The sequence below is a fragment of the Sparus aurata genome, chromosome 16, assembly GCF_900880675.1.
Source record: "Sparus aurata chromosome 16, fSpaAur1.1, whole genome shotgun sequence".
In the NCBI taxonomy this organism is placed as follows: domain Eukaryota; kingdom Metazoa; phylum Chordata; class Actinopteri; order Spariformes; family Sparidae; genus Sparus; species Sparus aurata.
Window position 1 is genome coordinate 9,861,146 of NC_044202.1, and position 272,071 is coordinate 10,133,216.

Genomic DNA, 272,071 nt, shown 5'->3' on the forward strand with positions numbered 1-272,071 from the left:
ATAGTTGTTGAGCGGTTCATTATGTAAGACAGGGTTTCAGGTCCCGCTGGAGCCCTGCCTGCTAAAAATGTGTGCCCGAGTACCGTAGATGGAAGCACCACATGTGGCCATGGAAATAGTCAGCCAGGTGGTGCCAGTGAGCCATCACACAATTTAATTCTGTCATGAAGCAGCCTACACATAGCACACCATTAGATTAGATTTAACTTTACTGTCATTGGAGAGAGTTACAAGTACTGTGACAACAAAATGCAGTTTGCATCATAAGCGCAAATAGCAGTGAAGTGCAGAGTAATGTATATAGTTAAATCTGGTGGTAGAGCCAGACTGATACAGGATTTGAAGGGCGGAAGTATGAAAAATGACCATATTCTGTTCACATCAAACACTGGTGACAGAGATACGTACCGAAGGCAAAATATTTTACAGTTTCACATTAACAACTGTCTTAAGTGACATTGAAAAAATAAGCTTTAAAAGTTGAAATATCATTTTCATATCAACTCATATTGCACAACATTTGCACATCACATCTGTGATAGGCCAGCATTGGCCAATAGTATGTATATATTTGCCAATATTATGTAATAGTATGTAGGATAAACAGCAAGTGGTAATATGAACATATTAAGATTTGTACAGCATGAACATGTGCAACAGTTGCAGTAGGCAGTGCAGGTGTAAGTATAACATTTATAGCGCAGGTGTAAATACAAGTAATGCTAATAGCAAAACATAGAAATTAAAGCTGCAAGCGGTGATGATCGGGCCCTCGCTGCCTACCTACATTGGGCTGTGGTGCTGTTGGAGGAAGCAGACGTAGATGTTTGCATGTGCACGTGTTTCCTGGACATGGTCTGAATGGGTGAAATAACACTTATTTTGATTATGAGGAGCTAGAAAAGAGCCACAAAGTCACACACACAGCCACGAATCATAAGGGAATGCATGCAATGACATTCAAGAGTCAGCTGTAAGGATGTGTGTTATCTTGCAACTCGTTGCATTTAGCATGATTGATATACGTATTTTATGTCACCAAAATTTGTGTCTTTAAATATGTAGGAAACATGATTACAGTTTAGTACGTCTATCTGCAATGGTTTCATATGTGCCACATGTATTGTTCTGTTAAAAGGCCTTTATCTGGTGTGGTAACATGTTTCTTTTCATGGTGGTGGGTGATTAGGAAAGAATTTTTTGTATTTCACAATTTATTTATATTATGTTATGTGTGAGAGAAAGTGTGTGTGTGTGTGTCTGTGTGTATTATCCAAGAGCTCGAAGACACCAAAGAGCAGCTGAGGAAGCAGAAAACCCTGAAGTAAAATGTACATCAACAAGGGGAAAGAAACCACCAGAGAGCTGGAGCGGCTGAGAAAGTACATCGATGATGTAACTCTCAGCAATGCAAAGATAGCTACTAAGCTGAGGGACAACACCAGGCAGAAGAAGAAGAAGGAGGATCTTCAAAAAGATTACGAGGAGCTGAAGGTTGCCCGTTTAATCAACAAGGAGAAGTATCAAGCTGACCTCCAAGCAGAGAAGGACAAGAACAAGCTTAAGGCGTTGAAGGAAGCTGAAGTCCCAGAGGAGAAGGCGTGCGAGCAGGAGTCCATCGCTTCTGCCTCGGTCTCCGAACTTCTGGAGGTGACCAAAGTCCCTGAAGAGAAGGCATGCCAGCAGGAGTCCATTGCTACTGCCTCGGCCTTTGAACTTCTTGACATGACTCAAGTCTCAGAGGAGACTCACCCAGGCAACCCAGAAAAGTCTTCCTGGAAAAGAGCCCGTCACTTTCTGGGATTGAGGAAACCACAGAAGTGGAAGAAGTAAGATGGCTTCAACAACTCAAGCTGTCACAATTGCCATCAAACATCAACACCAAGAACGTCTCTACTGTGGACAGCCAGTCGATACCACATGTCATCTGTGGTTGGGCATGGGGGGGGGGGCACTATATCACCGTTACCTCCAAACAGCAGCACGCTCCTGCAGACATTGTACGAGGAGCTAATCAGAAATGGAGGCGGAAATGTGCGTGGCCTACACCACGAGATTCAGCACAATTCAAGCAACGTTTGGATATAAGGTTTTTGAATGTGCGATAAACTATATGGCAGTTATAAGCCAAAACGCACTTTCCTTGATTATAGCGCCATCAAGTGGTGGAAATTCACAACGATAATAGATAATAACATTTTTCACCAGGTGTGACCGATATTCTAAGTTTGGTGAGGTCGACATAAGGATATGTTGTCATATTGAACCAAGTCTACTATTAAAGGAAAGGTTCACCCAAAATTGAAAATTAAGTCATTACCTACTTACAACCATGCAAATGGAAAGTCAGGTGATGTTTTGCAGTGCGTGTTGGGAGTTTCACAGCAGAACAGTGTTGTAATCAACTGTGGTAGATGGGGACTTGTCGTAAAACTAAAAAAATGCAGTTCGCCCAGTGTAATCCAAATCCCCCAGATCCTCCAAGAATGCTGCAACACTGTTTTTCTGCAGAAATGTTTTGTGGACGGCGGAACTTCACTTGACTTTCCATCAATAGAGGGAGGGATAAGATAATGATTACATTAAATTTTTTGTTAAGCTTATCCTTCCTTGCTTATCCTTATCCTATCACCCGAAGCCTGATTTATAGCCTTAGATCTCATCTGATAGACTGACTGAATGGTTACATTCAGCACAGCTGGAAGAGTGATAAGACCGGCAGGTGATGAGTCAAAGCAGGAATAAGGAAAAACATGCGCATGGGTGCACAATCTACATTAACTTCTCTGCATCTAAACAGATCCCTAACCACACAGGAGGTTGCAACACCCACTCCGTGGTCATGCCTGGAAGGAAGAAAGATTAATGAATGGATAGAGGAAGAGAAGAGAAAGGCAGAGTTGATATCTTGTATCCTGATCTCTGTGTAGTCTATGATCTTAATGTGGGCGAGAAAGAAGAGAGACGGAGTGCATTTGCCTTGTAAATGTACCGGCTGGCGGATGAGAGGTTACGGAGAGATCTGACACGAGCCGAGAAGCCTACGTCTCTCGGATTATTTGCCTATAGTAACCAACAAACCAGGCTGAAATAGACTTTGGAAAATGATCTTATCAAGTTATTTGAAGTGGTGCTAAATCGTTGGGCGACCCTGGGTGATCAAGAGACTGCTGGAAAGTTTTAGAAAGTCAAATTCCTGCGATTTATCCAAATCAAGTAGGTTAAAATTAATGCAATGAAAGTATTATTTGATCCAGGCCCTCTTGCCTTTGCAGTGTTTTCCTAATTTTACGGACTTTATTACACTTTCAACAAATAATAATCCGGGTTTGAGACTTTAATATTGCAGCTGGCTCCATGCACATACCTCAGTTGCTCAGGTAATAAACTGCAGGCTAACGGCTAATATGATAATAGCTCAGTTCATATCCATCTATACATTTGTGGATCAAAGGTCACACATGTTCTGTTGTTGCCTTTTAATTAAAAAAAAGACACATTTTGTCTGCAAAGATCTCTTTTCATGAAGTAAAACTTTCTGCATCCTTACAGTAAAATATTCTGTACGCTTGTCAGTCTGTGTGTCAGAAGTGAGCGCAAACACACACACACACACACACACACACACACACACACACACACACACACACACACACACACACACACACTGTGGAGCAACTCACCCCTCTGGCAGGTCTGTGTCATCAGAGGCGGTTGAGGGAGGATGACTGACAGGCTGGTTAGTGATTTGCATGGCTGCGGCATTTAAAAGGAGCTGCAGGTGCAGGATACTCCACACAAGTGAATGGACTCCTCTCTACGCACAGATGCTCTGGGACTATTTGAATCTTAGGGTTGGCCACAAAAGCTTTTTGTAAATCATTTTTTGGAGCAGAGCTTGTTGACTAGATATTTTTCTTTGGAGCTAGATGATCTGATAAAAACTCATTTTTATCAATATGAAGAACACACAGCCATCCGGTGTGTGCTGTCATTTAAGATAAGGACAAAGAAAAAACACCTTCGCTATGAAGACATTCGTACCAGCTGGCAACTGAACCAAACATGCTTTTTGTAATGTCATCGCTGATATTTGTGCAGTTCCTCCTCTTGGGGTTAAGGGTCATTGACACCACCACAGACACCTGGAAACACTGTACAGGTAATGCACCACTTTTATTCCATTTTATCTCCCCCATCCTCCGCATTACTGTCTATTACCTCTCATGTTTGAGTTAATGATTATCCACGGAATGGTTTAGTGTTTCATCTAAAAAACCTGGGAAACCCCTCCAGCTAAAATTCTTTTGGATAATTCCAACTGACTGCGTCTGCTTACAGTAGAGTGGGAGTGTTTCTGTGCGCGGCATTGCGTGCAACATTAACTTAAATGAACATCCACAAACAAGTACAGGCATTGGATGTGGTCGGGATTCCACAACAATTCTATACAGTTCGTAACATCGGGATGGACATGTTTTTATGATGTCTCATCAATTTTGGCGTAATTCCCTTCCATTATTCTGGCTCCTCAAAGAGTGTCATTCTTAATAACAACCCCTCCTAAAAAAAACCTCCTATAGCTCCAACGCAACCCAGGGCTATTTCTCACACAGCGGGGGAGTCAGGGACTCAAGCTTCCTATGACATTAATGGGTTTATTAGTTTATAGCTTTAACGCGTCCCTTTGAAGCAAAGCTGTGCCTACTTGTGACCCCTTGGTTTTTTATAAGGTAGCCTATAGATTTACCTATGTGAGCAGTGGTGTTTAGATGCTTTATTAAAGTAAAAGTACTAATACTCCACCATAAAAGTACCTTATTGTAAGTAAAAAATCATTTATAGAAAATGTTACATATGAAGTAAAAGTAAAAGTACTTAGTGCAAAATAATATCCCCTGTGGCTGTTTTAATGTGAATGTACATTCTGTTACATACTTTATATCAACAGATTATTAGTATTGATGCATTAATGAGTGATTCTAACTTTTTCAGTTGTTTAGCTTGAATAATGTTTTAAAACCTGTAGAGAAGTCTGAAAAAAGGACACAATTTATGTAGCAGACAATGTGTTTGATTCTTTACCATACAATTAATAATCTCAGGGCCCCTTAGATATATTTTGTGACCTCTCACGACCCAAAGATTAGAGAAAAGAAAGGCTTGATCAGTAAATCAACTTTTCTGATCTGTTTATATGTCTTCAGATTTGCTCCCTCTGGATCTTCTGTCCTTTGTCCTCGAGAGGGACCCTTCCAAACTTGTACCAGGGGTGCACATGAAGCAGGCAGGAGCGGTGAGGGGCATACATTTCTCGAGCCCTCACACCTCCATGAGCTTTCCCTCCTCTCAGCTGCTGGTCAACTGCGACCTCTTCCCCAAAGAGTTCTCAATTGTTGTGACACTAAAAGTCACCGCCAGTGCTGCCAAGGTGAGTGTCCCAGGACCACTCAGTGGTGTGATTGGTGGATGAAGTAGTAAAACTATTGCATAAGTGAAAAGAATAGTATTTTTTGTGGCTCTAGATGAGGCTGCATGTAATCTGATAAATTACCTCCAGTGATGTCACTCATTAGCCAAGTTTCAGGCTGCAGGTTTAACAGTGCCCCCCTTTAACTCTGTTGGAGTCATTATGGACAGAAATGATCAATTAGACGCAGCATTCCACACATTCTTCTTCCTTTTCAAAACCTCGTGCCTACATTACCCACAATGCAACTTAACCGCTGAGTGACTTAACAAGAAGCAATTTTATGAGATTACATGCAGCTTCCTCTGGAGCCACATAAGGCTTGATACTACTTTTATCACTCACTTTAGTGGTACTCCTAACGACATGTAAATACACTTTGATGTGGAACATTTTTGGAGTTACCCTTTAAGTGAAAGTACGAGTGGCACAGGGAGAGAAACACTCTGTTACAAGTAAAAGTCCTTCATTCAGTATCAAAATAATATTGACTAGATGTAGTTACCTAAAGTAAAAGATGCAGCAGAATGTTAGAAGAGATCATTAAAACAATTACTGCATTAGAATTTGTACGTTTTTGTAAGTATCAATCTAAAAAGTTCAAAATTTTCCTGTGAAATGTTCCTGTGAGGGAGTCAAACATGAAATTTAAATATACAGATTCAGAATACTTTATTCAGAATACTTTATAAATCCCGGGGGGAAATATACAAGTAAAGTACAAGTAGGGTTGCAACTAACTTTTATTTTTATTAATAATTAATAAGTGCACATGCATCATTGTTCAGTACTTTCCTGTCAAACACAGTGTCACTGAGTGTTCTTCCCATTTGCCTTTCAGCGAAATGAATACATCTTTTCCTTAATGGAACCAAAAAAAGTGGAGAAAACAGGTCCAGTGCAGAAGGAGGAGGATAATAACGAGAGGGAACAACATGGAGTGATGGAGAAGAAAGAAAGGAGGGTGAAGAATAACGAGGAACGTGGACGGATCATCCTGGGACTGAGGCTCTCGAGAAAACGCCTGCACTTCCTCTTTCAAGGTCACGGAGGGGTCGTGGAGCACTGGGGCTTTCGAGGCGCCCGACTGGCCGACAACCAGTGGCACACTCTGGTTTTAGTCGTTGATAGTCGTCAAGTCAGGCTCACAGTGGACTGTAGCTTACCACTGGAAATGTAAGTTCACCTTTTTTTTGTTCCGCTTGAGTGCTTCTGTTGGGTGTCTCCTCTTCTTGTTCCCTCTGAATTCCCTTGAGGGATAGTAGATCTGTCACCACAATACAATGGCACTGCTCCAAATCTGCTCCCACCCTGCAGCCATATCACAGTGTCCTGACAGTTTGTGATAGATGGCTTCAAGTGGAAACTCCCCTTGGCGCACAGAAGTGAGGAATCGGCACCCTTACGGTGCCTATACAACACAATTCTTGTCTTGCTCCTGAAAACAGAAGCAGAACACAGACGGCTTTAATTAAGGTGATTTTTAGATAATTTATTGAAGAAAACAACTTCCCTCAGCTATTAGAAATAATTATCTCTTTTCATTGCAAACAGCGTTCCCTCCAGGCCTTTCCCCACAGACCTCAACATTCAGGGATCCAGATTCCACATTGGCAGTAGGGGGAGATGGAAAGGCTTGTATTCAGTAAGACTGCATTTCATAAGCAATAAATTGCTAAATCATGGTTTCCTCTATAACAGTTAAATTTTTATTCGCTGCTCTGTGCTTCAGGGTCTGTTGCGTCAACTGGTTTTGGTGCCAGGATCAGATGCCACCCATCACATCTGCCCCTCTTCCGAACCCCAGCTATCAGTTCTGTCAGTACCACCGCTTCTCTCAGACCTGTCTGTCCCGGGGAGTGATAGTGACGGCCACGCAACCTCCTATGGTAACCCGCAGATGCATTTTTTATTGTGGGATGTACGATGTGAAAATAAATACTTCCTCGTTAAGGTTTCTCTTTATGTTTTGATCACAAAGAAACCCAGGAGCGAGTGGCAGTGGGGTTGGAGCAGTCATGTTCGGAGCTGCTACAGGGCCAGCTGTGGTTCAATCCGCTCAGGAAAGGACTCTACCTCTGCGATGGTACAACTTGGATCGCTGTGCTAGAGGGTGGGGACTCAATCAATCAAACCATCCACTCCTGAGCACGTTTTAATACTGTTTGGATTCAATTTGACCAAATTCTCACCTCTCCATCCGCTCAGATCATAAACGACTGGACTATGTGCTGGAACACCAAGTCCTCATCACCAGCTCAGAGACACATGATGTAGAGGTATCCTTACATTCTGGCTATTTCCATAAATTTGTGGGGTTTAGACTATTGAGAAAGATCCTTAGTGTACTCGGAAACCAACCACAAGATCAAGGTTCAAGCTTCAAGTATTGAGGATGAGTCTCACAGCCTGAGGAAAAAGATGCTCTGTAGTCTGGTGGTAAGGCAGCAGATACTTCTATATCTTTTATTTAAGTTTGGCTATACAAAATCATTTTCTCTTTGTTTTTTAGTTATACCTCACTAGTCTTTTAAGACAGATATGCATCATGTGAAAAAGGGGCAGTGGGTAAACAATGCTTTGTATTAAAGGCTCACAATAAAAAAAATTGAAGGTCAGTGTCAAAACACAACTAGTATTCTGTTCTTCCATTTGACTACTGCAGGTAGACACGTGATCTGATGTTCGCCGTGTTGTTGTTGTTGTTCCTGGAACTCCATGATTAATGTTGCTCCAGGACGATCATTGCTCCTGACCAATCACGTTTTAGTAATGTCATAGCTTTGCTTCTGGGGAAAAAAAGAGTGGAAAAATGTGCAGATGGTTAACTGCGAAATGTCTATTTTAACCAAGTCATCTTTTCTTTCACGTAGGCAAAAGTTATTTTTGCCTCAATGTATAAAAACTGCGTCAGAACACTGAAAAAGGGGAACTAATAGGTGAACAGTACGACAACATTTTCCAGACGCCATATGAACCCCATGTCCAGAGCCCATTCCGTCACATCAGCTGGCCCCCAATGTGGAATTTATGGCAATTTGAAATGATTGTCCTGGTGTAACATTAATTCAGGTGAAACAACACTAACACTGCATTATCAGATAAACTGTACAGTGAAAAGTTTTCCTCTCCTGAAATTGAATCTGGTCAGTAAGTTGTAGCTGATGTTTGCCTCAGTTGTAGTCCCACTTTTGGCTAATTACATTTCTGCATAAAATCTTGGGCAGTATTAGTTTTTTTCATGTTTTTTAATCCAATCTTCAGGTGTTCCAGGTACCTGGCATGGGTCTAATGGCTGCGATGGCTCATCGGTCAACAGCCTCTGGCTCTGCTGTGTATCTGTGGAGCAACACAGGATTTCAGCTCTACCAGAATATCAGCACATATGGAGCGCTGGCGTGGAGACACTTCAACATGGGCAAGAAGGTGTGACAAAAAGGAAGAGTTGGGTCATGGAATATGAATTGAGCACATGTATCACATAGTTTGCGCAGCTGATTTTCCCTGTGTTTTGTTACTTCAATCTAGATATATCTGGTGGTGTCTAACTCTGGCGGCGGGTCAGACAAGCAGCGAGAATCACAGATGGACTTCTCTGTCATTTACAAGTGGAGCAAAAAAAGAAAACTGTTTGTGCAGTTCCAGACTCTACAGACCCACTGTGCGCGGGACTGGGAAGCCTTTAACATCAACCAGCAAGCCTATCTCGCTGTGGCCAATCATAGGAAAGGTAAACAACTATATATACACATCACATGATTACATATTTTCAGTCCCATATTGTAAAAAGTGAGATTCATATGTTTTCTGTATTACAAAGCAGCTCTAGGTGCTATATTAATGAGAAAGTAAGTGAGACAGAAATGCAAAAAGGCCATGTTCAGAAACTGTGTCTTTAAACGTATGAGTATGATGTCACAACTATAAAGTCTGGTCCTGGGCCACACCCCCAGCACGGCCATGGTTAAAAAAACAATGGCAGAGCTGAAGTGGAAACCTGGTGGGAGGTGCCTGCTCAGGCCTGTAAGAGCTGGCCAATCAGAGGAAACTTGGAAAAAAAAAATTCTCAAAATTCTTTAAGAAAAAGGTACTTAAATCAGTGTTTAGACTGTAGGTGATTATAGGCGCTACATCAATGGACAGTAGAAGAAGTCATGTGTTTTTTCTTAACATTTTCTCATAGACACCCGAAATCAAAGTATGAACCTCCAAGTGAGCATAACTTTCCAGACTTTCTGGCATCACATCGACAAAATGTTGAACCACTCCTTTCCGGTTTGTCTTCCAGGTAATAATAATCACACCATCGACAGTGTGATATACAAATGGGACAGGTCAACAAAGTCTTTTGAGGTTTACCAGATGCTGCCGACCTCAGGGGCCTACGACTGGGAGTTTTTTACAGTTGGACCGTACCATTTTCTGGTGGTCGCAAACGCCTTTGATGGAGTGACCACTTCTGTCGACTCAGTCATCTACGTCTGGGTCGATGGAAGCTTCAAAGTGTTTCAGACAATTAAGGTATGTGGTGAGTAAACAATAAACAAACAGTGTAATTTGCCATGGAAAATGGCCTTACTCTTACTGTCCTGATTTAAGAAAAAAACTGGTTTGGTACCGCACCACCCCACATGGTAAATTTGGATGGTGTTTTGAGTGAGGGTGGTATATTAAGCATTTTCTGCATGATTTCCATGTCGTTCATCGCCTCGCCAGTTGGGCTTTGATTTCCTCTGATGAGATCTGTATCTGTGAGATGAGTTTGAAAAATGATCTTGTCTGTACGCAGAGAAGGAAGGGGAACACAGACAGGGAGAGATAAAAGGGCAATGAAAGAGAGATGGGAAGCAAAGCAACATTTAAGACAGGGCCAAGAATAGAGCGTGTGGTTTGCTGTGATTTGCTTGAGTGATAGCAGTGCTTTGACATGTAACTGATCATAATTTGAATGTAGCCACATTTTAGGAAAGAGCGTTGACACATTGATAGTCATATGAGAAACCATGAGGAGATGATTTAGGGGAACTCCACATCTGGATGTGAGGATTCTTGAGAACACCCTGGGGCAGGTGTAAATTAATCACGTAAAATCATCCAGAAATGATTTTACATGTATTTCAGCTTTTCCATCTCTATGTTTAAGCAAGCTATAATCAAAGAAGTATGCAGACAACTATTGCATAACACTACAGCTCTGTGCAGATCAATATTAAGTTCAAACCAACTTTTAAATATTGTCTGTTTTGCAGCTGTTGAAGCAGCAAGAAATCTTCCTCGCATATGATTATTGACTTTGCAGGCTACATCCAAAAAACCAGAAGGATGGGCAGAGTAGAAGATGTTTATCAAGTAATAACATTTGTAAAATCTTAATCTGAAACATAACTAAACATTTTCAAAAAGTATCAATTTTAACTTTAAAACATGCAGGTTAAATGAGAGTGCCTCAGCACTGTATTTAGTACAGACTTTAGTAAACATATTCAATCAATCAATCAATCAATCAATCAATCAATCAAATTTTATTTGTATAGCCCTTTACAATAGCCAGACGGTACCCAAAGTGCTTTACATCAAAGCAATAAAATAATACAATAAAAACAATACATAAAAACACAAGAAAGTGCTACAGTGCTGCAAGAAAACACAAGAAAGTGCTACTAGTGCTGCAGGGTGTTAAAAGCTTCGATTTAAAAAGGCTGAGGTCAGTAGTGGTGCGAATCTCAGGGGGCAGTCTGTTCCACAGCCTGGGAGCTGTGACAGCAAAAGAACGATCGCCCCACTGTTTAAATCTTGACCTTGGGACCTCTAACATGAGCTGGCCAGAAGAACGGAGGTCCCTGCCATGATCACGGACAGTTAAAATCTCTGACAGGTAGGAGGGAGCCAGGCCATTAATGGCGTAAAAAGCAAACAATAAAAGTTTAAAATCAATTCTAAAACGAACTGGAAGCCAGTGGAGTGAAGACAGCACAGGGGTAATGTGTTCACGCCTGGAAGTGCCTGTTAAAAATCGGGCAGCGGCGTTCTGGACAAGTTGGAGACGCGAGATTAAAGACTGGCTGAGACCGACATAAAGTGCATTACAATAGTCAAGTCTTGAACTGATGAAAGCGTGGATCGCCTTCTCGAGGTCCTGCCGACTTAAAAAAGGCTTCACTTTGGACAGGAGACGCAGCTGAAAAAAACTTGTGCTGACAACAGACCTAATCTGTTTATCGAATCTGAGCCCACTGTCAAATGTTACCCCAAGATTCTTTACATGTGGTTTAAAAAAGGGCGCCAGAGTCCCAGAGTTTGTAATTAAAACATTTGTCATAGATGGCGTGCCAAACAAAATACATTCGGTTTTGCTGTCATTCAAGTGCAAAAAGTTCAGAGCCAGCCATTGTTTTACATCAGTGATAAAGTCCAGTAACTGAGTAAGTGCAGTGTTTTCATTGGGTCTCATGGGCAAATATAACTGTAAATCATCAGCATAAAAATGAAAAGACAGATTGTGTTTTTTTATAATTGATCCCAGCGGTAGCATATACAATGAAAACAGAATAGGGCCAAGAATAGAACCTTGTGGCACCCTACAAGAGAGGGATGCCTGTGAGGAGCAGAGGTCACCAATCATTACAGAAAAACTCCTATTTGCCAGGTACGACCTTAACCATTGGAGGGCGGTGCCACGGATGCCTGCATACTGCTCTAGGCATTAGGGATGGTTTCTCACTCTCATTCTCATTGTCAATCTAGACGTTCTGTGCCACAGACTGGGAAATGTTCCAGATTGGAAGCAGAGTCTTCTTAGTTGTTGCCAACGGACACAGACTTCACGCTAATGGACCAAGTCAATACGCCATCAACTCCACAATCTATGAACTGGACATGAACGGTCAGCTGTTCGTCCGCTTCCAGGATATTATGACCTACAGGTACTGATTCCGAGAACACTTACTGTGTAGTAACCCGCTCGTTGCCATTCCAAACTCTTGACATCGCCACATACCTTTTCTGTCTCTCCAGTGCTGTGGACTGGGAGTTCTTCACCCTCGGGGAGGAATATTTTCTGGTTGTCGCTAACTCCTTCAATGGAGAATCCTACTCTCTCAACAGCATTCTCTACAGGTACTCAGCTTGTCAACAACACCCCTCCCACTGTGAAATAATTCAACCATTCTAACTTAGTGCTGAGACGTACACCTACACTGTTGTAATGTAGATTTATTTACCTTCAGTGAGTCAGGCTATTAAAAGCACACCTGCACCTTTGACAAATGATGATTCACTAGGAGAGGAACTAGGAACTGGTTGAGAGCTAATTTTAGGTCTAGATCCTTTTGTGAAGCAGATATGCAAATACAGCCTTGATTTGATTCCTCCTCTCTGTTTGCTTTCAGGTGGCAGGGATATGAAGGCTTTGTTCCCGTTCACTGGCTCCCAACAATCGGGTGCAGTGACTGGGAGTTTTTCAGCTCCAAAGGAGAATCATATCTGATCTACTCTAGTGCCAAAGTACCTCTCTCCAAAGTGTTCAAGCTGAAAATCTACTAGAAAAAGAAGAGAGCGTGCCTGTGGTTTTGTGTATTGTATTTATTTGTGTGTACATGCAGTTCTTCTTTTCAAGTGTCCGTATGTTTCCGTGTGAACAATTGTGTGATCGCAGCGAAGTAAGTTCATGATACTGTGACTAGTCACAAATTACATACAATTAGGGCTGTAGCAACCATTAAGGTCTTAACCTCAGTATAGTTTCTGAAAATTTGGGGGTTTGTCAACCTGAGGAGGGTTTTACATTTTCAAGTTACAAAGAAATTGCACTTGGTGGGTGTTGAGGAATGATTTTGATATTTCTTAAAGTAAATATCTTTATAGTGACATGTTATATACGTATTTAGTATCTACACTAGAGTAACACCTGAGTTAGCCTAATTTGTTGAAATTGTTTTTAGACCATAATGTATGGAGATAAAGACTTAACTGAAAATGTAATTTAATAACTTGATAAGGAAAAAAACAAGTAATTAGCAGTGATTCATTTCAAAGATGTCAAGTCTGGGGAGTTTGGCATCAATGGTGCTAGGTTAACAACTGATGTACCTCACTTTAACACAAATATCATGTGCACAAGATGAATACAACTCAAGGCAGTCTGTGTAAGATTTCTATCTTTCTGTAAAAACATTTGATAGCATATTGATATTCAACATTTTGTTTAGTAAGTGGAATGTGTGTTTTCATGAAACAACTGACTGATCATTACTTATGACTGCATGAATTTTAGATGGAAACGTGACAGTAAATTATTGAATTCACAATAAACCAGACAACATATGTTTTTGCAAGACAAGACTTGTGTCTGCATAATTTGCTAACATTCAGCTATGTTCATTTGTAGCTTGTAGGTGGTAAACATACCCTGCAGGAGCAAACCACTGTATACAAGTTTTTTTTATTCCAAGTAATTTCGTGGCTAATGAAGTACCTAGTTAAGTATTTGAATGGTATGCAAGCCAACTGTCATAGCCCTGAGCACTTAACTTAAAATCTCCTAGCTCTAAAACATGTTTTTTCTGCAAGACTACAAGCCCCATGACTTCAAGCTTGGACTTGTCGGAAATGTAGTTTTTGAGGCTACAGTTGCCACTGCTGATAAATGAAATGTAGCTATAAAACATGATTTCATACGGCTGTTTCATAAAATGACACTAAATTCCTGGAATTACAATACACAAAACTCAATATGTTTCCGCGACTCGGTCGTGTAATGGACGTGACGTCAATTATTTAGATTTTTTTTTTTGCGTTCCTGTTCACCAATTGTGTGACTACAAGTACCACAATGCACCGCTTCACTTTCTGCCAGGAAGAAACATGGCTGCCCACTGTTCACCGAGGGTATTTTTATTTACGTTTCGTTTGCTATCAGTTTTAAAGGAGACAAATAAAGACAGAGCCGTTGCCAGAAGCTACAGTTACATCGTGTAACAGTTGAATCAGTCGTCAGGGTTTCGGTAAGAAGACGCCACTGTATTAGCCGTTGTGACACTGACTGCGAACATTAGCGTCTGCCTGATTTTTTTTTTTTTTTTTTTTTTTTTTTCATTTTCGCTGAGCTGTCAAGCTGCTCATCGGTGTCGGACTGCTTTGTTAGCCTGCTGAGCTGCTACAGAACGCAACTGTGAGTCAAACGCACATACATCCGGTAATAGTCGCTATGTTTAGCCCCGTGAAGTCCTCTTATTTCAGAGTCAGCCCGGCCATTGTCAACAGAGAACTCGGCAAGACCAAGATGAGATAGCAAGAGGGCACACCGGAGTGCTAACACACGACCTACTACGAGGCAGAGTCCCCAGCATAAGTGAGAGAAAAACTGAGTCAATAACTCACACGGCATGTTCGGGAATCTTTTCGAGGAAGAAGAGGAGGAAGGCTTTGCTTCGGCGTCCTCCAGGGGGAGAGCTGCGAAGGGGGGAGACGAGCCACCTCCACCCCGGGGAAGAAGCAATCTGTGCGGCATCAAGAATCAGGGGGGCACCTGCTACCTCAACTCTCTGCTCCAGACCCTGCTGTTCACCCCAGAGTTCAGAGGTGAGGCCAGCTTACATCTCCTTATATTAGTAGGATGAGATGCAGGTCCAACAGAGGACAGTTATGTATATGTATTTTATTTTCTTATTTGTGTATTGTTGTGTGTCTTTGCAGAGGAGCTGTTCAGTTTGGGGCCAGATGAATTAGGATGCCTGGAAGACAAAGACAAACCAGGGGCCAAAGTAAGAGCCTTTCAATTGTAGGTGTAACCAGAGATGCATCTTAACATAATTGTGATTTCTACTGAGGTATTTCCTAATTCTCTGCAGGTCCGAGTGATCCCGCTGGAGCTGCAGAGGCTGTTTGCCAGTCTGCTACTGGTGGACCAGCAGAGTGCCTCCACCGCCAGCCTCACTGACAGTTTCGGCTGGAACAGCAGTGAGGTCTGTGTCCATTATCTTAGTCATTGTGGCTCAGGTTACATTTCATATTTCAGTGATTGATTTATCTTCCGGTCACAGCGGGAAGCAAAAGCAGACATTCACAAAACTGGATTTCCAACTGTGGCAGCATTGGAATTCCTGCTTGTCTGGAGGCAACCCAGCCGCAGTCATGCAAAAATACATACACAAAAGGGAGAACAGACAGAAACATTCACAGAATTTGCCTCAGGATGGGCATAACCACCTTTTCCAGGCCAAGAATGTACATACAGTGATTTGAATAAACTTGCACTAGAGCTCTAAAACCATCATACTGGAACGTATAACTAAAGCTCTAGCTGGGGGAGATGAGAATGACTACGCACATAACAGACAGAAATGTTTCAAGGTTGATGTGCGTACATGTTTACAATAAAGAGTGATATGTGCCCCAATCCCTGACAACATGCCAGTTTTACAGAGCTTTATAAAACGTACATTGTGGGAATAAGATGACATGAAACGTACATCAGAGTGGAAATAGACGACGTCATCCTTTTCAAAGCATTTCAAAGTGACATTAATGCTGGCATTGCTGTCACAAAGACAACAGATTGCTGTCTTTTCTTAAGTGCAGCAGCAACACAAGACAAAGTATGAGTTTAATGAATCATTTAGTCTCTAGTGGAGACTTAAAAGCAAATAGAACTGATGCCAGGCTGCCAGCCTGACTGGAACGCCAGTCAGCCCTCATTTTCTGAGGAGATTTCCTGCCAGTGTAGTGAAAGCAAAGATTATGGAGCCAATCTAAACGCAGATGGTGTTATAATTCTACAGCCATCACATTCTACAGTCAACATTTACTTCACATTGATTAGTTAAAACAAAACATGTTTATGCATTAGACCTGCAGCTGATATACATTTACATCTATAGTAACAACAAACACAATATTCTATGAAAGCTGTAATACAGTGTGTTCTGTATACTCTAGTACATAGTTTGTAACTGAGACATGGCATCTTTCTTTTCTGTAATTTGACCCTTTCTCTGTTGTCCTATCTCAGGGAACAAATCAGCATGATGTGCAGGAGCTGAACAGGATTCTGTTCAGTGCATTGGAGCACTCTCTTGTGGACACCTCTGGTAGTACTTTTATCCATCGGCTGTACCACGGGACCATTGTCAACAGCATTGCCTGCAAGGAGTGTGGTAACGTCAGCCAGAGACAGGTGTGTCAGTGTTTGCAGAATTTCTGCCGCTCTTACGTGGCTCCTTTTTATTTATATATATTTATATAAATGCAGCTGGAATTATTAGTTTTTTTTGCTCAGCAAGATTTAGTAAGACTGACACAAAGGAGTTATCCATGTTGAATATATTTCACAATGAAATGCTAAAACAAACATTACCAATTAACCCATTTCTGTAATTTTTTGGCGTCTTCTGTAGGAGGACTTCCTGGACCTGACGGTGTGTGTTTGTGGCATGTCTAGTCTGGAGGATGCTTTGTGGAGCATGTTTGTGGAGGAAGAGTTGTTTGAAGGCAATAACCTGTACCGCTGTGCACAGTGTGACAGGCTGGTTACTGCTGCCAAGGTCAGTGCCAGCTTTCAGAATGTTATAGAGTTAATAGTTCAGTTTACCTTAACAAAGGTTCATATGAATGATTTTACATAAACATAACAAATCTATTTTTTTTCAGCTGTGTCTCACTTTACTTTACATTTTTGCTTTTATTCAGTCTGCCAAGCTTAAGAAGCTTCCTCCATTCATGACTGTGTCTTTGCTGAGGTTCAGCTTTGACTTTGCCAAATGTGAGCGGTACAAGGAGACGGGACGCTATAGTTTCCCCATTACAATCAACCTGCAGCCATTTTGCGAACAGGTACTTGATCTTAGGTTATGCACATTTACCATTACTTTGGTAATTGGTTGTTGTCATTTTTAATGCTTTCTGGATGTGTGTTTACGCAAAGATGTCTCAATTAGTTGACTATTATGTGTTTCTTACCTACAGACTGATGGAGAGGAATCTGATTACTCCTACGAGCTGTTCTCTGTGATTATCCATAAGGGTGGCTGCTATGGGGGCCATTACCATGTTTATATCAGGGACATTGACCAGCTGGGCCAATGGGAGCCGCCGGTAAGAAAAAGAACACAGCAAAGGAGGATAAGAACAAATGAAGGAATATTTTTTATTAAAAAAATAGCTGTCACCAGTTGTACTTGCTTTTAAAATTGCTATTTCAAAAGCAGTTAAATGCTAAAACTGAAATCTACTTGTATTACTATCGGCAATATAAAAAGAAATGCCTCTTTGTCTCGTTGTTAGGAGGAGGAATACAAACTGAAGTCTCAAAAGAAAGGCAAGGAAGATTTCAAGAAGGATGTGTGTGAGCCAAAACTACAAGAAGATGACCCTTTGTCTGTCCTCACTGCTATTATCGCCCAGGTATAGCTACTGTGAATCTAAGAGCTTTTGTCTAGTGTATGTATTTCTTTTCTTTGAGTCAGTGGTACAGTCATAGTTGACTGATAAGGTGATTTCCTGTCCAATAGGAGCCATCAAAGAGCGTCCTGTTGGACCAGCTGGGCCAGAAACTCATGGATAAGATTGGTTCATCCTGGAGCAAAAAGTTCAGAAAACACTACGGTCCTATAGGAAAGGTATTTAATTTTATGATCTTTTTATGCTTTCTTTCAATAGGGGCTCATGCCAATTTATTTCATGTACCAATAATTGCCTTCTTGTGACTTATTCTGCTCTGTTGTAGTTCTTGCAGTCCCACAGTGATGTTTTCATGTTGGTGTCCAATGGTACTCGAGTGGCATTGAAGGCAAACCCGCCAAGCCCTGTGACTGAGCCGCCAAGCCCTGTGACTGAGCCCCCAGGCCCAACAGAGCAGATCACAAACTCTGATCCTTCAACACCTTCAGACCCTGGCGCTGCTGACCCACAGCTGGAGCCAAAAAAAGAGGTATTTAAGCAGCAGCCACATTTTTGAGGTCCAAAATTAAAACTTTATGACCTTTTGAAGGAAAAAAATACACCTACTCAGCTGTTTTTCATCTATGTTCCTGGTGGACATCTTGTGAATACTTTGATGCCTGTTTCTCACGGTGTTTCTTCCTGTCTGTCAGCAGGGTAGCCACTGGTTTGACCTTAACGACTCCACAGTGACCTCCATCAGGGAGTCTGACATAGAGAAGCAGTTCCAGGGCAAAGAGAGTGCATACATGCTGTTCTATAGAAAAACACAGCTGCACAGGTCCAGTGAAGGTAATGGAATCCATGTGTTGCATTAGTATTGAAAAAGATGTGTCAGATCAGAAAAAGAAATGGAAAAGAGTTGAAAAACAGAAGAGAAATTAGGGTAATTGATTGTCTTTGACTCTCTTTTTTAATATTTTTTTGTCTTCTCTACATTTGCAGCCCTGAATAATGCCCAATATAAAGTTCCTCTTCACCTCATCCACATGGCTCAGGAGGAAAACATCAAGCTGCAGCACATGCGGTACTAAAACACACATTCATGTATCATCCCAAACTTAATTGGCTTGTTACATAAATTATTTGTGTTAGTCAACATCGTTTCTGTTACAGTGAGAAGTTCGAAGCCACAAATAATACTGTGGAGCTGCGTCTTCACCTGGCAACCCATTACAGGCTAGAAAATGGAGCCCTGCAACCAATCAACAAGGAGCAGGACAGAAGCACCACTCTGAGTTTCGACCGTAGAAAGACCGTGGGAGATCTCCGATTAGCTATTTATCAGGTAACTTAGTTTCCAAAAAGCTGTTGTGTTTTAAAAATACAAAAATAAGGGGGGAGTGAGCTGTTTTTGCATTTGTGTATAAAGATGCTGGACCAGTGGGAAGGGGACATGGCTCTGACTATGGCCAAGAGTCTTCCGGCAGGTCTACACCTCTACAACACCATTATAGGTGAGACTTTTGCATACAAACTACTTTTCAAAGAATAAAAGTAGTTTAACAAATGTTGTAACTCATTCTGGTTGTGGTACTCTTTGCAGATGATGGTGTCTCCGTGTACAGTGCAGGGCTTCAGACAAACTCTGACCTGTTTGTGTGGAACGGCAGAGAGGTAAGGAAAGGCATAGTCCAACAAATTAGGCCTCATGCAAAAAAAACATCTGCACTTGACTTGTATAGTTGGTGTGAACCACTAGAACATTTCAATTCAATGATATGACTCATAAGTGCTGCCAAAGAATAATTAATTGTTTCATATGAGTGGTTCTTGCAGGGAACCCAGTATCTGTCATTCTCCTTAATCACAAAAAGCATTACCAAACTTGACAAGTTTTCCTCTTCAGGTTTGTGGTGCAACTGTCCTCATTGGAGCCGAGTGGGAGCCAGTGCTGCTGACTGTAGTCCGCCCCCATTTGGGGGAAGATGGGATCCCGGAGGTGGAAGATGGGGTGGGGTGTGAGGAGGGAAGCGGAGGCTTTGAAAATGAAGGGACAGGGCTTAAGAAGGAGGCGAGAGGTTTTGCAGGTGCTGCAACTCTTGGGGAGGTGAAGGAGGCTCTGGGGGAACCTAAGGAAAGTCTGCTGTGCCAAGAGCATAAGGGGAGAAAGAGAGCAGAGCAGGGGGCCGGAGAGGGAGGAGGTGCAAGTGGATGGAGGCTGTTCCCTCCCGATGACATGCACCGGACGCTAAAGGAGCTGTCACTGAAAGACGGAGATGCGCTGTTGGTGCTGGAGCCGCAATCATTCGACAGCAGGTAAAATCCTTTGCAATGCATGTGATGTTGTTTTCCTCAAGTGTTTGTTTTACAACTGCCTTCTTATTTTTGCTCAGCATGTTCACTCTAAATGGAGACGTCGTCACTGTGACTACACCATCTGACTGCCGCTGGCTCCAGGTGGAGTTTCAACAAAATGGAGGAGAAGAAGGTGACAAAGAAGAGGAGAGGAAGAAGGTCAAGGTTCCAGCTACAGGAAATATGGTCAGTATATTTGTGCCGCAGTTGGTCGTCTCTTCTTCCTATCTGTATCTCCATGGTCGCATCACATTGTTGTCTCTAAAAAAAGTCATTAAGTCATGTTTGTCTCTTACAGCTGCTGTGTGAGGTGAAACACAGGGCTATAGAAGAGCTGCAGCTACAGGAGAGCCTCCCAGGCAAGCTGCTCAGTATTATACATAAGTGTGTCTGCAGGGGATTTCCTGGTCAGACATATAATATGCAGAGGCAGAGCTGCAGTTGGTATTACTTTCAATAACACAGCAAGAAAATGCAAAATGTGCTTCACTAATCACAATTGAATATTAATTAATTGATTAGAAATGAGTGCATTCGAAGTCACTTGGAGTTTTTTTCATTTGTAGATGACAAAGTAAACCGATAGAAATCCTTGTATGTTCTTTTCAGATATTTTAAGGTGATTATACACTGAAAACATAAATCTGACCATTTATATTTTATTTCTGCAAACAGATCCTCCTACATCTCCCTGAATGATGCACACTAGACCTTTTAATAAATTATGATTTACCTTTGACCACAAAAATTGCCTCAAAAACACCTTTTTAATTTAACTACTGTTTATGTAATCACAAACTGTGTATTCGTGTTTGGATATGTTTCTAAATCAGCTGTTTTTATTCTGACTGACCAGGTGCACAGTACTGTCTGAGACAGGTGGACTGCACAGGGAAACTCCTTCCTCCAGGTACTGTTACATTTGTTACCTGGGGGTGATTTTAATGGTGGAGACAACTTAAAGGCTGGAAATCCCCCTCATTTTAATAGAATATGCATTCCTTTTACACTCTTTACACTGCCCCCTCATAAAATGTTTAAAAGGTACTCCCCCTGCTTGTAATGTTTCTTGTCATCATCCGTCTGTGAAGTTTTAAAGCTTATTTACCAAGTGCGCTTGTGTTGTCTTACCTTGGTTTACCTGACAGTGTGTGAGGAGATGAGTGTTCGCGATGCAGGGGTGCGACTCATGACCACACTGACTCTCTGTCCGGGAATTGCCCCCAAGGCATCACAGGTGTGTCTTTTTATTTGAAAGCTTCAATAAATCCTTTGTACTTGCAGCTGCACATGTGAAAGTTACAAAACCTTTAAGTAGCAGTAAAAAACCTTTCCCATCCTATGTTTTCAAGCAAATTGGAGCTACGAGCGTTTTAAATGCTTGATTGATGTGGGATTTTTTTCTTTGCCTTGCAGCTTTTCCTTCACTTCTCTGTGGGCACAGCGCCCTCTGCTGGCATGGAGATGGACATAATTGTGGAGAGTACTTGCACTGTCAAGGAGGTGAGGAGAAAATGCTCATGCACTTGTTATGTGAAACCTTCAACATGTGCCTATGATAAATGTACGCATACTTTTAAAATTTGCATTGTATTATTATTTGCAGTGCTTAAAGACAATGCTGGATGCTGTGGGACTTGATGGTAAAATAACTTTTTTCTGCTGTATTGTACTGTATGCAACTCACATGCACTGCAGACTCATCTTATTGTTTCTGCTTTTGTAAGACTGTAATCAAACATACCTATTACTGTGCACATCAGTGCAATACCTGGTTGTTAATGTCAGTTAAACATGCGTTTGCAGGTACCTGTTGGCACTTGAGGAGGCTTGATTGGTGTGAAGACATTGGAGAGCCAATTGTAGATGAGGTGAGTTGCTGACTGTCGTACATAAATCAAACGGTGTGTGCTGATATCTTTTACTTTGTTTTGCTTCTTTTACCCACTTATCAGGTGTACTTTGTCTCTTGTTTTCGTTTTCATTATATTTAGCACCAGGAAAAAGCCTGGAGAGAATATTTTATGCTGTGATGTAAACTTTGAGTAGTGTTTTATATTATTTGACCAACAATCTTTATTTTTAGGATGCCTCTCTGACAGAGCTGAAGATAAACAATGGAGAGACATTAATTGTCACAGAAGGACAGCTTCCTCCAAAGGTACTTAAATGTTTTGACTTTGGCTGGAGATTAATTGAATGTTGTGTCTTTACCTATCTCTTTAGCCTGATTATCTGTTTTTTCTTCTGTCAGGGTTTTCTAAAGCTATCAGTGTGGTTCTATCTGGATCCCAGAGACAACTCCATGGAAACTGATTTTAATGGTCACACTGAGGAGCAAACGCTGGAGGTTGTGACTGCAGGGAAAACGCACAGTCAGTCATCTCCGATGTATGCTGGAAACATGGCAGAGCTGAAAAGTGTAGGACAGGTAGAGATATCGGACGAGGCCACCTTGGAGGATTTTAAGACTCAGGTAGGAGTATAATTTGTCCTTGTCAACACAATGCCTCTCTTTTCTTTTAGAGAAGGCTTAATAATCAGGTCAGGCAAAATGTGCAAGTGATTTAGGTGTTTTTCTTTCCCACCAAAATGTTTAAAGATGCTCCTCTTAATTTATTTTGTTTTCTGTTTCTGTGTCAGGTGATGACATTGCCTTCCCTCCAGGATGTGTGTCTGCCAACCGCTGCGTTCATGCGTGTGTGGCAACTTGAGGGACAGAGGCTGGCACGAATCCTCAGAGGACAACATCTCACACTCAGGTATCAACACTTTCAAAGTCGTAACTGATGCTCACAAGATTCTATTTATTATTGATCATTTCTGTTTTGAGTCATCGCTTTTTTTCCTCCTGATCAGGAAATTGAAGCTGACCAGTGGAACAGACCTTTGTGTGCAACAGCTACTAAAAGAGGAAGATCTTGGGTAAGGTTTGCGATGTTACCAGGTTCTTTTCACGGATACATGATGTGTGTGATAAGGAAAGAGGCCCTTCTGTTATTTCTTGTTTACATTCTTTATTTCCATCTGTTCCAAAGCCCTAAGGAGGTGTTGCTGAATGTTAAAATGGGAGTACCAGGGGAGAGGTGTTACTACCCTCCAGAGGAGCTGGTTTGGGATGCATCCCGAGACTCTTCTCCTCGCTCTCTACGCACTTGTCTGGCTTCACACTACGGTCTCTCCCCCGACTCTCTACTGTTGGCCAAACACCAGCCAGAGAAACACACCTGGGAGGAAATCTCAAACTGGGTAAGATGAGAACAGAGTCATTTCCTCTCCTTGTTTTGCTTGGTTTGGGCATCAAGGGAAATCAGAATGTATACTTGCACTCGCTTGCTCAGTAGAAAAGTTGGTAGAGATGAGAAAGAACATTGGATGAAAATATCAACGTAGCATGGACTGACTAACAAAAGGAGCATGGATCTGATCATTCGATTCATCATTTATCAGGATTTTTTATTTCGTAAGCAAAGAAATTATCCTAAAATCTCGATAGTCTTTTAAGTGAAATATATGCTGTATGTCTTTTTACTTTCAGAACCAGCAGGTTTCCAAAAAGAAAAAGAAGAAGAAGACCGAATCACTACTGGGAGCACCGTTTCACCTCAAAGATGGAGACACAATCGGCATCAAGGTCTTTATAAAAACCCAGTTTGTTTAAAAATGTGTCGATTTGTTTTGAGAAACACTGAATGGATTTTAAAGGATTTCTGATTCTGAATCTGTTCTTAATATTTTTTTTCCAGAATCTTTTGATTGACAACAACAGGGACTTTGTCACCATGGAGGATCAGCAGGGCCAGCAGAGGCTCAGAGAGCAGGCAGAGCAGCGCAGGAAAGGGTAGGACTTCAAACCTCTAATGGCATTGATCAGTACCGTAGCTTTAATACCACCACTCTATGTCAGTTTGGTCTGTTTAAGTGACTTTTTTAACAAAGAACCTTTACTGAAGCGTCGTACCTTTACTTCTTTTCAGAGGGCAGGCTGCAGGCTCTGATGGTGTCGGACCATGCAAGAAGACTGGAATAACCAAATCCAGGAAACCAGAGGTGGCGCTGTCAATCAATGTTGGGGTATTCAGATAGCACCCTGCTCCTGTGGGTGCACGGACAAATCATAACTACGCGCACACACAGATGCTACATTGCAAGATAATCCACTTGACGTCAGTCTTGTGCCGTTTCTTTTTTTCTGTTTCTCCACAAACATTTCAAACCTGACTCAGATCCCACTGTAAATGAATTCCTCTTCTCTTTTGTCTGATTTGTTGACAAGAGAAAGAATTTTATTTACCCTTTTTTAATTTGCTGTTTAGTACCACAATTGGTTATCTTGTTTCTTCTCTCTACAAGTTTTCTAAATTACAACCACCACACATGCCCTTTATGAAGTTATATTTCTGGGATATCTGAGGACAGTGACATTTAGGAAAACAGAACATCTTGCTGCATGGATTGGTAGCTACTTTGTAAAAGTATCAGCCGTGAGAAAACACTTTCTACTTTGAGTGTTTTTTTTTTTTTTAGCTATTACAAGCTGATGGTTATATTCTGACATCTGTGCTGACTGGAGCTTCTATCTTATACAATTTTGTATAAAATGTAGCAATCAGGGTGAAAAGAAAAATACTGTTAGCCACCAGTTTTATCTTCTGACATGCCAACAAGTCACTATAGCAGGAAATCAACCTTCAAAAATTCTAGCCGATGCTCATAGGATAACTCGTTTCAAGTAATGCTGATTTGTATAATAAACCTGTCACTGTGCATTGAGAACAAACACATTTTTTTCTTGATCATGGGCTTGTTTTTAAGGTTGATAAGAGAGAGGAGAGATAGGCCTTAATGTGGAGAAGCCTCAGTGCTGCTCTGTCCTCCCTACCTCACTCTCTACCTCTCTCACTCTACCTCTGCTGCCCTCTCTGTCCCCCCCAAGTTGTTGCTGTAATTAATAACTTTGTTTTCTTAACCTCAAACTGTTCATGCACCTGCTCTGTATGAGTCAACTGCAGTTTAAATAGTATCTCAGTTTGATGCCTTTTGTTTACTTGTAGTCATATTTTATAGACGGTTAAGCGAACATAATCGTCTTTTATTGGACATGATCCCCTTCTAGAGCTAATAAGCACACAGCCTTCACTTTCAGCTTAATCCATAATTTCATGTTCAAAGAAATAATTCTTCTATAATAATCTCTGATGCCAGATGAATTGGCTGCTGCAGAAATAGTCTGTAGAACAATACATTCAAATCCTTTCTGTCACTAATCCTCCTTGATTGTGTTATATTTAAATTGCCTGAGTTAATACCTGAGTTTTCATTGTGGAACATGTAACGTTTCATTTGCATGCACTATATGTGACTTCAGGGAAGAAAAATAATATTCTTGTAGATAATTTATTGGAAAGAAGTGACAAAATAATGTTTATACTGTATGAAATGTGATCTGTTTTCTAGGCTGCTTGCCTGTTTTTATTTCATGTATTATTCTGGCCTTGATCAGTGCCAAGTAGAAATTTCAAGTTTTTTTTTTTAAGCAATTGCAGGAATACTGACAGTATACTCAGAAATAGTGAAATTTAGTTTTGTATAGTATGATATCATTTACGAGTGTTATTGATTACATCTTTGGTGTTATTGATAAAGAATGATCTGCTGTACTATGACAGTAGACATCTGTTTGTATATGTGTCAGATTCTATCTGCGGGAAGTATTTTATCAACAATAAAGGTATACAGTAATCAGACGTAAGCTGAATCACTTTAAGCCTGCTCCTAGGCAGGTGAACACACATTCTTTTCCCATTGAGGGCAAAAACTGAAAGTCAGTGATGGGCCACGGGCCAAAAGCAAGCTGGTGCTTTCTGTATTGTCGATCCCAAGTTCCCTTAATTGATGAACCTGTATCTTTTATTTATTTATATTTTTTTGTGTGTTCCTATTCAGGTAAAATTGCGGGCCACACATTAGCCAGCCTTGCTCAGCAATGTTGGCTGATTTTTTTTTTATATTTGACAAGCTACAGAATTTATTGCTATTAAATCTGGGGCCTACTGCAAGAAGTCAATAGTTCACGATAGGAGTTTGTATATAAAACTATTAACTTTGTATGATTTTTCTAAAAATTAGATGCAACAACTTTACATAAGTTACATACGTTTTTGCAGTACTTTGTTAGCAGTAATTAATGACCTTTGTTTTCATGATTGAATGAAATTAATGAGCAAATGGACCTTTTAAGGACAACGCAATTTCATACTGTTTTACTTTGTTTATATGCGGTGGACCCTGCTGCTTTTTTCTTGCCTTACACAGTCTCTTCCTGGGACATCACTTTCCTCTGAAAACAGGTTGTTTATTCAGTTATGTAAAAAAAACGAAAAACGATTTGCTTGTTGTTGTTTGTTTTATTGATATTTTAAATATACAAATTCTGAGTCTGAGTTTCTTCTCCAACTGCACTGTGCCCCTTCAACAGCACATTTTGCTGTGACCAATCACAGCCCAACAAGCCTGGAGTGTCCAATCAGCTCTCACAGTGCAGCTCTAGTGTCCCTCTGTTACAGTATTAATTTGGCCGGCAGACACACTGAGATTTACTGCAGGGAGAGCAGAGATTGTCTGACTGTTGCTCAACTGGACAAATAACTTTTTTTGCAAAAATGGTTGAGGCTTTCTGTGCTACATGGAAACTGGTGGACAGCCAGAACTTTGATGACTACATGAAGGCACTTGGTGAGAAAGTTTGATTTGTTTCCCATTATTGTTTTGTCCCTGAAATAACAGTTAATTGTTTGCAGTGTGAGTAATGATGTCTGCTGTAGGCTGCACTTATTCTGAGTGTGTTTCTGATATTGTAGTTGCTTATATTTGCTCAGATATTTTTGGTGTAAGCAAAGCATAATGTGTCTAGCATGATGCATCATTGAAGGCACTATTTTTATTTTTTTTTACAACAGGTGTCGGTTTTGCCACTAGACAAGTGGGCAATGTCACCAAGCCGACAGTAGCGATCAGCCAGGATGGAGACAAAGTGGTGATAAAAACCATGAGCACCTTCAGGAACACCGAGATCTCCTCCAAGCTGGGAGAGGAGTTCGATGAGACTACACCTGATGATCGACATGTCAAAGTAACCTGAGTAAAAAGTCATTGCATAATTTTCACCGCGATGTGTGCTCTAGCTGGAGGCGGTTTAAATTTTAACCTGCTTGTTTGTGTTTGCAGTCTACTTTCACCTTGGAGGGAGACAAACTCGTGCAGGTGCAGAAGTGGGATGGCAAGGAGACCAGATTTGTCCGAGAAATCAAGGATGGGAAGATGGTGATGGTGAGAATACATAGCACACGCAGCTTGATGGAGTAGGATACAAACCCCTTACAGTGGCAAGGAAAGATAAATCTTGTCATGCATGTCGTTCTTACATTTACAACTTGCAAAGTAGTTATGTAAAGCACTTTGAATTGCCTTGTTGTGCAAACGTGCCTGACAGATAAACTTGCCTAGCCTTGTTTTTGCCATGACGAAATAAATTATATGATTTGAATGATCTCAGGAAAACTTGCTTAACATTCAATATGCATCATTTGTAGACTTTGCATTAAAAGCACAGGTAAAAGTTGACCACCATCACGTAACACGGGCTGTTTCTTTTGTCTCCTCTCTGCCTCACAGACTTTGACTTATCAGGGAGTCCAGGCGGTCCGCACGTACGAGAAAGCCTAACTCTTGACATCCAGTCGAATGAGCAAATCATCCCTGCACTGCAAAAAAGGTGTCAACTCCCATTCCTCCACTTTTTATTTTTTATTTTAACAAAAACATTTTTACAGCAGTGATTTGCACTTGATTTGTTGTTGTAACATGAGATGCATATTTTGGGGAAAAAAATCTTTTTTGTAAGATCTTTTGTAAGAAATTTCCGACTGTGAAGGGCCTAAAATGTTTGATTCTGTGGGGAAAAAGGGAAAAAAAAAATCTAATAAAGTGCTTGACTAAACTTTTAACGCATCAGACTTTTCAGTTGGGGCTCCGTCGGTACCACTTTAGCTCAACAGGGCCCTCTTTCTCAGGCTTTTTTTTTTTTTCATCCAACTTTGAATGCATTTCTTTTCAATATGTCAACCTAAATTGTGGGAACAGTGCTCTCCCTGTGATGGGTCAGTTCCAGGTGACAGCTGCAGGGTGACGGTGAGGGCCGGAGCCGGCCGCGTAGCAGCAGCAGCCAGTGTGACCATTGAACTCATGGGAATGAACGTCCTCTAGTAACCTCCAGATGGTCAGAGACGACTAGGAGCTGGAGTGGAGGGGGTGGGGTGGTGATGTCACTGGCCTCGGGATAATCCGGTTTTAGTCGTGGTGTCATTACGTAGAGGCATCATTCGATGGTGTGCGGACCAACCGTGAATGAATGCTGCCGCTGGGGTGACAGAATGACAGCAACCCTCGAAGGGCGCCGTGCAGGGCAAGGACAGTTTGTATCAATAAATCCAGTATCCCACGGTTAGTAGATCAAAGTCTAAAATTAAAAGGGATCTGCAACTGTTACAAACAGGAGGACTCCGTTTAAAAGCTTTCCCTCATTTAACCTCGGTCTTTCCCACATTTTAAGAAGCCAAGCGAACGCCTCCTTGTCCTCCCCTGTGAGCTGTGTCAAGCCTACTGAACACTGTGACTACAAGTGGCCATTATTCTCATCCCAGCACACAGGCTGCCAAGTTTTCTGGCCACCTTTTGAATAGCGAACGACACAAAGAAGCCGTGGTAACTGGAGTGGAACTCATTTGGCCGTTGCCCCACTGAATTAATTTAAATTAAAATCTTATGTAGTTATAGGATTGCCCCCCCAAAAAGTTGCCTCAGCTCTCACAAAAATCCAGGCCAAACCATTTGCATGAGTATTTGAGGTGACAACAGTTAAAAGACTAGTTCAGGCGAGTTTGTGTCACGGCGTTCACGGCGGCACAGTCGCGCTGAATAGGTTATCACATTCCACGATGGCGAGGCAGTGACAGATAATAGTTTGGTGTAACTTCTTCTCTCCTCAGCAAGCTTCCCGGGAGAGCAGCAGGAGTTTCCTCTTTGTGTGGAATCTGTGTCAGTGGTGTAAACTGGCCTGTAGTAACCCGTCTCTGGCCTCATCGGGGATCATCAGTGTGAAGGGAGCTGACCATCTACTGTACATTCTCAAACATTCACCATTCAGACACACACCCGACTGTAGCTACCCCCTATTCCCTGTTTTTTTTTTTCTACAATTGAGGTTGACACTTGCCTCCCATTTTGGATTTTCATAGCCTCATGATTCATCATTAATGATAAAGATGATCATAATATTGGTGGTGAGAAACCTGCAAACATATATAAATATTACGTAAACTGATTTTAAATGTGTGCGTAAATAATACAAATGTGTCAATAATGACTTTAAACAACTGAAACCAGCCACTCATTCGCTTTTCATGACATCAAGCTATTGCATTGACATTTAGCAGGAGCTCTTGCCCAAAGCAACATATACTGATTGCAGTTCAGTATCTTGCCCAAGGAAACTTCTACATGCAGACCAGGGGAATTGAAACAGTGACCTTCCGCTAACAAGACGCTGGTTCTACCCCTGAGCCACAGCCACCCATTGTTGAAGATTTAAAACTGGGAACCTTTTTGTTTTGTTCATTGCTCATCTCATGTAGCCAGACCTAACTCCATCAGTCACTGCATTGACCACAGTACATTGCCATGACACGGACAAATAGCCAACCTTTAGAGAAAGACGACACTTACAAAAGACACATTTGCATTGCTCTGTTTTAATGTCAGATTTGCTACTATTCACAAGGAAGATGTAGTTAATAAATGATACATGATGTGAATCTACCTGCAGGTAAAGAGCAGTTTCAGCAGTAGGGACTGGATTAAACATTCCTTTTTCTCAATTTATTTAACTATGTACAGTGAAATTATTTTAACTATGAATTACATCTCATGTTAGCAACACAACTGAGTGACGGAAGTCATTTATTGGTTTCAAATAAGTTCAAGTATTTAGTGCTGCCATTTTGAACGTTGGGGTAAATATCACAGAAACACTTGAGAGCGTAAAACAAAAACACACACGCGTCATGCACATTTCATTCAACGGCTATCTGACAAACATACAATGCTTGGATCACCCAGATATTTAAAAATGTATGCATTGCACATGTTTACCAGGTTAAAGTGAGGCTTAAATAAAACTCAGTAAAATCATTGAAACAAATATTTATCTTTTGTTGCCATAAATTAAATATTAGCGACAACATCTCTACTTTCAGTCCAATAACTCATTAAAATATTCACACTGTCGCTTTGGGATAAGTGATGGTGGAACATCACCCCAAAACTCCAGCTGCTGCAGTGCAGTTACTGGAGCAGATTGTATGCACCATATATGGACTCATGAAGACTGTGCTTCTTTTATTTAAATAATAAGATAAATGGATTTAATTTGGGATTAGTGTCACAAGCTGTAATAATAACTGCCTTCTATGCAGCATATGGAGCAAAACGTAAAGAACTACATGTAAACAACAGCTGGTACAAGCAGAGAAATAATGCACCAGTGTACATCTGAGATCATCTGCTCGAGCATGCGGCGCCCTCTGCAACGACCCAGAGGGCGATCACACGATGCGCAGACACACAGTTCCATCTCCAACATCACCACGTTAACCACAACGTTCAGGTTGACAAAATAAACCTGTGAAGGAGCTGATTCTTGCAGCTCTCTTCGTTCTTCAGAGATTTTCGTAAAAACGTGACTCAGATTTTTTCGGCCAGCTTCAGTATTCAAAATCAATCGTAAGTCGTCCAAAGTGTACATCACAAGCACAGGACTTCCATAAACTGTCATATGAAACCTGTCACCTTTGTTTCAGCACAGTAATCAGATGTAATACAATGAATTACTCATGTTATAAATGTTAAAAACGTTACAATTGATGACACTATCAAAGACTTCGAAACATTTTCTGACCCTTTCCGGTTGACAAGAACCCGTTCAAAAGGTTGTAAAAATAAATCGTGTTTCTACAGACAAACAGCGACTAACCAAAAGTTAGTGACCGTGCGTTTTTTGGTCTATCAAGGAATTGCCGTTAGCCACAGCAGTCATCCCTTCTGACTGACAAAAAAATGAATCACATGTGCCCTACTGTACTTTTAATGTTGCAGCTTGTAAAACAATCTTCAATAACTGTGCAAGAAAAGACTTTTACTCGCCACCTCATTGACTCGGACAAACTCGTCGTCCAATTATACAAACTCGGGGCCTCATTCTGACAGTGCGGACGATGCAAAGCTTGTTTTTAGCACCAGTGTCAGAAACGAGGAGCTGGCACACATGGCATCTACATGGTACAGTCTAATAAGACTTTAAAGGTAGTGTTTCAGGTAGTGTTGGGAGCTCTCATATACAGTGCATGGTCATTCCTTTTGACACAGAAGTAGACAGATACAGACAAAAAAAAAAATCTTTCCTTGCTTTCATAAATGCTTTGCTTCCTTGTTTGTACCCGTTAGGGAAGAAAATAGTGGAATATGTGTGAAAAGTTAAAAGTTTCCTCGAATATATATCAAGACTTATGCACAGACTATAAATGCCTAATTGATTATGTAAGGGCTTCACAAGTTGATAGTACGATAAGTTGAGCCTTAAAAAGACAAGAAAAAAGCTAAAAGTACACAAATTACTTAGGATAAAAATGTATGTACGATTACTATAGAAACAAGTTTTCAAGTCGATGTGGCTTTGGAGGAATTGGACACCTGTCTGCCATGAATTGTGGTCATTTTTGTACCCCGTTTACTGCACAGTTGAACGTATTTTACAATATGTTTTTTCTTTAATTAAAAAAAAAAAAAAAAAAATGCACCATCATGTTTATGTGCAGCTGTGAGGACCTAAATAAATGCTCCACAAAGGTATGCACTCTATTGATCCGTCTGAATAATCGCTTTCTATCCACATTTCAATAAGAAAAAAATTAAACACAAAAAATAAATAAATACATAAACAAAAATGGAAAGGAATGACACTGGCTGCATGTATTTGGTACGAGAGCTCAACCAAATCTGGAAATAAAAAAATAAAGTCGGTCCGTCACATCAAATCACCCATCATCCTCTGCTTTGCCCAGGTTTTTCCCTCCTGAAGACTAACAGTGAACAGAGGTGCAGGGCGTGCTCGGTGACTTGACCTCGTCGTTATCAGTGGGTTGGCTAAATTGTAAACCTCAGGCTGGATTCAGACTGAAGCTTCAAATCTGCAGCGGGGAGAAGGCGTAGAATGGGAACTGGGCCTCCTCCTCGTCCACAAAGAAACACTGGAAGTAGGGCAGCTCATCTGTGGAGGGAGAATCATATGTTCCTCACTTCTATCTGGCATCCCGAGGGAAGACGGCGCGTGCTTGTTTGCACACTCGTGTGACATTTTGCTTATGAGAAGGGAATTTGGACTCACCCTCCATCTGAAAGCTGTCTGATACGGAAGGCTCTGCTATCAGAAAGAGAACATGATGTTAACCATAAAACAATACAGTGTTCTGTTACCCTGAACTATTGCTTCAATAAGCAATAATTCAGTACCTTTTATTTTTTCCTCTTTGGCAACTTTCTTCTTGTCTAGAACAAAAAACAAGAATTTTCATGCATAAATAAAAGTATAGTTGGTAGTAGGAGTAATATAGATGTTCCAGACACTTAGAAATGTAGTTGCTTGAAAAAAAAACAACTGTACCTTTCTTTGCAGGCTCCTGTATCTCTTTAAGAACTCTGTCCACTGTTACAAAAGATTAATAATGATTAACTCCATGCAGTCGAATATGCAACAGCTTGTGCTATTTTTACATACATATAATTCACACAGACATTTCCCTGTTTTATTTACATTAAAGGAAAATTTTACCCAAATATGAAAATCCAGTCATTATCTTCTCACCCTCATGCTGATGGAAAGTCAGGTAAAGTTTTTAATCGTCCACGAAATACGAAGTAAATGGGGACTTCTACTCACATGAAATGGCTCCATACAGCTAGAGACCTGAAACTGATTTAAAAAGACATTATTCATACCCTGTCCGAAGTGGGTGCACAAGCTCGACCACGCGTCAAATCCGTTTGCGATCTCAGTGCTTCAGGAGACTTGGATTACGCTGCTTGAGCTGTGCGGAGCCACTTTATGTCATTTTCCAGCTGTTTATTTCTACATTTCAAAACAAGTCCCCCTCTACTTCAGTTGTTTTGGCAAATGCTGCAATCCTGTTTTGCTGTGAAGCTTCAAAAACGTTAATGCTATGACACTTCACTTGACTTTCCATCTACATGCTCGACAAGATGACTTAAGTTTTTCATTTTGGGGCGAACTTGTCCTTTAATTTTCAACCTACCTTTTGCCTTCTCCTCTTTGGCTGCCTTCTTCTCCACTGGTTTTTCTACAATGAACAAATGCAGAAAGTTTCGGGAATAATTAGGTCTGAAGTGTTCAGTTGTAGTGTAAACCGTTTGTCTGGTCAGTGTCTAAACAGCGAAGATACCTTTCTTCACAGGCTCTTGTTTTTCTTTAGGAACTCTGTCTTCTGAAATAAATCAAAATGGACACAAACGGTGAAATGATCAAGCAGCTGCTCTGTCCTCTTGCAGTTTCACAAGTATTTTTCCATACAATTCACAGTATATTGATGTATTAATGTACTCAATACAGATTGTATGCAGTACCTTTCTTTGCTGCAATGGGTTTGACCTTTGCCTTAGAGACCTCAGGCTCTGTTTCACAAGTAAGAAATTGGCAATTACAGTATTGCTGAACCCTCAAGGCGGGTAGAAAAAAACCCTTTTCTCTCTTGCTTGTGTTAGCTAGTATAGAATATACATCTTTTACCAAAATAGATTCAGGATGACATTAATGATGGCTTTATGATCATTAGTGATCTACTGCAGCGTCTCTATATAATGATACGTTATTATGAACAGACATGCCTAAGGTCCCAAAGCAAAAAAACTGAAAACATCACTGCCAATAGACTTTCTGGGGTTGTTAAAACGTCTAACATGCATGTGCAGTCAGCTACCGGAAAATATTGCTGAACTCTCGATACACTTATCGTCTATAAGCTTAAGATTTATAGACAAAAAAGGCAAAGTTGTTGTTATTTTTGTTTATGAAGATTTATATATAAAAATATTTTCTTGCTGAGTAGAAATACTAAGTTTAATTGTTATGTTTTCTATAAAGAATGTCAAGACACTTTCACATTCAGCAGGAAAATATTCTCAGCCTTCAGCAGCAGCGGGTAAGGACATCTGTTTCCCCTCTGAATAAACCAACGGCTACATTCACAGACTGCTGTGGCATTCATGTTGTAATCAGATTACATGTTGCACTCGGCCAGTTACATGAAGTGCCGCCCCTACTGAAGCGCTACAGTTGTACCTTTCTTCACACGGACTGGTTTGGGCTTTTCCCTGAGGATGGCTGCACCATCAGGAAGAAAATGCAATTGATAAAACACACAGTTCTTTGTTTTGTGGATTATTTTCGAATAGATTTATACTATAATATTTATAATAAACTATGAAAAAATATGTGTGTAAGATAGCCTCAAACGCCTCACCAAATTGAGATTCTTGGTTCATCGTAATCTGATCTAAATAATGCTGATATGTACAATAACAGTATGCACCGCTGCAAACACTGTACCTTTCTTCAGTGCAGCGGGTTTGTCCTTTTCTCTTGGAGTTTCCGGCTCTGCAAAGGGAAAACTGAGGTCACAGGAGAGCATCTGAGGACACACACAGGAACTCTACAGCAGAAGTCACAGCATAACCACAACAAAACTGAGTTTCTGAAACCTTAAAGCAGCGTACACAGCGTGAGGAATCTATGACTAGAAAGCTAGTAAGTAATTTGTGTTAGAAAGTGAGAAAAACACTATTGATGTGTGCCTTTACCATCAGCAGCTGGTTTGGGCTGAATGTATTAGGCATTTGGTAACTAAGAAGCCTTCATGTACTTATCGTTTCTGTTTTATCTTTCTTTATCTTACTGTGTTATTTCCTCGTTATATATGAGATAATCTGTGAAAATCACTCAACCAGAGTTAGTTTCACCTCTTTTAAAGCTTATGGCTCTATGTAATGCACATTTTCTACATGTTTCCGTAGCTCTCATTTGCCTAAACACAGTTTGTATTAGGTGCAAACCTCCATTCTAGAGCTAAGGGCTTGAAGCGTCCAGATTATGTTCTACCCATTTCAACATTTACAACACATTGTTAATGTTTGCTGGCTTTGATACATCATTTACTTTGGAATCTAAGCTCTTTATTGTCCATGATTTAGTGGGTAAGAGGTGAGTAATAAAAGCTTGATGATCCATCAACTACGCTTATCTAAAGCAGGCGTACGGTATCCTTAAAGATCATTGTATGGAGGCAGCTGTTTGTCGATGCAGCTGCTGCAGACGATTCAACCTCAATTTCCTGTACATTACACCCTCTACGGTGATTTATTGATCTCGTATGCAAAGTGCTTGTTTCCCTCGTGAACCGTCCAATCAGAGCTTTCACACGTGACCTACATTCTGTGACCGGATAACTGTAATTACACGGTTATGCAGATGGAGCGCCACTAATGTACCATTCTTCACATGGACTGGTTTGGCCTTTTCTCCCCTCAATAATGCTGATCCATCAGTGAGAAAATACGATCAGTGTTTACTCGTGACAGCGCTAGACCTATAATTAGTGCAGTGACACAAAGCCTTTTTTTGTTATTAAAAATTAAAGCTGGCTTGACTTTGTCCACTGATACTTTGGGCTCTAAGTAAATGTATGAATGTATTGGTTCTCATGAGCTTTGTTGTTATTGAGTGTGATAACAAGTTAAAGTTCTTTTAGTAATACTACAGGATTATGATAAAGAGTCAGCAACACTTTATTAGGTACAACCAGTCAAAACTAATGCACCTGTATAGCTCAGGTTGAAGCAACAAATACTGATCTTTATAATCGTCATGATGGTTTTATTAATTGCATTAGCTTTAGCTAGGTTTACCTAATAAACTGGCAAGTGTGTGTGGATGATAACAATATTTCTTCTAAGCTACAAGCCCAGAAAATCATCGTCAGGCTGATGATTTTGGCAGGCTACCTTTCTTCTTTAGGAGTGATATGATCTTTTCCTTCTTTGTCCCACTCTCTGTTTTAGAAGGAGCTAATCCAAACAAATGACATTTTTCAACATTTACTTTGTTAACTCAGCTAGGAATATGAAATACTATGCCTTGTTTTAATTAAATGTTTACCTTTCTTTTCAAGAACTGGCTTAGGCTTCTCCTTTGCGACCTCTGGTGCTGCAGCAAAACACAAGATGAAAATGATTTCAGCTGTCGTGTTAAGAAGATTTATCTTTTCTGCAAATAATGATCGGTCATATCAGCAGTACCCTTTTTGGCAAGAACTGGCTTGGCCTCAGCTTCTATAGGGAGTAAATAAAAAAATACTTGTTTTACTTGTTTTAAAAATAACAGATTTATGAATTATCCAATGAGAATACTGAAATATTTCTTGGAGATGTGATTGAGATTTGTGTTGCAAAAAAACAAAAACATGTCCTCATTTCTATCTTAGCTTGGATGTTACAGCTTTTTAAACTGACATGTGGATAATGCATGTAATATATTCTATGGAATATTAGGGACAGAAGTTGCACCAGATAAGCACCTTTCTGTGAGATTTTAGCCTTTGCTTTCACAACAGCTTCTACATTAAAAGAAACAAGGGACAATGTCAAGATAATTGTATCTCTAGAAAACTATCCGTACCAGCACAACCCAGCTTTAAGCTTAAATAAAACATGCCATCTCTACTGTGTGAGAAACATCCATCAAAATGATGTATGCTTAGGTAATTACTACTCATTTTTAAAATTACACTCATGATATCATGAACATGACTACTTTCAGCAGCGTCATTATCTTGCGGCTGTAAAGCGTGAACACTGATGCGCTTTTAATCAGCAGACTCGTGTTAATCGCCTCTAAAGCACGACGGACACACACTCGTGCATGCATACCTTTCTTCTTTTCAGCGGTTTTTGCTTTGATAACAGGTGCTAGAAAAATACACAACTCCTGTTAATTCTAATGTATACAGTTAAGCAAGAAACAGCAAAGAAACTACAATTGCAAAGCCGAACCTTTTGTGGGAGTCACTGGCTTAGCCTTCTTCTCCTTGAGAACCTCAGCTTCGAAAGCAAATGATGACAATAACAAAAATATCAGTGGAGTCTGCCATTTTTCTGCCATTTTTAACATTTTGTGTCCATCTCACCACACCTCATTTACAACTAATGCAGCTTATTACCCTGAAATTGAAGCATCCAGGCTACAAATTGTTAAAAAAAAAAAAAAAAGCAGACTGTCAAAATTAAAAATGAAATAAGAGTGAAAGTATTTTCATTCCTGTAATTACCTTTTTCAGTTGGTGCTGGTTTGACTTTCTCTTTTGGAGTTACAGGCACTAATGAAGAGAAAATATTACAGTGAAATGGCTCAGGTAAAAAACAAAAACGAGCTGCTAAAGTGGTGAGCAAACAAACAATATAAAAGTCAACTGTGAGAAAAATAAACAGACCTTTCTTCAGTGGAACAACCTTCACCTTCTCCTTTGTCAGCGAGACATTTTTGTGTGGTGCTTCTGCCTCTGTAAGAAAAAACGAATGAGGATGAAAATCAGCGAGTTCATTATTAAGACATTAACATAAATGTTGCTTAGTGTCCACATACCTTTAACAACTGGGGCGGCTTTTTTCTTGAGTGGAGCGAGTTCTATGGAAAGAGGTTTTGGGTTCATCATCACAGAAAATAAGATGACACATTGGAACAAATATAAGGTAAGCTCTTACCTCTCTGTGCTAGAACTGCTTTGACTTTCTCTTTTGGCGCCTTGACTACTGAATACAAAAAAAAAAACAGTGTATGCTTAGGATCAGTGCCAATCACTGAAACATGGTATTAATCACAACTATAAACCAAAGAAAATTACCTTTTTTCATGGGAACTATTTTGACTCTCTCTTTTACCAGAGTGGCGTTTCTGGGAGTCTCCTCTTTTTCTGCAAAAATAAATTACACATACAGTATGAAATTGATACTCAAGATCATGTTAGCTTGTAATTTCATGTCCATTATAAAATGCAACACTGACCTTTTTTCAAGGTGACTGGTTTGGCCTTTTCTTTATCAGCTCTAACAGCTTCTGTGTGTCAAGAGCGCAAGGTTTGTTATATCAAGACAGTTTTATTTACACTGTGACAAAAATATTGTTTATCTTTGGTGATAAGAACATTATGATCTAATAATGTGCATGTGTTACCTTTCTTAGCAGGAGCTGCTTTGGCCTTTTCCTTTGTAACTGTGTCAAGAAACAGGACAAGAAGTTAGAATAGCTTTGCCTTTTGATAAGATTCTTTTAAAGTCTACTATATATACTATAATATACATTTGGTTGTTGATGCAAATATTTCAAGTGTTTCCACATCAGTAAGTCTTTGCATTACCTGATTTTACAGATTCAGGCTTGAGTTTTTCCTTTGGTTCCTTCTTGGGTTCCTTGGGAGCTGCCACTGGTGGAAAATTAGGAAATTATGTCATCTGACTATATGGTCAAGTTTAATTCTTGAAATGATTAATACAATAAAAAAAATACACATGAATAAAGGTATGCTCATACCTTTCTTTGCAGGTTCTGCTTTGGCTTTCAGCTTAGGAGCTTCAGGAACTTCTATAATTGGAATATTCAAAAACATAACTCATGAGCTCATCTTACCTTGACATTAACTCCACCTACATGGAAAACTGCATCACTGCAGGCACTAGCCAACATGTAATGGTAGCACTCAATGCAAACTAAAATCATGTTATAATTATATGTCTTTATCATTCATGGTGTCACACACTGATCCAAGTTCAAATGTGGTCACACTGAATGTGGCTTATTACATACCTGTCTTTGTAACATTAAAATGTTCCTTTTTCAGGACAGGAGCCATCTGCTTTCTTACAGCTTTGACCACCTTCACTGTCTTCTTGGGTTCGTCAGCTGAAGTGAACAGCCAGTAGATTATGTTACAATTTCAGTGTCATGCTGTTTTTAAAAAAAAAAACTATTACATTTGATAGATTTTTATCTTACAAAGCATCATACTGTATTGCTGATTAAATCTGACTGATACCTTGCCATTTAATTGTATTTTTTTTCATTGTTTTTTATCTATCAACTGTAAGGTCAGTAGTTTGTGGTGCAGTAGTACTGTATTAATTTGGTAGATGATTTAAGGATTTCCAGTGCTTCAGCTGCAGTGTTTTTTTAAATTCCTCTTGCTCTCTGGCTTTTACTGTGGCATCAGTGAGTCTTTGCATTACCTGATTTTAAAGATTTAGGTTTGATTTTTTGCTTTGGCTGTGTCTTGGGCTCCTTGTGATCTGCTACTGGTGGAAAATTATGCCATCAAAAAGCCTTATATAAAGGCACATGCTCATTATGTGACACTTAATATGTAGTTTCTTATGAGCATTACAAATAAGGAATCCTCGTCAGCAAAGGAATTATATGAAAAATATCTGGCTTGAATATGTTCAGATTAAGTTTAATTCTAGAAAGAGCTGATTAAAGATTCATAAGCTAGGATTAATGTAGCATATGTAAACAGCTAAATAACGTCAATCTACTTTTTCTTAAATTGACAATTGACATAAAAGAATAAAAGCATGCTCATACCTTTTTTTGCAGGTTCTGCTTTGGCTTTTGCCTTAGGGACCTCAGGAACCTCTGTTATTGGGGACAATTCATAAAAATAATGTATTAGCTTATCTTAGCTTCATATGCTTTAAATGTAATGTAAATATATTACTACTTGAAAGGTAGTTTTGAATACTGTTTGATTCCTCTTGACCCATAGCTGAGTGTGGCCTGTTACATACCTGTTTTTGTAACATTAACAAGTTCCTTTTTCAGAACAGGAACTAGCTGCTTTTTCACAGTCTTCACAGCCTTTTTGGGTTCATCAGCTAAAATGAAGAAAAATATAATTTATAATCATGCAACTTTGGTTGGAATAGTCAAATGTTCCTGTTTTGTGTATTTGCAAAACATAGGATTACTGGCCTATGTATACCTGTCTTATCCTCTTTCCTCTGGACAGGTTCTCTGTCTTTAGCAGGCTTCTTAATTTCTTTCTCTTCTTTAGAAGACTTTGTTGGCTCTGTCTTTTGTTCCCTCTCTTCTTTGAGGGGTTTTTTGACTTCTTTCTCTTCTTTGATGGGTTTCTTGATTTCTTTCTTTTCTTTGAGTGGTGTCTTCACCTCTTTCTCTACTTTGAGAGGTTTCTTGACCTCTTTCTCTTCTTTGGGTGGTGTCTTTACTTCTTTCTCTTCTTTGAGAGGTTTCTTGACTTCTTTCTCTTCTTTGATGGGTTTCTTGATTTCTTTCTCTTCTTTGGGTGGTGTCATCATCTCTTTCTCTACTTTGAGAGGTTTCTTGACTTCTTTCTCTTCTTTGAGAGGTTTCTTGACTTTTTCCTCTTCTTTGAGGGGTTTCTTGACTTTTTCCTCTTGTTTGAGGGGTTTCTTGATTTCTTTCTCTTCTTTGGAGGGTGCCTTTAATTCTTTTTCTTCTTTGATGGGTTTCTTGATTTCTCTCTCTTCTTTGGGTGGTTTCTTGACTTCTTTCTCTTTTTTGGGTGGTGCTTTCACTTCTTTGTCTTCTTTGAGAGGTTGCTTGACTTCTTTCTCTTCTTTAGGTGGTGTCTTTACCTCTTTCTCTTCTTTGAGAGGTTTCTTGACTTCTTTCTCTTCTTTGGATGGTGCCTTTACTTCTTTCTCTTCTTTGAGGGGTTTCTTGATTTCTTTCTCTTTGATGGGTTTCTTGACTTGTTTCTCTTCTTTGGGTGGTGTCTTTAACTCTTTCTCCTCTTTGGGAGGTTTCTTGACTTCGTTCTGGTCTTTGAGGGGTATCTTGACTTCTTTCTCTTCTTTGGATGGTGCCTTTACTTCTTTCTCTTCTTTGATGGATTTCTTGATTTCTTTCTCTTTGATGGGTTTCTTGACTTCTTTCTCTTCTTTGGGTGGTGTCTTTAACTCTTTCTCTTCTTTGGGAGGTTTCTTGACTTCTTTCTCGTCTTTGAGGGGTTTCTTGACTTCTTTCTCTTCTTTGATGGGTTTCTTGATTTCTTTCTCTTCTTTGGGTGGTGTCTTTAACTCTTTCTCTTCTTTGGATGGTGCCTTTACTTCTTTCTCTTCTTTGATGGGTTTCTTGACTTTTTCCTCTTCTTTGATGGGTTTCTTGATTTCTTTCTCTTCTTTGGATGGCGCCTTTACTTCTTTCTTGTCTTTGATGGGTTTCTTGATTTCTTTGTCTTCTTTTATGGGTTTCTTGATTTCTTTCTCTTCTTTGGGTGGCGTCTTTATCTCTTTCTCTTCTTTGAGAGGTGCCTTGACTTCTTTCTCTTGTATGAGGGGTTTCTTGATTTCTTTCTCTTCTTTGATAGGTTTCTTGACTTCTTTCTCTTCTTTGGGTGGTTTCTTGACCTCTTTTTCTTCTTTGGGAGGTTTCTTGACGTCTTTCTCTTCTTTGAGTGGTGTCTTTACCTCTTTCTCTTCTTTGAGAGGTTTCTTGACTTCTTTCTCTTCTTTGATGGGTGTCTTGATTTCTTTCTCTTCTTTGATGGGTTTCTTGATTTCTGTCTCTTCTTTGGATGGTTTCTTGACGTCCTTTTCTTCTTTGATGGGTTTCTTGATTTCTTTCTCTTCTTTGGGTGGTGTCTTTACCTCTTTCTCCTCTTTGTGATGTTTCTTGACTTCCTTCTCTTCTTTGATGGGTTTCTTGACGTCTTTCTCTTCTTTGATGGGTTTCTTTACCTCTTTCTCTTCTTTGAGAGGTTTCTTCACTTCTTTCTCTTCTTTGATGGGTGTCTTGATTTCTTTCTCTGCTTTGGATGGTGCCTTTACGTCCTTTTCTTCTTTGATGGGTTTCTTGATTTCTTTCTCTTCTTTGGGTGGTGTCTTTACCTCTTTCTCCTCTTTGTGATGTTTCTTGACTTCTTTCTCTTCTTTGATGGGTTTCTTGACGTCTTTCTCTTCTTTGACGGGTTTCTTGATTTCCTTCTCTTCTTTGTGTGGTGTCTTTACCTCTTTCTCTTCTTTGTGTGGTGTCTTTACCTCTTTCTCTTCTTTGAGAGGTTTCTTGACTTCTTTCTCTTCTTTGAGGGGTTTCTTGACTTCTTTCTCTTCTTTGGGTGGTTTCTTGACGTCCTTTTCTTCTTTGATGGGTTTCTTGACGTCTTTCTCTTCTTTGACGGGTTTCTTCATTTCTTTCTCTTCTTTTGGTGGTGTCTTTACCTTTTTCTCTTCTTTGAGAGGTTTCTTCACTGCGTTCTCTTCTTTGAGTGGTGTCTTTACCTCTTTCTCTTCTTTGAGAGGTTTCTTCACTTCTTTCTCTTCTTTGATGGGTTTTTTGATTTCTTTCTCTGCTTTGGGTGGTGTCTTTACCTCTTTCTCTTCTTTAAGAGGTTTCTTTACTTCTTTCTCTTTTTTGAGGGGTTTCTTGACTCCTTTCCCTTCTTTGAGAGGTTTCTTGACCTCTTTTTCTTCTATGGTGGGTTTCTTGACTTCCCTCTCTTCTTTGAGAGGTTTCCTTTCTTCTACCTTTTCTTTGATGGGTTTCTGGACTTCTTTTCCTTCTTTGATGGGTTTCTTGACTTCTTTCTCATCTTTGAGAGTTTTCTTGACTTCCTTCTCTTCTTTGAGAGGTTTCTTTACTTCTTTTTCTTCTTTGATGGGTTTCTTGACTTCTTTCTCATCTTTGAGAGGTTTCTTTACTTCTTTTTCTTCTTTTATGGGTTTCTGAACTTCTTTCTCTTCTTTGAGAGGTTTCTTGACTTCCTTCTCTTCTTTGAGGGGTTTCTTTTCTTCTTTTTCTGCTTTGATGGGTTTCTTTTCTTCTTTTTCTTCTTTGATGGGTTTCTTGACTTCCTTCTCTTCTTTGAGAGGTTTCTTGACTTCCTTCTCTTCTTTGAGGGGTTTCTTTTCTTCTTTGATGGGTTTCTTCTCTTCTTTTTCTACTTTGATGGGTTTCTTTACTTCTTTCTCTTCTTTGAGAAGTTTCTTGATTTCTTTCTCTTCTTTGACGGGTTTCTTGATTTCTTTCTCTTCTTTGAGAGGTTTCTTTACTTCTTTCTCTTCTTTGATGGGTTTCTTTAATTCTTTCTCTTCTTTGAGATGTTTCTTGATTTCTTTCTGTTCTTTGATGGATTTCTTGATTTCTTTCTCTTCTTTGAGAGGTTTCTTTACTTCTTTCTCTTCTTTGATGGGTTTCTTGACCTCTTTTTTTTCTTGGGGTGGTGTCTTAACCTCTTTCTCTTCTTTGATGGGTTTCTTGACTTCTTTTTCTTCTTTGAGAGGTTTCTTTACTTCTCTCTCTTCTTTGAGGGGTTTCTTGATTTCTTTCTCTTCTTTGATGGGTTTCTTAACTTCTTTCTCTTCTTTTGGTGGTGTCTTTACCTCCCTCTCTTCTTTGAGAGGTTTTTTGACTTCTTTCTCTTCTTTGATGGGTTTCTTGACTTCTTTCTCTTCTTTGAGAGGTTTTTTGACTTCTTTCTCTTCTTTGGATGGTTTCGTGACTTCTTTCTCTTCTTTGAGAGGTTTCTTGACTTCTCTCTCTTCTTTGATGGGTTTCTTGACTTCTTTTTCTTCTTTGAGAGGTTTCTTTACTTCTCTCTCTTCTTTGCGAGGTTTCCTGACTCCTCTCTCTTCTTTGAGAGGTGTCTTGACCTCTTTCTCATCTTTGACTGGTTTCTTGATTTCTCTCTCTTCTTCAAGAGCTTTCTTTATTTCTTCCTCTTCTTTGAGGGGTTTCTTTACTTCTTTCATTTTTTTCGGTTTTTGTTCTGCTTTTTTGTCTTCAGATGGCTTTGGTTCTTCTAAAAGTTCATGAATTCATAAATACTGTTAGTTCTTTATGTACCATAACATGTTGATGTTTGAATGTTGAATCACTATTATACGTATTCGCTTATAGTGATAACATATGCATATGCACAATATTTTAACCTTATGATGAAGTGTAATTACCTTTGAGCGTCTGTGGTTTCTTCTCCACAGGTATGGCCTCCTCCTTTGGCCTTTCTTTTTCTAGTTTTATCTCTATGGTCTCCTCACGTTTGACTTCTTTCTCTTTTGTCTCCTCTTTTTCAGTTTCTCCAGCTTTGAGGTCTGCGAACAACCATATTCATGAGTAAAGTTATCAGGTGCTCGTGTGTTCAGAGTACATTCTTGTTTTGAGTAAGGTGTATCAAATCAATGCATCTAATGAGAACATTTGGAAACATATAAAGATCTGGGGAGAAAACAAAGTGAAGAGGGTGCACAATTTCAAGAACATTACCTTTAATAATGGCATCTTTAACTTCTTTTATTGCGTGCCTTTCCTTTGCCTCTTTGAGAACTAAAGTATTTCATGCAGAAATATATCAAAAATATAGAGTAGATAAGAGAGCAATTCTAACCAAAAATCAGACAAGCAATATAGTCATCACGACAAGTAACCATGCTTGCCTAGAAAGCAATGTTAGCATTACACACTAAACACACTATGACTACAAACACACCATAAGCATTCCAAAAATGTCCTCATCCAGAAATCAATCAATGTTTTTCTCAGCCCTTTAGCACCATCTAGCTGCTCTCTGTACTAATGTCTTGCTGGCTAAGGCAATAATTGCTCAGTTTAAAGCAGGAACACTTAAGTTGCCAATTTAATTAGCACTTTAGGAAATAGATTAGTCTTCACTGAGTCTTCAAGATGGAAAAAAAGCACAGTTACTGGAGCTGGAATTAACAGGTGATGTACTACTCCTAAGATCCTATTTCAGTGCAGCTATTCACACCCTAGTCAGGATGAGTTTCTGATCTAAATAAAACTTGACACTCTCATGTCTCATCTTCATATGTTTTTGAAAATCTGTCTCTATAATTGTCTCTTAAAGAAATAGACCAAGATTTTGCAAAATGTGCTCATCTTTCTTGTGGTCACATGAGTTTAACAGTTTAGCTCCTGTGCGTCCAGTACAGATGGCAACTGGTCAAGCACACAAATGTTTATGGGTTAGAATAGAAGCCATTCATGGAGAAAATCGATGGTAAAGCTGACACTGTTTTCCTCAAGAAAGAGGACAAGCCTATATATTATGATCCCAGACTGATCAATGCAGGTACGCAAATAACTGTGACCAAGATTTCCTTGGAGCCCCAAAAATGAGGTGAAGACATGTCAGAGTGAGTTTGCTAGCTCAGCTTAGGCAGAAATTTTGCACTCCTCATGAGGTTTTACAAATTGTTTTCTGAAGTGACGAATAGAAAGTAGAGGTGGAGGAATAACTGGAAGAACAGGTGTGTCCTGTCTTGAGGAGTTTTGAGGATAGGTTTGTCATACAAACATACCATAGGTGCTCTGCAGACACAGTCAATGCATACTATGCTAGCTAACATGACAGGTAACATAGTCAGAAGATAGGCCGTTTAAGGCAAAAATACAAAACATTTTGGTCAAATAGCACGTGTCATGAATTCTCTTGTGTTCAATCTGAACACTAAAACAAATCATGCCCAAAATGGGTTTAGCCTAGCTTATCTAAAAAATTCCAAGCAGGTGGAAACAGTTAGCCTAGCACATGGATTTGCAAAGAGGGTCTATATCATAAAGTTCAAGTTTATATTTAAAGTATCACTTGCACAACATCATAATTATTTGCATTACCTCTGTTTTGCAGCTCCTCTTTGCATGATGTTTTGGTGGATGTAAACAGGAAGTACAATGTTGCCAGGGAGCAGGTGAGTTAGCTGGCTGTGAGCTACAACTTGAGCCCTGGTATTTCTTCTTTCTTTCTTTCTTTTTTTTTTTTAGCTGTATTTGTATTTGTTTATATAAAAATACTGTGATTGTAAGGCAAGTTCTGCAGTTATAAGAATTGTCTTTTTTCTATGATTTCTAAGTGCGTTTTTGGATGTTTCACGATAGAAGTAAGAGACAATCATATTTTAGGGAAGTATAACTCACTTCTGAATATAAATGACACAGATATTTATGATATCAACCTTCACGTCTGATTCTGGGTAAAACAGCAAACAAGAGCCTTTCCTAATCTCATTAATCTGTAATGAAACACCTTTTGAGATGAAATGCATTCTCTAGGTTTTAAAAGCGTGGTGCTCTGCTTGATGATCAACACTCACAGAACAAATAAGCACTGAAATAAAATATATACGAAAGTATATACATACATGAGTTGTTTAAGTATCTGTTAGGCCCTTAAAACCAGTCACGTCACAAAGCATTCCGTGTGTCATTTGAACACATGTTAAGGGAATGTAAAGACGATAAGTACTCATACAATTATTCCAAATAACATTCATCATGGTAAACACACTCAAACATTTTCATAACCTGATAATGAAGAAAAATGACGAAACATACATGATGGTAATGGTAAAAGTGTTGTACCTTTCTCAGGTTTGTGATCAGCTCTTGATCCAAGTCTTCTGAGCCTCTCATAGGGAATATGAACCTTCCTCTTTCGTTTGATTTCAGGTTTCCCGCTTTCGCTGTTGTTGTTGTTTTCGTCATGATCGTCGATGATGTCGGAGTATTCGTCTTTGTCGAGAGCAGTTGTCTCTTCTTCCTCATCATCGGATTCAGGTGCTGCACTGGCATTATCGGGCTTCTCAGCAGACAGGATTTTGAGGTCGAGTTGTTGGAGAGATGGCTCTTTTTCTTCCTCTCCATCATCCACCTCCACGTGAATCTCCATTTCTTCCTGTTTTTCTCCTTCTTCTTCCTCCTCCTCCTCATCGAAAGACTCATCATCATGAAGGTCTAGAGCTCGATTGTCCTGGTCAGTTTTTACAAACTCTTCTTTGACTCCAGTGTCGCTTATTTCAACGATTTCAGTGTCTTTTTCTTCATGAAGATATTTATCTTTAGGCTCTTCCTCATCAGCCTCTTCTTCCGTTTTTGTGTCCTCTTCCTCCCTCTCCTCCTCCTCCTCCTCTATAGCATCTTCAGTTGTTGTCCCCTCTGCTTCCTCCTTCTCATCTTCCATTTTGGTCTCCTCAACCTCTTCTACACCCTCTTCCTCCTCCTCCCAGATGTCTACCAAAACTTCTTCAGTTTTGGTCTCCATCTCCGGCTCTTCCTCCTCCTCATCTTCTACCACATTTTCTCCTGTTTTTGTCTCCCCATCCTCCTCTATTTGTACCAAAACTTCATCAGCTTTGGTCTCATCCTCCTCCTCCTCTTTTTCCTCCTCTTTCTCCTCCTCCTCAACTTCTACCACCTCTTCTGATGTTTTGGATTCCTCCTCCTCCTCACTGTGTACCAAAACTTCTTCAGCTTTGGTCTCCTCCTCCTCCTCCTCCTCCTCCTCCTCATCATCATCATCATCTTCTACCACCTCTTCTGCTGTTTTGGTTTCCTCCTCTCCTTGTTTCAAAACTTCTTCAGCTTTGGTCTCCTCCTCCTCCTCCTCCTCCTCCTCCTCCTCCTCCTCCTCCTCCTCCTCATCATCATCATCATCATCTTCTACCACCTCTTCTGCTGTTTTGGTTTCCTCCTCTCCTTGTTTCAAAACTTCTTCAGCTTTGGTCTCCTCCTCCTCCTCATCTTCTACCACTTCGGCTTCTGTTTTTGTCTCTTCCTCCTCCTCTGCTTCTATCTCGACATCGTCATTTTTAATATCTCCCGCTTCTTGTTCTTCTTCATCATCTGCTGTTTTTAATTCATCCCCCTCTTCTGTAACAATGCCTCCGTCATATCCTTTCTCCTCCTCCTCCTCCTCGTCCTCCTCCTCCTCCTCCTCCTCGATGTTTGCTGCATCGCCCTCGGCTTTAATCACCTCTTCCTCTTCCTTCACAGTGTCCACCTCTACTGCCTCTTCCTCTTCCTCTTCCTCCTTGTCATGATCAAGGAGGATCTCCTCATCTTCCGGCGCTCGCTCATGTTCAGTTTCTTCGACGTCGACATGTTTCACTAGTGATGTGATAGCAACAGATTTAGTGCTGGTTATCGATCTTGTATCTGACATAAGAATGTTACTATCAAAGAATATTCCGTGTGAATACCATCATCTTCCTCTGCCTCTGTCACATCTGCTTCAGAGGGAACTTCAGCTTCCTCCTCCATCTTTGAGTCTGGGGCTTTGTTTAACTCAGCAGCAGCAGCAGCAGCTTCTTCTTTGGCAGCCTGCATGATCTCTGCAACTGTATCATCCACCCATATGACCCGTTTAATCCAACCTTCACCGTTCACGCATTTTCATACAGAAAGGCAACTCCGAAAAACGTGTTTCAAGGTACAGAAAGAATTTGATGGGGTGACATGTGAACAACAACAGTGACCGTTCAAAGCAGTACATAGTACACAGCACATGCAGAGGTTAATAACTTTCAACATTATGCTTGAATATGCAAACTCCCCTCCAGCTGGTTAGAACTCAAGAAGCCTCTTGGATGAGAGGTGACACATCTCCAAGAAACTGAAACATGTCCATTTCCCAAAGATACAGCTCTTGAAATATGCTCATATCTTTACAATTTCCTTGTTGTCAGCAAATCTTGAAATGACCCAAACCAAGTAGACTCAGCCAATTCTACTGTGGTAAATCTTATAAACATGTGTCACACATGTTAAGTCTCATTTCTAAGTAACTTCCTGAAACAGCCGGGCACTTTACCTGAAAAGGGCAGTGAATAATGTTTTCTGTTGGGGACTATGTTTAAATCAATCAAGTGTGTACCTTTTCGATCTTTGCATTTGATTTTCTAAATACTGTAAAATACTGTTAAATATTATTTTGTCACATTATGGGTTTTTTCTGGCCTTAATTTCACTAGAGAGTCCATTTAAAGTTGACTTTTTCAGTCCCTAAAAGTTTTTTAGGAAGCACGGTTCACCCTGTACCGAGAGTTCACCACTGCCACAGAGGAAATACATTTCTGATAAGTGGAAATGTCAGCCAAGAACTGCCAGTGTCACAGATGATAAGTGGGTAAAAAAAGACAGTCGCAACAATGTTGAAGCCTGTCGGAGAAAATATATCAGGATCCTGGATCAGGATCTTAGAATTAGTTGGGATGATGTAGCTGTCAGTGTGAATATCCCTCATCTATGGTGCAAAAAGAAACAAGATATATCAGGTTTTGGCTAAAGAGACCAGACTTATTAGTTGGATCCATTCATAGTTGGTTTTAGTCTTTTCATGGGAATTGATGACAAACAGAAAAATCACTTAATTTAGTGAATAATATTCTGAAGGCTAACTTGTGAAATGTTTTGTATACTTGTACTTATTTTTGATTATTTCATGCAAAGACAAAATGAATATACCACATGGTAACACACGTCATCCAGTACAAACAGTCCAGATACAAACAACATACAGTATATCACAGAGGTTTAAATTGTTGTTCGAAGACACATATTAAAGACGACTTTTCATGCTCAGTATAACAAAATCTTTTAACATATGACACAAAATTCAACGAGTTGAACAAAAAGATTTGAATGCAGAGTTCGGTGAAATGTTACATCCAACAAACAGTCAGTGCGACGGACAAAGGAAGAGATACAGTCACCATGTCATAGATGTTTATTGAAAGCATACAGTGGTTATGATGAATATTTGTTCATGCCATTATTAATCGTTTCAAAAACAGAGGTTGTTCAAACAACATGTACAGTTGCATCGTACTTTAGAAGATGTCATAAGGCAGACTTGAGACCGGTTCACACAAAGACAAACAAAATCAATGCAAACATGCATGAAAGGCCACTATTTGCTGGTGACACACATTAAACCGAACTGTCCATTACAAACATCAAAGTGTGGTGTTTTCTTACCTTTTTCAAAAGGTGGCAGGAATTCACCTACATTAGAAAGAAGAAAACAAATAAATGACTATTAGCTTAATTTTTTAACCATCAGTATTATTGGTTTTACTGTTACAGCAAGGAAAAGTATTGCCATTACTTACCTTTCCTCTGTACCAATTTTATATCAGGCACAGGAGCAACTGTTTCATCTAGTCAAACAGAAGAAAAGAACATGTTGTAGTTTGCAGAAATAGGCCAATAAGATGCTTTAAAGTGTATTAAAACTAAGAAAAAGTACAACCTTTTTCAGTCACTATGTTTACAACTGGTGTGGCAACAGGTTCACCTAAAACATGAAAAGAAAATATGGCAAAATATGCATCAGGATGTCAATTAATGATTTATATATATATATATATATATATATATATATATATATATATATATATATATATATATATATATATATATATATGGATTTTTATCTTTCTGAAACAGAAGTATTGAAGCATTTAAGATGAAAAAACAAGCACACCTTGATCACCAACAAACATGCTTGACATGTAAGCTATAAACAAATCCTTCTTGTCTGACATTCCCAGAACGGCATCTTGAACAACTTGCATGGGGTCAATGGACACTTCAGGCATGATCCCTAAAATATCAGCACACCACAAACTCAGTCAGAGCTGCTGTACATAATGCTCACATACAACTTCAGAGTGTTTACTGTTTCTTCCATCACAATATATATTTGTATGTATGTGGCTGATACGTAAATTAAATGTCATGTGTCAAAACAGACCTTGTTCGCCGATCAGCATTGAGGAGACGTAGCCCACGAGCATGTTGATCTGTTCTGTGGTGATTTCTGCTGTCCTCTGTAGGGCTGACATGGGGCTGAATCCCAAAGCATTCTGGATACCTGATCAACAGAAAGTCACAAGTAAAACTACTGTTTTCAAAACCTTGTTGAAGTAAAGTAAGTCAGAAAATTTGACTTAAAGTGGATAAAAGTAAAAGTACTTCCCTATCGCACTAAACGTATATGTTTGATTTAAAGTACCTCACATACTTTTGAGTAGTTTAATCCACAGCAAGGCTTCATATTCTTTAAGATTATCAGTAACTCAAATATGTACTCTGTAGCCTAATATACTTGGTTACATTCCAGGTATCAGAGAGAAACACATACATGGATTAGGTCAAAGTTAATAACCATGACAGTTACTTCACCTTGTACTGTGTCCAGTATAACATCCATGATTGCACAGAGAACATCTTGGATGTATCCAGCTATTCCACTCACAAAGTCATTAGTAACACTGAAGACATTTCTGCCAATAACCACAGGGTCAATGAAGCTAACGTCAGTGGTTCCTGAGAAGAACAACACACATCCAGGCCCCAAACTCCAGTGAGTAACTTAATTCAAAATATTATTCTGTCATTTAGTTAAACAGACAGTTAATGACCCATCAATGATTAATTTACTCTTAGTATTAGCTATAACAAATACGAAGATGGTTTTGTCATGAGTTAAGGATTCAACAATACAGACATGATTATATTTACTGTAAAGTTTAGAATATGAAGCAGGTACCTTTTGTTATGTCCAGTATTTTGTCTAGGATGGCACACAGCACGTCCTGGATGTAGCCCACTATTCCACTCAGAGTGTCATTAGTCACACTGAACGCCCCTCTGCCAACCACCACAGGGTCCATGAAGCTGACGTCGGTGGTTCCTAAGGGGAAAATGAACAGAAAACAAATAAGCACCAAGAACAAATATGTAAAATCGATATCGTGTGCTGCGTTAATTGCCATTTTTAAGGTGTTAGGGGGGTTAAATACCTTTCACTACATTCAGGATAGTGTCCAGGATGGCACAGAGCACATCCTGGATATAGCCCACCACTCCACATGTGAACTCATTAATAACACTGAAGACACCTCTGCCTATGTGCACAGGATCTATGTAGCTAATGTCAGTTTTTCCTGAGAAAACAAAGACATTTGTAAGGGGAAAAATTTATGTATTAATATCAAACTCAGCTTTTACATGAATTAATCAAATAATTAGTTGTTTTTACACATTTAATTAGAATAGTCATCATGTTATTTGCTTGTGAATTGAAAGGATTCCTTAGTAAGAAATAAGCATTAAAATATAGAAGACTTACCTTTATTGATATCTAATATAGTATCCAATACAGTATCCACTATAGCACACAATGTGTCCCTGATGGAACCCATGACTCCACAAATGAAGTCATTCGTTGAGTGGAAAGCCCGTCTACCGACGACCACAGGGTCAACATAGTCGAGGTAGAAGTTCCCTGTGGGATCATCAGAGTCGTGGTTACATCACAAGTCATCCAAAAATGTGAGCAGCTTTACTTTTTCCTGGTTGTTTTCATACCTTCCTCATCAGAAAAATATCGAACAACTCCATCTTTTGCTTCCGATATTTCCTCAGCGGCGTAAGTGGCAACAGACATGGGGTCACTTAGATCAGGTGCACATTCTAGAAGGCCAGAAATTAGAGTTAGTTGTTACAGAGATTGCTTCAACTCTATGACAACTTGTGTGCATGCATTCTTCTATGTCTCTTATGCACCTTGAAACTTGTTGAGCAGACTGGAAACTTCCTCATAAGCGTCGTTTACTGCTCCAACAGGGTCTGTGACGATTTGCTGAATGTCTAAGAACAATAAAAGACATATTGGTAATTTTACATGTCTGATGATCGAAGTTATAAAGAAAAAGTGCATTTTCAGGTATGTGTGACCTACCAGGGACTGCTTTGTACTCCACAAAGTCAAACATCACCACTCCCACCGTCACCCAGGACATGAGTGCAACCAGAGCTATCAGCAGCTCCGCAGACATCTTCAGCTTCCCGAGGAGCCCCAGACCTTTGGACCTGAGGGAGCTCGCCTGTGGTGCCGCCACTCCATTGGACCCAGTGGCTGAAGATGGACAATTAAGTTATTAAAGTCACTCTGAAAAGTCAACAGTGGTCTTACTGTTTCCTCTGCTACATGAAGTTTCATGTTTGGTTTGAACTTTTACAGTAAGTTTTATAATATGACTGTTATAACTGGCCTCATTCTAGATTCAGTCTACATAACAATCTGTAGGTGCAGATCAAAATATCAGGTTACAGTGGTATGAAACAAATTACACAGTCTGTCTGCCAGAGGGCGCCGACGTTTTGTCTGTCAGTTCATATCTTTATCACAATTATAATAATCATATTAAAAGTATCCTTCAAAAGAATGTTCGTTTAAGTTATGTGTTTAAAAAAAAATTTCCCATGCACGCGGGTGGAAGAACCAACATGTCCGCCAGTGATTTTACTTATAATCCCACATCATTATGTCAACAAAGGCATGGGAGAAGAAGCAGACTGACAGGAAATGAACATTGGTGTAAACAGGCATGCATTTTTATTGTGAGTTAGACCTCAAACATTCACGCAATGTGTTTAGTTAAAGCAGCTTGATGTAAACAGAAATTTGGTCACAAGAAAACTCCACAGAGCATCTTTAAATTGGCAACATGGTTCAGTCAGTGATAAATAATGACAAATAACTTATACTTACATCTTTAAAAACTTATCAGCTGGAGTTCCTTTTAAATATTTTTACTTTGAGGACAATATCTTGTTCCAGTCTCATCATACACACTGCAGCTAAAACAAGACAGGTGAAAGCTATTTCCTTTGTGGTAAAAGGATTCAAACAAGGCTGTAGCCATGGATTCAACATGGGGGGGGGGGGGACCGAATCTGTTGGGGAGTCTGAGGGTCTCACCCACCAAGGAAATCAAAAGTTTAAAAAAATTTCCTGCCATTCTAAAATATTCACAGAAATCCATAAACACATTTTTCTTTACTCATTCACTAATGCAAAGAATTTGTGCTACCTAGCTAACGCTCCGACGAGAATTTATGCCATTTATTTTTAATTTTTGTATCATTTTTAATATAAGCCGATAACCAGCTCAGACAAACAACACACACAGCCTCAGTACACTGGAGCCAGTAGTTATACCGTAATCATCATAATTTGTTTAATTTAGTAATGGTTTTAATTATATTTGCTAATTATTCAGGATGGTGGTGTGTGGTTGCTTCTCATGGCATAGCAATTGTATGCCATTGATGGCTTTTTATTTAGCCTATGTTGTCTGTGTGCATTAATGTTATGTCCCCCATAATGTATATCATAATTACGGCTCTGGATTCAAACATGACACAGTGAAGACAGTGTGTCTGATCTTTGCATTCATCAAATGTCAACCTCTTCCCTTGCGTCGCATCAACATGTAAGCTTTAGGATTATGTTGATTAGAAGACACTGATTAAGGTCGTATCCTGCTCAACATAAAAATATCTGACATTCTCATTTAGGTCATCCAAACATATATGCGTGTGATTCCCACCTGTTAAGTACACTGGAAAGTCTTGTGATGAAATTAAAAACCTCGTCCCCACCATCGTCAACCAATTAAATAAGAGTGCACCAACGCTGCTGCTCTTTCCAAAGTGTCACAGATACCTTCTAACTGTGAATGAACTCTGTGCATGCTCCAATCATGATTCACTTCCTCATATACACAATGCTGGGTTATGAAAACTAAAAACTGTCCCCTCAGTCAGCTGGGTTATCCAGGCTGGACATGTGGTGTCAGTGTTTCACCACAAACTTCTACTGAAAACTGCCTGTTGCTGCTGTTTTTATTCACTTAGCCCCATGAGAGTCATTAAACAAAATATTTATTTGTCAGCTATTACTTGTTTGAGCAGCACCCATAAGAAGTAGCCTTATTTTTAGCCGGTAAGGACAGAAAGTTGTTGAAAAACCAGAGGTCAGCCCCAGCAGCAGTCGTGTCCGTCACAGGACAGTGATACTAATACTCCAGCTACATGATATCCTGTATTTATAGCAACCAACTTTCAACACATTTTCCTAAGAGGACACACAGCATTATAACATCAAAGTTTATTTATTAAAAAGCAAATATGACTCGGGCTTTCGGTGCTGTATCAAGCAGTAAGAGGTTAATAATTGTGGGCCCTGTGCAGGTGTAACAGTCCTACCTTCAGCCATGGTGGTAAGGAGATTATTTCAGGTATTATCCTTTGAGTTGGGGGCAAAGCCTCCTCATGCAGAAGTGAGTGGAAAAAAGATCACAGCTTTTGTTATGAACCCAATCAGTGAAATTTGTCCGTGAAAATCCCAGTTATTCAATTATTCCATTTCCACAGTCTTGTTCCGTTCATCGTGTAATCCACAGGTTGAACTCCTCCAAGGTTTTTTGAAAAAATAAAAATAAAAATGAAAATGGAAAAATCAAACTTAAAGTTTCACAGGCGTTGGGGAATTTGGAGCTGCCAGTGTCAGCAGCATTGCAGAGGGGGATCTAGGGACGGTGGGGCCAAAGCAAAGCCAATGCAGGGGAAGGTAAGAGCCGGGCTAAGCGCAGGGCTGGGTAGGCTGAGGTGGGACCGGACAGAATATTCCACCTCAGTGTTATTGGTGCCTCACATGGGTATAGGTCAGAGCATAGCACAGGCCTGGGGGGGGGGGCTTCTTTGTAACTCTATCCCCGAGAAGGTCCGGGTTATTCTTAGCTGGAGCTCTGCGCACCAGATGCTCTGGCAGGCCCTTTTTTGGCAGTTGAGGGGGGTGTGAGAGTAAGATCAGTTGGATGAACTGGGCGCCCCTACTGGTGCTGCCCATCAAACTGGAACAAATCAGGTGCCCAAGAAGAGGAACGGACGACACACAGCTGGAAACACTACGCTTAAACATTGTCGGTCTCTTCCTTCTCTGCTGGTGGTGCTCATGTGATTTGTTTTGTTCAGGGGGGTTTGTTGTGTAACCCTTCACTTTCACACTTTTGCACACATTTGCTCATATGTGACAGCTAAATAAACACATTTCCAAAATTACACACTACCTCACCACTGAACCCAAAACGGGTCCTCATCCAGATCATCTTGTGACCCTTTAAGCAACCTGCAAGAGCAACATGTATACATTTTTATTTTGTTTAAATTGCAGACATTGCCATCCCCAGAGTCACTCCACCAGCGTGAACACATCGTGTACAGATACGCAAAGAAAGAAGGTTTATTCAAGCAACTGAAAAACATCTGTACATTAGACACAACGCATCGTCAATCACGCACAATACTACAGTCGTCAAAAAACTGACACGCGCATTTACAAAACAGCCGCGGATTTACAAAACAGCCGCGGATTTACAGTGTGCCTGCAGAGGTGGGGGTCACGGGCCTGATGATGAGGGTGAGCTCCATCGGCACAGGAGGGGGAACATATCGCTCCTCCCTCAGGAGCCGAAGCAGTAAATCTTCAGTGTCCTGAGGCCAGCGGTAAACACGCGTGTTCTGGAGCCAGCATGGGACGTGCTTCTGCATAGATAAACGAAAAACAGAGGACGATAAGGGTGGGAAAATATTTGAATAACTGCAAAACTACACGGTAAAAAAAAAAAAAAGCTCTGTTATTTGATAAAACTTCTGTCTGACCTGGGACGCATTGAGGAAGAGAACTGGTATGAATCTAAAATTCAAGCTGCCTTGCTGGATGAATTCATTCTGCATCTGGCAAAGTTATATTCAAAATGGAAACACATATTAGAAGTTCTTTTCAGTGATGTCTCATTTGAAAAAAAAACGAAGGCAATCAGGCTCTCACCATGGTGTGAATGTATCTAGTGTGCAGACCGTGTCTGTCCATTGTAGAGCCTTCGATGTCTGCCTTGTACTTTTCACTGATGGCGATGATAATCAGGGTTGAAGGCTGTAAGAAAAAAAAAAGCACAGCTAAGACATGTTCACACACATAATGCCTGAAAAGACGACTTCAGTACAAAAGTTTGAAGCAAATTAAAAAAAAGAGAGAATCTGGAACTTTTATTTAACTATTAAAGTCAGATTTAGTCTGAATCTGTGTTTAGAATCATACATTTTTATCCAGTAATACTTTTGCACTTCAAAGACTTGTGTAATCATAGAACAACAGTAATCTAAACAAGCCTGTGCAAGTTTAAAAAGCATTTTAAACTTACATCTTTCAGGTGACTGTCCTCCCACTTGTTGATATCCATGCGTCTGATGGGGTTGTCAAATATGTCAATCTGTGAATTTAAAGTTCAGGGCTGTAAGTGAGATGTCAAAATACGTTTTTTTTTTCTTTAGTTATCTGACTTTTGGTTCAAGAGGAAGTCGCTTACAGCTGTTCGAAACCCTTGCATTGTGAGGAAGTCCACAAAGGGGACTATCTCTGAAGAAACATCCGAGGAATAAGTTATAAAAACATTTCCTGAGAAGAGAGGAGATCATAAATCAAAATAAGTCCAAACATTCAGCAAATCACACTTATTTTCCAGAAAAACAGTAACACCATATGCCTTGACCTGAATTTAAGTTGTAACACTGTGTTTTTGTTGCTATATTGAAATGTGTTCTTTGTGGTGGGTTTAAGTTTGTCACTGGATGTCGCTGAAAACTGTTTCTTTCATTTTGTTCTAATTGCTAATTGCCCACACAAACTTCGCCCTGCATAATTACCTTACTTTGCTTACATATAAAGCAAGTTGCCAAAATCAGACTCCCAAAACATGAGCACCTCCTTTTAAATGAGAGGACTCACGGCACACATCGGGCAGACTGATGGTTCTTCTCTTCTCGTGTGGATGCGACATGGACGCCTCTGCCCCTGCCGAGGTCAGGTTCATCACGCTGACCTGGGACATGCCCTCCACAGGGGGGGTGTAGAACTGAGGCACGTTCACCGACACGCTTCCCTGAGCCAGGCTGTCATTCATGAAGTTGTCATGATGTTGGAGCCTGAAGCGGCGAGGAAGAAAAATAAACAAAAGGGTTCTGTTGAATCATGCTGACATATGATGGCTCCGTCTAATATGCAAAGTACGTACTGCGGCAGCATCTGGCACACTGCTATTTTAACATAAACATTAACCGCATAGCTTAGGGGAACTTTGTGTAAAGCAGCGACCGGTGACTTCTTTTCATACTTGTTTTGGGGGTTCTCCCAGGGTCTTCTGCCCTGGCAGGGTGCAGAGTGGTGACATGGAGGAGGCGGTGGGTATCTATTGATTGGACTGAAGTTGTACTGCCCTTCAAGTGCAGAGTGATAACACCTGGCATCCATAGTGTGACGAAGGTCTGGGGTGAAAGATGAAACATTTCTTTGTGAAAGAATAACAAAGCAGAAAATGCCTAAAAAGGCCACAGGATAGAGAACAGGAGGATCCCAGCTGAAATACAAATAGGCTTAACTTGTCCACTTGTTTTTTTAATAAATATAAAACTGCTGCTAATGACAGTGGTGTAAAGCAACCAGGCATTCACTGAGGAACTCTAAAGTTTTAGCAACATGTACTTTGCTTGAGTGCTCCCATTTTCTGTGACTCCGACTGATATATTTTTCACTTTTCACTCCACTACATTTAATCTGAACGTACTCGCATTTTACAGGCAACATATTTGACACGAACCGACCAAAATGTAATAAGGAAAAAGGTTAAAAATACCCAACAGCAGTGAAGGAATGTTATTAAGTACATTTATTCAAGTATTTTACTTAAGTATCTCCATTTTCTGTGACTTTATACTTCCACTCCACTACATTTTGGAGCCAACTATTGCTTTGTCTCTGCAGCATGCATGACGCATCAGAGCCAAAGTAGCACTTTTTTGTAATCAGATTTAAAAAAAAAAAAAATACTGATCATCAAAATAATTGATAATCAGACAAGTGCTGATTATCCTAGGTCAGATAATCAGCCTGGACAATAATCAGTCGACTCATACTTTCCAGTACATACTGGTAAATACACACATCATTTACTTTAGAAATTTACATACACTAAACTATATTTTTACACTTGATTATACACAATAGAAATGTCCTTACTGAAGTTGTGCATGTACTGATGGGGAGGTATATAAGGATTGTAGTGCCGCAACTCATCGTCAGATCTTAACGGCAACGGACGCTCAAGATCCTCCTCGTCGCTCTCAAGATGAACCCAAGAATTGTTTTCATCCTCACCCCTGAATATAAAAAAAAAATATTCATATGCATAACCCTCAGCAGAGAGATAAAGATAACTCTAGCACACATGTAATGAGGCTGAAGGGACCATTAATCAAAAATACACATTTCATTTTCCATTCACATCCACATTCCAGAAATACGGAATAAGAAAAATGACTCCAAGTTTGATTATCCATCGATCTTTTCTATTTTTCTTTTCTTTTTCTTTTTTTTAAATGAAAGTTGAAGTGTTAAGTGTTACATGGAGCCTGGTTCTAGGTTGAGTCACTGTTCAAAAAGGGATTGACAAAAGTGTAGGCTTTTAAATACTGTCCTACCGTCCCATTGATTTCCTCACATTTAAAGATAAGTCTTTAAGTTGATATCAACCAAGTGGAGTAATGAAACAAAAACACAAAAATATTTTCTTAAACCAGGATCTTTAAAATATGTAAAGGATTTTACCTCATACAGTCCTTGAAGAAAATAGTTCCTCACCTAGTTGATCCTCTGTTTTCTCTCCTTGCTGTTCCACTCGGGCTTGATCCACAGTTCCAGCAACAGCTCTCTCCTCTGGTGTCAGGCTGCCTGGTTCCTGCAGGACAAAGGCCACCAGGAAGGTGATGACGGAGGTTCATCCAGGCAGGAGTCGCCCCTCCACCTTGTGGCTCTCTGAGCTGCAGCAGCTCTCGAGCAGGCTGACCAAACTCTGTGTTGACTTGTCCAACTTTGCATGGACTTTTGTAGCAGAAATAATCTGCATCCATGGAACAGCTTGTTGGGAATGCATCATGACGTGGATTTGCATGAAATATCTGGTTCACTTTGACTGCCGGGCTTAAAGCTCGAGGGGAATTTCCTGATTTATTTGTGGTGGACTTCAGTTCTGGTGCTTTTTCAGATTGCTCCATCTTAACCCGGAGACTTTGGCAGAAGCCTGCAGTCCTGCAAAGAACAGAAGCAGAAAACATGTCTTTGCAAGTCAGCAAAATGGTTACAATACAGTTCAACTAGGACATTTCTAATGCGCATATCACAAGACACGATGTTCTTACATAAAACGTCTTACCGGACTGAAGGAGACTGAAGAAAGGGTAACAATAACCTACCGGTTCTCTGAGGGATTCTTTTCTCTCCTGTGGGTGCAGAGGCTTGCGTCTGTTTCAGCCTGTTATATGCAAATTCTTCCCCGCTTCAGTTACGTCCAATCAGAGACAAGAATGTAGTGTTTCTGTGCTGCACAGCCAGATCGGCCTGAAGAGTTTAGCTGGAGAGGATAACCTTTAAAAGTGCAGTCTCACTCTCGGAGTTGATTCTTCAAAAAGGGTTTGGTTGGAATGATTTACAAAGGAATATTACCCAGCGAAAGAATGAAACAGGAGTGGTATGTCAGCACAGATGTGTGATCAAATGGTCAACAAGTGGCCACATGCACAACTAAATTCCACAGCTGAATGTTTTGGATGTTAAAAACAATTCATGATGCTAGAAAATGTGCAATAAACCGGAATGAAACAGGTTAAAATAAAGAATCAAGCTCCTCTCTCCTGTTTCCAGTTGACTGCTCTCCAATTGCCGGGCAGATCTCCTAAGTGATTTGCATATATTCTGAGTTCAGAGGTGTTGACTTTGTGTCATGTTCAGCCTCAGGGGAAACCACAAAGAAACACTCTCACAAACGCCACAGCCATTTCAAGGTGTGTCTATTCAAACATAAATGATGGAAAACGCAAAACCTGCGGTCTTGTGTGTACATTAATAGCCTAGAAAGCTATGAAAACAGATGTTCCCGACAGGTGTGGGGTGTTAATCATTTTCTTAAGTGGTGAATCCACAGGAACAGATGATGGCAAGATTGTTTATTTCAAAACCAGTTGTGTACAAGTAACAGACAGAAAATAAATAATGCAGAGACCAAAAAAAAAAACATTTTTCTGTACATCTACAGAATTGGGGGTCAAACAAAAGTGGTTCAAAAACTAGTTTTGGCTCACTTTTCCACCCATGGAAAGGAAACAAAAACAAACCAAAAAAAATACAAAGAGATGGGGTCTTTGAATGCACCTTCTCACCCCACGGGGAGAAGTCTGAGAAAATGTCATCGCAAGCTGCAGATTTCCCCCCTGGAGAGAAAAATCACACACCGTAATCATGTCAAACTGACGACACGTGAGACTGGCCGAGCGAAATAATACAGTGGAATAAACATGTCTGGTCTCGTAAAACAAACAACATGTTATTTTTTCCAGGTACACATTATGGAGGGACAAACACAGGTACGCCTCCTTCATTTCCTGTCATGATGTGAGTGGCAGTTTTGTTTGTCTGCTCGGCTGCCGAAGCGAAAAAAGACGAGGATTTTCCTTACACAGCCCGCTGCCGTACAATAATGCAACACACATTTTTAAAATATCGCCAGTATAATAAGCAGTCAGCCGAAAAAACAATGGTTTGCAGTTGCACGAAAAACTAAAAGTCGCTTTTAAGCCGATCTATAAATCATTGGCCGAAGCTGAAATGCGATGAATGCACTTAATACGAGTGCAGATGGCATACACGTTTGGCTGGAAGAGTCCATGATGCACTTAAGTTAGTGTGTAGAAAGCATGAAGGCATTCCCTTACGTTATAAGAATATTACTAAACATGAAAAGGCAAGAACAGGTGTTATAGTACATCTAAGTTCCTTGAGAAGAGGAGAGCAGTATTGTTATATTAACCTCGTAAAAAAGGTCGGTGGACTTCCACTCCGGTCCACGATGTCTAACTATTACCATTCCTACAATTATTATGTCACGTTTTTTGTTACCAACTTGTGAGCTTCACACTTGTTTTTTTTCTTCTTTTTCCTACAAGCCGTTAATCTGAATTAACTTTTTCGACGTTGGATTAAAAAAAAAAATCCACACATTTCCAAAATATCAAAAGTAATATAAAATGAAACCGAAAAAAAAAAAAAAAAAAAAAAAAGAAGGAGATAAGTAAACAAGCAATTTATATTTACATTACATACAAGTTACACAACATAACTCATCTCGTTCATCCATGGCAGTCTTTTTTTTTTGTATTATTTTTTAACTCCTCGGTCGCCTCAGTGCCCCCTCTTCAAAAAAAACATCCCTTGATTTGATAGTCAGTTTGCTGTCAGGGCTCCCAGTTTTGTGTTGAAGCTTGGAAGTCAAAGAAGTCAGTCGATGAGCTTTTTTTTTTTTTTTTTTCAAAAGATCGTCACAGCCACAGGATGAGAGAGAGAGGGAGCGAGAGAGAGAGAGAGAACGGGTGGAGTCTGGCTACCCCTGGTGGAGAGCCGGTGAAATGACATGAGATGAAGGCAGCGGTGCTCAGAGGTTGTCCCCCGGCTGGTACTGAGGCTCCGTGGCAGTGAAGTAGTCCTCCAAAAAGGCCTGCAGGTACTCGAAGGTGGGCCTCTCCTCCGGGTCCTTCTTCCAGCACTGCACCATCAGCTCGTGCAGGGACGTGGGGCAGTCCTGCGGGCACGGCATCCGGTAGCCTCGCTCCACCTGCTCCAGCACCTCGCGGTTGTTCATGCCTGGAGAGAGGGGACATGAAGGCAAAAATGTGGCTGAAAAATCAGTCTGCGGACAGTCTAAGCATTTGGACAGTTGGGCTGACCAAACAAGACATCCCTTTGTGCAGCGGGACATTATTAGAGCTATTTTTCACTATTTTTCAAAGTTTTTTATTGGCAAAAACAAAAATTATACGCAGATACATTTATAACAAAACAGTTTTAGTTGCAGCCCTACTTGAGCACAATGATAATCGAAAAATCATCTCATTTTTTCGCACTCATATATTGCCCATCATAGCTCCAGAAAACTGCCACCCAGAGTTTTAATCAGCCTGAGCATTTGACACCAGTGTGGGCGTGCAGGGCTTTATAAATCACTTTCAAATCACAGGTTATAATAGTACAAAAGTAAATGAAGAAAAACTACTCATAAAAAGCAATAAGAGCATTATTATATTCCACGCTTGCTTTTTTCCCCTTCCAATACTCTAATACTTAAACGCAGGAAAACATTTTGCATGTTCACACAGTCATCGGCGAACACTCCTCTGCATAATGCACGTCCTAATGTACATTATGCAACACGCTGCTCTTTTTTTAGCATACAGAGCCATGGCGAGCGTCTCCGCGGACTCAAGCGCTCTCGCACACTCTGCCTTAATCAAACGCATGCAATCAGCTGGAATTGAGACGCGGTTACATAATCCACAGAGCTGAACGCGCTCACCTGGATAGGGCACTCTGCCCTTGGTCACCAGCTCCGTCAGCAGGATGCCGAACGACCACACGTCGGACTTGATGGTGAATTTCCCGTAGAGAGCGGCCTCAGGAGCGGTCCACTTTATCGGAAACTTTGCCCCTGAAAAAGAAATTCAGACATGTGATTTTCAAATGTTCAAAACTTTCTCAAAACATTTTGGTGAATTCACTACAGGAGCAGCAGGAGTATGTAGGTCAGTCTCTTCTGTAAGGAGTTTTATTCCCCCCCCCCTTTCGTCTGAGATTTCATTAGTACAGAGACATGAGGACATGAGGACATGATAACGTCCCACCAGGGAAAACAAAAAGGGAACGATTCCATTATCTCTCTGCTCGTATTAGTTCACACTTGGCCCAGGTTGAACAAGCAAACATGTAAATCACTAACAAATGAGTGAACGTGTTGACAGGGTGACTAACAGAGTGTGGAAGTCGCCCCTGATGCAGTTGACGTCTGCCAACACAGTCCGAGGGGAACAATGTTAAGTTCATTTCTCATCCTTCTTGCAAGGTACACAATTAAGTAACAGAGTTTGTGTTCAACATGTGTTGTATCTTAACATCTGCACTGTGCCCTTGCATAAATGTGATATTTGTTGTTTTTGCGCCATGCTGTGGCCACATGTGCGCCGTTTTTTTCCCCCCACATGTGTCACCGAGACAAATTCCTGCTCATTTACTGGAGTTATTCCGAAAAGTCTGTGTGTGTGTGTGTGTGTGTGTGTGTGTGTGTGTGTGTGTGCGCGGTTGTGCGTGAATTGTGTCCCGGTATCGACTAAATGGAGCATGACATTTACCGGCCTGAAAACTTTTTCCTCTGACAACAGGATGCTGTGGTTTGGAACTGGGAAGAATACTACAAAAACATTGTGAAACAGTGCAACCACGGAATCTATTGAACTATCACTGACTTACTTTTTTACTGAAGTTTTGCAAGATAAAGAGTCATTTTTCTCTGAAATCCAAGCTGATTTATGGATGTTCTTTCAAAATGGAAATCAGAGGTGATGATATCCTTGGAAAGTGTAAGTCAAACTGAATAAAAACAACAAGTGTTAGTCTTTGTTTGCAGATAAGACTCTGTGAAGGATTAGGATTTTGGTGCAAATTGTGTCAACCGTGTGCTCCGAGTTGTTAAGTAGCGTGCCACTACCTCTGGTCTGAACTGTATGGATGCTGCTAACCACGAGAGACATATTCCTCCGTGCATGCATGTATAAATAAAAGTGATACCTACACTTACAAACGATTGGAAATCAAGTTTAAACCATTTTTTGGCTTTTGGAAACCGTAAATCTTTGTTGCTGTCATGTACAAGCTTGTGATGCTTCAAAATACTTCCTGTTTTACATAGTTGATTGCTGTTCGATTGGACAACTAAATTATACATTACTCAGGTCTTTACAAGCTAAAACATTCTCTAAATGGTAATGGTACACCCTCATTTAAAGCAAACAGTAGTATGAACTTAGGCCTGCAGGTTTGGGCTGCACCGGCTTTTCGTTAAGTTTTTCCTACCTTGTCTTGCTGTGTATTCGTTGTCCTCGATGAGCCGGGCCAGACCGAAGTCTGCGATCTTGCACACCAGACTTTCTCCGACGAGGATGTTGGCAGAGCGCAGGTCTCTGTGGATGTAGTTCATCCTCTCGATATATGCCATGCCTGCTGCCACCTGGGAAATGGGAGTCATTTTTTTTTCCAGTGAACATCATATCACTGATCACAGTTTCAAGGGGATTACATTTGTACTAATAAGGATTTTCTACATAGATAACAGCCTGTTTATAATCCTCAAAAGTGGGGCTGCCAATGAGAGAAGGATATCTCAAAAGAAGCCCCAATAGATTTGCAATATTTGCAAAATAATTGTCAGATATGATTGCTTATCGGCTGACAGGAAGAGATAAATCACAGCTTCAAATTAGGTAGCAGCCATTTTTGTCTCTCTTTTCCAAAATACCCCCATATCATAACCCATACTCCAAGTTCACATTTGCTATGACGCGTCCTCGTCGCTTCCAGGCGTAAACACTGAAAATGGAGTATTCTGAATATCTTCACCTTGGAAAGATCTTGCCAAAAGGTCAGTTTTCAGTGATCTAAAATGATGTTTGTGTGAGTATCCTAGGCCAAAACACAGAAAACAAACTTTGTTTTGAGAAATACCATTGTATGCATGGACATGGCTTTAATTCAAGACAATCACAGGCCTATTTTGTCTCATGAAACTGTAAACTGTGGCGTAACATCGAGATGAAATGGCTTTGAATTTCCAACACTGAGCTTGAATGAATAAACCGGTAACAGCTTGAGATTAAAGCGAATCCGGCTGTTGGAAATAACATCTTTCAAAGAGTTCACGGCATCAAGATCTCAGATTATGTTTTACTGCTTTTGCTTGTTTGTACCTGAGCTGCCATGTCCACTAGATTTGGCAGTTTGAGGCCTCGTCCTTCTCCATCCTTAAGGAAGTCAAGCAAACTCCCTAAAACCAGAAGAAAGAAAAAATTGTTAGGATCGGTTGGATCTTGGATCAAAACTGAAGTCTGGGATTCCTGCCACATATTTTTATTTGTTAACTTATTGCTGTGGTAACTGAGGGTCTCTAAGACAGAGCACCATGCAGTAAAGTAGGACACACACTGTACTGTCCATGCAGATGCATTAATTATGCAAACAGTGAGTAGGTGTGTGCACAGATGCATGTATGTAATATTCATAGTGTCTTTTTTTTTTTTTTTCTACTCGGTCAGTTTGAAACAGCACCTACCCTTGTTCATGTACTCAGTGACGATATAGATGGGCTCTTCGGACACCACGGCGTACAGCTGCACCAGCTTGTCGTGCCGGAGCTTCTTCATGATCTGAGCTTCCTCCAGGAAGGACTCAGGCGACATGGTGCCGGGCTTCAGAGTCTTGACAGCCACCTTGGTGGTGCCGTTCCACGTGCCTGACAACAGAAACAAAAAAGAGGTTGTTTAAGGGTATTTCTCCAGAGGTTAGAAAGTGGAAGTTTTGGAGGATTTTAATTTGAAAGGGAGATATTCATCTATCGTGGTGCAACACCAGAAAACTCATGAAAATACAGTCATATAAAAAATCTACCAAAATAAAAGCATCAGTAATATACAAAAATAGCTGAAGACAGCACCCAGTTATTTTTTTAATTTAGAAATGGAAACTCCCTTCCTCTCCACATCTTCTTCGAGCTTTCAAGACTTGAATAAAGCTCTGCGCTAGATGAAAAAGATATTTCCAGTTGAAAACTTAACTATAAAGAATCTATTACAGGATTTGACTTTATGTCTGTGGTACAAACACATTTTGATGTCACTGAATGAGATACACATGGAGCCCTTCATTTTCCAATGTGGGACAAGTTATGTTTTATTGAACTGAACTGAACCAAAACAGCATCTGCCTGAATGAGTTCTGATAGGCCGTGTCAAAGAAACTTAATGAAATATAGAAAATACCACATGGACCGTGGTTTACGAGGTCAGACGGCCCGTTCAGATCCCGAATTCGATCAAAATTCATGGGAGGTTCCACGGAAATGGACACTGAGATCATGCAGAGTCGCATCCAGCGTCCCAATTTCTAAATGAAATCACTGCCAAACACTCCTCTCTCTGTGTGTAACATTATCTGGGTGTTGGTGCTGAATGATCCAACACATACAGCATGTTTCGCAAAACACCGCTCACAGCTGTCCAACTCTTCCTTTGTGCCAAAAAAAGATACGCACCCATCCAGACCTCTCCGAACTGGCCGTTGCCGAGACGCTTGATGAGCTGCAGCGACTCCCGCGGGATCTCCCACACGTCTTTGGTTTTGACGGACAGGTCGGTCAGACGGGGCATGCCTTTGTGGCACGGCACGATCAGTCGGCAGCACAGCCCCGCGGCCCTAGCTGGATCAAGCGTTGCAGTTTGAATTTTAAAAGATGTTAAAGAAGCATAAAACCACATGACATTGTACATTTATGAGAGGGAAAGCAGATTTATCATGTCAGGAGGTTTTTCTTTTTTTCCTTTTTTTATTCATCCACTTATAACTGCAGAAGAGTCTCACCAGAGTAGTGCTGCACTAGCTGCTGTAGCGTCTCAAATTGGGCCCTGGTGGTGATGTAGTAGCCTCCACTGTCCAGCTTGCGGATCTTATAGTGTTTGACATGATCTCCCTTGACGTCGTCCCAGTCCTGGATGGAGAGCGAGTAGGCCCCTGGAACAGACAGAGTGAGCAGAACCTCTGGTAAGACTTTAGCAGCAATGAATCAACGTTTAATCATTTAGTTGTCAACATTAAAATGAATTCCCTACAATTTTTTTTGTTTTATCCAAATTTTCAGGTTTCTAATTTTATTTTTGATTACCACTAGAATAGATTTACACGCTTTAGTGCTCAAAAACACATCAGCTGCCTCATACAGTCCAGTGCTGCAGCTCTGTATTCCCCCTCTGTCTGAAAAAACTCTGTTTAAGCTCCTGTCTCTTTAAGCCAAACCTTCTCTGATTGGTCAGCTTACACCTTTCAGCGCTGAATCAATTCCAACGTACCAAACTAGCAGCAAGGCATAAATTACGCAAATGTACGACATGGTGGACGCAGTGGGATGACACAAAGTCACAGAATTTAAGCGAGACTACTGACGAGGCGTTTCAGGAGCAGTGTTTTCTGTGGGAGAGAGGAGCTTCAGTTGGTGCGGACTCTGAACTTTTAACCTTACAAAATCTTTTACATGCGCATAGACCTTAAATAAAAAGATGATTTTGATTCCAGACATGTTTCTGTTATTCTGTAGACCAAAAACAAATCAATAAATCAGATAAATAGTCGACAGATTAATCGACAAGGAATATAATCGTCAGTTGCATGGTAAGATTTAACCATGATATTACAGAGCACTGAGAGCGCATGATTTCTTTTTTTCACAGGCTTATATAAAGCACATTGTGCAGACGATTTGGGGCAATGAATGTGGAGCAACTACATTGTTAATGACATGATTTTAAACTGAATTTTAACTTGTATCGTCCAGGTTTGTCTATAAATAAACAGCTTCTACCCCCACATTGCACATTTAAGTATTTAAGTATGGTCTTCCTAAATATTTGATTCACAAACACTTGTATGTTTGCTAAACTTTAAAAGCAGTCAGCACGTCAGCTCAGTTAGAGTACCTTTGGTTGTTTCACTCTCACGGATGAGGAAAGTGCCTCTGGCGTTGCCGTTGGAGAGCAGTTGCCTCTCTGCGTCCTTTCGGCCTAATTTACCAAAATACCAACTGCAGGGAGAAAAACAGAAGGAAATTAAGTGCAACGTTTGGTTTAAGCATTTTTCATAACATTCCGTGCTTTATGTGCCACATTTAACAAAATACAGTGAGATGAGCTCTCAAATATTTATGACACTCTCCCTGCTGATGAGGCTGCCATGCCCCGAAGACTGTGTGAGAGTGTGTGCTCATATAAAAAAGAAGTTTTACTCACTCCTCAGCCTGGATCGAGTCCACTGGAGCGACGTAATTGCTGGGAATGTAACCAGTTCCACCTGTAGTGAGAGAGCGGGCCTCCCACCAGTCTCCCTCGCTGGGGAGAGAAGGATGGAGAGAGATGGAGGATGGAGGCAGGTTAGAATAAACCGGGAGATCAACATTCATGCAGGCAAATAAACACTCCGCCGTGGGTGATCAGATTTATTGGCTGTGTCGTCTCTGAGAAAGCTGAGCGGAGATACAGAAACATTTGAAGCCGCGAGTTGTTGAGTGGTGCGTGGGTTCCCACTAAGAGTCATCTCTCTAGAGTCCAACTGAAATCACTTTTAGTCATCCAAATAATGTCACCATGTTTTTTTAAATGTGTCATTAATATTTGTTTTATTATCATTAAAACACAGAGAGATGTCCAATGGGAAAATATCAGAGAGGGATGCACAACCTATACGGAGCAAATAAAGGACTAGCCAGATACTGGGAAATTTCAATTATTGTCTTGCAGCAGATGATGATATTATATAAGTAGAGCTGATAATAAAAAGTCAAATGCCTTTCTTTAACCTAACAAGCACTCATCTACAATAGGTGGTGGAATGCATCTTTAAAAGGTGTCATTTATAGCTACACAACTATAGAAGGCAGCACAACTGCTAACCACTGCTAACTATACTGGACTCGCGGCTCATTGCTTTAGCCATGGTAGGCTATAGTCACTAGCTGCCGTTAGCAAGTAGCTCAGTTAGCAAGTTGAACTAAGTGGCTCTATCAGAAAATAAGTGTAAAACATGTCCTGTCTTCACATTTTGAGAGTTTATTATTAGACTATGTAGCATATCATACTATCGCCTCTTGTGGGAGGAAATGTTATTACGGGACAAAATGGGGCCGGGGCTAGCTGGTGAGCGTGCTAACTTCAGTAGACATCTCTGCTATACAGTACGTAGAGGTCTTAGGCGTACGTCAAAGCTGATGCCTGGCCATCTTCTCCAGATAAAAGCTTGTTTTGTAAGCATTTTCTGTGCATATCTTTCATAAATGTCCCTGAAGTTGTTATTGGTTCCCTTACTGATATTGTTTTTCATTAACATTTTTTTTTTTTTTAATCCATAGCAAGTATTCCTTTTTCCTTTTTGTCTCAGCCTGCTGGAGGTGTGCATCGGCGTCGCCGTTTGATCGACAGCTGCTGGTAGGCTACCAGAGGGCCAAGAGAGAAAGTAAACAAACTTGCACTGTAGCCTAATGTCATGTGCAGTCAGTGTGCTGAAGAGTGAGGACGTCACCAGCACCTAACCAGACCGATATGGTGCGTTTACATGCTGTTTAATGTGCTTCAGCCGAGCGGGCCGGACTACAAACTGACGTTCAAGTGTTTTTTCCGCCTGTCAATGTTGTTTGTATTGTGCAAAAGCAAAAAACAACTCTGTCACTAGTTTTACATCACAATTACAACAAGACACATGTCCTTTTTATGATGCAAACAGTCAGAAAGCTCATGAAAACACGGCCCGTCTGTCAGACTGTACGAGTAACACAACCCGTATAAGCCAGATCAGGTTTATAACAGGACCCGATCCTTCTGTCTGTGCCTGTGAAACGTTTCCAAATGCAGCGTTGGGACGAAAAGCAGAGAGGGAAAACACGACCGCCACCCTGAATGCTGTCATGCAGATGTTTTCACACTTACGTGCTGTTGAGGATCTGGAACCTCTCCCCCTTCCTGAAGCTGAGGTCATCCTCGGTCCTGGCTTCGTAGTCATAAAGAGCCACAAACAGAGTCACCCCTGCAGGAAAACAAAGAGTGTCATGTGTTGGTTAGAGTTAGAGCTTGCGTGGATGAAAGATATTGTTGGGATTTTTATTGTGGTTTTATGTTATTGTTGTTGTCGTCGTTCAGCTGTCCGCCACATGGGCTGCCGCTCATGAAACAGCGAGAAGAGTTACCGCTCGCTTCCATTTCCGCTGCTACTTGGCTTTCTCACATACTATGGCATTAGTATCTTCCATATGTTACGCACAAATTAGTAATTAAGAGCTTCACTCCACCACATGTCATCTAATCTTTATCTTTACAAAACATCTCATAAACTCCTCTTCTCATTTGGTCAAATTGATCATCCCTGATTTTACGGTCCAATGTCTGGGATTTTGGAGGATCTATTGGCAGAAATGGAGTATAATATTCACAATTATGTCTTCAGAATCACCTGAAAGTAATAAACTGTGTTTTTGGTACCTTAGGATGATCATTTAATGTGTACAGAGGGAGCGGGGTAAATCGATCAGTCTAGAAAATGTCATCACAATCTCTCAGAGCCAGCAGTGACGTCTTTAAATAGCTTCTTTTGTCCAAAAACCCAAAGACTCTTTCCCTGATATTGTAAATGACAAAGAAAAAGCAGCATATCCTTGTATTTAAGAGGCTCTAACCAAATGTTACAATAAATGGATGACCGAAACAGCTGGCCATCGGCACCAAAGATAGAAAAAAATAATCAATTATTTCAGGTTTAGTATGCAAACAAATAAAACTCTTTTGTTTTGCATACAAAACCGAATCGGACTTTAAGCCTCATCAGAGAGCGCGTCCTCCAGGAACGTCGAGGCCAATCAGATTTGTCTGATGAGATTCAGTGCGGCCCTGGAGTCCCTGTATCTCTTAATAAGCCTCAAAAACTGTAAAGCGATTTCATTTTCTGATTTGATCTGAGTCGTCCCTGGACAGTCGGAGCTACAATTCTGCTTGAAAGCCCCCGCACGATTACCGGTGACCTCCAAAACGCACTTTTACAGTGACCAGAGCTGCTCAAACTGTCTCAGACACAAATATGTGGATGTCTTCACAGGGAGGTCAGCTGAGGTTTTTTGACTCTGTTGTGTTTATTTTTGAAGGTTGCTTAGTGCTGCTCTCCTGGAGTGATATCTTATTCATACATGCTCGTGGTGCTGACTCCACAGAGTGTTTATCTGTGCTAGCAAAAAAAAATAAATAAAAAACCCTGAATAGTTGACATCAAAGTAGGAAGATGCTCTTAACTTATGCATCCCACATCGTATGTATGTTTCAAATCTGAAAAGAGACTGACCGTAAAGCCCCGGTTCTCCACCGCGGAGGCACTTTTGCACTGTTCAGCACAACGTCTGATCTTTATAGTTCCTCAGATGTGCCTCGCGGAGGGAGCGGTGATAATTTAGGTCGCTCCTTTTTTTTTTTTCCCCATTAACTTTCAGCCAGTGGACATTCATCTTCTGCGCGGGGACACGCATTTATCACAGCGCCACAATATCGGCACACGTAAGAGAGAGGAATAAATACAGGAGGGAAAAGACTTTTTAAAAAAAGGAGTTGATTCTGAAGTGAAAACTAGCCTCTGTTTACCGGTCACTCAGCGCATTAAGCTGACATCAGCCTTTTTTTATTGGAGGCTGGACGAGAGCCAGACAGTGAGTGGTCCTCACGGAAGAAGTTTTACAGCTTTACAACTTAGACGGACATTTAATTTATCTTTTAATTGCTTGTTTGTAATATGACCCCGTTTTTTAGTGACAGCAACGTGTTTTCAGACTCACAATGTCACCCCGTCTTAAAGGAACATCTCGACATTTTCGGGAAATACGCTCATTTGCTTTCTTGCAGAGGGTCAGATGAGAAGATCAATACCACGCTCAAGTCTTAAATGTAAATACACAGCTAGAACAGCTACAGCTTTAATGTTCAGGGTGACCAGCCAAACGTTCACTCTTTCATGCGTTCACAGACTTATTTCAAAAGAAGCCTCCGAGACCTCACCTGTTCCGCCCCGAGACCGAAGCGTCCCGGACTGCGAGGACGTGTGGACCCCTCCGAACACGGTCACTCCCTGCGACGCGCCGGTGTGGAAGTTGTTGTAGTTGGGGATGGTGGTGACCCCAAAGCTGGGGTAGTGCTGCGGCGTCGGGTCGGACCCATAGCGGTACCCCGAGTTGTGTGAGAGGCTGGTCTCCCGGTCATCAGTGAGTTTCGCTGCTTCCTTATCCTTACATTGGACACAGCCCATTCTCTACTATTCTGTGGGTGGAGAGAACAGGACAGACACAGGGACGGGAAATTAGCGCGTAGGTAAAATAATAGCACAAAAGCCGTCTCCATTGGGGAAATTATGATTCAATATTCCATTATTTCAGGGCTTCCTCTGAGACTCGCACAGAGCCTTGTGAAAAATCTTTCAATTAGGCGGAAATTAAACACGATGCTTTAAACTCCATTACTAATTACACAGAGGGACACAATGTGACGGAGCTGCAGTGTTTTCTTGTGAGATACTTTCAGCTGAGAATATCCATCTAAACTCGGCATAAAGGAATTTTACAGCACTGCTTATTATGGTTTACTTTCCCCATCTCAGTGCACGACCACACTTGTGAGAAGAATTTACGCCCGCCCACTGCATTTATATGTTGGCATGCGCTTTGTTTTTGTTGTTTCTTTACAAGGAGCCAGACACCCATCTATAGATGCAGAGGCAGAGAGTTTTAAAACGCGCAGAGAGACCCTTAATGTAAGCCTGAATGTACGCTTAGCAGCTAACCACTCCCCGGTTCAGTCTCGTGAGGGGGGCCCGGCGGAGCATTTGGCCTCACTAAAGCAGAGCTAAACCAGCGCTGCAATCTGCTTTGCCAATTAAAAAGAGCCTTTACCGTCTTGAAAGACCCAGTTAAACTAATGCACATTTTCGGCTCACCGTGGCCCCCACCACCACCCCCCCGATCCCCATCCCCACCCTTTTAAACCCTGGAAGCTCATGGAGCCGGCACAACAGGGCAAGGAGGAGACAGGCAGACAGCACCGATGTCTTTCATCAGCCTTAGCGGCCAGCTGACTTTTTGGAGACGGCTAATTGGAAACACACTTGTTTACAGTCGCTGTGGCTGGAGAGAGAGGTGGTGCTAGGGGGCAAACGCCAGCGCTGCAACAGACGGGAGGGGAGAGGGGGAAACTAGCGCACCACTCCTGACCCTTAGCTACAGAATTAGATCCACGCAGCCGTTTCTTATTTTGCCGATGATATGGACAAAACTGTTTGGCCAGGATGGATGCAAATAAGCCAGCAGCATGACGTGTCTGAAGAGGATTTTGGAGGCCAACTGATTCAGATCATTGCATCTGATTTAAAGCTGAAACAGGTCAAATGTTTTCTATGAGAAAAATGGCAAAACATCTCCAGTCCCTGCTCCACAAATGTGAGTTTTAGTCTTCTGCGACAGTAAACGACACACTTTCAAGGTTTGAACTACCGCTCGGACGAGACACAACATTTCAAGATGTCACAGGGGGTTTTTTGGAGCATGTGACGAGCTTTTATTTTGCTACTAGGAAAATAGTTTACAGCCCCCAAAAAATGAGCTGGAATCAGCGGCACGTCCTGAAGGATACTGGAGCTTAATGGTTTGCAAAAGGAAAAGCTGCACAGTGTATGGCTAAATTCCTCCGGGGTCGTTTTACATTTACCAGCAAGGAACCCAAATGAAAAAAAAGTGCAAACAGATGTGTCACTTGCTGCAGACTGTGTCTACTGCCACAGGGTAGACAGAAGACACAAATTATGCTCTGATATGACCACAACTGACACCAGAGCCCAACTGGGGCTGTTTTCTTATTCGTCTGTGGACATGATGCTTGAGTTATAAATCACATTCAAACCATAAAGCGCACTATCAAAAGTCCAAACATCCAGATATCCACAGGTGCATGGACGTATAACACGTATTCAGACAGACCGTACCTCCTGTGCACAGGATTTCCAGTGTCTCCAGTCCTTTACTCGCTTCACACTGGTTAACTAAAAGAGGAACAGAGCCACTGCAGATAGAAGCAGATCACTGTGATTCATTACAGCCAATAAAAGCCCATTAAATACCTCGAAATAAAACGAGCCCAGAGGAAGCATTTTTTTTTTTTTAAGTATAAGCCCAGACCCAAGCTGAGACCACAGGCTGAAACGCAACGAGGAGGAGGAGGACGGATGCTGATTTTTCTGACGGTCCTCGAGATAACAAATAATCCTCCTTGACATTAATATCCCCATCTTCTGTCGCCTGGTATTTTACGGCGCCCTGTCTCTACTTTATAGCAGGTAAGTACAAAAAAAAAAATAAAAGAAAATAAAAAAAAAATCCATCTTAAGACGCATTTCCATTTAAGGGAAAACGCACAAGCCTCTCCAAAACTGCATATATGAAAAAAGTGAAGTCCGTTCACAATCTTTACTGATAAGTTTTGCAAACAGAATGTTCCGAATATGATAGCCAACTATTTTGATGGTCTTTATCAATCTGCATTTTTGAAACAAAATTTGTTGGATCCAGATACCGAAACATAAAGATTTCTTGCTTCTCTTTGTCGTTAAGGGAGGTAAATGAAGAGGCGTTGGATTTTCGACTGTTGGATGGAAAAAAGAAGCAACGTGAAGACATAATTTGTGGCTCTGGGAAACTGGGATGATTTGATACATATAGACTAAGAACAATGACTCAACTGGTCATCAGATTTGTAGATAATGAACATAATCATTAGTTGCTACCGGTTTTGTTTTCCGAGAAGGGAAGGTAAACGGTGAGGTTGCATTAGTCTAAAACAAAACCTTCATGTGTTTACAAGTTAAAACATACTAATAACCGGTCCACTGAAAACCAGTTCGTTCCAGCTTCTTGCTTCCTGACAGCAGGGTTAATAACATATTTAAATCTCTGACAACTCAGCACGGGCGAGGAAATATAAACTGAAGTGACTGTGATGATAACACAGGTAAAAAAAGTCTGTTTTCCGGCGCGTTTCCTCTTTAACTGCAGTGATCGAAATAGCACCGCGTCCCCACCTGAAGGGATCCGAGTAAATGAGGGGAGATCTCACGTCGCCGTGCTGCCTGTGGGGATTATGAAAATCTTTCCTGCTCTTGAAGTTAAAAAAGGCCAGGGACTACCACAGCTTTCACAAATCTGGAACCACTCCGCTGCACAGAAACTAGGCCATCCTGAATTGTTTATATACGTGTGTTCCCCGCCCCCCCCTTTTGTGTTTTTTGGGCATGTTAGTTTGGTAAACATTTGTGTATGAATCACGTTGTGTTGCCGGAAAAAAAGGACCAGGGAAGCATTTTTCTTTGAAGGAAGCAGACAGTAGTCTAGAGTTATCAAGTTCACGTCAGGCGCAATCGAAAGCAACAGGCAGATTGATCACATTTTTGACAATAATACCGTAACAGTTTCACCGGCGTTCATCACATCCAAAGGGGGATATCTCTGTTATTCAATTACACGCATGAATCGACACTATGGATCACATCGAAACTCCAAGACAAAAGCCCCGCTGCGACGCTGAGATTTTAGGTGAGATACGCAGCCACGTGCTAGGCCGCTCCACTCCCGCGCCTGACCTCCGGCACAACTTTCACCCCCCCCCCCAAAAAAAGCAGATGATGGCATCGCAGCCGCGGGGCTTGTTCCCTCTCCGTGGCACTGCCTGGGTATCGCATGACCACCTCGGCCTGCAAGAACACTCATCGTCACGCTATTTTCAGACCCAAATGAACAGCTTGCCTCCGAGAGGACCACAGTGGCCTGATGTGGAAGGTCCAACAGGGACAGGATCGCAGCGACGTGGCGCGTCGTAACCGTTAATAGCAAGAGGCAGAATCAAGGAGAGAGAGGGAGAGGGGAAGGGCTCGACTTTCACATGAGACAGACATTAAATCTCCTCATCTTGATTGGCTCGAGATTCAGAATGAAATCTGACTCTGATGTCTGGCCAAATCTGTTGGATAGCATTTATCAGCGAGATTCCTCCACAGCAGGAAGTGAAGAGAAATTAAGTAGCCAATATTATCTGAGCGCGGAGCAACAGCGTGATGGTTAGTTCTACTACATCAGTCACAGCTGCCGGGATCAACTGGAAATTAATTTCCCAAATGACGGCTTTTATTTTGATGCCGTGCGGGCACGAGTGTTAATCATCTACAGTAACGTGGAGAGCTGGGGGCCATAATGAGATACCCGGGCCATTTATAGTAAAGCCGCTGGATCAATATACTAAATTAAAAAGGACAGACGTGTCAGGGTCACGCGGCGCAACTGAGGGATTGATGGAGAGGAGACAGTCCGGCCTGAGACACAGACAGATGTGCAGTCTGGACAAAATGAGACGAGAGGACGAGCCCTGGTGGCGACTCACTTTAGAGCTGGAATATTTGTCTTGATCCGCAGACGATTAATCAGCAAATTAACAATTGTGTTAACTTAGTCATCGATTAAGTGGCTTATCAACCAGAAAATACCTGACACCTTCTGGGATGTGATCATTTTATCCTTTTTTTATGTTGTCAGGGTTCACACACACCTCAAGGACTTTTCAGTGACTTCCCTGGCCAATTCCCTCAAGTTAAAAGGGACCAAAACAAGGCACTGTTTGAGACGAGGACAAAGGTTATTAGCTATTACAACACTGCTATTTCTTCAGAATGAGAATCAGCACGCTTTACAGAAGCTCCCAAAAGACAAAAGTCGAAAGAACTTCAGTTTCTATTAATTATATTCTTTTCAGTGACGCATGTCTACATTCCACTCTCATCAAGGCTAGATTTCTATATCTCAGGGATTACAAGGACCTATACAAAGCCTGTGTTTATGCCACTGTCAATCAAATACATTTGAAGATGTAATCCTGGACTCAAAAATGACAGAAAAGATTGACTAAAAAGATTGACTAATACTAATACAGTTCAAGATAACAGGTTGATGGTTTCAGCTCACCGTTTGACTGCTAACAAGCTGAGCTGACGTGAGTGTTTCAAACCTTAAACTGTGCTCCTTACGTATGAACTCCTTCATTATTGAACTGTGACGAACATACGAGTCTCATCAGAATACGGCCATTTGCGAATTCAACACAGACGGCTCTGTTCAATTCGACTGTGTGGTCCCTTTACACTCGGATCATTGACACGGCACAAAACAAGGTCAAACCTCCCACACCCCTCCTACAGGAGTCACGCTCCCACTGACCTTATTCAGCTCCGAAAACGTTCTGTTCATTTAAACCACGGAAGTTATCTAAAAGAGGATCATTTTCACTTGTGTGCCTTTGCAAAAAAAAAAAAAAAAAAAAGAACTCGCCGCTGTGTTTACTGGGTTTCGGTACTACTCGAGGCGATCTCCTCCTTATGGCCGCCATTCTCTAAATAGTTACAATATTTGCTTATGTCAAGACAACCGAGTTCATTCAGCGAATCAACAACACAACAATGGCCACATCTCACTCCGCCACAAGATTATCAGCACAATGAAATACACTGTTAAGGCTTTCAAAGCATTCTTCACGTTCTGAATGAACTAGTTACGAAACCCCACAGCTGAGCTTCATACGCCGTGTACGTGTGTGGGTATAAGCCTCGCTGTGTTTTCGGTGTCACAATGTTCACAGTGGAGTACGTTGAGTCATGTTGTTAAATCATTGAGCCCATTGTAGAGGACCGCTCAGTCAGCGAGACGCGTGCCTAGCAGATGAATATTTTCCAAATGGGAGAAAAAGGGCAAATTAGAAAAACATTAACTCTTTCTCTCTTTCCCTTTTTTTCCCTTTCCACCAACAGGAGCAGATTCAGCCTGTCAGTCCGTACTGAGGGGGTTTAAACGGCTCTTTTTCCAGATCTTGTGCCAAGCGGAGGGCAATGTTCAGTGTAAGAAACCCGCTGGAAATAATGATGTGGCGGGTCTGCAGGGACGGAGGGTTGGGAGTTTTTAATTTTTTTTTCCTGGTAGAAGTGAGAGACACTTGGGTTGATAGAAAGTGCAAACAAGGATGGATGTTTTTCCACTATATCCTCACATATCATGGACCAATCTGCTCCTTTTGTGTATTCAGCGAATCAAATAAAGACAACTGGGCTGAAACTAACCAATATTTCCGCTTGTTTACGGTCAATTCATCTGCAGATTATATTCTTGAACAATCAACATGTGCAGAAAACATCCCAAAACAAACAAACATCCGCACTACGATGGTGTTGTGCCTGATCAACAGTCCAAAACCCAAAGATATTGAGTTCAAACAATCACATCCGAGAAGCTGAAACCATCATTTTCATATACATCTCTCTCAAAAATGTGATTAACGATGAATCGATTATCAGCATTGCTGCGATTCATCTTCCTGTTGATCTACTTAACTCATTATGGCAACTATAAATGAAAATAATCATTAGCTGCAGCCCTGATTGTGAAAAAAAAACCACAAACAGAGATGTGTTCGATAGCTTTAACCAAAGAGACCTTTTGTTGTGACATCTTTCATTTGAAACCTCAAGTCACAAGTAGCAGCCTACGTGCCAATGTGTCTGTTGAGCAGTATGGTTGGAGAGCGGCCTGAGGGGGGCTGTGGAGTGATCACGCTACATGAACCAGAATATGCAACTCCTTTTCTTTCTTTTTTTTCATTCACCATTTGATAACTGCATCACGCACGCCAGCTGTGGAGCCATTCATGGAATAATGACAGACTGAACACACACACACACACACACACACACACACACACACACACACACACACACACACACACACACACAGCTTCAGGGTGCTGAGTGCATACATTTTGCAGATCCATCACACAACAACAACTACTGGCCCAACTTAACTGCACATGGATCAGACTGGGGAGGGCTTTTCACGCACCATCCCCGGGTGTTTTGCCCACAAGATGGATGGCTGCACCTCCAGACACATCAGATAACCCGATTAGGACAGCTTTAACTGGATATTTAACAGCGTGGCAATGCAATTACCTCAAAGCATATGACAGTTATTTTTTTTGTGTGTGTGGGGTGGGGGGGATTGGTGGAGAGGTTGAGGGGGGGGGGATCAATATGAGGCTGTCTGCAGGCCATTGTGGCGTTTATCATATGCGTGCCTGGCCTCAGTGGTCAGCTCAGCTCTGCAGCGCATCCATCCCTGCTGCTGCTGCTGCTGCTGCAACACAAGGAGAGGAGCCCCCTCTCCACAATCAGAGCGCTGCAAAACATCACCCACATCACCACCACCAGTCTCTCTCCTGCCCCCTTCCGAGGGCAAAGTTGCCTTTTAAACGCACGCAACGCAGCATCTGCCGGATGACATGAGCGGATACAACGAGCCACAATGTGGTATTTATCCTCTCTCCTCTCTCTCTCTCTCTCTCCCGAAATGAATTCATCTCCACACAAGCGCAGAAAATAGGGGACGAGGCGGGTGCACCGATTGGAATTCAACGCGGGGAGGAGGACACAATAAAAAAAAAGCGTGCTTACCGCAGGAAAAAAAGCCAGATTAATCCATCGGAGTCTCCAGGGGGACTTTTCGGGGATATTTTTCTACTCTCCGTGAGTGTTTTTCCTTCGCATTGACGCGGAATAGCGGTGGGATACCCGTCCCTGCCGATCCAGGAGCTCCTGTCGCCGCCGTGCGTACAGATGATGACGATGGCGGCCAGTGTCAAGTTCGCAGCAAACCCACGCACGCAGCTTCCCCGCTCGATCCCGCCAAAATAAAGCTGTTTTTCTCCCAATAAAACAAGGCGAGCCATGTCAAGGCGAACGAGGAAAGCGGATTTAATGTCTTTAACCTGCATTTAAAATAAAAACCCCTCTAATTCTGTCAAAGTAAGACCGCTTAGCACGCTCTACATGTGATTTATAAACGACCAACCGCCGTGCTTTTATTTTGACATGCGAACGCTGGTGTGGCTTCCGGTTCGTCTGCGTGCGTCTTGACGCAGCTGTGATTGCGTGCAGCTGATGCGGATCCACGCCGACCACGAGCTGTGATTGACTGCGCTCCCCTCCAATAGCAGATGACCATTTATAAGAGGACACCGCCCCCCTCATCGTCTGTGTGGAGAGGCTGGAAAACAGGGCAAGGTTGGTGGTAAATTGTCTGTTTTCGTTCAGGCGTTCAGGGCTCTTCTCATATTCTCATCTTAAAAGTCTTCAAATATCTACAAGAAAGTCAGAGGAGGACACAATAATTACAGTACACAAACAGAGCTTTATATATTTTAGTCTGGTTTCTGTTTCATCCCATTGTATGCAACAATTTGTCCTGATGGTCCAGTGGATTAGTTTTGTTTGAATGCAATTGGACCTCAAAGAACTGCATATGCATAAAAAGAAGTGTGGTGAGGGTAAAAAAACAAAACCAAAAAACAACTACGTTGAGAAAACACAACACATGTTTTGTGAAATAATGTTGTGTTTAGAAAAATGTTGCATTTTGTTAAATGCATTTGTGCTTTGACCCTCAGGGCTACCGCAATGAAGCCCCAAGGATCAATAGACATAAAGAGCTGTTGTGGTTTGTGAAATGTTGTGCTTTAGAAAATGCTGTTGTGTTTTGCTAAATGTTGAGTTTTTTTAAATGCTGTTTTGTGAAATGTATTTGTGCTTTGACCCACAGGGCCACCGTAATGAAGCCATAAGGATCAATTGGCACGAAGAGTTGTTGTGTTTTGTGAAATGTGTATTGTGAATTGTTGTGTTTTGTGACAAGTTCTTGAGTTTTGACCCTCAGGGCCACCGTAATGAAGCCCTAAAGATCAATAGGCACAAAGAGAACACTTAACAGCTTCTTATTTCTGGTAATGTTGAGGTGTCATCACATTAACCTTGCAAAGCAACAGAGGAACTGAGGAATAATGTTTCCTTTTTTGGATGAATGAAAACGTCAGCAACATTCAGACAAATGCAACATGTATCCCATGAACCGGGGCAAACAATCCTACTCAGATTAGAAAATGTCATTTTTGGATCATTTACATGGATTTAAACCTGCTCAGGAATGCCATTATGAATCGCAGTGCTGACCTGTGACCTCAGCTGACGCAGTAGTCCTCCAGTGCTGCGGCTGTTTGAATGCCAGACGTGCACTCCAAGTTTACGCGGTCGACTGAATTAGCGACTTAAGGACGAGGAAGCGACAACACACAGACAAGTCAAGATTGTGTTCCGGGCTTTGACATGTGAGCAGGAAGAACCGAGAATCAAACTAACAACCCTACAGTAACATTTCATCCAGCTCTGCAACCAGCGATGAGACTCCAGTTAAGACTGCAGCTAACAATTATTTTCATTGTTTTCAGTTCATTGTTTTGTCATTAAACTGTCAGAAAATACTGAAGATATCCATTAAATTATGCAAATATTTTTGTCCAACCAATAGATGAAAATTCAGATATATTCCATTATACGATGATTTAAAGTAGAAAAAAAAGCTGTAAATCTGAATATCAGACAAGCTTTAAACTGATACACTGGCAGCAGATCATCAGGCAGACTAGACTGCAGCGGCCGCTCTCGTCTGTGGTTTAAAGATCAATGCTTTTATAAGTAAATGCACGATTAGAGCGTTAAATTGTACATGATTTAAATATAGCAGTTGCCTTTTTATCGTGTTGAGGGCAGCTGTGTGCAGTAGTGAGATTTTGCTCACACACACACACACACACACACACACACACACGTCCTGATATCTTCCTGACAGGTGAAGTCTTTACGTCTAAATGTCTGGCTGGAACGGTGTCGTTGAAAAAAACACTTCATGCCCTCCTGCCTTTGTCCCCCAGTTTACATATTCATGGCAGCTCAACATAATAATTGCAGCTTTGCATGTCATCAGAATATCACAACAATGAGCGTGGCCTAGTTAGCCTGATGAAGGGAGGGTGGCTAAAAAAGAAGTCACCCTAATCCTCAAACTGTTGTCTGGGCCGCTTAGTTTTTGAACTCACTCTCACCCTACTTCTCCACAATAACCAGGAGTCACGATACGCCGAGGTGCTCGACGCACAGCCCCCTTCCTCGGAGCCATTTTGGACCGGTTACCATGGAGATGTGGGTCATGGAGAGTGAGAGGAGACGTGTGGCTGGTGGTGGATTCGGAGCACTGCAGGCTGCCGGAGCAGGAGGGCCATAAACTCTCATTATATCTGGGTCACTGGGATGCTCCAGCTGCAACGAGCAGACAAGACGCTATTATGCAAGAAGAGGGATGAGGGAAGTTGTGGGCACAGGGGCTTATAGTTACAGGGGGACGTCTGTTTACTGGGCGAGACATATGTTAGGAGGGTGCGTGATGATATAATACGTGAACAGCTGAGCGGAGCTTTCTCTGCTCAGCTGTCCAGAACATGTTGTTGTTTTGTCACGTAATTGTCCATCTACAGGTTGTGATAGACACCTTTAACCTCTTTAACCCCTGATTTAGAATTTCATGTTTCATTACGTAAAACATGTAAGCATTTAACAAGCCAGAAGCTCTATGGTGTGACACAAAATTCAGTGAAAGATCTCTGTATGGTTAAAATAAAATACAAATAAATAAATAAAGTTGAGTGAATTGAAATGATGCTAAGTGTATGAACCCTGAGTCAGTGCCGGGTTGAACGGGTTTACTCGAAATGTAGCTCTAAATATGAGCTCTGTGCAATTTACAAATCATTGCAATATTGTTTTAAGAAAGGTAAGTAGAGTTCATTTGCTTAACATGAACACAAACATGAAAACAGCAACAGAATAAACAATAGAACAGAAACAACATATAAAAACACTCAAAATGTACAAACGCCAGACAGAAATGTGAGTAGTTCAAATAATCAAGTATATATTATTGCATTTTATGTTGCGTATCAGAGGCAAAGGCCAGTTTGAATAAATATTTGCATTGTATGATATATTATTGCACATTTGCATACTATTATCATTTTCCATATTATTCTATACAATACGATATAGTGATGGAGCCTCCATTATTGCATAATTGTGTTGTTTATTATTGTATAGTCTCACAATCTGCAGTAATAATGGAGGCTATATTGTTGCATGTGATATTATATGTCCATATCATTTTGTTGCTTTTAATGGATGGCACATTGTATAAACATATTTAGAGATGACTGGCCCAAACTCTCACCAATCATTTCTCAAGTGCTACCTTCTTGGTGATGTATTGTTTAATATTAAAACCAGGCTGCTTATAAAGCACACATTGGCCATTTTGTCACGTTCAGACGTGTCTTTCAGAAACATGAGCTACACTGTGGTGAGGGATGGTCAGGGAGCGTCCTGCTCGGTCTGCAGAGACTCGCGAAAAATCGCCCGCTCAGCTGTAATTTCGGTCAGAAATAAATCAACTTATTTCGCCCCAAAGCAGACGTTTAAAAACAAGTAGTTAGCCATGTTGTTGTTGTCTCTATTGTCCATGCCCCCCTCCTCCTCCCTCTTCTCCTCCTCTCCCCCGACACTCCATGACCCCCCCACTCGTTGGGGATCGGGGACTTGTGATTGGCGGAGACGGGCCGGCTCTGTCGTCATAGCCCCAGTGCCCATTCATCAGTGGACTTGGGCGTTGTACTCCGCATCTCATTTGCGGCGGGGCCAATTTCTCCATTTACAAACTCGGCTCGGAGAGAAAAAATTGAAAGAATTCGCGTTTTCTCCTTTCGCGTCTTCGCCACATTTTTTTTCTCAAACCCCCGCAGCAACTTCTCGCACGTCCTCCTCTGTGTTTCTGTTGCGGTCACTTCGGCCCTGATTCCTCGGCATTTCTTTTTTCCTCGCTCGGAAGAAGGAGGTGTCGGCGCTCGACTTGCACATTTTTTTTTCGGGGAGGAAGCTTGCGGTCTTTGTTCAATCATTTGATCGGTTGGGTTTCCTTTGTTGCGCCAGAAGCATGGGAGCACAAATCTCCAAAACCGCTGGAAAAGAGGAAGCTGCGGTCGAAAAGCCGGCAGAAGGCGCGGCTGTTGCGGCGAAGTCGAACGGACAGGTAAACGAGATGTTTTAATTGTCCGAGTCTTAATTGCGGGAGCGGAATTTTGTCTCGGGTTTTGTTGCGTCAATGGCGTGCTCCATGTTTCCCCCTGTAAGCGCATCCCCACGCTCACCGGCTTTTCAGGGAAAGTGGCCACATGTACCCGATTTTCACCGGCGTGTGCATTGTTTCAAATTTGATGTTTTTCTGCTGCCAAACGTTGTTTCAATTAATATAAGCGTTAGTGAAAGGCTTCAAATGGACAGATGCGCATTTTTTAATTCATGTTTTTCAGGGCTGCACCGATTAAAGAGTGTTTTTAAATTCATCCCAAAACTGTTTTTAAATGGCATTTTTGGTATTAAGCAAACATTTTTTAGTCTCTCTCTGGCCGCAGCTTCACAAACCGAATGTATTGTATTTTAATTCATTCGGCTGAAATGTGTGCAGCCGGGGGTTTGCGGCCGCTCTCACTTGGTGGCATGGCCATTTTAAAAAACGCTACCACGCCTTTGTTGCCAGGTTCAAGAAAGGGAGCCACGTTTTTCATCCACACGCAGAGCCCGCAAAATCAACAGATTGTACAAGGCTCGGGGAGCTGGGTGACAGAACGATGTAAAATTAAAATAGCAGACGTTGGATGACTAAACTGGTCATTAAAAAAAAAAAGGGGGGGGGGGGGGTGACAAAATTCCCAAATTCCTATGTTGTATCCACATTGAACGCCTCCCCCCTGGCGGGCCCCGGCGGTACTGCAGTCTACCTGACAGCCTACTGCTGAGAGCCATAGATCTGTCGTCACTCTCATGGTAACAGATGTTGCTGCAGTTTTTAGGTCTATTTTCCTATTGGTGGCCACTAGAGGTTGAATTTGATTAAATATCAAGGCACGCCAGATTTTTTGCATAGGGGGCTAGTCCCTGTACATACACACACTCACGCACGTCCAAATGTAGGCCAGACATGATGCATGATTATAGGAAATCATTTTTTCTGCATGTTCAAGACTGACATTTTTAGCTGATTCTTTCATTCCAGGAGAACGGCCATGCCAAGACCAATGGGGATGCCTCTCCAGCTGCCGAGGAGGCCAACAAAGCCGATGTGCAGGCCAACGGCAGCACTCCCACTGAGGAGGCGCCAAAGGAAGAAGGCGAGAAAGTAGAGGTTGCCGAGGCCAACGGCGAGAAGGAGCCTGCCACAAACGGAGAGGCCTCCGCCAAGCCGGAGGAAGGCACCCCGTCCACCAGCGACGATGGCAAGCAGAAGAAAAAGCGCTTCTCCTTCAAGAAACCCTCCTTCAAGCTCAGCGGCTTCTCCTTCAAGAAGACCAAGAAGGATTCTGAGGAGGGAGCAGCACCTGAAGAGGCAGCCGAAGGGGAGAAGGTGTCAGAGGAGGCCCCTGCCGAGGAGGCCAAACCAGCCGAGGCTGGCGAGGAAGGAGCCAAGGAGGCTGCAGCTGAGGAGCCAAAGGCCGAGGAGGAGGAGAAGGAGGAGGTGAAGGCAGAGGTGGAAGAGGCAGCGGCGGCGGCTCCAGCAGCAGCAGCAGCACCAGAGGGAGGAGAGGAGAAACCTGCTGAAGCTTCACCTACTGAACCAGAGACGGCAGCCAGTCCAGAGGCAGCCACCGCTGAGTAATCCTGCTGAACGAGACACCGGAATGAAGGAGGCAGATGTGAAGGAATGCAAGGACTTGTCTAAAACCAGGGATTTTTTTTGTTCCATTTTTTTTTTAATTTTTTTTTTTTTTTCTTCTTTTGTTGGTGTTTGTTTACTATTCTGCAACCATCTCATCCATAATGACTGCAACGTCCTTGGCAGTGATGGACAGGAGGTGTACTGGAGAGTGTGCTGCTGCCTCCTCACTGCTCATTGGTGCTTGCATTTGTGACGTGGGTGAGTGTGAAAGTGCGAATGCGGGTGTGAATGTTTTTTTTCTACATGAAACCATGACTGTGTTGACACGTTGCTGAATTTGACATATTTTATCAAAGTATTTGGTGCTGGGCAATTGGATGTAGCAGCTAAAGCTGTGTCTGCAAGATTTGACACATTGTGATATTTAAAGGGAAAGTCCTAAACCAAGTCTTAAATGTTGTCTTTGCAGTGCACAGTTGTTTACAACTCTTTAAAAACTCAAATGCTCCTGTGGACACAACCATTCCTGAAAGAACTAGATTTAGTTAACTGTCGAAAAAAACAATAGGTGCTCATCACTTCCCATTTAGATCCCACCATTTCAAAACTCTGTAGTAATGCACGTTGTATAGAATTTGATATTACTGGTTTTATGACTGAGATGTACCTAAATGACTGAAGTTTTTAACAGATTACCCATTGTAAATGAAGTTTTCTTGTTTTTCACCATTTGTAAGATTGAATAAAATTGGGAGATGTTTTAAGCAGACTTTGCATCGAGCTGTGATGACTACAACACCACTACACCGGAAAACGGACACATTGAGGTCAGGGGTGCCATCTTTGAGCCAAACTTGAATTCAGTTTATGAAAATAAAGGAATGAAGTGAGAAGCGGCTCATTTATTCAGTCAGTCAACCCTCAAATGTCTCCTCCGACATTTCAGTGTGGTGTTCTGTGGCTGAGACAAGCCCCTGGAGGAATAAAGATTCTTGACTTTGCAGCACCCTCTTGTGGAGCTTTACAGGAAAATCTGAGGTGAGGTTTTCTAGTCCATGTGTTGGAGAAGCACAATTATGAAATCTGTATCATGAGACTTGGAATCTCTAAATATTAAAAAAAAAAAGTCACATTTGGAGGAAACTGATTATTTCAGGTTTTATATTTGCATCAGACACATTAGCAAGAACATAGGATACCAAACAGCCTCCATAAAGGAGCAATGCAGCTGTTTTTCTAGATACTAATACATGAACCTCTGTCAATAACATTAAACTATAAGCATGTCAAGGCATTAAGACAATGCTGGAATGTAGCTAAGTACTTACTTTTACATTTACTGCTACTTTATACTTGTACATTTTGGGGGCAAATATTAGTCTCATCTCCACTGCATTCATTTAATACATTAAGTCACTACTTACATTTCAGGTTACATGTTGAATCAGAGCCAAAGTAGTGCATTTCTTTTTAGTCATTGCATTGCAATTGGATAAAAGAAACAATGATTCCAATGATATAAAAAAAAGCAGAATATCAGGAGTACGACATTTAGGTAGTTTATGTAATACTGAGTCAACACAACGCAGTACAAATGCAGCTATACTTTAGACTTTTATTCATCCCACATCGGGGAAATTCACTTGTGACAGTAGCAGGTATACAGACAAGTACAAGACTTAGAAATACTAAAAAAGATTTAGATACGAGAGAAAAGATAAAATATAGAAAGGACTATACGTTAGGTGCATTATATACAGGAGGCAAAAATGTACATGCAGGAAATATGCTCAGATTTAGTCATTGAATATTATCATGAACATAACTACTTCTCTAAACTACACCCTACATGTTTGAATCAATTGGGGCCATTTTTTGCTCTCCAATGTGTGTGCTACCAAATGATGGTTCCAGTCTGAATCCATACTTAAAGGCTATCAGCATGCACTGTTGCTAAACATGATGGCGGTAAGCTCTCTGTTGCTAGGAAGAATAAGAGAAGGCCATGCTCAAGGTTAGCTAGAAACAGTATATACATTTTCATTCACATTTTTGGGGGATTTTTACTTTCTTGAGAAGAGTAAGTAGATTTTCACAAAAGAGAAAATAAAAAAATCAGTTTGAATTGGTGAACCAATGGCAATGATATTGGGGACCACAGCCACTCTGATTCACCCTCTCACAAGACACACAAAAGGCTTCGATTTGACATTTCACTTTGTTCACCATTCATTTTAATCAACAGTATTTCATTTTCTTACCAGTTCAAGCAACAAAATGCATATCCAGCCAGCCACTGTGTCACAGTCCCAGGTTTCCATGTAACACCGCTCTCAGTGGCCCCATCTGGCCTCAACCTTTAAAAAATATCTGGCTGCATTTTTGTGGTGAACTATACCTTTAAGGCTCCAACACTGTGTGATTATCGCAAGCATCGTTTTCTCTAAACCTCATTTACAAGAAAACAAAGTGAGACATGCTTCTCTACCCTTTCGGTATTTTTAGGAAACAACCGACTGACTCGGGGAAACAGCCGCAATGTAATTATGTGATGAGATTTGAGCCGAGTTGTGTTTCATTCAGTCACGGTGTTGCTGGTTTTGCACCCTTAATGACAGTGTTCGGAACAAACATTTTCATGGTGCGCAGAGTTTTTTCGGTATCAGCGACAAACAACTGCAGCGCAGACCTCGCCGCTGACATGTTAAGATTTCTTCTACAGAAACCCCATAAAAACACCAGAATCTTTTTATGAGTAGATGAGCTCGCTGCAAACTCCTCTGGGGTAGTTTTTAGCCACCCACAGCTGCACCCATGCTCATTTCAAACCATCTATTTCCTCTGCACCCAGTTTAACCCTGTGTACTGCAGCCCTCCACCGCAGGAAGGGTGTGTTTTACACATAATATTTCTATTCCTGATGTCCATCTTGGGCAGGTTGTTGAGGGATTTACTGCCATTTTGAGCCTCGTAAAAGAAAGTAAGCGTCTCCAACATGCAGCTTGTATCCCATCATGCCACTCTCCATCCTCAATCAGGTTCTTCAGCTTCATTCTAGACAAGCAGATTCACAAGTAGGGATACATTAAAGCAAATACAGGCACGTGAGCCTTCTATACACCCAAAATAAATCAAAGTGAAAAATATTCCTTTAAGCGCACCAGATAATTTTGGAGTGTGGCTTGTGGAGTCGACCAGAGGCAGCGGTCCGTCTGTGCTCCTGACGGTCCCACCTCATGCACCGACCGCAGACCGTCTCTGAATGGCAGTCCCATCAGATGGCAATCCCCAGCGGTTTCTCTCCACCAGCTTCCTCTCTCCTCTGTCCCTCGGGCCCCTCACCTAACCACCGTCTCGCTCTCTCTCCGAGCCCTCTCTCTGCCGGGGTGGATCAAACAGCTGCTGCCCTGCCAGAGGACCATCCCTGTCCCTCATCCCACACAACTATTTTCAGCACACCTATATTCAGCTGGCACGGTAGAGTAGCTTTTGTAAACTTTTGGCTGCCAAGCTGGCGACCAGTGGCCGTAATGTGGGGAGGAATCTGTGCTTTACGACTCCTCATCCATCTCAGCTTCTGAACAGGGGCAAGTGGCGTGAAATAACGAAGTACATATACCAAAGATCAGATTATTACATTTGACGCTTTCTGAAGCCATTGTATGGGGTAATGTGACTGTTTAACATGGCCACATACACCTGACACTATTTTTTAATGAGTCTGAATTCAAGATTGCAAACCCTTTTTACATTTGTTTGCATTTACAGGTTAAAATACCCTTCTGCAACATTGAATTGCTGCTTAGATAAGTAATAACAAGGGTAGACTACAATATAGTTGTAAGCACATATAAGGACATTTTGAATGTTTATAATCATCTAGTATTTGCCAGTCATAACCTCTCTATTGAATACCTTTTTATTTACGTTATCACAAATGTTTTTTTCTATATCATCATTCATTGTATACATTTATACACAAGCCTTCACTTCTGGGCTGCTCACAGTAAAAAAGTAAAAGTTATTACCACTTCGATCTTCTTGAAACTACATTACAGTGTGTTATAAACCATTTATGAAATGTTCATTTATTGCTTATACATGTTAAAAATTAGGAGTTGAAGTAACATGTTGCTGAATGTTTTCATATTATGTTCTTGTTACTTTAACTTGCATACAAAGGATCTGAAATCTACATCTGGAGGGGACTAATGACATGTTAGCAGTGATGCAGCACATTTACTCCTTACTACCTTACTTAAGTAGATTTTTGAGGCATTTGTACGTAAGTATTTCCATTTTCTACTACTTTATATGTCTGCACTACTACAGATAGAGGCAAATGTTGTACTTTTACTCCCCTGCATTTATTTGATAACTTCAGTCAGTAGTTACTTTGACGACTGACTGCTATATCAAAGCCAACGCAGCACATTTTAAAATTAATGTACTTTATTGCCAATCCTATTAAAGAACACAGTGACTATCAGATAAAATATGAATATTAGATCTGATAATTGGTAGACCCATAGTATACAGTACTACTGTATTACTTAAGACTATCACTTAAGTATTATTCATATGACCGACTTTTTTCTTTTACCAAAGTAATATAATATGAAAATGTGTATCTTTACTTTGGGTATTTGGGGTATTTTTCACAAAACTGCATGTTAGTATACCTTATACTATGCTTAGTTTAAGTGGCTACCAGTAGCCAATATGCTAGAATCTGTTGTGTATTGTTTTTTACAATCTTATTTAGTTTTTATATTTTGGAATTAATCTGATATTTGGAAACCAGGCAATTTGAACCATGCTGCAAACATAAGAAGCCACCCTGTTAAAGTGTTTAGTCCAAAGCTGACCACTGACCCCAGTCAATTAGCGGGCATTTTCTCTACAGAGGATTCAATACTCAAATAAAGTACACAGTCAAACTAGTTGAAAGTGTACCAGGTTGAAGTTGAAATAAAGCCAACAGAAAATGCTTCTGGGACAAAACATTTGTTTAGACATCTTTTATTTTGGTCATTATGCTTTACATGACATAATGCATGTTCAGGGATATAACAATGTTGCTGGTAGTTTGTGTTTGTATGACAGTATTCTGGTGACTCATCATAATGGTCAATTTGACCATTACCATTTCACAATATTCAAGTCACATAACAAGGATAACAGTTACGACATGTTGCACAGAAAGTATTTGTGTATTTTTAATAAGATTATTGGTCACTCAAACAAAAACAAGCAGGTACAAAAACAGACAAAAAAAAAAAGAAAGAACGGACAAACACTGAATTAGGAATCACCAGTTGAAATCAGTATAAAAGTACCAGAGTGGAAAAGAAAAAGTCAGGACACAACACAGTTATAACACCTCAATTTCACATGATGTCTCCATTACAAAAGCTCACTGGTAACTTTGTGGATTGCTTCCCCCATCCCTGATCACCTGTTTTTATAAATTAGTTTTCCTTCTTCTAAGCACCTATTTCTTGTAGTTTTCAAGTCAAGATGCTACTATTCCTCAAAGAAGGGTGAACTGCCTGTCTATTTGACTGAGGATAAAAATTAACAGGGAGTTTACTTTAATTTGAGAAATAGATTGCAAATTTAGTTGGTTGGCTTTTTGGGAACTACTGCATCAACGTATCACGTTGAAGCAATGAGGAACCCAGAGAAAGAGCAGTGGACATTCTCGGCAGCAAAGACACCATTGGCCTCGTCATCAGGGATCTGGACGTAGACTGTGTCCTGCTCATCGAGCAGAAGGACAGCACTGCCGGACATCTGGTCCAGGAAACCCTTGTTGTACTCATCATAAGTGAACATAACAGGCTGGCCGTTCTTGTACAGAGCCACCAGGGCATGAGCACCATTAACATGGATGCTGTAGGAGAAGTAGTAAACTCCAGGAACCTGGCAAGTAAAAATGCCACTCTCAGGGTCATAGTGATTCTCAGCGTTGTACACTATCTGGTCAAACTTAATGGGGGTGCCAGCAGCGGGGTAGGGGGTAGCCAGAGATGCAGTGAAAGCAGACATGGGGGACTTAACCATAATCTCCCCCATACCCATGCCCTTCTCAAACACAACCTCACCAGGAGGACCAGGGGCACCAGGAGGGCCAGCTGGGCCAGACTCTCCATCAGCACCAGGCTCACCAGGCTGACCAGGGGGACCCTGGGGTCCGACAATACCCTTGGCAGCCAGACCAGCAGGGCCGGGAGCACCAGGGAGACCTGGGTGTCCCTTAAGGCCAGGAGCACCAGCAGGACCTTGAGGTCCAGAGGGTCCTCGGGAACCAGGGGCGCCATCAGAACCAGAGGCACCTGGCTCACCTGCACGACCGGGATGACCTTTGGGTCCAGCAGGGCCAGGAATACCTGGGGCACCTGGGGTACCTGGGGCACCTACATTGCCCTTGTCACCTGTGGGTCCAGTGGCTCCTCTGGGTCCAGGAGGACCAGCTGCGCCTGGATAACCCTGCTTGCCTGCGAATCCCTGTGGTCCCTGATCTCCCTTATTTCCCTTAGGTCCCTGAGCTCCAGTTGCACCTGTGTCACCTTTAGGGCCAACAGCGCCAGACTCACCTGGGAAACCTCTAGCACCCTGAGGTCCAGCAGGACCAGTGGGGCCAGTGGCACCAGTAGCACCAGTATAACCAGTTGGACCTTGGTCACCCTTTGCACCTGTGGCACCTGTGGAACCTGTAGCACCCCTTTCTCCCTTCTCTCCGTTTGCACCTGGCTTTCCATATCCGGGGACACCTGGGGCACCTGGTGCTCCACCAGGTCCCTGGTGGCCTTTAGGCCCAACTGGGCCAGGCAGACCTGGGGCACCATTATCACCTGGTTTACCTGGCTGACCTACACCTGGGGCACCAGTGTGTCCCTTGGGTCCCATTGGTCCCATTGGACCTGTGGCACCATCTCTACCTGGCATGCCTGACTTGCCTGGCTCACCGGGTGTACCTGCTCTTCCTGGCTTTCCAACTCCAGCTGCACCTGGCTCGCCAGGTGGGCCCATGGGACCTTCAGGTCCTGTCTCACCCTGAGCCCCAGGAACTCCCACCCCTCTATCACCCTTTGCACCTGGCAGTCCAGGTACACCTGGATGTCCCTTCAGACCAGGCTCTCCTCTGGGTCCCATGGATCCAGGCAGCCCTGAAGGTCCGGGCTTTCCAGTAGCAGAGAGGCCAGCGGGTCCAGGGCTTCCAGCAGATCCAGGGACTCCCCTTGGTCCCTGAGAGCCAGGGGCTCCGGTGTCTCCCTTCTCGCCAGGGGCTCCATCACTGCCAGGTTTGCCAGGTCCACCTGGGGATCCAGGTTTGCCAGCAATAGAACGACCAGGGGCTCCAGGAGGTCCAGGGGGTCCTTGGGGTCCAGGCTCACCTTCAGCACTCTCACCTGGAGGGCCAGGAGGGCCAGAAGGTCCCTCAGGGCCGGGCTCACCTGGAGGACCAGGCTCACCTGCCACTGACACCACTGTGAAGAGAGAAACAGTGACCACCATCAGTACCACCCAAAAACAAGTAGCAACAAAACCCCAAAATAAACAGGTGATAATGGAAACAGGCAATAAGGAAAACGCTCATCAACTGTGTGCTGCACCTGTAATGTGTTGGTATGAGGATTTCAAAACCTTTTGTTTATTTTTCACTGCATTGAAAAATAAAGGTTAACTTATAGTCTTTGCATCAGGCTCACACAATGATATCTTAAATGACAGGATCTAGTATATGTAGTGACTCTAATTATATCCTACTCTTATACCAAAAAAAACTACAAGAACATGAATGTACTGGCTAACTCTCAGGCCTGTGTGTGTGTGAATATGAATGAGTTTTGGCAGTGTCTTGTTGACAAACAACATGGCTGCTCAACAATCAAATGTGACATAAAAGGCAAAAATCAAGAAAACCTCAATGTCTGTTACTCTCATGCTTTGCTTTAGTTAAGAGTTAAAATGACAGCTGTATTTAGAAAGTGACTTAATTTTATCTTATGTCAATTATATTTAATTCATGGAGGTGGGGCAGGTTTTATTCCTAGAAACCAATCTTGTCGACTTGAGGTCTGACTACATGGTGCTGGCTCAAAAAACCTTCTTCAAATCTTAAACTTTTGAATAATCTAAAATAAATGTTGAGTTTTGTCTCTGCTTTGTTTTGTTTTGTTTTGGGTTTTTTTTTACATATGTATCTATCTATCTATCTATCTCTATATATAATGCATTATTTAGGCCCTAATCTAATATTACATAGAAAATGTGTTAATGAAATGAAAATATGTTCTTATTGTTTTAAACAATACATTTAAATGCTATTTATCCACACTGTACTGTACAGAGATATCTTGAGTCTTGTTTGTGAAATGGTCAGAATAAGAGGGAGCCTTTTTTTTTTTATTTGCTGCCTTCATGTGGTCACATGTGTTTGGGTGTAAAAGGCTTGCTCCTTGCCTAACTGCAGTGGAGTTTGGATAAATCCAAACAGATGTTTCTACTTCTGTGTGAAGCGGGCACACCCAAACAAACCGCACTGCTGGGTGACTGGACTGTAATTGTCAGTGTCAATCTAAAAATAATTCACTAAAAGCCACTCTCTCAAATAGAAATAGCAGCATGTTGATTCACGTAAAGGCAACATTTCATATTTTATGTCGTGGGGCCACCATAATTAGCATTGTTTAAAGTGCTGTAATAAACTTTTTGGTGGGATTCTGAAAATACAAGAAATAGCTAAAATGATTAAAAAACAGATGCCAAAATCACTATGCACCTCAAAATGTGAGATGTTGAGCACAGCAAGCAATAGAAGAGATGAGTGATTCCTCAGAGATGCTGATCATGGAAAGAGCATTTTGTAGCAGATAGAAAATGAGAAAGAAATTATTCTAAAGACCAACACAACTACATCAAAATGTGAAAAACCTTTAAGTTAAGTTATCCAATCCCTCAACTATTAGAAAAATAAAACCCTGCACTGACTAAATGAGCATTTCTTGTTCAAACCCTAGCTCTAAATGAACTGGATGTGATTGGAGAAGCGTGCACACTGTTGCAGCCAATCAGAGCTGGAGGCAACTCCAGAGCGAGGTGGAGTTCAGTTTTTCAAAGTAAGGCGCAGCTGGCTGTGCACTGCTTGCCTCAACTGCTTCTGGCTGCTAAAACAGTGATGCCGATTTGCTACTTGAAGATTCAGAGGTAAGTAAGGCATGACTGGCACAAAATGTGGCTCAAGTAAAGAGTCAGATGTTTAGTGACGAAAATCTTTTGCGAGCAGGAGAGATGCAGGCATGCTCCATTGTCAGAAAAGGTTGCACAAGAGAGCAGGAGGCTGTGTGTTTTCTTACCGTGGCTCTTCACAGAGTAGGGCTGGTATTGAGGGGCGGCCTTCACCATCTTCTTCACCACGTATCCCTTCCCATGGGCTGCAGCCAGGGACACCATGAGGAGGAGGATGCTTGCTACTCGTAAGTCCATCTTACAAAGTCCAACCTGCACAGAGGAAAAAAAACAAAAAAAAACAACAAGGAGACAGTCAGCACAACCACTTTCGAGTTACAAAGTCACAGCAAACTTTCTCTCTAGTTTTGAGTCATTTTTCAGAAATTAAAAACTTTCTTAGCTAAATGTACAGGCTGCACATCTTTACCAAAACTCAACAGATGGCAAATAAACTTTGTTTAGTTTAAATAAGTTTGAGGAGCACTGAGAGAATGTCAGTTTTTGGATTCAGTCAGAGCATCCTGGATGCTTCAGGGATGTCTGAATTACATCCAGGAAGCTCTCAGCCAGCCAAAAATCTGCCTCCCTGCTCTAGGAACAACTCAGCGGCCTAGACGAAGCTCTAGATGCTGCCTGCGCTCCTCCAGAGACAGAGCTGTTCAGAGGGGAAGAGAAAGCCCACGTACCTGCATCCAAAGTGGGGAAAGTCAGTCTCTTCAGCACCAGCGATCTCCTGGTGCTACTGTATATCCTTAGGGTAGGAGCACAAGTGAGGATATGCTGTCCTCCAGTGCGATGATGTGGGTATTTATACCATATCTGCCCCTCGCATCATTAAAAAAAAAGAAAAAGCCCCCACCACGCAAGTACCTCCCTCCTCAGAGCTAGGCTGTAATTAGCAGACAGATCTGCCCAAAGCGGGCATGTCACATCAGGGTGCCTCCATGTCTTGAGTATCCAGACACATGATTATCACTTATTTCAGTCTTCTTCTGAACTAGAAAATAATCATGTTCAAAGCAAGGAAAAATAAATAAATGAATACACAAGCAAGGAACACAAACGAGCTCTGCGGGGAGAATAAACTTAATCCACTGACACCTTTACATCTCCAGTCTTTCTTACACTTATGTTTACAATTTTATCCAGCAACATTTCATTTTTTTATGCCCAGGATGCGTCTATATTTATGAATGTTTATAGCACCCCCTGTTTAAATATGACAACGTCTGAAAATAGCCAAAACACATCTATGAAAAGACAACACCAGATTTGTAGTGGCACCTGTGTAGCTTCACAGAGCTCTCATTGAGGATGCACAGGGCCAGACACATCTGCAAATTTACATCTTGTCCAGCCGGCTGGCCCATACCTTTCCTGGCCGTCTGGGCACCGCCACCCCCGCCCTGATAAGGTAAACAAGAGAAATGGTGGGCTCATGGATGAAACGTACTGTAGGTTTGGATTTAAAGCAAATAATTAGGTTTATTCGTGATGCAATCCCCTCTATTAAGGGATTCACATGTCCTCATGCCTTAAATGTTGTACACTTCCTGTTTGGTCAGCGTGTCATGAGGACACAGTCGCGTTGATCTCAGCCTCTATTTCAGGGTGAACACTTTTTCTTAACTTGTGTTTTTTTGCAAGTGCTTCACCCTCAAAACAGCTAATAAAACTATATAAGGAGCCACTGGAAAAGACATTTGGGCTTGTTTCTTGTGCAGCCTGGTGAATGCAACCCAGTGTGCAACAACCCTCACAATGCAGTACTGATGTTTAGACACCAGAGGGCAGGTTTTACTCTTGCACAGCTCCTCTCAATGAGGCGAGATGCTTCTGTTTCTGCTGAGGAGAAGGGGCCATGCCCCTGTGGTCACTTGTTATTTTTGGTCCCCTCTGTGCATATACATCATCAGAGGTTTCAGGCCTGCTCCTACAATTACAGCTGCTTTTCTGTCGTGATGTTGTATTTCCTCAATCAGCTCTATCCTCCTGTATTATCCTCCCTCACCCTCACCCTCCACCTTGCCTTGCTTACTTTGAGATCCTCCAACTGTAATTTCTCAATTTCAGGCCGGCCACATAGGAAATGCATACACCCAAATAATCACATGTTCTCAAGCACAAAAGTGGCCATAAACGTTGTGTAGGGTACCATCCCAGAATGTTCCTGAACATAAGACCATTTAAGGTTCCTGTGTCCTTATAATGTATATCCATACTGCTGACAGCACAAGTGTATTTGCAGAAAAAAGATGATCACGAGTTTTCCTGATTGAAGGCTTCAGCATGCTTCTATATGAGGCGTTTATACAACACGTGAGTGTGACAGGCGTCTTTCACAGGAGCCATAATTAAAGATTCTACAACATGGCGCTCGTTTGAACTCTTTTTTTTGTAAATTAGACCAAATTATCTGCAATTTTCCAAAGTGCTACCTTGCCCCGGCTTACAGCACTTAATCATGTTTGGCAAGCATTGTTTAAGTTTGCCCTTCCTGTCAAATAAAACAGAAAGTAATTTGCGATCTTCACTTCCAAATGTTTGAAATTGTGCTCACAGCCTAGACGGGAGTGACGACTGACAGCAAAAGGGGCAGACAGACTACCTGAGGCTGTGTCATCATGACGGAGTATCGCCGCATTACATGTGCCTAGCAACTCAAGCAAGAGGAGGATCACACTTGTGCCAGTATCATAAAATGCAAGTCATACTCTTCATTTTGACTGCACTGTTCGGTGCTTTATTAGCTGAGCAGAAATCCTGTTCATCCTTGCGAGTGTTCAGCTTTTAAAGCTTCCTTTTGTGATTTGAATGCCTGGTGAATGGCACACCATGTGTTCCTCGTGCCATCAGTTTTGATATTTTATAGCCATACTGTATTATTACATTTCAAATCTCTTTATGTTTGTGCCCTGAGACAAGGTCCAGCCTCGCCAGATTTAGTCAAATTTAGATGAAATGACAGAGCAAGGGAGGGTGGAGTTAGGATTTTATATGTTTATAGGTTCAGATGATTCAGTTTATTTATGTTTTTCAAACATTCTGCTGCTAAACCGCTGCAAGAGAGCCTCTCTGTTTTTAGTCTTCATGTTCTGAGAACAATGATTCATCTCTTTATGAACAAAACAGAGACAACAACCTGCATCTGCATGTGAGCCATCGAAGAGGCAGACATTTTCACGCTGAGCCCTGGAACAAGAGTATACTTTGGCTTGAGGAAAACTTGAATTAACAGTGTAATTTGGATGTTGTTTATAACCTCACAGCATATTTTTTTTTGTTTTCCAAACACGCCACTGCGCTCGTTTGTGAAGGACTTTGTGTCCTTGGTCCTCTGGTGGCAGAATGGGAGGCTGAGGCAGAGCGCCCTCTGCTCAGCTCATTCCAGCGCCGCAGCAGCTTGATGTGGTCGGCAGGCTTCATTGTAATAACCATTAGGAATTAGGTTAGCAGCCCTCAAACTGGAGGCGGTGACGTTGCTTTGCTCGTATATTGTCGAGAGACCCCTCGCTGTAAAATGCGCACATGCTTTCAGTTTCACGCACACTTGATATGTGACCCGAAAACGCTTTTACTGACTTTAGTAGAATAAGAAAATAGCTAATTATGAACATGACACACCCGAAAGTCACTGGGAGCGCATGAGAGCTTCCCAGTTTCAGGATTGCAGTGAGTTCAGCTTTTGTTTATGAGATACCTCCTGAGAAAATAACTAAGTATAAGCTTTACTTGGAGTATTATATCATATTACTTCCTGTACTACATTTCAGAGCGAAATACTCCACTCACCGTTACATTTATGCAACAGCTTTAGCTATTGGTTGATTTGCTGTTCAGATCATTAATACAAATTATAATAAACGAGAAGGGCGCTCATAGAAAGCAGACGTCTGCCAAGGCCCAACAAGTCACTTTAATGCAATCTCCTATTCGTTTTCGCGTTGTAGCACATTAAAGTAAAATGTTTAATCCAGGACTTTTCCCTGAAAGAGAGCGTTTCTTAACTGCTGCCACTTTTATCTCCGTAAAAGATCTCAGCGCGACTTGTACTACCGCAACCTGTTTCGAAGAATATCTCAGTTCATGTTATTATCTCGTACAGAAATAAATTGAAAAGAAAGATTAAGAAAAAAAACATGGGAAGCCATGACGGGGCATTTTTTTCTTTTTCTGACCTCTGTAGAGGACATAGGCTAGCACCAGCTCACTGTACAGGCCTTTGTCCATATCTGATATCCATATCCAACAGCCCGTGGATTTGAATTCCCTCGAGAGCACTTCTGGACAGTGTTACTGGCAATGTTTGTGATGTTTGCGCCTGTACTCGACAATGATAACAGTGTTTGGAAGGAAGGTTTTTGCATTTTGTCTGTTTTTGTGTGCTCCAGTGCACAGGAATTGATGTTTCTGGTTTTCTTCGCCGTGCTGACCGAGGCTCAACCCACACCCAAGAGGAGAACATAATTGGCGGTTGATGTAAGGGGACCCGACCGAGCACGTGAGTTAAGCAACGGCTAAAGATACACCATCACGGCTGGGATACAAATTTAATGTTTCAATAAACTCCACGGACCACTAAGAGCTACTTTAAACTTTATGAATGGCAGACTTGACGGGGGCCCTTGTGAGTGATTGGTGGAGAAATTACAGGGCCCTGAAAACAAACACGGACCCAAATGGAGCCGGAAGTGTAAAAGTAACTAAAAGATGGCGGTGGTGGCGATGGTAGCCATAGAGATGAGGGTTAATGTCTGGGAGGTAACCCGGTTTGAAACCCAGAATGGCAGGAAAATGCATGGGGGGGATGGATGAGAAAGCAGTTGATGTCCTTCGACAGCTCCCAGGTGTGAATGCACGTGAAGCACGAGCCGAAGTGTCCAGTCGTGAAAAAACATAAACCTACCATGTAATCCAGTCGGAAAGTAGTTTTAAAATTTGCGCTCACAGGCTGGTCGTGATGTTATCACCGGTCTTGCTAGATGTGGTGAGAGCTTGCCCTTGTTTTTGCTGCTCAACCAAGTGCACAGCTTTATCTCGACTGGATTTGATTGTTTCCACGGTTGAATTTGCTGAAAGTTTATTTCTGGAAAGGTCTGACTCAGCTGCTGGTTTGAGGAAATCAGAGTTTGAGTTTCAGCTGCCAAAAACTAATTTAACCGCTCAGCCAGACAGTTTATAGGGGTGGGCAAAGCAGCACTTGTGCGCACAATTTACTGCCAAGGTAAAAAGTTCAGAGCAACACATATAGATATTATGTTTGTTCTTGTTTGCTGCTCGTTATTCTTTTTTATTATAACTTTCCACTTTTCTCTGGATCATCTCGCCTTGTCTTCAAAGTGAAAAGTGAAAAAAATCCCAGCCAAACAGAAGACAGACTTCTAGGAGTATCTGATTATTGTGGGATCATTTAAAGATATCAAAGTTAAATAAAACCACCTTAATGGGATTTTCAGCGCTTAAGTGTAGATGGTGGAGTCCTGTATTTAAGGATAATGACTAATCCTCGACATCAAGCCTGCCAAAATTTCAGGTTTCACTGTCTATATATGGCAGCGTCAGCCGTTTCGCAACAAATGGAAGAAAAAGAAAGAGCGGAGACGAAGAGTGGAGTGTGAAAGACACGAGGATGAAAACGCCCAGCATCTCTTATTGCAGAGGTGGATTTATATTTGACTTGTCAGTTTGTAATTACATTTGACTCAGGCGCACACTGCAGCAGGAACGTGTGTGCGTGTGGGGGAATGACACTTGCTGTGCCTGAAATGCAATGCGACAACCAAGAAACAATGTTTATGCAACACAATGTCACCTCGCTCTCTGCAGCACGTAGTTAGCACTGCACCATAACGACTTGCGGGGAGAGAAGACAAGTGTTGGTTCTGTACGCTATATTTGTTCCCAGCCCAAGTCTGTCTCAAAATATATGGAGGAGCCAAACTGTTAGTTAGTGCCCACACGATTCACATATCTCTCCTCGCGGTGTTTGTTTATAGACCACGGGAAGTTTAATGTACAGTACACTGTGTCCATACAACAATGCTCCGGTCAGAGCCTCGATCCGGTCAGTGCGGTTTGGAGGTTTGTTTTGCTGGCTGATGGACAGTGTGTGGGCTGATAGTCTGACCGGAGCCAGAAACAGTGGCCTTCACTGAGTCCTAAACGGGAATCGTTCCACATTATATAACGTACACAAACAATATCATCCTGTCTGCCCTCAATTAACCACATGATAAAAGTAAGAATGCATAAAGTGTTCTTTTATGACCAGCTGCGACCTCAAAGTGTTTATTCTTAAATATGTATTTATGATAAGTACTTTTACTTTTACTGATAGTACCAACATGCTTGCACTGAAGTAAATTGTCCAAAGTCTGCACCCCAAGCAGATTCCCTGGAAAGCTGCAGAAAGTTCATTTGAGGCCCCTCATGGTCTCGATTGATTGCAGGTTTGGACAGCCTTCAGCACTCACAGACCTTCTGGGAAAACATCAGCCGTCTGGACATTTTGATTCAGCTGAGCAACCTTGAATATTTCCTGCCTTAACAGTGTAATTTGTAGAATATTGCCAGTATTCGAAGGTAGCTCCAAAAAACACAGGGGCCATCATGTCACCGGTGTAACCAACAACTGGTGCTCTTTGCTTGCAATCCTTGGCTGCAACAAGCTACCGTTAGCTATTTAGATCATGGCTCAGTTAGCCGAGGATCCAGTGGCCCTGGAGTTTGTCAGGTCACAGGGGGAGTCACCACAGGCGATGTGGGAGCCCAACTCTACTGTGTTTTGCAGCCTGACATGAGAGTGAACACAGCTGGACACTGAACTGGGACTGAACACAGCCTCAAAGACCGACGGAGGTCATTTTGACAACAGGAGATAAACTACAGAGATGATTTACAGTGGCTCTGACCGTGACTCTGGGGGTGACAAGATATGGCAGGAAATTACAATGAGAGGCGTGCAGCTGGAGAGAGGTGACACACAGTCATATATCAGTGGGTGAAAAGGGTGTGTAGAGCTTGAATATTTTCACATCTCACTTGGTGAATTGAGCATTTATTTTCGACCAAACCAGAGGTGATTGTCTGTTTTAGTGAGTTTAATTCAGCTTGCATACAAAAACTAGTAATCCCTTTACATGAATTCATGAGTAGCATGAGCCCTTTTCAGTGATTCATGCCTCCAGTTACCACCAGTCAGTGTGCCTTTGGTTCAGAGTTGCATCCATTGCTTGGACTCTGGTGTATCTACTTGCAGGTTTAGTTCTTTTGCCTGAAATTGGAGGAAAACTGAAGACACTTCTCATGAAACATCAATAAGACCAATAAGAGTTCACACATGCACTACTCTCTCACTGAAATCAAAGTATTATGAAAAATGGCAAATATGCAGTTGGTTTTATTTGATCGAAATCAGATGTGACCAAGAATGTAACATCGTCTACATGTGCTACCCCAGAAAACCCAGTATGTTCAGTTGGCTCTGTAATCTGACAAAATTAAGAAGAAAAAAAAGTCCCCACAATCATTCAGACATGTGGCTCGCTGCAGATGTTTCAGAGTTTGTTGTTGGTCGTCCACAGACACAAGAATAAATCTGGATGAAAACACTCAAAGTGAAGTTTCATACCAAATGGTCTGCATGTTGGTAGCTGGCTACTCGCTGTGTTTGTTTAAAGGGTTGAGGGGACTGGACTTTATATTTGCAGGATATTTTGAAGAGACGTGCCAAAGGTGGAACCCTGAATGCAAAAACACTTGTGTTGTGAGTTTGTTCAGGGCCTCACATGGCCTGCGATTGTGGAACTGAGAGAGTTGTCTCACACAGCATGGGTCCGGGGTATTTATTGCCCTCAGTGTACGCCAACTATAAGGGAAACCATGGAGCATTAAACATGTCTGACCACAGGTCATCGGAGACTGTCTGAAGGGTAAAAAAGGCTGTAATGCCAAAAAAGCTCACCGGCTAAATGTGGCCGTGTCACGTTTGGTGGACATTTACACAGAAATGTAACAGAAACACAATGAATCGACTTTTGTGTTTGTACCTCTGCAGGATGCTGTGAAATTACATCTGATTTAAACATTTTTTGCACAAAGTAAAGTCACGGTTTAGAGCATCTTTAAAGGAGCTATTAGGCCAGCATTTACATGAAATGAGCTGTTAAACCCACTCTGTTTTTAGCAGGTAACTTGCTGATTGGGAGACCCACACATCTTGCTTTTAACACTTACATACACTTGTTAATAAAAGGTTTTTTAAAGATTAAGGCTGAGGCGTCTAATGGGCTGCATCCTGGCTGGGTTTCTGTTAAATGATGTATGCGAGTCAGCTGCATTACGTAGATAAAAAGCTGGTGAAGTATTACTTTGTGAATGCAAATCAGAGGATATTCTTGGGGGGTCTGGACGAATAATCTCTTGATACGATTTCATAAATAAACAAACATGGACTGTTTCTTCTTTTTTAAGAAAATAACAATAAATGCTTCTAGGTGGCCTGCGGGGACAAACGTTGCAGAGCAGAACAAAGAGTTTGTTATTTTGATGAGGCAACAGTTTCTCTGCGGAGAGCCTGGTTTACTGTCCCGGGCCGAGCCGAGCCAAGTGGTCTTAAACACAGAAGGAGTGTGAGTCATTGTGCTCTGTAATTTCGGCGCGCTGCAGCTGTCTTAAGTGACCGCGGCTGTAGACCTGTTAACCAGACTGATCCACATGTAAAACTTTCCCTTCCTCTTAACATAATAATTATAATGTCACTTCCCAGAGCTCTCCCCCTCAATTGCAGCATGTATAGGTTTAACTGCAATGACAGCTTGCTGGAAGATCTTTCTAGGACAGGCCTGATGACTATTTTGGGTTTCTGACCTTATTTCCCGACAAAGAGCCTCTGTTAATCTCGTCTATAATTCCTGTACCAAATCTCCTTTTTTTCCCTGGATAATGCAGCTACTGTAAATACCATTTTTCCAAGGGTATGGACTTTACTTTTAAGACACAGCTAAAGCCGGTAAGTATACATCTTTCCCCTCGGTGACAGAGTCGGAGCTGGACAGCCGGAGTCTGAGTGGCACAAGGTGAACTGCTAGTTCTTTGAAGGGCTTCCATTTGGTATTTTTCTCAGTTATTTACAGTTCGGTATTTCAAACAAAACCTCCAAAAGTGGAAGTTTGAGGTCCATGCGGTAAAGGAAGAGAGAGTTTAAGCACTAATACTGGTGCACTTTTTTCTCCGACAGTGTTTACATTGGTCCAGTCTGATTCTGGTCAGATCGCAACAGCTCTTGGTTGAAAAAACTATTTGGTCGCAGCCGCTCCTTGAATCCAAACTTGCACCAGACAGACAGGTGGACTCAGACTGTGCCTGGAAACTGCTGCAGTAGCATTTAAATGGCTGCAGCTTTCTCAAGTGGCTGTCTAATAAAGGGACAGTACATTTGATCAAACATGTTTTCCAAGATGGATACAGGCCTCAGTCACAGACCGTGCTGTGCCGCTGTGTGCATCTCATTCAGGGAGCCAAACCAGCCGATTCCAGGAGGCTGTAACCACTTTGGTTGCGGGAGTGAATAAAAACTTTATTTTTATATATTCAAAGCCATCTGTTTCTATTTCCACCTATGATTTGTTTTATAATATAGAGATTCGTCTTTTCCTTTATTTTCCAAAAGTCAATATTTGTAGTTGTTGTATTATATGACTGTAGCTTCCAAAAAAATTGAAAACAAGTGAATCAATACATGAACTCATTTGGAAACTCAGGTTATTAATTAGGTGAGAAATAGGGTCATTTTCTGGTAAGAGAATGCAATCAGACTTATTTTTGGAGCCGGTGGAGGCGTCCCCTGTGGGGGGACATGGCTAAAAGATATTGTTTATAGCTGCTCTAATTATTCTTACAAACATTTGTCATTTGATATTTTGGACCACAACATATACTGTGAGTGCCTCCCAGAGAATGTACCTTCAATGTTTGGTTTCATTATTCTGTTACAGGGACAATGAAGGTTCAGGGCCACAGCAAGATGGAGAGTTGTCTTTGAACTGATGAAGATATCATCAAAATTAGAGCTTAAAGAACTTTTAGTTGATCCAAACTTAACTTCACGCTTTAATGAGGGATTTCACAGAGATGGAAAATGTTTGTAGAAAGGTATTACGTTGCATTTGAAATGACAGAGCTTCCTGTTGCTCTGTTGTTAGGTTGGTGTAAATTGCATACATTTACTGTTTTCCTAGCAGATCTAAAATAAGAGATTTAAAAACCTAAAATGAGATTAGTTTCGTGTTTGCGCTCCTCACTTTCACTTTTTATAGTAGTTTAGTGGAAGCCCCTCAGTTGATTGCAGAGTTTGATCCCATCTATACCTCAGAGACAAGTGGTTTGCTTCATTGGAATTAAGCTAATTATAATCCACGCCTGTACACATGCAGCCACTGAAAGCTATACTTTCACCCCCATTATCTCTCCAAGGTTTCGTGACTGTGAAACACCCTCTCCAAATTAAAGGTCGGAAATGTGCCAAAACCTGGCATTATAAGCTGGGGAGCTTTTTTCGGGAGTCATCAGCCCCAGTCGCTCCAGTCTGTCGGTCTGTCCCAGTTTGACACCAACTGCCAAGTGAGAGCTTAGCATAAGCTTTAGTTTCTGCAGATCAGTCTCCACAGTCTCCACAGATAGCAATGCAGGAAAGGAGAGGTGAGCTGCTCCAGATGATTTAAGTTTTTCTGCCCCATGATGAAATGCAGCAATAAAACTGTGAATGTCAGTAATCCCCTGGGGATACGAGAAGAGACCGGTATGTGCAGTCGGAGAGGTGCAGAGACATAGTTCGTCAATCAAGTTCTCAAAACAGACGTCTGGAAGGCATTTTTCAGCCTTTCCAAACCACAACCACCGAAAATGATTAATCAGTCGTCGATTACTGTGCAAGTACACCTTTTCATTGATTTGTTTATTTGTGAACTGTTTCTCTTTTCTCATGATGTGATGAAGGAAGCAAGCTATCAACGTGTAAATTTGCGACATTAGTTTCACAATAATGGGCCTCAACATGTAAGATACTGACTTTTCCCCTATCATTCTTGAAAATACTGCATTTGAACTATTTTCTGATGAGACTTGGATAGATCTTTGTGATAACTAAAGATGACACACACTCACTGATGAGAGATTATGGAAACAAAACATGCATTCCACGGACAGAATCTTCTGCGACACTCACGTGACATGTATGCAAGACAGAAGAAGAGAGGCAGGGAGGGTAAAAAGTCAGTATCTCTACATTTTAGAGCCATCATTGGGAAATCTGTACATTTTTAGCTGCGGATCAATGTAGCTAGTGAACATTTTGTTGTGAGAAACACTGTTCATGTTTGCTGATTTAAAGTGTACCTTCCAACAAGTCCTGTACACTACGCCCAAAATAACCAACCAAATATAGAGATACAGCCATCTTGCTATAAAAGGTAAGTTTATATTCAAATATAGACAGATTTACTCTTGTATACCTGCTCTATAATGTATAAGCTGCTATAATGTTCCTTAAAGTTTCATTATGCTTAAAGAGAAAGATTTCAAAGTGATATCTAGAGCATCAGGACTGGAACGCAGAGAACAAATGTACTTCCCCATGGTTTTATGGGCTTACAGGACACACCAACTCTGGTTTACTCACACATATAATAACGGCTGTTGCCATGGTTTTGTTGCTTCATTAAGCACCATGTTAAGCATACACAATGTTATGTTATAGAGCTCGGAGTCGGTTTTCGCTGTTTAGACAATGGAAAGCCGGAGAGCTTTATTTAGGATGCTGTGATTCACTGTGCTGTCACCACAATGATGACTGCTCTCTGATTTACCGCCGGTTTCTGGACCCACTGGGTTTGAGCATATGCTGAAAGCTGAGTGAACACATCATTCAGCAAAAAATCTATCATAGAGAGAGCCTGTGTCTTAGACTGGCAGACAGGACCAAATAGCATCTTTTATTTGAATAAAAATACCAGTACAAAATTTTAAAAAAAGGCTCTAATGTAAGTGAAAGTGAAATCAGTGGAGGTAGATTTTAAGAATTTGTGCCTTAAAGGTAAAGGTTGGCTCCTTCTTCAGGAACATGGTTAACCCTAACCCTAACCCTGTGTATATATATTGTTGTACATGACATATTTAGATTGTAATAGTACTCATTACAGCTGGTTGAGTTAGAGATACTGTATTTCTAAATACTTCACTCTATGTACACCATGATAATCCATTGGTTCCCGACCTAGGGATTGGTTCCCCTTAAAGGGTCAGAGGATAAAGTTGGATAGTCGTGGACTGCCTGTAGTCTTTGATTCTTAACCAACGTTGACTCAAGTGACATTAGCAATAATAATGTTAATAATAAACTTTATTCATTTAGCATTTTTAAAGACAAACAAACACATAGTTACAGTGTTTTGCAATGAAAACCGAGCTGAATAAAGCACATAAACACAAGTAAAACAAGCTGGCGGCAATAAAAGCCAAACTCATGAAACACAGAGAGAGTATAACAGAATGTCATGAGGCAAATAAAAAAGAGAAGAAAAGAAAAAAAAGAGAAAGCGATTAAAAAAAAAAAAGTGTTTTAAAAAGACAAGGCTGAGTCTGCAGGCCCTGATCTCCTCAGGCAAGTCGTTACGAAAGTCTGGGAGCCCTAAATGCAGCAGCTCGATCACCGATGACTGTTTCACTGCACACAACCACAAAAGGCTGTGCAGTTCTCCACAAGATATGTAAATGCTGCTCCTGTTTTAGATACCTTCGTCATTGCACTAAGTTATTGTCCACGACTAGGACCAAGTCAACAGCCATTCAGTGAGTAGAAATGAAGCAAATTGGACCCAAATTCATTTAATTTAAAGCTTCCTAATAGATATTTTACTCTGGCAGCCCCTGTGGACAAAAGCGGTACGAGCACCACCGACTCCACCTGGCTAGCATTTGTTCTTTTGTAAATGCAATGATAGAAAGAGACAGAGAAATGTTGATACCACGTCTCTTGTTTAAGCTGTTTGTAGCCGTTTGCAGGATTTGCGGACTATTTGTGGCAATGTGAGATCAGTAACTGTAACATGACGAAGGTCATAGAGGCATCAGTACTAGACTGAGACCGTTTCATAACCAGTGAAAAAAGTCCTTGTAGTGTGTTTAAGAACAAATATTAGCTTAACTTGTGTACTTTCTGGTCACAGAACATCTTGTGCTCCTTGGAAATTGTTCTTTGCATTTTTTTAGATGCAAAGTAATGCTCAGGCACTCCTGAAATACGCCTCAAGTATGGGTATGTGTTGTTGCATGTAACCACAAAGTGCAGAGATGTTGTGCAGCTTAACGTCAGCTGAGAATCGGCCTATTCTTCTGCGCTTGGTGGTAGTTAGGGTTCATGAGAGACTTAATGAAAGCCTTGGAAATGTCAATCGTACGACGCTTCCAGAGATATTCGATTGGTAGAAATAGAATTGTAATTCTATGCTAAAACACAATATACCTCTAATTTGACTGAGCTGTGATTGGAGCTTCGATTGCTATATATAAGTTTATAGTAGCTCATGGGAATTCTTCTGCTCTAAAATACAGATTACTTGAGATTCCTGCTGCTTCAGCTGAGATATAATGAGCCATTTTGGGGTTAGAATTGGCTTTCATGCTCCCCTTGGGCTTTTATTGTGTGGGTTACAGTAAGTTCAGTCCTAGATAGCAGAAGGAGGGCGTTTTTGACTCCAGCGGTTGATATCAGGGGGCGCTGGGACACTTTTAAGTCCCTGGCCTATCTGTTGTGGCGAAGGGTGTGTTCGCCTGTGGCGAGGATTGGCGTTAAATGTCTAATTATGCAAGATCCAACGTTCTCCACTTTCCCAGGGTACAGTAGCAGTAACTTAATGTGACACACGCTCTGTAATCAGTGATGGCAAACACCGCATGAGGCGCAGTCTCACAGATAAAGTGTAGAAAGCTATCAGGGACCCTGCAGTGCAGAGCACACGTCCCTTCTGTTGTCAGAGCTTTAATTATGTTTGTTTCACATGGAACGGAGCAGGAAGCCATTTTTTTGTGGTGTCATATTCATCACCTGCAGTTTGCTGAATAGCCTCTTTGAGTGTCTGGAACAAGAGACTAGAATTGAGAGTAGCAATCTGAATCAGGCCTCCTTGTAAATAGGATTGATTCACTTATATTTTTACACTGAGGTCTATAAAATGAACTCTTATTGAAAGGCGATATGATCTTATGCACGGTATGGATGATGAAGTTCATTTGTATGAGTAAGTGCGGAACAAGGTAGCACTTGCACCGCCAGATTGCATTTTCCACCCAACTTTTAGATTACTTAGCAGTTCTGTTTGTTTCCTTTCCCAGAAACCCAAATGATCCAGAGATGAAAAGGCGCCAGACCTGGAAACGGCACACAGGCCTCCTGAAAAAAATAACAGGTGGACGACCACAGCCGGACCCCTTTGGGCCGAGCACTTAACTCTCCACCTGAAGTCCACTCATTAGAAAAGAACGGCGTAAACAGGCGAGGCAGCCAAAAAGACCTTCCAAAAACCAACTCTCATTCTTCATCTAAAATTAAGTCATTAGTTGACAGTACAGCACGGAACATTAAGTCAATGCCAGTTAAGTTGTTTAGGAATATATCTATTTCTGGTCGACCTCAGGCTGGAGAAGGAAATTAAGTTTCTGTGTACAGTCAAAGCCGTGTTTGATATTTCTGTGAGTTTTTCTGGCAAGTTCACTGCAAAAAAAAACGGCAGCTTTGACACTCACCTAATGGACTAAAAAAAAACACAGGGTTGGGGAGGGAGGCTGAACCTGTTTGACTTCATTATGTTTACCCTTTCCGAGAGCAATTGGGAAGTTTACTCTCCCAACCCTAGCTAGTGGAAGAAAGTGTGGATTGAGGACACAAGCAAAGGCTGAACTAAGTCTTGCACTGAAAACACATCTCAAGGTGACTGAGTTGTTTACTGCCACAGAGGCCAAATCAATAAACCGACGCAGGGTGGGTGATGGACTGGAGCTTAAATACTGCAGGGCTGATCCAATAATTGATTACAGGTGCGCAGGTAGTCCCAGTCAGCGCCAAGACCACCAATCACCACGCCTCCTGAATAGACGCTGACCACTTACAGAGGGAAGACAGAACAGGGGAGGCCACGACACACATGGGAGGGAAAAACACAAGAGACGCATGGAAAAAACTAGTGCCATGGTCTTAACCATAACAATATTATAATCGACTTCGTAGGGGAAACTAATTATATGGAAATGTTATTTTCGAGGTTGGGATAACCATCCTCAAAGTGGCAGTTGTGCACAAAATAATTTTCCTAAAAAAGAATTCCAGTCAAGACTAAAGTTGCACTGAAAGAGGCAAACGTGGAGATTATTATCACAGCAGCGTGGGGTTATTAGTTATCTAAAACTCAACTTAAAACTAAGATTTGTCAGCACAAGAGGCACGAGGAGGCATTGGTGCTTATGTTTATTGAGACTGAGATGTCCACGTGCCTTCAGACAGTGTTTTGTTTGCATTGTGACATGTATTCTGAAGTTCTTTCCCTGGACAAGTCCCCACGCATTACAACAAAAAAACCACACTTCTGTCCCTAACCCTAACACCAATACTGTAACTCAATCCCGCTCTTGGATGAAAGATCTATAATAACTCTGCTGTAGAGAGGGTTCGACTGTATACAGTACGGTGTATATAAGCCATATCTGGGTGCAGCAGGGCAGGGTGGGTGTCTGTGGTGTCTGCCTCTGCCCTCTGTGTCTCCAGTGGGCCACCCTACACATTTCTCCCAGTGGCGTTGTGCCAAACCCCAAGGTAGCAAGCCATGAAAATGAGAGCCTTCTGGAGCTTTAAAAAAAGACGTGTTTTGATCATCCTCCTCATCTGCTTATTCCCATACTTGTTCGGCTATATCTATAGAATTAGTTTTTCCTTGGGAGGGTGGGAATTAAAGTTCAATCGTTTAGGTTTTCTGCTACCTTACCATTATTGCTACCAGAAGGGCTGCAAATTAAGATTCTCCTTGTCCTCCCGGCGACCACTAAGAGACTGAAAAATGCGTCATAAGGGACATGTTACAGTAATTTGTGGCTTTGACTATAAATATGATGCATGATGCACAGTGAGGCATTGTGTATTCATTTCTCCCATAGGCTTTATTTAGTGAGGGTACCTGCTGCAATATTCATAATCCTGGGGCAGCGTTTACTTTATGGTCCTTGTGCCAGCGTGTGGAGTATATATCTAAATGTATTTTTATGATATCACACAAATAACTGACTTAAAGGTATTAAATATTTCATACAAGATGTTCTAGCCCTATTATTTTGTTGACACTTGCTTTTATTCATCTTTTGGGATCCACAGACTCCACTCCTACATCCCATATAAAAGCAGTTTTTCTTTTTCTATACCTTTTTCCTTCTGTTTCAGTGTTATTAAAACCCATAATAGTATTAAAGAAACCTTGCCACAAACTGAGCCTGCACATTTCACGAAGGTGACAGAATACAGAAATGAACACAAAGCACCATTGACGCGAGCCAAGTGGTTTTGGTGCCCAAACCTCAACAGAGCCTGAGCGCAGCATTGTACCAAGAAATAGTAAAAAATTAAACCAAAGCAAACTTGAAGCTGCAACACAAAGAAATGTTCAGTTTCATACGTACTCAGCTAACATTTACTCAGATCTGTGATTGGGCCGGGATTCCACTTGACCCGCGTCTTACTTGAGACCAAATGACTTATTTTACATGTCTGGTAATGAGTTTACATCGTGTCGTTCTTCACAGTGACGTTATTTAAGCTCAATTAGACTCCAGGGAAGTCTAATTCACTGTAAGACCTCTTATAAACAAACTGTTAAAAAACTCCAATAAAATAAGTCCTAAAAGACTTACTGGGGTTTGGGGATTTACAGACACAGAGCATATGGAAATCCATTGTGTTTAACAATTCAGTGTTTAATCATCAGTTTCTGAGAATCCACTCGAAATAAAACAAAATATCACATTTATAAGGAGTTTTTTTTAAATAAAATTAGAAGACTTGTGAGAGTGCAAGCTGTTTGAACAATGTTACATAGATTGTTTCTCTGAGTTGTTTGAGAATCAAATGTAAGAGTGAACAAAACTCACAAGCCACAAAGTCCTGTGCATCCCATAATTTCTCTCCTCCCGGTCCATACAAAACAAAACAAAGCAGTCATATGTTAGCATGTAAACAATTACGTCCTCCGCTCCAGACAGCCAAAATTTTTTCGTATATATTTAGAAAAGCACAAGAAGAAAATGTTCTTGTGTTCCCTCCCTGCGCTGAGTCTGTGGCAACACGGATATTTATAATGGGAGACCAATGTCTGGATACCCACCATACTTCCCTCCATAACTGTTCCCTTTTGCATCCAATCCACTCCCCTCATGTGTGAAATGCCCGTCTGGCCCGTCACCCTGCAGTGATCCAGAGCCCCCTCCTACTCACCCTGCACTGAACTCCAGATTGCAAGAGCATTACATTCACATGAACGGGAACTACTCATTCTTGTAAACAATTAGATCCCTTTAAAGGATAAGGTTACCCAAAAATGGAAAGTCATTAGCTACCCTAACCCCCGTGCCGATGGACGGTCAGGTAAGGTTTCGTAGTGCGCTTTAAAACAGTGTTGCAGCATTCTTCTTTAAACAGCTGAAGTAGATGGGGATTTAAAGAAATAAACTTAAAGAAATAGATGAAAAAATAAATACAAAGGCTCGTCCTTAGCTAACGCCATGTCGGAAGTGGGTGCACAAGCACAACCGCTCCTCATGGTTGTAAATAACATCTCTTCACATCAGTTTCTGATCTCGGGGCTTGGATAGCGCTGGTCAAGCTGTATAGAGCCATTTTTCTGTGTTTTTTTTTTCTGTCATTGTAAAACAATTACAGGATGGAGGATGGTGGAGGATGCTGTGATGCTCTTTCGCTGTGAAGCTGTTCTGTTGACTACAAAACTTCCACCGACTTTTCATCCACACGGGCGTAGTATCAAATCAGTCTGGGATCTTGGGGGCTCACATATACTTAGATTACACAGGACAAGCTGACACTTTTTAGAAACCCTAATCTACTTTTGTTGTTAAAGCTCCTGTTTGTAAGATGATAAAACTGACGCTTCGGGTTTCCCAACTTGTCAGATACTGACGCTTTAGGATTGTAGGTCGGGTTGGCCACCATCTGAAACCGTCAGTATCTGACGAGTTGGGAAACCCAAAGCGTCAGTTTTACCATCTTACAAACAGGAGCTTTAAAGAGAGAATGCTGCAACACTATCTCGCTGTAAAGCTCCATAAAAGGTTTTATTGATTAAAAAACTTCACCTGACTTTTCATGCGCATGTAGGACGCAAGATTAAGGCTGAGTTTTCCTTTTTTGGGTGAACTTACCCTTTAATGCTTTTCAAATAAATCCATTTCAGTGCTCCAAACAGGCCCTCTGGAGTCTTAATTTAGGCAGAAAAAGGTGTGCTTGTACTTGTGTCCGTATATACTTTTGGTCAGTTGGTCAGCATCAAAGATGAGAAAAACGTTTTTGAGGCGCAGTGTGACCACAGGTGTTCAAAACAACATTAACGCTTCCCCCTGGAGAATGTCCGTGAGAAGGGGAAAGGAGTGGACACGATCCCGTCCTCAGGTCCACCCAGTGGTCACCGGTCATCAGGCATGGCCCAGAGCTCAGCCAGTCACAGAGCGGCAGTCTGTGAGAGGCTCCTTCACTTCTCAAAACAAGTGAGAAAGAAGTGGACGCTTTGTGCTTCTGATAGCTTTCCACAGTTTATCCAGGAGTGCTTACAATGACCGAGCAGTGGATTTAAATCAAATGCATGGATTATCAAAATTACAAAGGAGCTGATACGGAGGAGTGGGCGCGGCAAATTTCCTGCAGCCACATGAAAGACAGACGCCAGGAATGTGGTTTTCTTGGGTTTTCTTGGGTTTCCTGGGATACGAAATCGGTTTATTATATGACTCAGAGGTTAAATTTATTCACTCAAATTGAGAAATTCGAGTCTTAGCTTTAAGTCAAGTGTATTCTTGCAGCCCCTAATCCTAGTTAAACTCTAAAAACAGCATTAAACATTACATGACCCTCAGTGAGAACAATGAGAAACTCCTCATTAGGAGCGAGATCTTGGCGAGGCCATCGCGAAGACATAATCCTTGCCAACGTGCTCATAATTCACTATTTATCTACACTGCAATTAGTCACTCACCACAGGCTAAAAAAACTTACTGTTCCAGCTCCTCTAGGCATCTCCTTAACTCCTGTCCCAAAATGCATCGGGATGAAGAAATACTCTCAGTTTTTGGTTAGCCTTAATGACTAAATTACAACAAAAATAGTCAAATGCAGCTGGAGTGTCATTTAACTTAATGATATGTGTTTAAGTTTATTTACAAGATTTCCATACTGTACATGAGGACATACTGGCGTTGTGTGTGTTATTAAATTTGTCGTGTTACCTGATGATATAAGGACGGTGTTGTTAAAAAGAGCCTCTGGTTTCATGTCCTTTTTGGTCGCTTTTAATGACGAATGAGAAATGACCCAAAACTCTGCACTTCCTTGACCTGTTTGCTTTTCATTTTTAAACCTGTAATTGTGATCATAAATGTATATTAATGCACGAGCTGCATAAAAAAGAGCCTAAAAAAAATGCTCTCACGTGCAGCCTTGTTGACTTTCTATTTCCAGCTCCATGCAGACAAATATACACAGTTGGTGGAAACCATGATGGCGGGGATGCATATATACAGACGGTCAAATTCCCGCTGGTCATCGGGGCGACCACAGGTGGTTTCCATGTAGAACACCACTGTCTGATCAGTGAATGCATGCCCCAGAGTGTCCTCCACCATTCGCTTTATAGCTATTGCTGTCTGCAGTGCCTCTAGGAAATGGCTCAGACATACCGCCCTGGAAAAAAAGTGCACTGCTTGCTCTTTTGCATTCTGAAACCAGTTATTTACACAATGTATTTTATTTTTTCTAATTAAGGAAAGTGGCTGGTCCTAGCTCCATGAATTGAATCCTTATGCAGCGCTTGTTTAGATGATACAGTCTGCTTTGGAGAAATGGAAGGGTAGGAAGCAGACACTTATCCAGCCAGAAATGAATGTGATTTTCAAAAGTGCAGAGACATATTTGCATAAACAGACAATATATTGGTCTAGCTGGGTCCAGTGCAGCTTGTGTGCATCAGCTCACCATGTTGACTCAAGGCAAACTCTGGCTCTGCAATGTCTGTCTGACAAACCTTACACTTCTGCCTCTTGTCCAGCCTGAACTTTGTTTCCGAGGCCTGCATCTGTAGAGGAGAGGGTGGAAAGGGCAACGGGGTTCAGAAAACAAAAACACGACCTCACATAAAGTTTGCTGGAGCGAAATAAAAATGTGAAATATGTTGTTAAACTCACCCAAATGACCTTGTGCCGCATGAGCTCTGCCTGGCTCAGTGCCTTTTGCAACCTTGCCATCCGCCTCTGGTGCAAGGTCTCTCTGAGGGATCCAATTAAGAACTGGGAGAGCAGCTGAACAGACCAGGAGTCAGGCAGGAGCTGGATGACCTTCTCTGCCACGAAGGACCGAGGGTTGTTGTTGAGCAGGTCCGCTGCGGCGCTGGCGAGGTCCTCGGAGCTCAGGTAGATCTGGAGCAAGGTGAGGAGGAGGGTCTGCCTGAACTGAGAGTCCCGGCCCTGGGCGGCCCTGCAGCAGAACACCTCTGCAGCCCGGGGGTCTCGCTCCAGGTGAACGAGCACCTGCAGCGCCTGAGTGTGTTCACCGGCCCTACAGAGGAGAATGGCTTTCTCTGTGTGCAGGGTTGTTGGCTTGACTCTCTCTGCCAAAAGAAAAACCCCAAAACGTTTAGTTCAGTGTTAATTTGGTAATGATTTAATTTCTCACAAGGCCTCCACACACCATACACAGTGGAGACATCGTAGAATCTGGATTCCCAAAGCTGCTGCTGCAGCTTCCCTCTGGTCTTCCTCAAATCGGTTTCCTCTTGCTCTTGCAGCGCATGAGTAACATATGCCAGTGCCAGACGGCTGTGATGTCTCTCCTCCTGGGGGCAGATTACGCGAATCATGTCATGGTGCATTTAATAAAGGAGTAGAGGTATTAAATTATGTCACCGCTGCCATACCCACCTCACTGTTCAAGTCATGGATTAAGAACTCCAGGTACAGGAGGGATGCCAGTGGGTACTTCTCCAAGAGAGCGAGGACGTCTTGTGTCTCCACTCGATCATCTGGTTGACGGCTGGTGAAAATCTGCACCCCTGTCTTTCTCAAATAAAGGAACACTGTTAATAATTCTTCTTTAATTAAAGCAACTTAGTAAATATAGTTGGTGGCATTTTGCTGTGTTTTCACGCGGTTGTATTGTGTAACTCTGCCCTCTGCAGTTAGGTTAAGAGCATGATAGATGGAAGGAAAATAAAAGGCACCTCTTGGTTTCTGTGCAGAGTCCAGTCTGCAAATTTCCACACAGCGTCTTTGTCTCGGAGTTGACTGAGAGTCCAAACTATGTGTCCATAGACGTCCGAGCATGAGGAGTCTTGATGGACGCCGTCTGCGATTTTCATCCAAGTCTAGAAGAGTAACACAGGATCAGACACAGTCCCTCTTCTTACATGGATGTTCATGTATGACATGTGCGGGAAATGATACCTGGATTGCCTCGACTGGATTCCCGTGGCTTTGATAGAGGGAGCCTAATGCAAAAAATCTGAAAATGAAAAGAGATCCAACAGAAATTAGACTAAATGTCTCAAACGGCATTGAGTACGACTGCAAATGAATACATAATTACGAATTATCACCTGTTGTGTTGCTGCAAAACAGGAACACAGTAGTCCAGCCTGCACTCATTAGGACATGCCACAAGCTGCTGCAGACTCTCAGTGTCTCCCAGTTCAACGTACAGCCTCAGGAGGGCGCAGTCCACCTCCTTAATGCAATGCAGGCTTTGCTCCGTCCCTCTCACTGCTCTGAGAAACTCTCCCAGGAAGGCCAGGTAATGATGAAATGTGTTTCTGTCCTCCTGCCAGAGCACCTGCAGATCCCTGCCCTTGTTCCCTTGATCAAGCAGCCGGGATTGAAAGCCTTCGGCGAGACACGGCCGCGCGTCGGGGTAGAGACGGATGATTTCTCTGGGGTCCAGCTCACCTTTACTGTTCAAGTGGGTAATGAGTATTGATTTGTGGGTTAGACTTTAGTGAAGAATTCAGCAGAAAAGACCCACCCATGACATAAATTCACATCTTGCTGCACAGTTTGCTGTGATCTATTTGGAATTTGGAGTGTCGTGAAAAAGGGGGTTTTACTCTCACATGAAGAGATCTCTGGCCTCGGAAAAACCCTGCTGGTAAAAATGAACAAATCCAGCCAGGCAAGTGATGGCCTTATGCAGCTCCTGCCAGTACAACAACAGCATAAAAAAAAGGTTCTTTTAAAAGCAGGCACACATTGCATGAACATATTTAAAGCTCCAATAGGTCAGCTGGAATCACCGGGGCGGAACACTGTGTGACCTAAAATTTGAGGGGGCAATATGTCTCTCTAAAAACAACGAAAAAAGGGAACGACTCATGACTCATCAGTGCGTTAATGCTGACCCCTAATCCTCAACTCTGACCTGTAACCTGAGATATGGCGCAGATTACACTAAATCTCAGACGCCATCTGTTGTCCCCGGTTGCATTTTCATCCAGCTCGAATACACCTACAACAGCAGCTCACAAAAAAAAAAAACAGAATGCAGGCAGACCACGCCTCGACCATCCCGGTTCAATCTGTTCTACCGTGGTGAAATGTTCAATTTCGACGCTGCGATTGCAATTGCCGGCTGGGATTGTGATGCATGCATATTATCGACGGAACAGAGCCAAGTACGAGACTATAAAACGGGGGGAATTGTGGCTGCACTCCATGCTGCTTTAAAGACAGACAGAAAAAGGCGGAAAAAGTGAAGTTGAGATGAGAGAGTTTGAAGTTTGAGGAGTGTGAGAGCTGTGTCAGCCTGAATCTTTTCCCTTTTGAGGACGAACATCCAGCAAGAGGAAAAGGTATTTGTCGAGCGGTACTCTGTGTCTGAGCAGTCTCTAAAGAATCTAAACTAGGATGGTCAGCTTTTCACAAAGACTAGTTTATGTGTGATACCTTAGTCGCCATTATGACTTAGCTCCTTCAAGTGGTACAACAAACTATACAATAGCGTCACAAAGAATTAGCAGTTACGGGCAGCAGGTTGGAAAAAAGCCAGCTCGGAGCACCATTGGTTTGGATTTTAGCCATGTTAGCTGCACTCTAATGAAGGCGAGGTCAGTTGTTCCACCACTTTGATCCAGACTGTGAGCAGCAACTTCTGGATGGACTGCCACGAAAAGGATTGATCTTACTCATTAAGCTAATCATCTGACCCGTTCTCTAGTTTTCACTTACTCTGTGAAATCTTCAACCCGTACTAGATTAAAAATTAAACACTTTCACGGACAACTGTGGTTCCCAGACATTTGTTCAAATGACTTTGGTGATGCTGTGGCTCTATCTTTAGTGCCACTGGCAAGTGGACTATTGGATGACTTCATTATTGTTATATACATGTATATTTTTTTAAGTTAGCTTTGCTCTTTTCATTTTTTTTGTCACTGTTTGGGTTTGGTTCAGGCAAGAAAAGTACTTGGTTAGACGCGATTAGACTAAAACAACAGGCGAAAGGATAAATACTATAATTGTATCTGTCAGTTAATTATTAACTTATGTTGATAACCAGGATTTCAAGGCAAAGGCTTGCTTGAGTCCCGTTGTGTGTCTATAAATTGCGTTTCACCTTGTATGAGTCAAGTGGCTCGCGGCCTTGAACTCCATCCAGCAGCAGTAAGGCCTCCTCGACCCTCTCCTGCCTCACAAGTGCCTGGATCTGCTCCTCGAGGGGTGCCAGGCGCAGGCTGAAAATGTCTCTCTCTGTGAACACTAACACGCCATCTGAAGGGAGATTTGTTTTTTGGGGGTTTTCAGACGCTCTCAGTGTGCAGGAAACAGTGGGTGCGAGAATGATTGACTGAATCAGCGCAAGCCGAGGCAGACTCGGCTACATCTCTCCAAACAAAAACCACAATCTGACAGCCTTTAGGTCCGCAATCTGCCAGGATTAGGTGATGAATTGATGTTGCCTGGCTTACCTGATGTGGAGAGCAGACCCTTCGCTCCGCTGAGACTCACAGTCTGTTTGCGCTGCTGATCCACCATGCTGTAGACAGACAGCACTTGAGGCTGCAGGGTTAGGATGTAAGGGAAACATACTCCGGCTGCCAGCACCTCCTGAGGCCACTGCAGGGGAGGGCGCTGGCATATCCCTGTCTTCATCACAAACATGCCTGAGGGGTGAGGATGGAGAGATTATATCTTGGAGACACAAATACCCCCTGGCTGGATGGATGGATGGGGGAGTGATATGAGATGATTAACTGTACAGCCGCCTTGGGAGAGGAAACATATAATGACACATGGAGATGTCTGAGCCCGAACATTATGTACCATAAACATTTTGGCAGCTCTTACCTAGAGATCCAGGCCCGTTCAGGAGGAATTCACCCAGTCCCACTGAGGTAACCACAACATGTTGCCTGCTGTGGTCGTGAGGGAAAAGCTCCTCACTGCTGCCACTCTGAAGATCACACAGGAGATACCTGTCGCTGGTGGCTACACACAGGCTGACACCATCTACCGCCAAGGCCACCGGGTCCTGGAGGAGAGGGACCTCCTTTACGACCTCCCACCTGTCCACTCCCACCACGTGGATCCGGATCACCTTCCTGCGGCTGGAGGAAGTCACCATCCGCACGCACTCAGTCTGGCCCGCGAGAAACGAGTCGCACACCTCGAACAAAGACACATGCTGGATCTTCTTCAGAGCTGGAACGGGCTCCAAGGAGAACATGTTGAGGACGGTGACGCTTCGATCCCACAGGACCAGCAGATGGTTGAAAAGCGGGACTGCCCTCAGTTGGGCCACTTGGTTGCTCAAGCCCAGTTTTCTTGCCCTACCTTCTCTGGTTCTGAGACTCGAATCTCCATTTGTGCTGCTGGGAAGGATGAGATGCTGGACTGCTGCATCTTTGGTGCCTATGTAGACGTTTCGCTCATAGCACTCAATGCACTGGATGCTGGATTTGTCCTTTTCCTTCGGGGCTGCTTGCTTTTCATAGACATGAGTTTGTGTAAATGCTCTAAAAGCCATCGCAGAAACGGGTCGAATACGTTACGCGTCTGCCTAAACGTAAAATCTTCTAGGAAATATGTGAAATGAGCTGCCCTACCTCTCCGCTGTTCTCCCTTCCTCTTTAATTCCTCCACCAGTTTCTGAAGTGTAAAGTCGTTTCAACTCCCCATGTGACTGTATCCTGACAGGAAGTCTATGTCAGCATTTTTACGCCACTCATCCTGCCATGTGAGGACACTTACACAACCCATCCAGCCGCCTTCACCAAGGGCTTTTACAAGTATCAAAACAATAGGTATGGCGAAGAGGACATTCTGAGGTGCCCCACAGCTGCGGCCGCTTGTATTCTTGGCCTATGCATCCACCAGAGTGGCGTCTTTGGTCGGTGGATAATGGACAAGTAGGAGAGCAAGTGATCTGCTGATCAGACCATATATGGTGGCTCAGTTTGTTTACAACTTGAGTGTGCTGGGTGCGACGGGGTCAAGAGGCAACACACGGCCGAGGTTTGTTTCGCAGCAATGATTGTCTAAAAGGGTGACTGAGAGGGGACGCGAGATCATAAAAAGATCTAGATTTCAAACCTACCATCATCGCTATATTTGTAATGCAGACTCCTCCTCTGGATGGCATCATCGGAGCACAGTGAGACCTATTAGGATTTGCAGCAGCAGGCAGACAATGATATCCATTTCAGCACGATATATTTAGAAAGGTCTTTAATGGAGCGACCTTTTGTGTTTAAAGTATTTCCCATGAGATAAGAGAAGCCTTGGTTGTTTCCTCTGTGTAAACACATTTTTTTTCTATATATTAGTTGGTCGATATTATCAGCCAATATTTGATTTGATTTGATTTGATTTGATCAGCCAATATTGGCATATCACTCTTTTTTAGAGATTATAATGCAGAGAAAGAGGTTGAGGATCACTCATAATAATTAGATTAGCAGCAAAGTTAACTGTTTCAGTTCGCTGATGACATTTTAGATACAGAAGTTTGTAAAAAATCCTGCCTTCTTTATATAACATCTCTGTCACATGTCACGCCCCTTCTAGTTTTGCCCATGGGACCTTATTTTGCAAAGACATTTGTACAGTAGTCAGGAGGGGGGAGACAAAAATCGTTTTTGATCATCGTTTGAACTGTGCCATGAATTACAAATATGATGTTTGTCAATCATCTACAGTGGTTCAGCGTGAAACCGCTCAGTGAACTACATCATCTCGCACAATATGTGTCACCAACACGAGCATGACTGTTAGTCTTTTAAAAGGTGAACAACTGTGGCAGTGGTGGACTCAGGATGTTTGAGGGGCAGGGGCAAAAACATTAAAAAGGGCACAAGCTGTATTTCTCCAAAGGAAGGGCACCCTGTAGGGCACTTATCTACCATAGAAGGCACTTTCGCGCATTTTTTATGAAGAGGGGGCACCCTGGGGCAGCCAAGTAGAGTAGTGTGTATTTTCACAGTCTTAAACTTCTTTAGTTTTATGAAAAACTGCGAATACCTCCAGTTGAAAGATTATCCTTTATATGACGTCTCTCACCATTCACTACACAAAATATGTTTGCAACATAGTTTTTTTCTTGTCAATAATGAAAGTAAGTGGAGAGAAAAAGCATGTTCATGTCAGAAAAAACAAACTAAGTATTCATTAACAATGGAACAATCGTGCCCTCACTTTAAAAATGCATTGTTATCTTTATGCAAACATCACTGTTTCTGTGTGTGTGTGTGTTTTGTGGGCCATGTGAGAGAACTAATGGTCATTCATAACACAGACATAAGCATCTGGCATTCAGACATTTCGCGAAGAAGAAATATTCATGGAAGCACAGTATCTGTGTCAGAGTGTGAGCTCTCGCTGTAGCTGTGACCCCTCCGTGGAAAGGTCACTTCTCCCTGCCGCAGTCGGTGCACAAGATGTTGTCGCGCTGGGTGAGGAAGCCGCGTCCCACCAGGGACACGGAGCAATGCATGCAGGTGAAACACTCGCTGTGCCACTGGCGCTCCTCAAAGGAGATGTACTTGGCTCCTGCAAGACCTGCACACATCAAACACAGATCCAGGTATTTACATAATGTGCAGGTTAATTCATCCTCACCTCGCCTCACCTTGTTTATCCGACAGTTCCCACACAGATGCAAATAAAGGCCTAAGAAATGTGAGTGAATGAAAACATGAGCACGACGGGTGACTCACTGGTGATGGGCTTGGTGCAGCCCACGCACTTCTTTGCATACAGGTTGCTGAAGCATTCGAGGCAGTAGGGGTAGTTTTCCCTGGAGGTGAAGCGCTGACCCGACAGCTGCTTTCTGCAGCCGATGCATAGGAAACACTCGCGGTGCCAGGGCTTGTCTTGGTAGGTCACTCCGCCTGTTGTGATGGCCTGGAGGTGACGAAGGTCCACACGAGGTGAGAAAAAAAACAGACGTGACATTTCAGTAGCATCCTTTTACAATGCAGCCTCAGCGTGAGTATCAAAACACCAGTCAGGGGGATTTACTGTGCCGCAGCAGTCAATACATAGAAAACACTCAGCTGTAACACTACCTTCTTACAAGCGCAGCACTGGTAGGCGAACTGCTTCTCGAAGCAGGGCACGCAGAAGTAGCCGGTGTCTTTTGGGATGAAGGACTTGGTTCCTATTGGCTGCTGGCAGCGGTGGCACAGGAAGCAGGTCTCATGCCAGCTGTTCCCCTTGTATTCCATTTTGCGGGAACCTGGCACAGGGGACGAGAGCGACTTAGTCAGCATATGGTACCTCTATGATAGAAACACTCGGCAGCCTAAAATAGTCGTGCTTTATCTGTAGGGAGAGGAGGATGCAGTCTTATGAATTTTGGAGACAATTTCGAGAAAGCAAGAAACTGCACTGAAGAGCCAGAAAAGCGACTTAATGGATTCTGTGGTGTGACATTCTTCTTCTTTTTCTTTTTTTTTTTTTCCAAATTCATTATTATTATCATCACAGGTGTCACTTGTACTAGGGACGTTGCAGACCTTTTTGGAAATGAACAATTTTGGCCCTAAGGTAACTGCCTCTGGTTTAGCTCCATATTTTTGCTAATTAGAATCTTTCCCCAAAATGTAGAAATATATCTTTATTCAAACAAATTAGACAGAGGTGTCAGCAGGATTACACAAAAACTACTGAATGAACTTCCACCAAACTTGGATTGGAGGAGGGGTCTCAGCCCATGAATAGAGCACATGAACTCTTGGCTAGCATCTATTAGTGAGTGCAAAAGGGGCACTGGCGGAGGTATGCACTCTACGTAGTGCCATTCTAGCTTATGTTCATATTTCTATTTTTCGCAGCACTTTCGCTTCTAGTTCATCCAAGTTTCATCCAGATGTAGAATAAATAATCTCTAGGCCCAGAACAGCTACAAAATTGACCTTGTGGTGAAATTGTATATCAGCCACTGTATTCACAGTCAAACTTTCAATATCAATAATGGATTTTTTAAAAAAAAGTAATTTATATACATGTGAAAATATATTCTGATATTGATTTTCTGTGATTGTCTGTTCACTGTCCTCATCCAAACTTACCAGGCATGACGGTTTTCTTGCATGTGCTGCACTTGGAGGAATAATCATTAGCGTGGCATTCAGTGCAGAGCAACAAATCATCCTTGGCAGCAAAGGCCTTCTCCACCAGAGAGCGGCTGCACTTTGCACACTTGAAACACTGCTCGTGCCAGTGGCGATCCTTGTAGGACAAATCCTGTAGGTATTTAACACGTTATTTATTGCACTTCGGGTATTCTGTAAGGTAAAATATCTATTTAGAGTGTCCATGGATATAAATAAGGTACATGTGTTGGTGTTTTAGCAGTTCAAGGTACATCAAAATAACCTTAGCTTGTAAAATAAACAGTTCACATTCTTAGTTACACGTTTCTGACGTCAAAGCCAGGGTAACACTGGGTCTTCCTTACCTTGCAGTTACAGCCAATTGGTGAAGAGCAGCCCTCACAGCAGTTGGCAAACAGGTTCTCATAGCACTTAGTGCAGTACTGCGTGTCCTCTTTCATTATGTACTTCTTCCCCAGCAGGGAGTCTTTGCAGTAATGGCAGTCGAAGCGCTCGCTGGTGGACATTGTTGTTCTTAGCTGCAGGTCAAAGAGAGCATGAGGTGGAAAATTGGACAACAAAAGAAGAGCAGGGAAAAAGAAAATGGATTGAAAATGCCCTGTATTAGTCCAAGCAATCTCTTCCCCCCTCTCATCAAGCAATGTTTCCCTTGTCTTTCAAAAGAATCTGAAAAAAAAAAGAATCTTTGTTGTATAAATGATACCTCAGTCGGTATGAGGCGAGGATGAGGCTGAGGCTGAAGCCGGGGGCTGCGGACAGTGAGCGGTCCGGGCACAGGGATGGGGCAGGGATGAAGAGGGGTGAGGCAGGATTAGGGGGTATCCACTGGGGGGGATCTTCTATAAATACTGGCCCTCTTATTAGCGGTAATCTCTGGGGAGAATGAACACGCTCCACTACATCATTCTGCACCTTTTAAGGGAGCTGATGGTGCAGAGATTGCTGAGCCTTTGAACCTCATGAACTATTGTTGAGTTATTCCAGAAATGTGTAAAAAGCAAAGAGAGATGCATTTTTTACGACTAGAACATTGGGAAGCATGACTGTCTACCATTCGACTGATGTCAGTGCCTAAATGTTTGATCAACTTCACATATATACACATCAGTAAAAGATAAGGTTTGAGCCTAAAGTTGCTCTTTTCTCCTGTATCAGTTTGGATTCACGGTCAGGATAGTTGGCCAGTTGGATGCTGTGACGTGTCTGGACACACTTGTGGCCTTTGTCACCGCCTGCCCGCCACACGCACACGCACACACACACACACACACACACACACACACACACACACACACACACACACACACACACACACACACAAGCAGTTGCAGATGGCTTATGAGAGGTAGGCGCCAGCAGCTTTGTGGTTGCCAGGTACAGAACTATAATGCCAGGACCTCTCAGTAGCTATTGAGAGCACCTTGGCAGCACTTCAGAAGAGGGAAGCAGCGGGCCTGTGGATGTTCAATCCATCCACGGCACACTGAAGGAGGAGGAGCTGAAACGACAGTTTGATGGTGACCATCTTGCTGATAGCGATACACTTGTAACCTCGTTAAAAACACATTCACCGTGTGTTGATCCGGAACAATAGGTGATTAGCAATATATAGTTATAATAAGTGGTTTTAAACTGACCCAGTTTGGGTCAATACAGCTTGATGTCATGGAAGTCGTGTGGGATCATGGGAGTCTTCATTGTGAAACAGAATGTGCCATCACGGCGGAGCAATACGATCACTAGTAAACATTAAAGGCTAGGTTGCTAATGCCCCGACGTCCTTCCTCTATCTCTCATATCATCTTGTGTTTACCCACCCCAGCCACAGTCTGTTCACCCTGCTGCCACCTGGCAAAAGATACAGAAGTATCCGCTGCCATACCACCAGACTACCGAGCAGCTTCATTATCCAGGCTGTGAGCCCACTGAGGAAATGTGATGGTGATTCTGGGCTATATAAACAAAATTGATTTTGAGACTCCTCACATAATCATCAGCAATTGTCTGGGATAGATGCAGCACAAAGGATTCCAACGTAATTTGGTTTTATTAAAGCCTTGTGCTTTAGAAAATGACAACAAATTGAAGTTATAGCAGCTACGGAGGGTAAGGGTTTTATTGATAGGCCACCAAATTAAAAGAACTGCTAACTTGGATGAAATTTCTCTTGGCGTTAATGTTGTCGTAAACATTTGGCTAATGCAATTACACAACACAACAAGAAGTCCAGTCTTTTTTTTTTTTTTTGCTATTTTAATGCAGAAAGCTTACATATTATATTTTAAACTGGCACCAGACTGACTTGACTTTACATTACTGTTGGGTCAGTCACCCAGTAAATATTGCTCGTTTCATTCCAACTGGCTCAAATTTTACATTAAAATTCTCACACACATGAACAAATAACACACTGGGGGCACATCAATCCATTATTGTGTGTGGTAAAGCAATTTGTGTTGGTGCTATATTGACCCAAATTGGATCAATTTTGACCTACAGCTTTTAAGTGTGTCGTGTTGGGCACAGATCATTACGGTACAGTATAGAATTCAGATGCACTTGATCTGTCTGCATGTGACTTAATCACATATTGAGTGAAAGTCAAAAATGATTGTCTGAAACAGCAAATCTTGCTTTTCCGGCTGGTTAAAACAATCCCTGCTTTTTAAGCATCTTTGACTGACAGTCGACTAATTACATTTGAATCTTGGAACATGTGCTCGTATCAATTTTCCAAAAGGATCAGGGGGCGGACATCTTCATAAAAATAGCCCGAGAAGACCACCAGCCCGGCCCACCGGCCTAATCCCTCGAATACACACACACAGGAAGGTCAGCGATGGGGATGAGGCTGAGAGGAATGCGACTCTCTCTCTTTTCCCCTCTGTTTTCTCTTCAGCGCCACTCCTTGTAAAGAAATGTGTCTAGAGTTACACTCCTGCGAACGACTACGATTGTAATGCGTTGTTGGACCAGCAGATGATGTCAAAACATGTGTCTGCGGTGTACGTAGGTGGCATCTACAAACCTCCAAGGAATAATGTGAGACTTTGACCGACAAGCTGCGTGTCATGTAAGGCTTTCAACACAAAATAACCACGTCATGCGAAGAATTCAGGTGTAGGAACTGTCTACGACTGAAGACGAGCCATCCTTATAGGTTTTACTTATTTCTAAGTAGGTGGATACGCCGGATTACATAGAGTCATCTGCTCTCTTTGGATTAAATTACCACTGTATTGTAACCCTCGCTCCCTGCTGGTGTTCAGATCAGCCACTGCAGATCACAAAGCCATGCATGCAGACCTTAAATAAACCCAGAACCAACTGTAGGCTGAGTATAGTCATCGCCTCTCAAAAGCTTCTAATCTTTGTTGCATTGGTGGCTGCTGCACAGTATGTCTGTCATCATGTGACATCAAACCGGGCTGGAGGTGACCTATATTCACCAGCAAACAAAAACTCTCATCTCTTCGAGTGCATTAACATGATATGAAAATAAATTGCGGCCGACGGTTATTCGCTGGATATTAAAGCAGAGATTATTGTATATTGTGTTTATACTGTCAGTGTTAATCTGCGGCCGTGCATGCCTGTTTGTAATGTTAATATAACCACTCCGATTTGTTTCTGATAGATAACAGGTGCTGGTCTTTGTCCCTTGGATTATTAACTTGTACAGCAGGCAGGGCCAACTCTGCAGAGCAGAAAGCCTGCTGATCTTGCGTATTCCTTTTTGCCTGCTTAATCCTCTGAAGTCAACTAGTGAGCAGCTGCCAACAGATTTCGTATGCGGGCCTGTCTAGCCCCAATAAATAGGCCTTTATTTGACCTGGACTCGGGTGTCCTCTTATCTTAATGTATTCAGTCTTTACAATAAGGTGTCAGTGGCTGTTTTCTCTCCCCCCCCACTCTTAATCGAATGATCTCAGAGAAGAAGAGAAGCATTTACTTTGGTGGCTCCTTTGAGGTGGCGACTTGTTGTAGACTGAGACAGATCAACGCGACACAGTTGCATCTCTCTGAAGCACAAAGGCCTCGCCGCACCAGAGTTGACAGCTGGTTGGCATGGTGATGACAGCATAAGTGGGCTCCATTAGGGTTCGAGATGAGGGGCGTCTCTAGTACTTAATGAGAGGACTCACACAAACCTGGCCCTTTGAGCTGGCCTTTGCACTCTTCTGCGACGTGGAGGGCTCGCTTTCAACGCAACGATTTCGACTGAACAGGATAGCCACATAGGGGGCTGCCAGGGGGGCGAGGAGATACAATCTACTAAGTCTACTATCTCACAAAAACCTTACACCCCTTCAGGGAGGCCCCGTGAGCGCCCGGTTAATGCCTCCGCCAACTTTTTGCTCCCCCCGCCCTCCCCAGTTCTCACCAAAATGAGTCATGGTATGAGTGGGTGACAAGATCCTGTCACAGAGCCAGACATATGATCTCCGCTGCTAAAGAGGAGAGAAAGTTGTCTACCCCTAGGAATGCACAACCCATTAAAATGTTCTCTTCGTCGATCCCCTGCCTCCTCCCGGCCCACAGACTTTGCGCTATTCGGTTTGACTGTGTAGACGAAGCTGCTGATTACCTTTGGGTGCCAGCAGCGACTTTGTGCACAAAACACACCTCAGTAAAATCAGATAAATAAGAAATGTTTACTTTGAGTTGTGTTCAATTATTCACCGCCCGAAAAACAGAGATAGTGTTTAAAAGCATACTTACCTGCTACGAGGAAAATCTCAGGCTTCTGTCAGCTTTAGACAGCTCCAGAGCCCCAAAGACTTCCAGAAGGCTTCCTTTATTCTCCAGCTCTCCAGCAATAACAACCTCATCCTCAGTGTGCTGGAACATTTCCTATTACATGAATAGTGCAGCACAAATAAACACTCCACGTTATTGGACGGATCCAAAAAGCCCAGCAGCCATCAGTATGACAGGAATTGAATAAACTTGAACTCATTTGTCTGCTAGGACCAAAACATAGAATTTTAATGATGGAGACAGCAAATGGTAAAATGTTTGTTGGCTTTATTACAGCTCTTAATTAGCCTATATCAGAAACCAGCAATAACTGACATTTTTGTCACTGTGGGGCAGCGTGAACAAGCTGTAAACACAACATTGACATAAAATACTATTGCATTTAAAGCTGATGGAAATGTGTTAGCAAAAAGCTGCTTATTTACACATTAATTAGTTATAAAGGCATCTTTAGCATTTATTTGCTGTTGTCCTCTTGGGCACCCCATGAGTCGTTTTGACTATGCTTTGGTCTCCACCAACTCCTGAGAGAATAATCTGCTCTTTAGCTACTGGATGCTGCACTATGTTAACCAGCTAGTTGCTAACTTTGTCTATCTGATGTTTGATGAGCAGGTGGGTTTGGACAACTTTTTCACCGTCTGAAGCAACCAAAAATGAGCCCATAGGCTGTGACGCTCAAACAACAGTGCTTGTGTTGCTTTACCATTCTGAGGTGACACATTCCAGAATGCAACAACTCTGCAATCAATCTTGCATTGCTTGAAGCATCTGCGTTTGCATACCTGTGTGGACCATGTATCTGGCCCTTAAGTGCACCAGAAGGGGTCAAAAACCAAAACAATCCGCTAAAAGACCCTATAAACCTCTGTTGAGATGAATTAAACTGCAGAGCTGGGTAAATTTTGGTTTGTTCAGTTCGTCTCTTTGAGAAAGACTGTTCGGTTTACCCAGTCATTTTATCAGTTTTCCTCAGATTTTGATTATAAACACATGGATGAGAGGCTGGCTAACTAAGCTAGCTAACGTTACAGCTCAACCGAGGAGGATGCCTTTCCATGTTACAACAAGCACGAGCCTCTCTTCCATGAGTTAATGCAGGCAACTCACACAAAACCAAGATGGATAGCATATGAGAAAGATATGCATTTTTGATTTTGGGGTGAACTATCCCTTTAAGAACTATAGATACAGTAGATGCAATAGAGTAATGTTCTGTGTCATATTTAACTACGCAAATGTTAGATCCACCGCTGAGACCAATGGCCTCCTCTGTGACACCGTCTTGAGTGCTGAAAGGGACATTCCCCCCCCCTACCACCGTGCCACCTGAACTTTCACATTAATCCCCAACTGACATCAATGGATTATTCACGCCACTGATCCTGGCAACATTTATCACATACTCTGACCCGCAGCACTGAGCGAGGCAGATAAAGATGTGTCATCTCCGTGGTGAGGAGGCGACTGCAAAATACCAGAGTGCTAGCGAGGATATGGGGTAACTAACAACAGCAGTAGGATCGAGGCGTATCCACCACAACACTCTCATCAATCACTTATCAAGGCTTTTGGAAACGCTATTTATACTTCTGCCCGCATTGCATGGCACTGTAAAACAGCGTGGGCAACATCTTTTGGAAATGACACTCGATATAAGCACAAAGAGCCGTGCATTGGGTGGCATCGTGTAAAATGTGTTAATGTCGCAACCCAGTCAAAGTCTATGCTTAAATGTTTATTAATCACATTCGTCTTGCTATATATCTCTCCAGTATCAGGCTATCAGGTATTTTTAATGGTGTCGCAGAGTTTGTAATTTCCTGGAAAAACAATAAAAATGTTAATGACTCATCCTCAATTCACGGGCGTATACTTATTTTGCATCCCAAAAGCACTCTTTTTTTTTTATCATGCTGTCACGTAGATAAAGATTGCAGACAAAGATTGTTTGCATCTTATTCCCACACAACCCAAAGCGTCAGTATTTGGCAATGAGGAAATTTGGAAATGAGAGTCAGTTATCACGAATTGTACCTTTAAGGGCAGCAAGCAACAACTACTTTTTTTAAAGGGTTTCCATGAAATACACGATTAGCTGTTTTGAAAAAAAGCGCTGCATGATCCACTCATGTTTACTCATTTGCCCATATCTTTATTTTTCTTTGACACTATCAGACATCTACAGTTAAAACACAACATTTGGCAAAATACAATGATTTGGCAAAAAACTTGTATAGATCGACTCACCGATTATGTCAGTGAACTGGCAGAAAAAGGAGCGTGTCTGGTGAAATCTGCACATCCGACCACACACAAAGATTTCATCTCACTTGGTATGCAGTGTTTTTTTTAAGGACTCAAGCAAAAATCAGTGCCAGGTCAGACAGTATCCAGAGACAGCCTGATTCACTTTTTTTCTGGTGCTGTGACACACTCACAGACTCAGACAGCAGGGGCAGAGAAAGCCACAGTTCCTCATTATTTGTTTTTTGTGCAAAAAAAAAAAAAGGAAAAAAAAGAGAGAAAGGAAGAGAGGATGCAAGAGACAAACGATACACTCGAACAAAAAAAAAGAAAAGAAAATCTTTTGTTCCTTAAAGTCACCAACCACATTGGACAAGAAACCTTTGTTTTCATACATGAGATTGGACTGTACAATATGAGACCATGAGTGGCAGTTTCATAGTAAAAACTGTGGGCCAGCCGAGGTCTTGGATGACAGTTTTCTGAACTCACAATAGTTCCAATCTAAGACAGCACAGTGAGTCACACAACTCCACATGAATAAAAGTGCTATATCTCTGCTGCGTTTTTGGCAAGACTTTTTCAATTAGGTCATGCCAACAGGATTACCGACTAATCAAAACAAAGGCGAAAAAGAAACCTTCAGTGTAAAATTGCCTCCCTGGCTGAAAACGTCCACCCCACAACACTAAAACCATTGTCTCGGACGTTATCCTTTCCAAGTGTCTCTCTCTCTCTCTCCTTTCGCCTGGATTCGCACGTAAAAGGTGCAGCGCAACCACATCCACTGCCTGACAACACTTGCACATTATAAAGAGATTTCAACATTAAAAATATATACAGCACATTGTTTCTTTTCCCCATGAATGCAAGCACTATCGGCGCTCCCCTCAGTCTGGTGCACGTACAGGAATGATCAGTGTTAGTGGGCTGGTTTGATCCTGATGATGATTCAGTTCACTACAAGGTTTATATACAGGTTTCACTATGGCATCTGGAACCATATTCCATAAGAAAAATAATTAAATTCATCCTAATTTACATCAATGGTCCCTTTTGAAAGTGAAGAAAATATCAAAATGAAACCTGAACCTGAAACATGTTTCGAGTACCTTGACCAAGAAGACACCGGCTTATCTTGCATAAAATGTTGACATGGTTTTGCACAGTACGTTCTGTAAAAACTTGACCGTCATGTCAATAGCTGCTGAGCGCTGTTGAGATGCATTGTTCATGGATTAACATTTAAAATCGATGCGATATTTACAGATGCCGAGCTGTCTTTTTTTTTTTTTCGTGGTGTGATCTCGAGTGGTGTCGGGTTGGCTGTAAACAAGTGTAAACAAAAAAACAAAAAACAAAATCCAGAGGAATATTTTTCACATGCAAAACCTCTCCAAAACAACACTGCGGCGCGGTGATTCAAAGACAGAAATAACCCTCAACGTTTCACATCTTTCACATTGTTCCCAACAGGTCCCAAACATGTGGGCGGATCTTCCATCCCACACACGCTTCACCATTATGGTAACATCTGCGTGAAACAGTTGAAAAATATCAGTGTAAATATTTTAGGTCACGTTGTGGGACGACAGTACAGTGCACAGAGCAAAATAGCTCCTTCAAAAGACTTGGTAATATTCTTTTTGTGCTCTTTCCCATCACTGTATTCAGTTAAAAAAATCACAGACTCTGTGTAGATCAAAACAGAATGCAACATAATTACAATGCGGGAGTTTTATATTGCAGTACAGTGTCTCTGTACTGTACTGTCATCATCAACGCGGGACTTCCGACTGCAATTCGACACATCACATGTGACAATGAACAGCTCACTACATGATTAAAATAGAAACTCCCTCTCACAGAGCACAGTCACGTCTGCTGTTGGAGACCTTCCGGATAATGATCGCCACATGCCGTCTACAGCCACCTCATATGATGACCGGCCATCTTACTGTACATATGTAAAGATAAGGTAACCGTTGGATTAGCAGTGCAAATGCAAACTTACAAAAATATGGAGGAAAAAAATGACAGCTACATAATTCCCAAATTACACAATATGTACATGACACAATTGAACTATGTTCACATTTGAGTTCGGTAAACACTGCATAGGTGACTGCATCACTAGCACAGATGAGATTGTTTTGTTTTTTTTTATCATATAATGCCTCACTTGAATAAATATTACATAAATATTTTCACTTCTTGTGTCGGTCTCCGTCTGCAGCCAACACTAATTTCGATTTCCACTTCATGATAAGGTGATATTTAAAGAAAAAGAAAAAACGAACAAACCTTGCACCATGAATGTTCTCTGTTACACAGGAACATCCACACAATCCAGCATTCACTCTAATAATAGAACAAAAAAACATTAAAAAATAGCAGCAAATGTGGGCATGTTAAGCAAAACATGGGTTGAAATAATAATAAAAAAAACTGTAGTGCATTTGTAGGTCATACAAAATAAATAAGAAATGAATCAGACAAAAGGCAAAGTAAGGCTTAGCGAAATTGGCTTGCAAATAAAATTTAAAGAAAGAAACAAGATGGATGTCTCACTGTGCCACTTAACCAACTGAAGAACATCCTGTGGGAGCTCGGGACAGAACAGTAATGAACCTTCATGTTAAATGAAGGACAAAAATCTTAAAGCACTGCCTTCAACAGCAAAACAAGCACTGCATAGCCCTTCAGAGCACTATCCGCCCCAGTACCACTTGTCAAGGTTATTGAATGCCTTGTACTCCTTGTGCCTACGCAGGTAATCACAAGCCAGGCATGTGTGCTCTGCCCAGAAATAGGCCTTCTTTACTTTAAAGTGCCGCCGCCACTCAAAGTACCTGAGGTACATTTCCTCGTTCTTGTCCAAGAGCAGCAGGTAATCAGCCAGCTCCTTGGGCGAGTTGAAGTCGTCCACATGGATGAAGGCGTCTCCCTGGATAAAGTTCTCGTAGTTCTGCCTGGGCGGGCCTAGAACCACTGGCACTGTCCCCACAGAGAGCGGGTTGTACAGTTTTTCAGTAATGTAGTCCTTGTGGATGGAGTTCTCAAAAGCCAGGTAGAACTTACAGCTGGCGATGGTGGGGAAGTAGTCTTGGTCAGAGATGTACTCTCCGAAGGCTTGTCCATACGCGTGAACCTCAATGTGTTTGTACAGCTCATTGTAGTATTTCACCCGCACGTGGTCCTGGTTCCAGTTGCTCACAATCCAGCAGATCAGCTTGTTCTTACTAGGTGGGACAAAGTCCTCCTCGCCCTCCGCTGCTACGATGGACCCATAAGGCACTTCAATGTCAGCATCCTGACGGTAATTGAGAGTCAGATTGAACATGTTCTCGATCCCAGGCAGCTGGGAGGAGTGCGACGGCGACTCCAGGTTCATCCATACCCACTTCTGGAAGGAGGGTCGCTGGACCGGCGGCAGGTTGGACAGATCGGTGCAGATGTCTCGGTGATGGATGACGACCCCATCTGACTTGTTGTAAAAATTCCTGTCCGCTGTGATGAAGCAGCCCTCGATGTTGAAGAGAGAGCTGCACACGCCCAGGTCGTAGGTTTGTCCGAAGGGCCAGAGCCAGATCAGGACGGTGGTCACGTTTTTATCGCTCTTGGTGGAGAAGAGGTTCTTGACCCGGTCTGTGGATACCGTGGACTCTACGGGACCTGATAGCCAGCTTGTGGATGGTTTAAAATACATCAAAAACAGAGTCACGAAGCATCCCAGTATGAAAGTGCCGAGCAGAAGGGGTCGTAGGATTCTGTGGACAGGTGTAGATGGCATACTCCGTCCTGAAAAGGGCACACCAAAGGAAAAAGATCAAGAGGGGGATCAACGGGATACAACATCCAGACTAATCTCTTAGTCTTGTAAAGGTGTTTCACATTACCACGATGTGTTTATGATGTCTATTATACTGGATCATTGACTCTGAACATTAAATACAGTTGGCTTGTGAGCATCTATGAGTATATGTAAGGCAGTCACTGCTTTGGATCAATACCCATCAGGACAAATGTGTTTTTGCCTCCTCGCGAACATCGAAAATACAAACCTGGTGGATTTGACTGAATGCTGAAATCCAAGCACGAGTAGGGGGTGTGGGAATCTGAGGGAGCAGTTCCTACATCGGGTCGACGGTGGGATCAATCTTCTTTGCGATTCAGCGCTCATGGGCGAGGGAAAGAAAAAGGCTGCAGGTCACACAGCTCAAGAGACGCCTCTCGCGCTGAATAACAATGATCCGTAATGATCTAATGAGGTGTGTTTGATCTTGAATGTACAGGTCTTCTTAATGATGCCTCCTTTACGTGAGCAGAGAGAGAGAGAGAGAGAATCAGAGAGAATCAATTAGGGCTGGAGAAAATGGAGAGACAAGGCGTCACCACAGAAACAGGCTGCAAGTTATATGCAATCAACATGCAGAGAGGAGCCAATCTCAACCAAATCTTTCTAAATTAGCTCGGAAATGAAATGAAAACACAAAGGTCTTTGCGGAACCGCCAGTTAATCGTGGATGTTATTTCAAATCTGCCTGTTAAGCATGGATGTAGGCTTCCAGCTGATATTAGTTTTTTGGCTTTGTAAGAGAATGCTGCCATCTTAAGGCTGAGGAGGAGAGTGGAGAGGCCCCCTGACTCTCCGGCTCTCTGTGGCTCAACACACCTGCATCTGCATAAAGAGGCCATGCAAGCAGATAGAGAGCGGCGGACCTTGAGAGGTGACTCGCCATCTATTCGAGCAGATTCACGTCAATGAGACCGGCTTCGACACACATTTCCCCTTGCGTCATCCTTCCTACATGACATACGGGGGCTGATATTGGCCTCATGTGTGACGGCGCCTCTTCAGTCTCTCCCATCTGTGACTTTAGGTGCACAGCTCTGCGCACAAAGGGCCACATGAACGGAGGCCAGATGACTACAGCTCCTTTTAAAGGCTTACGGTATCAATACATTTTCATGTAGGGGCAAGTCCTCTTACACCACTGAAACATGTTCTCTGTCATCGGCTGTGATAAGCTCTCTGTTCCCACAAGGAGGGATGCAGCCCCATGCGTACCTTATGTTGGTGTGGATTCAGAAAGGCAAGCGAAGAGTAGCGTAGCGCAGAGATCAAAATCAGGCCCATTAAATATGCAGTGTGTGGTAAAGTTATAGCATCTCCATGGAGACGCTGCTGAGGTCACAGTATTTAACATGAGAGGGTAATATGGCTCACACACACTCGGTGTATGTTCCTCCTCTCTTCTTTCTTCTTCCCTCTTCCTTTTCCCCTCTCTGCACCAAGAAATGAGACCTGAGGGAGCCATGTGCAGCTCAAACGCTCACTCAGGACTCGAAAAATAACATAAATGGGGGTTTTGTCAAATGCATTGTGATGTATTTGGGACACGGAAAGAGCATCGCATGGGTGAGTGTAGTCTGCAGCAGGGGCTGTGAAATGAGTGGAGAAGGAGGTGAGTAGGGGGGAAAAAAACGCAACCACAAGATTTTTTTTTGGGGGGGGAGCATCACAGAGATGCATCGAAATCCCTGATGAGGATTTGGTAACAGGTAGGCTAGAGGGCAAAAAAAAAGAGAAGAAAGACACCTTGCATTTTTTTTGATTAATGTGTGATGTCAGGGAGGCCAGAGCACTGATTGTGAAAGGACACTCCATCCCAGGTGAGAATCAATTCCCAACCAGCGAGCACTGAAGGTCATTATAAAAACGTGATGCCATAAAGTGGAGCCACTGTTTAAAATGGTTGTCATCTTTCATTTATTTATTTAATTCTTTTTTTTATTTGGCATGACACTGCAATGTAAGTTGATGAAGAATACTGGGACATTACATGTGTTGCCACCGTCTATTATTTTTTATTTTGCGCACCAAAAACGCGCAGATATATAAATAATGGCGTGAAAGATGGTGCTGCAAAACAAATGTGCAATGCAAGATGTAAGAAAAAAAAAAGAAAAAAACACACACACACACACACACACGAGCCGTATTCACTGGAGGGGAATGTGTGTGTGCCCGGTGCTTTTAGGGATGTAAATATTTCTATGTGGGGAAAAATAACAGGAAACAGCCGATCGGTCCATTCATTTTGTTTTTCAGCGAGGGGTTTTTTTGCCGTCAAAAGCAGGTACCGCTGCTCAACCGTGGGGTGCAGGGGGGAGGAAAAAAATAGCCATGCATTTCACTCACCATCTCGTCAGGCGTGAGTCAAAATAGACCTTTCTTCTCATTTCCCTCCAGAGGTCCGTACCCTGCTCAAAGACACCTTGCAACATACGGGAGATGCGGATGCGTTTGGAATAGAAAATCGCGCCCTTCCGCCGTATTTGCAGGAATAGATCGGGATGAGCCCACATCCATCGTCTTGATCGCCACAAAATGATGGTACCTTTACTGTGGCAATGTGCGCCGAATCTATCCCCGCTGATGCTGCCGCCGCCGCTGCTGCCGCTGCACACCGACGCAACGAATGATGGCTGCAGACTTACGAAAAAAAAAAAAAAAAAAAAAAAAGAAAAAAAAAAGGGAAAGCAGTCAAATTGGAGGCTACCCCGTCAGCCTGCAACATAGATTCATGGCTCGGTGTGTGAGGACGCCATGTATGCTCAGGGATGTGATGCGATGTGGAATAATTCCCTGCCGGCTGCCCATGCGCTACCTTGCTCTGTTTACCGTCAATGCAGCTGCAGGCTGTGGCGGAGCTCCAGTAGTGTGTGTGTGTGTGTGTGTGTGTGTGTGTTTGCGTGTGTTTGTGTGCCTGTGTGTGTGTATGGGATGCTGAGATTCAGCGTTGGTGCATATTACACTTCAATCATCCCCTCTGAAGGTTCCCGATTGCGTAAAACAGGTGAATCATGTTCTGCTGCGAGGAAAAGCGCGCATCGGAAAGGTTTCCTCTCACTTGGCCCTGCGTCGTCTGTTTATCCGAGTAAAAGAATAAAGGGAGGTGTGTGTGCGTGTGTGCGTGTGTGTGTGTGTGTGTGTGTGCTACATGGCTGCCTTTTTAGTGATGTAGCACTGAGCCCAGAGGCTGAACTATGACCGCCTGTTAGCGATGAGGATGCACCACAACCTCTTTGTTAATGGAGAGTCATTTGTGCCCATTTCCACATCATTTTCAGGGTAATTCACATCACTTGATTATAGATTGATGCCTCAGTGCATATTTCTGCCACAGAGTCAGTTAGAGTTTACGCCTGTCAGCCCATGAATTAGTCATCTAAAAACGTGCACTCTTAAGATTTCCCCAGCAAATATTTTATCAACCCCGAGACAAAAGCTCTCGCATGAAGTGCGTCAGAGTGATGTGTACGCTGTGTCTTAAATCACAGAACAACCAAGAACCTCATAACAATTTTTAATTATTAATCTATAGGCTAACGGTGTAATAGACCTACTTTTATTGGAAATTGTGCCTCAAATTTTAACAAATTTCACTCTAACCGACTGTCTGGCATCCTTCAAGGGAGGGTTCAAGGGACAGCGACTTGGCTCAAGCAGCAAAAACACTCACAGAGGACTTAATCGCATTATCAGTAACTTATTTTCTGATGCAGAATATTAAATTATTTCTTTATGAGGTATCAAAAGGGGCATTTTATTTGTGTCACGTGTCCTACGGCAGCAAACGTATGCCATAGCTAAGCTATCTAGCCGCCCTCGCAGAATGGCGGGAACAGTCCCATTGGTCCGATGGAGCGGTAGGCTTTTCGTTTTTAGGATTCTGGGCCGTCGGACTAATGGGCCTTCAGTCCAATGGAACATTTCCAGACTTTTTGGGGTTTTCGGAATGACATGCTGATGACCAGAAAGAAGGCCAATACTAACATTAGGTAGCAAGCTAGAAACACAGGCAAAAACAGCCAGGATTTATGGAGCATCTGAACAGATGAGCTATTATGGAAGTACAGTTCCATTTATTTTTGGTTAGAGGATCTGGTTGCTGGGGCTACTACCATAAACCAAACTATATCCATCGCTAATATGGATTTCCCGGGGATGGCAGGACATCATTATATCAATTCCCTCGATTACATGTAAGAAACAATCTATGGGGGCCAGATAATCAACAACAATCAGCAACATACCACGCCTTTAATTCGGAAGGGAGGAAGACAACAGCAGGAAACCCAGAGAGACGAGGAGGGAGCCAGGCAACAACCACAAACACCTGGAGACACCTGGGAGGAACGTGGGTGTTGACGAGAAACAGCTGCGGCCACAGTAGATTACTTGTTGACGCACTAAAAGATAAGACTGATGACACTCGACAAGTTCCACGGAAATGAAAAAAAAAAAAAACCCTGAAAAGGTCACTGATACTCTTTCACTTGTTCGATGAGTTTTAAACCTGAGGAAAGTTATGCTGTTTACTTAATCTTTTATTTAATGTATTTAGATCTTAGTGTGTAAAACTGCTGCAGTGCCCCTTTAAATAAGTGTATATCTCTGCCAATCCAATTCGGGTTCATATAAACGATGCATCTTAATCGGACAAGTGACGTGAAATGATTTAATTTTCCCTTCCCAACAAAGGAAGGAATAGGAATAGGAATAAAAATAATCTTGCTTCTGCCCTCCACCCTCTCTGTGCTCTTCGCCTGTTTCAGCAACTTGACTACTGTCCTGTCATCCCTCTACTGTTGTCATCACTTTGTTACGGCTCAGATTTCAGGTTGACGTGCCTTTCAAATATCGAGATCCGTGTTGTGCTTTTTCTTGTGTTGTTTTTGGACTCAGGCAGAGTTGGAAGCAGAGCGAGGCGCCAGATTCACACCAGCAGACTGTTCAGCTTATTTGCGTCTTTCCTTCCTTTTCCAGGGTACACTTTATTAATTCATATTAAGGTTGAATATTGTCACAGATTACAGGAAGGCAAATCATGCCAATGCACAGTGTCAGCTGGAGACATGCTTATTATGTTATGACTCTGAAAATGTACAAGGCTGTGTAAACAGGAAATAATAAGACAAGATTAAATTAACAATAAATCATCCAAGTGTAAACAAAAATCACAAACATCAGTGCAGCGGAAATTAAGATAATGCAGTTTACTTGCCCGTGGCTTCGCAAATAACTGAGCTGGTCTCATACAGTTATTCATCAAGTGCATTTTGTTGTGCATTCTGCAACTAAAACTTATTAGCTTTCATGTGATTATTTGATACAACAGTGATTAATCGTCCGCTATGGCTCTGAGTCACATCAATCCTGCCATTTTCTCCTCTCGCCACCAAATATCGCCGCCCATTTGCGAGTGATCTCCAGGTAGATTGTGGGTTTGTTGGGCAGGTAGTCCAGATACACAGTCTGGCTTGTTTTGGGAACTGCCATTTCAATTTGAGTGCCCTCGTGCCACTCATTAAAAGATGTTATCGAGATAAAATTAGGCCTGGCTTCCAACGCAGCGCTCAGCGAGGTTTCGTAGTATTTGCCATTGATGCGGTTTCGAGTGTTTTGGAAGTTCCAGGGTCGAACGCTCGTGTCAATATACCCTGGGCCCACACTTGGAATGAATATGAGGTTATTATCTTCACAGAAAGATTTAATAGAGTCCCAGTTGCGCTGAGTGGAGCCGTAGGAAAATCCATTAGTAGCAAAGTAAGTGTAGAGACCATCAAAACCGGCAGTCAGGATATCCCTCTTGTGTTTCTCCTCAACCAGCAGGGCAATGAAGATAGCGTCATACGGGGTGTCCCTGATGCTGTTACTCTCTGTGTGTTTGAGCAGTTTGGCCCACTGCTCCGAGTTCATCAGATATGAGTCATACACATAGAAGAGCGGAAGGAGCTTGCCAGTGTTTGTGCGGTACTTAAAGAAAGCGGGGTGCTCTCCATATCTGAGAGGGGGAAGTAAAAGAGACAAGGGAACAGGGAAAATGCCAGGGGGGTAAAAAGGCAGACGCAAATATGATCATTATTTATACGATGAATAATGAAAGAACGATTTCCAGATGGAGTGCACGATCACATTGCTATCATCTGAATGGCAGCACAGTGAAAACACGGCATTACTCACTTCTCAATGACGTATTTGACGTTAGTGAACATGTTGACTTCATCTCTTCCTTTGTACGGTTCAATGTGAAACGCCACCTGTAAACACATACACAACCACGACATAATAAAGATGACATAAAACCTCCTCAAAGACATGTTTTCAAGCACCTCCATACACTGTGTTGAACATTTAGTCCGTTGCTAAACCAAAACTGTGTTAAACACTCTCAAAAAAATCCATACGTACCTTAATATGGTATTTATGTGCCACTTCCAGCAGCAAAGGCACAAAGTCATCCATTGGCTCACCATTATCATCCTTCATATCAGGAGGGTACCAGGAAAGAGCCATGACACCTGAGAATAAAAACAGTTACAATCATGAATCCAAAACCTGGATCAAAGAAAAGACTTTCCAAAGATCATTGTTCAATCAACCAACTTTCTTACCTTAAGGAGAACTTCGGTCGATTTAAACATGCAGCTTCATCGCTCAAGCTACCCTTGACTTGCCAGTACCGAAGACGCGAACACATTTGGTCCAGCCATTACAGAGCTCCGTGAACGGAGACTTAGCATTGAACGCTAACAGCATGGGGTCAGAACTTTACACTGTGTTTTAAGCGTCTTAACATGCTCCACATCTCACACCGAAAGTTATGCAACATCAGCAGACACCTTCGCACACAGCACTGTAGCGTGTATGACTCAAACTGAATAAAAAAGTAGTTAAAACAGTGTGTTTGTGCAAGGAGCTACTTACCTGTTTGTTAACATCCGTGTCTTCCGGTAGCTAGACCAAACTAGTATATCCATCGAGCACTTAACAGGCTTGACAGGCTATTGTAAGGCTCATGGCTCATGACAGGCTGTAACATGGACATGTACATTATGAACAGAAACACGAAAATGCTGGAATACGTTTCCGTCTCCGCCAGTGAGGGTGTAAGTCCACGCTCGACGGATTGACTAGTTTGGTCTAGCTACCGGAAGACGCGTATGTCAACAAACAGGTACGTGGCTGCTTGCACAAACACACTGTTTTAACTACTTTTTTATTCATTTTGAGTCATACACGCTACAGTGCTGTGTTGTAAGGTGTCTGCTGATGTTGCATAACTTTTGGTGTGAGATGTGGAGCATGTTAAGACACTTAAAACACAGTGTAAAGTTCTGACCCCATGCTGTTAGCGTTCAATGCTAAATCTGCGTTCACGGAGCTCTGTAATGGTTGGACCAAATGTGTTCGCGTCTTCGGTACTGGCAAGTCAAGGGTAGCTTGAGCAATGAAGCTGCATGTTTAGATCGACCGAAGTTCTCCTTTAAAGCGGACCTTTAAGGCAAGTGTGATTTAAAAATATGACACCTTAAACGACAAACTTAACAGTTGTACAACCAATTTGCTGATTAAGATTGGAACATACCAGAGGGCTGGGTGTTAACTCAATAGTATCGTTTACCGGCATAGACGGCACAACCATAGGCAAAATTTGATGACAGTGAGCAGAATTTGCTCTTTTTTTATAGAGTTTCAGATGTTTTATATTTCTAATACATCTGATACCTCCTAATATGTTATATTACCCTGTGCCAAGGAGAATGTTTTCAGCAGAATGTGTTCGCTGGTTGGTTTGTCAGCATGATTATAGCCAAGAACAGACACCACTGATTTTTGGAGAAGATCTAGGTTAAGGAACAGATCCAGGAATTTTTCCTCATTTTTCTTCAACATTGCAAGAGAGGGTTTTTTTCAACGCTTTGGTTAATTCATCAGTTATTAATGCGTGAATCAAGATGAAAAAAATAGGTATTGCTACATTTCAGTATGAGTGCCATTCCTGTTTACATTGTGAAAGTGATTTCAGTAAGAACACACTCATCTTATTTTCAAGATATCTTGACTCAGAGTATCTGCAAAAACCAAGGACTGATCCTATACCAGCACCCCGTTTTGTCTCGATATCATTTTATGTAAGGTAACATGAGGCCAGTAGTCAGCAGACAGGCATAACTGAATCAAGAGTTATGTAACAGTTGATTCGGTATCAATCAATGTAATGTTGCATGTAATCAGAAATGACAATCTTCATGACGGTGTTGAGAAGGAAACTGTATTCGCTGCTGCTCGAGTCCTAACAAGAACCAAAGAAGCAGATCACTTTAATCCAGTTCTCAGAGGTTTACACTGGCTTCCTGTCTGTCAAAGAAGAGATTTCAAAATCCTGCTGTTGGTTTATAAAGCACTGAATGGTTTCGGCCCAAAATACATTTCTGATCTGCTGCTACATTATAAACCATCCAGACCTTTGAGGTCGTCAGGTGCAGGTCTGCTTTCAGTCCCTAGAGCAGGGGTCACCAACGTAGCCCCCCCAAGGACCACATGAGTAGCCCTCAGGCCTGTTCTAAAAATGAAAATTGAATATTGATATTATCTGTTTCCCACCTTGTTAAGTCATTGTTGATAATTATTGTGAGAAAACATTAATGTGATCAGTGTCTTCACATAGATGAGTATCAATAATCATTAATAATCACATATAACTTAAGGCAAACTGAGCAAATTTGTTATTTCAGGAGAGTGTATCAAACTGGTAGCCCTTCGTATGACCCAGTCCCCATGAAGTAGCTCTCAGTTTCAAAAAGGTTTATGACCCCTGCCCTAGAGTCAAAACCAAACATGGGAGAAGCAGCATGCAGTTATTATGCGCCACATATCTGGAATAAACTCCCAGAAATCTGCAGGTCTGTTCCAACTCTCACCTCTGAAACTTTTAAATCAAGGCTGAAGACCATTCTGTCTGTCGCAGCCTTTCACTGAAGCAATTTCAAGGCTCTGAACTGCACTGTGACTTTTATTTGTCTCTTTTAAACGTTTTCTGTTTTAGCTTACTTTCCTAATTCCTAACTTGAGATAATGTTTCATTTCTTGATGTCATCCTACTTGTTTTTAATGTATTTTAAATGCAATTTTCATTTACTTTTATGTAATTTTTATGCGCCTGTAAAGCACTTTGAGTTGCCTGTGTCTGAATTGTGCCATACAAATACACTTGCCTTGCCTTTAACGAGAATTAATCAGATCAGTTTGCCATAGTCATCCCTCCTGTTAACCATATGGCCCAGGACTATTATAATATCACAGTACTATAACTCCATCCCTATCTTTGGAAGGGGACAAGTAATAATAGTGAATTAGTGCCCAGCTCTGGAGTTGGGTTTGGCTCAATTTTCTTTCTTACCAATGGCTGCTGTACGCAGTTGCTGCATATGGGCCTCTATAACGGAGGGGTCCCTGGAACTGTAAGCCCCTAAAGAGGGATAGAAGTTGGCCCCGATGTCATCAGGCGGGCTGTGTCTCCCTTGTGGATAGCCCGGAGCCACCTTAAAGTCCCAGTGTGGCAGTTGAGGGTGGTCCCAGTGGATGTATTTGCCGTCATACTTGGGGTTTCCATACCAGGCATAGTAGAATGCATGGAGATAGTAGTTTGGAGGAGGGAACTTCTTCAGTGTAGCTTCAAGTTGAGCATCTCTCTCTGACTGAACGGAGTCATTCATTTTGATCTGGTCAGGTGTTTTTTCGTTTTTTCTCTGGATGTCATTCCTTCTCTCCAGGAACAGCTCCTCACCAACAGGGTCATCGAATGGAGAGTCCTCTGGTGTGAGCGCCTTCAAGACCACCGTCACTATGAGCACAAGCAACACCAGAGCGATGAACGTGATGCAAGATTTACGCCTAAACCTTGCCATTCTTCAGTCGGTCATTGAGGCTATCCGCAGTTCATTGTTGAGACAGCAGGGAGTTGTCGGACAGGATGCCATTGAAGCTCGGTAAGTGGGTTTTCCTTTGGCCTGAAGGTTTGAGCAAACAAAGGATACAGGTGTGAACAGGGGAAATTTGGTTTTTGGTTATCGGTTATAGACTAATCATTTTGGCTGAAAAAATTCCACAACGTGCATCCCTAATGATATTATTATTATTATTATTATTATTATTATAATAATCGTTACAAGAATTAACCTAACCCTTTATTTTCTAGATTCTTCATTTTGATCAATACAACTGTTAAATGCAGTGAAAAAAAAAGCACAAACCAAGCAATTTATTGATTATCGGGGAAAATTGCCAATTATCTTCATGGAGTTTTGCAGCTCCAGGTTAGATAACACAATGTGAGGCAAAGAAATGCAATGCAAATTCTGACAATTAAGAGTCTGCAATCATCAAATATTCATCAAATATGTCTGGTAAATGATTTAAACGATACATCAATTATCGATTATCATTTCGGCTGCAACAACAGAGCAAAAGATTGATAGAAAGACAGAGAGCGCTCGGTTATTTACAATGAGTGGAAGCCCTTTCATACACAGTTAAAACCAACTACAGCACGCTAGCTAATGCAGTTTAGTGATGCCTAAAAACACAATTAACAAGCCAGCAATGTTGTGTAGTTCAACTCTACCTGCATTGATGAACTTTGGACCTGTCAGTAGCTGCCAGCAACAAACAAGTGGCGACACGATATTAGTTTCGGCACCCGACAGCCAAACGCTTCACAAATTTCGGTATTAAATAACGGGGTCTTTTAAAATACAATGTCTAGTATTAAACACAGCAGGTCTAACAGCTCGTAGGGACTCCTCATGGGTTATTTTTCGATGTATGCGCTGCTAAAGACGGGACAAAAACTGCACTTCTGGTTCAGCAAGCTTGTCCCGGAAACCGTCACAGATCTGCAAACCATCTGCGACTGCGCCTGCGCAGGGATGTGGCCCATCCGCGTGGTTTAGGGAGCTGACTGTCCCGTCCTGTCAACAACATACAGAGAAGCAACTTTACAGCATCACGGTGAGAGATGTCGCCCTCTGTCGTCTGGGGAGGTCTATTACACAAACAAGCCACACTCAAACTGTAGGCCTACTTTACAGGTAGTACCAGGAGAAGAAAGATATTGTTTTAAAAGTCATCTTTACAATTAATGATTGTGTAAAATCTTAAAGGATGGTTAACGAATGGCAATTTTCTGGCAAATGTCTTTAAGTATCAAAAGTACAAGTGTTTATACACATATTTACATGCATGTATACACTGAAGGCTATATATGTACCAAAGTGTCAAAATGTCAATTACTCTAATTAATAACTAATTAATCAGAATAAGTGTTTTACTTAATTGTATTGCTGATACAATTAATTTACTTAAAATGCAATCTGCAAAGTAAATACATAGTAAGTATAAAGTAGGAATATTTACCTCCAAAATGTTGTTGACTATAATGTAGCAAAAATGCAGTATAACGACTGCAAAACTGTACTTTAGTAGATTGGCTTAGTTACTATACATCACTGACCAAGAAGAAAGGAGAACTCTTAGTGTTCAATACCCCATTTCAGAATTATGTATATTTGATCGTAATTCATGATAATTTCTTAGCTGATTTATATTTTGTTTGAATAATCTGAATCTGCAAAGTCTGATCAGAAAGTCTATTGGTTCACACAGAAGTAAAACAGATGTCCTGTTTTACTGCAGGAATCATACATATTTATTATCTTTTCTCGGGTTGTCTCCACACTCAGCATGCAGAGCATCATCATAATACTGCATTCTCCTCTCTCTAATAGTGGGCCTGTGGATCTTCTTTGCTTGGATCTTGTCTCACGTACACCTGGCTGCTCCTTTTTGCCTCCTGCTGCCGATGTTCTTCAGGCAAAAATTAACAGGGCTTTTCTTATGAAGTTCCACCACCGAGACACCTCCTTTTATAGAAATCAAACGGATGTTACCTCTGTTGGTCTGTAGAAGTATGAAGTCTCCGTTGTATGTCGAAAGGAATGGAGGGAAAAGCAACTGCATTCATGACAAGACGTCAGTTAATAAAAACAGGCGACGACAATTTTGGTTTCCATCCATTTTAATTGAATTTATAGACTTTCAAACAAACTTGTACAAATTGCAAAACAGCTTTTGGTAACACCTCATTGTTTTTCTTATTATCGTTATTAGGAAATAAATTAAGTGAATAAAAAGTAAACCATGTGATAGAGAACATAAGAAGTACAACAGAAAGAAGAATACCACAGAGAGCAAAAGAAAGAAAGAAAGAAAGAAAGAAAGAAAGAAAGAAAGAAAAGAAACGAGGCAACTGTTTTCCACAAAGGATCCACTGCATCTCATTTGCAGTAGACTGAAGTTAACTTCCGAGCAGTCTAAGTGAAGTACCTCCTTGTGGTAAATGACACATTTTGCACTGGCGATGTCATTAAAAGCTCATCCTGAGCTTTTTGATCTGATTTGTACTATTTTGTTTTTTTTACTACTGTATTTATACACCAGGTGGCATCACTATCACATAGAAACACAGCCTGGTGCTGCCACCCACTCCTGACTCCACCAATGTTCTTTCCTTTTTACCAGAACAGATTGTGTGATGTGAAAGGAGGATAGCTGGCATTTTGTTTACTGAAAAGCTTCCAAGTGCAAACTTTCCTCACTATGTTTGTTTATTGTGTGCACTTTAACACAGCATTAAACAATTTAAATACTTAGGAGCTTGCTTTTTGCTTAATTAGATTTATTTTTTTTCAAACACTGTACGGGCTTACTTACTTAGATAAGTTAGACACTTGCAAAACTGCAACCAGTGCTATTTGTTATTTTCTATCCTTATTTGCTTCTCCATACACAGAGAGGACAATTATATAAGCATTTTTTAATGCACTACGTGTCCTGTACGTCTGCAGATTAAATACTGACCTTAACTGACTGATATTAGTTTGTTTTTTTTCATGGGCACAAAATGAAAAAAAAGAAAGCTCTAGGCATTATTCACAATAAATCAGGAGGATCATATGGGGGAAATTATCTCGATGAGAACAAATCATAAACAGACCCAGGAAAATGTCAATACCAGCTCTGTGTGAGAAGCGGCATGTGTTTGCGTGGGTGTGGAGTCGAGGCACAGGGAGGCATAACGGAGCGGAGGAATCGATGCCCAGAGGGCGGTGTGTCCGGGTAGAGCTTGTCCACTGCCAGCAGCTTCTGATTTAGCCTCTATTTTTTTCATTCACGCCGGTCTCTTCACATTCTTTGCTACTCGTGGGGATGTACACTTGTTTAATGCTTAAATATATAAAATGTGCATAACAAGTTTACCGCAGATGCTGCAACGTGTTCCAACTGGAATAGGAGAAATGCTATTTGTGTCTACGGCTTTTAGCATTGCACGGAAACCCTCGGTCTCGTTGAAATACATTGGAAGGATTCTCTCCGCTCATTTGAGAGGTCAAGGCAAAAACAAAGTACGATCTCTACTGTGTTTTTTCGTTTAACTGAACAAGAATTTTCCTAACTCACTTACGACCCTCTCCACAGAGAAGGCATTTGCTTTCACGACACACAACCTTCAGAAAACCTCAAATGGCATTGGAAGTAAAACCACAAAAAAAGAGATTATCTGTTAATAATATCAAAAATACCAACAAACAGGCAAAAAAAAAAAAAGAAACAGATTGGTCACAGCAAATTTATGTACACGTACACATTAAGAAAAGAGCTGTCAGTGGAGTCGGGGAGGGCGGGTGAAGAAAGAGGAGAAAGATTTGGGCAATTAGATAAGCCCTGTATCTTCGCCATACAGGGGAGTTACAGGGGTTTGCCACGATGGCAGACCGGGGACGGACAAGGGGGAGAAGGAAGGGGGAAAGAGCCAAGGTTGCGCGTTCACCTCTTCTTCGGGGCTTGGGCGGTGCGGGGTGGGGTGACAGGCCGACCAGAATTTACACCACCGTACTGGTACTTTGCCTTCTTCTCTGAGGGCTTTAGGATCTTAAAAAAAAAAAAAATAAATATGTGACTTTGTCTGAATTAATGTGTTTTATATGAAAAGGGATCAATATATGTGTGTCCCTACCTGGAAGGAGCACATGAGGGATTCGTCAACACTCATCATGCCACCTGCATTGTCAAACTCCCCGCAGTAGTTTGGAGCAGAGAAAAGTGTGACCAGTTGGCGTTTGGCAAAGAACTCATATCCATCCTCCACAACCTGTTAGGAGACACGTGACGTTATTCCGCCGCCTACATCGATCGATACCAAGAAACAGATCTTCAGCTAGTTTCAAGATCCGACGTTGCTATTAGGGTTGAGTATACAATCCCACCTACACCTGGATCAATGTAAAAAACGCCCAACTCGGAGCCAAAGTAGCCACGGCCAATTTATCCAGCAAGGAGAAGTTTCACATTTCAATCTAAATCAGGTTAAGACACCTGATGTCAGTGTCTCAAATGCAAACATAAGTTTCCTCTTCTTTGCATTTCATACTATTTTACTCCAGCAAGAATAGATAATAGCCGAAACCTAGGTAAAATTACAATGAATTATGCATGGAGGAAAGAGATGAAATAGTAGCAGGAAACTGGGGGGGGGCGACTCTGCTGCACAAGGTCTATCTATTAATATGTGGTTTAACCCGGGTGTCTGTGTCTTTGCATCAGCCGCAGTAATTACTAACTAATGGAGGTCAGCTGTCATGTAAGTGCGTGACCAACCAATATTAAGCCTCGCCAAACGATCAATTACTTGCAGTGTGCCTCCTTTATTTACTCTCCACATACAGGCTCCGCTCCATCTTTAAATACCTGGTGGGCTCTGCAGATGAGGTCCAGGTCATGGCGGTTTAAGAACTTGCTGACCACATCTGCCCCGAAAGTGAAGGAGACCCCACGGTCGTTCTCTCCCCAACCTTGTACATCCTTATCTGGGTCTGACCACAACAGGTCACACAGCAGGCCTGGGAGATGCACAGGGAGAAGGGGAAAACAGTTCAAGGAGGAGCTTGGACAGACAACTGTGGGAAGAATGTGCTTAGGATCCAGCTGGCTTTGCTGATGCAACACAGAAGAGTGACTGATGTAACAGTCATCCACTCAGGAAGAGAGAGCGCCTGTGTGTCATTTAAAGGTAAACTTTGAATTCTAGGGGGGAAAGCCAGAGGAAGTGAACACTTTCAGTATGAGATATGAGCGTGCAGACACACGGTACCTGTATCAGGCACGTCTGTTGGCCTCATAATCCTGCGAATCTGCTCCATTGACTGCAAATCAGGCGATAAACCTAAAATAGAAAAGTTTACTTTTGAGTGGTGTCGCTTTTAATATTATTTTAACAAGAGTATTAAGAGGTTCTGGTGTGTATTTGGGGAAATACCAACAGTTCTTTACCTCCGTGGCAGCAGAAGATCTTCTCATCAATGATAGCAGCAATGGGGAGGCAGTTGAAACAGTCAGTGAAGGTCTTCCACAACTTAATGTTGAACCTGCGCTTGCCTGTTGGAACGCATATTAAAAAAACACACTGTTAGAACGAAACTATAAACGAGCTTCAGGGTTGTGTGACTTTATTGCAACTCACACTCATCGTAGAATCCGTAGATGCGGTTGATGGAAGCACACTCGTGGTTGCCCCTGAGCAGGAAAAAGTTTTCTGGGTATTTGATCTTGTAGGCCAACAGCAGGCAGATGGTCTCCAGCGACTGTTTCCCTCTGTCCACATAGTCGCCCAGGAAAAGGTAGTTTGCCTCCGGAGGGAAGCCACCATATTCAAACAGCCTCAGTAGATCTGTGTACTGCCCATGGATATCACCTAAAAAAGGAGGGTGAGAAGCAAATGGGAAGAGACGATTTGAGTCTGAGTATTTACTGAAAATGCAGGCACAAGGACGGGCTGCTTAACATCAAATTATTACATAAGGAAAAGCTACATAGAGGGGAAAATAATGAGAATTTAAGACAGCTGAGATGATGTAGATGTAAAGATTAGTGCAGACTGCTAATAGTCAATTAAGCCCTTAGTCAATGAGAAGGGCCCAAGACATCCAAGTTTTCATTAGTTGCAGACAAAAAAGGAATGAAACTAAAAACCATCAACTCCATGCAGGAGCTGGACTTTGTCTGGATAAAACCTTCTTCCACAAGACGTCATGAAATTATCAGGGACAAAGACAAGTGCATGTTCGTGTTGTTAATAAGCAGCTTTCTTTTCCCTTGCACCAAATTATACATTTCAAGAATTGAAGTAACATAATAAAAGTGCGACTGGTCGACTAATGTCTTGAGGTAATGACTACTGGTCAACTAGGACAATCTCTAGTTGGGAAAACCCTGGTTGAGCTCACAAAAAGATGCTAGAACATACTGCCAGAGACTGCATATACACAACACCAACTCCAATCTCTCTGAATCCATTTTGATTCTCAGAACACAGCCAGACATGTAGGTTGGTGGGAATATATGACTGTGCCATTGCTTTACTGGGACTCTAGCTGCAGGCCCAAGGATACACACACAAAATGAGCCATTGCAACTGCCACCAGATCAATGCCGTGGCTCTTGGGAAATGAACTACCAAGGGAGAGAATGCTGACAATCCAGGTTAATCACAAAAATAAAGGACACACATCCACACAAAATTACTTTAATTTTAACAGCTCTCGCAGGATTCAGGGTCAACCTTGTCTCTGTGACATCAGTCTTACCAAAGGATCTCGACGGGGGAGCCTCGCTCCGTCACCTAGCCAAGACCTGCTTCCTTTTATATCCTCTTGCACCAACTTCAGAGCTGCTCTAATTTGGGCTAAGTGCTCCATATGACTGCAGGGAGCCTCACCAGAAAGGCTAGGACAATAATAACAGGCTTCATTGTGACCAAAATGGGACACAAAATTATGTGCCACACTCTTTTTTTAAGGCAGTGCTTTATTACAAGATGGTACCAAATGCGAATTAAAATGAAATAATAGGCCTTGTTAGGCTGCGCAGCTGTCTGACCCTGAGACAAAAATGACCAGCAAAAATTACAACTTTATATCATGAGAGTGGCTGGCATGCTTTAGTCTATTCCCCCATGCCCGTCCGTGATCTAGGCACCAAACCCAAACCACCACTGGCACCAAACCTATCTGGCTACGGGCCTAAACTTATTTTTGCCTGTGTCTCAGCATGGCATGCAAAAACACATTTTTTTCCGTGCACATGAATGATTAAAGGAGCAGTTCTGATGTTTGAAGTCTGGTTTCATCTTATACTCCAGTGCTCATGTTGTGCTGAGCCAGTTGTGTTTCAGCACCAATCATTCTTTGCCCTCGACACGCAGCCCCCGCTTGCCGTCTTAAAGTTTTGATTCAAGCGCTGGTAATGGTAACAACTTCACGATCCTTTAAATTAATAATACAATATCCAAACTTCAATGAAACACGGTCTTAAAGTATTAATACAGTGCTAGAGCAACACGGTCCACAAGCTGTCAGTATGAAATCAGGAAGGCTTTTAAATCATTTCCAAACTACACTTTAGTTGCTGTTTTCACGTCCTACTTTTAGTTTCAACTTCTCACGAAACAGGTGATGTTTTTGGTATTGCAAAAAAATTTTGTATAGCAAAAAATGTGCCTTTTTGTTCTTCCGTTAGTCTGCCACGACAGTTAAATTCATAGTCATATCTTTAATATTTTGTCATTGGGCATACATTGCAGTGTAAGTCTATATTGTGCTAATTAGGGGCGTCGCAATATACCAGTTGTGACAATAACCGTGATATCATATTAATAATATGCAGATGATAATATCATGTAAATAATAATAAATCAAATCACTTCTGTTTCTTTTCGCTCACGCTTTTTCAGCGTGGGAGGTGGTAATGCCCCTTAATGCTGGTTGCCAGTTGCCTTAAACTGAAAAAAGAAGGAAAGATGACACGGTAGCTAGCTAGCAACTACCACACTGTATGGCTACAGCTGATGTCGGACGGAAGCAAGACACTATACCCGCATCCAAAAAGAGTTAGCTCACCAGCCTGGACCAATATTGTACTGATATTGTTAATGTGATTATTTTTTGGCCACAATTACAATCATGTATTGAAAATCTGATATTGTGACAGTCTTAATGCTAATCGTGCTAAAGCTGCAACAGACCCACTAAAAGCTATAAATATGACATAAAAACCTGAAAGTACTGACTTCAACAGACAGATTTTTTTTTTGTCTTGGCAGTCTGCAATACATTCTAGACAAAACAGTAAACACTGAGCGACGGAGTAAATACAGAGGACAACATAAGGAGAACAATCAAACTTGTCTGTGCTTGCACCAAAACAGGACATGAGACATAAACAATTAGCGTTGTTCATTTTTGCTGTAGTGTGCACAGAAAAGGAAATGAAAAGCAGGAACAAAGCCACATTTGGATAAACTGCTAAACTCACAGACATGGCAACATAAACTGTAATCTCTGCAGAGACAGTTGGGGGTTAGTGAACTTTATAGGAACAGTGCTGACTGCAGCTGAGCTGTAGTAAAAAAACGGATTAACTGGATTTTTAACATAATACTCTTTTGCCACTCTATTTCTCAGTATTATAACTGTTTTCACTGTTTTTGTTTGTTTTCTCCCACACCTTTAGCAGTGACTGTCTTTAATTTCAGTTGAGCCTGTTTGAAATAATAACAACAACAGAGTGCCATAGCAATGACCTCTAGATGGAAAAGGGTGGAAATGTCTGCCTCCAGAGAGGACACCTCGGGTTAGCTTTACACTAACGTTCCTCGACTCCTGGTTGAGTTGCTGCATGACTGAATGGGAAATTGTGAGCTCCACCAAGACTGGCTTCTTTATGGGGCAGCCCCCCCTGCCTGCCCTATCACAAGGAATTGTAGGATGACAGTGAATTATTTACTCAGCCCTGCCTCTGCAGTGTCAAAACAGTCCGAGAATAGCAGCAGAGATTTAGGGTTTAAAAAGCAGAGCAAAAAGGCTGAGAGCTTGGAAAAAAACACGGAGCGCTAAACCTGAGGTCAGTGTTATAAATGAGCACGATCTGTCTCAGAGGACAACATAATGTGAAAGCAATGGCGATAACTCAACTCTACATAAATTAAATGACACAGCCCTGCATATTATGACTCCCCAAGTGTGGTACATAAATGTTATGTGTCATGCTGACTGCTGAAAAGACAAATAGATCAGTCATAATTAAATAAATAACATTAAAACAAAGACTGCCTGTGTAGATATGATCAGATGGCCATTACATTATTAGCCGAGCATCACAGCACTTGTACTTAAGTAATAAAACTATAAATCATTTTGCATGACTTTGTGTAGTCAGATACTCAACAAGGTCTTAGGAACACTTAATAATGCTGCACTTAATGATATCTATAGTAATATAACAACAATACTGCTTGGAGCACATTTCAAAGCATACAGGCTAACAGTCCATAACTGTACTATAGTGCTTTGCTCATCTACTTTTTTTCATATAACAAGGTTTCCACACTACACACAAGAGACATCAAGAGGAAAACTGTGGAGAAATACTATATAATAAATGAAGTAATAACATATATAATGTTTTATTTTAAGTGTTCAAACTTGAAAACAGTGTGATCTAGAGCAAGATGTGAAAATAACACCTTACGGATATCTAACACCTTTTGATACACACGACACACCGACAGGAAAATAAGAGAGATCGCAGAAATAAATGTGCAGATGACTGGTTGCTCTATGTAGTACCGTGTAGATAAAAGTTGTGCCTGGTGCTCTTTGAAAATGGAAAAAAAGAGTACTACAAAATAACAGATGCACTCCAAATACAAAGAAATGCATCAAGTGAGGAGGGAAATATTAAAAAGCCTTCAGTATAAAAGGCCAGACAAATAAAAAGACAAAAGGGTTCAACTACTAGATCTTCATCAAGGCTCCAAACAACTAACAGCCTCACCTATGTAGTAGCAACAGACAATAAGAGGCAACCAAATAAGTTAAATCATAGCATACCAGGTAACAAAGAGATGAAATGGAAATGGAAAATGGAAATGGAAAAGGAAATTTTCCAATGGAAAATATCAAAACATATCAAATCAAGCCTTTTTTGGGATTTCTTTTGTTGTTTTTTTGACAAATCACTCTAGATTGAGAAATTGAACACACACTGTCAGTCACAATATGGCTGAAGCAGTTACATTTCTTAAAGATATCATCAACTTTGAAATAAGAAAGCTGGTCCTGCTTTTCAGTATTTGTAATCGGAAAATAATTAAAGGCATTCTATTGGACTCAGCCCAAACGCTGACACTGTTCCCAGAGTTTGAACGTGTATGATAAATGCTCCCACAGAACGCAAACATAAACTCTGTGACAGTGTAAATATAGGATGCGAGCTTGCGGTCTTTCTTCGGCTAATTCAACAGGCTAACAAATCGGTTACATTTTGCTTTGAAACTGTAAGGTGCTATTATGGTTAGCATCACAACCCCTTGGTAATTTTGCACAGGATCGTGATTGCAGGGTGTTGTTAATCATTATCATCTGTCTGGATTATTTTTGCAACAAAATTACTATCTAAAACTTTATTTGGACGGAAGGAGTGTTACTAGGGAACCGCATATGATTTACAAATTACCACTCCATTTTTGTGTTTTGTGCAGCGCATTCGCATTTAGCACAGGCTCGACTAACATCAGCTTTCAGAAGCGGAGCATCTGTTCTTTGGCCGCCACATTTTGAATATAATTTAAAGTTGATTCACCCGCTTTCTGCATGTGTTACAAGCTTAAATATCGTTTGCGGCTCATTTCGATCAAGATGCTTGGTGGCTGCGCTTGAATATGACAACCTTCTGTTGCTCCTATCCTTTTCTGTCATCACTTTTAAACATCAAGTTAGTCGAATGTTTAAAAAGAAATACCACCCCAAATCACAGACATTTGTATGGCGCATGGCAGATTTACACAAGATTGCGATAAACCAATTGTTGGTAGGCTGATTATTGGGGTGGATATTCAGTATTATCAGTCTTTTTGAGACAGAATAAAACAGAAGATTACTCTAAAAATGCACTCTGACAATGGCTCTGATGGAGCATTCTTCCTCTGCCTGTAGGCCCCTCATTGTCTCACTCAATGTCCAACCCACAACACTTTCTGACTGGTTACATGTCACAAGTAACTATTAACTTATCAAATTCATGTAGTGGAGTTGCAGTATAAAGTAGCTAGGAAATAGAAATCCTCAAGTAAAGTATCTTGTACTTAAGTAAAGAGCAGTTACTTACATTAAGATGTTTTATTTTTAATCCAAATGTTTATTGGTCCAAATTTCACTTCTCTCTTTTTCTCTTTTTGATTACTAATAATAGTACTAATAAAAAATAAACAACATATTGATCTATACCTAAATAAGATCACAGATGACCTCCACACTTATTACAAATTACTAAAGGTACCCAGGTAATACGAATCCTGTGCAAAAAGGGTTTAACACCTCCAATTGATTGCCTGATTTATCATTATAATTCTAAAAATTACTCTTTTTAACAAAATCCAGTTTTACACTGTTTGCTCTAAGAGATGATAAAGCAAAGAAGCGCCATAGCTGCAGCAAAACGATACAGGTGGCATTTAAGTTAACATGTATGAGCAAGAAGCCACAGAACCTGATCCATGTGGCATTATTAAATAATTTAAGGCATGCACCGTTTGGTCTTTGCAGTCAATGGTGCTACTCTGATGGCCTGGGTTAAAGTATTCAGCATGAGGACACAAGTTCAGCAACTCAACAAAAGGAGTTAAGGAGGGACAAAGAAACTTTACACAGGGACAAATAACACAACCTGAAACTCATGCATATTTCAGAGTAACCTGCCACGGTTAGGTCTGCATGGATGAGAGCATTTGAGGCCTTTAAAAAGTCAGTGTTCTGAAAAATATGATGTCAGACATATGGATAGCATCCAAGTTGATTAGAGACAATTAGATCAATTGGATCAAATTACAGTTTCCCATTATTACATTTAGTCCAAACGCTGTCATCTGAGGTTGATGTAGTATTAGGAGAACAAAACAACAATCTCAAAGTGAGTGTGAGTGGGAGGGAACTGGCATGAGGACGGCCACAAATGAACTGTGTGTAGGCCTATATGTGAGCATGTGTACTGCATTTTTCAAGGGCCGGCACATATATTAGAGGGCTCAGAGTTGTTTGCGGTTGCAGCGCTTCACTGGAGGCAACAGATAAGGCATGTGGGAGGGTGCAGAGATGTGCAGGAGCCAGGGAGAGATAGTTTCAGTGGCAGATTGAACAGAGCTGTTGAGAGAGAGTTCGCTTTGGTCTGTCCATTTTATGTGTGAAAGGCAACAACACACAATATGTGTAAATGTGTCCACCGACCTACCCTTATGTGTATCCTTCTATAACATTCACATGGATGGGAAACAGTGACTTAATATATGACCCAGTCTGGGGAAGTGTTATCCTGTCTGCAAATAAACCTTTACATTCTAGATGTGCTGTTAAAGAAACACCACGGCATTAAGTGTCTGTTTTGTAAACAGAAAGGCAAAAACAGTAACACGGTGGTGAGAAAGTGGTTTTCAACAACACAAGCAAAGAACACTGACCACAGATCTTGAGGGGCGCCTCAAGCTCCAGCAGAATGGGCTGGCTGAGGAAGATCTCCCTGGATTTGATGCAGAGGCCCCGCACCTCTGCCTCCGTCATCTGGACTATCTTCCCCGGGCGACATCCCCGTACTGGTGAGGAGAGAAAAAGACCACAGCACTGTAAGTGATAAAACAGCAGCGCCAACAAACCCCCTCCAGCACCATTAAGTTCATCAGCATGGGACCATTATACAAGAATTTTACACCTAAGAGGAAAAAAAAACCCCACTTGCGTCAGAATCACAAAGCAATCTTTAAATCTGATGATCTGTGGGCGTAATGGTTCTGTAGCTTATAGCTGCTTAGTGTCAGCCATACTCAAGAAACCCACTGCTGAGACTATGAGAGCAGCTTGCATCTTCAGCACTGGTGTGGGTTTATTGGCTGTGTAGTTGCACTGTTAGCTTAAGCCTACTTTCTGGCGCTCAGCCACAGCTCTGGGTGCAGATTTATCTTGCAACGATGAAAAGAGGAGCGAGCGTTGCAAGCGCTGGCTAAAGTCAGCATTGGAAATAGTCAGAGATATGAAAAGTGAGATTAAACAGACAAAGCTGCTTCCTTTGCTATGGTAACTTGTGGCTTGTATAAGACTGAAGTTCCATTTAGTTTGAAAGGTGTGTATTTTACTGTGGCTGCAACTAAAAAAAGTATTAATCGATTCATCAGTGCCAATAGGACGTTTTATGAGATATTAGTATTGCCAGAAACTGGCTCTGATAGGGGGCTTTTCAATTGGCACATTACCAGTTTAAGCTCACAAAGTTGTGCCGTGCTGTGCCCATGATGGACCATCTCCGGAGTGGGGGCATTTCATGACCGCAGGCAGCTCATAAAGACTGCCCTTCTGGCCCTCAAATAAGCATTTGCTATAATACTCCTGAGAGAGGGCTTTTTTTGTGAAATAAAATGTGTTTATCGCCAAACTAGCGGAGCTTTATTAGCAGCAATTCCTCAATAATACTGCAGGGAGTATGCCAGCTGCTTATAAGCAGTCACAGGCCCAAAATAAGCACCAGTCGCCAGCTAAATGCTGATGAAATATGCAAGTGGATGGTAGATGTGCTGCATTCACCAGCCCCCCCACCCCCCATCCAAAAATAGTTTTTTGCTGGTCACATGGCATTAGATCAAGTGACTAGTGTCAAAACAAGTGTAGAAATCCATATATATATAAAATATTCAGGCTGAAGATACATGCTGGTGATTTAACACTGGCCAATTGTGCTTCATCATTCCATCAATACATGTATAGTAAATGATAATTAGATGGCACTTACATGGATATTTTACTTTTAATCTCAGTCTGACGTCACAAAAGGCATTTCAAAGCACTGCATGAAGACAGACCATTGACGATGAAAACAAAAGTGATGAACAAATCCATGCCTGAAGAATTATGTAATAACCAACCATTTTCGGTATTGCCTTAAAGCTAGACGCCCACTCAAGATCCCATTAAAGAATAGCTGAGCCAAGTGAAACCAATGCATGTTAGTCAGGGAGGAAGTTTACTTAAACACTTTTCCGTTTTGTTTCCTTAAAGGATGACAAGTGAGAGAATGGCGAAACAGGGAACAGTTCAAAATAAGATTAACAAATGTAATTAGTGCATGGTTTTCTTTTGCATACATAAACATATACATGCTACTTGCACAAATCGACTCAGACTCCCTCATCATGCCCGTCTCATTAGTCATGTAATGCAACCAAATCTGAGAGATATGAGAGAACCAAGGGAATATGGATCCTCACAGACGGTAAATCTAAGTGCCAATTCTATTCCAGGGCTGCACCAATCTTAACGAAGTGTTGCTTTTTACACCATCAATTTCACACCATCAATTTTCTTTATCGTCCATCTAGAGTATCTGCACTGCCTCATAGCCATGGTATGAGGCATGAAATAGCAGAAGTAGGGCTCTCTCCGCTCCACGGCCAGGCCTCATCAGGGCCAGGCCGAGTGAGTTAAGCTCGGATGCTTAGCCTGCCCGGCTTTAACACTGAACCTTTCACTGCTCGCACTTCTACAGGCTGGCACTTTTAAAAGAGATTATGTTCTTAAGAACATTGAGGGGCAAAGGCTAAAATGAAGCAATGACAAGGATTTACAACCATCAGAGACCGAATCACTGCGAGTGTGAATTTGCGGCTGTGTGACTGTAAGCGTGTGCGGAGAAAGTGACACAGTGTTCCATACACTTTAATTCCCATGAATAAGCACTCTCACTGACACTTGGCTTTTCCTCAAGACTGAATTTTCCCAGACAGCAAAACATAGAGTAAGCTATTATGCACTGTTGTGATGCAAATTAAAGCCTCAACAGGGCCCATCAAATGATCTGATTTAAAAACTTAACTGAAGAGAATCTTGTCTCTTGACATGGGAAATGTGCTGATGATTGCGCTGTGTGTGCTAATGTGCAAGCATCTGTCAACATCCATTCAAGTGTGGTTGAGGACCAAAACAGGTTTTGCTCCATTTATAACGATATAATATCCATAAAATACAGACATCAATTTGGATTCAAGTTCTAGCCTTTAGAGTCACAAACTTAAACTGGAAAAATGGTACAAACTAGGGCTACACAATTAAAAGAAATTCTTGCAAAAATTGCAGAGACGGTCGTTTTTTGATAAAAATAAAAGTGACAACACAGCACGATAATGAAGCATGGACGTGCTGCAAAAAATGCCTTGGCCTACAAATTCTGTTCTCCAGGATGGTAGCCAAAGTCAGTTTTATTTGGTGCTTTACTCTCTCTGTAATAACAAAAATGTCCTTTAAATACGACCGGCGGAGGAAAAAGGAGGCTGTTCAGAGACTTGGAGGGAGCTCGAGAAACTTATTTCACTCCTCCTCTATATTTACAACCTGGAAAACTGGACTAAAATGAAGAAACTGGTTGAATATCAGCACAGTCGTTCTTGCATTCTGTAATATTTATCTGTCATTTGGTTGCAATTCATGTACTATTGGTTTCATGTTAAGATTTTGGCATCCTAAAAAAATCTTGGGAGTAGGGAATATCGAACACAGCCAATGGCTGAGATTTGGCTAACGCTAACAAGAATGCTAAGATAACATCAACCAGGACGGAAAAAAAAAAGCCCAGTTATCTCCAAAAACAACTTCTACTGCTAGCTAATTACATAGAGATGACAATGAAGATGGTGATGAAGATGTTGATGCCTTATCAATCAAAAGTTAACGAGTGCACCACTGGCTCCAGGTGTGTCCATGTCAGCTGCAGGAGACCAGAAAATGGTATACTCTTGATATCCTCTTCAGCTTTGACATGTATTTTATGTTTGACCAGGTGTTTCCTCAGGATTGATGTGTTGCTCTGGTCAGCTTTGTGTTTTGCATTGCAAATACTGCTGCATGTGTTAACCTGACTCACTGTGACTTGTTGCAGGGGGTGACGTCTCGCTCTCTCTTTGAGACAGATTGACCGAACGTGAATCGGTACCTTGTAGTAGTAATGTAATTCAGTTGGTACCCTTAAAAGTACAGTTCAGTTCAGCATCCAACTCTAGAATAGACCCTGACAAATGTCGCATCATCATGATTTTAGTAGTTTTCTCAAGGACAAATACTGTGAATTAAGTCTAAATGTGTTTATATCTGTAAAAATCATTGCAGTAAGATTCTTTTTCACTACATTGTGCAGCCCTAGCAGCCTGGCATTCGTCCCTGCTAAATTGCAGGGTGCATTATCTTGACTAGTCCCACTAAACCCTTCATAACAAGGTTTTAAGGTGACTGATCCAGACTACATTATTAAACAAAAATCCCTAACCCTGCCATAGGCACCAAGAAGCACAGTAACAGTGGGTTATCTATAGCAGAAATGCCTTACCTACGACAATAAGAAGAGGTGACAATCTTTAATGGCCATTTATCACGGTCATAAATCGTTCGCACGTGTGCTTGTTTCAAACCCTTGAATAAGTTCACACCACCACAAGGTTGGGTAATTATGTAAGAAGACTATGAAGCGATAACATCCAAATTAATTAGTTAATGTGTAGTCGCTTGTTTTGTGAGCACGGGGAGAAGAACAACAACAAAAAAAAGACACAATCACCATCTTGCACAAACAAGATCACAACTAAACTAACGACCTGCGAAAGATGCCAACTCCAACTGCCATCCAACATATGAGCAACACTGTCAACAAGTCACTGCGGTCCAAACTGAGCACCAGGGAAAACACAGTGTGTGAAAGATCAATACGGATAACGGATTTAATATTTGTTTTTTCCTGCTTATTTTCAATTACTTTCACCATTTAGCAGCAAATGAAGCCAAGGAAAGTTGCAGCACTTGACTACCAAATCTTCATTTCAGCGCTGGCATAGTGTCTCATCCATCCAAGAGTCGCGGATAACTGATGGAAAGTATGCCAAGGACAGCTGAATTCGCCTTAGTGGTCTGGTCTGACTCAAAGGATATATCACAGGGGAACAGAAGCAAAAAAATAAAAAACTCTCCGCCTTCTCTTGAGCATGTGGACGGCCAACACAAAAGGATTTTAACACCTCTCTCTCTCTGCCAAACACAAAACCTGGACCTCGGACACGAACAATAATCCCCCTTTTGCTTACCAAAGTGTGAAAGCAATAATTTGATTGTGAACACAGCAGGACACTGTGAAAGTCAGACGAATATTTCATCCGCCCTATCCTAGTTTTACAATTTACTGTACATGCATTTAAAGCGAATGTGGGCCAAGTGTGGATGAGTGCTGTGAATCACAGCAACCTGCCCACTAAAATACACCTACAACACCAGAGAGAGGAGAGCTGGAAAAGTTCAAATTACTTCACAAAATTGAAACTGCCTCACTAATCAAATGTGTCTAGCATTTATTGAAAATGACACCCAATATCAGATGCAACTGTTGATCATATATTAGTGATTGAGGTATATTTCTACACCTCATCTATCTGTGGAAATGATCCTCTTTCCCAAAAATGTAAAATTAACCAGACCACAAACACAAATTGAGCAGTATGTCACGGATATGGGGCAAAACTTAAACATGTCCAGGTGATAATCGTTGCTGAGGTTAACAGATATTAACTCAATCTTTGTTACAGGTGTGAGCATTAAAGCCAGAGCACATCGATCTGGGTTGTACTTTAATGTCACAGTGCTCAGGATACACGTCCCCAGCCCCCCCTTTACTCGGCACACATGAACCCAACACACATTTTAAATATAACAGAGCAAAAACACAAGGCAGGAAGTTTAACGCTGAAGTGAAGGCCAAGACGCAGTAAAAAGACTAGCCAGGAGCAACTTAGCTATGGCTGCGAAAACTGAGAAATGTAGGCGTTCACCGCCGACAGTGTTTATAAACACGGCCAGCTAACAGGACCGTTAGCCTCCGCTAGCCGGGGACTAGCCGCTCTGAGTGGCGGACGTTAGCCGCACTATCTAACGCGTTTTCCTGCGTTTTCTAAAGCAACCGCGGTGGTTACGGACTAAATCCCGCACCAGGTTTAGTGAGCACAACCGGCTGCGTGTGATAAAAAAAGAGACTGTATCGAGATTGTTCACCTTCCAGAAGCCGAGAGATGAGGCTGTCCACGTTCAATTCACCCTCCGCCATCTTCACACTGATGTGGTGGTAGAGTGTTGGCTGGTAATGTTCCGCCCTGCAAACACCAGGGGGCGCTGCGGTCAACAAAACAGTGACCGCAGATCATATGGCCTAAAGAAAGAGTCACTTTAGTCATTTTTATAGTTGTTAAAGTGATTTTATAAGTAGATTCAGACTGAAAAACATGTTTTGTGGTATAAACTAATTTCATTTAACCATACATGGTATTATTTTTTAACATATCTGGAAAAAAGCCCAATTTGTGTTTGCACTTATAGAAGCAGTGGTCATACAACAATGTAAATAATGATGGAGGATGCACTGAGATTATTTTCACTTTTGCAATATGGGAGATGAAGCTGAAGCAGATAATGACTGAACCCTAACTTTCAATTTCTGGATGAATTTATCATTTAGGTACAAAAGTATCAACATACACAGCAGGTACTAAACTTAAAGGTGCCCATCATGCAGAATGAACAATGTCAGAACATTACTTATTATATTACTGGATTTTGATTAGTGATGTATTAATGTCTGTGTCACTTTAATGCCGCTGCTGGTAAAGGTGGAGTTGATTTCATCTACTTTATATACTGCTGGGCAGCTTCATATATAATAATACATCTCTGTGGCGCGCAGGTGGTCGAGTGGTTGGAGCGCATGCCATATGCGCAGCTGACCCCGGTTCGATATCGGCCGGAGGTCCTTTGCTGCATGTCGCGTACCCCTCTCTCTCCCATATTTCCTATCTGTCTACTGCTTAATAAAGGTGTCTATGCCGAAAAAATAAATAAATAATAATAATAATACATCTCTGTGTATAAGGTGATGTATGTGTGTATATAATATGAATATGACAATGTAGCTAGTAGAGCTCGAAAGTAAAAGTATATTAGTAATATTTGGCAATTTTAATCTTGTGTTCAGTTCAGATGAAGCTAATATTAACTATTCTGTATGATTAAGTACCAATACATCATAATTTATAAAGTGATCAAGTGTTTTATTTGTAAAATCAGCTGTCAAATAAATGTAGCGGAGTAAAACTAGTAAAATATCAGAAAGTGAAAGCACAAAGCACTGATACCACGAAAACTGTTCCTCACTTCTTACGTATTTTCCCACAACTGTATGCTTGTGACATAATTAACAGAAGCAAGTCGGCGTCTTTCATCACTGTCGGAGGTCATAAAATATCCCTTTTTATGATTTATGGACAGACTATCTCATTGGCGGTAATGATTAAGGTAATACGTGTGGGCTGATGTGTGCTGAATCACTGCTGCATGGCTGGCTTGTGTGGCTTTTTTTTTTCTGGCTTGCTAAAATAAATACCATTAGCATGTAATGGTGTTGATGTTCTGGACGGACGGTCTGTAACATGTGAGGACTGGCTGGTGTGCTGGTTGTTACTTGAGCACCCACATTATAACAGTTTACATGAATTAATTGCAAATCATTTATTCCAAATAACCAAAAAAACGTTTTATTACATTCAAAGACGTTAAGGTTGTTTTTCAAACGGACAAAAAAGAACATATAGAATGCATAATTACATGTATTTACCATTGCACCAATGTTAGATTTTTATTTACATCTGTCTTTAGCTACATCCAGAAAAAAGTAACTATAGACACTTAATTCAAGTACTTAAAAGATTAAGATTTGAGGTAAGAATTGTGTATTTTACACCGAGAAAGTGCTGAATTCAATACATTTTCATTCTGATCAAATTAAATATATAACAGCAGTAATAAGTTAACGTTCAGTGAGTCATTTCAGTCTCATTTTGCACACAAAATTGACTGTTTGAGTTGTTGTGGTTGGTGAGTGTATTGTCTTGTTAAGTCAGTTGCCAGCTACAACATTTAAATACGCCTGAGAGTTTTTCCAATTCTTTCATCTGAGTAAACTTGCATCCAGTACGTTTGAATGCAGGAGTTATAATGGATTCAGGTGTCTTCTTTATTGCCTTCCTTGAGTAAAGTCTCGTCAAAGCAGATCGTATCATGTCTAATAATGGAAATCTTCTTTATCATCACCACCACCAACAACATGCTTTATAACATCACTTCAAATATCGCGCTGTTATTTTGAAGTTGCTGTAGATTTTTTTTCTTGAATAGTCCAGTGCAAAATATACAGTAAGTGGCACTTTAAAAGCCAGTGCCCTGCATCTCCACCACGGACGTCATCCGCTTCTTGCTCCTCTTGGATCTCCAGCAGAAGAGGAGCCAGGTGACGACACAGCCTATCAGAAGACCCACTACGGCCAGCACAGCGGCGAGCCAGACCGGCACGGTGTCTGCGCAATCAGAGGTGAGGGGCCGGGCTGTGCTGTGCAGTGTGGGTGCTGAGGTGGTGGTGGTTGGCACAGGGAAGCTGTTCACCTTTGTGAAGATGAAAGGATGCTCCTGGAATACATGAGAGGGAAGGTCTACTATTAAATTACAGCCACCAACTACTCATGCCATTATGCACACATTGCACAGGTAAAATAATAAGTGGGTCAGGTTAGCATGTGAGAAGTGCAGGTGTGGTAACTTTCTTACCTCAGTGGGGCACTTGATGTTATTTCTGGTATTTCTGAAATTGCTGTATGTCTGTTTTTCACCCACCGGCTCCAACTAGAGAGAGAAAAGAGGACATCATCTACATATCGACGTAACGTACATTATCTTTTCCTTATCTTATTATCTTTTTGCTTGAGAACTAAAGATAAAGAAGTTTAACCCCAGCATTTTTTAGAGTCTCAAATATGTACGGCTCGGCCAAGCAATACAGTGCTGTTCAATAATACATTTCAAAATGATAATATTGAAAGGAGATATTGGTAATAGGATTGCTCGTTCAGCTAATCGAACCAAACCAAAAGGCCTTTTTTCCTGTCGGGAAAACTGTATCTTATCTAAAATCATAACTGAAAAGCCCATGAATATGTAGAACAAGAAGACCCATAAATAAACTCAACTGAGGAAGCAGAGTATCAAACACATCCTTCCAACACACCCCTAACTCTTCCCCTTGTCAAACACAGTTACCCTTAAACTGTTGGCTCTTCAGACTCACCATGTTATTCCACAGAGCTGCAGCCATTTCAGCGTGTCCCCGCTCGCTGAAGTGGAAACAGTCCTGGGAGAAGTAGGTGGCGTCAGGTTTGCTGTCCTGGAGAAGAAATGATACAACATCAGCGTCTCTAGGGATTTTGACCGTCCCAAAGCTAACATTTGTTCGTGTATATATGTAGAGTGCATCGGCGGCTCAGGGTTACAGGGCGTGTCTTACAGCGTTCAAAGGAACGACGGTGTTCTGAAAAAAGGGCTGCACGACCACGGCAAAGTCCTCTCGGCCATCGTAGCGGCCTCCGTACGCCACATTTTCTGTCTCAACCTGAAAGAAAGACCACAAACGCTCATTTAGAAAATCCTGAATCTGTGGAAATGCAAATGTCTTCACTTTAAAAGTTTAACTTCTGAACTCAAAATGTCTCCAATAACTCTTAAAGGTCATTTTCAGTGTGTGTGCCCTGGAGGTTTCAAGTTTCACACTAACAAAAGCTGCATATTGGGCCCACATCTTAAAGTCTGATTTAAGAGAAGCACAAAGAAGCTTTTCTCCTTCAGCCAACTGAAGGAGATCTAGATGTTGGTCACACACTTCGCGCTCACTGTTCCTGTGCGCTAACCTGTAGTTCCCGATTGATCCGTTTCACTTCAGCCAGCTCTAGAGAATCCTCTCGTGCTTGCAGGAAGCACGGGCAGACGATCCTGAGGACCAAAGGTGGAAGTGAACAGATGATTTGGGACAAACAAAATGCTGTTGACTAATACAAAATTCCACCTGGGAAAATGGGATTTGGCACTGGTTCAGGTGTCCTAAATAAACACCATTTTCTTTGTTGGACTATTTGATCAATGTTATGAGAAGTACTGATGATTGATGGATTGATTTGCCATAAGTGGACTGATGAGCGTACGGTTGTATCACGTTGCACCCGAGGCTGTCCCTTTTGATCCTGCGGAGGCCTTCGATTTCCAGGATCTCCAGGATGTTGACAATGGCCCTGGGAACCTACGGCAAGAATGGAAGGAAAACATAACCATTTCAAAGAGGAAAAATCAGAACGGAGTCTTTTATCAAAGCTAATTCAAGGGAAAGAAAATAAACCGAGAAGGTGCATTTAAAAACTGTCTGTTTTGGCACCAGACATCATTTTTACCTCATTGTAAAGCATGTCCAAGCTTGTCATCATATGCTGGGAGTAGTTCTGAGGCGAAAGCGTGGCCTGTAGTTATGAAAAAAATGACAAGTTTACACACAATGTAGCAGGCTTTTTATCAATTCATTTGTTTTTTTTGTCTTGGTCTTTTTTTTTTTTTTTTTGTCATTTGCTCCAAGTGGCATAATTTGAGGCGCGTTTCAGCTAAAATAACTGTCCGAGTTTGCAGCCAAAAAGCACATCTCAACCAAAGAAGAGCCGACGCCATGCAACATGCATGAGTGTGCGGGCAACAACTAAAACCTAAGCTGTCACTACCACAGTCTCCGGGCTCATCTTAAATTGATGCCATGCTTTGATATTCTGCTTCAAAGCACAAACATTAAAAGAGAGACTACCCTGTCAGTGCAGCGGGAGGCGTAATGGAGAGAGAGAGAGAGAGAGAAAGGGGGGAAATGGAGGCAAAAACAGGGAGAAGAAGGAGAGGGATGAAGGAGGGAGTGAGACAGAGAGACAGGATGAAGAGAGTCTGTCTTGACCCCTGCGTTGTTTATGCCTCTCGGAGAACAAGGCCTGTCACTGTGCCCCGTGTGCTTGTTTAATGCAGACAGAGGCCGAGATGGAGGGAGAGGGGGTTGAAGTGACAGAATGTGCTCATTGAAGAGAAGCCACGTCTGCTCTCATCTTACTCTGACACAATAAAACAATTAGGGGAGGGCTGTTCACAAAGCTCGATTATTCCGCTCCAGTGCGCAGGCCCGTTTGGGGAGTGATATCATGAGACGGCTCTGTACACAGGGCATCACACAACGCTACGGGGATGTTTAACCACTATGCTGCGGCGGAAAAAAAAAAAAAAAAAAGTCCTTCATCTGACGGGTCACCCTCGAATTTCCTGTGACGACGTCATGCAGCAACTCACGCGGTCGTTGCAGTACTGACACAGGTCATTGCCTCCGATGAAGAGGGTCACCAGCTTCCAGTCGTTCTCAAAATCCACCGTCTGAGGAGGACGAAGAAAGGATCAGAACATTCAGATATTATGAATCTGTGCATCAGTGCATGAATTAGTGTACTACACGACACACTGCGTTGAACTCACAGCGTCTTTTTTCATGTTATCAATCAGGCGTCGCACCTGGCCCGGGATCCCTCTGTGCAGCAAAATAAGAACAAAATGGTTAAAACTCAGCAAAAAAAAACAAAAACAAACATGAACGTGAATCACTTGAACCTGAAAACTCACGATATTTTAGCTCCTGACACAGCCACGTTGAAGCCAGCGTTGGTTGTCCCTTGTCCCTTTGACCATCCTTTGACATTAGGATTAAACTTCTTCAGGATATCTGGTGTAAAAAGAGAAAAAAAAAAAAAGTGGCAAAATTACTGCACAGGAGGCCAAATTCTAGCTTTGTTGTGATCCAACTCTGTCATCTAGTGGTGCTCGTGTGCATCGCAATGTCAGGGAAAGCTACAGGACTCACTTGGTAATGTTGTGACGGTCTCCAGGTTCTGATCTCCTCCGATGCTTGTTAATGGGGAAAAACGAACAATTAATACAACGTTCACGATGCGGCGCTCGCAGATATATCGCGAGAATCGTTTGTTTGCGGTCTCTCACCTCCACGACACCCCTCTGTACTCGGTTCTCAGCTGCAGCAGACTCTTTGCTTTGGCACCAAAGCCGGCCTTCATGCGGAGACAGATGATTTACCTTTCAGTCATTTTCATGCAATTGATTACGCTCCCTCAGCTTGCACATTAACTTGATTTATAAGTAACTAGAGAAAAAAGGAAAGGGTAACACAATCGATCAAGCCAGTGGATCAGCATTTAATCATTTACCTCAATGTTATTCAAACCCAATGACCATCATTTCTACTGCTACTGGAGTCAAAGACTACCTGGATTTTTGCAGAAATGGCATGTACAAGAAACTGTCATGATGTTGGTGTTCAGTTTTTTTTTTTTTTATCAGCTTTTCATTAAAGCTCTCATGTTGCACAAAGTAGTCTGAACCCTCTGTCAATATTACCATTACATCATTTGTTACAGGTGCCATGTAGGGAAATAATGGTTTATTATTTACACTTTTCTAGCATTTAATCATTAGTCTATTAGCAAGGATGCAAGCAATTGCAACTTATTTGGCACTTTTCAGACCAGAAAGGTGCTTTACAGGCAGAAGAAAAATGTGAGAGATGTGCATGATAAATGTGCGCACGCTGCCTTTGACTAGCTTATATTATAGATGAACTACCAATTACCTCTGTGACAATCTTGTGTACGAACCTACCGTGAGAGAGTCTCCGAGAGCAGCCACCACTTTGATGTCTGCCGGCCGTATCCTGTGAGCTGAAAAGAGATCAACGTCAGCCTATTTCACACCTCGCATTTCTATTTCCCCTGAGGTAAACACCTTGAATGCTCACCTGAAGTCGGCACAGAGTTGGATGGAGCTGTGTTAACACAGGAAAAGTCACTGCCCCAGTTCTAAAGAATGACAGAGACTCGTTTTAGGCGTTACAACGTCTCGTTGAGACAACAGTTGCCATTCTAAAGACATAAACTGAGACCTACTGTAACAGGAGGAGGGGTGGGTGGAGGGCCTGGGAAAGTGTAGTTGCTGTTGACAGCAGTCCGAATGAATGGGTTGGTCTGATAGAGAAACAACCAAAAACATATGAATACACAAAACCACAACACGTAATGTTTATTTCTGATACATTGTGGGATGAAGTTACCTCAGAGGGACACTTCAAATCAACGCCAGCTTCAAAGTCTTGTGTGAAAGTCTTGTTGCCCACTGGCTCCAACTGAAAGATTGGGAAGATCATCATTTGATAGTTAGAAGACAATGAAGTGCCAAAACAAAAATGCGGTAAAATGTCTTCCGATGAACCAAATCCTACCATGTTGTTCCAGAGAGCTCGAGCCATGAGGGTGTGAGCTTTCTGGCTGAGATGGAAGCAGTCTGGTGAGAAGTACGAGCGGTCAGGCCGGCCGTCCTTTAAACAAGAAAAGGAGAGGAGGGACGAAATTTAAAAACATTTACCATAATTAAAAAAAAAAAAAATCTTTATGGTTCCATGTCTTTCAGCTCTTACCTCCAACCTGGGAAGGTAAACCTCTCTCAGGAAGGGCTGCAGCACCACAGTGAAGTTGACATGTGTGTCGTAGCGCCCAGAGTCAATCAGCTCTCTCATGGCACTCTGGACAGAAAGATAAAGACTGAAGAATGAGTGTGAATGATTGTTTGACTTTTCAGTAGCCCCAGGTGGACAAGCAGCCACTCTGCTAACAGGAATCCAAAAGAATAAAGAATGATTACAATGATGACATAGCCCTTAAAATGGGCCTTTAAAGCCTTTTTAGGTATCAAATTCACTTTAAAGTTCCCTAAGTCTATTTTATAATTGTAAAAATGTGAGTGGTAGCTGCAGAAATGGCTAAGTTAGTCCCGTTAGTCACTCACCTGGTAGGCCCTGTTGAGCTCGTTGGCCTTCTGGAGTTCAACGGATCCCTCTTTAGGCTTCAGTATGCAGGGGCAGACTATACTGAAACATAAACAACAACATCGTCAAATAATCTTTCAGAAACTTTTATTTTTTGTGTTATTTTTTATCTTAAAACAACCAAAATTCACTGACTTCACAAACCAGGTGGGACAGCCCAGAGTTTTATCGTTGTGCAGATCACGCAGCGGTACAATATTCAACAGCTCGATCAGATTGACGATGGCTCGAGGCACCTGGGTGACACAAAACAAGAGGCGCGCAGGCCATGCTGTGATTGTGACCGGCCAACGTGCAGGGAGGTTGTTTGTTGGGTGCGAGAGGATGAAAAACTTACTTCACTGTGGAGGATGTCCAGAGCTTGCTGGATACGAAGGACGACATTCCTGGCTGAGAAAAAGATCTGTGGGGAAAGAGTGTTTTCTCACTAATTGCCAAAGGCGTGAAGGTGCATGTGCATAAATTTGGAACAGATCACAGTCAAGAGAAGATTATTCAGTGACTGCTTTGATAACTGATTATCATTTGAGTAAGTGAGCGAGTGAGTCACTTTTTTGAGGAAACGTTTGGTGGTTCCAGCTTCTCAAATGTTAGGATTTGCCATTTATTTCTATCATTTATGAAGATTTCGGATTCTTTCAATTTGAATGTCACCCTCAGCTCTGGGAAATAGAGATGGGCCTTTTCCTCTATTTTCAACAATTACAATTGGCCAATTAATTCAGAAAATACTATGCAGATTAAATGATGAACATCATAGCTGTTGGCTTTTTGCAACCATGAAACATATTGTTTGATACGATTCGGATGATTAGTATGACTCATATGATAATATGATCCTAAATCTCTATTTGTGCCCTAAGCCAGTTCAAAACAGATCATATGTAAGTACAAAATATAAACGAGTGCTCACGCTGTCCGTGCAGAAGTCACAAATGTCATTGCCGCCAATAAACATGGTGATCACTTTCCAGTCGTTGTGGAAATCGATGCGCTGTAAAGAAGATAAGAGTTAAATCTTTCGTTTATTTGGTAATGGTGAGCATAAAACTTGCAACAAAGGTTACATAAGAGCATATCTGCATATCACGTGGCTTACCGGATCGGCTTTCATTCTGTCCACCAGCGTGCGCACCTGTCCCACCATGTCACTGAAAATAGGAATAATTTAAACAAGTGAAAATTCTTTCTTCTGCCAAGGATTTGTGTATCGAGATCCCAAAGGTTACGATCGTGACTGACCCACTCTTCGCTCCGGCCACAGCCTGATTGAGGAAAGCTTGAGGGGAGTCCGCTTTACAGATTCCCTCTGAGAAGCCGGTCAGGTTGGCGTTGAACTCCCTCAGGATGTCTGCAGACCACAAACACAGAGAAGGTCAGAAGAACCAAAATGGAGGTTTAATGGATACACAGGATTGTGTACATTCTGTGTTTTGCAGTGAATATGGTCAAATATATGACAAACATACTTGGCAGAGTTGTCACATTGTTAATGTTTTTATCACCGCCAATGCTGAAAGACAAAGAAACAGCTTGTTAGCTTTGAATCCAGCTCACAACACAACCAGCTGAACTGTTGAAGTATTTTCCCATACAGTCCAAATTTAGCACACCTTTGTTCAAATTTGGATCACTTATCTCACCTCCATGACAGTCCTCTGTACTCATTAATCACTAACAGAAGGTTGTCATTCTTTGCGCCCACACCATTGGCTGCCTGCAGCGAACATCAAGAGACGGCAAGGAAATATTAATGAACCAGAGGTATGGTGTACAAGCCACTGTGAAAATATCTGCGATTTGTTTCTCAGTATTTAAGATAACATTTGATCGGGTCTATATCTTCTATCTGCTTAGCTGTTCTTCATATATAACGTGCATCTGGTCTTTATCTATTCATGCCTACCGGGACGAGTAGATTTATAGATATAAATTTGACTATAGCAAAAGAACACTCACTGTCAGAGAGTCGCCCACTGCTGCCACCACCTTGATATCTGCAGGTCTGAGTTCATGTACTGCACAGAGAATGATGAGCTTGAGCTTGGTTGAATTAAATTTCCCACAATATATATCCATAATAAGAGCTAAGAATATATATTTTACCTGAGGTGGGCGTAGTGGGAGATGGGCTTCGGTCCGTGCAAGGTATCTCAGTGCCCAAAAGCTGCAATCAAACAGTAGTTTTAATTCAACTGCATGTTGTGTAATTCTGTAGCTCTAAAGTTGAACTGTGAGACTTACAGGATCCACTGAAGCTGCATTCTCCTCTTTTTCACTCGGAGAATTTATCTGTGTCCGCAGGAAAGGTCTCTCCTGGGATGAGGGATCAAAAATCGTAATATTAGGTTGAGAGTCTTGCATGATTCGACCACATTTAGAGTTAACTTTAAAAAGAAAAAAAAGCTTTATGGGATGGTATGCCTCACCTGAGAAGGGCAAAGAATACTGACGCTGCCGTCCGTGAACTCTGTCTGACCTGTCGGCGGCTGAAGCTGGAAGGAGAAAGCCGTGATCGGTTAAGATTTGAGGATTAAGGTTCGAGTGGAGCCACTCCGTGTGCAGCCAATGAACACACAGCGTCGAACAGTGCTGGTTACACAATTCTTTGTATTGTCTTGCCTGTAGACCCAGAATGATCCAAGCTGGAGAAAGCCCTCATCAAGTTCATCTCTCAGCACAAATCTTATCTAATCTCTCGTCGGAGTCGTAAATGTTCCCCACAATCACCGTTCCATCTTACTTTTGCTTTGAGGGATTATGGCGACTCTTCCCGATTGGCTAATTTTTTATTCTTTTTTTACGACGGAGACACAGGGTCAATTTCAAGGTCAGAACAACATGTGCATCTATGCCGGAGGTGTTTCAGGCAGCTCCACATGCAACGCACCTTACGTTTAATCGTTACTCTCAGAGGAGCTTACCAGGTTTGTCCACAGCTGAACTGCCAACTGGTTTGGGTCGGACCAAGTGTTCTCCTACAAAACAAACACACAATACACGCTAGTTACACATTAGCCATTTCAAGGCTCTGTCATGCATTGTTACCAGAAGGCAAGGCTGTATGATTTACAGTTCTGCTGATTATGACTGATGTCTGGAAATAGCTTTTTCTTGACATACAGAGATTTGTTCAAGGATGACTGGAGCCGACTGCAGCACGGCCGTGAAGTCTGCCTGTTTGCTGTGCCACTTTGGATTTCCCAACAAATGACTCAGAGAATCCTGAAACCAAGACAACAAATAGATTTTTGTCAAAGAAGTAGCCAAATAGGATTCAGGTGAGCACGATGTCTTTACGTGTATTGTACCTGCAGTGTTTTCAGAAGATTTGCTTTATGTAGTCGCCGGTTGGTGCCTTCATCTCTCATACACTCACACCTGCTACAAATAACAAAGCAGCATATATTACAATTAACATGATCCCATGAGAATATATATATATATATATATGTACATATATATACCCTCGAGAGTAAAAACGTAAAAGAGCTATAAAATGTCACAATGAATGAGAAAAATGCAAATTTGCAATCCAAATTTCACAACACTCACTTGTCCTGCTGATGATCTGTGCTCCAGACTGCCACGTGAACTAAAGTGTGGCGCAACTGTAAACACACAACCACCAATTTAGTTTAATTCAATTCAATTTTTTTTTTCATTCTATTTCTTCATAGTAGAATTGTTTTTTTTATATATATATATAAATAAGCACAATACCCTTTTCTGCAACAACTCCAGAGCTGCTTCCACCTCCCGCACAGCAGCATTAACATCTGCAGCAACCTGAAGCACAAAAGAAAAAGTTACAGCCTCCACAAACTTCAGGTACGCTACATCCAACATGATTTTGTTGTCGTAAATAAATCTTACATCTGGTGAACAGGCGCACATGGAATCTGCCGGGACCAACAGCAGCACGAGCTTCCAGTCCGTCTCCTGCAAGGAAATAAGAAAGAGCAAACTGAGCAAACCCCTCAGATGTGGGATGGGGGCCTTACACTGGCTGATCACCTGTTGAGTCAAACTCTGATTAAAGCTTGTGGCAAAGTGGGAGTTTTGAATTCACCTAACCCAACCTCCCTCTGTTTGGACAGTGGCAGAAGGCTGAGCAACCAGAGGAAACTCACAAGAACGTGGGGCTAACATGTAATTTAATACAATACAAGGTGCCAACCGATCCAGTTACAGAAATGTGGACAACGCGTCCCTGACAATCACTGACAGTCACATTTTTCTTCCATTTTTAGCTTTTCTGCCACTGAAATGAAATGGAATTTGGTAAAAGGATAACATGTTGAAGTACTTTAGCTTAGCTTAGTGTGGCAGGGGTAAAGAGCTAGCCATTTTGAGCTGGAAGGAGAAAAGTTAGAAAAGGAGAAAAAAAAAAGATCATCCCATGTCTAAGTGTATTTTGATTTTTTTTCGAATGGCAGGAAATGGGTTTTGGAAATTTGAATACTTTCAGACTCCGCCATGTTGTCACCATGGCTACAGATTTGGTCCAAAGGCAAATAAATCTGCCTCTCAGCACCTCTAAAAATCACGTATTACCATGTTGTATCTTGTTTTTTAAACTGTCAAAGATTGGAGCATAAAATGATGTTGTATGGTTTTATGGGACTGCTTCATAGCCAAGCACAGTGATATCTTGGAGTCTTGTTACAGCCAAGAAATAGCCTGGGACAACAAAAGTACCTGAGTTTCTTAAGTTTATCATAAATAGTCAGATTCTCGTTTATAGTGGATTCACTTGTCCTCCTGAATTGTTTCAAATATGTCAGATGGAACGGGAGTATCATGGTTAATATTTTATTTGTATTTATTTATTATCATATTTCTAGTGGGTGTATTCCCTCAGTGTGGCCTTCTCTTCATCAAAATAATAAAACAATACTGAAAACACGTTATATAAGGGGTTAATGTGTACCTGATGTGAGAGGGAGAGAGACAGCTCCTCCGCTTCCTCCAACAAGCTCCTGCAAAACACACACACACACCTGCATGTGACACAAACGTACAGTCACATACATAACTGCTGTATACTGATGTTCTTGCAGGTGTGTTTTACATTAGTGTGTGTGTGTGTGTTACCTGGGCCGTGGTGAGGTCTTATCCACATGTGGAGGGCTCACTTCGGGGTTAAACATGGACAGCAGCTCTATCCAGCACACACAGACACACTTAGGTTGAGTTTATCTACAGGTTTTGCGATCCTTACGGAACAATCACACTGTGGATTATGTACATTATGTGGTAATTGCCGTTGCGAAAGAGGAAACAGGTGACAGCCTCCATTCATGCTGCCAGTCTTGCTCACTTTTATGTGAAATGAAGGTCAACAACCTCTGTTTATGGCCCACTCTCTTATCCTGACTGATAAAAGAGCGCCCAAACTGTGACATAGACTTGACTGCGGCCTTCAAGTGAACTCTTGAATTGTTTCAGCTCTATGGTGTGATAACCCCCTAATAGTTTGAAAAGTGTCTGTTGTGTCTTTCAACTCAAATCTCCTGTAAATTGAGATGTGACAGAGCAGGGTAACTGTGGTGAACTTCAACAAAATCACACACGAGGACTCGAGAACATTTTAAGAAATTACAATAGAATAAAAAGTGCTGATACTGATACCACGGATACTGGTATGTTCAATACCATTTCTAAATAATTATAGACTTTCTTCTTGTAGGCTATATGACTGTAGAAACACTTACTGGGGAGAAAGGCTGTGTGTTTATAGACTTACCAGCTAATCTACTGACGACTCTGGATGCTTCACGCCTGATAATGAAGACAGATACGTTGTTAGAGCGAGGGTATATAAAGGCTCAGGAAGGCATATTGTCGCTTCCAAATGATTTTTAGTTCAGTTTTGGATGTCTACCTGTGTGACGGCGGGACTCCCAACACATGAACTGCTGAGATGTCATCCGGTCTGAGGGTGTGCACTGATGGAGAGGAGTCAGGGAGATGAAGATGCCAGCAAGGTCACGATACAACGGACGCATTGTAAAATCTAATCGTACAGTAATCGGTTGACCTCGTAAAATAGATCCATGTAATTATTGATCATGATTGCAGCCTGCAGAGTACTGTACCTGAAGGGGGCGAGGAGAAGGGGGCAGGTATTGGTGAGCAGAGGATTGGCATGTAACTTTCTGCCTGCACGTAGAAAAAAAAAACTTAGATACAGTAGAGTACATTTTTTCAATATAAATATTTTATAAAGATCACCAGCGTCATAGCCGACATACGTCTGATTTCTCTGCTGAGGGTCCATTTTTTTGAACGTCAATGCTGACAACACCTGAATGTGACATCAGACACAAAACAAAAGAGTTTTTGGAACAAGTGAGAATAACAACACTTTTTTAAATGTATTTCACTCATTTTTCCCCCAAAAAATACAAAAGCTTATTTGAATATAAAATACACAAAAGGGCCATTTTTTATCAAGCCATCGGAACATTTTCTCACAAGAGTGTGTTTACTTTGCCTTACAGGTCATTACTGACTCGTGAAGAATTCAATCAATTCATTTGTGTTATTGCTTGTGTCTGCTCTGTCTGTGTAAAATGCTTTGTATAACTGATTTGTTTCAGTATTTGCATCCTTTAGTCTTCTGTGCACAATGGATATTCTACTATATATGTAACAAATAGAGATTAGCAAACTTTTCCCTTAGACTCTATGTCATCACCAGCACAAAAAAATCCAGACACTCACAGAGAACTAGTTTTCTTTCTGTGGTTAAAAAAAAACCTCACACTTTGTAATACACAATTAAAGCAATAGGTAATTGTAGGTAAGACCTGCTTCCATCCACATTGTAAGAAACACAGACAATGTGCACATGACCACTACTAAAGCAGACTGGCTGTTCATTTACCAATTCTTTCTGATCTCACCACATGACTGTGTCACCTTGCACACACATGGTCACTGACTGCAACAATAATGTGCAAATGTCCCGTAGTTTACCTGTAAACTGAGCGCAGGATCCAACAAGGGCCGCCAGAATCAGAAGAACAGATGTAGCCATGATGTGGTGAGATAGTGAGAACTGTCCACACTGAGGGGGTTTGTGTAGTGCCCTCCTCTTTTTTTTCCCCCTCAGAGAAAGAATGACTGTAAGCTTTCACTGAGAGTAAGAGCACCTGTAAAGGGGGTGGAGAAGGGAAAAGAAGTTCTCAGGACGGCGAAGGGAAGGGAAGAAGAGCCCCGCTCGAGTGATAAGCAGAGTGATCATCCTGCAACGGCTCCCACTCACGCTCTTATATTCTCAGTCATATCTTCATCTTATCAGTTTATCTGGATAACAAACAACAAAACTACAAGTCATACGACGCTATGGTACATTCTTCCTATCTCTGCATTTAGTTTGTCATTGTGTATCTGTGAGGCATGCGGTTTTTGAATAACAACACATTACGGAAAGTCAGTGAGATGGAGAGTGAAGTTTATGGGTCTCAGAATGCCACTTTATGAGTAATCAATAGCTCTTTGTATAAGACACTTAATGGATGGAAAAAGCCAGACAGTTATTTATCCAAATATCCACAATAAAAGAAATCGGATCACATGATGTAACAAATACAAAAGATGTATATGGTGAGATTTTATCTAAGCTTTCTGTTTTATAGCTATAAAGTTTTTTTGGTTGTCACATTGAGATTTACTCATTTACAACTTCAGCCTGTGTTTGGAAGAAAAGATTATATCAAATAAAATATAATGATAAAGATAATGACATTGGAATTTACTGATACATTTTAAAGATTTACATCACACAGCAGTATGACAAATTCTAAAAAAAAAAAATCAAAGAATACAAGAAATAATAGAAATGATTAAAAAAAAACCATTAAATCAATCAATCAATCAATAATGAATAAATAAATGAATGAATAAATAATACAAGGTATGAAAAATAAAGAGGTCAGCCGGAGCTCCCCCCCCTCATTTGAAGGAACAGGACAGAGTGCGTGTGGACACAGTGATAGTAACCAGAGTGATTTTCCAGGGAAATGAATTCATTTCGGGTTCATGATAGCACTTGTCTGGTTGTAAAAGCTGAAATGGACATACATTTTTCACTCCTTCATTAACGTCTCTGTTCTCTAGTTTATGGGGACGACGTCATTAATCATTAATATTGACAGAACTATAGCAACTCGTTAGGAAAAAGTATTTATTTATCATCAATTATTTAAAATATGTTGCTCTTTAACGATATTCACACTTTGCCGAACGCACATTCATGAGAGACTTTGTAAACGTGACGATACAAGCAGCTTCCTGGGGTTTCATATATTTCACCAGGGTTATGCAATTTTATGTTAACAACCAGCAATTTACGTTCCATTTTGGAGATGAGATATGATTAGATTGCTGAATACTTTACGAGTTTGTCCTTACCGTAGATTGGCTTTGCAGATTGCCTGACCCTTGGAGTCAAGATGAGTTCAACAACAAGTTATCACGATGTTTTTGAGTTATCAGATTCCCATCAAGCAGCAGAGAATGTTTGCAGTTTATTTTGTTGTGGTTTGTTGTATTAAAAACAAATGAATGCATTAAAATGTCAATCCCAACACTTCACTTAAAGACTTTACAATGTTTTGGTTTTCACTTTTAATTGTCAACCTTGTTCATTTTCTAATTTTGTCCGGCCTGCTTGAGCAACCTGCTTCAAACAACTGATACATTCTGTACATGTTGTATGTACTATATAAATATTTGGTACTGTATGTGTCATATCATGTTCACATTGTATGTTTATGACTTTCATATGGGGAGATGGAAGGTAAGGTTGTGGAGTACAGCTAGGCAAGAACCAGATATTATGAAGGAGACTACGGAACATTTTCCAGCAGGTATTTTAAGCCAAGACATAATATTTTCCACAGCCTTTAACAGTGCTTTTGGTGTCTCGACCTAACCAGATTACAAGTGATTGAAAATTGAACCTTAAGGAATGTAAAGCTGCAATGTAAAGAAATGTGAAGTTTCAACAAATCTCTGCCTTTCGGAAACCAAAATGAAGATTTATCCCGGCAACTGGTTAGTACACTTTGCATTTCTTTATGTTCCATTTTCACCATTATGTTGAGGCAATGTGTTGCTGGTCTGGTTAGGTTCAGGCCCAAAACCAACTTTGTTAGGGATAGGAAATGATCACAACCTGGCTTGCCTGGTGTTGTCACAAACACGGCTGGAAATTCTCCCATTGTCTTGTTTAAATTACCTGGGTTTCAGCTGGAAATTGTCCGGTTGTTTCATCAAAAATATTTGGTTTTGTTGCCACTAACACAGCAGGAGAACGCTGTGACGTCCGATTAAAAATATCCGGTCCTTTCGCGCTTTCAAGTGCCGTGACACTGTCTGTGGTCCCACATTTGACAACAGCAGCCGTTTACTAGTTTATTAGTTCATTATTATTTTTTATCATCATAACACATCCAACATTTCATGTGATGAATGCCTCTTCTTGTATTTTATGGCTTTTGTATCTGAGGCTGTTCAGGACTTTCACCTCAGTCGACCTGTGTCTGTGTTGGATGAGACCCAAAGATATTTTCTTCCATCATCATCTTAGACATTTCAATGGTTTGTAAAGGGGACTTTAGGCTGTTGCTGGGTGGAATTCATGTAGATATATAGATAGATAGATAGATAGATAGTGCATGCCAAAATAAAGTGCAAAGACGCTCACATTGTGTCTGCTTCATGGACATTAAGGTGCCCTCTGCTCTGCTGACCCCTGGTGGTGCAGCTGCAGCACATGCTACTACGTCACGACCGGATGTTGATACTAGCTGGTAGCAGAGCGCAGACAGGAACAGCTGAAAAAGAACAACAAAGCCGCGACGACGACGCTACAAAAAACACAAATGTTCGTCTAAAATACAGCGCAAATATCGGTGACATTATCGCAGGTGGGGACATTTTGCTCCGCTGAAGCAACTTAGAGAAGGTAGGGAGCCGTCACGTTGAGCTGAGTAGAAATAAACCTGTTTGTTGCCCCGCTTTCTTGTTCCCTGTCTTGTTGTCGTTATCGCCGTTAGCTTGCACGGCTAACGCAACGTTCGCTGTTTTTATTCATCGTGACGACACCGCTCGGACAAAGTGTCCGTTAAAACACGACGGAGTGTGTTTCCATTCAGCCGACTAGTGAAAAGTATTTATCTCCACTTGTGTTTCATACTGTAGAGTTTGTGATTATAATGGATCTGCAGCGTAAACACGACATCCATTAGACGTCAGTCCGTCCTGGCAGAGAGTCCCTGCTCTGTTGCTCTTCGTGAACTTTCTTCCATTTCCTTCCCTGTTGAGGAAAGAGGCTGTTCTGTCAGATATTTTCCAAAGACAGAGAATTTTGTTTGCTGGAACGATCTCAAAGCCCCTTGAGGATAATTGTGACGTATGAAATTGACTGTATAAATAGATATACGAACATACAATTTAATTAATTTAATTTGACTTATATTTTTCAATTATTTTTCCATGATGGCTTTTATTTTCCGCATTATGTAAAGTTCAGCGCCATCTGCAGTCAACAGTCTTTTGAGGAGACAGACAGGAACAGAAAGTACTTGCGGAAATCTGTGAACAGGGAGACACCACAGATCACAAAGAGATACAGAAATGGAACATTTTAGTTCATGCTGTTTGCTTTTCAGTTGGATTTTCCACAAGCCTCGTTATATTCCCGTCACTTGCTAAGTTGCTTCATGTTGCCTTGCAAATTGTTTATTAAAGAAGACTGCAGATGTTGAACTGCAGTCTATGTGTAGGTCAGTGTTTGGATGGGGATGGTCGCTGCTTGAATTTCTGCTGTATTTGAGAAAACTTAACACTCAACGTGGTTAAAAAATTACAAAAAAAGCAACGAGGACAAAGTTTACACACAGGAAAATTCAAGTGCAAAGGAGGATTGGTGCTGCAGAGTCGATTTGCACCAGCATTGAACCCAGACACAGGATGTCTGCTCAACAACAGGACAAAGAATATCTCAAAAGCACATTTACACTTCTAACAGTATCATCCAAATATTATAAAGTCATTTGAAGAGATTTTTGGGGGTCAAGTGATTTGGATAAAATCTTTACCAACATAAATATGATTTAGCTTGGGTTGTGATAGTAAGTGAGAGTATTTGTCACAATTTTGTAAAAAATATGACCAGAAAATAATTTAAAATGTGTTCATTTAAATAACAAATATATATATATAAGTGACCAAACAGAATGTCTGTTTTTCTCTCTTCACACACCGCTGAATTGCGCACAGGAAAATAAAATGCAGTTCGGCCATGGGGTAGCACGTCACAAGATCCAGGTGTTTGTGCATGATTAATTTTTTTTATTTTTTACAAACGAGGCATGTTTTTGTTTAGGGGCACTGTTCTGCTCCATTTATCCTCATGAGCACAAATAAAAGCCTCCCTACATTGTTAGAGACCTGAGAAAGAGATAAACAGATGGGAGATGAAAGTGAGCTCGAGGGCGAGTCGAGACATAAAAGAGAAACCAAACAGAAACCAAAATAACTTCACTTCGTCCTTATTTCATTGGAGGTGCTTACTTGCCTTTGACGGAGAACTTCTGTATATACTGTGGCCTGGATGACTGAGAATCATCGCAGGCTTAAAAATCCAATCATTGATTTACAACATTGCCTATAATAGCCTCGCACACAGAGCTATGTTGAAGGCGTAGCTACCCGTATGATGAACAGTATGGAAAAACCTCTAAGATACATTAAAACATCATCATGTATGTATGTGTGTAAATCTTTATTTAACGTTCCAGCAACAAATAACCTGCTTTTCTGTGTCTCGTGTTGTAGCCTTAGTTCAGTCACTCCCAGAGATTTGACGATGGGACGCATCTTCTTGGACCACATCGGCGGGACACGCCTCTTCTCCTGCGCCAACTGTGACACCATCCTGACCAACAGGTCCGAGCTCATCTCAACACGTTTCACGGGAGCCACGGGCAGAGCTTTCCTCTTCAACAAGGTACGTTTGACATTAGCTGTGGTTACATGCATAATGTTGTAATGATAGAAACCATTCTGATGAGAGATTCTAACTTGATTGGTAGAATGGATGTCTGCATCTACATATTTTATATTTCTATGCTTTTTCCATAAACATGCACATCTAACAGATTATAAAGCATGATAACTTCTTGTAAATTCAGCATATGAGCTTCTGACATAGCCATAGTTATTTAGATCAAACTTTGATGTGGTTACATGAGGCTTATTAATTCAGATCGGTGGAATATTAGGGTCCATGTAAACAAAACTACTTACTCGTAAAACACATATTCAGTGTCGAGTTCCCTGCTTCAACAATGAGTGTGCATGCCTGTGTCTGAACCCAACAGGTGGTGAACCTCCAGTACAGCGAGGTGCAGGACAGAGTGATGCTCACCGGAAGACACATGGTGAGGGACGTCAGCTGCAAGAACTGCAACAGCAAGCTGGGCTGGATCTACGAGTTTGCTACTGAGGACAGTCAGCGGTACAAGGAGGGACGGGTCATCCTGGAGAGGGCGCTGGTTCGGGAGAGCGAGGGCTTCGAGGAGCACGTCCCCTCAGACAACTCATGAGCCCCCCCCCCCCACCTCGGATAAACTCCTCTCCCTCTCCTTTATCCCCTCACCTCTGTGCTGCACACCAACACCTGCAGACTTAGTGGTCAGTGAAGTCTTGTCTTCGCCCTCCTCCTCCCAACCACACCCGTCCCCGTCTCCGGCCTATGAACCTTAGACCTCTGCTGATTTAGAAGATTGGTTTGCTGGCTCTATTCTTGCTGAATAGACATCTCCCAAAATACTTCCTGATTTATGTGTCACAGGGCACCACCCTAAAAAAAACAGCTGGGGACCTTAGATAGGGAGTTCACTTCACTTTGTTTAAGTGTTCGTGCACGGTCACACAGAATTTTCACCATCTCTGCACAAGGCATGCTCCACAGTTTTTTCATATATGCATGATTATAGACATGGTCAGTCACGTTAAAAAAAAAAAAAAAAAAATCACCTGGTTGTTTTGGTTATTCAAATAACTGGATGTAGTAGAGCTGAGCACCAGCCCGCTCTCTACACAGCAATGTGACATGAACCGACGGAGGTGTCACTTTACATGTTGCTTTTAAAAATGGTTCAAGTGCTTCCGTGTTGTCAACCTTGTCTCAATGTATTTGTCACTGGTGAGCACTGAATGCAACTAAGACCACTGTAGTTGTTATTTCTGTATCAGTTACCTTCCCTTACCTTATTTGCTGGTAGTGTGATGAATGTCATAGTGTTTAAGATCTCTGCTCTTCTCATCCAAATGATACCGCACAGATTGATGTCATATTTAAATATTTGTTGTTGTGTTTTTAGTGATAGGAGGTTTATTTACATCTGGCACACATGGTGTGCGTTTGTTTTGACTGACATGTGCGCAAGGTGGCTTTAAGTGCTGTTCATAGTGTGAAAGTGATCTCATGTACATAAGACAATCATGCAGTTGATTCCTACAATTTTAATTCAGCTAGACCACTCTCCATCTGTTAGCATGGATTCCGTGCCTGTGCGATGTGCCGTGTGAAGCGCGAACATGTCACTCCGGTGACTTGCGAGGAGCGTGTACCTTCCAGCCGAGTGTCTCAGTGTGACGGAGGAGGAGTGTGTGCGAGCCGTGATGGAGACATTCTCTGGCTGCCTGCTGGCTATTAAGGACAGGATTATGAGAGGATGGGGTCATGCGAGCGTTTGGAAGTAGCCAACATTTGGAGACAAGCTTACAGGCGTCCGCTGGAAAAATAACCCACAGCAGAAATTCTTTTAATCGATGCCTGAAACGACACGCTGACAGTACATTTAAATCAAGCCTGAGTTTGTCTCCATTTCTTTGAACACAGATGCTGTCTCCTACTTTCAGAAAGTGACCCATCCTCTTGTTAGAATCCTCAGCTTCAGGCGTATTTGGTCATAAGATGACTTGTTTCTTACAACACAAAGCCAAACGAGCTTTAATGGAGTATAAGACTTTAAAGTTGAGCCTTTCTCCTCTGACTATGCCAGAGCCTCCATTTTATATCGTCAGCGTCCTGTGAAGATTTCAACCCAAATGTCAAATTGTTACAAAAAATAATAATCTTGATCTTTATGACATTTGGGGTTATTTTTGGAATGCACAGCATCGTGGCCCTGATGTAACATTGTGCCATTTTCAGAGGGTGCATGCCTGCAGGCGTTACCATACTGGTCCAGCCTTCACTAGAGGCAATGTTAATGTTTTTTGCTCGCCTTTACAAGGTCACGCAAGAAGGTGCAAGTTGACATTTCTACAAAAAAACAAAACAAAGCTGAATTAGTTATAAATGGCTTCTACAGGACACTGACATCCATATTCCAGAGTTAGTACAGTGTGCAGTCAATGGCCGTGACCGAGTGTTATCATTTTGTTGTTCACTTTTACCATTTTTATTGATAGGCCATGGTTTTTATTTTCTTTATTCTATATATGACTATTATTTTATTGACTGATACATTTATCTTATTGTATATTTTCTCGATTGGAGGTTTGGAAAAAAAAAAAAAAAGTTTTCTTCTTGTATGGCTATAGGAGGGTTTTCTCTGATGTGATTTCTAAATAAAAAGGTAGTCTTGCTGGGTTAAATGACATCTTCTTGTTTTTGATTTCTTTAGACCACATTTTTTTGTCAGCGAGTGCAATGGAGTCAGGGAATTAGTGATTTAACAAGCTATAATTACGATCTGGTGTTCGAGACACGTTTATAAATAAGCGCACGGATTTACAAACGTAAGTGTTAAAACAATCACCATGTTTAATCTGTGTGAATGGATCTGGGGGATCAGAACCGGATCCTTGTGCCTGTAGGTGGCAGCAGGACACTGAGAAACCGGATGATCTCTGAGGATGTTTTCCCTTGGTTGCCTCTGACGTGAGCCTGCTTGGCAGTGTCTGTCGAGCCCCACTGCAGTCTGAGTGTACATGTCAGTGATATTACTCTGAGGCAGAAACATGAATTAAGTGTACTGCGCTTGAATAACTGTCCAAATACAGGCAAATACTGAATGAGCTGTTTAGGAAAAGGCAAACAGTTGTGACAAATACATACCACATCAACTATAAAGTCCATTCTGATCCGATTTATTCAGGACTCAGGAGTGTGAATCACCCACGGCGAAGAGGTTTTGACTGCATTCGGGGGTTTTATAAATAGGCAGTGACGATCCGCTCCTAATCCGCCCACTAATATTGCAGTGCTGAGTTATTTATAGCCCTGATCCTGTTGGAAGGCTTCTTTGTGAGTGTGTCTGTGTCACAGTGGTGGAATCAACAAACAGATCTGCGTTTTTCTGCAGTCACTCCTGGAGGCGACCAACACGCAGCACTAAACTTAGCTCGCACAAATATTAATTAAAGGCCGTCTGAACAGACGAACTGTTCTGGTCAGTGCTATTTTTGTGTCCACCGCAGTTGCTTTTTTCTTTTCCCCGGGATTTAGAGCATTAATGGATCCGGAAGATTGATGCTTTTATGACCATATCTAGAGCCATTTAAATGCCGGACATGACTCGGGGCAAAAAAAGGAGGCTCCATCTCCACAGAGCTCACTGGCCTGCTTTATAATTCATAGTAGTCTGACTTTGTCCCTGCTTAACCTTAGGATTATCTGCTGTCTCTATTGAAAAAGCCATCGGGGCTGATAAGGATAATTACATTGCCCTGTTGATCCTATTAGCCTGCATGTAATTGGATAGACGTGGCACAAATCTACGTCTGAAACAATCTTGACGTGAGAGAGAGATTTTTCCTCTACCTTTAACTTCCACAGTGCCTTTGAGCAGGACTAGGGGACATTAAGATTCCCTAAAGCACGGCTGCCAAAAATCGGGCAATATGGCATGTAGAATTTTTTCGAATCTCCAAAGCGTTTAAAGGTCCAGTATGTAGGATTCAGTGGCATCTAGCTTTAAAGTTTTGTTTACTGAAACCAACTGAATACCCCTCATCTTGTTCTTCTCTACAGTGTTCAGTGTTTAAGGGATCCTATACATCCATCCTGCTATCCTAGTCTTTTAGGGCCATATTTGATGACAGGAAAACTAGTGAAGTATGGGATGATGTCTATGTGCATCATCCGTCTCCTCTCCACCCACAGTCAAAACCTATCAGAGCCAATCTGAAGTTATATCCAGACGCAGATGATAATTTGGGAAGACAAAAAAAAAGGAGCCAGGAGTATAATTGCACCCTTAATTGGCCCGTGATTCATCGTCCCCAGACAGCTATTTTAGTTTATCCTCGCCTTTTGTCTGTCTCTTGATTCCACGGGATGTCAGCACTACGCCCCCTCACTCTATCCTCTGGGGATAGCAGAGATATAGGATGTAGAAATAAACTTCTCCCTTCACACACCGAACACACACACACACACAAAAGGAGTGACATCATTCTGTCAGCGGGAGAAAATAGCATGCTTTCCATTGACATCACTCCACATCCCGTTGCTAGGCGACAGGGGAGTCAACATTAGTTACTATGGCGACTGCTCTTCACCTTCAAAGCTCCTGACCTTTTTGGTTGACTGTGGCAGACCAGAATATGTGCATGCGTGTGTGTGTGTGTGTGTGTGTGTGTGTGTGCGAAAAACAGACAAGGCAAGCCGAGGCCCTGGTGTTGTGCAACATGAGCATTCAAGGTACTGTTGACTCATTCACTGCAGTGTGGTGATGATGGTTTATAGTAAATTCTGGATTAAAGGACTGCAGAGACAATTGTGCTGCAGCGGCTTAAAGTGTCAGAGTAAGGAGCATGAAAACAGCGGAGGAGCCTTGACGACTACACAAAAGAAAACCTACCGTCGCAACTCCTGCGTGATGCGATATCATCACAATATGTCAGCCACATCTCGCATTTTAAACTGGTGTTACCCTCATCAGTTATCAGTGTTTCTGCAGCTTTTTAAAGGTTACGTTAATCAAAAAATTAAAATTCAGTTATCTAATCATCCTCATGACGCTTGAGAGTTGTGTGACAAAACATTTCTGTAGCTTCAGAACTTAACAGCATTGCAGCACTCCTGACCAACTTAAGTAGATGGGGACGAAAACGTAAAAAAAAATAAAATTAAAAAACACAAAAATATAAGTGACGTCTTTTCAAATTCATTTGGGATGTCGGGGCTTCTGGTGACCTGGATTACACCAGACAACTGCATGGAGCCATTTGTAAAATTCAAGCAATTTTAACTTACCTTAAACAAAAGTTTCCAGACTTTATCATCATTTCGAAACTAGAATGTAATTATTATAGAGGTTGCTTGCATATTCTCAGAAGAAATGGTTGTTCTCATGAAGCCAAGTTTACGCCAGACAAGACAGAGCAAAACATCCCCTTGTCATTATTGGTCCACCATGTCAGTCAACCAGTCAGGTTAGCTCCAAGTCAGGCGTGAGATGCCAGGAGACAACGAAGTATGACTACAGGTTTGTTTCATTTCAAATATTCAAAGATTTTCTGGTTCACATGAGTGATGTATGAACCTTGTATTACATCATTTCCTCAATAGTTTAAAGAGACTTTACATGTAATATCAGTAGTAAGTCCCCAAGATTCAAGAAAACAATGACTGGAAACGTGAATGAGTTGATAGAGTATATTTATTTATATATATATTTCCTCCTTTAAGAGCCTGACTCGAACAGTGTCCACTGCATTTACCTGAGGACAGTGACTTTGAAGAGGTCCAGCATCAAAAAGTGATTGTAAAATGGGCAACAGAAAACAGCACGGGTGACAGAGTATAACATGGAGATTCTAGCTGGTTCAGGTTTTTAAGGAAACTGAAATTGTACCATGTTTGGTAAATTACTACATGCTGATGATAAAACTGGTTACTCAGCTAGATTCACAGTGACTGGAAACAGCCCCATTTACACTTTTAACTACAGGAGCTTCAGATTCATATAAACAAATAAAGAGGTCTCAGTCAACCTTCTGACGCGTGGTTGACATTTGTCAAACAAAACGGGGCTGAAGTCAGCTAGATCGTACATTGCACAGTGTTACATAAACTGCTAAAGACTGTCTGACACATGTTTCCTGACCCACAGAATTCACAGGGTTTGAATGGTTTTGAGTGGCAAGGTTAGTCAGTGGCTAAAAGTGTGGCTGAAGCGCCACTCCAATCTTGTTTCAATTTCTGTCCTTTTTTGGCACAATTGGAGTCGCTTTCTCAGCTGTCATTTGCTAATTGAGTTTAGCAGGCGCATCAATGCCAGTCCTCTAGAGAGGGACACAGGCAGAGGTGGGCATTACAGGGCTTTTTTGGATTAGGTTGAGTTCAGGGCCAGTTTTCCACTCCAAGTCTGGTCCTCTGTGCCACCCAGCACATCGAGGGGTAATGTTGTCCCAACAGGACATTCTTCCACCCCAGCACCACCCACATCCTGCCTGTACAAGGCATCCCTTCACTCCCAGAAAGGGCACAAAGCTCATCTGCTTCGACGCTTATCAACACTTGAGATCTTTGATCTGGATGAGCTGATGACCACAAGCGTTACCTCAGCGTGGCTGTCTTTCCTGATAAAGACGGACTACATTCTGTTTGGTTGTTGTTTTAAAATCAGACCTGTTTTTCACACCTTTGGCTTTTACGGAAACAAGCTGAATAACATATTTTTTATGTTTACAGACCTATACAGTAATAAACATTGTCACAGGAGTTATCTCTAAAGGACTAACTGGGAAAGGTCAGTTCCCCAATTTGTATAAAAGGGTAATTATACCCAATAAAAGGTAAACAATGGTACACATATATACCTGTATATTCCTTAATAATTCTCTGTGAATTACATCAATCCTTTTCACACCTTGCTAGACCAGAGACTTCTAATGGAACCGATTAATTTAACTAGTCCCATCAGTCTAATCCAGCTAACTACTGTGCTGATTTGAATATTGGTTAGAGTCAAGTCATCATATGTACAGCTTGTCTGTACTATGGCTCTGCTCCATAACTTATAACACCGATATAAAACAAGGGCAACACATACGATTACAAAGACATGGCAACTGCGTAAAACAAACACTGAACAGCATTGGTTCATGAAACAATGAGGTTCTGAACAAACAATTATAATAAAACATAATAACATAAATGGCTAAAATGTATGGACAGCAGGCTAAATAACAGTGATTATACAGGTAGAGACATACAAGTGAGACATTATGTGTGCTGAATTCCTTGAATCCAACACAGATAAATGTACACAACATTCCTCTTTTTCTTCTTCAACAGAAAGATAAGCTCTTTCCACTGAAGCCATGCATACCGTCAGGAGGTCAACTCATTACTCCCTTTCTAAGGCATCAAGCACCAGGTTCCTCAAAAAGGACCCTCTAGCCCTCCTCAGGACAACTGAGTCCTCAGTGTCCGTGCTGAACACATGTCATTGTCCAGTCAACCCTGTCCTCCATCCTCACTGCATCTTCCCATCCAGCACCTTACTCTTCTCACCCACATCAGCGGCCATGGACTTCCAGTATCGATGGCAAGACAACTCCAGCAGCTCCAGCCCTCCAATAAACTTCTGCTGGGCCACAAACACTCCAACCACGACCACGAAGTAGAGCCTGAATGGAGCCCACAGCCACAGGCCGGTGAAGCACAGAGCAATGAAGCTGGTCCAGTAGAGTAGTGAGGCTGCTTTGATGAGAGCCACTCGCAGCTCTGTCTTACAAGGGGGCACTCGAGCGACACCTTCTCTATCAAAGCCCCGGGGCTGGGCTGAGTAGAAGTCCCGCAGACGGATCTCCTTCTCAGCCCAGCGCTCTCGACACCAGGACTCCAGGTCAGAGGAAGAGGCAGGAAGTGAAGCCACTGGGTAGCGGTGGACGTGGAAGTGGATCTCGCGAGGGAAAAGGCCCAGGATGAGGTGGCGTTCTGTCTGAGGGATGTTTTTGGGGTATGCCACTGTAATATCATGGACGGCATCCAGGTTGTCTCCTAGGAAAAGGAACATCATTTTAAACAAATTATCAAAGGAAAGAAACTTGCTAATTTAAAAGTCTAATCTAACCAGAACAAGACGTTAAACTGAACTATTTACTTTCTGTAAACTATGTAGTTTCAGACATGACGGCATGATACTGCAGGGAGATTTAATATGATCCCTTTTCCACATCCACACTTGTAATTAGAACTGTGTTATACACCCTGCAAAACCCCTGCTCTTAGCTCTATTACACATGTGCCTCTAATTATCCAGGATCTTAAAGTTTCATCCCCTCCCTGCCATCAAAACTACCACAAGCTTCACACCATCATCACTGATCTGCAGTGTCCTTATAACACACAGACAGAGCTGAATTAAATATCAAGTGGACAGGATGACACCTGCCAGCGCCTGCTCCCGTACAGCTCGGCTTCACCATGGTAAAAATAGAGCTGAGAGGGGCACAGTGGACTTGGACAAAGAACAACATGCACAGCATGTCAGTCAGCAGCGCAGAGAGAGGGAGAGGAGAATTAGCCAAGTCTGGTGACATCACATTGATTCACAACACCTGCTTGGAGAGTTAGTGCCGTGCTCAGCATCCAGGGTGGGTGGGAGATGTGACAACAGGGCCAGAGGTGGTATTTAAGAACCCTGGAGGGCTGCCAGAACTAGCTCATAAGGAAACATGAGAATCTCGGGGGTGTTGTAATGGCTGGCAGGAGGATGAAGCAAAGGTCTGCGAAAATAACAGGTATGATTCCTCCTCTACAGACAGCGTCAGTGGATTAGCTACAATCATCATGATAGCATGTCATTTCCCCCTGGTACTGCTGATAAAATATTTCCATCACCATGACAGCCTTTGAGTCCTACTTATTGTCTTTGCGGTCAAATAAACACACACAGCACACATGCTCAAACTAACAATAACATTTGATGATTGGCTGAAGTGGATCACACCACTACCTTTTCGTAGTCTGTCCACAATGAAGGTGAATCCAGTGGTGCGGGGATGCAGCACATACTCAAATTTTGGCAGGCTGTTTTGGACAGCAAACGCATCACTCCTTGCTCTGGTATTTTCTGCAGGAGACACAGACACATGATAAAACCTCTGGCATCTACAATGACCACATACTGTCGGGTTAACTTGTAAACTACGTTACACGTGTATGTTTCATGTGTTAACCATTACGATTGGGGAGAATATACATTTTAAGTTGCAGGTAAGGAGAAACACCTATGTATGTTTACTTATAAAGGCACAACTGAAAGCAAGATTAGACTGATTGTGTTATTTTAATGGTGAGGGCTGCAATTAATGATTATTTTTAACTTCAGATAACTGGTTCACTGTTACTTTCTTGATTGTTTTGGTGCCAGTAAGTAATGTAAAATGTGTTCCCCAAAGATTAAATCTAAAAATGTAGACTTTTTACTCGACAGCTACCGACCCAAACACTATCTCCACCATCTAATTTCTATTGTGAAGAAAATAGCACTAAATGTAAAGAAACTGTGCAAGAAAAGTTAGTGCATATAACCTCCTTAAAAGACTTTAACAAAAAGTAGAGCTTCATTGAAAAGAGATACAATTGGAAAAAAAAATCTGTAAACGATTACAAAAATAGAACTGTTATACAATAACAATATTGGTCACGAGATATGACCACACTCATGAAATACATCCAGTGACAAATGCTTACACATTTGTAAAAACCACCGGGATGTAAACACAGGAAAGATGACTGTTTATTAAGCAAACATTTCCCGGGAACTTGTTGCAGGAACATGTAAACTATACCATGACTCATTAGTCATATTATGTAACAAGTAACTGTGGCCAGCTTGTAGGACAAAAAGACTATGGACAGACCTTTGTTGATCAGGCCTCTGCTGCAATTCTTATACAATCTTTCATTCAATTCACACAGGCTCTGTAAGCTTCAAAAGGGGTCATGGAAAATTGTAGAGGGGCTTACGCGCACCCTGGACCTGATCCTGTGAATGGAGGTCTGTATGTCAACTCTAGAAGAGTTATTAGGAGAGGGAAGTACAGGACAACTTCAGCACACACCGTATACATCCCCTTGTTTTTGCGCCAAACTAAGCCTGGAGGTTTAAGAGGCTTAAACGCAGACGTATGTTCACATCCAGGGGCACAAAACACAACACCAAAAGTGTAACAATCTTTAAAGCTCTAAATCTGCCAACTAATTATGACGCAACTTTACTGTGCCGCCCATGACATCATGGTATGCAAAGAGAGGTTAAGCTTCCCCCAGTAAAGTTACTCGGGACTTTGATTGGCTTAATGGTGATCTGCGAGGGCTTTAGACACTGGTGTCGCTGTTGCTCGGATTGAAACATCAGAGCATTCTTGCAGAAATGGCTGTGTTGAGTGTGCGTCAAGGGATCTGGCTATGCCTTATCACTTTGAAATTGTGTTTGCATAACAGTGTCAGTGAGAAAGTGTAAGACAGGTGCCACACTGAGCTCTGAAGACTGGTTGGAGGGTAACAAATTCTGAGATTAGCAAGTGATACTTAGGCAATCTGTCCCATGAATGGATGGAGATGTTGCATTATTTGCTTCTCACCAGTGAGGTCTGTGCCCTCTGGGAACAGGAGCAGCTGCAGTGGCTCTCTGATGTCACAGAAGTAGTCCAGCATGTTCTCCATGTGCCTCTTGTCGTCCACCCAACGACGCTGAATGAAAACGAAGCAGGCCACCTGCATTGCCCATCCTGGAAATAACATACAATATCTTAATTACCTCTCATGCTCAACTCATTTTTAAAGTTTTATTCAGACCAACTTGGGCATTGTAGCAACTAGCCCAGGAGGACACAACTAGGAAAGGATCATCATTTGATCCGTAAACTCCACCTGGATAGCGGCCGCATTCCAACTGCCAGCTTGAGAGCAACAACTCCTCCTGAGAGGCTTTCTCCCTCTGCAGCAAGTTTGCAGAGCATTTCTCTTCCCTACCAGTGCAGTCTCCTGGCAGCACAATGTTGTTTGAGGCACCAGGCAACATAATGAAAACTCAGAGCAAATTGGCAGACCTCTGAATCTTTGTGCATGTCTATTTTTTGGCCATTATGACAGCATCTGTTTCACTCTCAACAATGACAAGTGTCATGTCAACCGGTGCTTTTAAAAAAACCTGAAAAACTTAATTTTCAAGTGTGTAGCAGGCAATACAGGTAGTAAACAACACTGCGGTTGACCAGACAGTTTGATCACTGGCTTATATGACTGGCAGCTGCAGCATGACAACAGGTTGCGTTTCTTAGAAAGTTGATTCCATTACATTTTTTTGCTGCAGGCACCGCCACAGCATACACACAATATTAGTCTGAATACTTTCCTAGAGCCTATGTTTCTGAGAAAAAACATCAGATTGATGGCCTTTGCCATCAGAGTACCAGTGCTCTGCCTTTGTAAATCATCTGGAAATGTAAACTGTAAATGTAAATGAATGTAAATGTAAATGTAAACTATTTTACCTCTTTTAAAAGTAAGCTGCTTTGCAATTACATAATACTTTGTAAAATACATATTATATTATGCAGAGGAGTTCAAGTCTGTGTGTGTGTGTGTGTGTGTGTGTGTGTGTGTGTGTGTGTGTGTGTGTGTGTAAACGAAAGGAAAATGCATCCACTGTATACCTACCAAAGCCAGGCACAGCCTTCAGGCCAGCCTTCAGGCAGATCTTCTCCAGACGAAGGTAGCTGTACCTGAGCAGGCAACACCACAGGAACATCCAGTCCAGACGTGTACGGTGGTTCATGATGATCACACTCCGCTCCCCCGGAATGAAGCCATCACCCGTTATCACCACCTTCACCCCAAACACCAGCTCCAGCAAGGACTACAGAAGGGAGAGATGTCGGGATGCAGGGGGGATGAAGAAGTGACAGAGGGAAGAATGTAAAGAGGCAGTGAGAAAATGGAGAGGTGGATGATCGAGGGGAGACAAGAATGATCATTTAAAAAGGATGTAGAGGGAGAGAGGAGGGACTGGGAAGAGAAAAGGTGGAAAGATAAATTTAAGAGAGAGGCAAGAGTGAGAGGAAAATAAATTAATAATGCTGTCAATCCATGTGGTCACTGTAAACAAGATTTGCATAATTTTTGTTCAAGGGTAATCCGAGTAAATTAAGTTTACTTCAGACAAAAATAAAATCTTATTTAATAGGGAGACATAAAATAGGCTGAGATGACGTAGGTTTTGGTGACTGCGTCAAACACAGCTAACTTAAGACCATCTGGCACGCTCAGAAGTAGGCTATGTAAAGGCTAAGCTGGTGTACACACCACAGGCAGGGTGAGCCAGGTAGCCACGATTCGATCGGTGATCCAGCGGTACCACGCGGGAGACAGCAGCATGAGGGGAAGGACTGGACCCAGCATGAAGACACTTCCAAAGAAACTACCCAAAAACAGGGTGACAACAAAGTACAGGCCCCGCACCGAGACAGCCATCTGTGGACAGATGAACAACACAGATTAGATTAGGTGGAATATAAATCATATATAAATAAATAAAGTGGTCTTGGAGCCGTCAAAGCGTGAGTTGTACTATGAAAGGGTATCAAACATGATGATGTTTATGGAATTTATTCCTGACTTGGATTTCCACTATGGAAACGAGCTGAAGTGGAGCGTCTCGGTAACATGAAACAAACGGGATTATCGACAGTCTCATCAATAGCAAAGACTGCTGTTCTGTTGTTCCTCTGACATATTTTCCCACAAACAGTGGAAAATCCAGGGCAGACATTCCTGGTGTGGAATGTAAATAGGGGAACCTTTCTGACTGTAGCTAACAAATTGTGGGTGCATGGTCACTAAATCAAGTGTGGCTGTGGCTACAAAAGTATTTCACAGAATTTAAAGTCTGTACAGAGGCATTAACAGTTTCTGATATTCTCAAAATGAGGACAGTTGTAGTAAAATGCCCAAGCTACATCCTCTAAAGCTTAAGTTATGACAGTTATATTTGAGTTTCATCGACCCTGATATTAGGAGTGAAACTACATTACATTATAACAGACTAACGAAGTAATACGATGCAACCATATAATCCTTTGATAAATATGGACATGAATGAATTCACTACACCCTTGTTTTGATAATTATCCTTAGTACTATGATGCATTACAAGCCTCTACATCAATAATCATTTACAGTGATGTAAGTATTTAGAGGCATTTTTTAAAAGCGCTGATGACGCAGCGACTCTGAAAAGAAATCACACACACGTATAAACATCACAAACATTAATGATCTGGATACATGGAAATGGAAATTATTTTAAGTAGATGGAATGCTGGTTATGGACGTCCATAACATAGCAGAAATACCACGCGGTCATCGGATGCCTGAGGGGAAGTGAACTGAGCCTGTGAAATACAAAACCAAGTAACGGGACCTTCAATTGTCCATGACATATTATACAAGTTTACAGGGCTCATCTGGACATGCCAATGGGAATCCCTTCTCATTTCAATGACATCAGTGGTGACCACTTCAGCTTTCAGTGGTAATGTCACACCTGTGGAACATTTCCCTTTTTAAAATCCCCACATATGGTACAACCACGCAGGTGTTTTTCACTTCCTAGACTTACACCGAAAGATATAAAGGCAGCACATGCACAAATCTCCAGGAAAGAGCTTGCAAAGATCAATTTCACCAATGCAGTCTGGCTATGTGAACAAGTTAACCTTTTGGTTAACAGGAAATGAACATGGGATTAAAAAGACACCAATTAACATCCCACAATCCAATATACAGATCATCTTAAAAAATAAGAAGATTTAAAATAAGCTGAAATGGTAAATTTCATACAATTATTAGTTTAACTTATTTTGCCTGATTAGACATCATTTAGGGCATTTAGCAGTCGCTTTTGTCCAAAGCGACTTACAATAAGTACATCTGTCACAAGAAACTGTCGATAAAGTAAAAAAGAAAAGAAAGAAAAAGAAAAAAGAAAGAACTTCTCAGAACTGTGTGCTCGACTGGAAACTCCTTCCATCATTTTTTATTTATTTTGTTGCACCTTATTAGGACTTTGGTGACCTCATGCAACTCCTAGTATGGCTACAACAAACCTGAGAATAGGTCTCAGTCACTAGAATGATGTATTACACCTGTTGCGTGCAAGGTCTAGGACTGCTATTATTCTTACTATTTTTCTCAAATACATGTCCGAACATTTTGAAAATGTTGCTTCAAATGCTTTGTTTTGTCCACAACCCGAAGATGTTCAGCTTACTGTCACAGACGGGTAAAAATACCAGAACATATTCACATTTCAAAAGCTGGAATCAGAAATCTTAAATCCCTCAAAAATGACTGAAATGGATAAATCAATTATCAAAACAGATAGCAATTAATATAACACCCAAAAAGATCAATTTACTTCCATGGAGTCAAACCAAAACTATAATTGTAGTGCAAGTGGATGAAAAACACTTTCTACATAGCATCCAAGAGAACCGCATCGTTTAAATGTCAAATATTTATATGCTGCGCCTTTACATGCTGAGTCACATGATATACTGTATTTTACACTTTTAAAAACAGTTAAGATATATTTTCATTAAAGCTGCATCTGGATCTAGTCTATGTGAGTAGATAAGAAGGAGATCAACTCTGAGAAACATCACACATGTTCAGAAAAGCTCAATAGCAAGGTTTTTAAATATCCAGATTCACTCATCTTAAACTTAGCCCTGGAGGAAGTAAATTTTAGCAGGTCCCACGAGAAAAAGGTAACAAGGGGAAGTACATCGAGTCTTGATTTGATTACACCCTGACCTTGCTGACACAGGGAGTCTGAGCTGATGCTACACAGAGAATTTTCGTCCAGCACGTGTTTTCCTCTCCTGTATGAACTGCGGCTCTCACCTTTCCACCTCAATTACTGTTATGATTGCACAAGCCTTCAGTTCACACACTACCTGCCCCCAACACTCCCATCGTTGACACCCTCTGTGGCACCGTGACGCAGCAAAAAGTCTCACGGCGGCGGCCAAAGTGGCTGAAGGTGCACTTAAAAGAAGCAAGCCTGTTTGCGTGCATGATTATGCTGGCAATAAGGGTTTAAGGGTTACTGGTTATAACGACGGAAAATGTGAGGCATGAGCGAGGTGAGAAAAACAGGCTTGCTCAGCACAATTGCCACAATTAGGCTGCGTCCCCACGAAAACAAGAAACACACCCTTGGGTGGCTGCTGGAACAATCAGACGCGCCTATTCATACATACAGCAAAAAGGGCACCTGGAACCAGAGATGTGATAAGTGAATGGAATTATGGACATTAAAGCGTTAAATAAACATGTTTTTCTTCCGCTTGGCGTGAACACCTGGGAGAGAACACTATTTATTTAAAGCATCCGCGGAAACACTTTTTGTTCCCGTACTTCAAAGCACGAACCACTTGTGAGGCTGATGCAGTCCCATCCATTTGGGTCGGTTCAACATTTATCTAATCACCATAGTAATGACTATGAAAGCACTTCCCCAAACACGCCGCCACACGCAACGTGCAGCATACTCCACATAGTCCGAGTCTGAATTATCTGGCAATTGTTTTGCATTCCTGACTTTAAGACAAGACCAGACATCCCAGCAGAGCGAAGCGGAGTGAGGAGGTCAAGCATGTCTAGGCTAAACAAAGAGCTTAAGTGGTGTGTATGTGTGTTAAGAGACAGACGGAGTGGGAGAGACAGGAGGAGAAGAATGAAATACATAATGCTGTAAAATTAATTGCAGATACATTTTTAGTGCAGCTCTGTTTTACAACCTGGCCCCTCAAGTGGAGAAAACAAACCTCCGCCTTACTCTCCAACTTGCTATAATAACCAAAAACATAGCCGCCCTCACAATTTAATTTAATTTGATTTGATTTCATAAGCTTGCAGACTCTGACACAATGTTTGTATAACAAGTCTGTGGCTTCTTAAAAAGCTTCACTGAAATGTCTGGACAAACAAACAGGCGAAATAGCAAATAAATTAAACATAAGAGGCGAGGAATAAACTGGTCACCAGCTAATGGCTTGACAACTACATAATTCATCAATCTGCAACAAGCAGTAGAGAGTAGAGCATTAATACTGTACCTGACCCAACCCAAACGGGCTTGTACTTGACAGGCCGGGCAGGACTCGGACAAAACTATTCCCTAGATAATTCTCTTTGGGGTCCAACCACATTCAAGCAGCACCACAGGCATGTGTAGTAAGGCTGCAACTAAAAAATATTATTATAGATTCATCCTCCTGATTTTCCTTATGATTAATCGACTTCCCGTCTAAAAACTGTCAAAGAAAAAGTGTGACATTCATTGAAACCTTTATTTATACTCAAACACGCACTGATGTTGCCTCTCATACCCACATCTTCAAAATACTGATTTTGTCCCACCAACCGTCCAAAACCCCCAATACTCTTCATCTAATATCATGATAAGACATAGGCAATTTATGTTTTTCTAATCGACCAATGGATGAATTGAATCGTTGCAGGTCTTACGTGTTGTGCACGCATACAAACTTGCACAACGTTGGTGGGGAAACGACTGCAATATAGCTTCTGCAACCTTAAACTCTAACAGTAATCCCAATGCAAACAAGAATTTGAATAGGATAAGGAAGTCATTTTGTTTACAAGAGACTTACTTTTCAAAGCCTCTCAGTACATGTGTCTGAACAGGTCGGGGTTTTATTAACAGTGGCAGCTTCATAGTAAGCCTATGGATGAGTAACGAGCTTAGGAGCAAGGTGCATGTCAGTGGTTGCTTCATGCACCACCCTCCCATGGCACCGCATCGATTAATGCAATAACTGAATGATGAATGAACTTGCATGGTGGAAACAAGGGTCTAAACCACGCCTCGTTTGTGCAACCTAACCAAGCCCAATAAAATAAGCAGCTAGTGTACCATTAATTGACGTGTACACATTGTCCATAACTTCCCTGTGTGTGGGGCACAAGACAGAGCAAGGACTTTAACCAGAAGGACAACATGGGTTCATCATCGTTTAACTTTAAGTCAACAGGCACTCTTACCGAGATTTTCCATGATCTGTCTGTCTTGGCGAATAATTGCTTGTCCCTTGTCTCACATGGAAATGAGTGACAACCATGCAGATAAACAGTGGTGGCATAATACTGACTGGCTAATGTAAAAGCTGCTGCTGTGATAAGGCTGGATTGTGACCACCGTAGCATTTCAGACATTATCTCATCATCGGAAATAAGAAAACCTGCTGTCATTTTAACCACAATGTCCACTTGAGACGACAGGGTTAGCTGCTTTCAGTGCAGTCTCTGATTTCAGGTGCAGTTACAACAACAACGTGCATGACAACTTTGCAAGCCAAATCTCATATGAGACAGAAACTAGCCTGTGTTAGCCGCGGCTATCATGGGCGCCATAATTTACCATCTACTGTCGGATAATCGACCACACACTATCGGTGACAGCATACCCACCTTTCCCGTTTTTCCTCCAGAAGTTAAGTTTGTCTTAGGTGAGCTAGCTCTGTTAGCTCCGATGAGTCCAAATGCTTGACTGCGACATAGCAGCTCAGCTAGCAGCCTGCTAACGACGGCTAACTAGCAGAAGCTTATCAGCAAGCAGCGTTGCAAGCCCTCAAAGCTGACGCTTCCTGATACCTTGCGGCGAGCTGCACGTCTTCCAAGAGATATCAGTCGAGCCAACGACAAGTCCGCGACAGCTTCTGTTTCTTTAGTTGCATTAAACGTGACTAACTATGACTGCAGCAAAAGTGTAGCCGCCTTACCGTTCTGCTAACACGACCTCTCAACTTGTCACCTCTCACCTGTCGTGCGAGCCGCGCGCCGACAGGGGGCGCTGCTCGTGCAAGGATGCGTGAGAAGGTGGCGGATGGGGCATGCAGAGCAAAAGTTAAACAGGGCGATACTGAAAGCGGTTTATTTTTGACATGTCTGTCGTGACTGCGGTTGTTGTAATCAAATGAACCATCATTTGCACTCGTCAAGTCTTTTGTAGAAGGCGCAAAGGGAGAGAGTTAGACAAAGGAGGAAAAACGGCATGAACTCCTCATGCAAATATCAGTGACAGAAGAAGCAGGCAAGTCATTTGTTCGCTGCTTTCTGAATTAGAAATGCTTTATTGATTTCCTTACAGTTTACAGACACAAATAGAGAAAGATAAAATGACGTAAGTGCGAGAAAGAATAAAGTAGTAGAATAATATAACCGTAAGAAAATACGTGCATTAAACTAAACTAAACTGACAGCTTTGTGTATATTTAGACTATATACATATAAAGATAGAAATACTATATGCAGTTTTCTGTGTCACCCAAGTTACTGCAGTCTTACCTGCAGTGTCTGGTCTTTATAAAGATCAAGAAAGCATTCATTAGTACCTGCCTGGTGTCTTATAATTATATTATTGGGCAGTTTATCTAACCTTCTCCAAAAAGTATGATAAGTTGAATTTGGAGCATAATGATTGATATTCAGTGAAATTATGAAGTAAAAAACAAAACAAAAAAAGAAACGACTGAAATAAACTGAAAATCATTTGAGTAATCATGTGTTTAGTCAGATCAAGTCCCGAGACTTTAGCTCCCAAGCCCGAGACTGGCATCGAGTCATTTATTCTCTGTCAAGTCAAATTGCAAGTCAGCTAAACAGTGGCTTGAGTCAATCTGCAAAATAGCGTGTAAATTACAACGTATCCATTCAAACTGTAGTTGAGGAGAAGATTAGAGCAGCTTAAATTGACAAGTGCATCAAAGTTGTATCTTGCAACACTTCATCAGCTGAACTTTTCAGTGCCTACAATCCCCTCAGAGGCGAGGAGGAAACAGGTGACTGCTACATTTAGTTCTGATTTACATTTATATTTGTAACCACTTCAGAATTTTTAAAAAAGTTCATGTATCCAGTTAACAAATCACGACACGATCCCTTTTAATCATTGACGCATGTTAACGATGAACGAGACAAGTCTGAACGTTGGCTGACGTGTTTGAAGGGGAGCATGTTCAGTCACTTCACAGCTAATGGCCTACTTCATACCTGGAAGTTTAACCTTTCACTATTACACAAACCACGTCTGAAATCACAGACGTGAATCTCCACCGGATAGTCCTTTGTGACCGCTTTTGTGCCCACTAATCCTCCATTCATTGCTCAACATCCCCCGCGTTTAATAAGAAGCCCGAACCCATTCAAAACTCAAGCACTGGTATTGATGATGTACCGAGTCCCACAACATAGCCTTTTAAAGTAGTGTAAATCCTCGCATGTGTCATTTGTTTCTTTTACCCACAGTTATGAGCTTGTTCTACTGTTACAGATTACCTCAGCATCCAGTGATGTGTGTGTGTGCGCGCAGGTCGGTCAGTGTGTCTCGAGTGTATCCGAGCGTGCACATGCACTCGCCCCTGTGTGTGGTGAGTGAGGCAGAGACGGACTGACGGACAGGGTAAAAAGAGAGAGTGCACTTAGTCAAACTCGAGACTTTTCCATGACCTGCTCCCCATGGCATGCACTCTATCTGAGGAGACTGAGTGAACTGTATAGCTCTGTCAGTATAAACTTCTCAAGGGTCAACGCATCACTTCAGAGGGGGAACGGAAAAAACTTTGAAACGACCTCTCTCTCTTTCTCTTTTTTTTTTTTTTTTTTGTTGTAAGTTCGGTGCCAGCTCACCTTCAAAAGAGAAGCACATCCACGTGATTAATGACGCACGTCCGAGATAATTTAACTAAAGCAATTCGATCAGGTGCTACTAATCATGTTGCCTTTGAGAATTCCAGACATGTGAGCTCTCTTGTCTTGAAAAAAACACATCGTTGTGTTTGCTGATAAAAAAAAAAAAAAAGAAAGGACATAGGAGGCGAGCCAAGTCGAATGCAACTTCTCTTACAGTGGAAGTTGGGGCTAAAAGGTAGAGAACAGAAACAATAATTCACGTTAGACATGCTGTTCCACTTACATAAGTCCACGTGGGAGAGAGACAGGGCGACTTCTTTTTTGGGGGGGTTTATTTTCAATGGGGTCTATTGATAGCGCTTTAACGAGGCTTTATTGAAAAAAGAAAAACTCATCCAGTTTGTTTTTCTTGAACATTCTTGCCTCTTGTGACCTCTTGTGCTTTTATGGCGGTTCAAAGACTCGACATGGATGATTTAGCTCGAGTCTTCTTCTCTCTCACTTCACTTCCTCTTGTCTCGGCCTCACACCTGTAACGCGGGCACACAGTTTTTTGCATCTTCATTTTCTGCCTGTTCATCTCCCCCCTCTCTCTTCCCTACTTTTTTTTTTTTCCACCCTGGTCTCTAGTCGGTGAGGATTAGAGTGACAGGGGCCCATAAGCAGTCTATTTATATCAATGACAGCCTATGGAAGAACAGCAGGCTTTGGCTTAGCACATTAACACACAAAAGTAAAGTGTAAAGCGGATGCCGGCAGACGTGTTATTGATCAAAGCTTTAAAAGCTGGAGGGATGAGATGGAGACGTGCCTTACATCACCCTGTTAAATAGAGAATGAGTCCCAGGGCGCTCGGACTCATCTGTCCAAATATGTGCTGTGGTTGTGAGTCCAGCAGTTGCATTATGTCTTCAAAGGCCGGTCTGCTGACGTGCAGGTACAGAGAGCAGTTTGGCAGAGTTCGGAGCATGCCTCACTCTGATTAATGGTGACGCTGCGAAGGATTTGTTTTGAATACCAATCAGTACTTCGCGGTCCCCCCCGTTCTCGACCGGTGTATCACATGGCGCTGTGGGGTTCTCAAATGTCAAATGCTCCCGGGGAGGGGACAGATCGCAACCATGGACGGGGAAAAATCGACGACCGGTTACAAGTTGTCCGACTCCATCAGCATTGTATGCCTCTGAGGTTTTTCGGTTCCTTTCGGTGTCTTTTTCTGACGTCAAACTCATGTGTCTTTCGCTGATGGGAACCTGAAACAAAAAGCGTCATGGCGGAGAGGAGGAAACGGTCTTTCAGGAGGAAAGTTCACAACAGTGCTTTTTGTAATGTCTGTAAAATTATCATTTCAAGTAAAGGAGGAAAAGCTGTTAAGCAATACCCTCACACATTATTCTATGCACCATGGGTTTTCTTGGGTGAGACTCGTGCATATGTGAAAAAAGTAGTATAAAGCCTCTTGTGGCTCCAAAAGAAGCTGCATGTAATCTGACAAATTGTCCCAGTGATTGCATAAGTTGCAGAATGGGTAATTAAAGGTGCAATATGTAAGAATTTTTGTTTAAAAAAATAGGAAAAAATAACTTGTAAAATTTGTGTAATGACCCTTTAAATCAAGGATTGCCTCTGTTTTGACCCGTACAGTAGCAAACGAGTGCCACTGCTTCCCATCCAAGCAACAAAACATTACAGTTGACAAACAGATGCTACAGCTAGCTCTCAGTCTGCAGGAAGTTCGAAGAAAACTGATCAGAGATCAGTAAGGGGAATGATAAAGAATAAGCAGAATCTGTGATGGCACCGGTATCAAATGAATCTTATCAGTCATCACTAATGAGTAACCCTGACAGTCTGCCAGAGGTCTCGTGAGTTTCTTTCCATTCACGCTGTCATTTGGAAAGTACATGAATTAAGTTTTATGAGGGAGCAGTGACACAGCAACAAGTTCCAAAGTGTCATTCTCGCGACGGTTTGCATTTTGCTTTATCTCGTCCAGTCTTATCTAAACTGGCCACTATGAGAGACAGACAACCTGTAACCTGACAACCTGTAACCTGTGATTTATCCATGTCAAAGTGCAGGTGTTCTCTGTGCTCTGCCTCCTTGACATCCCTTCATCTTCCCTCGCCTGACCCCCTTCCCCCTTTTAATCCTCCCTCCTTGTTGTATGCCTCTCAGCGTATCATACCCTCAGCTCTTCCCTTGTTGACAGTGCCAGATATGTGTCTGCACTCGGTGGGCCGTCTCCAGACAGGTTATAAATAACTATCAGGGTTTTTTTGCTTTGCATCCTGAGAGCTCTACTTTCTTCTCACACTTGAGGAACCATGGGAAAAGAATCTTTCCCTTACGCACATGGCACTCATAATAACAGACACGGTTATACATAAAACCTCCAAGCACATGTGCCCCGTTTGCAAGCTCTGCACAAACACACAGACACAGTTATGCATGCACACGCAGAATAAACCTCGGTGGCTTACACTGTAAAGGCTGCAGCACTAAAATAGCGAGGTTAAAAGAACAGGGCCAGTGTTTATAATGAAATGTTAACTTGCGTTACATAACGCGCACTGTGGGAATGCGGAGCGCAGTTCTACTGTCATGTAAGTATGGGAAAACTTGCTGAAACAACAGAATGGTATAAAAGTCTGGGAGAGTGAAAAATAGAAGGAACAAGAAAACAGCCACATCGGAGTAGGTAAAGTGAGGAGAGGGTGGAAAAAGAGTTCATCGGATGAGCATTCATTTGCTGCCGGTGATAGGTTGCACAGGGAAGGGGTCATGTTATGGGTGCACGGAGGGGTTGGTGTGAGTTTACATGTCGAGGAGCGATGGTGAAACAGCGTTAATGTGGACTATAGTTGGGAGTCGGGGGAGAATTCAGGGGTTGGCAGGTCAGTCTCTGCTGACACACTGGGATCAGCGATGGGATTGTTTCCACTGGAAAGAATTCCAAGAATGAGCTAGAAGAGCTATCAGTGACTTCACTCGCAGGGCTCCGACAACAGTTTCAGTACAGCGCCAGGCACACACGCTCTCGCCACACATTCGAAGATACTGTGTCCCATGCCAACAATGGTGTGCGAGACACACTCCGTTTCCCCCCCCCATGTCACCAAGTACACGCCGACTCTCGCTCCGCTCTCAGCTTACCAGTTTGCAAAGTGAGCGCTGTCACCTGACCGCCAGCAGAGTGGAAAAAAATATTTGCTTCGCACAAAGAGGAGAAGGTGGGACCGCGTAGGATCCTATGCAGGTTTTTGCCGTTTGCTGTTTGTAAACACAGCAGGCGCGGCGAGCGATCCTGGAGAGAGATATAACTGATTGCTGAGTTTTTATTCCCACAAAACTCCTTCAGTTTGTGAGTCACTGGCCCAAAGCGTTGTTAATCGAGGGGGAATGAGACTCGGCACGATGACAAAAACAGTGAAGATGCTGAGTAAATACAGCCGGGGGGGGGTAAGGGTCTCTGCAGATACAGCTGAAAAGTCAGGGATTATTTTTTGTATGCCTTTAAACAGAGTTACTGAGGAAAATCCTGCTTAGCATACATTTAAAAACATGTTGTAAAGTAAGGCAAAAAAGGGGATTTAAATGGATGGGAACTTACAATAAAATGTAATGTAAGGAGACGTTTTGGGACATCTACTTATTCTTGTATATAAAGTAGCTGCTCAGCTTAGTTTAGCAGTTTTGTATGGATTATACAAACGAGTTCTAACATGTAAATGAGCTTATTTAAAGGCGCAGAATTTAATTCCTGCCGCTGATGGTCTCTCAATCAAAACAATTAAAAGAAAAGCAAAGACGCAATATGATGATGCCGTTAAGTAGCCTGGGATCATGCGGATTGTTGGCCCTGAACTTTGCTTTATCGACTGCTTTACCAAAATTACAACAGTCAGTCCTTACTCAGCTTTGCTCTTCTGAGCAGCGTCACATTCAGTTCTCAGTGTTGGACTATTTTGCTTTGTCATCCAAACGCTGTTTGCAGTAAGGCTTACAGGAGGCCAACTTGCCGGCTTATTTTCTTTTCGCTTCTGGCCCTCCTCTCCAAAATGATTTCAGTGTGTTGCCTGTGCCTGTGTGTGTGTGTGTGTGTGTGTGTGTGTGTTGCTGCTCTTCAGGGAGCGCTGTTTTTTTGGTGTCAAGGGCAACAACAGGGCATCGCACATTTTAATTACCTGTTGCATTAATTGTAAAGGTTTCCTCTGTGAGTTAACCAGCTGAGAAGTGGCTGAAACACTTCCAGGAGCTGATAACAGCCGCTCAAAATGTCAAAATGCTGCGGAAAGACGCTTCAGGGGCCTTCCTCTCGTGTCTCCTTAAAGCCCCAGAAACACTTCTTTATTAAAAACTGGAGTATATTGCTTTCTCCAGTTATATTTGAAGAAGGACGCAAGGTTCAAAGGTTCCCTGGCTGACGTCACATGATTGCGGGGCTGGATGAACGTTCAATTGGTCTCTCCAAGGTCGTCCTCTCCTAACTTCGTCTGATTTCTTCTTTCCATGATCTCATGACATTTTCCACTGAGATCAAGGAGCAGTCATTAAAAAAAAAAAATAAAGAGGATAAAGGACATTCCTTTTCTAGCCTATTCAGAGCGAGTCCTCCGTCTCCCTGGGCCAGACACACACTCTGCTGCTGACCACCATTATCAGCTGGGGGGGTATTAATAACACTTTATGCTCCATTTTTTCCAGGAAGAAGGAAGCAGGGCAGAATGTCAGTTCATTGTTCCCCTTCCAGGAAGTGACTTTAAGGCCCTGAGAGTACTACGTTGGCCGATCTATCAGGCCCTTGGCCCCCAAAGGCTCTACCGCAGCAACTCTGATGGACTATTCCCGGTACTCGGCAATCAAACTTGACCCGGCGGGTCACTAATACAGTACATAGCAGCAAATCACCTGAGAAGTTTCCATTGTAACAGCGATCAGAAAGCTTTCTGTTTATTCCTGTAAATCCCCCCTTTCCCTATTAGAACTTTTCCACTCAACCACATTTTATTAGTCTTGTATCATTGTGGTGAGTGTTTATGGGCAGAGCGTGAGGAGTTGCTTCCACAGGATTTTATACCCTGTCTATCGTCAGTATTTCTCCATTTGTATTTTTTAAAAGCCTCCAGAGGTCGGTAGGTCAAACCAATGTTCTTTTTAACGCTGGACAGCGTCGTTTAAAGGTGAACTGTGTCAATTTGGAAAAATAAATTTCAACTCAGATAGTATTCATAATATACAAGTAAGAAATTCCATAATTGAATAAACACGCTTCTTATAGGAAAATGAGATCCTCAGATCAGTTTGAAGCCAGAAAAGTGGCAGGGTCCGCCAAATATAAACAAAGTAAAAACAGTATGAAATTGCGTTGCCCTTTAAAGGTACACAAGGAATTTCAATCAGAAGAGAAAGATTTTCATTGACTGATTTTTATGCCTAAACACCCTGATGACTGAATAACAAGCTGACCTGGAAGGTCCGTTATTGAAGAGATAATCGTAATATCGTAAATGTTGTAATTCTGAGTGGGATTTCCTTCTCCAAAACCTACACAGTGTACATTTAAACAAACATGCATCTACAAATTAAAGCTGTTCAGAGCACTGGAATAAGATTTTGTTGTAACCAAGAGTCAGATTGTGTGTGTGTTTGTGTGCGAGCTGAAGACAGGAAGTAGCATGTGGCCTGTTCTCGCTTCTACATTTGGTACATGCGTCTGTATTCGTAGAGAGATTCTGAGCAGGAAGCACTACTGCTTTCCTCTAACCGCTGCAGGTGAAGCTCAGCGGGGAAAAGAAGGGGGGTTTACGTAGAAGGAAAAAGAAAGTAAACACAGAAGTCTCTTGGTAACAACGCTTGAGGATCACCCCTATAAAAAAAAAAAAAAAAAAAATCTCGTTTTAGTCTACTTTGTACCATAAAAAAACACAAACAGCATTAACTCTTCACACAGTTGGATAGCAAATTCAAATGTTTATTTACAGCCTCTGTTAATTGTCACAGAGAAAAAAGTGGTCTAAATACAAAAAAAAAAAAAAGAAAGATGGCGGCTAATCTCCCTGAGCTTTACAAAAACAACGTGGGACCTGTAGGTGACAGACAGGAGAAAGAGAGAGATGTTCTGTACACAGCCCTAATGCCACTCAACATGAGAAATAACAAAGAACACATCTCAGTCATGCTTGTACAACAGGATTTCATATTGCAGACACAAAAGTGAACCTTTTTTTTTTTCCACAGATTGACTGACAACACTTGTTCCACAAACAATAAGCGGTGATCTGAAGAGTGAACCAAAAAGAGAACACCAAGTTTTGTAATTGCAATACGAAAACAGAAATGACAAACGTTTATACCAGAGAACAGTTAAGATTTCCCATAAAGAGCTTTTTTTTTTTTTTTTTTGGCAAACATCTGGAGTGAGGAGTTTAAACAGATATTGTCTAACTTATTTGTGAACTCTCCGCTACAGCGTCAATTCATTGTGACCTGAACTTCACGGTGTTGTAAGTATGGGTGTCTTTTTTAAAAAACAAAAGAGAACAGGAAGACGAGGAAAGACTTTCAGATCGGGTGTGTACAGCTCAGAGCGATTCTCAGTCTTTGTCTTTCTAAAGAGATTAAACCAAACCCAAAGTACAAACCGAGATCAGAGCGCTAACAAGGCCTCGAGGGGTTGGCTTCACTGGGAACAAGTATTTACACATCCTTCATTAGGGTCTGTACATTGCTTTACCACCTGCCTTTTTTCAGAAAATTAGACCGTACTCAGCTTTGCCCTTCTGATCAAGTCACATTTTAGTTCTCAATGTTACTGTCATACAAGTATTGTTTGATAAAAAGGCTTACAGAGGCCGATGTGATGAGGAGCATGCCTGTAAAACAAGCCTTTGTACAGTGAAGTTATCTCGCAAGTGTAGTAGAGCATGCTGGTCTATTTTTTTTTTTCTTTCGCTTTCTCCTCACTTCTCTAAAATGATTCCCGGCGTGCCTGATGTATTGTCACCAAAAATATTTGTCAAATTGTGTTGTGTGGGGGGAAATCCCAGTAACGTTTCTACACAGAACACCCACTTCTTCTTCAAAAACAAAAGAGACAAATCACAAAACATTCACTTCCCAGAAACCCACAAATCTATAAACAGCAGTGGCAATCACAAATATTCAACATATCAATCCAGAAACTGAACACAGGTGTGGACGGTGCACTGTAGACGATAATCCCCACGGGTAGCACAATAGTTCTTTATGCGAGTATGAAGTCTCTGGGGTCATGACGCCAGCCATTTTTTGGAGTAAAAGTACAGAGCAGCCGTGGCCCCCCCCCCCCGCAGTGCAGGAGCTGTCCGTGGAGCACTGAGCTGCCGCTGTCCGACAGGACATCCGCTCTGGGCCAAGACACACGCCGTGGTGGGCATGGTAGGAAAGTGAAGGTTTAGAGGTGTGCGTGTTCGTTTCTTTTCAGGCCCGTTTTGATGCATTTTCGATCCAGAAGGGTGAATCATCTTATGAGAAAAGAAAAGTGTGTATTGCTTTGTCTTGTGGGAGTGATGCTTTGGTGTTGAGGGTAACGAGATGGCGTCACGAGACACTGGATGTGTTTCTGCCAGTCGAGTGCAGTGGAACCAGTGTGGAAAGGGGGTAGAGTCAGAAAAGAAAAAAAAGTATGGGCGCTGCGACACAGCCTCTAGTGCTGAGAATTCTGCATCGGCTGTCCGTTTGGGATACTGCCGTTATTCTGCTCCTCTTCTTCCTCCTCCTCCTCCTCTTCTTCGCTGACCAGAAACTCCTCCGGGGGCCAGCGGAGCTCCCCGCTCTCGACCTCTCCCTCCGTCGGCTCAACCACGATGGACGGCAGGCGATCTTTGAGCTTACAGCAACGGTCGAAGTCTGACGGGTCGGGGAATATCTGAAGAGGAAAGTGAAGTACTGGTTATTAATCTTTCATTAAAGCTTTTTTTTTTATTTTAGTGACCCCTGTGGACAAAGATGACGGAAATAGGTAAATTGTTTTAGTTTTGTCCCTCAAAATTGTGAGACCCTCAAAGTGAACTTCCAATCTTCTCACTTATGGTCTCATAAAAGAGGCCTCAGTTATCAAATTGAGCACGTTTCATTACCAGTTTAAAGTTCCTTGTTGTACATTTAACTTCAGGAAATAGTGATTTTTTGAGCTGCAGAGCAGTAGTTCTCAGGGTTGGAGAGTCAGCTGTCCCCCATTTTAAAAAAGGCAAGAAGTTATTCGCGAGCATATTTCTGATCAGTGTTAAGTATGCGGTTGGCTTCAGGATACCAGAGCTTGAGCCTTGCAGAAGTGTCGCAGGCACGTCTACAAGGCTAAACAACTGTGAAGGAAGTGATGTGAAGACTAAACATCTGTGACGGGAAGTGGTTGCTTAAAATCCCAGTGGCGTACCTGCTTCTAGCCCAGCCCACATTCCTCTCTGACAGCCTTTTCCACATAGGTGCTCACCCAAATATACAAAATTGCACAAGGGGACGAGTTATATCAGTGGCTGCGAATGGGTAAATGAGGCTTGTCTAGCGAGACTTACGGCAAATGCTGCATCATGTTTAATCTAAATGCTTTTGGAGGCATGGTGCCAAGCAGCTCGTAGCTGCTTACGAACTCATCCAGCTCCGCGTCATCCCGCTACTTGGAAGATTATACAAGAGCATAATCGTGGTATTTCAAATCAGCAGCGAGACGAAAACACAAAAAGGTGAAGGTTTATGCTGACATGATTTGTGCATAAATATCCGTCCGTCCCTATAACAGTGAGCATTTAGTGCCGACTACTTTATTTATATTCCTGTGGAGATGGAGTTGGAAAAAAAGGTTTAGGAAAGAACACGAGTTATCTGCAAATCCAGGCTGATACAACTGCTTATAAACGCAGCGTGCCACACTAAAAATGTTTGGATCTAAACTGAAGGGCATGAGAGACATTTTTTCAAGAGCGATTACATGCATTCCCTGTCCTGGCAGGATTGAACATCAACCTCAGACTTTCTCTGTTCTCAGGAACTGGAGAAATGGCCCAGAGGGAAAAAATGCCTGCCACTCCTGGTCCAAGAACAGCATTTTTTTTTTTTGCTGTTGTTTGGATAAAGTGGATGAATATTTTTAGACCTGCATATTTCACTCTAAGACATCGGAGGGAGGGAGGGGGTGGTGGGGGGGGGGGGGGTGCTGATGTCGCTGTCTGGGCATAGAGCCGAGTGGAAAGAAAGCATTAGATGAGGCAGGAGAGAGACTGACACAAGGAGAGAGAAGAGATAGAGGGGATCCAGCTGTGTCCAAGTCTCCATGAATTCCATAGGAGACAGATGAGAGGGGAGGAGAAAGACAAAAAGCTATAAATATGCCCTGTGGATGTGAGAATTTGTCAGGTTATGAAAGCATGCATGCGTCCATGGGAGGATTTTCTGGTCTCTAAAAACAGCTGCATTTAGAACCATGCCAAGAGGTGCGATTATATGGGTCTAAACTATGTGTGTGTTCATGTCTAATGCTTGCGTGTAGCTGCATTTCCTGGCCTGCATCACCAATCCTCCCTGTGCGTCAGCACCAATGGGAGTTGGGCAGTGAATGACCTTGCCTTTGGACCCCTAGCTAACACATGTCATAACTTGTTTCACTTCTAGTGGCAGGAAGCGACGACACATCATCAGCCAGGCACAATGCTAGCTATTTTAGGATCTTCTGGAGTGTGCGGTGGGGTTGGGAGGGGGGAGGCAGACTATACACATGAATCGTGACATTGCCTTTTGACATGATAATTCAGTAAATCTGGAACTATTTGCTCACCCTTACATTTCAATACCTTTTAGGAGGTGCAGCTGGAATTTAATAGTCACACAATGTGTCAAAGCCCCCGGCACCAGTAACGGAGGAAGTGACTGGTAGCAACATCACTGCTTCATAACAGCGCTGCTTTGAGGAGTGGCTGGGACCTTGGGCAAATGGCCGAGTTGAGGATGGAAAGAAAAAGAATTGGCAACCGCCTTTACTCCCGTTTCACCCCCTCATCCGCTCCTCTCATCCTCTCAGACAGACTCGCAGCTGGAGTGTGAACTGTGAGGAGAGGAAGCCGGTCTTTTCCTCTGGGTCAGTCAATATCCTCTCAGAGTCAGAGTCAACGTCTACATACAGCATGGCATAAGCAGACTATTGGTTTACGATTTTGAGAGTGTGTGCCTTTAATTAAAAAAAATAAAAATAAAAATGTATCTTGCTTGAAATCTCTCAACAGGAAGCAGCCTTTTAGCCGAGTGAGTTGTAAAAGCCTCAACAGGTGGAAGTTGCCAGGATATTTTGATACCCATGACATTATGACACATTTAACTCTGACCAACCAGTTGAGATGCAGCTTTGCTAATTATTAAACTTCCTGTATGAAATCATATATTCCTCTCGTCATCTTTTTTACCATAAAAAAAAAGCTGTTGCTTCTAAATTAGGGTCCTTTCATTCTTTTCTCACCCTCGATTCAGATGTGACGCCAATATAAGCAAGCAGCTGTGTGTTTGAGTAGTTTTGTTTCCACCACGGCCCTGTTGAGCTGACAGTAAAACAAAGCCTCTGGCAACACCTTGTCAAGACCACCTGATGGCTGCTTCTCTCATCTCTCTCAATCTGCAGTTTATTTTTGTCACAGGCTGCAGTGAATGACAGACCATTTCCCCAGATATACATTTACTGCGCGCGATTTAACTCGCAACCTCAAATGTCATCTAAAAAGCAGCGAGGGATGGCAAGTTAATATGCAATATATTCTAAGCACTGTTAATTATCAGCCTCATTTTTTGTATTTTGGGTCTCTACAGGAATAGGTTAAGAAGCTTTAGTGCTCAAAACACTTTTCTGATACTGTCCAGTGCTGCAGCACAAAGCTTTTTTTGCTACCGTCTCTTTAAAAAGGTCCCACCATCCTAAATACCCAGTCTCCTCTGATTGGTCAGCTCACACATGCCTGACCAAGCACAGCCAACAAAAAATAAAGCAGCTGTGCTTAGTCAATTTTTAACGTGCCGAACTAGTACAAATTATGCAAATGAGTGACGTGGTGACTGAGTGATGTCACAATGTCACAGAATTAAAAGGCGGGACTACTGACGAGGTGTTACAGGAGGAGTGTTTTCTGTGGGAGAGAGGAGCTTCTGTTGGTATAGTTGGCACTTTGACCTTTCAAGATCTTTTACATGAGCAAGAACAGAAAAAGGAAAAGGAAAAAAACAGGAAAGCATGATAAATAAATATCAGATCTAGACATATTTATGTCATTATACTTTCATGAGAAAATATATTTGTTGGCCTCATGATGGTAAACATGATCAACCTGTTCTCCATCTGAAACAACTAGGCCAGGGTTCTTGCAGTTTAAACAAAAGTAAAAACAAAACAAATATCTTTTTAAAAAATCCATTGTCAAACTTAAATTCCTCTTTGACATTCCCACCACCTTGCAGCAGATGCAGCCGCGACTGGGTGCCTCCTGTTCATGTTCACGCTGACGTCAGTCCAATTGACAGTTATAAAACAGATGAGGACCGGTGTAAAATGCCCATGCCACATAAAAATGTACGGGCAGGGAATTGGGATGGCTGTGGTGCGTCACTGTGTGCATCTGTGTGTCCTACCTGGAAGGAGAGTCTGTCCTTGCTGGGGCTGAGCCTCATGTCCTCCATGGGGGTGCTGGTGATCATCACCTCAGTCATATCTCGGCCGGGCACAAACACTGGGCTGCAGGGTTGATAAGAAAAGAAGTTAGGTCATTGGAGAAAATGTATATCACACACAATCTCTTCACTGAAAGAAAAGGGATTCATGATCTATTTAGCGAAAATGTTAGTTAATTTAAATTCTCCTCCCCCCCCCGAAATTTGTTTTGTCCTAAATATATCAGGGGACAGTCCGGTTGTATACAGTGAGGACAAACGGATACTAGAAGTCATGGTAATTAAATCCTGTCAAAACTGCATGTACCGAAAAGAGAAAAACCAACAAACACGGAATTCATCAAACCTTCCTCATGTACACACACTGTCAAAATCTGAGGGTCATTGTTGTTTTACCTGCACATGTTCAACAGTTTTGTTTACACTCTGCACATCTTGACCACAACACTGCTAATGCACTGCAAAGCTGCACGGCTCAGGCTGCGGCTTGCATAAAGCGGCCGTTTCTAAATACAGGATGATGTGCTCTTGCTCTAGCAACCGGAGAACAGTCATTGTGAGAGTGTGCTGGGGGCGTGCTGTGGTATTTGACTGGGGTGGAACTCAATGCACTCAGTTCCATCAAAGCTTGGCCAAACTTTCCATTTTCGATTAAAGTAGCAAGAGTTTGTTTATCCATGCTCAGTGCAGTCGCCATTCGGCATTGTCGGTAGTAAAGCTTTAAACAAATGACTCAAAAACAGGTCCCAGGACTGACATGGAACGCCGTCTTGAGACAAGATGCTGAGCAGCCTTCTCACGCTCTCTATTTAAAGCCCGGTGCCTTGTGGTGAGTGGCCACAGGCTTGTGGTTTCTGTGGTCACCGGCTAAATAGAAGAAAAAAAAAAAAATAGAACAGGACACTCACATCCTCACATTATCTGAGTCAATGGATTTGTTTTTGTTTTGTTTTTTTGGGAAGAGATGCGTTTGCTTCGCTTGACCTACTTTGAATATTAAAAAAAAAAAAAAAAAAAAAAAATGTTTATTTTTGGATACAGCAGAATGGCAAAGAAATATTGTGGTAGTGATTAAAACATGGTTTGATTATGTAAACCTGTTCCATGGAATTCATTCTACCACTCACCGCAGTCTTAATCATCTATCAAAAGCACCCTGGCTTCAAAAATGTGATTAGATAACACTTCTGAAAAATCTGAAAATACTGAATCATGTCTGGGTTGGATGAGTTGCGCAAACAAGAAATCCCCTTCAAAAATAAACAGTGTCACAACCAGCAATATTTTTACTTCATCTGCAAGAATGAAGCATGTTTTCTGGAATTTCTAAGTGCAGTGCCGTCTTTCTGTCTCCATTTATGACTCATACTGAGAAAACTCCTCACGAAGCCATCTATAGATTTCCATGTTTACCGGCACATGAATTTCCTAAAAGTCAAAAAGATGCTGTCAAACTGTACATGGAAGTGCAGTTTATATTCCAGGACGACTGAAACCTGCACAAATTAGGCTTTCATTTTATGTGACCAGGGCTCCAGACTATCTTTTCACACTGGGGCGCCTAACTTTTTAATTTAATTAGCATGCAAATCAGCAACACTTTAACAGTCCTGGTCCACAGCTCCTTAGCTTACAGTGTAAACACCAACACACTATAGTGCCAAACTCTCAGTCTGGTGCTCTAGATACATGGCTAACCAAGCTAACTAGCCAACGGCAGTTAGCAGCAGTTAGCCATTTCTCTGCCTCTCATTTGTTGTGAGCATGACGACAACAGCTGGCCAATTCTTACATATTGCACCTTTAATAGAACAAACTATTATTTTATAAAAGATAATAATTGATATTGGGAAGGACCATTATTTATAGTCAACATGTCATCTCACTTTGAATTCAACTACAAGAACACCATGAGTCCCTCCTAATCTGTGGAGAATATGGCTCAGTCAATGATTTCTGATAAGGCCCCGCAGGATTTCCAAACTTTCACATTGGGCATCTACAACAGTCAATCAGTGCAGACACACACACACACACACACACACACACACACACCACATACATTACAGTCTTCATGTAGCACACTCAATAAAGACACTTGTTTAACACAAATTCAGGAGGAGAGAATGGCGTGAAACGAGATCATTAACCCCTGCAGCATTTATCACTTTTTCCACTACTGCCTGCATTAACACATGTCCCCTCGTCTCCATGAGGAAACACTGACATCACAGCTGGGTGTGCATTGTGCCTTTAAAAAGTGTGAGGGAATCAGAAAAGCTTCTGGCTGAATTCAAGCGAGGTAACCTTTACTGCACCAGTCAGACGACACGGCATACTTGGCCGAATACAATACCCGGATATCCAAAAATAAAAAAAAGAAGGAGGCTCGAAGGATATGTGATGTTTAACATGGAAAAAATTATGTCAAGCGGGGCTGCGCTGGAAGTCATTTCATCCTTGAGTGGGGTGCAGAGAGGGTGAGGCAGGCATGCAAAAAGAAGCAGTGGAGGAGGAGGAGGAGGAGGAGGAGGGGACAGAGGGATGAGCGGCGACAGTGAAGACCTGAGCCGAGGAGGAGGAGGAGGAGAGGGGAAGAAGAGGGAGGGAAGGGAAAGAAAGATAAACACTCGGGTCTTGCCAGTCATATTTCTGTTCGGGGATCGTATAAACATCCTGCTCGGCTAAGAATAACAGAACATCGGCCTAATAAAACATAAAGGGGGCACAATGAGGAGGAAGTGGGGGGCGCACGGGTAACAAGTCAACCTGTGAGGAAACAAACATGCAGTCACATCTATCGCGGCCTCGCTTGAGTGGCATACTTGATTCCTGGAGGGGAGAAGTTAAGTGATCTATAAGTGAGACCAGCAATGGCGCACGGCTAGTTAACCGGAGGGCCCAAGAGCACATAAACCTGGCAGCGATGTCTGAGTGATGACGCTGCAGCTGCGCCATAAGGAGGCAGGTGATGAAGACGCATATATTTAAAAAGAGCCTTGATAGAATAACAGGCGAGGCTGGTGCGGCAGATGGCTCTTTACCTCCTGACCCAGTCAAGATAATGCTGACCCGGCAACACTCCTAATGCCACATCCAGTCAGGGCACAGATGGACAGCAGGTACAAGACATGCAGTCGGTCAACACACACAAGGATTACAGTTCAAGAAGGAAAGATTTGAGCGCTAGCATTTTTTTGCGATAATAATCGGTGATTTCGAATTCACTTGGCCACGATAATCGTGCAGTGAATAAATCTGACATCGCGATCGCCCCACTCCAAATAACCAGTTTGTGGATAAGAGCTCAAACCGTGTCAAAAACAACATTTAATAAAAGTATTGCGACGCAGCAGAGACTTCACAAATCTTCCTAGTTTTTTGCAGTGAAACCCCCCCCCCCCCCCCCCCCCCAAAAAAAACCATTTGGATGCAAAAAAACCCCCAAAAAAGCATTCAAACTAATCCTGCTGCTCGCTGCCACTGGAAAGAAGACATGCTTTATTTAGCTGCCTCCTCGAGTTCTGCTTTGTAAAACATCTACCTAACCTCATTACACGGTGACCATATTTAATGAGGCGTCTTACCTAATCATGACACCAGGTTCATCCACCTGTCTCCTCTACACAAGACTATACAAGGCCAAGGCCGTGCTAGCTCCCACATATATACGTCTGCACACTATAGAGGCACTGACAGGAGCCCCGAGTGGTCCCTGCAGCAGTCGGGGGGGGGGATTGCATTATAATTATTCTTACTACTACGATCATAAATCTCGGGCCTGCGTAAAGCTCCTGGCGTTCGGTGCCAACTGCTGCCACGGCTCTCGCAGGTATGTGGGCGGCGCGGCGGACTGAGTAAGACCCCCAGGAGCGTGCTTGCTGGAATGAATGGGTTGCATCCAGATTCCTGTGGGTTGAGTCTGCCACTGAAAGCACATCATGGATCAGTTACCGCTCCGGTGCCTTAAATGCAATCTTAGCGATGTGTGTGTGTGTGTGTGTGTGTGTGTATGTGTGTATGTGGGAGTGGAAAATGAGTCTAAGAAACTTGCAACCAAGTTTTTTCTATATATGCTGTTGTGCAGAAAAAGGGAGAGAGAGAGAGAGAGAAAAAAAACGTCTTCCTGTTCACACCGAGAGCCACAGGAGGGTTTTAGGGGAACTCGCAGCATGCAGATCGAAAATAATGCTCAAAAGGTTTTCTGGTCATACTTATGAAATTGAAAAAAAAAAAAAAAAAAAAAAAAACTGCAGTAAAAGTGAAACCCTGCTTGTGGATGTTTTCTCACAACATTACAGCACAGAGGCTACAGTCGGCAGGCATACGGGCGATAAGGCAAACGTGTGGTTACAGTGAAACAGGTCGATTCTGAACTTCCTGGTAGAGACAGCCCAGAAGCCTGCTGAGGTTTGAACAAGAGAGAAAAAAAAACAACAATGTTTCAAAGCGTCTTGCATATCCTCTCTACAGACAGGAAAAACACTCGACAGATAAGAGAAAGGGCTCGGATAAACAAAGATGCACTCAGTAGCCCCTTGCGTCAAGAAGTAACTCAAGGAGGCAGGGTGCAGATTGTGGAAAATGACACCGATAATAGACAGAAGTAATAGATAGGAGCAGAGTGCATCCTTCTCCAGTTGCACTGCACCTGCAGCACCAAAGACCAAAGAATGAAAGCTACCGATATATTCAAGGATACACAAAAAAAATTGCTTAAAAAAAAAAAAAAAAAAAAAAAAAGAAGAGAAGGTGTGATTAAGGTGCATTTTATCCCTCGATGTAATAGCCGAGGATGAATGACCTTTCTGACACGCCACACGCAGCAAGATTATCAACCTGAGGGCTGACTGAGACACAGAACTGTCTTCTTTTTCCAACCTGTTTGACATTTTTGCATATTTCAAGGGCAATACCCCACAGAAAAAGAAGAAGAAAAAAAATCTTAAAAAGGAAACAGGAGTGGGTGTAGCAACAAAAGGTGGCTCATTCTGAGGGAAAACACCAACCTCAACAAAAGAAAAAAAAAAAAAAAAGAGACATCATTGTTTCTTACCTGTCAGGTGCAAAGCCAACAAATACAGATTATTGATTTAGACTTTTCTTCTCCCTCTATCAAGCAATTGACAAAAAAGCAAAGCGTGTGAACAGATGAGAGGGAAAAAAGGAGAAGACGAGGACTCACCAGTAGATCTGCGGGGAATATACAGACATGAATTCACACCTGCTGTCAATCCTGCTGATGAGGGAATGTAAATGAACAGCCGCTGACTTCTTCTCTTACTTTTTTGTCTTTTTACAGCCTCTTACTTTTTCTTCTCTCGGCTCGCCAAAAAAAACCACACAAAATAAAGCAACTGTGCGACGGCTCGGGGGGGGTGGGGGCCGGGGCGACGAGAACTCCGCTCTTTTTGAAACTGGTCGCGACTGATCATCCACACGGTTTGTGTTGAGTATTTATCCGAGAGGCGTGTGCTTTTCTTCCCCAGCCGAAGACACGCCCCCTCCCTGCACGGGGGCCAAAAAAACCTCAATGGCAGCTCATTACCGGCAGCAGCCAATCAGAGCGCAGGGTGACTCTTGCGCACCCTCCTCCCCTCCCCTCCCTCAGCCCCCTGATGACGACAGCAGCCGCTGAACCCTCTCATTGGGAAACGGACAAGAAAGATACTGCATGATGCTATTGATTTGTAGTCTCCAAGGCAACAAAATGACTAGTCTTATCCTCTATTTTTTTTTATTTTTTTTTTTGAATGAAAAACAAAAATAAAAAACACACTGATTCGTCCGTGAGGTGATCCGTGACATTTATCCAAATGAGGAGAGAGACAGGGTGGGGAGGGGATGGGAGGGGAGGGGAGGGAGCTCATCTGCCTTGGTTCATTCACAAATATATTCCAAGGGCAACTCAATGTCTGCATGTTTCAGTCACAATGAATTCTCCCTCTGCAGACTGTTTTGTTGTTTTTCCTTTTAAAAGCATGCAGGAGGACACATGTGTCCATCCCAAACCAGACTCTCTCACGGATTTCAGAAATGTCCTCAAAGTATAATAGGCCTGATTCTTTCCAGGACCTGACCGTGTTTATGTTGCGGTCAGGACCTCCGGGTGCAAAGTTGACCTTCACACCTTGTAAAATGCCCAGTTGTCTTTTTCCCCTGCACGCAGTGTCCTGCGCGTTTGGCTCAGATGAAGCAGGTGCGCAGGACCATCTCCAGGTTTAGAGGGGGGGGCAGGATGGTGAAATGCAGGCAAGCCTCTGCTGCCATCTTGTGACCGTTTAGGGATGAGTCTCATTCAGGACAATAAACACAACGTTTATGTGCGTGTTTAATTTGTTTTGATCATTTTGCATTGCATTCCTGTATATTGTTATTTGATAATGTTAGCTCCTGCTTCTGTTACCTGCCAAGGGACTACAGGTGCAAATTAGTCTTTTTGCTAAATCCAGTGTGATGAAATTGTGTTCATATACTAATGTTCATTAACTTGATCTGTCCATTTAAAGAATAATCATTATTGTACATGTGTGCATATATGCATTACGTATATATTATGCACATCAGAGTAGTTTTGCATTCATGACTATGGTATGTGTTTATTACTAAAGTCTTATTTTCAAACCATGTATTTAAATGTGTTCATCGGTGAACATATGATGAATGAATATGTCATATGGGATAAAGTTAGTGCTAGTTAGTAATTTAAAAGTGATATCATAACCCTAATCTCAAACGTTATAACACTCCATGGTAAAGTGATTTTTGTATATCAAAATGTTATGTCATGTCATTAAGGCCCATCTTGGATGAAGGTGAATCTTTAAATAGTCCCTCATTGTCTTGACGCAGGCATAAACTCTACATTATAATGCAGCGCACAGCATCAGCGAATCTGGCAGTTTGCAAGTGCCCTTTATAAAAAACCTCTAGGGTGGCAGCAGATGGCACACATGCCCGGCAGAAATAAGCACTTTGTGAGTCTGGTTTTTAAAAAACGCCCTGCAAGGAGTTTTCTTTAACCCCTACAAAGCAACGGACAACTGTTTTCATTAAAAAAGCTTGTGTTTTTCTGTTCTGTTTAAACCCACAGAGCTTGAAAAAAAAATCACCAAAGTCAATAAATTGCTATGACTGACCGAGACACTGAGAATTTACGCATGGTAACAGCCTTTCTGCACTGTGCTGCGGTACATTTAACCTGAGTGATATAAAGCATGTCAACGGGGCAAATGTGATGTTTATATTTGCATCATGTCCCCTGTCTGACTTGGCATTTAAATGAGGCATTTGAAGCCAGAAGTGCAGACTTTTTAGAAATACTCCAGCACTGAGCCCCCCCTTTGGCCTTCAAGACCGTCTCTTTGGACCTCAGCTGTTTATTGCCAGTTTGTAGGAGATAAACCTGACAACAGTCATAGATACAGTCAGCATCAAAGTCTATCTTTAGCTCTCTGGATCGAAGATAGACTAGCTATAGTCTGAATAAAATGTGGGAAAATGTTGAACTATAGTTTAAAGCCTAACCTTTTGACCATGTAAAGTTATATGTTCACATAGTCTCTTACCCTCACTGTGAGTAGTTTTGCAGCTTTGTAGTAAACTATATACAAAGGCTGAAGACAGGACTAGGCCTTCGAAGTATTTACCCCAATGGACAGTATAGGACATCTAAATCAATTAAGAGGAGACACCATAAACAGGAGTTAACAAAACCAAAGATATTATTGTAAAGGGAGTCAGATAAGTAACAAAGAAAGACTAGAGCGCATACAGTGTATACTTCAAGTTACACATTGTTATTCTGATCCAATTGAGATGTAAAGCAGAGGCCTGTTTCACTATTTTTTTGTCGATGCTGATCTAATATTACATGAAATGTCAAAGTCATTCCACATGTGTGACATGCTTCCTTGTTGGTGATGGAGATGTAATGAGAGTATGTGGCGATGGTGTAGTAGATGCAGCATACTTTGTGTCAGCAGTAACTGTTTTTGTTGGAGCGCTGATATCGTCCATGTTTTTGTTATGTGTCACTGCAGCATGTTAGCAACAGCCTTGATTGTGACTCAGCTCGTGATGTCATCACATAATGGCGGGCTGATGTAATGAGCAGCTGCTGTTTTGGTGAATTCTGACCACTCAGCATGAACCCTCGCTACAGCGTATTGCATGCAAGCTCATAATGAAATAAAAGACGCCTGTAAAGATTTACATTTCTCAAGAAGTTATTTTTCACTGTAACCTTGCAGTGCCTCATGTGGGCACCTTGTGTGCAGCTGTGGAGTTTGGCAGCCCCCGAGCAAGAAATGGACAAAAAAACCAAAACAAAACAAAAGATTCATTGACACAAAATGTCCACAGGATGTCACTATTGTCTATGGAATAGTGAGTCAAGGAGGAAAGCCGCTGTATTGGGCACAGAAGGCTATACATGAGCTGATGTGAAGGTTAACATTGGCATTTAAGTGTTTTATAGTATTATCAATAACAGTAAAGGAATATAGTTGTGGGCTGTATGAGAAAATACTGCAAGTAGGTATGCAAATTGGAATTAGCTTTTAAAGTAAGGATACATTTGCTGCCTTAATGTTTTGATCATTTTATACATATAGTGTATATATTATAGGTGAAGAATAGTAAAACAATCTAAGATAAATGCTTATTTTTCTCCAAATCAAAGTCCAGACCTTTGACTTATCAATGAAATGTCAATGTATCAATTAAAGTAAGCACTTGTCAGAAAATAAGTGAAGTTAACACCCTAATTTTATTAATTTGTATATAAAGGTTCTATGTGTACGATGACCTTTAGTCACATTGCCCTTCTTTATAACTTAATGAACATTAAGCAGACAAACAGTTCCTGAGACTGTTGTGAGTGAGGCTGGATTATGTGAGCAGTCACGGTGCTTGGAGAATGGCGACCCCCTCTGTTCGTCCTGAGGATGTGGAAGGCAGCCCAGCTGCTTTTATCGCTGCTCCACACAAACAGCTGCACATCTGGGCAGGCAGAGATGCCTCGGGGGAGCAGAGGGGAGGCTGAGGACCGACTGCACGACGTGTAAATGAACGAGGCCCCTGAAGGGGACGGCAGTCGACAAGCACCCGTTGTCCTCTTGGCTGCTTTTCGAGGCAGGCTTAAGTTTCTTTTTGGACTCCGAAAGTTCCAAGTTTCTTTTTTTTTGTTTTCTTGTTCTTGTTCCTTATCATCTTTCACTGCCTTTGCTCATTGGTTCATGAGGGAAAAAAGGACAAATTCTTTGTCCACTGAAGCTACATACTGTAGGCACTTTTCACTTTTGCAGAAGCATGCAATGAAACTCTCACTCTTAGCAAACTGCAGAAATGCTCCATATCACAAGCAGGAAATACATTTTTGTAAAGATCTCTCCTCCCACATCAGTGCTGAGTGTTTCCATGTTCTCACCGTTTTTCTGTTGTACGTGTTTATGTCCATTAGTGTAAGCATGTGCAGGCCCACAGGTTTATCCCGTGCGGAGACATTGGCGAGTACATTTTCATGTGTACATGTGTGTTGCTGAGGGACATCTGATCTCCGGGCTCGCCGCACGCCACGCTTGCTTGCAGGTGGTCTGTCCACACTTGGGGGCCGAGCAGATTTAATATTTCATAGGAGCACAGCACACCCCTGGACGCCATCATTGAGTCCACATGGCCGGACGGAAAGCTGCTCTGTGAACACTCGGCTGAAATATGCGGCCTGCCAGCCCCCTCTCCACCATGCTGCTCGCTCACTTGCTGGGCCTCACAATTAAAAGCTAACCACAGCTACAGATGTTGGCAGCTGTCTTTAACCCATAAGATGCCACTCTGGAGTTCCACTTCTAACTGTGTAAAGTAACCCCATTACGGTTGGTTATTTACTAAGAGTTGTTCAAGTACTTGTACCAGCTTAAAGTTGTCATTTGTAAAATATGGCCAGAATTCAATAGTAGCTCTGAGACTATAGGGGGAAGCATATCGCAAGAGGAAACAACATTGCTGCTCTTTACTAGCTTTTCTTGGCTGTAGCTAGCTATTGTTAGCAAATTCAGTTAGCTGACGAGCCATTGGCCTTATTAGCTGACTGTAGCTAGTAGGACCTGGACCACAAACTTGGATCACATGGACTCTCCAAGTCAATGGAGGTGCGGCTGGACTGGAGCCAAACACAGCCTCCAAGGTCAGCTGTTGTCAGTGACAACAGAGGAAACAGTACACAGGTGATTTACAGCATAAGACTGCATGAGGCTATTTCTTTTCTTGACACTTTGTGAATTTATTTTTAAATGTAATACTCTTAAAGCTAACAGAGCTCGGAAAACCTGAACTATCGCCTCTGATGGCATGCTACAAAGGACAGGCAGGCTGGGGCTAGCTGGTTAGCATGCTAACTTCAGCAGATATTTCTTCAACACAGTACATGGATATCATACCTTTACATCAACACTCTTGTCTCTTCATTCCTTGTTGAATAATGTTGGTGTATTTTTTATTTATTTATTTTTTTTAGCCATATATTACAAATAGCTCCAATAATCACAGAAGAGGTCTTTGAAGAAAAAGCAGACACAAAAGCAGAAAGAATAGTCTGGACAAAAAGAAAGCAGAGAAATCAGCTGCCCAAAGTGTTTCATTGTGAAAGGTTCCAGGCCAAGTCTGCAAGCTAAAACCCTCATCTCCTCTAGTTTTTAATGCCCCCACCATCTTTATACACCGTATAAACAGGAAACCAAAACCAAAAGTGTTTCTGACCACCTCGCAAAATCCAATGTTAGGATTTCAGGTTCAGGTCAGGGTTTCACTCACCATTCATCAAATTCCACCGAAGCCAAACCTCGTTCTGTGTTTGCCGTCATGTATGTCGCGGAGTTGGACTTCAGCCAAAGTGAACAGAGGGAACTTCACCAGCGCCATTATTCAGCAAGGTCAAACCCGATTTAGGTTTGAAACCAAAGCCAAAACAGGGCATCTTGAAGCTGTTAGGAAACTATTCCAGATCTTAAACAGACCAGGGGGACTGTGTACATCTCCCTAATTGCACATGTCAATTTATGTACAAGCGCTTGGTTTAGTCAAGCTCCATTAACCCGCTTTTCTTACTTCATGCTGTTTCACTGTCACTATCTACCTCTTTTAGTCCCTTTCTGTCTTACACACACATTCACTCACCTTTCCGGACACCAAAAGTTGACAAATTCTAAGTGTGTGTAGTTTTTAAATGTTGTGTGCTTACACAGAGGCACAGAAACACACTCTCGATCGCACACATACACACAGAAATGTTAGGCAAACCAACAACAAGTCACTGAGACAAACCATGTCAGTTCACAGCTTGACAGCTTGTTAATGTTGTGTGACTTCTCCGGGAACAAAGGATGCATTGCAGAAACTCAAGACTGCATGTAATTAATCCGATCCCGGCAATAACTCTCTCAAATATTTACTGTACTCCACTATCAGCGGTGAGGGAGACAAATGAAGAGCTCCACAAAAGACCTCACACAACCATGGGAGTCTGTTGATCCCAGAGACTGTGGCCTAGCAGAGCAGGTGAAAAAGAGCAGTAACTCACTTCCTCGACCGTCAGGGCCTATATAATGTTTTAACACACTGACCAGAACCCTTCGGGGACCTAACGACAATAATGCTGTCATCACCTGGTTTGGGAGTTGAGGCTCGGTGGTGTGATACAACCGTCCAGCATCCATGGGAGACTGACCAACGCAAACACAGAGTTGTGAAGTTTTCTCTCTGATAAGTCACACGTATATCTGAGGTGAAATTCAATTGAACTGTTTTGATCCCAGAACACAAATCACATTTAAAACATATGATCTCTTCTTCCATTCAAAATAAACCAAAAAGACAAACTTTAAAGGGTCAGTACACACAAATTACGATCAGAAAGGGCGCTTTATGTAGAGTTATTTGTTAGCATTGAGAAATGACATTTAAGCGTAAAGAGTAGAGGTGTGAACGACCCCAAGACGCGCTGAGGATGCGTTTGAGGTCCGATCACTCAGACCACGTTCAGAAGTGGTGAGGACTACATTCTTTTAGCGGTGTGTCCACACATGTGTTTGCATTGACAGACTGCCTAATCAACTGACGTCCTCTGCAAAACAACAGGAAGCCACAACAACAGGCAGGATGGATTACATTCTGTCTGATTTCCATTTGGTTCACTATGTGCAAATTACATGTTTGGGCTCTCTTAACCTGCCCCTCTAAAACCAAGGTAAACAGCAGATGTGTGTGGACACGCTCTCTGTTTCAACCAATAAAACCACTGATCTAGTTACCGCAACATCCCCAGACTCCCTTTCAAATCAGGCCATTCTGAGAGTTGTTGAATGAGGAGTAGCTTAAGAGAAAGAAAACTTTGCAAAAACAGCTACGGCAAATTCTAAATCGTCCGTGCCTTCTTGGAAATTCATCACAAAATGCGAAATACTAGGTTGTTTATTTCCTTGTAAAAAGAGTCATTTTGTTGCACCAGCCTTTCTGCTTCAGTGTCTGAAGTGCGTCTAATCTACGTCTTTGTTGCTCCTGGAGAAATCCCCCAGTATCCCTTAAATAATTGCTCAATTTCGTGAGTTTTTGCTTGAAGAGACATTTTATAAACATTGTGAAATGCTTTCTGTGACACGTTCTTAATTATTTGGGCTTTCTTATCATTTTGGCAAATGCTGTGCATTCTTTGTTTCTTTGTGCAGAAAAAAACTTGTGTCTATTCCCAGTAATGTACCTTATTATTTGCATATCAAAGCAGGAAAGTGAGATCTGATCAAAAGGGGTCACTCAGGACATTTTGATACCAGGTGTGATGGACTTAAAGCTGTCCCCTTGTGATGGGATCTTTCAGGATGATGGGAAAACCGGGTCTGAACAGCCACATGACGTTGTTTAGTTTCCAAAACTTCTTGAGAATTACATTTTGCAAGCTAATGGCTAACTTTGCCTGTCTTTGCTGCTGCACAGGTAGTGCACAGTGGGTTTAGCAAACCTTTTTTGGGGCTGAAAACAAGAAAGAAAAAAAGAAACATGGTTGATGAGAGCTGTATGTGTGTGAGGATGGGAAAACCAAAACAAAGAGCTGAAGGGGGCTAAAAAGCTCTGTACACCTGTATGAAACTGCAGAGTTGGAGAATCTCTGTGGGTTTACCACTACCTTTTTAATGTAGACACATAATTTAATTCATGTGGTAACATAAAACAGACCCTTTAATTCCAATTTCTATGTGTTTCTATTCTCACAAATAGATCTTCTCTCTCATTTGCTTGTCCATCAGTGTCTGAGATCCAACAGAGAGATTTGACGCTCCACATACTGTCAGAGAGTGTATGTGCACGTGATGTTTGACCTTTACACTCGCAAATTATCGACTGCATCAGACAGACCTCGCTCTGAGCTGACACTGTGGCGGAGGAGAAAGAGGCCATCTCTACAACAGAGAAGAAATATCACAAAAGCGTCTCAGTCTCTGCAAGCTCTCTATTTTGGATGAGGGTAAATAGCCGTGTTTGAAAAGCAATCATCTGGCAAACACTTTTAGATCTGGCTGGGGGATGAAAGAGAGGAAACGCTAACGAGAAATAAGGAATAAGGTCGTGGAACCTGCCTCTCTGTAAATGTGTGGATAATTAATAGCGGTGAGGTTACAGTCACTGGATTATTTAGATTCTTTCAATCACTTGCGGTTTCCTTCAACCAGCAGGAGGTTGTAATGATCTGAGAGTCATTTCCAAGATGCAGCTTTGGTGTGAAAACATGGCACTAATTGAGCTGTGATTAATCCCAGTTAGTGTGTAAAGGAGACTTTCAAAGCCTTCTCCTGAGCCATAATGGCTTTAAACACTAGAGGGTAGCCTTTTCAAGCAGGATTAGCTGATTTCCACTTCACAGAGATAAAATTACCCTGCCCCACCAAATATTCCAATAGTGGGGAGATAGGGCCATTAAAATACCTTTTAAAGGTCACAGAGAGCCAACTTCAAGGTTTGTTGTCCCACCAGTTCTGAGTTACGCCGAGAGGCAGTCGGGATGTCTTATGGGCCTTTTGCGAAGAGGTGGGGGTGGGGTGGGGGGTGTCCTGCCGTTCTACAGGTTCACAGGAAAGATGGCCAAGCATGTTTGCTCATGCCATGGGACGCAATGTTTTCAGAGTGAACAGCGGGAGCAGCGGAGGGGGAGTGGAAGGAAGGAGGGAGGGAGGGAGGTAGGGAGGGAGAAGTAAAAGCTCTGGAGGAGTCTGGTGGCCACATGTCGCCGTTGCTGCTCAGCGCTTGGATAGCGCAGGCTTTTTGTGCTAAACATCGACACAGAGGCTGAAAATAAACCCTTGGAGGACGGGCCCCAGATGAGACTCTCACCAGCAACCTCCTCCTTTTACTTACCCATCCAGGTTTTTAGTCCCTCCAGGGCCAAACATCGTCCCTGACCTCCAGCCCAGACTCCCGGCTTCCAACTGCAAACAGTTAAGGGACTGTCCACAAATGTTTAGGGTGGGGAGGAGGGTTGAATCCCATATTCCTCTTATATTAATTATATCAGATAATTCTAGGGCCTGATATTTATAAGACCCGATTACCTTCAGATTAATTCAGTAAGTTAAATTATGCCTGAGTTGTTCTTCCATCTTTGTGCTGCACCTATTGATTTGTTTTATTCACCTTAAAGGATCATTACATAACTTTTTCACCTTGAGATAACAGCTTTAAAATCATTTTGATGGCACAGTGTCTTGCAGTGTCTGTCTCAGCCACTCTGCCCCCCTGTCACTTGTTTCTGCAACTTCACTGTGAGGGTAGGATCACAGCATTACATGCATATTTGCTTCAACATGCAAGTACAACACGCAGCATTGTAATGACGATGAATTTTGTTCGTAGTTAGCACCTACATTATGTCTGACAAATTGTATTAAAGGCAGTGGAATTGCAAATCGCACAAAATGCCAATTTCTGCATAATATTTAGAATCTTACAAGGGCGCAATCAATCCGGGATGAGAAGAAGTTAAAAGACCCGCTACCCTCTACCTTACCTTCAGCATAGAAAGAAATAAAACCCTAACCCTCCTCCTTCTCTGACCCGTCTCCTCTACTTCTAACTTTTTGTACAGCCCCTAACGCTGTGAGAACTGTTCCGTCTCTCCTCTTGTTTCTTTACCATCAACATTAGTATTGATTACACTATCTGAATCATCCGCCAGCCTCGCTTGTTGCCATATTGGGAGCAGACATGTCTATATTAGTGTCAGAGACACCCAGAGGTATGTCACATTACCACACAGTAAAACAGGTTAAAGAGGACCTTAATTGCTCGGTTGCTGTCCTTTGAAAAGCTCTGTTTTTTTTTTCCTCGGGAGAAAACGTTCCTAAAAGCAGACGAGCCGAGGTCGAAGCAGAAGGAGAGACCCACATCAAACGGGGAGCGTGCATGAATCTGTCAGCAATGAAGGGCTATTACTACAGTAGCAGCACCCTGCCTCGGGGAATATGCTGTCAGCTTCCTCATTAAAAGGCTGACCTGGGTAGGAGAGAGCCCCGGGTTAGTTCACGTTATGTTTTTTTTTTCGGCCTGAACCTTGTGCAATTTTTCCCGTATTGGAAAAAGAGAAAATCGAGCTTTTATAATAGTGAGAAAATATTCTAATGTGAGATTTATTGAAGCCGAATGTGTTTGTCTGTGTGTGTGTGTGGGGGGGAGAGGGAGCGTGGCCAAGAGTGAGATAAACAGCGTGTGTGTGTGTGTGTGTGTTTGCATCCTGTCTGCGAAATTAGAAACACAAACACATCAGATCTTAAACAAGCTCACCACATCCAACTCCTGCGAGCAATTAGAAAAAAAGGCATCGACACCATTACGCAGCGACTCTGACACGCTACGCCTCAAACCCTTCGCCTTTTTTTCCCCCGCAGTGAGTAAACACACACACGTCGGTGATAAAGCTAATGGGGCTCCGGGGCCGGGAACGGGGGCCACATGAGGAGAGTGATCCATCTCCATCGAGGGCCATCGTCCGGCCGGGGGACAGAGGAACCACCGCGGAGGTTGTGCAGTAGTTAGTGAACCTGTCTGTCTCCTGTCAGACTGCTGTCACACACACATCGAGCCAAGCATCAATACACACCGGCCTCCCCCCCCTCCCGCACCCACCCCCGATTTCCAGGCCTACACGAACTGAACGCACATGTTTTGATTGCTGACGGCCATGTCAGGAGTCAAGTAGAGCCTCTTAAAATGTGGCCTAAGGGCAAGGGTCATCCGCTAATGAGTAAAAGCCTTTTTTTCTCCCCTTTGTTGGCAGGGAGGGAGTAAGGAAATGTGCTCACTAGGTGGTAGGGATGTGAGGAGGGGGAGGGTGGGGGGGGGGAGAGAACGTGTGAAGGGATGGGTAGTGGCAGGGGAGAGGAAGGGTGAAAGGGCCGAGCGGGGGCGGGAGGGAGGGAGGGAGGGAGGAGGGGGGGTGTCAGGAAGTGGAGCGAGAGGGGAAGGCAAGAGGTGAGGTCTCAGGTGAGAGGGGGTGATAATGATAAACTGTGTTTTTCTGTCGCGTCTGACAGAGAGGGAGAGCGATGGAGGGCGGGGAGAGAAGGACAGAGGGGCGAGGTGAGGTAACAGTTAAAAGTCACTTTATCACAAAAAACAACGTGTTCCAGTGTTGTTGAAATGTTAGCCTTGAGAATACATGATAATTTGGGGGTAGTATGGATGAAACGGACCTGATGTGACCAGTTCAATGGCAGTTAAAGTGCTGTTGGATGGATGGAGAAACGTATCTGATGACGTACAGAGAACACGCGCTCTGTACTGTATTTTTTTTTTGTGTGCAAGCATCAAGTTTTTGGAGAGACTCGTCTTCAGGCATATCAATTGAAATAAGTTCCTCCGCTTTCTCTGAGACCTTCAAAAACTCTTCTTGAGCTCAAGCCTGCTCCTGAGAACTACGACATTACCACACACACACACACGCGGTGTATTGATCTTCCCCTTCCTGCCTCACTCTGGGTGTTGTAGGGGCTTGTCCGAGGCCAGACAGCATGACCCTGACATACTGAAATTGTTTTGTGAAAAAAAAAAAAGCTCCCTGTACAACTTGGCTGTCTCTGTGTCCTGGCCAGGCCTGTGATCCTGGCAGAACGGCATATAGTGTATATATATATATGAGGATGTGTAGATGAGGCACACCGACAGGGAAGAAAACCAGCCTTGTGCTCAGACAGTTAACCTTAAGTGCTGCGATACCTTCAAGCGCAAAGAGGCGCTCTTTGTTCCCTCTGCTCATCTGATCTGGCCTTTTACCTCTGCGGCCAAGAGGTGTGTGTGTGTGTGTCAGTGTGTGTGTTTGGGTTAGCGGTGGCGGGCCGTTTGAAGCCCCTCTGATGGTTCTTTTGGTGCTCTCCAGGAAACGTTTGTCTGTGCATTGGATGAGCTCCTCCAGATGTTCCCATAACTCCCCTGGATGTGTACGTGCATGCCGGACCGCGTGAGTACATCCGAACGCGCGCGATTCTGTGTGTGTGTGTGTGTGTGTGTGTGTCTGCGCATGCGCGTCTACGTGTTTAGATAGAAAGAGGAGGGAGGGGGGCCGTGTTCCAATTACAGATGGGTAAACTGTTGATGTAAAAGAAACTAAAGCTAACATTTACAGGCCGTGACTCTGTGATGTCTCCCATTGTGACTTCAGTCTGCGCTGTGGCATCGGGCCTAAAGCACCGTTCAGACCAGAGACGGAGCCTGAAGGGTTGTTTTTAAATTCCACGTTATAGCTTCCAGAGTGCACTCCACTGATCTAAACACGCTTTAATGCACAATCGCCCCGGAAAACACTTAGGGGCACGACTTTGCCTGTCTGAACTTCGAATGCCCCGCTCAAGTGTCGATGAGGAAGAGCAAGATTGCAGCTGACCTGGGAACTGTGACCTCCCCATGAACAGGAGGGGAGAGTTAATATATGATTTTTCCTTTGCGAAAACAAAGTACGGCGGAACGGCCGTAAAATCACTCACAACTTAATGGCCAATAAGAGACAAACCTGCGTGCACATGCACATGCCTCAGCTGCGGCAGGAGTGTTCATCTCCGGTGAGAACGAGTAACTTAGTGAGTGAGTGTGGGCTCGAGCTCAGAAATGGTTGAGATAACGCTGCAAAAGAAACTAATAACGTAGGTCATTTAATATATTTTTTATTTATCTTCACGAACAAGGACCATGCCATTGTGTAGTATAGAAGTAGTTTTATGTGGAGCTCTCAGAAAATTCAGGTTAGATAGGAAGAGGGGCCCGCTCGATGGATGATTGCGGGGATGTCAAGGGCTGATGCCGGGAGATGAGCACACTCCTGGTGTGGCTGGAGTCCAGGATCCCCGGGGGAACACACGGTGGAATTTGTTGTGGGAGACACAAAAAAAGTATGACATCGTTTTGGACTCCGCGAGGAGCCTCAGATGCGGTGTCAGTTGTCATCCACGCCTCAAGCCCATTTTTGTTCCCGACGGCCTACATCTGTGGGGTTGGGCTATTATCGAAATGATATCTTGTAGTGTGAACCCAGCGGAGGATTTCTGCCAAAGCACCTCAATGCAACGTGGGTTCAGTTTCATTTGTGGTGGCCATAAAGTCGAGAAACTACACAAAAGAATTTGCAGCAACACTTCGTCCCAAAGCTAATGTTCCTGTCAAGCTGCGTTTAATCCACAGAGCTCACCGTGACTCAATACTTTTCGTTGGAACTACTTTCTACCGAGTATGTTTTTTTAGTAATTTTGGTCAAGCAGCTGTTATATTTTCTGGGAATTACTGTGGATAAAATGCCCTCCCCCCCCCCACACACCTTTTGAATCATTGTAGCTTGTTGTTGAGTAGAGATGACGAGATGTGACCGTGAATGCCTTTGGATAAGAAATGGTAAGACACTGAGGGGCTTTCCTAAAGACTCAGTGGACACAAAGGGCGATTCAAAAGCACAGGAAATATCGTAAGGTAAATACCTGCATGAGGCCATCAAAGATGCTGAACAATGACACCGGTGTGGAGGGTGGGGCGCGGGGGGGGGGGCGCTTATATATGACTTTGAGTTCAAATTCAGTGACAGCATATGTGTGTGTGTGTGTGTGTGTGTGCCTTATTCATGTTTACTGCCAATGACAATACATATTAATGCACCCCCATGTGTAGATGACTTGAGCGGAGGTCAAAGTTCATTCTAAATCCCTCAATTATTTTAAGTGAGGATGAGTTAGTACATTCAAAGACAAACAACAACATTGTTGTAGTACTTAAATAAAAAAAAAACAAGCACTATATCTTTAAAGGCTGTTTTTTATATTTACGAATAGCATTTACACGCACCAAACTTCCCAGTTTTATTCCCATATGTAATCTGAAGATGAGGTTTTGTTCATCTGTCATTTATAACCTGGATTTATGTAGCAATTTATTCCCCCCCAAAAATGATTTGTGTTTGGCTGATTTATGGAGTGCTAAAAAAAGAGACATCCCAAAGTTGCTTCTATAAAAACCCTCTACTCTGGTATGTCAACAAAAGGAAACAAGAATTTTTAAGATGGCTTATGGGCCTACAAACAAAACTAATGTCGAGGAATTTAATGGATTTAAGTGGATTTATTTGATTTGCGTTTGTCATTGCTGGACTTTGCCCTTGTTTGTTTTGTATGCAGGGACCTGCCGTGACACATCCCCGCTGATACTTTCCTTGTTCTTGTCACGCATGTGTTCACATGTAAAAATCGCCTTTATAAAACCCAATTAGCTTCTCCTGCGGAAAAAAAACAACCGTAGAAGTGTCTCTAACTCCCTCACTCGTATCAAAAACGCCAGGCTCACATGAAGCCAGAGAAATCATTCTACCAGAGAGAGCAGAGGAGGTTGCTTAAAACAACATTATGTAACATTATAACCTTAGAATAACAGCTTTTAAAATCATTTTGATCGCACAGTGTCTTGTCATAGGGTGAATGGTGTCTCTGTCTCAGTCACTCCGCCCCTCTATCACTTGTTTCTGCTCTATTTAACTGCAGTGAGAGGATCAGATCACAGTTTCACACTTTTACTTCAAGATACAAGTTTTCAACACATGACATTGTTATGATTAAGTTTGTCCGCCATGTTTAAGTGTTTATGATGCTGAAGTTTGGACTGGTGTAAACTACAATAAATAAATAAATAAAAGGTTATTCCACCCAGCCTAGTATGAGATTATAAAATTGAATATAAATCAACACAATATCATTTTTACAGTATGTCTCAACGTCTATTCGATATGTTGCATGCATCCTTTGTTTACGATCCATCTCATTGACGTGCATGAGTGCGTTTGTTTCCCATCCGTCAGTTCTCAGCCCAAAAACATTCCGGCCGTCCTCCTCCTCCTCTGAAGAGCCACACTTGAGCTGTGACCCCATTTGGATGCTGAGCACCTGTGAAATGCAAACAATTATCCCATTAGCGCTAAGAGGGGCTGCTCCCGCTCACCTCATCCCCGCCCACACCTCCCGCACCGCCGCTCCGGACACCTCTGTTTTTTTTTTCTTCTCCCAGCTCCTTCGTTTGGATCTGGGGAGAGTATCACTGGAGGTGTGGTAGCGCTCTGAAAGCGGGGGAAGAGGTGGGGATGTCATGGGGATCAGTGGTGCTCTCCTGTATGACAAAGCTCAGACAAAAAGGGCCTTCTCTGGCTGAGACAGACGGGCCAGCCCACACACACCTGGATGGCCAGGGGAACCATAAAAAGGCTTGGAGCGCTTCAAAGCCACTCTGCCACCTGGGCTCATCGCCGGGAATAAAGAGGGGTGTGTGTGTGTGTGTGTGTGTGTGTGAGTGAGGACACACACACCAAAGGGGTTTAAATGTTAAGTCCCAGCGACTGAAGTCCTACTTATCTCAAAGTGATAGATACACAGATACCGACGCAAGCTGCTATACATCCACATGTACAGACCAAACAAACACTTATCCGCCCACACACACACATATATATATACAGTATACATCTGTGCGCACACACACACACACACACACACACACGGATACAAACACACACAGCTCCACGGAGAGGCTGGGAACCTGGGTGCAGGGCTGCTGTAGGAGCTGTTTGAAGCCAGCTGTCACAACCTGACAGCCTGTTGTTTTAGAGGCCTTTGGTATGGCCGAGGGGCCGAGGGGAGAAAAACAACACCAGGAATGTGTACAAGTCAGGACCCAACAGTAAATCCTTCGTCCGTTTCCTTTCTCCCAATGCAGACAGAGGGGAGCAGGGTCGTCCAAGGGAGAGAGAAGAGGGACGTGGGAGCGCCTCCAGCCTCCCAGACGAGCCACTGAAGTGATACACATCTCCCCCACATTCTCCACTTTTTCTCACACCTTTTTACTCTCTCGTCCTCTCTTCTGCCCTCTCTTGTTCTGCCCCCCCCCCTCTTTTTTTCCTGTATCCACTCTCAGTCTCTCTTTTTTTCTGATCTCCATCTCCCCCCATCCTCCTGTGCTTCACACATGTGCTTAATTGTAATTGTTATATCATGCGGCTGTTTATCCCGTGGCTGTGTTCATTAAGCGCAGACGCACACAAACAACCCGCTTGAGGAGGAGAAGGAAAGAAAGAAAGAAAGAAAGAAAGAAAGAAAGAAAGTAGGAACGACAGAAAGGGTGGGGAGTTTACAGACACACACAAATGCATTCAACACACACATATCGTCAAAGTGACGGATGCAAACACACCCACGAAACTGCGCTAATCCGGCTAACGTAATCCAAACACTGAACACACAAAAAAATACGGTGGCATCCAAGTGCCTCCGTGGTGAGCGCATACTGGACGCCCACAGATGTGGACTCATGTCCCGCCTCTTTCCTTTCTCTTATGGGAAAATAGGCCCCACGCTGCCTGCAACGGCATGCAAATAAGCCGCTTACATGCACGGTCACAAAACACCAGAGCATGCAGACACAAGACTCCGCGCACCGAGGAGGAGACGACTAAAGTACCACGTCTCAGGAAAGCATCCTGGGAATTGGGTGTGATGTTGCATTGATTGGTTACCTCGAGGTTGACGTTCCCTGAAATTTGTTTCTCGGACACGTTTTGGAGAAAAACACGAATCACATCAGCGACCTGCTGTGATGTGTTCTCAGGCTTATGTCCTGGTTGGATTTCGGTACATTCAGAACTCATGAATCTAATCTTCTCCCTCTCACTGTTGTGGCTTCACTCTGAGTTTGGGTGATTTCGACGACATTACTATAACCTCTTTAATCCCTTTGTGTATATATTCACGAAACAAAGCCACAGTGAGTGTACTCAAAGTTTCGCCTGACACACTGTTTTTCTGTTTTGGTCAGGTTGATGTGCAGCCTCTTGAAAAGGGACTCTCCAAAAAATGTTATAGTTGACATTATTTATTAGTTTATTATTCATAAGGAGAAACAAAGGTGTATAACGTCTTATGTGGCCATGAACGGGGCTTTCCAAAGTCTGAAAGAATAACTGCTGTATCTCAGCTTGGATTTTAATTTTTTACCAGAAAGCCTAGGTTACAAACTGCGGGTGTGAGGTTTGAAAGAAGAGGGTTAAAGCGAGGGTATAACTGAAATTAACTAGTCTGACAACATGAGAGAGTGAAGTTTTGAAAAAAATGTGGGTTTCCATCAACCATTTCAGATGTGAAATTTCAAAATGTGTGTATAAATACTTTGACTCAAACACAGATATTTGTGCATTTGACTGTAAACACCAAAAAACTGACAGATATTGTGTGCGGAATAGTAGAAAATAAGGAAAGAGAGCTTTAGGGAGACGTTTACTTACCTACATCAGCTTCACACACCTGGCCTGTTACTGTGTAAAATGGCCGTGAATGTCAAATTGTCAGTTTCAGTTTTAGACATCGGAAACGTGTGTCATCATGGGGCGAGTTTCAGATGCTATTCAGCCATCTGACAAACACTTAAGTTGGGGAGTAAGGCCTACTTAAGGTGGCATATAGTTTTACATAAAAGACACTCTCCAGATGCATTATGGGATATGAAAATGCAACATTTGTAGAGCTTGATCGATACTAGTGACTTAAACTAAAACCCTGATATTTTGGCCATTTTCAACATTTTAATCAATCAACAGCTAAATGTATGGAGTGCAATTTCTTCTTCCATGACTAAAAATAAATATTACACCACTGTTCAATATGCAACGGTCACATACAACTGAGAAATGTATTCAGTTATCTCGTAATCCTCCTTTTGGGAAACAAGGCCATGATCGTGTTCAGTGTTACCGTGGGACAATGTGGTCAAATTCTGTTGCCGCTAACCCTCGCCTGTTGTCTAATAACAATGTTCGACAGATTACATTCATGTGTGTATTAGTCTTACCAGCATTATTGCTGCATAATAACAGCATTAAAGTAATGACCAGGTTGATACAAAAAGTCAAATCATTCACCACACAACGCTATTAATTATTGTTTTGGGTCCGTGCGTGTGATCTGGGAGGAGGTGTCTTTTCACACACACACGGACACACACACACATACACACACAAACTTGAAGCCATGACCCTGGTGGTCCAGTCTGCTGTACATCATCGTCCTCAACACTCCTCCAGCTCCTCTCCGCGCTTTGAACTGAGCACGGTTCACTGAGCAAGCTGCTGCCTCCCTATTGGGATACATAGAGAGACCCTGAAAATCACCACAAAACTGTGCGGTGAAACTTTATGGGGCTCTCAAAGGAAAGCCCAACAGATGTTTTGTAAAAGCTTTTTTTTTTTTTTTTTTTTTTTTTTTTTTTACGCCATTGTCCAGGCAGGTCTCTCCTTCCTTTGGTGTATGTGACCTCACAGTCGAGTATCGTGTTACTGAAGCAGCCTTGGCTTCGGCTTCTTAAAATTATTGTGGTTGCGATTGGAATTCATTAAAACGAGAGCGCAGGAGATTCTGGTTCAGCCTCATGAAGTGTGTCCGCTCCAAGTCTCTCAATGACTTATTAAGTGCCTTGGTAATTACATCATGGCCATGAGAGAAAGGCGAGTGGAGGCGGGGTGGAAGGTCTGAGAGCAATATTGCTGTTTACACAATTAGAGTGATGCATCACGGTTATGTGTGTATACTGTGTGGTGTGTGTGTGTGTGTGTGTGTGTGGTCGGCGGACATTTGTTTCCTCCCTAACCTACATGTAAATACAGTGTAAGCGAGCACCTGAGCCAACATTACTCCCTTTTTCTCCTCCTGCACCGACTGGACAGAATGAGACATTGAGACAAAGAGAAGAAAAAAAGAGAAAGAAAAGAAAGTGAAAACAGATACAGAGGAAGTCGAGACAGAGGTCCAGTTTCTTACAGTATGCCTAAAAGGAAGATGAGAATATTCCAAGAAAAGAGCTTTTTTCAGATTCTCCTTGGTGGTAGCACAGCTGGCAGGATAAAGTGCTTCCATGTAGAACATGTTCATGTTCTTCTTCCTCTTTCTTTTATTTAGATGCTTTGGCAACATGTATTTATACCAAAACATCACATTAAAGCTAGGATCCCACCAAGGGAGATTCTGGTCTCCACTGAATTTCGGCCCTGGTTATCTTCTAATGTAATCTGTCTGCGGCCTCCGTCAAAAATAGACAAGGTGCGTATTCTCTGCTTCAGGGATGCTTCTGGAATAGTGGAAACAATGGCCCCTATCAGCCATCAGTGGCTGCGTCGCTGCTTCAACACGGTGCAGACGTGCCTGCTGGAATCAGTGGGATAGGGGGCATGTTTGGAGAGGAATGGGTCTTGGCAGGGGGCAAATAGCAAGACAAACAACTGAGAATGCATCTGTTTAGATGCTTATAATTGTCCTGAGGTTACAGTTACAGTTGCACTTTTTTGTTCTTTGGGAAGTAATGAGCAGGAAATATATTTTCATGTCACCACAGTTTAATTTTATACAAAAAGTGCCATGCATATATTTCCACTGTGAGAGAAACCGCTGGTTTAGACAATGCCATTAAAAAAGAACTGTCTTTTATCTGAAACGCTGCAGTCGTAAACACGGAGCGGAACTAAGTGCTGAGGCAAAAAAACAAAGAAGGGATCCCACAGAAAAACCCACATCATGTAAAACTTTCAGCGATGAATACTTGTGATTAAATGTAATCTCCAGCCTTCCCTTCAGAAAGCCAATGACCTGTCCGCAGACTGACCTACATACAGGATGTATTTATTTACAAAGAGTAGGTAGCCAACTATTTCACCACTGCATTCTTAACCATGATGTCAATCCCTCTGCAGGGACATCGATAATAAACATGTACCACTAGGACGCTGCATTCTATCCTGACAGCTGCTCTCGGTTGTTTATATGCGGCCTGTACATAAATGCTGACATGGGGGTCTCAAAGTTTCCAGTCCCATATCAGAGCCTGACCCTAAATCTGAACCCCCTTCCCAGACTGCTGCACCGAACTCGGCCCTCAGGGGACAACTGCTGGCCTTGAGGTCTGCCCCCTGGCCCGAGGTCCACCCCCCCCCCTCTCGCAGGCCCCTGTGTTGCCTTGTGCAGCCTCAATCCTTGGGGAGCCATGTTAAGCAAGCCCCCCCCCCCACACACACACACACCCGTCTGTGGCTCTCTCACCACCAGGAAACAGGGGCCTTCTCCTGCACCTCTCGACTGCAACGTTTGACAGCTAATATTTTTCTGCCGAATCCGCGTCTGTAATCCGCACTTCCATGTCGGGATCCCGTTACGACCTGTCTTGAGGAGGCCAGCTGTTCAAACAGGGTGATTAATTAAAGGAATTCTGTTTGTAAAACAATCCCCGACCTCTCTCTCCTTCTCTTGCCATCCCCATACTCACTCTTCCTCCATCCTGCACTCTCTCTTTCTTCATCATCACTCATCCTCTCTCCCCCTCACTCGGTCCGGCTCTGGCCAAGCTCGGCGAGTGGTTAGTCCTTATTAAGACCACAGAGTGCAGAGTTTGCGGTCTCCTTGCATTAAGTCTGATTCTCCCAGAGGCACCGCACATTAGCAAGACAAACATCTCAAATAAAGCTGGAGTGTGTGTGTGTGTGTGTGTGTGTCAGTGAGGCCTTGCATGTCTATGGTAGTGGTAGTAAGTGTTGCTGGAGCTGTCAGGGAGGCAGGGAGGTGTTGTTTTTTATTGCTCCATGCCTTGTAGCAGGTGAGGTCTCTCGTTGCCAATTTCGGAGCTGGACACTTACTCTCTTCCCTCTGCCTCCTCTCTTCACGTCTCAATCTCACTGCTTTCCGTGAGTAGTGCAGGTGCTCGCTATTCATCACGGCCGAGACAGATGCCTCAACTCCCATCAGGCCGCGGCGCATGGTGACCTCGCTCGTTCACGCCGTCCAGCAGCGCCGGGGCGATGGGTCACATGGGCTATGAGCAGCACCAAGGCGGCCGGCTCGCACACGTTTTCTCAGTGTGCACACACGCACTCTCTTGCACAGCTGTCTCATCACAGGGTCCCCTGACTAAAGTGCTTAGAGAAACCAGAGAGGCTGGAGTGCTCACAGGACATGTACCACTCCGGTGAAAACACAGCACAGACTCGGGCCAAGATGTAAACAGCTTGGGCCGCACCTAATACACACAAGACATGTATGCACCCGGTGCTCTCAACTGTAGTCTGTCCACAAATGTGCACAGATGTTTCATCACAAGACACAAAAGAGGCCATAAAACCAGTTGGACCCAAACCCATAGCACACACGACCTTACACATGCCTCGCAATCGGCTCTCTCCCTAAAAAGCCAACAGGGAGTTCTTGAAAGTATTTCTATTAGGAGTCTGGGTTTTGTCTCCCTAACAACATCTGTTGTGAAAAAGGAGTTGGTGAAAGAATTAAGGCAAGGCCGTGGATAAGGGGCCTCGCTACCAGGGTTACTGACCGATTTTGTATTTGTAAGCGGCGACTACACCACCTGGTCACCTCAGGTCTTCCGAACATCAAACGGAGCTCGTGCACCTGACCTCCTTCACACCGTGTCCCAGCAGCTGGAGGGCTGGCTTTGCTTTTGAAATTCCTGGCCGGGGGTTTACACAAAGAATGGTCGAACTTATTACAAATGATGATCAATCATGGGAAAGCTTATAATGAGAGCTGGGGAGGTCATACGTGCAGCCATTTGATTACTGCTGGCTCCAAAAAACACAAGATGGCGACAGACGTACTGACAAACACCAGCCTTCAAAACCAATAGGCGACTTCATGGTGGGCTTACCTCAGTCTGCAATGTAAAAATCTCTACAAGGGTTACTGACCGATTCGGACCTGGTCACCCCCGGTCTCACGAACATCAAACACGTCCCGTCGCTTGGCTAAAGGGCGGAGATCCTGCACCTGACCTCCTTCGCGCCATGTCCCAGTCTCAGGAGGCCAGGCCATGCCAACAAGTGCTTGCCGTTAAATTCCTGTGTCCCGGCCTAGAGTTTACAAAAAGAATGCCCGAACTTGTTACAAATGGGGATCAATCATGGGAAAACTTGAAAAAAATGAGGACTGGGGAAGTCATATGCTTAGGGATTTTGCCGATTTGTAAAACTGGATAGTTCACTTGATCTTTCTATTCTTGTCAGTGAAATCCACTGTTATTTCCTTCATCTGAGCTAAGCCGGCAGAGAGAGGGATATGGAGCCCGATGCTAAGCCGACAGAGTTTAATACGAAGAGGTGAAACTTAAAAGTGGAATTACATCGCTGCTGTGTGGCTTATAGCGGCCCGGGCTCTTCCACAACTCTGGATTCCAAAACTCTGAGATTCCAGGGAGGTATTAGGTGACTCTAACCGGAAATCCCCTCTCTGTGACCGCTGGCGTTTGTTTTCCTTAGCTGAGCTCCGAGATGGGTGGCATTGCGGGCCTGGGCCTCACTCATTCTGTCTCTCCCACTTCCAGATGCCCAGGAGGGAATCGTTAGAGCTGCCTTCATGCCCGGCTGGCATCGTGTGGATCGGGTCCAGCTTCTAACATGCTGGGCTGCCTGGTTACAGTTTACATTCCTCCCCTCGCTCCCTCCCTTCCTCCATCCCTCCCTCTCCCTTTTCCATCTGGCCCTGCGGCCAAGGCTGTACCACCAAAAAGGAGGCTCACCATTCTCTGTGGCTGAGACGCTGGAAGACCTTTCAGTGTAATTACAAACAGACACATATTCACGATTTTGGCAAATTGGTGATCTCACACCTTTGCTCTGCTGGCTGCCTGACTGCTCCTCAGAAGTGAGCCAAGGGGCAGGCACTGTCAAGAGGCGTATATGAGTGAGAGTTTGGGCTGGGTTCCTGGCTGGCCGGGGTAGTTGGAGGGGACAGAATCCTGTTTCAATCAAGGCAAAGGACAAACCCTGCACGCTGGTAAGAGTGACTTGTGTTTTTCCATTTTAAAAACAGCCCGCTTTGACGAATAAGGAACAGGATATATAGAGAAGAAAATGGGCCAGCATGAAGGAAACATACGTGAAAAGTGTGCAACAAACGCAAGTAAAAGAAAGAATTGGAGGACATGAGAAGAAAAGGGAAAACAAGAGCGGGGAGGCAAACAGAAAAGAGAGGGGAAAAACATCTTGAGCTGGAAGCGTTCCTTTATCCTGGCCAATCTCGGCTGCACCTGTGATGACAACCCCTTGTGTGCAGTGCAGTGATTGTGTAACCTGGAATGAAAGCTGGGGGGAGGAAGGCAGGGGATGGTGTAAGGGGCTACAGAGGGGGGGAAAATGACATAAAGCGTTCCCCCGAACTTGTAAATCCATGACAAGACCCAGACAGTCACCCTGAAACCCCCACCCGGTGTCCCCAGCAGGGCATAGATGGCAGAAATGAAAGGAGGCACGATCCAACGCACTCCATCCTACTCCTGTAACCCATATTGCCCCCTTCCAGCCCCTTTCTTACCCTTAAACACACACACACACACACACCCCCACACACACACACATATTCGGTGGGGCAGTGCGTTTCTTCCATTCTGCACAAGCTGTTGTTTTAAATCATAATAGTAACCAGACTGTAATCACATTATTGCACACATGGTGATTTTGACAAGTGGTGGGAGTCATGTGCTGAGGCTTTGGCAGGGTTTGCACACCATTCTCCCAGCTGTGAGCTCAGCCCCAAACCCCCCCCCCCCCCTACACACACACACACGCGCGCGCACAAACATTTACACACTCTACCTCCACCTCTCTCTACCCCCCCTTACCAGGCAATATGTTGCTCCGCTCCGTTCCACTGTAACCTGCATGCATTAGTGCAGCCTAATCTAAATCAGATTTCTGTAAATTGGAGTTACACATGTGCCTTGAGACTCAAGAAAAAAAAACTAAAAAATGACAGCGCCGATTGTTTGTTGAAACACTTAAGTCGGCATATGTTTACGTTTTCCCGATGAGCGCCCTCCTGTGGTTCTGCAAATAATGTCTCTAGTGAAGAAATAACATTATCAAGTTGTTTAAGTGTCGCAAAACCTCATGAAGAAGACAACCTGTAGGCAAGTCTTGCCAATCGGAAGCAGCTTAAGTGTGAGTTTAATTTTTAACGGTTGAAAAACCTCCTTTTCTTAGTGATCCTGTCCGTGGGTATGATATCTTTACCTTCCACACCTATTACAAGTCCATCTGCAGCCGCACCAAATCGGTTGAAACCATATCAACTGTGTGCTCACATCAGTGCAACAACGTGATTGGCTGATATGTTTCCCAGTTTGGCTGCTTAAAAAGCAGATGATTGGCAAATTTGGGGCAGAGGCAGGATATGTATCATATATAACCACCTAAAACCATTTGTCTCCTCCCGTTTAAAATCTCTGCCTAAACCTGCCGTCTTTCTAATGGCCTACAGGGGGCAACTCCCCTGATTTCAACAGAAGTCCAATTGTATGTAAACTTATGGGAACATGGCCCTACTTCTCTCTTGATTGTATTACTCGTAAACAGTTTCCCAAAGAGTTCATGGTCTCAGTCCCAAGTTTCAAGTCTTCTTCAAAAACAGCGTGATGTTCATTTTTTGAGTTATGGTCTGGTTTTGAGTTGTGAGTAAATACACCACAAATAGCTCTCAGTCAGATCGAATCAGAATGTCCTCCCCAGCTCAACTCTTTTGTCAAAATTTGGTCTCTTCAGGCTCCAAAATACCAAGATGGTGACGGCTGTAGTGCCAAACTTGAGGCCTCAAAACCGGGGTGAAGTTGGCAACGTCATGGTGGCTTTACACTTGGCGACAATGGATTCTGATGCAACTTCTCCATTTCTTGTGTGTCGGAGGCGTGTTTTAACCGCACAGTGGCATATAATGACACATAAAGTTGCCATCTGTGTGTGGGCTTACATAAAAGGCGTAGTGTCATACGCCAAATGTGTTTATGTTATGATACAACGTACAAAGTTCTGGACTTTGACTTCTGAGACTGCGGTTTGCTTCCCGTCTCCGACCGACAGGCAGTCTTTGTTTCTTTTCATCGTGACGACAATCTTTCCCTGACCTCAATCAAGTAGTTTCAGTCGCCTTAACCTAATCAAACCTTAATCATGGGCGTTGCAGATGAGATGAGGTGAGAATTGTTTTCTGTACTAGTCATATAGGTTGTTTTGGAAGATACAGACAAAAACAGTTTCGTCCCTGGTGATAGAGGCGCAAGAGTGTTGATAACAAACAACCTATTTAGTCGCTTAGGCTTGTTACGTACTTCCTCTGAAGGCCTGTTTTTTTTTTTAGTAAACATGTGAACATACAGCTCACTGTCTCAAGATATTGGCTGTTAAAATGTTGACGGATGACGACATCGGTGAATCAGACAGCAGCTCCGTGTGGACGTGTCCAAGCGTGCATCTGTTTGTGCCCACACATGTGGCAGAATGAGCTTCTGCTGTGACTCCGAGGGAACCCTCAGTGCTCAGTGGCTGTGCATTGGGCAGGCGAAACAACCGCCGGGCCCCGGTCCACGCCTCAGGATAACGTGAGAGGGACAAGGGTTCGAACCCAGAGCACTGCTCTCTTTCTGTCCCATCTTTTCTTTCATTTGTTCGGAGGTGTGGCCGCGCTCTCCACCGCACTGCTAACAAGATCAGGCTGCGGGGTGGGCCTCATCCAGCTGGCTCTGTGTGTGTGTGTGTGTGTGTGTGTGTGTGTGTGTGTGTGTGTGTGTGTGTGTAGGTGGGTGTGTGTGTGTGTGTGCGTGTGTGTGTGTGTGTGTTTGGAACAGACTTGGTTATTGAAAATAGTTGTAAGAGAAACTATACTAAATCCAGCATCGTGTGTGAGAGGGAGTGGGGAAGAGAGAAAACTACCAAAATAATAGCTTACCCAATCTTTCCACAGTTTTAATACCAATCAGGCAGCGGGCAAGCTGTTCAAAGTCAGAGAGGAAGAATGACGAAGGGTAAATTGATGATATCCACCACAATTTCTCTCAAACATTTGGTTAACAAGGAGGATGAATTTAATCATTTATACTAACAAGGGCATGCTATTCCCCTTCATCCCTCCTCAGAGAGAACTTCCTGAAACAAGCATGCCATGTGTTTGGAAAATGAAGACATTTTAAATGATGGATAGCGAGGCTGACAGACAGAAAGACAAGGAGTCAGCACAAACAAATGTATGAAAGCATAAACACAGGCTTGGCTTTTGCTGGTGAGATGTACAACAGAGCTTTGCTGTCCCTGACTTTTATTCTCTAAGCCATTGTGGTCTCTGATTTATAGCGGAAGAAAAAGATGAGAGAGAACATTTCTCTCTAAACAAAGAAAGCAGATGTACTTTATAAACCCGCCGCACTAAAAAACATACCGTCCTCTTGTAGCAGTCAAGTTAAGGGCTTTTGCTTGACACGTCAAAAACATTTTGCACAGCTTCAACTGCTTAGATGTTCAGGAACCCATCTTTAAAAGCTTGCAGGTTGCCTCCTTTTTGCGCTCGGTGGTCCAAACAGGAGATAATACTCAGGGCGCAGGAATCCCTGGAATGGTTTTGTTTAACTTTGCCTCGAGGGAGAAATATATTGTGACGATCCTTGGAAATATGATGCCCATATTTGCCTCCTATCTGACAAGACAAGTGGAACCATCACCCTATCAAATTTTAAGAACCGAAACGAGATAATAAGCAGGCGGGAGGGAATAGAGACTCTGAGAGTGTTAACATGTCGAGCCCTCGCTGGCTGTTATCTGGTCTCTGACATGCAGGATTGGCACTGAGGTGTCGGGATAAGTTTAAAGGAAAAATCTTCTCAGTGACACATGCGGGCTGTCTTGACATTCGTCCAAGCCGAAGCATTTTCATGCGCTCAACATTATTAACCTTAAATTTATGAATAAAAATGCTGGAAGTATGTATTTGGACGTGGCGCTCTCATTAGAATGAAAAAAAAAGAGCTTTGTGAGGGCTCCAATCACAGAAAAAAATCACCTGAATATCAAAATAAAAAATACAACCCGCTGCCTCAGAAATGCAAGGAAAAAACAATGGCTTTGGACTGCGATGAAAACATGTGTTTCATTGGTTTTTGTATTTGCCTGTTTTGTATTTGCGGGTGTATTTATTTCAGATGAAGGAGCGCAAAGGAGAGAGCCAAGGAGAGTGTGCCAGGCCCCAGTTAGTATGCAGGCTATAATTTCTGCCTCCTTTGAAGTCTATGTATGTGTGTTCTGAGTGTGTATGTGTGTGTCCATTGTGGCGTTGGGGTATGTAGCGTGGCTGTTCTAAAATACACTCGCCGTGTGTTATAGAGCTAGTCTTTCTTTCACTTTAGGTTGCTTGTTCCTAAACTTGTGTGACTTTCCTACCCTAAAGTCGGGCAACTCTGATGGGATGAAAGTACACACAGTAACACAATCCTATACAAAAGCAGATTTTGGCCTCAAACATCACCATAGAGACATACCGTCAACATCATGTGCTCCACAAAGGGATTCGATTGTACAGGTGACATGATTTTGTGTCCACCCCCCCCCGTGTGTTCATATTGCCCATTTTTATCATCTCTAATAAAGCACGCATTTGACAGAACTGAGCTGAATCAAAAAGCAGGCGGTTATTAATGTCGAATAACAAAAACAGCACTGACGTCCTGCATAGCAAACTACTTCAGCAGATGGGGCCGGCTCTTCCTGTCTGCAGCCACTCAGCCTGTGATGATAGAACCAAAATCTCTGCTCTCAGCACCCCAGAGATAGAGGTGCATAAAGGGGGCAGAGTTAAAGCGTGAATCAGGCCCGTGTCCAGTGTGAGCCGAGTAGAATTTTGAAAGACCATGTTTTACTCCACGTTTTGGCCTCGCTGCCACATTGGGCAGCCATTTTTCACACTCACTGAATTAGTTTTTTCTGAAAGGTGAGATTGAGTTTGGTGGCTTGTAGCAGAGATCATATCGCTGTGTTGTAACATGCTCCGTCATAACAGAATATGTTATATTAAGAAAAGGGATTATCCAATACTGTTATCTGTCCATGGACACAAAGCAGAATAACTGGACTATGTCGTCCCACTCCTGTCTAGATAGAGGTCCTTTATCTAGACAAAAAGAGGTTTTGATCAGGGGCGATATTTAATATATTTCTAAAATAGATAATTCTTTACAAAGGCAACACTTAGTCAAGGCAATTCCCTCACTATGTAGAAGTCCCTGTCTCAACTAGAATGGCACTAAGTAGCCACCGCCAAGGCCCAACAGCCCCCTTTAATTCAATTAAGCCTAATCAAATATCCCAAAAAGCATTTCAGAATACACTAGATTTGGGCTTTTATTTGGATCAGCATCAAATTGTACTCGCTCACAGATACCAGCCACCTGAGATCCATGCATTATTCCCTGAAAATTTTACAAAAATTAACAAAAATATCAGTGTTAAAGAAGGTGATAAAAACCTCCCTGCATCCGCACCAAATGTTTTTTAAGTGTATTCTGGGCCAAGACCCATCATCTTTCCAAGTTTTTTGGAAAATCCATTCCATAGTTGTTGTGTAATCCTGCTGTCAAACCAAACAACAACAAAAAAAAGCAAACCGACATGAGTGAAAAACATAATGTCCTTGGCCGAGACACATGCACCAAAGTCTCCTCGTTCTTGTTGTGTTGACAAATTTGACCCAATTGACAAAAACAATATAAAAGAAAAAAACAGAGGACGTTTCCTTCATTTCTTCTTTTTTTTTTTTAAATTATAATTTCATCATATTTCAGTTAACTAAAATGTTTTTGTTTTTCAAACCTTTTAGCAGTTAGTTTAGTTCAGTTGAGTTTTAATTAACTCTAATAACCTCCCGCCGGTTCAACGGACAGTAAACCGGTGTCAACATGCGGCGCAGGAAATGGTAACCACTCACTGTCTGACAGTACCAAGCTTGCCAACAGAAGAGATTTAAGTGCTGGTTTGTTGTTTTGGTAATTAACTTTGGGCAGAGAACTTTTCACAAACAACTTATAACTGCTGGTTTCGGTTGGAAGTCTTTGTCTATGTAAATAAGGTTGCCAGATTTATCCACCTCGATGTGGATGTGGCCTCGGTGACTGTTTACTTACTCACTTACAACCCCTTGGGGTACTCATCCAATTAATGTTATTTTGTGGCTTTAGGATCTAACTTTGTATTGGGGGGGGGGGGACACTTCATCAGAGACCATAACATCATAGTGAGAGGGACGCACCGTCATTAGTCCACGATGCCTGCTGAGTGACACTACACAGACAAAACCTTTAACTGGGAACATCAAAGCCACGTCAATTAAAGGACCTATTCTGTCCACACAGTGGGTACCTAAGAAAAAACGAGAAAGTCTCTTTGTGTTGCGGGAAACGCGCGGCTCATCTGGGTGACTCACGCAGAAAATGGGCCCACAACGTGAGTCACAAGCACTAATTGACTCACTGGCAATTGTAATCGAGTCACCTTCTGAGGAACTCCACATGACCCCGAGGAGGGGAAGCCACCGCTTAACTTGTCTCATGGTAGCAAGGTGTTTTTAAAGAAAGACAGGTTTTTACTGGATGCGTGACGCATTTATTTGTTTAAAACAGAAACCATTTCAGCATGAGGGGCAATTCATCCGGGATTTGTGCCAAGAGACACTCAAAGGGGGGTTTCTTCCACTCTGAGAAAGAAATTCTCATCTCCAGGTCCTCCGTTTCACTCTACAGCTCTCCAGTCTCACTGACTCAGACGATAAAGTATAACATCCACTGTTTTCCCATCCTTAGGTCACCTGATAGCAATTCATCATCGTTTCACTGAGGAAGACCAAGAGATCAAATTAGGCCTGTGACACAACAGGTTGGCCAATGTCTCTGCCATCGTTGCCCTGGTTTTTTCTGGTATTATCATCACTCGTCCAGGTGAGTTAGCTCGCCATTTCCTCCCGCTTTAAACCTGAAATACTGCCAAATTGGCAAGCTGGCAGTCTTCTTAGAAAATAACTCCTCCATGTCTGTTTGTCAAAGAGCTGCATGCATGCTGCGATTAGGCCAAGAGACATCTGAAATATTCAAAAAATTGAAGTCTTTTCGATATTGTAAAAAAAGATTGCATGTGGCAGCACATGTAATGATTTTTTCTTATTTGGAGGAGGTGGGGGTGGTGGTGTTGTGAAAGCCAAGCGCCAGACCACTTGACTACATTTCAACCAAGAAAACCAAGAACTTCTGGAGACATGGACATTCTCCAACCATAGTATTTTCTTAACTCTAACCAGGTGGTTTTTGCGCCTAAACCTCTCCAATAAGCTGAAATGAACATTTGCATTTCACTTCAAGTTTCACATTCAGCTGAAAAGTAAGGAAATGTGAAGTCGAAGCATGAAGAGAATCCAAGTTCTGACATATCTGTGCTTTGCGGAGACGTTTTATTCATTTAGTCTGGCTGATCGGGTTGGGCTGAACGCTTCGTGAAAAATAACATCATTTGCTGGCTTTCTGTATTTTATTTGACAGTTGGTTGTAAAGGGTGAAGAAAGAACGAGGAGGAAGACATGCAACAAAAAAGTACCCAGACAGATTAAAAACACACATTTTTGGTCATATGGTTGCGCTACCCACTCCACCGCCAAGAGCGTCATGCAGGCAGCTTTTATGATGCCCTTCAACAGAGCATTTAAGTTCATCTCCCTTTATCTGCCCGTGTTTTGTCTTCCTAGTATTTTTCTTTTTAATTCCAGGTTTGGAGTTTTTTTAAACAGAGCATTAAGTGGAAGCATTTTTTTTTTTCCCCAGTTACTCCCAAAACACAAATAATGTTCAAAGCGAACCATCTCAGTTTCATTTTTCCCTGCTTCTCAATAACACCACCCGCCCCCCCCCGATCCCCATCCCATGGCATGTTTGATATCTCGGATCTGCACATCTGTAATCTCCCGAGGTTTGCAACATCACCTCAGAGCGGGCATATCGCGGCACGGCTTAGTGCTTTGTCTGATCTTGTGAGCTGTGGACTTGTCCGCCCCCTGAGCCCACATTTGGAGATAGCCGCTCGGTGCGAGTCCAGATAGTGGCCCCCGAGCTGTGAAACCCCACGCTTGGCAGGATGCAGAGCTGCAGCGATAACTCACCTGTGTACTGATGGAAGGGGGAGACAATGTCCCAAACAGATTAAAGGCGAGCTGATTGCAAAACAAGATGCATAGTTTTCCTGGAGGGATAAACACGAGATGGAAAAATTCTAAACAAACCAGATGAAAGGGGTCACTGGATGTTTTTTTATCTTACTTTCTTTGATTCATTTCTGGATTTGTGTGCGAACACGAGCGCATGCACATGCTTGTCATTTATATAGAATATCAGGGTCTATTCATGTTTGGTTTGGAAAGTCCTAAAACGGACGGGGGAAAAAAAAAGCGCAAGACACATTCGAGTCTGTTTTCCACAGCTCAGCCTCAGACCACAATGTCAGTGGCACATTTTCAAAACCATATTCTGACATGATATAAAACACTCTGAAATGTCAACATTGATAGAAGATGGGAGCACAGCAGCTGAGGGTCTGATCTCAATCTTCGCTTATCCTCTCCTCTTTTTTCCGACCTTTAGGAGATGCTCCGTTGTCACGTAACGGTCTTTACAGTCTGCTGGCAAAAATGTCATTTCCAAGGGGCCTATCTCCGCGATCCTGTCAGAGCAGGCGGGAGATTGTACACCTAATCTCTGACAGCGGGGAGTGTGCGATGTGTTTCGGAGGGGGTTTTTTTGGACAGAATGATGTGTGAATATTTGGGTTTATCTCGCCGGTAGATAATCTGACACAGGTGGTGTCACTGGACGTCTCTGACATTCCTGTCACGATCAAGTTCAAGTTAGTGTCTACAGGTGTCAGGCCGGTGTGTCACGTGAGAGATTTTGTCTTCTTAAGTGCTAATGTGTGACTTCCTTAAACCAAATGTCTGGCGAGACTCAACCCAGTATCACGCCAGAGTTTGAATACACCTGGCAGTCCACCATGGTAGGGTCACGTTTTGCCTCCACCAACCTCATTCCACGGTCGAGTTAGCGACGATAAATATGCAGTGTCTGGTTAGACTTTCAAAATAAATCCTGCTGAGAGACATTTCATCTGTTTTGGTCGCAGTTTGGTCCAGTGTAGGCACCAAAACTACTTGGTCAGGTTTAGCAAAAGATTATGATTTGGAGTAAAATGAGTGTGCACCTGACAACAAGCTCTGAGATCGACAGGTGGCAGGTTGAGCTCTGGTCGGGATAGAAGAGCAGGAGAGAGTCTGGCATCAGAGGCACGTAAACCTGCCTCGTAGAGCAGGAATATTTTCACACCTTGAATTTAGGGCCCATTTAAAAAAAAAAAAAATAGACTTTTGGTAACAATACATAAAAGCTTGTCTTGTTAAGTGTTTAGCTAGAAAACATGATAATACATCGCCTTTCTTCATTCATCTTCATCTTCATTGATTTCGACGCTTCATACATTTACCAGCTGAAACAATGCCTCTCGTGTTACAAAGTGGTATTACAAGACAGACCGGGCTGGGGCTTGTCCGGTCAGCCTGCCAGCACAACACTGTTGTTTCTTTAAACCCTTTTGACAACGTTGCTGCAATTTATCATGTTTTATGCTAAAATTCAGACCATTTCTCACAAAGATTTACTCCTTCCGTTGGTTGGAATCAGTGGGCTTGGAGCCGGTCGCCACGGAATACTTTCTACCTCGGGAGGGCAGAAAGTATTGTTGGTTTTTGGCTTTTCTTGGCAATAACAGAAATACAGAACACCATCTGGTTTAGTGCAACTTTTGTCAAAATTTGTTGGAATTTTGGCCACAACAAAACAACAGCCGAGCCAGTTTATCCGAACCATTTTATTTGGAGATAAGCTCAAAATGTGGTGAAAAATTCCCTTTTTGCACAGGAGCACTGTGTGCAGGTCAAAGTTGAACAAGGACGCCGGGCTCTAATCTGATTTGACTGTAACTGCAAACTTCTTCATATTTACCACTTCTGAGTTTAAGTCTGTTTAAAGAAATAAGAGGCTGTCATTTTTCAATTTCACATTAGTTTCCCCTTAAAACACATTTGGCTGAGCTGGGGATTTATTTAAAACTTTTATGATCTTTTAACTGTTTGTGTTGCGTGCCCCATCTGGCTTCTCTTATGCAATATCACTGCACTCCCAGATCTCAGCAATTCACATTTAAAAAAAGAAAGAGAAGTAGCCGACAGCCTTATGAACTATTGCCAAAACTTCAAACTAAGATCCCAGTTGGGAATTATCCTTTAAGTGCAGATCACACGATGGCGCAGCTGTCAGAGTGCGTTCGTCGTTTCAACTGGTCAATCCTCAGCTGAGTGCTCACATAGATTCAAAGTGGCATCAGTGACAGCACAAACAAATAGCCCCGACCAAGCTGACATTTTGAATCATGCAACTTCCCCCTCAGAACTGCGCTAAACCAATCACAGTGCGGCACTGCGCTTAAACTGAGCTTGAGGTCATCCAGTGAGTTAAAGGAATATGTCAACTCCACCCTTGCGGCGCACATGACTTTTATGGTATTTAACATAAAGCAAAACATAATTCCACAGTATGGCATGACATCACTGGTCCTACAGGCGTGGGACTGGCAGCTTTGGGGATCGCACAAAGCCATGAAGCTGTTCTAACGGGGAGATCTTCGTGGAGGTAGCCTCCACCGCAGGTCTAACCACTGCCGGAAAACTCAACGAGTTACTGTAAAAAGCTTTGAGTTTAATATGTGAATGTTGCCACACACACATGAGGTTAGCACGGCTCCTAGGGTGGCTCGGAGGACTTTGCTGAAATGTCATAAAACAGGCAGCCAAATAAACAGCACTGAACCCATGCACAAACAAACAAACAGATTCCTATTAAGAAAGGAATTAAGGAAACTTGCTAAGTGACTGCAGCCTCTGTGGAGGAGAAAAGCATGCAGCCGGCCTGCCTGAGCCCTGAGAGTGTGTCTATGTGCATCTGAGAGTGTTTATGGACTGGCTCTAAGTGGAAGTCATTATGGGACGTTTGAGTACACTTGCACTGATAGCAATGGTTCTGGGTCCACCCAAGGCTCGAAACGTAGGTGGTCCGGGCCACGGAGGAAGATGAGCGACAGAAGGAAGGAGGGGTAGAAAGAGAGAGAGAGAAAGAGAGAAAGGAGAGAGACAGAGAAAGGGAGAAAGAGAGAGAGAGAGAACCAGAACGTTTGGCCTCCACCCTTCCTCTACTATTTGCCTCTGCTGCAGATGTGGTCGTAAGGAAGGGAGGGAAAAAAATCTCCATAAAGTTATAATTATCCACATGAATGCAGACCAAATTCTGGAAAACGGCACATGCACACAAACACATGCAGGTTACACACTGGCTACACACTCCTCTGCAAACAATGGCTGCACCTTTGCACATCTTAAGCCCCGAGATTTAAGAATTGTGCAATATGTATCAAGTGCTGTCATAAAAGTGCAACGACGGCTGAGACAATAACACAACACACAACCAGGGGAACCTGTGAAAGTTCAGACCTCATGTTGCCCTGAGGCAGGAGTCCATCTGAAGTTCATGCGCGTTATGAGAAAACCTGTCAGCTCTGACATTGCGGGCTGGAAGCGGACAATTCGCAGCACATTGCTCCGACGCAGGCAGCAACCATTTCATGAGCGCTTACAATCTGTTTACCATTGCATGCCGACAACTGGTTTGTATCAGCAAAGTTTACCTAACAGTATATTTCACCTCAGGACATTTGGAGAGATAACCAAATAAACCTTTCAAGGCAGGAATGTTCCCTGGAGCTGCCAGGTTCAAAGTGAAGCCCTCGATGGCCCCTTAGCAGAGCGCGGTGGGTGCCTTGCACTCAGGGTGGACATGTTTTACTGAGGTCTCACTGGTCACTGAGACATGGCGGTGTAATGGGTAACAGGAAGTACATTTAGCATGGAAAGAAGTGCATAATGGTGGTGGGATGGAGGGCGGTTTGACTTGTGGAGGTGGTGGAAGGGGAGGGGGGGGGGACATCATCCAGCAGCAGCCACCCCGGCTCTGACACTTCGCCCAGAAGAGCACACTGAGAATTCAAACATCGTCTCTCAGATGTTCCACTTCCTCTTGTAAATTGCAGGAATTCTTTCATGTTACAAGTGCTTTTGTTTTATGGCCACGGCCCTGGAGAGTGGCTCTGCAGAGCCCCACAGCTCGCAAATTTCTCCACCCGTATGGCAGCCACAGGATTCGAGGCCGGTGTGTGTGAATGTATGTGTGTGTGAAATGATTCAGGGCGTAAGGGGAGAAAGAAAGAAAGAAAGAAGGAAAGCAAGAAAGAAAGAAAGAAGGAAGGGAGGAGGTGAGTGTGTGGGCATGTCCCTTCCTCACTAGCCGCTCCATTCATCACTTTGTTGTCCCAGCTGCAGACTCAACCGCAGTGTGGTGCATCCCTTTTGAAAAGTCAACATGATAAGAATTCCTGGATTGAAGTGGCACATCCCACACTTCCTTGGCACATGGGCTACTTCCTCCTAAGCCTGGTCTGCGTGGTGGACGGGACTGTGACAGGACTCTGAGGTTGGCGCAGTCACTCCCCAAACACAAAGCGTCTTGCCCAATGCTACCAATGATAGGGTGTCCTAGCACCCAGACTGTGATGTCATGCTGTGACACACAGGAAAGGGAAGAGCCCCGTCTGGCCTTGGCAAACAGTCGTCTGTGTCCCCCAACCGTCTAATTAGGAAAGCGTATACATGCGTCATCGTGACGACAACCATGAACCACCACATCGGGCGGAGCTGATAGCAGCTGGTCTGTCAAGGGAATCAGAAAACAGAGACACTCAGAATTCTCTCTCTCTCCGATTTGTGTTTCAGTGTCAAAAAAATAGAAAAGGTGACACCGCTTGTGTGATATAAGACGCTTAGCTGTGCAGCATCCAAACCCACAGCACGAGAACCCTCTCCAACATTCAAACAACAAAGATCTGCAGCCCTCTTCCACTTTTGGGATTTCCTAAACTTACCGACCTCAGCTATTTTGCGTTTTGGCGTCTTTTCCCGATGGAATCCATCATTTGTCCCACAGACAGCTAAGGCCAGACAAAAGCCAGATGGCGCATCTATTTGCTCCTCTTTAACTCTCCTCTATGCACCAGATAGATAGATGCAGGCCGGCAGAAGGAGGAACCCTGGCGCGGCACCAAAAAACGCCGCGCAGAACATTTGCACTCCGAGTTTAACGCACTTCAGAGAAAAGTTTGATCCAGGTCCATGCAGACAGGTGGGACCAAGTCAAAGGTGATCTCAGGGCAGACTGACGTATGGTCACCATACTTTTCTCTGTTGGACTGCGCTGTTCTCTCCCTCCCGTCTTGTTTCTTCTTCTGTGTGCTCAGCAGGGGGAGGCTCAGAAACTAAAGGCATTAACACAGACTTCCAGACAGTCTGTTTTTATGATTGATCTTCCTACCAAGTCATTTTTTAAAACTTGTAAGGAGTACAGTTTGTGTGTTGTGTGTGCACGTGCGCGCGAGCGTGTGTGTGCCTGTGCGTGTTTATTTGTATGCGACTGTGTGCAAGACAGAGCTGTGTTCCTTCTTGGCAGTGCATGTGCAAGACGCTGGGTGCTGGAATCCATCCACTGCCAACTATCCAAACACAATAAATCAAAACAGGTGTTTCAATATGTTGAATGCTGTAACATGAAGGCCAGACGCTTGCCAGGCAATTCCTTTCCTCCTCTGCCGCTAAATCAAAAAACAGAAGACTGGGATGAAGTCAAGATGTCAAAGACGAAGCCTTAAAAGGCCGCCTCCAGCTCTGATTGTCTCTTAAGTTGAAGCCACGGAGCCAAAATGCAAAAATTGTCTGTGAATAAGCAGCAACAACAGATTCCAACAGTTTGCTGCCCTGCTGCAAAGGCTTGACTCGCTGCACATCCACTGACCGCCTCCTTACCAAACTCACCCAGCAACAAAATCTGTTTGTATTTTTGTGGTTGAACGATGCACAGTGATGACTCACAGGATTTTATTTTTTTTTCAGACCCAAGAAGCAACTCTATTTCCACTGCGGACAGAGACAAACATTGATCTGAAAAAGATTGTCTGGTGGGGACGGCAATGGGTGTGAACTGTGACCTCCCAGCTGCGGTTTCTGTTTACTTCGAGGGCTGTATGAATACGTATGAAGCAGTGTAATATACGGACTGATGTCTGCAGTAGTTAGCATCTACAGTGCCTAATGTGCTTCTCACTTCCCACAGTCTGAAAGCAGAGCTTCCCAGCTAATTGCCTTCTCGTTCTGTACATTACCAACATATCTACACAGTGCCAACTGCGGCACAGTTACGATCTTAAATCTTCGTAGGAAAACAGTCTGTGTTGCAGTCAGTTACTTAGCATGGGTGTTGTGGGTGAGATGTGGGTGTTGACGTGTTTTTCCCAGACAGACTTCCCAGACAAACTCAGAATGATTGATTGAGGTGAGACAGATGTCTACAACTACTCAAGTCAACATCGTGGAGGCAACCCAACACTGAAGATACCAACTTGTTCTTATGTCAAGCGCTGACTTCTACGGCTGTTTGCCACTGCCTAATCCTTGACTTGTTGCTTGATGGAAGCCTGCATGTGCATTGCTTTCTAGGACCGCAACTTCCTGCACCCACAGGATTGTCTACCGCAACCAGAGTATTTGCAGCGAAATGCCCCAATGGTAGATAAAACATGAAAAAGTGCCCTCTAGGGTATTTGAGCAAATAGGTTACCATTCCTGATTATGTAAGGCCCCACCTCTTGTATAGTGTTTTAGGACCCAGACACACCAAATCACACCAACATCAGAGATTAGGGGCTCACCAACAGCCCCGACATTGGGTCAGGGTTAGGCTGACCGTTGGTCTGGTATGTCAGGGCTCTTATTGTCAAAGAAGACATGACAAGCTGTGGTTTTCATAAAGCACTTTCAAACAACTATTTGGTGCAAGTGTGGCAAGCTACGCAGACTGACAGAAAACAATCTGGCCTGCACTGCTATCAGACATTACAGCGTGTCTGCCCAAAACCCCAGGGAAAGAAAAACTGCGCTGCCAGCACGGATGCCAGCTGCAGCTTTACTGATCATCTTGTTGAGGAGAGTTATTGTCACTTCAATAGCCGAGCCACATTGCGATTTCACACTAATTTCAAGGCGCTCACAAGGTATCATTCCTCGATTGAAACCATCTAATCTATCTTACTCAGATAGTTTTCCTGATATCCACTCCTCTTCAATTTCATATTCTTTATCTGACTGTCTTCTGCTGGTATGTAACAGCATCTGTCTCCTCTTAACTTTTCCTTTCAGTCTGACAATCTTCACACGGCCTGGAGTGAATCATGTCCATTTGATGACACATAAACAGAACCAATGTAAGCAGTAATTTGACGTGAAACAGCTAAACCTGTCGGATTGTTGAGAGCTGCAGTCAAAACTTCAGCTGTGGCTAACATCGCAGTGCTGGTTCGGTCTGAGCACGGTCCTGCTGTCCTCACACGTCGAGGCAACTTCTTATCTTCCATCTATCCTTCCCTCTAATGCTCACTCCCTTCTTTAAGATGGCTTAAAAAATCTTGTGTTGGCCATTGTGCATGTTTCCTTGCCTCTCCCATTAACTCCTCATTCTTTCCATTATTTAACCCTCTTTTTTTCCAAGCTGTCACCTGCATCTTAACCAGACCTGAGCCAAAGAACTTGTTAAAAAAAATAAAAAATGTGAAAAATGTGTTTTAAATGTATACTTTTGTGCCTCATGACAAAACAGATAAGTTAAAATAAGTTATTTGCATCTTTCATCCGACACAGGTGCGTGGTGTTTTTTCTGTCTCTCTCTCAAAGTGCCTCATTCCCTCAGTCTTCCCCTCATCCCTGATTTGATAGCAGCCTGTGCTTGTAAGAGTTACAGTACCCAGCCCATAATGCACTCCAGACGGCCTGACTTCCTAATGACTGGTTGTGCTCCAAGCCTTTCCGGGCACGGCTGTGGCCGCAAGCCTCACACAAACACACGTAGAAACACAGATGCACACACACACACACACACACACACACACACCACGTGTTGACCAGTCACACATAAGTGCCTTATATGTGTCCGTCCCATCCAGCACCGAAGCGCTCAACATGTTTTCTACCTGCCCTCTTAAAGTAAACTCATTACAACAGCCGGGACATCCATCTTTCAGCTCCACTCTCTCCCTCGTATATCATTAAGAATATTTTTGGATGGCAGGTACGTGGCAACAAGCACCACAGAGGCAAACATGTGGCAGGGAGCTTGTGCGAGCCCACAATAAATTGCAACATGTCTTCCAAATGTAAGGAGAAACGAATGTAGTCCTGAGTGGTCATCAACAGGTTCATCGCAGGGACGAACAGACGTGTTTTCTACAAAAAGGAGGAAATGCATTGTAAACTAAAAAAATATATTGTGTACATCATATTCCGAGTTAACAAGAAGGCCCAAGTAGTCAAGAATGTGTTGTAGACAGTGTTTCACAATGCTTTTAAAGCATTTCTCATAACTACAACCCACAAAATGTAGTCATCTCTAAAGGGATTCCGGGGTTTTTATCCACAGGTGACAAAGTTGCCTATACTGGTTACTTCTTCTACTTCTAAATTTGACATGTTTACAGCCAATAACACTTTGTCTTCTCTAATAAATGTAGTGTTAATGATGAAATGAGTTAAAACAGTGTGTTCAAACAGGTGTTGGGGATAAGACGCACTTTTGAAAAGGAAGCTGACGAGATGCTGCAACAAAAAAAGACACTTTTTACGGGAAAATTAACCACTTAATGTATTGCATTTAATGCCGAATCTACAAAAAGGCTTGAATGACTTAATATTTGCTGTAGTGGTTTTTTTTTATAAAAAGTTCGCCATCACACATCAACTCTTCACATAATTTGTTAAAGGAGTCCGGCAATATTGCCGTCACTAGTTCGATGGTAAGTCGAGACAAACATCTGCAGCTCGGACCCCCTGCGAATGTAGTCTTTGGGGGTGTTCACACCTGTACTCACAGCTGTCCGCTTGTGACTGAATCGCTCAGGATGGATGTGGATACCAAGTGTGAACAGGGCCTAAGTGTTTTTGGAAACCCCCCTTCACTGTATCCAATAGAGAAGTCCATCCTCTGGGATAGCCTGGTCCTTATTAGGACGCTGTGTTCTTTATCGTTTCCTCAGATTCTTGCGAGACGCTAGAACCAAAAGAACTCATTTAGCTAAGTCAACCCATTTGGAGTTCTTTTTAGATATATAGCTCCTTGATACCTCCTTCTGACAGTCTGGAGGGCCCATGTGCACCACCTCAGCAGGGGCCTGTCCATCACCAAGGCAACAGGTCTGTTTGTTTGGTGTGACTCTTTCTCTCCTTTTTTTTATTGCTGGCTGAAATGTTTAATTGTACGTCTTCACAGGTTTTCCTGCTTTCAAAGGGTTGTAGTAACAAAATGCTAAAAAAAAATAAAGAATAAATAAAAGACTTTATTTTGCAAACACTGAAGTGGGCCAACTTGGGAGTTTTTGTAATAGAATAAAAGTCATAACTTTGTGATCAAAGACACACACTGAAAAACGGTTTCAATAAAAGCTATTAGCAGACGTCCAACAGCAGAAATCCAGGCAATGAAGTTTAGCCATTCAAGCAACAATTTAAAAGTTCAGTTTCTTGGGATGGAGCCTGACATCTTCTTTTTGTCCCAGGAAAAATTCCTAATTTTTGGGGGGGTCAGGGTTAGTATGACCGTCGGCCTGGTGTTTCAGGACTCTTATTGTCAAGAACACATGGCTATGTGAGGCCCCACCTCATGTATAATATGTTTTAGGGCCAAGACACACCTAATCACACCAACATCAGAGATTAGGGGCTCACTGACTGCCCCGACATTGGGTCAGGGTTAGGCTGACCGTTGGCCTGGTGTGTCAGGACTCTTATTGTCAAGAACACATGATTATGTGAGGCCCCACCTCATGTATATGTTTTAGGGCCCAGACTCACCAAATCACACCAACATCAGAGATTAGGAGCTCACCGACGGCCCCGACATCAGGTCAGGGTTAGGCTGACCGTCGGCCTGGTGTGTCAGGGCTCTTATTGTCAAAGAAGACATGACAAGGTGTGATTTGAAAAGCACTTCCAAACAACTATTTGGCGCAAGTGTGGCAAGCTACGCAGACCCACAGGAGAGAATCTAGTCTGCACTGCGATCAGACATTACAGCGTGTCTGCCCAGAGCCCCAGCGAAAGAAAAACTGCCCTGCCACCGCGGATGCCAGCAGCAGCTTTACTGATCATCTTGTTGAGGAGAGTTATTGTCACTTCAATAGCCGAGCCACATTGCGATTTCACACTCATTTCAAGGTACTCACAAGGTATCAATCCATCTCCAATCTATCTCACTCAGATGTTTTTCCTCTTATCCACTCCTCTTCAATTTCATATTCTTTATCGGACTGTCTCCTGCTGCTGCGTAAGAGCATCTGTCTTCTCTTAACTCTTCCTTTTAATAATACGAATGCATGTACGTCGATCTGTTTGCTTGTCTGTCACCTGCTCAGTTTTTCCTGCCTTAGCGAGCAGGCTTTTTTTCCACAGAGGGGTAGAAGAGGGTAATAATACCTCAAGTATACGATCAGCATTCACATACACAGCCGGGGCTTTCCCCTTAGGGCTCGTGGCTGCAGGCCCTAACTGCCCGGCCCCATATGTTAATGATCTCACCCTTGAATGTCCCAAACGTCCACAGCTAAATGTATACAGTTGTGTATGTGCATGCCAAGAGCAACAAACAGCCTCTCGACAATCGCTCGCACAACGAGGGAGTGTCGGAGTTTATTCAAGCTCAGACTTAAATCTGGGGGGGAAAGTGCTGGCTTATTTTCTTCTCTACACCAGCTTGGATGTGCAAATACACACAGATACAGCAGTCGCTGAAACAATGCTGCTTATTTGAGAATCCACCCAGGCTGCGTAATGATAGCCTTCGCGTCAGCTACATGTTGATGTATCTGTTCTTATGGTGACATTTTCTCTCTGACACTAATGCTGTTATTCTTCCCTCTACTTTCCACTCGCCTCCGCCCTCCTGCATCTCCAGGTGGCTCGGGGCGCAGCGAAGGGCCCCGCGCTCTTTCAACTGAAGTGAACAATGTTGCTTTTGGCCGCAGCAGAAAAACCTCTAATTGTAAGCCAGGTCTCCTATCTTTGTCAGGATACGCAGCCGATGCTGGGTGGCCTCCCCGCACAAAACATACAGTATTGTGCTCTCACCTGAGGAAGCACGTTTCTTCAGCCGACACATGGACACACACACTCACAAAACACAAAAGGACAGGTTGTGCTGTTGCATCCTGCCACCAGAGGGTGCAGACAATGTGCCCCCATCACCCCCTGGCTTCAGCCCGAGATTCCTTCAGGGACCAAAGAATGAGCCTCCGGATGTCGGATCGGCAAAACGGGCCAAGCAGACAACAATGAGCTGCGATAGGAGAGACACACGTACATTTTCCACTGACACACAGTCACACGTTTAAAGATATGACTGTATACATCTGCTCGGAGATGTGCTGGAAGATAGGAGCCCTTTTTCAAACACGGTCTCTGTCTTTTTCCTTTTCTCACGGTCCGTCTCCTTTTGCTCCTTTTGCTCTCGCACACACAGACCAGAAATCACACACACACACACACACACACACCTACACACACACACACACACACACACACACACACCCCTTCCTACTGGAGATCTGGGAAAGCAGACAGAGAGCATTTTTGACAATCCTGAAGCAGGCATCCTTCAGCTACCCCAAATGAAACCCAAAAGGTCTGGCTGTACTCCCTCAGACTAGCTTCTTTCCATTTCATTCCACTCCTCTTTTTATTAACATTTAATCATGGCGCTCACCTGTTTCCATTATACTGACCGAATAAGTTATGAGAGGATCGAATTTAGCTGCAAGCTGAGCATCCATTGCGTGGATACTGTTTATAATAACTGTTCCGTATATCAATAACAAGCAATTTATGTGAAAGAACTAATCTGATCCCATCCTGACCTCCCTGTACCAAAATCTTTCGCTCCGTTTTTTGAGGGCCTCCGTTCACTCTTATCGCCAACAAAGAAAGTTCATTAGAGCAGTGAATTCTGGGTCAACTGGAGGTAGAAATATTCGATCTACCGCGTGTCAGATTAGACCTCATGGCCACTCTAGCTTTTTTTCTCTTGTTGAATTATTTAAACCTGCATATAAATATGGAAACTTCATCAGCGCGGACGACGAAGGGGGCCAACTGGAGGGAGGCAGGGAGGGCAAAAAAAAATATGAGACCTGCCCTATCTATTGGATCAGCGGCTGTTTTCTGTTCGGGGAGCTAAGGGCTTCGATGTTTTGTCTCTTTTTATCTTGAGTCTAAAATTCCTGCTTGCCCGGTAAATTCAAAATATACAGTGGGGGGAACTGTTTAGAAGTTAATGAGCCCTTCTGACCGTACAGCGGGAGCAGCGGTGGCATTAGCTCGAGACTAAAGCTAACAGTGGCGAATAATAATAATAATAATAATAATAATAATAATAATAAAGATAATAAGGATCAGTCTGTGTTGAAGGAGCTTATTTGGAGACCTTTCGACACCTTCGAGATTTAACCCTTTCTGTTTAAGTCAAGGGGACTTTGACGAAACAGCTTTGCTCTTGTAGAAATGGATAACAAAATAAGGCTGTGGAAAAAAGCAGCAAATGGCGCTCATGAAATGCAAGGATTTGTAAGGAAAATCAGTTTTAACTAGAAGTTAAATTCATAGATCACTCTATAATACAAACAATTAATATAAGATGTGTAGAAAAAATGGTATTAGTACAAGATGTGTTTTTCTTGGGACCTGTTTCGTTCACTGTCAGCAGCAAAGTGAGTGGAGCGGAGGGCATGAGCGATCAAAGCGACGCGACGCACGTCAGGCAGGGTTGTTTTCAATTGTCGCTATGAGTCTGTTGCTCCTTGGTCCTGACTCCGTATTTTTTTCCTGCACTCTTTTTGACATTTCTTACATTTGTTTCACATTTAACTGTCTGTGGCCCACGGAAACATCTGTTTATAAAGCCCTGGAGAAAGTTTGTGAGGTTGATGTGTCACCAGCTTTTTTACCCTGAAAAGAGTCTTATAAAAAAACACACACACACACACACACACACACACACGGGAACACATTGCTGACTATAGTTCACGTAACTCTAGCCCCTCTGGCACACACACACACACACACACACACACAGGGAACATGCACAATTACTGTATGAATGCGACAACACACGCCGTATCTTTGCAATAAGCCACAAGAGACGCAAAGCGCCGAACCCCTTTCCAGTGGTCTCCTCTGACGTCGAAGTCCTGATAACCTCTGGGGCTCTTGTTAGCTCAGAGCAGAACCAGACCGCCACTTTAAAACACACACACACACACACGCACACACATACACACATGCATGCACACACCACAAATATCCCACCCCCAGCGTCCCTAACCGTGGCTGACACATCAAAGAGCCATGTCCGAGGAGGGAAGTCAGGGAGGGTCTGGGGAATCATGGGAGACAAAGGAAGCGATTAAGAGATAAGGATCAGTCTAAGATATGACATTTCATCCTGGGCAGATCCGGTAGACACACTCCATTCAAAGAAGGTTATATAGCAACGGAAGGGAGGAGGGAGAGGAGGAGGAGGAGGAGGAGGAGGAGGGTCTCTCTCTTGCACCTTTACCCGCTTCCAGAGTCTGTCTGCGGAAAAAAAAAGGTCTACGGCGCTAACCCCCCCCCCCTCGCAAAGGGACTGCATCAGCCTTGCATCCTCCAGTGCTGTCCACCGCACCCAAACCCCCTCCCTGCTTATACATAACAAGGTAGAGCGACTTCAAAGGACAGGCGTGCGTTGGAGCAACTCCCTCAACCAAACGTACGCGGCACAAAACACTTGTGCTACGGGCTCGTACATTTCCCCCCTTCTGCCCGGTGCGCCCAGGTTCCTCATTTTATTCGCTCTTAAATAGTATTTAGCAACACAAAAGGGGTGAATGCGAAAAAAACGTCCTCATTGTGGGCCTAATTGCCTCGGGGTCGTGTTACGGCTCCGGTTTCAAGTTGTTGCTTTCAAACCGCGGCTCGCGAAGCCAAGGGGCACAATCCACCTGCCTCTCAGAGAGCCACACAAAGGGTCAGCGTATGAACACAGAGGGAGTCTGTTAGCAAATAAACACTGAGATCTGACTCCGACCAAACACCGCTTCTCTCCTCTCAGATATTCATGCACCTGAAATAAAAGGGGGAGAAGCTGCCAGTGGCCCAAACAGGCTCCCTGTAACCAACCAGGGCAAAACAATGAGCTGTCACCGGACGACACCATTCTGTATATCAACTGTTATCGCGCTGAAAGGCAAATTAGTGCTTCATAGGGGGAAGCGCATCGGGGAATGAGATGGAGCAGTTGTGCATAAACAGCTTTGTCTAATTACAGGAGGCTTTTTTACAACGTCTCAGTTTGCCAGAGGCTTCAGAGCGGTGGAGATTGTTAAATGAGGGATACTCGCCTTTACTCGCTGTCTTTAATTTCCTGCCATATGTGTAAATAAAGACAAGGATGTGAGAGGAGTACGTGACACTTTATGCTGCCACTTGTTTTCAGCAGAGGCGAGAGCTACAAAAGCATCTGAGGGGCAATGCATAGTCGCCGTGAAAGGCGAACTTCGTATTTCTTCTCAAATGTGTTTTTTCCGTAGATTGTGCGTGAGAGCCCCCGTCTGACGGAAAAAAGTGCTCAAAGTGAGAAAGAGGAGTAATGCCTGCAATTTGATCTCAACACCATAATTTTCTTTTAAAAGATCACATTTTGATCCGAGCTGGATCTCCACCGGGTTTAGAAATAGTCACCACACCCATACTTAGGCTGGCGTGGTTAAACGTGCAACCAGCCCAGACTGATGAACATCTCAACACGATCAACAGTTCAAGCATTATATAATGAAAACTCTCATCAGAATGGCAGTACAAAGACAGTGGCAACTGTTTAAAGGAGCAATATGTAAGAATTTAGTTCAGAAAATTAAAAAAGAACTAACATTATCAGCATATTGTGAAGAAATAACAGTGAAGATGTTATGGCAAAGAGGTCGGTGTGCTGTTTTGAAGAGATACCTACTGAAGTTAGCAGGTAGCACCACCACTCCCCTGGTTATCTGACTGGCTGCATTGCTAACTGTGCTAACAAGTTAATTGAAGCTACACTCATTGAAGTAGCCTATAAAACGATTACATTTAGAAGCAGTCAGCCTGTTTTTCTTGTGATATGCTGTTCCTTTTTGTTAAATTCAAAGTGGCCAATTCTTATGTACTGCAGCTTTAAACAAAAATATTGGAGTAATAAGCAAAACAAATGTAATAAAAGTGGTTATAAAAGACTAAATGTACAGTATTACACCACATAGTTAACAGTAACATAAATGGACGAGACTGTAAAGTGTATCAACAAGAAGCTCTACATGAATAAATGTAAATACATGTAAAATTGGTTTATTTCATGTTCTTGGTTCAGGCCTGTTGATATCTGTATGAAGTAAAGAAGCGCTGTTGTTCTAACGGGAAACAGGAGTGTCTCTGAAAATAAAAAGTTATGTAAAAAAAACAAAAGAAAAGACCTGTAATGGAAGCAAACAAGCGGCTTTAAATGAAAATAATGTTGTAAAATGAACTTGTGAAAATAATGCTCAAGTAGCCCGTTAAAGAAAAGAAAACACAGGGATGAAAAGTGTTTTCAGTGAGTCGGAGCAGTGCTGGAGGGCCCAGCCGGCACACCTGTTCGGTGGGAGATGCGAGGCGGGGGCACTAAATACAGGCCGGAGGAGCGTCGGGGGGCCGGGCTGTCCAGCAGCCATCTTTTCATTAGCCGTATCTAATGAAACTGCACAGGGCCCGAGGAAGAAAGGCCTACTGCAGGGACACCCTGCCCTGCCCGAAATTACACCAGAGACTCGCCCACAAAAGAAGCATTCCGTCCACACAGCGACACTGGCACTTGACACCAAAATTTAAACCTGCAGGTTGTTTTCTCCGACAAGTGGAAATTTCCACTGCGATCCCTTCCCAGTCGGGGAGGCTTGGTGAGAGAAATGAGTGTCGAGGGGGTTTAATCACACAGTCAGTGTGTAACCCCCATTACACACACTCTCACACACACTCCGCGGCCCCCCGACCACCCGTTCCTGTACGCTTTGTTTGGGAACAGTTGTCAGGATGGAAATATTTGATACTCTTTCTAATCACTCAGGCGGCAATTACTGTTATTAAGCTTTCTTTGAGAGGCCTTCATTGTTTTTCTTCTAACACCACTGACAGACGTCAGGGTTGCTAATAGCCTGAGCAGAGCGAGGGACTGCAGATTTTGTAAACGCGCACACATACTTCAGGGTGCATGTGAAGACATGCGCACACACATACACACACAGTGAGTTAAGAGAAGCTCAAAGAGGGTGAGAAGGACCAAAACCCCTAACAACTGTCAATCAGTAGTTGTGTCACAACTGTGTTTTCTTTGTCCTCAAACTCACTTAAAGATGCAACACAGGGCTGCAGCTACCTATCTATCTATCTATTTATTTATTTATTATTTATTATTTTCTATTTCTATTTTCTATTTCTACATCATAAGACATATCTTACTTCTTAGAATTCCCTGTTTCGTCCAAATTACTGTCCCAGGAAACTAAATTCCATTTGGCACTAGCATTTTGCATTTCTGTTTTAGGATTGATATGACAGCAAACACTAAATATGCCACAAAAAGCCACCCGGAAATTAGTTTCAGTAGTAACTATGCAAAAATAGGGCAAAAGGGTAAGTTGACTGATCACTTTGCGAGTATGAATGTAGGCCAAGACTACATCAAAATGTTGCAAATCTACTAGTCTAAGTAGAACCCAGCACCCAGTAAAGTGCATACCATTGCCGAGGCCTAACAGTCCCCTTTTGTGCTCACTCATAGATACAAGCCACCTAAATACACCTGATTTTTTTCATCAAGATCAATCCTATATTCCCTGAGTAAAACAAAACAAAAGCGATGTTAATTTCTCAGAAAAAAAAACACCAAATAAAGTAAGAAAAAAAAAGCCTGGATCTGTACCTTTATTCGGATCTGCACCAAAAGTTAATGGGGTCTGTTCTGGGGTGAGACCCTTCCTCCATCCAACTTTCGTGGAAATCCGTTCATCCGTAGTTTTTGTGTAACAAACCAACCAAACAGCAAACCGACAGGGAGGTAATAAGCATCAGTTGCTGCATTGTAATGATGATGTGTAAACAACATATCTAGTGTGTATTGAGGGGTTTTAATTGCTTATTAAAAACAATAAAGTAAATTAGTTTTCGGTTAATTGATTGTTTCAGCACTAAAGAAATGACCGTCACCTGTGTCTGAACCCTGCAGAGTAAAATTATCTTCTACTATTACCCGTTACTACCTGCACTGTATGTGCCGTGTGTCTGTGTGTATGCGCTTTGTGCCCGCGACCCCAAGGTCAAAGTATTCCATCGATGACAGCCTTATCCCCTTAAATGCACCGTGGAGCGTCCCGGCTGCCATGTGCTAGCGCCGAGGTGTGCTTGATGAGTGGAGATGAGTCACAGACAGGGGTGAGAGGAGGTGTCACACAGATAACCCCTACAGATGGACAGCGGGAAGGGTCTAAGGTTTCAGACCTGTGTGTCCGTGTGCGTGCGCGTCTTTGTGTAAAAATGATATACCCCGGAAAAAAAGTGCGTAAGAAAGAATGCGTGTGCGTGCGTATGCGCGCATGTGGAAGTATGAGTGGGAGAGTGAAACAAGAGGCCGTGACCCCGAGCAGCTCTGACATGAGCTATCATCACAATAGCCCCTCCTGATCCTCTGCCGAACAAGAGAGCATCCACTAACTCTTTCCAGTGTGGGACTGCAGCACAGCACAGGGTGACGCACCAGTCCTCAATACATGGTCCATAAACACTTGTTCCTGCACAGCAGCTAAACTTTAATGTTTCCAACAGAGGTGTTAAATCATGGCTGGAAGAGAAACAACAGTGTTTGAACATCTCAACATCTCAATCTGTATCTATACAGTACTGATTCAATATCTGTATTTTTTTCTTTTCTTTTCGTTTCTTCCTTCCTTCCTGTAACTAATTTATTATATTTATTGTTTAGTTTGGAGGGGAAATGTAAAATGAATCCTGTAAATGTTCAGGAGATTCTTGATGTAGGGAAGCCCCAGTGCATCCCATGTATTACCGGTTTCTGTAGGTTTCATTTATCTGAGATGTCAGACTTGAATTTACGCTTTCAACAGCCTCTGTATCTCTTAAAGTGTGACACATTGATGAATTTACATGTTAAATATGTGGCATAGACGGTTTGGAATCTCAAAATAGGGGCCTCTAAAAAAACTTTGGGCCCCCTTAAAAAAAGCTAGAAACAGCCCTGCACAGACAGGTGCTGTAAATTAGCATCTGGTGTTTGTGCATGGTCGCATGTTGCAAGCACCAAACTGACTGCTATGTCCGTGTCAAATGAATAAATAAACCAAGGGAGGTGAGTTCACCCAAACCACAAAAACGTCTTTTTGGCTCTTGCGGTGTCTCGTCCTGCAGATAGTTTGGGGTTTTATTTGCAGATGTTTTGAGATCTCCAGCGCTTTTCAAAACTTCTTCACAACCACCCTAATGTGATTTAGGTATGCAGAATTTTCCCCTTGGTGTTTCGAAATTGTTATTTGAAAAACTCAGAGCAGCAGAAACAGTTTGCAGAGTGAATTTGTATTCATTTGATTTCCTCTGTGTTCTCCAAACTTTGACTACCAACAACATTTACTGGTAAAAGGTCTGAAGTGAACGGTTAGAAGAATAAATACTGAGCTCGGTCTCTGCAGATCAAACCTTGCTTCTGTGTCTTATCACTTATATTAATTTAAATGTAACTGAATGCACAATATGGTCATTTAGATATGTTTCGGCTTAGTTTTAAATGATGATTTTGGGGTGTTTTTTTAAAATGTCCCCACTTAATCAAGCTCGGGTCCTTCATTCAGTTGACAAAATCCTAATTTCATGCTCTTGGAGTCATCCGACAGGGTGAATCAACAGATGTCAGTGGTGCTGAGTGGTTGGTGAAATGGAAGGTGAAAGAAAGTAATTGTGTAGGAAGGGTCAGGATTTTTTTTTTGGTTTTTAACAGGTGGTAAGACTTACTCACCAAACATCCCCCAGCAGGTCGACAAGACGAAACTATAACACTTTATATTCTCCCTGCTGTTTTATTCTTCTGGCCAGTCTTCTTCTTAACACCGGAGCAACCTTTTTTTTTTTTTAGCCCGGTCGTATATTATGCAACCTGTGAGCTGTTTGAAAGGAACGCGCAGCGTAAAGCTACAGCCCTGACTCTGAAAACTTTATTTACAGGCACCTTATGTCACAAACAGAACTCTTTAAATATATATTTTTTAAATTCCTTGCTATTGATGACATCAGCAACCTGTTCCTTGCACTTGCACCCTCAAGGAAACATCCTAATCCTGGTATCCCTGCCCAATTTATCCAATCAGGATGAGCTCCATGATGAGGCGGGCCTTTTTTAACTGTAAATGTGCATAGAGCTGGATCTGCTTGTTTGCTGCAGCTAAAAGGAGGATAGTGCTCCCAGCCGGTTAAAGCAACTACCTAGCCGGCAAACCTCATCCTGGTTTGGGGCACAGTTAGCTATTTTGCTAGTTGTTAGTCGCACACCTTTGCTTTGAGCCTTTACATGGCTAAAATTAGAACCGATTGTCATAATACACAAGTAAAACATCAATATGAAATACGGAAGAGAGGCAAGGCCCGTCACATCCTTTGGACTTTCCAAGCAAAAACCATCCCAAGCCCTCTCCACAGAAATGACTCCGGAGGCTGTGGCAACCGAGAAATGACAGGAATGGTGTCGCTTTTTCACATCTGCTCACACTGGCAATAAAAACAATACAACACACACACACACACACACTCAGATCTCTGACGTGGTAGCTCTGAGGGAAAGGAGAAAAGGGAGATTTCAGAGACAAGAGGTACAGAGCGTGCCCTCTCAAAGCATGGCGATTGCGAGCGAGGATCATCTTCCTTTTGTTCCCGTCGAGGAGGTTTACTGTCTATAAACAGCTCGGCTTTTACGGCGGAACGTCCAAATAAAAAGCTTTTTGAAGACTTCGCCCAGTCAATTAGTCGAGCAGTGTCAATAGACCCGCTGCATAATGACTCACCTGTAATTGCGTGAGAACGAGCACTCACAGGAGACTGAGTGGCACGTCACATAGGAATGACAAAGCCCTCAATCTGTTTTTTAAGGACTTGTTCTGTTAGTTGACCCCCAGCCTCCCCCGGTCCACCTTAACCTCGCTTCACACACACACTCACTCACATTTATCTATCTATTTAACTGAAGTTCTTAAGGATCACGTGGCCCGGTGACACTCAGTGAAACATTTGGGACTTGTGGCATGATGCTGCTGAAGGCTTGAGCTCCCTTCGCCACCCCCCCAGGTTTTTAAGGGCACAACTCAAGGCTGGCTGGTCGGC

The 272,071-nt window shown here is 42.5% G+C and overlaps 17 protein-coding genes and 1 long non-coding RNA gene across 27 annotated transcripts; 5 read left to right on the forward strand and 13 right to left on the reverse strand.

Moving 5' to 3' along the window:
* The first annotated feature begins 3,810 nt into the window (after positions 1-3,810).
* Positions 3,811-13,805, forward strand: LOC115565795 (thrombospondin-type laminin G domain and EAR repeat-containing protein-like). Its single transcript, XM_030391314.1, has 13 exons — positions 3,811-4,162; positions 5,208-5,431; positions 6,312-6,646; positions 7,025-7,115; positions 7,203-7,359; positions 7,452-7,583; positions 7,679-7,749; positions 8,735-8,896; positions 8,999-9,200; positions 9,759-9,991; positions 12,215-12,393; positions 12,485-12,586; positions 12,859-13,805. The coding sequence occupies exons 1-13, from the start codon at positions 4,066-4,068 to the stop codon at positions 13,010-13,012; spliced, it is 2,139 nt and encodes a 712-aa protein (XP_030247174.1). The 5' UTR covers positions 3,811-4,065; the 3' UTR covers positions 13,013-13,805.
* On the reverse strand, positions 6,196-14,974 carry LOC115565801 (uncharacterized). The gene is made up of 2 exons (XR_003980913.1): positions 14,849-14,974; positions 6,196-6,908 (listed from the first exon to the last, which is right to left on the reverse strand). It is a non-coding gene; the product is annotated as an uncharacterized LOC115565801 (long non-coding RNA).
* On the forward strand, positions 14,302-25,950 carry usp40 (ubiquitin specific peptidase 40). Of its 2 annotated transcripts, none has more exons than XM_030391311.1 (31): positions 14,302-15,049; positions 15,164-15,231; positions 15,319-15,432; positions 16,479-16,643; positions 16,864-17,010; positions 17,156-17,299; positions 17,432-17,560; positions 17,750-17,869; positions 17,977-18,084; positions 18,192-18,395; positions 18,559-18,697; positions 18,851-18,932; positions 19,022-19,193; positions 19,278-19,362; positions 19,452-19,522; positions 19,755-20,164; positions 20,242-20,389; positions 20,502-20,562; positions 21,060-21,113; positions 21,352-21,440; positions 21,620-21,706; positions 21,810-21,846; positions 22,010-22,074; positions 22,290-22,364; positions 22,458-22,679; positions 22,847-22,965; positions 23,063-23,128; positions 23,242-23,452; positions 23,742-23,837; positions 23,950-24,044; positions 24,181-25,950. In XM_030391311.1, exons 1-31 carry the CDS (start codon positions 14,854-14,856, stop codon positions 24,287-24,289), a joined length of 3,888 nt encoding a protein of 1,295 aa, XP_030247171.1. In that variant the 5' UTR covers positions 14,302-14,853; the 3' UTR covers positions 24,290-25,950. The 2 variants fall into 2 exon arrangements, with proteins under 2 accessions (XP_030247171.1, XP_030247172.1); XM_030391312.1 differs by having other exon boundaries at positions 14,854-15,049; positions 18,562-18,697.
* An 813-nt stretch (positions 25,951-26,763) lies between these two features.
* On the forward strand, positions 26,764-28,209 carry fabp7a (fatty acid binding protein 7, brain, a). The gene is made up of 4 exons (XM_030391321.1): positions 26,764-26,938; positions 27,163-27,335; positions 27,431-27,532; positions 27,878-28,209. The coding sequence occupies exons 1-4, from the start codon at positions 26,866-26,868 to the stop codon at positions 27,926-27,928; spliced, it is 399 nt and encodes a 132-aa protein (XP_030247181.1). The 5' UTR covers positions 26,764-26,865; the 3' UTR covers positions 27,929-28,209.
* A 1,783-nt stretch (positions 28,210-29,992) lies between these two features.
* LOC115566074 (trichohyalin) lies at positions 29,993-55,753 on the reverse strand. Its single transcript, XM_030391813.1, has 46 exons — positions 55,269-55,753; positions 52,957-53,133; positions 52,782-52,865; positions 52,584-52,688; positions 52,345-52,500; positions 52,016-52,159; positions 51,763-51,906; positions 51,396-51,539; positions 50,965-51,084; positions 50,695-50,814; positions 50,461-50,505; positions 50,321-50,368; positions 50,187-50,213; positions 48,410-48,547; positions 46,794-48,317; positions 44,679-44,738; positions 44,366-44,506; positions 43,796-44,214; positions 40,414-43,177; positions 40,220-40,306; positions 40,017-40,067; positions 39,243-39,338; positions 38,970-39,020; positions 38,797-38,862; positions 38,613-38,651; positions 38,445-38,495; positions 38,284-38,352; positions 38,144-38,191; positions 38,025-38,066; positions 37,873-37,941; positions 37,711-37,758; positions 37,436-37,483; positions 37,313-37,351; positions 36,961-36,999; positions 36,683-36,715; positions 36,543-36,590; positions 36,389-36,451; positions 34,938-34,985; positions 34,671-34,712; positions 33,956-34,003; positions 33,775-33,816; positions 33,628-33,672; positions 32,979-33,020; positions 32,828-32,863; positions 32,703-32,738; positions 29,993-32,585 (listed from the first exon to the last, which is right to left on the reverse strand). The coding sequence occupies exons 1-46, from the start codon at positions 55,276-55,278 to the stop codon at positions 32,500-32,502; spliced, it is 7,782 nt and encodes a 2,593-aa protein (XP_030247673.1). The 5' UTR covers positions 55,279-55,753; the 3' UTR covers positions 29,993-32,499.
* Positions 55,754-56,280: 527 nt separating this feature from the next.
* On the reverse strand, positions 56,281-60,967 carry LOC115565797 (adapter protein CIKS-like). 3 transcript variants are annotated; one of them, XM_030391318.1, is made up of 10 exons: positions 60,369-60,967; positions 59,758-60,204; positions 59,137-59,276; positions 58,235-58,385; positions 57,850-58,046; positions 57,431-57,519; positions 57,266-57,334; positions 56,893-56,997; positions 56,724-56,798; positions 56,281-56,606 (listed from the first exon to the last, which is right to left on the reverse strand). In XM_030391318.1, exons 2-10 carry the CDS (start codon positions 60,168-60,170, stop codon positions 56,436-56,438), a joined length of 1,410 nt encoding a protein of 469 aa, XP_030247178.1. In that variant the 5' UTR covers positions 60,171-60,204; positions 60,369-60,967; the 3' UTR covers positions 56,281-56,435. The 3 variants fall into 3 exon arrangements, with proteins under 3 accessions (XP_030247178.1, XP_030247179.1, XP_030247177.1); XM_030391319.1 differs by having other exon boundaries at positions 60,329-60,967; XM_030391317.1 differs by having other exon boundaries at positions 59,758-60,967.
* Positions 60,968-62,248: 1,281 nt separating this feature from the next.
* fyna (FYN proto-oncogene, Src family tyrosine kinase a) lies at positions 62,249-80,538 on the reverse strand. Of its 2 annotated transcripts, none has more exons than XM_030391316.1 (12): positions 80,359-80,538; positions 72,834-73,086; positions 70,731-70,827; positions 69,042-69,140; positions 68,733-68,836; positions 67,624-67,773; positions 67,298-67,462; positions 66,320-66,499; positions 65,958-66,034; positions 65,068-65,221; positions 63,518-63,649; positions 62,249-62,808 (listed from the first exon to the last, which is right to left on the reverse strand). In XM_030391316.1, the coding sequence occupies exons 2-12, from the start codon at positions 73,078-73,080 to the stop codon at positions 62,600-62,602; spliced, it is 1,614 nt and encodes a 537-aa protein (XP_030247176.1). In that variant the 5' UTR covers positions 73,081-73,086; positions 80,359-80,538; the 3' UTR covers positions 62,249-62,599. The 2 variants fall into 2 exon arrangements, with proteins under 2 accessions (XP_030247176.1, XP_030247175.1); XM_030391315.1 differs by having other exon boundaries at positions 72,834-73,091; positions 80,359-80,537.
* Positions 80,539-84,428: 3,890 nt separating this feature from the next.
* marcksb (myristoylated alanine-rich protein kinase C substrate b) lies at positions 84,429-87,260 on the forward strand. Its single transcript, XM_030391320.1, has 2 exons — positions 84,429-84,868; positions 85,892-87,260. The coding sequence occupies exons 1-2, from the start codon at positions 84,773-84,775 to the stop codon at positions 86,489-86,491; spliced, it is 696 nt and encodes a 231-aa protein (XP_030247180.1). The 5' UTR covers positions 84,429-84,772; the 3' UTR covers positions 86,492-87,260.
* A 4,237-nt stretch (positions 87,261-91,497) lies between these two features.
* On the reverse strand, positions 91,498-96,522 carry col10a1a (collagen, type X, alpha 1a). Its single transcript, XM_030392206.1, has 3 exons — positions 96,415-96,522; positions 95,854-95,998; positions 91,498-93,984 (listed from the first exon to the last, which is right to left on the reverse strand). The coding sequence occupies exons 1-3, from the start codon at positions 96,418-96,420 to the stop codon at positions 92,150-92,152; spliced, it is 1,986 nt and encodes a 661-aa protein (XP_030248066.1). The 5' UTR covers positions 96,421-96,522; the 3' UTR covers positions 91,498-92,149.
* Positions 96,523-115,169: 18,647 nt separating this feature from the next.
* On the reverse strand, positions 115,170-122,473 carry LOC115597567 (transforming growth factor-beta receptor-associated protein 1). The gene is made up of 11 exons (XM_030443600.1): positions 120,374-122,473; positions 119,995-120,189; positions 119,643-119,797; positions 118,144-118,226; positions 117,634-117,984; positions 117,482-117,539; positions 117,259-117,402; positions 116,960-117,094; positions 116,730-116,874; positions 116,228-116,649; positions 115,170-116,118 (listed from the first exon to the last, which is right to left on the reverse strand). Exons 1-11 carry the CDS (start codon positions 121,050-121,052, stop codon positions 115,981-115,983), a joined length of 2,505 nt encoding a protein of 834 aa, XP_030299460.1. The 5' UTR covers positions 121,053-122,473; the 3' UTR covers positions 115,170-115,980.
* A 78-nt stretch (positions 122,474-122,551) lies between these two features.
* On the reverse strand, positions 122,552-129,503 carry fhl5 (four and a half LIM domains 5). Of its 2 annotated transcripts, none has more exons than XM_030443604.1 (6): positions 129,364-129,503; positions 124,986-125,159; positions 124,597-124,771; positions 123,592-123,761; positions 123,241-123,427; positions 122,552-123,082 (listed from the first exon to the last, which is right to left on the reverse strand). In XM_030443604.1, the coding sequence occupies exons 2-6, from the start codon at positions 125,145-125,147 to the stop codon at positions 122,931-122,933; spliced, it is 846 nt and encodes a 281-aa protein (XP_030299464.1). In that variant the 5' UTR covers positions 125,148-125,159; positions 129,364-129,503; the 3' UTR covers positions 122,552-122,930. The 2 variants fall into 2 exon arrangements, with proteins under 2 accessions (XP_030299464.1, XP_030299463.1); XM_030443603.1 differs by lacking the exon at positions 129,364-129,503 and adding an exon at positions 125,345-125,477.
* Positions 129,504-131,531: 2,028 nt separating this feature from the next.
* Positions 131,532-138,602, reverse strand: fut9a (fucosyltransferase 9a). The gene is made up of 3 exons (XM_030443602.1): positions 137,855-138,602; positions 135,714-135,963; positions 131,532-135,450 (listed from the first exon to the last, which is right to left on the reverse strand). The coding sequence occupies exon 3, from the start codon at positions 135,440-135,442 to the stop codon at positions 134,360-134,362; it is 1,083 nt and encodes a 360-aa protein (XP_030299462.1). The 5' UTR covers positions 135,443-135,450; positions 135,714-135,963; positions 137,855-138,602; the 3' UTR covers positions 131,532-134,359.
* Positions 138,603-140,457: 1,855 nt separating this feature from the next.
* Positions 140,458-146,448, reverse strand: manea (mannosidase, endo-alpha). Its single transcript, XM_030443601.1, has 5 exons — positions 146,127-146,448; positions 144,903-145,512; positions 141,911-142,020; positions 141,683-141,759; positions 140,458-141,503 (listed from the first exon to the last, which is right to left on the reverse strand). The coding sequence occupies exons 2-5, from the start codon at positions 145,408-145,410 to the stop codon at positions 140,870-140,872; spliced, it is 1,329 nt and encodes a 442-aa protein (XP_030299461.1). The 5' UTR covers positions 145,411-145,512; positions 146,127-146,448; the 3' UTR covers positions 140,458-140,869.
* Positions 146,449-147,560: 1,112 nt separating this feature from the next.
* LOC115565975 (serine/threonine-protein phosphatase PP1-beta catalytic subunit-like) lies at positions 147,561-163,845 on the reverse strand. The gene is made up of 8 exons (XM_030391692.1): positions 163,735-163,845; positions 158,127-158,258; positions 151,080-151,310; positions 150,890-150,994; positions 150,711-150,782; positions 150,308-150,459; positions 149,577-149,711; positions 147,561-149,491 (listed from the first exon to the last, which is right to left on the reverse strand). The coding sequence occupies exons 1-8, from the start codon at positions 163,784-163,786 to the stop codon at positions 149,387-149,389; spliced, it is 984 nt and encodes a 327-aa protein (XP_030247552.1). The 5' UTR covers positions 163,787-163,845; the 3' UTR covers positions 147,561-149,386.
* Positions 163,846-165,225: 1,380 nt separating this feature from the next.
* On the reverse strand, positions 165,226-178,751 carry plb1 (phospholipase B1). 2 transcript variants are annotated; one of them, XM_030443157.1, is made up of 43 exons: positions 178,499-178,751; positions 177,772-177,824; positions 177,616-177,679; positions 177,402-177,465; positions 177,264-177,298; positions 176,612-176,678; positions 176,448-176,496; positions 175,391-175,456; positions 175,238-175,303; positions 175,070-175,125; positions 174,826-174,895; positions 174,638-174,739; positions 174,439-174,492; positions 173,944-174,009; positions 173,759-173,830; positions 173,621-173,681; positions 173,474-173,532; positions 173,158-173,231; positions 172,984-173,027; positions 172,757-172,865; positions 172,614-172,665; positions 172,428-172,508; positions 171,852-171,917; positions 171,650-171,750; positions 171,475-171,556; positions 171,107-171,211; positions 170,912-171,007; positions 170,744-170,815; positions 170,580-170,657; positions 170,432-170,492; positions 170,296-170,354; positions 169,621-169,688; positions 169,484-169,527; positions 169,246-169,345; positions 169,102-169,153; positions 168,922-169,002; positions 168,000-168,065; positions 167,757-167,851; positions 167,466-167,547; positions 167,066-167,170; positions 166,850-166,945; positions 166,333-166,407; positions 165,226-166,194 (listed from the first exon to the last, which is right to left on the reverse strand). In XM_030443157.1, the coding sequence occupies exons 1-43, from the start codon at positions 178,557-178,559 to the stop codon at positions 165,937-165,939; spliced, it is 3,267 nt and encodes a 1,088-aa protein (XP_030299017.1). In that variant the 5' UTR covers positions 178,560-178,751; the 3' UTR covers positions 165,226-165,936. The 2 variants fall into 2 exon arrangements, with proteins under 2 accessions (XP_030299017.1, XP_030299015.1); XM_030443155.1 differs by having other exon boundaries at positions 174,826-174,898.
* A 2,572-nt stretch (positions 178,752-181,323) lies between these two features.
* Positions 181,324-186,204, forward strand: LOC115566032 (protein yippee-like 5). 2 transcript variants are annotated; one of them, XM_030391778.1, is made up of 3 exons: positions 181,324-181,493; positions 183,368-183,539; positions 183,913-186,204. In XM_030391778.1, the coding sequence occupies exons 2-3, from the start codon at positions 183,399-183,401 to the stop codon at positions 184,135-184,137; spliced, it is 366 nt and encodes a 121-aa protein (XP_030247638.1). In that variant the 5' UTR covers positions 181,324-181,493; positions 183,368-183,398; the 3' UTR covers positions 184,138-186,204. The 2 variants fall into 2 exon arrangements, with proteins under 2 accessions (XP_030247638.1, XP_030247639.1); XM_030391779.1 differs by having other exon boundaries at positions 181,324-181,455.
* A 2,988-nt stretch (positions 186,205-189,192) lies between these two features.
* lclat1 (lysocardiolipin acyltransferase 1) lies at positions 189,193-201,425 on the reverse strand. Of its 2 annotated transcripts, XM_030391750.1 has the most exons (6): positions 201,066-201,425; positions 195,873-196,040; positions 195,228-195,426; positions 194,150-194,296; positions 192,517-192,633; positions 189,193-191,558 (listed from the first exon to the last, which is right to left on the reverse strand). In XM_030391750.1, the coding sequence occupies exons 2-6, from the start codon at positions 196,038-196,040 to the stop codon at positions 191,032-191,034; spliced, it is 1,158 nt and encodes a 385-aa protein (XP_030247610.1). In that variant the 5' UTR covers positions 201,066-201,425; the 3' UTR covers positions 189,193-191,031. The 2 variants fall into 2 exon arrangements, with proteins under 2 accessions (XP_030247610.1, XP_030247611.1); XM_030391751.1 differs by lacking the exon at positions 201,066-201,425 and having other exon boundaries at positions 195,228-195,575.
* A 7,813-nt stretch (positions 201,426-209,238) lies between these two features.
* lbh (LBH regulator of WNT signaling pathway) lies at positions 209,239-220,419 on the reverse strand. Of its 2 annotated transcripts, none has more exons than XM_030391714.1 (3): positions 220,153-220,419; positions 214,929-215,031; positions 209,239-211,194 (listed from the first exon to the last, which is right to left on the reverse strand). In XM_030391714.1, the coding sequence occupies exons 1-3, from the start codon at positions 220,179-220,181 to the stop codon at positions 210,973-210,975; spliced, it is 354 nt and encodes a 117-aa protein (XP_030247574.1). In that variant the 5' UTR covers positions 220,182-220,419; the 3' UTR covers positions 209,239-210,972. The 2 variants fall into 2 exon arrangements, with proteins under 2 accessions (XP_030247574.1, XP_030247575.1); XM_030391715.1 differs by having other exon boundaries at positions 220,024-220,153.
* Between the last annotated feature and the right edge of the window lie 51,652 nt (positions 220,420-272,071).

Coding starts and splice junctions, on each gene's coding strand:
- fhl5 (XM_030443604.1), bottom strand. CDS start 125,147: ATGTCCACCAGCGAGCGCTTCGACTGCCATTACTGCAAAGACTCCCTG. Junction 123,762..124,596: donor CAAGAAAACCGTCATGCCTG/GTAAGTTTGGAT, acceptor CCCCTGTGCCAG/GTTCCCGCAAAATGGAATAC. Junction 123,083..123,240: donor CTGCACCAAGCCCATCACCA/GTGAGTCACCCG, acceptor TGATGTGTGCAG/GTCTTGCAGGAGCCAAGTAC.
- fabp7a (XM_030391321.1), top strand. CDS start 26,866: ATGGTTGAGGCTTTCTGTGCTACATGGAAACTGGTGGACAGCCAGAAC. Junction 26,939..27,162: donor TGACTACATGAAGGCACTTG/GTGAGAAAGTTT, acceptor TTTTTACAACAG/GTGTCGGTTTTGCCACTAGA. Junction 27,533..27,877: donor AGGATGGGAAGATGGTGATG/GTGAGAATACAT, acceptor TCTGCCTCACAG/ACTTTGACTTATCAGGGAGT.
- fut9a (XM_030443602.1), bottom strand. CDS start 135,442: ATGCCATCTACACCTGTCCACAGAATCCTACGACCCCTTCTGCTCGGC.
- col10a1a (XM_030392206.1), bottom strand. Junction 93,985..95,853: donor CTACTCTGTGAAGAGCCACG/GTAAGAAAACAC, acceptor CTCTCTTCACAG/TGGTGTCAGTGGCAGGTGAG.
- marcksb (XM_030391320.1), top strand. CDS start 84,773: ATGGGAGCACAAATCTCCAAAACCGCTGGAAAAGAGGAAGCTGCGGTC. Junction 84,869..85,891: donor CGGCGAAGTCGAACGGACAG/GTAAACGAGATG, acceptor CTTTCATTCCAG/GAGAACGGCCATGCCAAGAC.
- usp40 (XM_030391311.1), top strand. CDS start 14,854: ATGTTCGGGAATCTTTTCGAGGAAGAAGAGGAGGAAGGCTTTGCTTCG. Junction 22,966..23,062: donor GGACAACATCTCACACTCAG/GTATCAACACTT, acceptor CCTCCTGATCAG/GAAATTGAAGCTGACCAGTG. Junction 23,453..23,741: donor GGGAGGAAATCTCAAACTGG/GTAAGATGAGAA, acceptor TTTTACTTTCAG/AACCAGCAGGTTTCCAAAAA.
- lbh (XM_030391714.1), bottom strand. CDS start 220,181: ATGTCTGTATATTCCCCGCAGATCTACTG. Junction 215,032..220,152: donor TATTCCCCGCAGATCTACTG/GTGAGTCCTCGT, acceptor TCAACCCTGCAG/CCCAGTGTTTGTGCCCGGCC. Junction 211,195..214,928: donor AGGACAGACTCTCCTTCCAG/GTAGGACACACA, acceptor TTTCCTCTTCAG/ATATTCCCCGACCCGTCAGA.
- plb1 (XM_030443155.1), bottom strand. CDS start 178,559: ATGGCTACATCTGTTCTTCTGATTCTGGCGGCCCTTGTTGGATCCTGC. Junction 171,751..171,851: donor TGGACATCCTCCACAGTGAA/GTAAGTTTTTCA, acceptor TGTGTCACCCAG/GTGCCTCGAGCCATCGTCAA. Junction 169,689..170,295: donor CTCTCGGAGACTCTCTCACG/GTAGGTTCGTAC, acceptor CTCCGCATGAAG/GCCGGCTTTGGTGCCAAAGC.
- LOC115597567 (XM_030443600.1), bottom strand. CDS start 121,052: ATGGCTTTTAGAGCATTTACACAAACTCATGTCTATGAAAAGCAAGCA. Junction 116,650..116,729: donor CGATGTCTCCACTGTGTATG/GTGTGTGGAGGC, acceptor TTCTTTTGGCAG/AGAGAGTCAAGCCAACAACC. Junction 116,119..116,227: donor TGCGGCACAAGGTCATTTGG/GTGAGTTTAACA, acceptor TCTCCTCTACAG/ATGCAGGCCTCGGAAACAAA.
- LOC115565795 (XM_030391314.1), top strand. CDS start 4,066: ATGCTTTTTGTAATGTCATCGCTGATATTTGTGCAGTTCCTCCTCTTG. Junction 5,432..6,311: donor TCACCGCCAGTGCTGCCAAG/GTGAGTGTCCCA, acceptor TTTGCCTTTCAG/CGAAATGAATACATCTTTTC. Junction 6,647..7,024: donor TGTAGCTTACCACTGGAAAT/GTAAGTTCACCT, acceptor CATTGCAAACAG/CGTTCCCTCCAGGCCTTTCC.
- lclat1 (XM_030391750.1), bottom strand. CDS start 196,040: ATGGCTGTCTCGGTGCGGGGCCTGTACTTTGTTGTCACCCTGTTTTTG. Junction 194,297..195,227: donor GAAGGCTGTGCCTGGCTTTG/GTAGGTATACAG, acceptor TGTTATTTCCAG/GATGGGCAATGCAGGTGGCC. Junction 191,559..192,516: donor TGTGGACAGACTACGAAAAG/GTAGTGGTGTGA, acceptor TCCTTTTCCTAG/GAGACAACCTGGATGCCGTC.
- LOC115565797 (XM_030391317.1), bottom strand. CDS start 60,230: ATGTTTTCTGCTTCTGTTCTTTGCAGGACTGCAGGCTTCTGCCAAAGT. Junction 58,386..59,136: donor TCAGTACATGCACAACTTCA/GTAAGGACATTT, acceptor CTTTCACCCCAG/ACCTTCGTCACACTATGGAT. Junction 57,520..57,849: donor CAGTCTGCCCGATGTGTGCC/GTGAGTCCTCTC, acceptor CTCTCTTCTCAG/GAAATGTTTTTATAACTTAT.
- fyna (XM_030391316.1), bottom strand. CDS start 73,080: ATGGGCTGTGTCCAATGTAAGGATAAGGAAGCAGCGAAACTCACTGAT. Junction 70,828..72,833: donor TCGGTCTCGGGGCGGAACAG/GTGAGGTCTCGG, acceptor GTTTTCCTGCAG/GGGTGACTCTGTTTGTGGCT. Junction 66,500..67,297: donor GTTCGGAGAGGTCTGGATGG/GTGCGTATCTTT, acceptor TTCTGTTGTCAG/GCACGTGGAACGGCACCACC.
- LOC115565975 (XM_030391692.1), bottom strand. CDS start 163,786: ATGGCGGAGGGTGAATTGAACGTGGACAGCCTCATCTCTCGGCTTCTG. Junction 150,783..150,889: donor GATCTTCTGCTGCCACGGAG/GTAAAGAACTGT, acceptor TTTCTATTTTAG/GTTTATCGCCTGATTTGCAG. Junction 150,460..150,710: donor AACAGACGTGCCTGATACAG/GTACCGTGTGTC, acceptor TGCATCTCCCAG/GCCTGCTGTGTGACCTGTTG.
- LOC115566074 (XM_030391813.1), bottom strand. Junction 37,352..37,435: donor GCCAGTGACTCCCACAAAAG/GTTCGGCTTTGC, acceptor GTATTTTTCTAG/CACCTGTTATCAAAGCAAAA. Junction 32,864..32,978: donor ACAGGAGCCTGCAAAGAAAG/GTACAGTTGTTT, acceptor TTTTTGTTCTAG/ACAAGAAGAAAGTTGCCAAA.
- LOC115566032 (XM_030391778.1), top strand. CDS start 183,399: ATGGGACGCATCTTCTTGGACCACATCGGCGGGACACGCCTCTTCTCC. Junction 183,540..183,912: donor GAGCTTTCCTCTTCAACAAG/GTACGTTTGACA, acceptor TGAACCCAACAG/GTGGTGAACCTCCAGTACAG.
- manea (XM_030443601.1), bottom strand. CDS start 145,410: ATGGCAAGGTTTAGGCGTAAATCTTGCATCACGTTCATCGCTCTGGTG. Junction 142,021..144,902: donor ACTGCGTACAGCAGCCATTG/GTAAGAAAGAAA, acceptor TTTTATTCTCAG/GTGTCATGGCTCTTTCCTGG. Junction 141,504..141,682: donor GTCAAATACGTCATTGAGAA/GTGAGTAATGCC, acceptor TCCCCCTCTCAG/ATATGGAGAGCACCCCGCTT.